At 33.1% G+C, this 243,793-nt stretch overlaps 2 protein-coding genes across 5 annotated transcripts; one reads left to right on the forward strand and one right to left on the reverse strand.

Annotated features, from left to right (window-relative positions):
• Positions 1–87,797: 87,797 nt before the first annotated feature.
• LOC118201714 (COMM domain-containing protein 4) lies at positions 87,798–155,381 on the reverse strand. Its single transcript, XM_085807793.1, has 8 exons — positions 155,229–155,381; positions 153,615–153,686; positions 150,204–150,269; positions 130,472–130,511; positions 126,596–126,715; positions 108,717–108,797; positions 102,333–102,509; positions 87,798–87,996 (listed from the first exon to the last, which is right to left on the reverse strand). The coding sequence occupies exons 1-8, from the start codon at positions 155,229–155,231 to the stop codon at positions 87,947–87,949; spliced, it is 609 nt and encodes a 202-aa protein (XP_085663919.1). The 5' UTR covers positions 155,232–155,381; the 3' UTR covers positions 87,798–87,946.
• A 111-nt stretch (positions 155,382–155,492) lies between these two features.
• Positions 155,493–242,755, forward strand: LOC118195126 (protein FAM98A-like). Of its 4 annotated transcripts, none has more exons than XM_085807792.1 (11): positions 155,493–155,872; positions 165,943–166,107; positions 177,957–178,111; positions 184,234–184,302; positions 184,667–184,744; positions 204,131–204,216; positions 218,252–218,362; positions 222,285–222,485; positions 227,265–227,364; positions 238,459–238,541; positions 241,963–242,755. In XM_085807792.1, exons 3-11 carry the CDS (start codon positions 178,018–178,020, stop codon positions 242,467–242,469), a joined length of 1,329 nt encoding a protein of 442 aa, XP_085663918.1. In that variant the 5' UTR covers positions 155,493–155,872; positions 165,943–166,107; positions 177,957–178,017; the 3' UTR covers positions 242,470–242,755. The 4 variants fall into 4 exon arrangements, with proteins under 4 accessions (XP_085663918.1, XP_085663917.1, XP_085663915.1 ...); XM_085807791.1 differs by lacking the exon at positions 165,943–166,107 and adding an exon at positions 174,061–174,104; XM_085807789.1 differs by lacking the exon at positions 165,943–166,107 and having other exon boundaries at positions 155,494–155,872.
• Positions 242,756–243,793: the final 1,038 nt, after the last annotated feature.

Below are 243,793 nucleotides of genomic sequence, written 5' to 3' on the forward strand. Positions count from 1 at the left end.
TAAAAACTCCAACTTTAAAAGGTAGCGTGCCGGAAAGGGTTAATAAGAATATATTAAGTTCAAAGTTCATCTTCAGTATGCGAAATATTTTCAGTCTATTTTAGAATAAAAAACTAAATAATTTATTTGATTATAATACAACGCTCTGCATCTGGCAGGACTGTCTGCTTGTTTTGAACATGGATGTATGTGCTATTTTGTGTATGTGGTGTATGTGTGGAGGGGGGGAGAAAGACGATCAACAACAATTTTCTAAGAAGTTCATCACCATATAAGGCCCTGAAATGTTAAAATCAGCAACTCAAGAAGTAAATTTCTTAACTTCACACCAGTTACAACATGAAGGCATGCATCAGTGAAGAAGGATGTGTTATTTGACTATGGCAAAGCACACGAGGATTATATGCCAAAGGTGGATGACTTCGTAGAGGACTTTATAAGGAAAACTAGCTCGTATTCACGTTACATATAAAGAAAAGCACGAAAAACAACCATCTGGTCAGGCCATTCCGCCTGGGCTTGAACCCAGATCGAATTACCAATATTGAGCAGTCTTAACCACTCGGCCACTGGTTTAGCGCGCAATGAGGAAATAAGAAATTCTTTATAACAGTTCTTTCATTAAGTAATTGACTTATCAGAGAATTTGAGTTTCAGTAAATACAAAATATTTAATTCTCAGAATATTAATTCTTTATCTCAACAACGTACACATGGGCATGCATTAATCTAAAAAATCATCGGTTTGCTTTTATTAATTTCTAATGCGATGAGTCGGTTTCGTTCCCTTTTTATTTTTTATTTAGTTAATCTCGAATAGTGTAGAATGAGATCCGATTTTATATCTTAATGCATAATTAACATTGCCAGAAAAATTCGCTGCAGCCGTGCAAAATAACTCTTAAATCTGAATAATCACCATTTCTATCATTAAAAGCATTTATACAGTATAAATACTACCTACGACTACAATGTCCAAGCCTAGGGCCCCCAGGTTTAAGAGATTCCTCACATTGTCCTATAACTCCTTCATAGCTTTGAAGATCCTGAAAGCACTGAAGATCCTGAAAGGGCGCTGATCCTACGGCTCCATATTATTTTAATCGGATCCTGACTATAGCTTGATATTTACTTATCAGTAATAACTGCTCATGGTCAGGTAACAAAAGGCCATAAATAAGTTGTAAGAAATTTCCTCTTTCTTTGCCACGTGCTTTCGTGGAAGCACGCCCGGCTGCCGCCCAACCGAAATAGTGGTTAGTGACCCTGAATGCCATACCGAAGGTTCCGGGTTCGAATCCTGGAGAAGGCATGAATGTTTGTAAATGCATAATATCTGTACGGCATGGGGGGCACTCTAAATATGCGGCGAGCGGAAAGTCCTCCCGAGAGGTTCATTGCAGGGGAAGAAGGGTGGGAGACTCGGTGGACGGTGCTTGGACACCAGGGTACCTAGGTTTAGTGCCTCTCCCCTACTAGAACCGGTTGAGAATTACGAAAAACGTTACTTCATTAACTAGCCAAACGGAATATAGCAGTAATTAAGTAAGGAATTTTTCGGTGAGAAAAAGCCGTTGAACTGGGGAAGTTGATAAACAAGTAAGTACAACCCACTTGGTATTGGTAGTAGAATATATTATATAATATACATACAAATCAAAAAAATGTATAGAGCAGATAACAGGTACAAAAACATAAAAATATACATAGCATACAAGCAGAGCATAACCTACATGCATATATAAAAATAGAATAATTCAATGAGAAATTGGAGATTCAAAATGGCCATAAGCCGTTTTTTCGCTGTTATTTTCACAATTTAAGAGGAACTAAAAATGTCTTCAAAAATTGAGAATTAAACGAACAATTTGCAAATAGAGTTTTCAACAGCCTGCAGTTCTGACAGATGTTCGGCTACTTTCTCGATTAAGGTGAATATAGAAAAGCCGTTACATAAGTTTTTTTTAATCTCATTAACAAATTTCATAATATCTTTAAAGGCATCGGACAACATACCAAATATAGGTTCAGCAGTTTGACTTTTGATACTAGCATTGTTGTTTACAAAAAAACTATTTAAAATTATTTAAGAGGAGTGAGAAACCCTCGGACCTGCCCCCCCCCGGGATGCTCTCCATCAAAATTGGGGGAAAGGACGAGAGCAAAGTTTTATTGTCACCTGCATGGTGCTTAACGACGGGCGCAATCTTGCATTCCTTGCCACGATGAATTTCATGAGCCTTTTTCTGATGTTACTGTCAGACAAGTGAGATACACAACAACAACACATCCGGCTAGTAATAAGGCTCAGAATTCAACTCCCGGTGAAGACATTGCTGATTTTCCGTGTTTCCCGCTTTGGTAAAAGTTAATGATTCTACAAAATAAACAATATATGCTTCAAAAAACCAACATTTACATTTATGCGTTACATGTATGCGAGAGCAAATATAGCTGCATTATTATTATATAGCTTGCATTAGCAAATTTATGGCTGCATATGGCTGAGCGGATGGCTGATCAACTGTTTCGGCGATTTCGACACAGGGTTTAAAATTGTCTCCCCGCAGTATTCTTAATTGAAAAGGGCGGAAGTCCAAAATATAGATAAATAGATCACTTTCGCATGTAACACCATTATCATTGCATGAGTGTAAAACTCCATGTCAGATTTTGGAAACATTGAAACGCCATTTTTTTTCATAGCCACTTAGCGGTAACCAAATCCTTGTTTTCATCTTCTTCTTCAACAACGTTTGCTAGCCCAGCATACCGAAAACAATTACAGATGGTTGATTCTTTCGCCAAGACTTCAAAGAATTAAAGCCAAGACTTCAAGGTGCTTTCTTAACGAATGGAATGTGGATCCAGACATCTTAAATATGTATGATATTAAGAGTTAGTGATTTTTGCATTAAAACTTTCAGAAATTCTGAATTCTGGAAAAATATGTATTTCAATCAAAGATATACATGCAGTTTGTCTTATCCGATTTTCATACCCCTGGAGGTTCGCTATATCAGTATAAAATAAGATTTTATATGAAAAGGAAACTCGACGGTCCAAAAGGTTCGTTTATTATGTCAAGGGTTCGCTTGACATAATAAACGAACCTTTAAGGTCTTAAATATGCAACAGGGTGCAGTTGCATATTTAAGACCTTAAACGTCTTTTTGATAAATACTTTGAACATGAAGCATACCATTTGACAAAATGCCGCATATAAAATCTGAAAGCAGCAGATCATTGCCCTCCCCAAGGGCCTAGAAAATATTGGATGAATATTGAGTCGGAAGAACATAAGGATGATTTCATTACTTATACCTTTATCAAATGTATACTACAGCTAATAATTAAATTCGTCATCTCTGCTAGTTGTTTTTTCCAGCAAGCAATAGAAATAATAATCATTATAATGTCTACTACAGAAGAATCTAAACTGCTCCAACTGTATCTAATACTCTTCAGCTCTTTAGAATTAATTTATTTAGCTTTTAACTTTAATTTAATTATACCGAACAAACCAAAGCGCGCAAGCAATAATTCAAAGAATAATTAATTAATTTGCTAGAAATAAATACAGCTGAGAGAAAAACATAAGGAGAGCATTTTTAAAAAATGCTTTTATTAAAATGCTAAAATGAAAAAGCATTTTTTTTAAAATGCTCTTTCATTCTTTCGTAAGGTAAACCGGGAAGAAATAGATCATAATTGTAGCGGTAATTTACACCAATCGGGGGAAAAAATTAGCTAAAAGCATACCCTGAACGTGATAGCGAACTGCTGAACCTAGAATAGCAAAAGCTAGCAAGGAGAAGATTTAGCAGTGACCCTTGCGGCGTTCTATCTCAAAAAGGTCGCGGTTTATCAAGTTACCTAACGAAGCTAAAGCGCTGGGAGATGTCATTTCAGATAAGCTAAAGTGAGAACACACTTCCCAAGAACTTCAGGAAGTTGTCTATTTGATGAGATAACAGTTCCTGGCGTCATGCTTCAGATCTCTGAACATAATTCTTATTTCTAGGCCTCCCTCCCCACACATTAATTTTCGTGCGCAACACTTCTCCGTGCGTAATCCTCGAAATCCTACTCAACCCTCTAAACAGTCCTTATTTGTGACCTTTAAAGGTTTGTATAATTAAATATTAAATAGATACTGATTATGTTCTGAGCAGGATTTTCGGAGTACCATTAAACACATAAATATTCAGTCTATTCTTAATTAATTATTTAAAGAGACTCAGTACTGTGAGAAGTCACTAAGCGTTTCCTTCAATTATAATGTAAAACCGCGAATAAGCGAAACTTAATGATGTATAACAATATAAAAAAACAATAAATATTTTTCTGTATTTTTAATTATTTAAGGAGACTTGACGTTTTCTGTTCTAAGAAAAATCACAAAGAATTTCCTTCAACCGTAATACAGAGGCTGTTCGCACATTTTTTAGACGATTTTGATAAGCGGTAATAAAAACTCGTTTGCTGCAAAAGAAGTAATTGCAATTGTACTATATTTTTAAAAGTCAAAATTATCGTCTGTGGCTTGAAAGTTTTGTTTTTATTCAAAATGACGAATTTAACAAAGCAGTGGTTCGAAGGCTACATTTACTCTCTTTCCGAAGAGAAATATGCATACTCCGTTATCCAAAAACGACGTGAGAGTCGTGGTTTTGTGATATCTAAAGCGTCGATGGGTAATATAATCAACAAGAAAGGAAAAAAAGTCAAATTGGAGCCTCAAGTGGGACAAAAATTCCAAACAAGTATTCCAAGGAAAAAAAGGACATCTTCGACTATTGCAAAGGTACGTTATTTAATGTTAAAAGAAAATCCCCCTATCCAAAGGACAGTTGCAAAATCATTAAAATGCTCGGTGTCCACTGTAAACAAAATGATAAACGTTGATTTAAATCTTAAGAAAGCGAAAAAACGCAATGTGCATCGTCTTCTTCCAAAGCATATAGCTCAACGCAGGACACGCTGCAGAATTCTATGAGAAACACTTATCCAAAGAAAAATGGAAAACAATAAATGAACAGTTGTCACAATAAATGAAGCATGGGTGTATTTAAATGACTGTAACAAAAAAAGAGCCATTTATTATCATAAAAGGGTAGGAAAAAATTTAAGTACATGGTTCAAAGAATCGAAAGAAAGCTTTTCTAAGGGATTCATGATTGTTGCTGGTTTTCTTATAATGGCAAGTTAAAAATTGAGAGAGTGCAAAAAAATGTCAAGGTTAACTCCAAATACTATCAGGAACATATTTTATCGCCAATTTTTCTGAATGAAATACTATCGCTTTACCCACCGTGCCATCAATCTATGAGACTCCATCAGGACAAAGCTAGCAGTCACACATCAGAATCCACTGTAAATTTCCTAAAAGAAATGGAACAAAATAACTGATATCAAGGCCATACCCTTCATTGATATCCCTACTAAATCTCCAGATGTGTCACCTATGGATTTTTGTGCTTTCGGACTTTTAAAAACTGCATTATTCAAACGTTGTTCCAAAACCCTAACAGGACTCTGGAAAGCTTTTCGGGAGGAATGGGATAGAATACCTCTTCTGCCACTTCAAAAGGCATTATTATCCTGGAAATTACGGTGTCGAAAGATAGTTCAGAATAAAGGATGTCAAATAGAACATTTAAAACACAAGAATGTTATGTAATTTAGTTTTGTGAATGCAATATACATCGTCTAAAAAATGTGTGAACCATGAATAAGAGAAACGTAACTGGGTATGTGAACCATGAATAAGAGATACGTAACTCTGTACTGAACCATGAATAAGAGAAACGTAACTGGGTATAAGGTACTTACTGCCGATTTTAAACATACCAGATTCGTCTTCCTATAAATTTATTATTAAGTTGGTCGAAATTTAATTATTTCTGTGAAGGTATGTGATTATTCCGGTATGTGATTGCTATAAAAACATATTCTTTTTAAAAACAAAATTTTTTACATATAAAAAGTAAGTTTAAGCTTAAACCGATTTCTTTGATTTCATTTTACTCTACCATTTCCATTCTAATTCTACCATTTTTCTAGAATTACCCCTCTCATAAGTAAGTAAATTAATTTACTCTATTAAAAGATAACGCAGAGAGATCAGAGCAGCTTCTGGTGATTATTTACATTGACATTTGTCACGTGATTACTCACTGCCATGTGACCAGCTAGTTCTTGAATTTTGCATCAGTGATCTTTCCTTTCGGTAAGAATTTGTTCGACTAGAATTTATCTTTCAGAATTTGAAATTTAGATGTATGCTTATCTGTACATAACAATTAGTGTTTCCTGAATTGCAAATAATGTTTAGCTGTTACTTTTTAACACTTGTTGCTTTTAGTTGTATTATCATTGCTAATAGTTAAAAATAAGCATTTTACATCAATATGTACGCATGGTAAAATTTAAGTTTCTTATATATGTATAAAAATATTGAACAGAAAATTGGTAATGTATATATAGAGGCCCAAATTTCATGCAACTGATAAAATAATGTGACGGAAGAACATAATTTTCTTTTAATGCAGTAAAAGAAATTTAAATTACCCGATCTAAATTCCCCCCCCCCCCACACACACTTCTGCAGATTAATGTAATTACAGAGTCCTACTTTCTTGGTCTATCTCCGCAGGAGGCGATAGGAGCAAATTGGAGAAATAGATATTTCACTGACCCGAAGCCTTGCCGATTTTAGCAGATTCCGGGAAGGCAAGCCTTCTCATCACATTAAGGGCAATGAAGGATTATTCAAACTTTTTAGTCGTCCTCTGCGCTGAACGTACCCGTAAGGTCTTGAGTAGGAACTCGATTCAAAATGTTACACTGCTAGAGCCGAGTCTACCTGAATACAGATCTTAATTAGCACAATAAACGGCCGCAGGAAGAAAAACAAATCGAAAAGATGAGAACTGAACAGAAAGGAAATTTTGGAAGTAATAGCGTCCATTAACTTTCTAAATCGTTTTTCTAATAAGAGCTAATAATAATTCTTTTAAAATAATAATAAAAAAACTTTTCTTTAAGAACCTCCATTAAGTAGTTCTCAAGTATCTTATTTTGCTAAGAATGGAACAATGCTTTTACCTAAGAAGGAATTTTTTTCGCATAGCAACATAAAAATAAATTTTTATATACAACTATTTTTAAATATGACAGTTTTGTTTTGATTATTAAAGTATAAGAGGAATCATTTTAAGTAGAAAAGCATTAAAATCAAATCAATTCAGTTCACAAACAAAAAAAAACAGAACTTTTGGCACTGTTGAGCACTCGGATTGTTAATTAGAATTTCGATTAAAGTTTCGTCTTTTTGTCGGCTTCCAGAAGTGATAAAAGTCCATTTTAAGAAAAAAATTCACACTGAGAACAATTTTGCATTTTCAAATATAAAAACTTCTTAAACGTTTTTTCGCATATTTTACTGTCTGATTAAAATAATTCAGATTTTAAAACTAACTTAATAATCTAGAAAGACAGCTGTTTCTATCGACAACATATTACATTTATAGTAAATTTAGCGTTTGAGAATATTCGATCTTGTTGTAGTGCTTATTATAGCTTAGTTTGTAAATATAAGAATCAGAAAGAATATATTGTCCAAAAAGAAATACTGTTTGTTCAAAAAACAGGTCTACAGGTAAGCAATCTGCAAAACAAGGTAATCAAATGGTGTCCCTAGATTAAAAATTTTGCATGAGCGTGAAACAGTTACTATTAATTAAGCTTTCACCTAAATTACATTAAATTGTACAGTGAGAAAGGAATGGAGTAATGCTCCTAAAGAAATTTTCATCATTGAATTCATGTTAAATTTTTTTACGTTCTAAGAAAGACCGCGAGGACTATATGCTTAAAAAGAGGAATGCCTTCGTGGAAGAATTTCTAAAGAAAACTTATTCATATCTATGCTACTAGGTGGAGAAAATTTAAAAAAAAAAAAAAAAAAATAACCCTCCCATGCAACCAGCCTTTTTTTGAGATTACAATCCAAGTCGAACTAACACAGTTTAGCTATTGTACTGTTCGGTTGCTGGTTGTGAGAGTAAATTTTTATTCCCTCCGATTTTAAAAAATATAACTTTACTTACAGAAGTAAAGTTTAAAAAAAAAGTCTGAAAGGTTTCGGATATTTAAATTACGTCTAAACGGACGTTTTGTTTAGCGTTTTGTGTGCTACCTTTATTTATTAAATATCATGTTCTTTGCACTTAAACCATAAAATTCAGTTCAACAGAACTGTAGCAAAATAATTGCAAAATGAGCATATCTTTAAAATTTCCGATACACAGTTCCGCGCGCTGGAGATAAAAAGGTCCCCGCCCCTCGTAGAGTGTTGTCATTGCTCGCTTTTAAATCGTTGAGTTTGTTTATCAAAAATTCGTTAAAGTTTTACAAAATATGAAATCGATAATAAAACAAATTCCAAAGTTCAAATTTGAGCTTTCAGATTCCTATACTCGCAGTAGGATTACATCATTCAAAATTGGATAGCTCTAGGTACCGTCGTTTTATCATAATGCGAGAAAAATATATAGATTTATGCAGATTCTTTATTATTTTCTTTAAATATAATACAGGGCGATAGTATTTGGTGGCAGCGATTTGAAAAGTGATACAGACGTTTAAAGTTTTCAACGCAAAATCGCAAAACGAAAACAATAGTCCTTCAATGACAAAGCCCCTTTGGACTAATAAAAATAATAAAGCAAAAATCTGAGAGCTTTTAGATTTTGCATAACGCCCAAAGGGGCATTTTTTTAACGTTTTCTGTGTTACCTTTATTTATCAAATATCATGTACTTCGCACTTAAACCACAAAATTCAATTCAACAGGAATATTCAAAATAATTTTAAAATGAGCATATCTTAAGATTTTCCGATACACAGTCTTGTGCCCTGGTGATAAAAATGTTTCTTTTTTTTCCCCCTCCTGTACAGTGCTTCCATTGCTCGCTTTGAAATGGTTGAGTTTCTTAATCAAAAATTCGTTAAAGTGCTACAAAATAAGAAATCGATAATAAAACAAATTCCAAATTGCAAACTTGGGCTTCCAGATGTCCGTATTCGGTGGAAGATTACATTATTCAAAATTTAATGGCACTAGGTACGTTGTTGTATCACAGTGCGAGAAATATTTTGCAGATTCTTCATTATTTAATTTCTTTAAATATAACACAGGGCGATAATATTTGGTGGCAGCAGTCTGAAAAGTAATACGGACGTTTACAGTGAATCGTTGCCAAAACTCTCAACCATTTGTTAATGGTCTGAGAAAAGGTAATTTAGAAATATTCCTACAAATGTTTTCAATTTATGCACTTGTACCTAACTGTAATCGTTCACCTGAGCAAAATTTAAAAATTTTACTTTGAATGTAAATAATAGTAAATGCTTTTATTTCAAAGACTGGTTGATTTATGAAACTGGAGAGAAATTCTTTGCAAATAAGTAATGCGTCTCGTAGATGAAGGGGGTGACTATTAAGAATTTAATTAAATGCTTATGTTCTTCTTAATGTAAATCACTGAAAAATTCTGCCACGTATTCTTGTCTCAAAGGAATAAAAAAATTGAAATTTTGAAATATCTCACTTCAGTGCACATAAAAACATGGTACATTACCCTTGTTTAGAAAACTCCTTCAATAAACCATTCTCAGGAACTTCTTTTTAATTTTATATCAGACGTGAATTCATTTAAATAATATTCAGAAGGCTAGTTCGATGTCATTTATCGAAAGTTTCTTAATCCCACATTGTCTTAGCTTGTCAAACTTGACGTAATTGCAATATGTTTTCTGTTTGTTATCAAGCAAAACTGTGAGGTGAGTGAATTGAAAATAAAAGATTTCAGACGCATAATGATGGTTTTGTCTGCGGATGGAAAGACACCGTGGTCTAAGGAAGTATCTTTAGGGCTAATGAATCCAGGAAGATTGTAGGAGGCGGCATGTCAGTCCAATTCGCTGCACATGTCACAGTGATGGATAGAACTAAAACACCCTTGCGAAAAAAGTCAACAGATAATTGAGGCTCAGGCACGAAGTTGCTGGAACCCTTGCTTGTGTTATCTATCTCTACATGAGATGACTAATAGGAAACAATTTCAAAGGTTGTTGGAAATCCACAGGCTGCCTTTGAAAACTTCGGGCACAAATTCTGAAAGGCTTAATCAGTCCATTTTTTACCAATAATCGATTCATTTGCATCTACCATTTCTATTAATCAGCAAATAATTATCAAGCTTAATATCGTTTTGAAATAAACGTATACACCCAAGTATGACGAGGATTTCGTTTAAAATGTAAAATTCCACTCGTAAAAATTTCGGAAATTATTATTTTAAGCATCTACTAATTTAAAGCTACGCTTTCTGATTATTCAGTCTGAATTAATAGAAGATTATATTTAATTGCACACATACCCCAAAATAAAGATGAGCTTAAAAGCGAGGTTCCGTTATGAGTTTTTTAATTACAAGAAACACTGACGAAATTTTATATAAAAACTGATAAATTTTGTGTAGTACTTTAAGATAAAGTTTAAAAGTACATTTTAAACGTATTTAAAAAAATAATATGTAAGTGAACATTTTAAGGAGGTTTCTAGAATTTCGAATCACAGCAAAGAGTCTCTCTCTCCCGCTAATAATAACATTAGAAACTTTATTAATATTTTCATAATGGTTTCACTCAAAAAGTGTAGATGAAAAGTGAATTATGAAAAACCTTTACAGATACAACAAAAAAATGCAAAGGTTAACTATTGTAACAAACATCCCAAATTAACAACATTATTATTTTTTTTAAACAGAGAACGAGGAAGTTTTGTTTTCTAAATATTCACATATAATGATTTCATTTTGCCGTCAGGTTTTTGCTATCATCAGCAGTTTTTGAGCGACGTCTATTTTGGTGGCATTTTATAACGTATAAACACTTCCTATAAATGTGTGAATATACTGAATTGCATGAGTTGAAATCTTTAAGTTTTGAATTACGATAGAGAATATATATATATATATATATATATGAGCTCATTTTATAAAGTAGTTAGAGTTTTCACACACCACTTCCAATTTTTAATTTTAAGTATAACCACAAAAAATATTAATCCTAAACGGAAGTAAATTCCCAACAATAATATTAGCTTCTGCTGTCAATGTGAAAGATTTTTTTTTTTTTAAAGAAAATTTTACTACAAGAATATAGTATTAAAAATGCCAATGGAATATTCGTTGCAATGTAAAAATGACAGTCTTTCTCCAAGAGCTCCCATTAGGTAGCAAAAATATTGTGAATGGAATAATGTAAGTAGGTAATTAGGTGTAAAATGACAGTTCTGCAGCAGCGGAGCTACGGAACTGATGGCATGGCTACTGACATTTGGGAGCAGCGTCTTCAATAGCATTACAACGGCGTCCGCCAATAACATCGCGACAAATACATCGCGGACGAAAACGTCGAGGAGAAAACAACGCAAGGCGAAAACGTCGTGCTATAAAACATCGTGGGAGAAAACATCGCAAAGAGAAAACATCGCAGCCCTAAAATATCGTGGTACAAAACATCGTCGTCGAAAATAAAGCGGTTCAAAAACTTCGCAGTTTAAAAACATCGTCGTCGAAAATATCGTGGTAAAAAATAAAGTATCTACAAATCATCGCATGACGATGACATCGCAAACATGCTTTTTTCAGGCTTTAATAACTGTAAATGGAAATATGGTTCTCATAAGGATTTGTGAGCGCAAGATGTAAAGAAGGATAATTTTTACTTTCACAGTTTTTTATTGACTAATAAATTTTTGCTGAAAAAGTTAAATTATTGCAATAATTAATTAAATGCAACTTATAGATTATACTTTTCATGAAAAATTACCAGTAAAAACTTTATAAAAATGATTTATTAATGGCCTTTGTTAGTGAACTATGTCGGTTTAAAATTCTATTGAGTGCTATAAGTTGCATTAATTTTCTATGCTTAAGGTTCCTTCTTATGTTCTCAGCAAAAATTTATTAGTGAATAAAAAATATGAAAGTAAAAATTATCCCTCTTTCCATCTTGAGCTCACAAATCATTATAGGAATATCCATTTACAGTTATTAAAGCCTGAAAAAAGCATGTCTGCGATGTTATCGTCATGCGATCATTTGTAGATACTTTATTTTTTACCACGATATTTTCGACGACGTTTTTAAACTGCGAAGTTTTTGAACCGCTTTATTTTCGACGACGATGTTTTGTACCACGATGTTTTAGGACTGCGATGTTTTGTAGCACGACGTTTTCGCCTTGCGTTGTTTTCTCCGCGACGTTTTCTTCCGCGATGTTTTCGGCTATAACCCATTACAACAGACAGCGCAGCCAGTAATGTCACGAGCAAAGATGAGCTGTTTTAAGCTCCTAGTTACGATGGCTCGTAGACTTCTTGCTGCTTTTAGTTTACGTTTCAAATTTGGATTTAGTTTTTAAAAATTGTCAATAGATATAAAGGATTTTTGCTGCTTGGGCGTTTTAGTTTGGAACTTTTAATTTTAACTTATTTCTTACATTTTCTATTCGTAATTAAATATTCATTTGCTGTAATTTTTAATATTTAACGTTTCTAATTTGTAAGAGTTTATTTAATTTCACACATATTTTTCTTTTTCATATCTTTCAGAATTTTCAACATACTCTGAATTTTAACTTACTTGTTATATTTTAAACGTAATTGTTCACATACACATTATTTATTTGTTATATTATTTATAATAAGCGGCAAGCCGAAAAATCCTGTCGAGAGGTTGTTGGTAGGAGAAGAGGATAGGAGACCCTCGGACCCCTCTCAGCGGGGTGTTTTCTCTCAAAATTGGGGTCGGAACATAGCTAAAGTCGGACTGCTACCTATATAGTGCTCAAGGCTCTTTCAAAACGACAGGCGCATTTGACTCCTTACCATGATGAAATGTCGTCGGCTTCTGCTGACTGTTATCAGACAAGTGAGATTGGTAACAACAAATTTTCTTACGTTAATAATGTTTTATCTTAGTTTGCATTTTATAGTTCAGTTTAACTTGCTTTTTGTACTGTTTTCAGTTGTCGTAATCCCAGCATTCGTAATTTTAGCATTTCATTCAATTTTAGACAATAATATATTTTTTAACATTTCGAATTATTAAAATTTCCTGTTATTCGGACATTTCGTTATAAATTTTAATATTACTTGTTGCATTCTTCAATTCTGATCATCTATTTGATTTGATTTAACTGAATTTTACTCATAAATTTCCTTTCACAACTTTAACTATACAGTTTAATTTCATTATATCTGAATATGAATATTTATTTCTCATGTATTTTAAGGTCTTTTGAGCTTTCTAGCATCAAGTTTAGTTATAAGTCCATGTTATCTTTAAGTATATTCATAATTTTCATTTCTAATTCTACAACTTTATTCACTGTTTCATCCTCTCATACCAAAATATTTCTCACAACTTCTGATATTTAATATACATCATATTTCAATATATCAGGTTTATGTACACCATTCGTACCATTATTTTTCATATTTTAGATTTTCTGATAATTCTAATTTTATTTTTTTTCCGCATTAATTACGTCTATGACTACTTTATGGAGAAAGAGTCTTAAGTTTAAGAGAAAATCACACTTATTTACATCACATGTACAAAGAAATACTTAAAAACCACAATTTTTTAGTACCGTACTAAATTACCATTTTTCAAAAGTGAACTGCCATGTTTAATGGATTTACTCAGTTGCATCTCTTGATACGTTATTTCAACACCTTACCTTTAAATCTAATATACCTTTTTTAAATTTCTTTTTCCTTTAATTCTAGCGTATAACTTTAATCTGTTTATTGGAGTTTAACACAGTACCAACTTAATTCATTATCTAACTGCACTGTCTTCCAATTACATTCTGTTTTATACAACTATAATTTTCATTAATTAAAATAACAGAATATTTAATTATTAGGCAGTTCAGAATGGAATTAGTATATTTTCACAAACATTACCTTCTTCTATTCAAAACACTCCTCAACACATAACTGATTTGTGATAAGAAATTAGCCGGTATTGTACGATGCCTTCTTTCGCAAGTATTTCAATCGCATAAAAAATGTACTTGACATTTTAACTCAATTTAAAGGCGGTGTACTCTTATAAGGATATATATATATAAACACTTAGATTTCGAAGATTTCTTTTTAATCGGATGTAAGATATGATTTTCATTCATGATATGGATTTCCTATTAATTTATTTTGTAGAAGCATTAGGTTATTTCGAAGCAGAAGAGATGAAAAATGAGCAATGGCCTCGCTGGGACCATGGACCTCTCGAATACGCGCCGAGCGTGCTGACTATTACACCACGAAGGCTGGAGAATACCATACACTATAGAAAATTTTTATTTTATAAATTCAGCTTTAAAGAAATAACGCAAATAAAAATCGCTACGCATTTGTTGTTTTTAAGAAAAGGAACTTTGATATACACCTGGAAAAGAAAATGCTATTATAACTCACTTCTAATAATTTTCTTTCCATAACGTCAGTTCTTTTTGGTAGCATACAGCGTGCACTCTACGTAAAAAACAAGGTAGCGAATAGTCGCTATGTGTTGAAGAATAAATACTGCAGAAAAAGGTTTTAAATAACATTTTATTTTAACTAAAATGAACAGATGCATGCACTTGGTGCTTACAATTCACCACCACTCGCGGCTACTTAAATTAACGAAAAATAAGAATGTAAATGCACACTAAATTAAAATAGCTAACGACTGGCTCTTTAGCTTAACTAGACGCTACATCGGCTGCAACAGCAAAACTGAGCCTAGAAATATCAGTATAAACTAAATGTGTCTAACACTGACTAGAGAGCTAAACTCAAACACGCAGCATAAACTCGAAACTAAGTAAGCTACTACCCTTTACGAATCTTTGAAACGCAGCTTAAATACTGCTTCTGAAACACGTTTAGATTAGCTTCTATGTCATTACAAATTTACATTCCGACAGGAAACTGAGATAAAGGAAAAGAAAAATTAAAAATAATTGATTAGAATAAAATAAAGTCCTTACAAGTTTTCATTAGTTTACTAATTTCAATAATTCTTTTATTAGCTAATGTATTTTTTATGAACGAAATATTATCAGATACGTGACACAGTATAACTATTACCAATATATGTATCTTCATCAGCATACACACATTACCTGTTGAACCGAAGAAAGACAGAGTAAGAGATATTTTACTTCAATTTACATTATACTCGTATTTTTAAAATAATTAAATTTCCGTGCATCCCGAATACAGACCAAAACCTGCGTAGATATTGTTATGTTTGTATACATATATATCAGATAAAATTAATTTAAAACTTTTCTGAATAACATTTGAAGTAATACTTAGAACTTCACAAAAGTTAGCCTTCACTATGTTAACACATGTATCTTCAGTCTATATTAATCAATGCAATATCATCATTCAATACATGCATATATATATGTGTAAAGTTTAATAGCCTTACTTTTATTATAGATGACTAATTAACGTTTGGGAGAAAGAGGTCCATATCTTGCGACACTTAATTTGCATTTAACAACTTTTTCCAAAACGCTCATTGAGCCACATTCATTTTTTTTTTTTTTTTTTTTTTTTTTTTTTTTTTTTGTTTGAATGCTTCGTCAATCTGTCTTTCTACATCATACTCTTTAGACAACTTAAAACAATTGCTACGAAAATGCAGATAAATGTATTTAGTTTCTCCGCCTTCACACTCATCATTCATTTTAACAGTAACTACTGAATACCATTTCAAACACTTATATGTATCTACATTATAACTCAGTTTTTCGGCTAATTGCAATTTTATATATTCAAGAAATACACCTAAATTTTGGACATTCTCTGCGTTAAAGAAAATCAAATCATTTGAAAACGTAGCTTTAAAACTTGTGATTTTAGTAGAGTTACATGCATTAACAGGATCAAAGTTTCTTCGTTTTTTCATGGATCGTGCCAGACCATGCTCCATTCGAATGCGATGTACTAGATCACTTTTTCTTTTAAACACTTGTGAACAATGTTTACAATTTCTAATATGAAAGATTTCATGAGAAGCATCATTATAATTAAATCTTTTTGCGCAACAACTACATTAAAAAAAATTTCCATAAAGTAGTCATAGACGTAATTAGCGCTGGGAAAAGGAGTTAGCATAGTCAGTGAATGTAAAATATATAAAATAACGGTATGAGTAGTGCACATGAATCTGAAATATTGAAATATGATGTATACTAAATATCAGAATGTGCAAGAAATATTTTGGCATAAGTGGATGAAACAGCGGATATGCCTTTAAAATTATAAATGAAAATTTTGTATAATTTGTATATTTGGTTACAGCCGAAAACATCGCGGCAAAAACAACGCGGACGAAAACGTCGCGGAGAAAACAACGCAAGGCGAAAACTCGTGCTACAAAACGTCGTGGGAGAAAACATCGCAAAGAGAAAACATCGTACTTCTAAAATATCGTGGTTCAAAATATCGCAAAGAGAAAACATCGTACTTCTAAAATATCGTGGTTCAAAACATCGCAAAGAGAAAACATCGTACTTCTAAAATATCGTGGTTCAAAATATCGTCGTCGAAAATAAAGCCATTCAAAAACTTCGCAGTTTAAAAACATCGTAGTCGAAAATATCGTGGTAAAAAATAAAGTATCTACAAATGATCGCATAACAATAACATCGCAGACACGCTTTTTTCAGGCTTTAATAAGTGTAAATGGATATACCCATAATGGTTTGTGAGCGCAAGATGGAAAGAAGAATAAATTTACTTTCATATTTTCATTAACTAATAAATTTTTGATGATAAAGTAAGAAGGAAACTTAAAAAAAAATAATGCAACTTATAGCACTTAATGGAATTTTAAACGACATAGTTAACTAACAAAGGCCAGTAATAAATCGTTTTTTATAAAGTTTTTACTGGTAATTTTTCATGAAAAGTACAATTTAAAAAGGATTATAAAAAGGAAGGCAAGTAACTACATGACCTTATCTATAAAAAAATGCTTCTGTAAAAAATAAAAAAACTTTATAAGCAGAAATTTATTAGTTAATAATAAATATGAAAGCAAAAATTATCCTTCTTTCCATCTTGCGCTCACAAATCATTATGGAAATATCCATTTACAATTATTAAAGCCTGAAAAAAAGCCACTTGTCTCCGACGTTATCGTCATGCGATGATTTGTAGATATTTTATTTTTTACCACGATATTTTCGACGAAGATGTTTTTAAACTGCGTAGTTTTTGAACCGCTTTGTTTTCGACGACGATATTTTGTACCACGATGTTTTAGAAGTGCGATATTTTCTCTTTGCGATGTTTTCTCCCATGTTTTGTAGCACGACGTTTTCGCTTTGCGTTGTTTCCGTCCGCGATGTTTTTGCAGCGATGTTATCGGCGGACACCGTATACTTGAGGTAATTGAGGTATAAAACTGGACATAATGTTAGAAAACTCAAAAGACGTTAATACAGTATATGAGAAATAAATACTCACATTCAGATATATATGATATTAAACTGTATATTTAAAGCTTTGGAAGGAAATTTTTGAGTAAAAATTCAGTTAAATCAAATCATGTAGATGATCGATTGTGATCGCAGACATTAAAAATTATAAAGAAATATCTAAATACGAAGGAAATCATAAGATTAAATGTGTGTGTGTGATTATGGCAAAGCCTCGAGGGCTATCTGCCTAAGAGGAGGGATGCCTTCGTGGAGGACTTTCTAAGGGAAACTGGCTCGTATACACGTTACACATGGGGAAAACCACGAAAACACCCATGCAGCCAGCCCGTTCGCGGGATTCGAACCTCGGACCGAACTACCAGTGTTCAGCGACTTTACCGCTCGGCCGCTGGTAGGCCCATAAAATTTAAAAAAAAAAAAAAAAAAAGGTAAAATAATTGTATTAGTGTCTAAGATGGGCTAAAGTATTAGAATTATGAGTGGTGGTATTATGACAAATGAAAACAGTACAATAAGTAAATTAAACCAGAACTATAACATACAAACTAAGAAAAAACAATGATTAACGTAAGAAAGTAATTTACAGTTATAGACTTAAACTGTTTAATTTAAAAAATATTGTATAGCTTAAGAAAGATATAGTTAAACAGTGAAAAGACTCAAAAATTCTGTATAAACTAAGCAAAATAACTAAGATTATGAAAACCAAACGTTTCTTTATTAACAGAATACATAACAAATAAGTTAAAATTAAAGAGTTTATTTCTATAACTAGAAAGGATAAAAAATATCTCAAAAGTTAAGAATTATGTTTAAAATTATATAATGTAATAAATAACTATTATATATGTAGGAAAAATGTAAGAAAAAGCTTCAAATTCAGAATATATTGAAAACGACAAAGTGTTAAAATAAAGTGCTAAAGAAATTAAAATGCGAATCTAAAATTAAATAAATAGTATGTATCTGAACAGTTACGTTTAAAGTATAAAAATAAGTAAACATTCAGAATATGTTAAAAATTATAATAGGTATGAAAAAATTACAGAAAATATTGAAAATTAGAAACGTTAAGTATTAAAAATTACAGCAAATAAAACTGCCAAATAAAACAGAAAAAATAAGAAATAAGTTAAAATTAAAAGTTCATGGGAAACTATAAAGGATAAAAATTTCAAAATAAAATAAAATAATAAACAGTTTTCCCCCTAGAAAGTTTAATTTTCATACACAACTGACGAGGGAAGTCTTTATTATTATTTTTTCTTTCTCGTAACATGTATTCTTTCTAGAAACGAGCATTGACCGATTTAAAAAACAGACTTAAAAAATTTCCGAAATATGTAATTTTCTTTTTCGTTAATAAAGGGCACCATGAGCATTCCCCCAAACTAAGACGCCCAAGCAGCAAAAACCCTTTAGATCCCTTGGGAATTTTTAAAAATTAAATTTAAATCTGAAATGGAAACTAAAAGCAGCAGGAAATTTACAAGTCATTTTAACCAGCAGCTTAAAACATCTCACCTCCGCTCGTGACAGCATTGGCTTCCCTCTCTGCTGTGACGTCATTGATGACGCTGTCCCTGTGACATCACTGACCATGCCTTCAGCTCTACAGCTCCGCTGCTGCAGGACAGTCATTTTACCACTACTCATTTACAGATACAGGTAGAAGTGGGTGGAATATCAGAAATTCATCTTTAGTCGTACAGGCTCCCGTCGCACTAACTGTGCAAGGCAGCAAAAATATCATTGCACCCGAAAACCAAAATCAAAACAAGAGTCTACTCCCAAAAGAAATGTTTAATTTTAACAATAAAGCTTCCCATTGTTTTTAAAATAGTATGCCTTTGTACTCGACATATGAAAGATGGAATTCTAATGAAATTTATTACGACAACGCATACAAATGGTTATGATTTACGAAGCTGAGAAATAAATTTTTTAAGTATAAATGATAGCGTAGTCAAAGTAGATATTTTTGGGGGATAACAAACATGGCTGCAAAAATTACCGAGGTAGAAGACTGCTAAAAATTAGATGATCTTTCGAAATCTCTCAATCTTCGATAGTGGGAAACATGCCTTTAAAACTTGATTTTCTGAAATCCCACTTGATATTTCTTCTCTTCCAATTTTAGAACATTGAATACAGTGAGAGTTTCGAATGGAAAACTTCCGGTATTGGGGAATATCAATTATCTCTAAAGCCTTTTTATTTTGGATGCAAATAACGGTCCCCACTTAAGTCAGAACATGTTTACTGAGTTCTTAAAAAGAGATATTCTTCATTCATGAAGTGCAGAAGAAAGTCTTATTCTCCCATTCTCAAATGAGTTCTTTTGTTAACGCGCAAATAAACTTTAACCAAATGTCACCAAAAAGTCCTTACACATTAGGGAAATTCCGATTACATAATTAGATTCAGCATCATAAATCTTTACAATTCATATATTTTGATTCATTTGAGAAATGAAAAGTCATTGTTTTCAACAGTATATTTAAAGTCCTCTGTAAACAGCAAGACAAGCTTGAAATACTTGAAAGCATTCGCGAATTTTATTCTGCTATCGCAATGCTTACGTTGAATGTGGTGGTTCTAAATTCGGACACACTATAAACACATTATAAAGCACAGTATAAAATATATATAAAGCACACTATTTTGTAACACATTAGAAAGCATAAAGATGTGCCTCCCATGTGATGCGAAGTTAGCTCATCGCTTTGACAACCAAAAATCTTGGCTAAATTCTGGGGAAAAGCTCAGTGTATTTCCAAGTATTTCTCATTTCTGAACTGCTCTTGGCCTTTGTAACAGTAAATATTAATTTAATCTTTGCTTGCTGGTTCGTTTTTGCAAGCTTAAATTTATGCTTTACGCTTTGCCGTTCCTTAGCATCCCAGACCTTACTTACTGGTGCAAGATTACATCAAAAAGTACGAATTCCTAATCGAAAACTGCTTTTTTTTTTTACGAATTCCCATTTCAAATTTCCCTGTATATTCACACAGAGTTTTATTTCACTAGGTAATGGGTAATAAATACAAATAAAACACTAATTAAAGCTTCTTTAAAAGTAAATGAGATTCATCTGTAACAATTAAGGAACCGACACTCACAGAAAGGAACACATATTTTAAAGCAAAAGAAGAAAAGGACCTTGCAGAGACATTAGGTTATTTCAAAGAGGGAGACGTGAACGTGAGCAATACCTTCGGCGGGACTCGAAACTTGAACCTCTCGAACACGCGCCGAGTGAGCTGATAATTACACCACGAAGGCATGCTACGAAGGCGGGAGAAATACCAAGGGGGACTGGGGTTAGTGGACCCAATCGCCAAATCCTGGTGATGGAGAATCACCATCCACCACCCTTTTAGTTCGGGCGCCATTGTGTAGATATTAGGTTATTTCGAAGCAGGAGACATGAAAAATGAAGAGTGCCCTCGCCGGGACTCGAACCTCAGACCTCACGAATACACTAAGAGTGGGCTGACCATTACACCATGAAGCATGCTAAGAAGCATGCAGAAATACCTTATATATTTCCCCGTTCAAAGGGCGACTGGAGATTATAGAACCCGGTCGCCAAATCCTGGCGGCGAAGAATCTTCATCCACCATCTTTTTACTTCGGGTGGCACATAGAACCATTAGGTTATTTTTGAAGCAGGAGACATGAAAAATGAGCAGTGACCTCGCCGGGTCTCGAACCCCGGACCTCTCGAATACGCGCCGAGTGTGCTGACCATTACACCAAGAAGGCATGCTAAGAAAGCGGGAGAACCTGTTAGAAGGTTCAAAAGTATTTTAACTTAACAATCATAAATAATCTTTTCTGAGATGCAAAATCCAGTCTCTTGTAAATATTGCTATAATAAATTCTGAAATTCCTTAGCCTCTTTTTCGAAATTTGATACCACTGTGAACCTTGATCTTATGTTTTTCCAACAAGCCCAATAACGGTTTTGCTATTTCAAAGCTAATTAATACAGTTATTACAACTTAAATCAACACCTAAAACTGAGGTATCCTCAATGAATGTAGTTTATCACGTTCTAACTCTCTAACAAGTTTAAAGAAAATTTACCCCAATAGAAGACTCAAGTGGTCTAGCTATTCCTGTATCAACAAAAATTCAAACAGCATAACAAAAAATAGCACAGTAGATGGTATCATTAGCGGTTTGCGGTCTTTATCATTTTTAGACAAACAGTACTTCAGATAATGTGTCGTAAATGTATTCATAAATGTGCAAAGTTTCAAATCCATTCAAGCATTTTTAGAAACGTCATTTATCGTATTTCTAAATATTATTATCCAAATGAAATCCACATTTCTGAATTTACAAAATATCAGCCAACAGAACCTATCAGATCATTCTTACGTGAATTTCAATCAGCTCTGACAGTAAAATCTGCACTACCAAAGAATTCAGCCAAATTAATAGCAACATTTCGTCTTTCTTTTTGTTTTTCCACGGCAGACTTCTTCAAAACGTGCTAGTTATAATTCGTGTGATCCATGAAAAGTATAGCTATTCGCTGGAAATGAAAAGTCTGGACAAATGCCTTTCTGCAAATTTCCACATAAGTATCGGAAATCGGTTTTTGGTGACTGCAAGCTTTTGCGGTTTCCTTAATGAAAAAAAAAAAAAAAAAAAAAGTAGAATGACTATGTCTGTTTCTCACTTATATTAAGGTAAATGTACAACCTCTATCATCATTCCTACTTCTCTTCATCTCATGAATATGGCAAAGCCATAAGGCAGTCAGCCTAAGAGGAGGGATGCTTCGTGGGGAACTTTCTGATGGAAACTGGCTCGTACGCACGTCACACATGGCGAAACCATGAAAACAATCACGCAGCAAGCCCATTTGCCTGGAATCGGACTACTAGTATTCAGCGGTCTTAACCATTCGGCCACTGGCGGAGGGAGTTCTTAATTTTAAAGGGTCATTCACATTGAGGATTATCTGAGCTAACGGAGTCAGTTTCATGTGACAACTAGCTCCGCTATACGTGAAATTCAGATTTTTCAACTCTCTCGCTATGAGGAAAACTGGTTTTGCTGAGTCGGTTATGCCACATGTCTCTGTTAGCTCAGATTAACCCCGGTGTGAACGGCCCTTAAAAGGCTCCGTTACCACGTCTTTATGTTGTCCGAATTTTAGAATGCAGATGCTTTAATTACACGGCAATAAAATGAAATTAGGCTCAAAAACAAATGCTAAAAGCTGTAATTCTCATTCATATTTAGCTTTTCTTCTGCAAATGGGACACCGGACACAATTCCCGCTTGCATAAAACTATCTTGCATTCTGCTGAAATGTTACACAAATAGCTGAGGAGAGATCGTCGTGGGATTCTGTCTTCAGATCCAATATCAATCTGCTCGAATCAACAAAGCTCTTACGCAAACATTTTTCAGATTTCTAGCATTAGTTCGTATTTCCAGAAGTATCTACACTGGTGTTCAGATTCGTTTCTACGTTATGTCACGTTGACTGAAGACTAATGAGCAGTGATAAGGACAACTAATGAGCAATGATGAAACCTAAACGTTTGAAAAGAAAAGGTGAGCAAAAAACCAGAGCGTAACAGCGTAACCCTTCTCAGAAAGTGTGCCAACTCTCAGAAAGTGGGTTTTTTTTTTTTTTTTTTTTTTTTTTTTTTTCCTTTCAAGTTTCGGAAGTCGAGCATGTCACAAGTAAGTGGCAACTGGAGACAGCTGAAATCATTCTTGTTTATTTATACTTATCCTAGGTAGCTTGCAGCTTTATGAAATGTTAATTAGACGAATAAAGCGAAAAACATTCGAGACATTATTTCTGATAAACACTACATCATGAAATAGAGAAACTTATAACAACAAATAACATAAATTGAAAAAAAAAAAAAAAGACTTTTTGAGGCATTTTGATCCACAAAGGTTATTTTTATAGCGTAATAAAGCACCAAAAAATACGAAGGTTCATAAAATTATTGGACAACAAGTGAATTCAAACAGAAATATGTTTATATTCGTTAAAATGGAAAATTAGGGATGTTTGCGAAATGTTATTGGCGTAATAAATGTAAATAAGAGCAGGTTTCCAAGATTTTCTTCGGTAGGTAACAAGCGCTTTGCCATCTTCTTAAACTCTTATCACATCTACGGATGCGAAACGCAATATCGAACTTTTCCGTAAAAGTGTTTCTCACAGAAATATAAAGGAAAGTCTTCAAGAAGTATACTATGCAGAAGCAGAACCTTCCTCTGATTAGTTGACCTACCAGAAACAGAGTACATTTTTTCCCCAGCATCGTAAAATATTGCTGATACATACGCGAAATATATCGCTGGACACAACACTTTCCTCAAAGATGCGAGTAGAAAATCTACTATTCAAAGTAGTTCTGGAAAGAATGTGTTTCTCAGGTTTCTTGCCGCGTTTCACTTTCGTAGGTCTGATAAAACCTTTATCGTTGCAACTACCATACCAGGGGTGACCAAACTTATAGTCAGTTAAGTGCAGAATGTTGGAATTTAGAAAAGTTCGAGAACTGCAACTAGATTTTCAAAAAGACACAAGTTCATACTTACATCATTTTAAAAGTAGTGAAACAGGTTTCAAATGAAAAGAAAGTCTAATTCTAGTTATTCACTGACAGTTTGCCATACATTCTTTTGGACACTGAGTAGTCTTAGTTTACCATATTTCATACATATATTTTATTTGCATATGAACCACACCGCAGTTGAGAGCCGCTTTATGGCCATCCCTGTATTATACTATATCTTCTTTCTTAATCACAACTTCTTTGGCTGCTAACAACTGTTAGCAGCTTGCAAGCATTGTACCTTTCTGTGAGTGTTACAAATGCCATGTTATTTACTTTTTCCATTAACGTCACTTTCATCACCGTCTGCTAACATTTATTGCAGTTGAAAAAGAAGGTACGATTAAAATCTGCAAAATGTCGTAGTATAATTTACATTCGTTACTCCAATGACTTGTTGCGAAAGGTATCTAATAGCTGCACGACTTTAAATTTAAAAATACCAATTTAACGAGATTAAAGAATAATACCGAATTTTCCAACTTTCCTGTTACTAGGTGGAGGTGAATCTGGAAAGAGGAGGATTCTTGAAAACCTACGAATTTTGTATTTTCCTTCTCCTGCACCAAATCGTAAAAAAGGACCACGATTTCTTAAGGACGAAAGAGGGGAATTCTAAACAGGATATTCAGTTGAGACTAGAAATCGTTCTTTTAGTTTTTCAGGTAATATAATATATGTGTATAAAAAGAGCATATTAAAGGGACATTTGGCATGCACAAAATTAAAAATGGATTCAATTCATATTATACATTTATTAAGTTTTTAATGTTGTGATTTACCTTAGTTATCTGTCAGAAAATCAGAACAAGTTCACGAATTTTTATCGCGTTGAGGAGCACAGGACTGCGTCTCTCTTTAGCATGGAGTCTCACCTTACAGGTAAGAGTCCTTACAGGTAAGACAGTTTGCTCAGCCCTATCCAAACTTAGAAGAAAATTTCTTCAAGATACGGATCAAAGGATCTCCTAACCCTCTTTACCTAATAACATCAAACCACTCGAAAGGACTTACGGCTTGCGTGCTCCCCACTGCTGTAAAGGCACTATAAAGTCACAAAAATCGCCACCAGCCCCGGGATTCGAGCCTGGAGCCAAAGATATGGCAATCAACAATACTAACCACTGCATCAATCAGATTGGCTTTATAGTGTTTAAGTCATGCGTGAAAACGCCGTTCTAATTTTATCCAGAATTCCCAAACCTACTACATTAACTTTTGCTCCGCTAAATTTCTGATAATTTTTTAAAAAATTTATCAGTCACTTGCACTTGAGTTATTTAAAGTAATTTGTATTACAGTTTTTATTATTTTTTCCCCTCTTAAAATGTTCTCGCGTATATTGCCGTAATCCAAACAATTTTTAATTCTCTTCTGGAGGAAATGTTTAGCTTCTTGTAGGACTATGGAAAAAGGAAATTATTTCTTGCAATGTTAGTTTTACAGGAAGATAACTTCATTCATAGTCTTTTTATTGTCGCACTGCTCGTAAATTTTTCAATAACCAAAAACGTATCAAAAAGCCAGGTATCAAGGTTGTAGAGTACCTCACTTTGGAATTCTAAGTTAATGTTGGAAGTGAGGAATCTAAGAACTGATAAACGAATAATCGCTTGCGTTCGGTGACAAGAAACAACAAGATAGAAGGGTAACTAATCCTTTATTATTCTAATAAGATTTAACAAACTCCGCCTGGGAGTGTACAAGCAAAGCCCGCACTTGGACTTGAACTAAAAAGACTAAGAATTAAACTAAAACTAAGATTAACTAAAAAGAAGTATAGCTGAAGCTATCAAGGTTCAATTTGAGTTGGCGCCTTAACTTATTTTACTACGAAGCTTAGCAAGGGCCTGAGTACGGCCGAGCGAAATACAGCTTTGAGAGAGAGAGAGTGGCCAAAAAGGCAGACGCGCGTAAATCAGAAACTCTGATTCTCTCTCACACAGTAAGTAACTTCGTGGTTTAAATACCGCTTCTCCTCATTAAATATTCAGCAAGATTCCAAAAGTACGTTCTGGCCGGAAGTAGTAAGTTGAAGTTAAGAATTTGACAGGAAAGGAACTTAAAATTTAACTGTTAATAAAATTAAAATAATCCTTACAAGGTATATAATTATGATGTAAACGACTCATCCTTCAGTAAACGGCCAATGGCCATTCTAGGCAACCTACCAGACTAATTTATGTAAAGTAACTCTGTTATGTATCTGTGCTTCTCAATTGTTTTTGTAAATAAGTGTATCTGTATTATATATTGTGTAATGTAGGTTACTGTAAATTACCACAGCGCACCTTTGGATTTGCAATTAGTTGTTTTCTATCTGTACATGTCTTTCTTAGCTTGACAGGTTACTAGCAGCTCGACAGCGCTTCTTAGCTATTCCAGATGGGATTTTCATGATTTTTTGAGATTTTTGCATGCTATAACTACTTACTTAGTTCCCTTAATTATTAAAAAAACACATATATATTATTTAACAGTTATATTATTTTAATATTTCCCTTCAGTTCTTTTACTTATACCATTCGAAAACTACTTGCTATTCGATAAAGAGTAGGGTCTTAAACCCAGACACCCTGGTGCTTCATCAAAATTTTCTCCCGTCCAAAAACTTCATTCATGCAGTTGATCGTTTTCTCTCTTTAAATGGATAATATCGATTGCAAACATTTTCCCCTTTCCCATTTATTTCATTTGGTATGTCTCTTGTCCCCACATTTGATACACATGTAAATGTAGCTGGTCAACTTTATCCATCATTTAACTAACACTTCAGAAACCAGCTTATTCCATTACAGCGAATGAAATCATATTTATTACAAATCTGGGGTTTTGATAAATATTATTTTTTTAATTCTAAGAATATCTTAGAATGCAACAAAATGTATAATGTTTTTAGTCCAAAAATTGGGAAAGAAATATAGAGCTGAAATGAAGTAATCGAGGAAATATGTGGAAAATCACAATTTCAATCGCCTTCTTCCCCTTTTCTTTAAAACGATAGGTTGCTTAGTATTTTCTTAACCTACAGTTAAGAACTCCCAAACATGTGTTTATTTCCCCATGGAGAAAAATTATTATAATGCATCAATCCACAAAGAATATGAAATTCTCTTCTTCAAAAAAGCAAACTGTTTTTTCCGTAGAGCCACCGGCAGACACCAAAGGAAAGGGAAATTTGAATCCCGGAATCCATTCATCACACAGAACAGAAACTCTGATAACAGGAAGTCTGAGTAAGTTGCTTCATTTCGCATTATGAAACTCGAAATATTTTTGTCTAAACCGTTCGCCATGTGTTTAGTAACGAGGGAAAATCGTAAGAACTAGAATTATTTTTATCACCTTTTGTTTAAAAAACAAAAATCTTTAAATCTTTAAAAAAGAATCTTTATAAGCATGAACCGCAAGGAGAATTATGTTGATAACTGATGCTGAAACTACTTTCGAAATATGTGTCTATCTCTGTGCATGCACACTTTTGTACTTACTGTTTCTACCAATAACATTACGCATATAAAATAAAACTAAAAATTGTATATCACATACCGTAACTTGATTTGATGGATAAAATCTGGATCTTTTCCGTTAGAGAATAATATACGCTTAGAAACGTTCTACAAAAAGATGTGTAAGCCATATTTTTATTTATTCATATTTATTTTAATTCTTGTGGAGAAACCGAAGAAAAGGCAAAAATCCTTCTGCTCATATCTTAGCCAACACTGTTGTCTATCGGCCATCTTTAAAATAACTGTGTTATAATTGCCTCGTGTAACATTATTTCTTATTTTCAAAGCATTCACATTATTTTCAAAGTATTATCAATAATTTTTTTAAGTGTCTTGTTTTGTTTTTAGTTCTTAAATAACTATCCTAAGAGACATATTTCTTGAATTTAGAAAGCATTTTATTCCCATGCGTTTCTGTAACGGAAACGATGACAAAGCGATTTAGGCATAGCTGATTTAACAGACTTAATAGTAACATGAGGTACCCCTTAATCTCAAACAGGTCACTGAATCGAGGCTTTGCCGCAAGTAGAATTTAACTTTTATGAGAACAGTTTTTTTAAATATTTATCCGTTAAATCGTGATAGTTTGCACATTTGGAACAATTATTTCTAACATTTCTAATCCAGAAGGAAAAGGAAAGACAATTAATTTAATTCCTCTTGCCCAACATCTATCTTTTGAATTGGACATGAATTAAGATGCAATCAGCACAAAACTAGTGAAAGGATAAAAACAACTAAATCACATTTCTGCTGGCAGTAATGGTATCATATGTATACGCCCCCTTTCTTCGAAAAGCTACTCAGAAACGTCGGTGTAAGCAAAAAGGGGAAGGCTTTTCCGTCGACTTAATAAGACGGCAACCGCAAAGACTGTATCGGACATTCCGGAACCAAGTCCTAATTTGAGTGTCGACTCATTTGAAGAATGGCGCCGGTCCGGTGTCAACTTTCACTGGTTCGTATCACTTGAGGGGTCCGCGCGCACATCCTTTTCCCTCTTCTTGAGCTGGAAGATCACTCACGTGGTCTTCTCCCGAATAAGGATGAGTTGTGTATGCTAATTGCCTGTGAAAATACCCAAATGTTTCTGTCTACTGCAAAATAGCATAGCATATAGCTGTCGTCGGTAGTGTGATATTCTGCTCTTTTAATCAAAAACAAATCATCACTACGTATTTCGTAACTCATAAAACAATCAAAGCTGTTTTACGGAGAGATTTTAAACGCTAGTCTATTTTGAAATGTTTTCACAAGATACAAATTAACTTTAGTTGACAGATTTCGTTTCATTTTATGTTTGATCTTAATAAACAAATAACATTGTTTTACATTTTCATTATACTCTAGCTATCAATTTTACAATACTATCATTTTTACAGCAAACTGAAAAAATTTTTCCCCATTTCGTGCGATACAGTTTTGTGCGTTGCTGTAATTTTGCGCAGCTCTAAACACTTAACTAGTTAGCTCCTTAACTATGTTACTAGCCTCCTTGCTTTAAAACCGTCAAAGACTGGTAATTCGATCTGCCTTCATATCCCGACGAACAGGCTGGATGCATGGGTATTTTCAAGTTTTCCCCATTTGTAACATGGATAAGAGGCAGTTTCCCGGATCATCTCTCTCTTTGACAGATACCATTGTGTGCGTCGCCGTAAGCGAATAATAAAAAAAAAAAATTCATGCACAGAAATTTATTTACGTCTTGATTTGTTGCTTCGCGGGACACGTGAATAAGGTACCAATATAATCGCTTATTCAATACAGTACGTTACTGATGAATAGCCTTTTGACACTAATGTGCATACTTATGAAATGGCTGAAGAAGAATATAAAAGACAAGAAAAATTAAGAGTTTAACTAGCTATTAAAACAAAATATAACACATTTTTACACAGTTTTATTTCTTCTCGTCTGCAAAAATTTCTCTCTACATGTTTAAACTTTTACAATTTCAGAAAATTTCAACCTTAATAAACTTGAGCCAGTTTTATAAAGTAGAACAACGCTGTGCTACATATATCTAACTGCAAAGCACAGCAAAAATGAACTAGTGTAAATCTGAATTCTGTTTTAATGAATACGCATTTAAAGTGAATAGAGTCTAGAAAAATTAAAATAAAGAAGGATAAATAAAACCATCTAGTGGAAAAGCTGAAAACAAGTAAAAAATTTAAAGAAATCTTTGAATTAGAACACAGTAAAAATGTTAAGAAATTAACAAGTGTACATAGTTTCTCTTGTTAAAACCTATCGATAAATACACACCACAGAAGGTGATTTAAAATAGGAAACGAAATTTATTTATGTTTATCTTCTAATACATATCATGTTTAAGATATCAGCATTTCAGTTGGCAGAGGAACAGAACTGCCACAGAATATAGTGACACTAGTCATATCAATAAGATAATCGGAAGAATACAAGTTCAGCTTGCAAAAATTGCATTCAATATGCATTTTTTAATGAGTTTCATCGATTTGAAAGAAAACGGCTTGTTACGATAATTTCATTTTGTGCTGAGAAAACGATTTTTGCGATTTCAAAGTGTGTGTGTGTATTTAATTATGGCAAAGCACACGAGGGCTATCTGCCTAAAGGGAGGGATGCCTTTCGTGGAGGACTTTCTAAGGGAAACTGGCTTGTATACACGTTACACATGGGGAAAACCACGAAAACGCCCATGCAGCCAGCCCGTTCGCGGGATTCGAACCTCAGACCGAACTACCAGTGCGATTTCAAAGAGAAGCATTCAAATTTGATAAGAGGCCTGTCTTTGTAAATGTGTAGGGTATTTCAACATAATAGAAAGAAATATACTTGGTAGCGTTTAAAAGATTTTACGAAGATTAAATATCACCAGATATTTTACTGATGTACGATATTTTACTAATGTAAGTACCAAAACGATCTAATTATTTCTTCTTCTCTGTTGTTTAAAAATTAGTTCTTTTCTCGATTATTATACTAGATGCATAAAAATGTGTTAATATTTTATTTGCGTAGTCACCTACACAGTGAATGAATTTGCTTTTAAAAATTACGATATGAAACATTGCTTTAGAATAACTCATCTGCATTTACCTTTTGCTCTTCAGTATTCGAAGTCTCAAAGAACATAATTTCATAATTTGCGCAACGTAAAGTTTTCAAATAATTTGGCATTTGTTAGAAAAAGTCCATGGGAAAAAAAATAAATAAATGCTTAAGCAGACATATGTTTTACGCTTAATACTACTGATATACTCATATAGTTTTCCCGTTACGTTGCTTTACATTTCTAAATAAGAACTCATTCTGATTTTGAAACAATAGCTTTTAGGTGTTTTTATAGTTGCTTGACAATCCTGTCAGCAAGTTCAGCTGCAAAGCATTCACCTAAGAAAAATGTTCATGCAGGTGCATTATACTGCTCTAATTAATTAGTTCGGCTTTTACTCTTTCAATTTTAAGATGGAGGTTATTTATGGTAAGCTGCCCCTTCAGTGACGTCAAAGAACGTAAAAGATTGCGTCAACGCATAAACACGAGAAGCAAATTTTCGTTGTCTGTGGAAGTTAAATAGATGATGCATTATTTCTGCGCTCCAGAATGTGGACAAGAGGCGAATCCGATAAGAGAATTCTCACAGGCGCAGGTAATATTTCCCGAAAGGAAAAGTAACCTTATTCTCTGCCTGCTGAAAGTCTAAAACCGTTATGATGTTTTAATACTTCGAATGCACCCTGTGAAAGCATTTTTGAAATCTGAGATGAACAAATGATGACAATCATAGATAGATTCTTTTATTAAACATTTACCCAATTTCAACCATTTGACGGTTATCTTTGGTTGTTCATAAACAATAAATTTGTTCGTACGTTGCTTATACGGCTTTGACACTTCCAGTGCAACTTTCTTGACTTCGTAAGCATTTTTGAAAACTAAAAGATAGATGTTTTTATTAAATATTTAGATAATTTCGGTCATTTGACGATTCGTTCCGGCTGCTGATAGTCGATAAATATGTTAAAATGAATTTCAAAAACAACTTATTCTTTTCCCCACAGGTAAAACTACGTTTTTTTAATAAAATAAGGTACCAAAAGCAGATGTGGGACAAGGGTGAAACAATTCAGGCACTTGCCTCGGATACATGGCTAGACGGGAAGCAAAATTAAGAAAGAAAAATTTTAAATACATTAAAAAACAAATTATTATTGCTAACTTTCAATTTTTAAAATGTATCAAGAAGTGCCGTTTTAAAATAGCCCATTTAAAACAATAAAAAGGGCTCTATATCGTTGAACACTTGAGTACTCGCGTGTTTTTCCTTAGTTAGTTAACCAAATAAAATAAAAAGCTATATTGTTAAAAAGCTAATAAATTGTTAACGTTTAAATATTTAAAGTGTGACCCCCCCAAAAAAACTTATCACGCCTTTTTTATAATTTTCAGCTCATTGTTATTAGTTTATATAACGTTCAAATTTATATAAAGTATCAAACAATGAACCATTTCAGTGGGTTGAAACTGTTAATTTCCTTAAGCAAATAAATTAAAAAATTTATATACATCTTCGTAGAGTTTAATATTGCAAAAAACGAAAAGGTGAATAAAGGCCGGCAATCAAAAATTTTAAAGATTCAAAAGCTGCACGCTTGACAAAAGGATTAACCTTATATAGAATTCTGGCGAATAGATTGGCTGCATATGTGCTGTTGCGGTTTTCACTCCACGTGTTATGTAAATATGAGCTATTTCCCTTAGAAAATCCTCCACGAAGACATATTCTTCTTAGACAAACAGCCTTTGTATCCTTTTCCATACTGAGTTTAACAATCTTAATAGAAAAAATAGCTATCTTTTTACGGGAAATGAGAGAAAATATTAGAAATGTGAAAATTTAGCTTTAAAGCTGAATATATCAACAGAATATAAAAAGAAATTAAAAAGGAAAGTTAATACATCAGATTGTCAAGAATCATTTGATAAAAGAATTTTGCCAGAAAATTTTTGTTCATGGCAGAAATTAAAAAAATAAGAGCTATTTCAATCTCAAAACTAAAGTGGCGATATCAAAAATTGAACAAGATAACTTATGGTTTCTAGTCTCTACCGAGTGAAAATTTACGACCATTGGATTGAAGTATTTTAAAAAGAAACAACTTAGCACTTCAATATCCAAATGATATAGACATTCCAGTTATTTCATCAACAATATTTAGTTTTATAAACTAAGCTCTTAATTAGAAAAGCCGAAGATAAAAGTGTGTGTGGCGTGGACTCACTTTAGCTGATCATACATACTCATCTCTCCTATCCTTCTACAACTTAAAAAGACAGTCAAATTTTTCTATCTTCATGCAGTGCGCTTACCGGATTAGATGGAAGAGCATTCTTTAGCATTAAATTTAGCGCAATTTATAATTACGTTTCAAGCATTATTACTAATGTTTAACAATGCTGTTTAGCCGAAACATTGTGTACAGTAAAGTTTTGGTTAATATCATGAGTCGATTTATTTGGTTAACTTTACTGCTCATTGTTGCGCAAAGTTTGAGTTATGCTGTAAAACAAAACAGTAAAATAATTTAGTCACCTTTATTTAATGTTATTTACTTACTATTTAATTTCGTTTAATCTTATACTTAATTCTCAAAATGTATATAAAACTTTAAAGTTGGATTTTTTTTCTACTTATTAGTTCTCCCATTTTCACTCATTGCAATTCATAGAGTAGCGAGTTTCACGCATTCGATTCATTAGAGTAGCCCACCAGCGGCTGAGCGACAAAATCGCTCAACACTGGTAGTTCCTACCTGGGTTCGATTCCAGGCGAAAGGGGTGGCTGCACGGGCACTTTCATGACTTTCCGCATGTGTAACGTGTATACCAGCTAGTCTCCCTCAGAAAGTCTTCCACAAAGGCATCCCTCATCTTAGGCAGGTAGCTCTAATATGCTTTGCCATAATTAACTAAACGGGATCGCTTCGTAAATGCATCTGGGGCTTACTAGCAATTCTTGTTGCTAAAGGAAAATTAGACTTTTTAAACATAATTCAGAAGTAAGGTTTAATTCAGTAACATCTGAAGTCAGAAAATGGCTTATGAATATTTTTAACGTTGCCAATAATTAAAATTCGAGTGAAAGAAGCCTGAGAAAACTTAAAATTAAAAATAAAGAAAAAACGCAAAATTTTCTCTTATCACTATTTCCTATGTAGAATATACACTTCTAAACAAGTAGTTTTTGTAAACATATTATATTGACGATTAATTATTTGTTATTATTAATTATTTATTAACGATTATTTAATTATTTATTGACGATTATTTAATTTGTTAAAAGCAGGAAAAAGCAGATTACAAGGGTGGTGGTGTGGTGTATTTAATTATGGCAAAGCACACTAGGGCTATCTGCCTAAGAGGAGGGATGCCTTTCGTGGAGGACTTTCTAAGGGAAACTGGCTCGTATACACGTTACACATGGGGAAAACCACGAAAACACCCATGCAGCCAGCCCGTTCGCGGGATTCGAACTTCGGACCGAACTACCAGTGTTCAGCGACTTTACCGCTCGGCCGCTGGTTGGCCTGCAGATTACAAGGGAAAAAAGAAGAGGCCTGACTATCAATGTAACACATTTTATATTATTTGTACCATTACTTGCATTATTTCAGCGCTATTTGCTATTTATAAAAAAGTTTCTTGTTAAAGTTTTCATTTAAAAATTATAAGTTATTAATAATTATATATACTAATTTTTAGAATACATAACGTTATGGTTAAAATATTATAGCAGTTATGGTATGATTTAAGATAGCTACCTTGGTTGAATATAAAAGTATACAGCTACAGTTAATTTGATTGTATATAAGGACGCTTTGCCTCAAGTGAAAAAATATACAGGTATTAAACTCTGATGAAAAGTAATGGCAATGATTTGAAATCGAACTTAATAACAGATGAAAAATAAGCACGTCTACTTAAAGTTAAGGGAAATACAAGCTTAGACTGGCATTTTAGAGAAAATTCTACCCATTTCAAGATTTCTCTCTTTACTGAGCATTCCTTGAAAGAAAAAAACTTTGTCGGAACTTCTGGAAATGCATTTTGAGGATATGAAAGGAAAGTCTCGATAAACTTATATTTAACTGTGTTTATCCCAATACCTACACTAAATTCAAGTTCCAAACCACATCCACCATTACAGGTATCCAGTCCTTCTTTACTTTGGTCTTCAACCTTAAAAATTTTTGAATGATTATCACCACCTAAAAAGAGTACGAATGTTTCACAGCATTTCAGAATTAAACAGAATTCTATTCAAGAATGAAAATGTTGCTATGGCAGTGCAGATTTGGTATGTGAAGATGCTCTGAGTAACAGTACAGATCCAAAGGTAAAACAGACACGACAGCTCATAAAAACTAAATAAATTCTGTTAAATAGTAAAATGACTCTCATACTTTTATGCCTTTACATTGAATTTAAAAGGTTAATGCTTTGAAAAACCACGTAATTGTCATGTTTCAAGGAATTATCGTATCCTCCCGTGCTTTCTCTTATGGCGTAAGTCCTTAATACGTCCAATTAAAAGTTAGAATATCCATAGTTCGAATTCCGACAAGAGAACAATATATTTTTCATGCTTCCTGGTGAGATATGTTTAGCTTCTATAATGGCTCTCAAATTAAAAATGTGCCCAATGGTAATTTGTCACTGCCTGGATTTGGGAGAATGGATTTTATGCCTCTCTTCCCAATTGTCCTTTCAAAGGGAAAAATAAAAGAAATTATCGCATTTTACCACGTGCCTGCTCTCACGGTAAGCGTTAAATCCTTTTAGTTTGCAAATGGACGATCAGTGGCTCGAATCTTTGGGAAGCGCAAAACTGACTATACACGTTTCCCACCCCCAAAAAGTCCATGACGATATCTTCAATCTTACACAGTTTTCCATGTAACTATCATGTTATGTAGAACCCTAGATGCTAAAAGAAATTTTATTCCTTTAAAGAACCAAAAATCTCCTTACTCGCCCTTTATGATTGCGTAACCATAAAGCCATAAATGTTGTAGTACCATCATACTGAAACCACACGGATAACAAATTTTACAGTGACACATTTTTTTCTAAAAAATCAGATAATAGTCCATTTAATATTTTAAACTTATATTATGTGTGCTTCTGGTCAGTTAAAGTGCTATACAAAATGAATGGCACAGTTAGCAGTTGTTCGCAAAACACACATCAAACAGTTATTAAAGTTATAAATGAAAGAATATTACATCACAAAAGGAGTATCACTGAATAACCATAAAATGGAAATAAAAACAGCTTCAATTTATACTAATTTATTTTTAGCAGACTCCTAAAAGAAGGCAATAAATTCGATTTTTTTGGCTATAAAATCCTTAAAAATGGCAAACTTTAAAATTAAATATCTCAGACAATTTTTGTAGTACGGAAATCAAACCTTTTTGTTTAATAACAAGTACAACATTTTCAGAAATCATTCCTTTAATTTTCCACTTAGAACTACATCGTGACTAATATGCAGAGATACACCTAACCCTAAATAATTTAATTAATTCATAACATGCAAAATCTCGGTTGCCAGACACACTTTGCTTCTCCCACTGCACAACCTACAATACATGCCCATGATGCCATTCAGTAAGATATATTGGTAGAGTGCATTTATTCTTCATGTATATGTCTTTTTATGCTGTCTCTATAGTCGATATCTATTCTAAAAGCAGTTTCTCCAAAACAGTAAGTCCAGGAGACGGAAATTTATCTTTCGTTTATTACTTCGACGATTTAACGCCCTTTGCACATTTTGAAATTATTATGTGCTTAATATTATTCAAGAAAGTTAAATTAGTGATTAATTTAAATAAAGGCGTAGCACGGAAATACTGTTTCCAAATTTTAGTTATGTTTCTAAAATAAAAATATTGCTAATTACGAAACGAGCCGCATTTAAGGAGACTAAGAGCCATTTGCAGCTCTTAAGTTTGCAGGAGAAAATTATTATCAAAACTTATTGGTGTCTTACATTTTCAGTTTGTTTGTTTAATAGCATAACGACTATCTGCCTAAAGGGAGAGATGTCGTAGTGGAAGACCTTTAAACAAAAACTGGACTTCATTCATTCAAGCTGGCAAATGAGGAAAAAGTAAAAAAACGGCCATGTAACCAGACAGTTCGGCAAGCGATTCTCTCTTCATAAAATGAAGAAAATTTTAATAAACTTGTAGAGTCACCAGGGTTTCTATGATACTCGGAAACGGAAAAAATCCGCAACTCCCTCATCGGGTATCAAACCTGGACCTTTCGAATACGCGCCGAGTGTGCTACTGTTACACTACAAAGGCATGCTGAAAGGAGGGAGGAAATAACCTCATTAACCGAAAAGCCAGTTCGGAAACCTTGCTCTTGCACAATAAAAATTTTTAAAAAAAAATTAAGTCAGACCTATCCTATAGAAACATATTTAAAATTAAGTCAGACCTATCCTATAGAAAAACATTTTTATTAATTTTACAACACAGTTTTTTTGAGAGGCTATCTTATTCTATTATAATGCTTTGCTTAATTAACTAAACAACTTTTATTGCACATATATCATTTCCTTTTCACGTGAAGAATGAGTTTGAATCAATCTCCCAGATTATCTTACATACTGTAGTTCAGTTTTAGAAATAAATTTTTTATTGTTTCCAGTATCAGTTAAAGCTTTAAAGACAATTTTTGTGTTTGGGTGGAAACATTAAATACTATAAAATTTAACTTAACTTAAAATTTAACTTAATTAAATACTATAATGATCAAAATGGAACCCTTTACTATATATGTTACGCTTGCTATTTATTTTCATTTTAAAATACTGGTTAGAAGTCATAATACACCTCAATGAAATAATTTTTATAATGCGAGCTTTGAAATTTAAGTGAATTAAATAACCGTAAATTTAAGTGAAATTTATGTCTTCTATGAATAAAATCTGAAGGCTTTGCCATTGTCTCACCATTTTTCTCAAATGTCACATCGAAGACAGAAATGTCAAGCAGCTGAATAAACCAATTATTATTTTTTTATGTTTATTTATAAAGGGCGTTATTTATGGAGCTTTGTATTTTAATTTTCCTTTAGTTAATTTGTTTTAATTTTTTTTAAACCCAAATTACAAAGAATAACAATTTTATCCTTCCATGTCAAGTTCACTCCAGACTATTTAGTTTTTAAACACGATCAAATCTATATAACTTGTATTGTACACAGAGTAATTTCGTTTAAAATGTGACGAAATGAAGAAAATACAAGTAGTCTACTTCACGAAAGTTAGTGCTCTTAATTAATATGCTACGTTTGGCAAACGGTCGCCAAATACAAAGAAATTGAAGAAATCGAACTTGAGAAAAGGTTAACGTACGAACTACTTTAAAAGTGGGGAAAGTTGTGAAGTCTTACAAGCGAGATTTTTTCCCATTCGGCTGACTTGACACCGTCTTAAATGGCATTTAATGGCACTAAGAAACAAGGAAAGGCGACTTATTTAATTTCGGGAAACGACTTCTTCCCGTATTCTAGATGTCCAGCAACTAGTCTAGATGCTCATAAAAATTATTTAATTTTAAAAATAATCTAACAGGTATATTAGAAATAAAAAAAAATAATATACAAAAATCCGAAATTCGTGAATTTATTTGACATTCCCAAAAAGAAACTGATAATCGCGAAATGAAATCCCATGAAATTCGAGCATATAACGCGGAAATTTATACCGTGATAACGTTATTGTTCTAGGCATAGTGTCTTCCATCCCTATAAGAATATGTTAGAACCATTTAAGTTGGAAAGCTGGAGATACGTATTATTTCCAGGAGAAGAGTTGTCATTTTCTTCATTGCGCAGAGGCTCATTAAAGTTAGAAAATAAGGAAAAGTGTAATTAATATGAAGGTTTAATGAATTGGATTATTTACTTAATTGCACTAAATTCGAATATCACATGACGGTATTCTTAAAACAGCTGGTGTCGAATATACTTATGAAGGATTTCTCACATCAGCATCTTATCACGTCTCCCTGACATTCTCACAGATGCTGTAGTCTAATGAATAAGTATATGCATGAATTATAAACTAAATTATGCAGTTCCCCTCTACAAATGGATTCGGAAAGCAAACTTAAAAGCAGGTAGATATAAAATATTTAATTAAATAGCATACTAAAGAATTAATGTTTAACATAAACAAAATAAAAATTTTCTAATAGAAGGAAAAGTTTTGAATCAAAATATATTATATGTAAATTTGAAAAAAAAAAAAAAAAAGTTAAATGTTACACATTAGAATAGTCACTGTTACACTACGCACTAAACCTTACTTTTTACACTGATATAGCGTGAATTTCATTCAGGTGAAGAGAGAAATAGCTGTCATTGACAAAGATAAATCTCCCTGGTAACGCATCTCAGGAAATGTTATCTTTAGAGCCCCAAAGAGAAATTCAATTGGGAAAAGAAAGCATTTGGCTGAAACAATGTTCTACTTGAAGTACAAGAGGCATTCTTAAAGAGCATTGTGTCGACCCACCTATTCATCGACAAAGAGATCATATTCCATCTACAAATCGCCAACTATTTTTTGAACCAGCGACTAAAGAAAGACGCTTCCTTCTCTCAAAACGGTCTGCAATATTTGGCCCGTTATCTCTAGCAATTGTCAATGCGTGAATTCCCTCAATATCGCTCAGACGCGAAGTCTGCATTATTCGTATTCATACTGGAAATTATTAACAAAAGTTGATCCAAACTTAATGAACGTCTTTGAAAATAATTTCCTGTGACACTGTTCATGTAATCCAATTGATTCTTCAGTTTTTTTTTTTTTTTTTTTTTTTTTTTTTTTTTTTTTTTAACTCTGGAGAAGCAGCGTCAAAATCTTTTATTTATGGGCGCTTGGATAAGATTTGTTTATAGTACTATTTTGGAGCTCAAAATTACTGCAAATTATCATTTACGTCATATACAGATGAATTCCTTACATGAAACCGATTTCTGAATCTTCTTGCCTTGTGGCAAGAGCTGTATACGCAACGAAAAGATAGATACTTATTATCAAATTATAATGAGATCTTGCGCTATATACATACACAACCAAGTAGAATATTCCATGACCACATTTCTTTCCTGAAATAAAACGTAAGGCCGCACTAGGCAGTTCTTCGAATATGTATAAGGTATTTATCCCGCCTTCTTAGCTTGCCTTCGTGGTTTAGTGGTGAGCACGCTCGACGCAAATTCGAGGGGTACCTGGTTCGAGTCCCGGCGAGGGCACTGCTCATTTTTCATGACTCCTGCTTCAGAAAAATCCTAATGACTCTACAGTGGCGCCCGAACTAAAAGGTGGTGGATGATGATTCTCCACCACCAGGATTTGGCGACTAGGTCCCCTAATCCCCAGTCGCCCTTTAAAAGGGGGAGTATATAAGTTATTTCTGCCACCTTCTTAGCATGTCTTCGTATTGTAGTGGTCAGCACGCTCGGCGTGTATTCGAGAGGTCCGTGGTTCAAGCCTCGGAGAGGGAATTCCTCAATTTTACATATCCTGCTTTCAAAAAATACCTAATGTCACTACAGTGGCGCTCAAACTAAAAGGTGATGAATGATGATTCTTCACCACCAAGATTTGGCGATTGGCTTCCCTAAAACCCCAGTCACCCTTTAAAAGGGGGGAGTATATAAGGTACTTCTCCTGCCTTCTTAGCATGCCTTCGTGATATGCTGGTCAACACGCTCGATGCGAATTCGAGAGGTCCATGGTTCGAGTCCCGGCGAGGGCATTGCTCCTCTTTTATCTCTCCTGCTTCGAAATAACCTAATGTCTCTACAGTCTTAGGTTAACTATTTTGAAGGAGCTACATGAGTCGCCTATATTAGACCATTTGGGCATTCGAAAAACTGTTCAACGCGTACACGAAGCAGTCTATTTTCCTAAACTTCAAAAGCCAATAAGGGCAAAAGTCCTGTCCTGCCCAACATGCCAATTAGTTAATTATGTTAATTTCCGCCCGGCCGGGTTCTTAAATAGCATTAAGTCACAATTCCCAAATGAAATAATAGGAGTCGATTTATTGGGTTCTTTTCCCAAAAGTCAGTTAAATAAAAGTCGGTATCTCCTCGTTATGGTCGACCATTTTAGTAAGTGGAAGGAAATTGTTCCGCTGAAACGAGCCTCCTCGAAAATAGTTGCTGATTCAATCTTAAATAAATATATTTTAAAGTATGGGGCGCCCCTAAAAGTTATATCGGATAATGGTCTTCAGTTTATTAGTAATATTTTCGAAGACATGTGTGAGAAACTGGGCAAGCGTCATTTAGAAAATGGTCCCATATCGACCGCAGTGAAATATAGCGTAACGGGTTAATAGGAACATAGTTAAATTTTTTCGTAGTGTGTAAGAACTTTCACAAAAGCTGGGATAACCATATCAATGAATTAACGTTCGCCCTTAGAACTGCTAATACGATATGACTGGCAAGACACCTGCTGAGTTTTTTTCAGGCAGGAAAATTATAACTCCGTTAGACAGGTGTTTTTTTTTTTTTTTTTTTTTTTTTTTTTTTTTAGAAGTTCAGAAAAGGGCTCCTGAATTTTTAAATGTCGGATATACAGAAATTAATTGACAAAGCAAAAGAAAACTCTGAAGTCTCAAAGAGAAAACAAAAGTTATATCATGGTAAAAATGACGGGAAGTAAGTTATAATGAGGGAGATGAAGTCCTAAAAGTCAAACATTCACTTTTCTCAGCACCAGAAGATAAAGTGGCTAAATTTTTTCTCCGTTTCGAAGGCCATTTTTCATTGAGAAAATAACCCAGGCCCCAGGCAGTGGTGGTTTTAAGAGCCTAGAATGGTAAAAAAATTATGGCAAATATCGATCAAATTAAACCTCATTACAACCGAAATAAAATGAAAATATTTGAAGATCTTTCGCAAGAACCGGCACGGCAAACACCCTCTCAAGAAACGCCACCGCAGCAAGCGCCAGAGCCATCGACAAGCACGAATAAAGGCCGAAAAAGAAAAGCCCGCCCCGTCGAAGAAGCGTAAGTAACAAAAAGGGTAGAGTAGCCGACAAACAAAAGAAAACATGATGAAACTACGAATACTAACAGTAGCAAGTGGGCAAAGGGAAGTGGCCGGAACCAAACCACCATATAGAAGAGGAAAGGTGAACCGTCTGAAAGGATTCTATGAAGCAAACATCCAAGACTTCACCAAAGAAATGCAGTTCCAGACTCAAGGCAGAACGGGAGTCTCGACCAGCGAGCGACCAGGAACCGGCAACAGTGGACCAAAGATGTACCGAGGAGTTTGGGAGTATCGCCCACCAAGCGACCTTCACAACAATCAGGGGAAAGGAAGAAAGTCTTCAAAGGTCAAGGGACAGGCCCCAAGAGAAACTAGCAAGATGAAGAGCGTGATATTCATCTCGATCCAGACGTCGATTGCACCAAACTGCAGTCTTCGCAACATTTCAAGAATGGGCGGCAAGACATATGGCTGAATATCAGAAAAGATAAGTAAAACTTCTCGTTACTTTACTGAGTTAGTTTTTCGTTCGTTACTGCAAGCTGCAGAAGTTAACGAGACGTTTTGCCTCAAGCGAGGTCAAGTTTTAGCCAAATGGGCGAGGAATGACTTTTACTTATTTTTACTATGTTTTCAATTACTCGCGAGTAATCTAAAAGTATTGTGTAAAAGTAATGTACAAGTACTCGAAGAATAGTATAAAGAATTGTAACAGTATGGTAAAAGTATTTCAGTCTGAAGGTGAAATGCAATAGTTAACTGTAAAAGAAAAGCACTTGCTATGAAGATAAGAAAATTAACTTCGTGTATTTTAATTACGGCAAAGCCCACTAGGGCTATCTGCCTAAAGGGAGGGATGCCTTCGTGGAGGACTTTCTAAGGGAAACTGGCTCGTATGCATAAGAAAATTAACAAAAGCATTTTTGTTGCTTCTATATGTTTTGTAAATGTTTAAAATTAATGGGATGTTAATGTATTGTTATGTGAAGTGTTCTGTTAAGATTTAGAAGTACGTTAATGTGTTAAAAGTAAAAGTATTATATAAATGCAAAAGTTTAAAACTTCAGAGTTAAAAGAATGTGAGAGCATGAATGCAACTATCGCTATGCATTATAAACTTGTGCTAAATATTGAATGAATGAAAGTAGGTCAGGCTCTCTGACGCTGCACTTGAGAGTTAGTTCACCTTTTAGAGTAGTACCTCAGGGCTTGGAGCTGATCGTAAGGCGTTGCTCTGAGGTCTGGATATGTAGAATTTTAGCAAGTTAGTGTCTCGAACGTAGGCGGTAGTGTTGAGCACTTGTACATATACAAGCCCGTGTTTGATTTTTCTCTTTGTACAACACATGTCAGAGAGCACGGGGGTAGAAATTAAATAATGGTATGAATAAAATAAATAAATGAGAATAGCGAACTTCTAAAGGAATATGTTCATTTTATTTGTCATCTACTATGTTTGTATAAACTACTAAATTAGTTTTCCTTCTAGATCTCTGGAAGGAGCCGGATAAATGAGAAGAAAAAGATTTTATTTTAGATTCAAGTACAGATGAAGAATCTTTGTCTCCAGAGGAAAACATCTGTAAAAAAACACAAATAATTTCTAAGTTAGAAATAATTGTAAGGATTGGCCTCGTTATAGAAGTTTTCAACAAGGTCATTTAGACATAGTTTTCGAACTATTAAATTTGGCGGAAATTATATATGAGGATTTTAAGTTTTAGTAACGTTTATTTTATTTTTAAACTTTGCTATCCTCTCTTTCCATTTCCGACCAGAATAAGTGTGAGTAGGATTTTTATGCTAATGAGTTTGCAAATTGTAAAAGGTATTTTACAATTGTAAATTGTAAAAGGTATTTTACAAGGTTTGCAAATTGTAAAAGTGGCTTCTAGCCAAGAGAGAGAGCCTTTCTGCTGCCGTGGTACGCGCGTGCTTTTCAGTCATTTCGTGTCTGCCTTTAGACCAGAACTTAGTTCCTGCTGATATAATAGGCGTATTGTAGAATTTGCATCTAGCTCACTAAATACGCACGTTCAAAAGGCCAATATTCGCGTTAATAGTCTCTGTAAAGCATTTAAGGTTAATTCTTATCTAGTTAAGCACGTTATTAAAGCACGTTGAATAGTTCTTATCTTTTACGTTTTAGACCAAAAATGTTGGTCTCTGTATCCCTAAGTGCGGGAGCGCCTGTACGCTGTGAGAAATAAAGGGTAAAGTTAACCCTTCTTAACTTGTTTGTCTGTTCCACGCACACACGAACATAGTTTGAGTAAGCTTCCTGTTCCCACTCAAGATTTCTGTGATATTTCCAAAGTCAATTAGAAGGAACAGTAGTCCCTACAAGATGAATCTCATTCATCACTGATGTTAGAAGTTAGGTCATGTCAGAATACGCCCTCTTCCAGGCAAAAAAGTTGCTTCCTTTGCACAACAGGTCATACACAGGCTGGTGGTGGCGGTATTATGCTTTGGGGGATGCTCTCATGGGTGGCTCTTGGACCCCTACCTGTAGTAGAACAAACCATGAAAGCTGTGGACAATCTGAACATAATTGTGGATCACTTGCACCTTTACATGGCGTCTGGCTTTCCAACTGGAAATGGAATCTTCCAGAAAGACGATGCTCCTTGTCACAAGGCTCAAACTGCGCTAGAGTGGTTCGAAGAGCATAAGGCTGAATTCCAGTTTATGTCCTAGCCCCCTAACTCGTCGGAACGTAACGCGATAGAGCACGTTTGGGATGTCGTGGAGCAGCAGTTCAGAGCTCAAACATTACCATGTCGGAGACTCTCTGACCCCTGCATAGATATTTGGTAAAACATGCCTCCAGCAATCTACCAAGAACTTATGGCATCCATGGCAAGGCCAATTGCAGCTGCTTTGCAAGCCAAAGGTAGCGCAACACGTTATTGAGTAAGTGGTCATAATGTTTTCGCTCCTCAGTGCATATTGTAACATGTTATACGTACGTACACTCGTGGGCAAAATTAAGAAAATTTGCACTTCCTTTCGAATTTCTGAAAAACTAAAGGACAGACTTTAATGAAATTTGGTATGAATATATGGCAGAGAAAGAAATGTGTCATTCAAAAGTTATTTGATATACGTATGATTATCAGTAAAGTTCATAATACAGGGATTCTCAAAATCCAGGTTGCGAATTCTAACTGAAAATGAACCTAATAAGCGGTATAATCCCCTCTCACAGCTAGACAGGCTACGCAGTCAGCTCTGAAGCAACTGAGAAATCCCTGATATATTTGATCTTACTCCTATAACAAGCCATTTTTTTAACTCTAAGATGGTTCTCGGATGGGGATGGTAAGATAAAATTGCCCTCCCAAGAACATCCCAAACATGCTCTAAACGGTTAAGGTTAGGAGATCTGACTTGCTAAAAGCCATGCTGCGAATATCCTCACTTTCCAAGTAATCGTCGACCAGCTAAGCCCTATACGGGCGAGCTTTGTCGTCTGTTAACAGGAAACCAGGAACGAATGCGGCTCTGAAACTTCGGGCTGTAAGATCTCTTCTTTATACTTCGTAGCAGTCACGCAGCCTTTGTCAAACACATGCAGGGCTGTGTGATCGTCAAACATAATGCCTACCCAAACTATTGCACGTCTACCACCGTAATGATCATTTTTCTTGATGGAGAAGGGACAGTATCCTGTTCCAGGCTTTCTCCGGGAGGGTCTTCTAGCACACAGGCGTACTTATAAAGCCTTCAGACAACTATAGAGCATGAAACTAGGGTTTCAATAGTAATACACAGTTCAAACGAGAACTGTAAAGTTGTAGTAGTTCTGTGTCGCTGCGCTAAAGTGCCAATTAACGATCCTCATTCGTCGTTGGGTATCTTGGTCTATCTTCTCCAGGTCTTCTCGATATAAAGCCAGTGTTATGATACTCTTTCTACGAACTGCAAACGACACTAACCGTTACACTGAGCTCTGTATCCCCTGAACTTGTGACTGACCTATCTTCAATCTACTAATAATTCTCCATCTCATTCCGTCATCTATACGTTCGCAGCTACTCATTTAACGTGATACCTCATAAAAATTACCCGCCTCTTGCGAGAAACACCGCATGAATCTCATGGAGGACTAGAGTTTCTTGCAATAACATTACATTTCAGAGGCTCATTTTAAATTCCAAAGACTAAATCCATTTATTTGTGTATACAAAGGTATATAAATCCATTCGTTTAAGTATGTAACTACTTATAAGAGTACTGTGCGAGTAAAATGTTTGCTTTGATTGGTAATAGTCTAATTTCTGAGTATATTTTTTTAGGAAACACTTGCATTTTCAACATATTTGGTTAATGCGCCCAGCAAGGAAAGGTTATCTAATTAAAGAATTGGGAATGTGCCAAGGACTTAATCACCAAAATAAAACCCCATATTTAATTTCTGACTGAATTTGATCCATAATCAAAGTAGTGTTATTCTCTTTCACGAAAACCTCCGTTTCTATGGCCCTCCTAAGTTTCAAGTTTGCTAATTTATTCCGCTTAGGGGAGTCGAATATGGTGCAGTTGTTGATTTGTGTGTCTTTGCTACATCGGTTCCATCGCTACAGAGTAAATCTTCCTTTGAAAATATAAAATTATTTGTAACATGGTACATATGTAGATAATTAAATATGGCAAAACTTGAGAGAGCTATTCATTTTGGGCTATTCATCCTCTTAAATTTTAAGAAACACGAAGTGAAATGTGTGTCCAACTCTTATTCTTTGATTTATATAATTTCTTTAACATCTCTTCGTTAGATATAAAAACTCGTTAATAGACCGTCAATCTTAAATCTGTTGATTTTTTCTTCTTTCTTCTTCCTTAATTTGTTTCTGTTCCTCAGTAAAACATCTGTCAGAATTCTTCGAGGAAGGTATTTTCAGTAGGAAATAAATTCAGTGCTCTAGCTTATCCCACATTATTGTTCCATCAAACTGAGGGATACGGAAGGAAATACTTTATTGCAGTGAATTTTCATATAAAAATTTGCAACGGGACATTTGTATGAAAACAGTACGTAATAATCAACGCAACGAAATAAAACCCTGTTCATCATTATTATAATTGAAACTAACATAAATTACAAAATGTAGTGTAGCTATTTTTTAAATCGAAGATTGCTTTCTTCTTTTATGGGCAGAGATGCAATTAAATGTGACCCAATGTGAACCTTAATGAGGCAGTCTTTACATGTTCTGAACAGTTAGCTATACAAGTTTCATAAGAAAAAAAAAAGGGGAAACAAAAAAAAAAAAAAAAAGAAAAGAAAAAAAAAAAAAAAAAAAGAAAAAAAAAAAAAGAAAAAAAAAAGTAAATACGAGTACAATTGTTAAATCTTAATTAACCTCAAAATAAATACTGTAAATAAAAAATTAAGACTTATTAGCATAAAATTACTAATCAAGCCACCAATAAAACTATTACTCTCAGTTCTTAAGAATAATTAAATATGTAGCAAAAATAGCACTGGAACATTATTCTAAATGAAAGAAATATATACATACAAATTTTAAATATTTAAAAAATTACTCCTCTTAAAAAAGTTAATGCGCTAAATTGCTATTTAAAAAAATTAGACTGTCTTCAGTGGATTTTGAGAATTATTTTTAAGTTTAATTAAACATAATAAATTTATTACTTCAACAGACATGGCTCACTATTAATTTTCGTCTAATGCGAAAACAAGCGAAATATGTCATAATGTAATACAAGTATGTTAATTCCATGTACGCTAATTGCTTTGGATTTATGTTAAAATTAATGGACCTAGTTGCATTAATCACAGCCAGCGAAAAATCATTTTCCACACATGAAATTAATTTTTTTTGTTCGGGAAAAAAAAAAATACAGCTCGCAGACTTATCAGGAAGAGCTGTTTTAGTCAATATTAATTAGCTAACATCTGCTTAAAATGGCTTCATTGACGATGATAAAATCTTAACTCGCAAAATATAACACTCCTGTTAAAAAAAAAAAAAAAAAAAAAAAAGCAAAGAGGAAAAATATCCTTTTTTTCTTTTTCTCGACTGTAGGCAATAAACGGCTTAGTTGATTAAGATGAGATTTTGGCCATAGTTAAGTGTGTCTCTATTGGTGATGAAAAGAAACTTGTGCCTTTTTATCAGTCTTGTTAAGATTTTTCTTTTGTTGGCGACTCGCTGAGTTCGCAAAGCTGAGGATCAGATTATCCACCGTAAGAAACAGAAAAACAATTCGGCCACTTTCGAAGCAATCAGCCACGTCATGTGTACCTGAAGAAGCTGATATCGGAGAAGACCTCAACTCATGCCAAGTATTCCTGGCGTCATCCAAGACAACGACTCCATACTCATTTCTCTGTCTGTCTTTAAATTCTTAGTCTTCTCTGTTTTTACTAGACCTTTTACCCGGTGAGTTCTTATTGCATCTTTGCCAAAGCTACTCTCAAATAACTTATTTTGAAGGTTCTGCCATATCTTTGAAGTGATAAATAATTGTGTTAAAATCACTCATTTTTTTCCCAAGAAAAACCATAAAAACAATAAAATTTCTCTTAGAACTCCTTTCTGTAACTTGTTTTACAGCCTCTGTAATCTTGATAATAGAGCGTAAATTGAGTTTCTGATTCAATTATCGCCAAAGTTAATTGTCAAGTTATCGCAAAGTTTAATGCAATAATCACTTTAACAAGCAAAGGGGGAAAGCATTTTTTTTTTTTTTTTTGTGGAGATTAAATATTAAAAGTTAAAGAAATGTATTTTTTTTAAATATAAATTAATATTAGTAAGGTAACTTCCCTGAGGTTTATGGATATTATTCGGTAGTTCGTTTAACGAAGGAAAGGTTTACTGATACTTACGTTCAAGAACTGGGCTCGGTAACTTACTTTGAGAACATTTTAATGTTCTCAAAGAATATAATAGCTTATGCAAGTAATCATTTGCATAAGCAAAAAATCTGCGGTAAAATATCTTTGATCCATAATGATGTCTGCATAAATAATGTAGACGTGATGAACATCAAATAGCTTATGCAAATTTGATGTCATTATCAGTATCAAATACATAAGAAACAGCTCTTATGGATATATATGTTCATGTGAAGCATGTGAGTTAAATTATTTGGTTGTATATATATACACACACACAAACATACCGATGACAGTTTTCTTCGGAGGTGAAGACCGGCTAATCCATCCTCTGGTATACACTGTAAGGGGAAATGCATAATATACACCATGCATAAAATTTTTTAAGCTAACATATTTTACATTAATTAGCTTACAACTTGTTTGTTAAAAGCTTAAAACTACAGATAGTTTCTATAAATGTGATAAATTAATATAAAAGTTTTCAAAAAATGAAAAATGTTTAAAATTGTACAAAAAACTAATATTTAAATACTTAAAAAGTTTGTGTTCTTGTAGGTATATTTCTTTTATTCTTTCTTTTTTTTAGCAAACACTATTTAAAAAATTTACTGCTTCCTTCTACTTGCTACAAGTTGCTAGTATGAGATTTTACCTTTTTTGTGAAAATGAGCACCGAAACAAATAAAACGTCATTTGATGTCAGAAATCACATAAAATTGTTCAAAATAAAAAAAATTTTATTTGACATAGCAAGAAGAGTTCATAAATTCCTATTGATAGTTACATATTAACGCAACCACCTTGGCAGAAGCTGCCAAATTTTCAAAATGTGCCAAACTTTGGCAACCATGCTCATCAAAATCCTTGAGTCAAGCAACGCCACCATTTTCGCATACGTTCTTTTTTGTTGTATTCCAAGGTCCAACAATTTTTATAAACAAATCGTAATATCTTTTGCCTTAAACTTAGTATTAACATATGAGTTTGTGGAATTTGCCAGCAATGGAAAAAGCTGCGGTAAAATGTCTTCAGGAATACACAAGTTTGTTAAAAATTTTCTAAACGGAACACCGAGAAAATGCATTTCATATATGGCCGTTATTGCCGAGGATTACATGAAGTCCAGTCTCCGCAGTTCTCTGTTTGTTAAGCGAAAACAGATCGCTGTGTACTTCGGGAGAAGAACAGCACAGAGAAATTACGGAAGGATTTGGAGAAGAGTGTAAGTGCTTTATTTTTACATGTACCACGTAATCCTAATTTAATAAATCAAATTTGTATTTTAAATTGCTAAAGTATGTTTCTTTTCATATGTCGATAATGTTTACCTATTTACGATAAATATTCTTAGTTGTTCTGGGAGATCATCGAAGCTAACGTATTATTACTACGGATTATTCATTTATGGCAAAGCACACGAGGGCTATCTGCCTAAAGGAAGGGATGTCTTCATGGAGGACTTTCTAAGGAAAACTGGCTCGTATACATGTTACACATAGGGAAAACCACGAAAACGCCCATGCAGCCAGCCCGTTCGTGGGATTCGAACTACCAGTGTTCAGCGTCTTTACCGCTCGGCCGTTGGTGGGCTCATCGAAGCTAACCGAGCGAAAGAATAATTCATTTTGAAAACAAATGTAAGCTTTTATAAGCTTTTCTTCGATTGCATCAGAGCTTCGGGTTTGTTTGTCTGTTTGGTTATGGCAAAATAAGATAAGGTTATCTGCCTAAGGAGAAGAATGCCTTCGTGAAGGATTTTCTTAGAGAAACTGGCTCGCATCCACATTACACTAGGGGAAAGCCACAAAAACCTCCTTGCAGCTACCCCGTTCCATCTAGAATCGAGCCACCAGAGTTTGGCGACTTCACCGTTCGGCCACTGGTGGGCTCAGAACTTTGTTCTTGTTTTGTTTGAAAAGTTCTTTCTAGATCAATTAAAAACTTTAAAGAAAACACAGATATCATATACGAGTTAGGAGAAAACCATACATAAGTAAAGTTAACAGAGAAAAGAGATTAGAATTTGCAAAATTATTCATTAGCAAGACTGAAGAATTTTGGCATCAAGGAATTTTTTGGATAAAAGTAAATTTAATGATCGGCGATCAGATGGACGCAAAGTAGTGTGAATGAAAGTTGGCGAAGATATCAAAAAGGAAAATATACAAGCAACGATAAAACACAATAGTGGAAATATAATTGACGGCATGCGGCTGCAAGAGGTGTAGAAAACTTCCTTATATTTGTTGGTGTTTTGAATACATATGATCATCTGAAATAACATTTTAAAAACCAATTTGAGAGAATTTGCACAAAAACTGGGTCTTTCTGAAAATTTTTACTTCAACAATATAATGATCCTTAACGCAAAACTCAAACTATAAAAGAGCGGTTACTATGCAACACATCACATATTCCGGAAACAGCATGGCACCAGATATTAAATCAGTCGAACATACATTTAGGAAGAATGGAAAAGAAAAGTTAAAAAATATTCAATATCAAATAGCATCATTTCGTATAAGAATGGGAAAAAAATTAACTAGAAAGCATGCTTGAATTTGGTAAATTCAATACCTAAACATCTTCAAGCCGTTACTAATGTAAAAAGATATTGCACAAAGCATAACATTATTTTCTGTTTTATTATATATCTGTTCGTTGTATTAAATACAAGCTGAAATATTGTTCGGTAATGATTTCAATCACTTAGATCTGAATCAGCTTATTTAAATTAACAGTTCCTCATAAAATTTAAAAATTTTTCGAATCATACATCATGAAAGATACATGTGTGAAAACCTTTTCTTACCCTTTCAGTATGTACATAAATTCATTCTATTCAGATTTAAAGAGCATCATATGGGAAACACAAAAATGCATGGCGAAAATTAGCATAATTTTAACGAGCAAACATTAGTATGCGTTTTTAGGGATTAGTATGCGTTTTTGCAAAATTAGGGAAGACGAAAGAAAAAAATCAATGAAAGTTATTGCGAAACAGTGTCTGAATATATAATATTTAAAATTTTATAATGCTAACATATGTTCACTTGAAAAATGTTGTAATACATATATAGATTAAGCGGAGATGTGTTATTACTTACATACACTCATACACTCTTAAACCCCCCCCCCGGGAAAAAAAAAAAAAAAAAAAAAAAAAAAAAAAAACGGAGCACCAAGAAGGAGTTATCCGAATGTGACGAAAATCGGTAGAAAAACAAATGATTACAGTTTGAGAAAAATTGGATGATTTATTGAAGTGATAGAGCTTCACAAAGAAAAAAGTCAGTAAAGCGTTTGTCTACCTCTGGCCCTTACGCAAGCAGTTATTCGGCTTGGCATCGATTGACAGAGGTTGCGGATGTCCTTCTGAGGCATATTGTGCCAAATTCTGTCTAACTGGCGCGTTAGATCGTCAACATCCCGAGCTGGTTGGAAGGCCCTGCCCACAATGCTTCAAACGTGCTTAATAGGAGAGAGATCCGAGGACCTTGCTGGTCAAGGTAATGTTCGGCAAGTACTAAGGCAAGCAGTATAAACATGTGCAGTGTGGGAGGCGAGCATTATCTTGGCTGAAATGTAAGCCTAGGGTGGCGTGATATGAAGGACAACACAACGGGCCTTAGAACTTCGTCGACGTACCGCTGTGCTGTAAGGTTGCGACGGATGAAAACCAAAGGAGTCCTACTATGAAATGAAATGGCACCCCAGACCATCACTCCTGGTTGTCAGCCTGTCTGCTGGAAGACAGTCAGGTTGGTATCACACCGCTGTCCGGGGCGTCTCCAGACTCGCTTTCGCTGGTCATCGGGGCTCATTTCAAAGCGGGGCTCATCACTGAAGACTATTCTACTTCAGTCAGTGACATTCCAGTGAATGAGCCCGACACCATTGCAAAGGGGCTTCATCTTGTACAGAAGTCAATGGTAGTCGGCGCAAGGGGTGCCGTGACCTCAGCCCCCATTTCTGTGAGCCGTCTATGAATGGTCCTTGCGGTCGCTGAAGAAATAGTTGCACGTACAATCGATGATAATGATGCATCTGCGGCTGTGAGGGCCACTCTGACGATTGCTCGGTGTTCACGTTCTGTCGTTTCTCTAGGCCTACACGACCTCTCTCAAATTCTGACATCTGCGCATATCGTTCGCGCACCTGTATGCGAGGCATAATTACTGTCTACCAGAGTACACGGAATGAAATTCGTGACGAATTTATGACCTGGAATCGTAATTTCTCCTCTTAAATATTCTACCAGTTGCGCAGATCAGATGCGCTGTAGCGGCAACCTTTCATTCATTGGCAGCCAAAATGTAAAATTTTGCATTTCCCGTCGAAACCTGTATGCATATCAATTTGTGTCCAATTTGCTGTATATCTTCTCGGTGTGTCGTGGTGCGTCTTTTTTTTTTTTTCCCTAAGAGTGTATATTAAAGATTCTTCTTTACCCGTAAAACATTATCCATATAACATTATTTACCCATAAACTTTTTTATTTAAAAGATTTTAATCATTTGAAATTTTATTTGTTAGTATATGACTAACTGAAGATAACAGCCGTTTATTATTTCGATTGTCATATTCTGTTTTCCATAAGGATCGGGAATCGCGGGATTTTAATTATACAGCCATAAAGATCGCGGGGTTTTAATTATACAGCTTAAATCAATAGTGATATGAGAGTGACACATTTTAATGGCAAAAGGCCCACCTTCATGGCTTACAGTGTATGGTGTTACTTAAAGGCAATTCCATGCATGGATTCAATGATATCACAACAGCCCAGCTATGAATTAATGAAGTGCTAGGGATAGGAATTTATTTCATTATTTCCTTCATACATTTTCGATCAGAAGACGGTTTTGCCGAATAAAAGGGTAACCAGCAGTCCTTGAACTCACGGCTGTGATCTTTAAGTTGCCCTTGTACACTTTGTAAGTATCAAATTTCAAGGGGGTATTCATACGAGTAACGAATGGTACGGAAGGAATGAACGACTAGAATGCCAGGAAGGATCCAGGAAACCCCGTGCTCGCACGTTCCTTTTATGGCTAAAAATTGAAAGTGCGATAGGATATATTCGACATTTAAAAGAAACCAAATTTCATTGTAAAATCATTTTAAATTGATATCCTATAAGGAATAATAATTGTTCTTCAGATTTTTTTGCCATGCAGTGAAAAATTGACTATACGACCTATTTCCCAATTTATTTAATATGTGTATACACGGTTTAAAAAATCTAGAATATTTGTTTTTAAACATTATATCAACCAGCTCACTTAAAAAACAGAAAGAGAATAAAAAGATACAAGAAAGTTTAAATAGCCGTTGAGAATCTCGCATCTTGTTCACGTCTACATTATTTATGCATATTCTTAGCAATCGTATTTACACATTTGAAAAAAGTACTACCTGATTATCTACGCTGCTAGTTTCAACATTTGAGAGAACTGCCGTATTTTTGACGGTGATGTCCACTTTCATTAGGTGGAAGTTTAGTGGAAAAGGAAAACAGTGGACTTTGAGCTGAAAATTCTTCCCCTAATTAAAAAACAGGTGTACATAAACGGACACCTAACAAGTTTGAGCAGTTTTCCTTTTCTCCAAGTTATCCATATACACAACTATCCCCGAATGTCAGATTTCCTTAGTTTGGATGCACATTTGGTGATAACTTGCTAAACTTGGCGTATTAATGGACAATTTATTTCTTCTAATGGACAATTTCTTTCTTCGATAAAACAGTAGCACAAATACAATTCATATGAATACCAAACACGCGGATTCATATGCTTTGTACTTAACCGCCATTTCATCGACTGTAAAAGTGTAAGTATCTGTCGCTCTCATAGATTTTTGTTTCTTTCTCACAAAAGTTATAGTTTCCTATAAATGCTTCTTTATTATTATTTATAAACAAAACTGTACCTATGAACCGTAAGATAGCCAAGAAATGTTTTTCGCCAATTCACAAAGTCACCAATGAATCGGCTATTTTCTGTGAGGGCGCGGATAATAGGAAAGTTAAATAAATTCACTGCATGCTTTAGCGAATGAAATACCAGTATACCGTAATGCATCTCACTGAAACAGCATGGCAATATTAAAACTGAATTTTCAGGAATTACTTCAATTAGTTTCTCTATTCTTCTCAGATGCCTTGTTAACAAAGTGTTTTATTCAATGGGCAATTTCCCTACAATTTCGTTTCATAAAATTGTCATTGAATTATATTAAAAATAAAAATATTATGATCTTCGGTTATTCAGTATTCACTGAATGATGGTGTTCGTAGTAGTAGTAGTAGAGAGAAACTCTCTTCGTCGTTATCAGCATCAGCATTCCTAGTAGCGTTTATCAATTAAGTTTGAAAAATTATTGATGCAAGCAACATGTTTGAAATTTAATTTTAAATGCTTTCTAGCATTTATATATCTTTCAGCGGCTGTTAGTGGCTTTTCTTAATTTACTACCCCATCTGGTTATCCTGAGTTTTTGGGCAGAACACTACATAAGTGGCTTTCAAACTACTATACACTTGCTTTTACAGGTGCGAGCGCAATTTTTATAGTTATATTAGCAGCTAGCAATAACATAAAACTTTTCAATGATCAAGAGGAGCAAGAAAAAGCCTTGGTAATCAAATGCAGTGGAAAATTTCTAGGTGTCTATGAGTGCTTTCGTACTGGTTACCTCACAATAGTGTTAATCGACAATGTGAAAGTATTACGCTTCTTTAGAGAATACTTATATATTTTTTATTAGGACTAGGTCTTTTATTGTTTATAAAGTATCGAATACATGTGTAATTATACACGTTTGGTCATAAAAAAAAGAGTTTTACATATAATTTATTATGAATTTCCGTTTTTCAACCCGCTGTCATACACTGACTACCAATAAGTATTTGGACACCTATGCAAATGACGATATCTGCGGTCCTAAGGTACTTCACGGACTCCGCCGGTATATATCGTGTGAGAAACAGCATCGGCTTTAGTCGCATTCAAGATGCCTCGCAGTTCGGAGCTCTCTGATTTCGATAAAGGTATAATTATCGGGTATCACAAATGTGGCCGATCCTTAAGGGACATATCTAGCGATCTGAAGTACCCAAAATCGACAGTGGCCTATGTGATTAAGAAGTGGAAGGTGAGCGGTGATTGTCGGAATGTGCCCCGAGTCGGCAGACCAACGAAACTGGGAGATAGAGACCGACGAGTGCTGTCCAGAGAAATTCGGAAGAACCGCACCCAACCGATGGCTCTCATCCACGAGGAGTTTCAACAGGCATTCGGGAGTATTGTTTCAATGAATACCATCCGCAAGGAAGCACATCTGCTTGGTTTTCATGGTCGTGCTGCTGCCCATAAGCCTTTGATCACAAAGTCCAACTGCGCTGCTCGGTTAATGTGGTGCAAAGCACATCGAAATTGGACCATAGATCAGTGGAAACAGGTTCTTTGGAGTGACGAATCAAGGTTCGCCCTTTACCGTTCGGATGGCAGGGTCTGGGTCTGGCGTCTACCTGGAGAACGTCTCCTGCCAGAATGCATTGTGCCAACAGTCAAGTTTGGCGGAGGTGTAATTATGGTCTGGGGGTGTTTCTCCTGGTATGGGCTAGAACCCTTGGTCCCCATTCATGATAAGCTCAACTCCGATGCCTACTGCACTATTCTAGATGACAATGTGCTTCCTACGTTGTGGCAGTTTTACGGGTTGGACGACTGTTACTTTCAGAACGACAATGCCAGTTGTCATGCTTCGACGTTAGCCAAGGCTTGGTATGGTGTCAATGGAGTTCATCAAATGGACTGGCCTGCCCAGAATCCAGACCTGAACCCTATCGAGAACCTTTGGGACGAGTTGCATCGCCAAATTCAGGGGTGCACTACCCGTGCAAAATCGGTGAAGGAACTTCTATGTCTTCTCCAAGCCGAGTGGAAGAAAATACCACTAGCTGTCATACAAAGACTTGTGGAAAGTATACCCCGGAGGGTCCACGCTGTAATTACTTCTCGTGGAGGCACTACGAACTATTGATTTTGAATAAAGTTAGTTTTTCTTTTCGATCACAGGTGTCCAAATACTTATTGGTAGTCAGTGTATTAACCAAGGAGGTAAGCGCGCAATTAAGCAAATCCTACCTGACAAAATGGACATATGTCTGAGTCGCTGAAAATCAAGTACTGCAGTACCGAATCTCTGTGTATGAAAGTTTAAGGGGAAAATTTGGGCTAAGGCTTATTATTTACGCATATCTAATTTTGATGATTGTTTCGATAATACTCGTAATAGTATGCTTCTATTTGGAATAAGGCAGTTGATAAAGTAGCATTTTGGAGATATATGGAAGATTTCACTTTTATAAAGGGGTGAAAATTTTGATTGCGTTATTGGACAATCAGATATCAGTTAGATGGCAAAGCCACGTAAAATAACTCACTGAAAATATCTGATGATTTATAGCCTCAAATACTTTCTGTGAGAGAGGCTCATTGCCTGTTAATTATAAAGTTAGCGTTAAAAATTTCGATTAGAAAAGCTTGTGCACCTTCTTCTCTCGTCCTCATAAATTCATGCAAGGAATTAAAAATAATTACTCAATCATTTTAGTAGAATTTTTACAGCCATCTACACTACTTAGTTGATCATAATAATTCCCAGCAACAAGTAATATATTAGATCAATAAAACAAGATCCCCCCCCCAATCAGCGTACTTCTATAATGTTTTTTTTTCTTTAGTCCGAGGGGCAATAATTAATTTCGTTTGGCATTTTGAGTCGAAAACTTTAAAAGGCTGTATCACTTTTCAAATCATTGCCACCATATATTTGGTTTGGTTTGGTTTACTTAATTATGGCAAAGCACACTAGGGCTATCTGCCTAAGGAAAGGGATGCCTTCGTGGAGGACTTTCTAAGGGAAACTGGCTCGTATACACGTTACACATGGGGAACACCACGAAAACGCCCATGCAGCCAGCCCGTTCGAGGGATTCGAACCTCGGACCGAACTACCAGTGTTCAGCGTCTTTAGCGCTCGGCCGCTGGTGGCCGCCATCATATATTATCGCCCTGTTTTATATTTGAAGAAATTAAATAGTGAAGAATCTGCATAAATGTATGTATGTTTCTCGCATTGTGATAAAACAAAGGTACCTAGAGCCATCAAAATTTGAATAACGTAATCTTCCATAGAATATGGGGATGTGGAAGCCCTAATTTGAATTTGAAATTTATTATCGAATTTTATTATCGATTTCAGATTTTGTAACGCTTCAACGAATTTTTTATTAAAAAGTCACACGATTTCAAAGCGAGCAATGGCAACACTGTACGGGAAAAAAAAAATATTTCCAGCGCGCGAGATTCTGTATCGGAAATTCTAAAGATATGCTCATTTTAAAATTAATTTGCGATATTGCTGTTGAACTGAATTTTATAGTTTGAGTACGTAGAATATGATATTTATTAAATACAGGTAACACAAAAAACGTTAAAAAAACGCCCTTTTGGGCGTAATTTAAAATCTAAAACCTTTATGTTTTTTTTTTTTTTTTTTTTTTTTTTTTTAAAAGGAAAGTTTTAAATATGATAAACGGAAACGACCCGCAAAAGGTTTGAGAACCAAGGTGGCATATTAAAATCCAATCACTTTAGCATATAGTAATACAACTCAGAATTAAACTATAAACTGCTTTGTTGTATACTAAGCGAAGCTCATGAGATCTATTCCTCTGAGCATGGGACACCTTTCATGAGAAGCAAAACTCTATAAATCCACTTTCTGTTTCATGTCGCGGAAAAATACTTTGCAACCAGTGTCATCTAGTGACCCAAGAACGAAATTATACGTTCAAAATTAACTACCACTTAACTACCTATAAGCTCGAACGCACTTAAAGAATAGGAATCACAAAACATTAGGAAAGTGTTCCTTTCTAAATTTCAATGATAAGCGCGAATTTACTTGCTTATGTGAATAAAACCGTAAACTAAGCTTTGAGTAAACAATTATTTCACTTCTTGATAAAAATGTATTCCTCCACATATCTTCAAAGTGCTATGTTATTAATTGCCTTTCTCTCAAAAGAATAATAAAAATTGCAACTAAAATTATTTGAAATAGAAGCACACTATTATGAGTATTATCGAAACAATCATTAAAGTTAGATATGGGTAAAGACTAAGCCTTTCCGCAAATTTTCCCCTTGAACTTCATTACGTAGATAGATCAGTATGGCACAAGATACTAATCATTGTTGTGCCATATTGTTCTGTCTGTCTTTATAGAACAACAACAAAACTTACATTGAAATAGCAATTGGGTATGATTTAAAAAAAAACTTAATTTTGATTCTTTTCTGAAATGTGCTTAATATTCATTCATTTGGCTAAAAATAACAAATAATCACATCTTAGTACTTTTATGACAGAATGATAAGAAGAATTTTAGAAATTAATAAAGTTTATGCATGCTTCTTACATATTATTCTAGTTGTACTATTTGCAATTAATCTACCCAAAAAGAGTTCACTGTAAATTTTGCGGCAGCAAATAGTCAAGAAGTTCTTAAGGGTAATAAGAATCACCATAAAATAGTGTATTTGCAAACATACGAAGAACTGAAAATTTCCTTTTAATTTTAGGCTTTAAATTAAGAAAAGCTCTACAATAATCCTGTAAACGGCCACACAAGACAAATATTTTCATCTTTGAAGGTCACTAGTAGCTAAATGGCTGAAGCCACGAATATTTCCTAGTTTGCCCTGGCTTCTGCTCACGACAGTAAGTAAATATTTACATTCCAGGATCTTTCTCATTATTTGTAATGTAAACATAAGCCAGTTTATTAGAAAACCTTTCACTAATATCTGCTAACTAGCGATCGAACAGCAAAATCGCTGACCATTGGTGGTTCGACTCTTAGAATCCCAGCAAACGAACCGGCTGCATGGCAGTTTTGAGGTTTTCCCAATGTGTAACGAAAATACGATCCAGTTGTCATAAAAAATTCACCATGAAGGCATCCTCCTTAGGCGATAGCTTTTGGTTGCTTAATTAATAAATCCAAGAAAAAACTTCAATCCACAAAATTCCATTCATTGCGTATGCTCTTTTAACATGAACAAGTATAATTCATAAGGCCCATCATGACAGGGTTTGGACAAAAATATGGAAACACCTTTAAAAAAACATGTTTCTTTGCTTAATATGGTGTAGGAAACCCGTTGGCATCCAAAACAGCTTGCAGTCTTCTCGGAATCCATAAATACAGTTCCTGTATGTTTGCCAAGGGAATATTATACCATTCTTCCTGCAAAACGGTGGCAAGTTCAGATAACGATGTTGGCGGTGGATAACGAGAACGCACTTTCCGTTCCAATGTAGACCACAAAGGTTCGATAATATTTAGGTCTGGTGACTGTGGTGGCCAGGGGAGATGGGACAACTCATCCTCGTGCTCAGAAAACCAGTCCTGGACAATGTGAGCTGTGTGAACAAGGGCTTTGTCGTCTTGGAAGACACCATCACCATCGGGGAACAAAGTTTGTACCATGGGATGAACTTGATCGGCCAAAATGTTCACATAAGTCTTGGCAGTCATGTGCCCTGACACAGTTATCATGGGGCTAGTAGAGAAGCACGATATGGCTGCCCAAACCGTAACAGAACCCCCGCCATGTTTCACTCTTGGCAACAAGCAGTCTGTATTATAGGTTTGAGATGACGTTCTCCAGACGTAAACTCGACCAGAAGTGGGAAACAATGTGAAAGAAGACTCGTCAGACCATATTACTCGCTTCCACTGCTCTATAGTCCAGGCTTTATGACTTAAACACGACCTTTTCCTGTTACGGGCATTAGCATCACTGATGAGTGGCTTCTCAATTGCAGCACGGCCAGCAATTCCCTATTTATGAAGCTCCCTTCTAATTGTTTTGGTACTCACAGGGTTCGGTAACACAACATTCCTTTCAGCAGTAACTTTTGCAGCTGTGGTCTTTTTATTTTTCGTCACAATTGCCCTTAATGATCGTCTGTCACGATCACTCAGGACACACTTTCGTCCGCGCTGTGATTTAGCAGATGTTGTTTTATCGCTTTTCAAATATGGGGAATAAATCTTCGATACAGTACCTCTTGAAACACTAAACACCTCGGCTACCTTGCTTACGGAAGCACCTACCATACGTGCTCCAACAATTTGCCCACGTTCGAAGTCTGTTAACTCTGACATAATGCAATGACAACCTCACATAACAGTACTCCGACAACAACTGAACTGTTTAGCACATTTACGAAGTTGTATAGGTGGCGTCAGTAGTCAAAAACGCCAGCGCCACCTACATATTTCATCAAAATCAATCTTTCTTTTCAAACATGCATTTCACAAGGTGTTTCCATATTTTTGTCTATCCACTGATATCCACGTGCATAAAGGATATGAGTACAAATGAAGATACAGAAGCCTTTCTATCGTACAGTTTATTATTCATAGATTATACAGCATTTATCTGATCGATCATTTCATGAAAATTTTGAATTGGATTTTTGATTATTTCGATTATTGGAAAGCACTCGATTGTTATTTGTCTAAGGGAAAATGCCTTCACGGAGAACATTTTAAAGGAAAGTGACATGCATTTACGTTTATACATGAAGATACGCGAAGAAAATTCCCACGCAGCCATCAGCTCATTCGCCGGAATTTGAAATCCTAACGAACCACCAAGATTTAATGGTCGCACCTCTCAGTCGCTGGTACACGGTAAGAAATTTTAATACAGCGATATGATAACGGTATTAAAATTTCCGCTTAATATGATAACGTCCGTTCCGACCTTATTTGATTTTATAAAGCGTTGAGTTTTATATGCGGTGCTGGACCGCACCCAGGATTTCTTTTCGGTTAGGGATACAAGGTCTGATATTTTCAAGAGGGAATATAAAAATAAAAATTTTTAAAACTGAATTTTATATATATAAGATTTCAATAAAATTTTATGAATGAAATGTGCACATCTTGAACCTCTCTCTCCTTGCATACAGCCTTGCTGTTGAGATTAACACTCTTTTTCGATATGCTGTTTAACATATGTAAGTTACCCTTAAAAAAAAAGACAAAAAAAAAAAAAAAAAAGACTAATTTTTTTCCCCTTAGGCGATAAAAATCGTCTTAATTCAGAAAAAATGCAATTATTTCAACATGTCAAACAGACCATTACAATACAAACATCATTTAATCATAATTTAGTATATCAAACATCATTTAAAAATGTATTACATTCGAGTTTGTTGCATATTTCTTGTTAGTAGCTTTACAACGGTGGTCTCCAGGACACAAAATTGCTTCTAAGTTTCTGTAGCTCCATCTTTAAGTTCAGACATTCTTCTCAAAATTTTAATGTTTGTCGAGACTCTGCTACTGTTGGTACAGGATCGAGATTTTTATTTTCGGACTCCCTTTCATTTTCACTAATTCTTTTGTTTTTTCTAATAACTTCGATGATCTCTGCATCACTCTTTTCATAGCAAGTCTGGATATTCTCACCGATTCTCAAACATTCGAAGAAGGTCTCATCATGCATGTCACCCGTGTCTCCTGGCACATCTTGAAAGTTTCCAGAAATTTGCTTTGGTTAGAAGCCTCCTTTTTCTTTCAAAACACTTTGAAACTGTTTGCGAAGTTACTTCATTTCACGCATTTAAAATAATGAGAGAGAATAGACTTAACAGTTTCCTTAGAAGAACCAACTGCATCAGCTGTATCAATTTCATTAATGACATTTTTAACCACTTCCTTCCTGTGATGACTCTTGAATGCTTTTATAACATCCTGAGCTAATGGCTGAAGAATGGAAGTTGTATTAGGAGGAAGAAAAACTAATTTTATGTTCTTCAACAAGAGATCAGTTAGATGGGCAACGCAGTTATCTAACAAGGGCGCCACTTTTTCTTGCTGAAGAAAGAGAAAGAAAACCACTTCGTAAGAAAAACATTAAAAATACTACTTGTTATTCAAACATTTTTATTGTTGTTACACAGGCAAATGCTTGATGTTCTTCAGACAACAAGGGGTTTTGCTTGTACCTATGACTAATGGAGTCTTTTTAACTGTTCCGTCCATTAATAACACAGTAACACGTCGCTTCACTTTCTTACAGCCAGCTGACGACTCACTTTTAAGCATCAGAGTGTACTAAGGTCGGGCTTGATAATAAAGACCAATCTTATCAGTGTTAAAAATTTTATGCGGTTTGTATTCTTGCAAACGTCGGGCTAAATTCTTTTCTATCCAGTTATCGGCTTCATTAGAGTCTTCATTTTGTTTCCTTCCATGTAATTTTCTGAAAACGATATTGTTTCTTTCTTTCCATCTCGTAAGCCATCCAGCAGTAGGGGCAAACTCCTCTCCCAGCACTCTGGCGAATTTTGTTGCCTTTTGATGCACGATTTCTCCTGACGTCGTAGCGTTCTTGTTCCTGACATTTTGAAACCACTCCAAGCAAGCAGATTCTACATCCATAGACTTATCACTTCGCCTCCGCTTACATGAGATATTTGCATTTGCCATTAGTTCATCCGAAATAGCATCCTTGCTTTTCAACAACGTACATACACTGGTGTGCAAAAATTAAGGACGAGACGGTTTTTTCAATATAACTTTGTACAAAAGCTTTCCAAATCAACACATTTAATACCGTAAGATCCCTAATACGTAAGGACATGAGTAATGTAACCAACACTTACTAAAAGAGAAATCAGAAGGATAAAAAGAAGCTTTATTGAAAAAGTAGCATGGAGCGCAATGCGACTGAAGGCCGAAACATCCCTGTGATGGGTGTCCAGCAAGAAACATACGGTCTTTAATAGGGGATATGATCTCCCCTGACTGCTAGGCAGGTTTCACAGCGTCTGCCCATGCTGAGAATGAGGTTGTCAATGAATTGTTGAGGCATTGCTGCCCATTCGTCTTGCAGCGCCAATCGAAGCTCCGGAATCGTTACTGGTGGTAAGGTACGAGCTGCCAAGCGTCTGCCTAGAAAATCCCATACATGCTCGATGGGATTGAGATCCGGAGATCGTGCCGGCCAATCCATACGTTCAATATCCTCCCTCTCTAAGAGCTGTTCGGCAGCTACTGTGCGATGACATGGTGCATTGTCGTGCATGAAAAGGAACTGCGGACCCATAGCGCCTCTAAAAAGACGCACATATGGAAGAAGAATCTCGTTACAATAACGGGTCCCGTTGACTGAACCTACGTCGAAGATGTGAAGGTCTGTACGACTACCAAGCACGATGCCTCCCCAAACGAGAACACCGCCACCTCCATACCTGTCCCTTTCAATGATGTTCGAGGGATGATTGCGGCTTCCCCGCTCTCTCCAGATGAGTATGCGATTAGAATCGCTACTCAGACTGAATCTGCTCTCATCTGTAAAGAGTACTCGTCCCCATTCATTGTCTCTCTAATTCCGGTGTTCCCGGCACCACAGAGAACGCCTTCTCCGATGGGCAGGCGTTAGAGGTACACACCGTACAGGGCGTCGTGCAAAGAGACCACCACCGTGCAGTGTTCTGGCCACGGTAAAACGCGATATCGGTCGTCCAGTCGCCTGTGTCGTGTGTCTTAAGGCAATATACCGGTCATCTGCGGGTGTGGTTCCTCGTGGACGACCACTACTAAACCCCCGGATAGCTGTTCCTGTAGTTTGAAATTGTCTCCAAAGTCGTGAAACGATGCTGTGAGCAATTCCGAACTCTGCAGCCACACTTGTCACATTGCGGCCTTCCTCCAACTTCCCAATGATTCGACCTCGGGTAAAAGCATCCAGATGTCTTCTAACAGATTGATTATTCGCCATTTCTCGCTGAGGCAGCAATTCTGTGTGATTTTAACTGCTATACGGCGTGCAATCTCTTTGCCAGAAATACTGATCTTACACCAACAACATGCTTTATACTACTCAGACACTCCCCCATTACGTCTACCTGCATATCTGCGCATGTGCTACCGTACATCACCTTACTTAATCTCCTGATTGGTCTTTCTGTCCGCTCTACCTCTTAGTTCAGCTGATATGCTAATTTTTCGACTTTGTCCTTAATTTTTGCACACCAGTGTAATGCACATTGTGAAATTCAGAGTTGTGCAGAAGCTTCACGTCGGCTGCAGTGATTTTATTAACACGTTGAGCCCGGCGCCGAATTTGCTGTCCTTTCCGTTCAGCCGGTAACCGGCTGGTTTTGGTTCAGCCTTTTTTGGTAACAAAATGTTACCAAAAAAGTTGTTACGTATTGTATGTGTAAAGCTAAGCCGTATTGTTGTTTAGAATGTTTCAATAAATTTCATTAAAACTACATTTGAAAACATTTCATTGAGACTAGATCACATTTCATTGAGACTATATTTATTTTTTAACTTTAATACTGTCGGTACCTCGGACCGACGCCAGCCAAACGAAAATTCCTGTGCCGGTCCCCAGAGACCGACGCCGGCCACACGGAAAGTTCACTGCCGGTTCCCAGCAACCGGCGCCGGGCTCAACGTGTTATACGATACCCACTGTATTCGCTCACTTCTTAAAACTGTTCCACATAAACAATTCATTTCATATTTTCAGCCAAAGCTTCTTTGGAAGGCAGGCACTAAAGAACTGGTTGGCCCATCGCCCTTCCTTAAACTGTATATGCTTAATAAAGGCTGGCTACCCCTCATTCCATAGATGGTTTATGAGTAGTGAAGCTGGTTGCCACCGTTAGGTTCAAAACGAGTCCCGGATAAGAAACGGAAACTTAAATTATCCGAATGTCTTTTCAAGAGGATGGTGATTGCAAAATGGGTATTAATGCTTCTTTGCAAGTCATTCACCATATTATTTTCGACATTCAGGTCATTATATATCGTATTTAAAAGTTCTTCATTAATACGTTTCAATGCTTTAAGTTTAATTACAACAGTTAACATGTGAAGTTTGCACTTGGCTGTGTTCATCCTTTCAAATTAACTTAAACTGGAAAATAACTAGCTTTAAAGAAAAAAGCATGTTCACGAAATGATTACGATTCAAAACGCACAGTTAAAAAGCACTAAGAGTTAGCATATTCAGTTTTTAACCCTACGATTACGATTGTTCACACACGGCAATTCAAAATTATAATGGCACAAAATAAACTCTATTCTTTTACAAAATAACAAATCGTAACCAGGTAAAAGTACAAGTAGAAGACGGCAGGACACTTGAAGTTCACCACTGATAGTACAGATATAATCCCGCCGCACTAAGTGTGCAATTTCAACTCAGTTTTTAGAGAGAACACCCCGGAAGGTGATCCGAAGGTTTCTCACACCTCTTTCCCTATCAACAACCCCTCAAGAAGACATTCAGCTCGCAGTGTATTTTGAGTGCTACCTTGTCGCAAACGCACATACAAACATCCATGCTTTTTTTGGGATTCGAACCTAGGGCCACCAGTACAGCAGTCAGCGACATGGGCGGCCACATCGCAACCCTATTAGCATGAAATGAAAAAAAAAAAAAAAAAATAGTTATGCTAGTTTCTTACCTCATCTTTACCAGTATTCGACGTAGGCACCATTGGTGACACGGCTGACATCTCTCACGAAATGAAGTCGATTTCAAAGGTATGCTGGAATGTATTTGCGTATAAATTGATGAATCTTGAGTTAACATCGAACACTTGCAATAATGAGAATAAGAAACTTTTTCTATTTCATCTCAATATGGTTATGATGTGTCATTTCATTTAGAAATAAATACGATTTTACTATGCATCATTAGTTTTGAATTACCCTGTATCTTAATCTTTATCGTCCAGAGGACGTATTTTTGTAGTTGGATAGCTTTTTCACAGAACTGGCGAAGGCAATCTTATTAGCCGAAAAGGAAAATAAGGGAAGGGGGAAGAAAATGTAAACTTAACGAAATTTTATCCGTCTAAAAATCAGATTAAAAATGATGGAGTCTACTGTAATAATTTATAACTCAGTGTTTCAAGAGACTGGCAAAATGATTTTTTTTTTAAACAACTGAAAATAAGCGTCACATTCAAAGTTAGTTCATTATATATTAGATTATTTTTGGGGAAAAGATAGGCACAGTGATTGCATAACGTGTAACTATATGACCAACTATATTTGTCAAAAATATCTTCTGAGTTTTGAAGTTAGTTCATTTGAAATATTATACTTAACAGTTGCCCAAAACAAATTAGAGAAATATGTTATTTTTCCTAATCTTAGGTTCGAAAAAATTAAGCATGTTTCATTGTTCGGAAAAGAGAAATAAATAAATCTTCCATAGTTAAGTTCTTTTGGTGCCTCAATAATTCTTTTACGCTTAAATATATGACAATTATTAAACAAAACGTCTCTTAAATTGAGAAATTATATTTCTATAAAGTCTTTTACATTCATCAAATTAAAATATCTACTTAAATTAGCGACTTTTAACTTCAGGCCTTCTTTTTATAAAGTATTTGAAAGTCTTAAATCATAGTTTTCATTTTTTGAATTCTCTTTTCTTCAATAGATGGCGCCATAACTTTGCTTTCATTTCCTTATTTATTTATTTCAATAGCTTAGAATACTTTTCTTCTTGAACAAAGAGGAACTTTGTCAGGTTTCTTTGAACTGCGCACAGCTTTTCTCTAAAACCAACGTAAATATAAGATTAAACTTTACCTAACTATAATGTCTTGACTGTCGAAAATCGACAATTCCTTCCCCCCTTCTTTTTCCAACTATAAAAGGTGATAGACTATATGACATTTAACTAACTTTTAGTAAACAGCAAATTCTGCATTTTTATACTGTCACACAAAACACGTAAAGAGACAATCTTCTTCATCCGAAATAGTAACATGGGCACATCAAGATTTAATTTATTATTAACAAAAAAGCTAAAAATGTGTACTTTAAAGCCTAATTTTTAATCAAATGTTCATAAGAGTAATTAAGAAAATAGAAAATTGCTTGACTATAATTATAGCTAATTATTAATAAAATATGTAAAAGAAAGAAAGACGATTCATGAAATACGTCCCAAATTTGGAAATCTCCTGCAACATTTGACGAGTGAGGAAAATATGAGCTTCCCCTAAAGTAAGAACGGAGCTCAGGAAGAGGGGGGAGAAGTATGTCACGGGGTTCGGTTTTAGTAATCGGATCATCCGACGGCAGGGGAACGGAGTGCAACTAAATTGTCCAAAGCTGTCATTGAGAGCTTACCTTTCCCAAGTAGCTTAGTGTTCAGTACTTATTTAAGTTAACAAACGACGTCTGTTTGTGCAATTGAGCTCTCAGCGCTGCTTTAGGTTTTTATTTAGAATATTTTTCGCCTTTTTCCCATTTTCAGAGGTAGGTTTTCTGGTTCATTAGGCTTACAAAAATAAGACTTGAGAACAAGAGTAATTTCATTTCTACATTGCTTTGCTTTTTTTTTTTTTTTTTTTCTTCCTTTGCAGAGAACGGTTTTCATTAGTAAACAAATAACACTGCGCAATTTTTTGTTTTGTGCTTATTTAAAAATTACATGCGCCTTTTAAAATACAAGCTAATCCATGCATGCTGAATGAATGACAGGCACATAAGGGAGTAAGTTTGTACGCTTTTTTAATATGTATGTATGTGCATATATATGTATTGCAATAAAAACAAGATTTTAAGAGCAGAAAATTGTTTATTTTAATATGTGAAAACGATTCATTCCCTTTTCGCAAATATTCCATTTTTATCGAATGATTTCGACGATTTTCCCAACAGTTTTGCTTTGAAATCATTAATATATATTTTTAATGCTTCCAATTTCATAAAAATATGCAGAAGATACTAAAGCACATGATCAAGTGCATTGCTCAAATCTTTTAGCATTTGTATGAACTCACAAATTAAGATAAAAGCTAAATTGCAAGATTAAAAATTTAAATTGATGCGAGATTAAAATGAAATGACTAAACTATTTCTCAAAAGGGTGATGAAAATCAAAATATGCAGCAAATAAATTCATTAGCAACAAAGTAATAATAATAAAAAGAAAATTTCCCTAGAAGTCATCAAACCAGAAAATTCATTGCATACTATTTTAAACTAAGGTAACCTGCTTGAAATATTCAGATAACAAACAAGTTTTACAAGTAGAGGAACATGAAAAAATATTTAATTCAATATATATATATATATATATATTGCAATAAATTTTTTCTTGTTTTCTATTTTGTTCTTTAAGTTCAATTTTAACTTACAGGCACGTCGGGAAAAGAGACGAAGCTATTGAGACATAGCTAGACTAAGATAATTTAAATTAATAGTTTTATTAATTAATTACCGCTTTCAGTCTCAACTGTTTCGTTTGACGAAGCGTGCCTATGGTATTAGCCAGATTGGAGATTTCTTACACTTTTCCCTTGATAAGTCTGTGTGAACTTCAGACTTGTGTGAACTGAATTGAGCTAATTACCATTTATTGCAATTATTTATATATAATTTCTTTGTCTTTAAAATGCTTTTGAATGTTTGCGAACAAAATTCGATATCGTTTTTTAGGTTTTTAAAAAATGTATTAGTCTTTTCAAATTTCCAATTTTGTTTTTGTAGTATGTATAATTTAGTAGTAATTACAGTAGGTTTCTTCCGCGTAAAATTTAATTGTTTTAGTATTGTATAACTGTTTATACTTGGTGTTACTTGTTTACTTTGGAATTGCAGTATCAAATAAACTTTAAAGCATTAGCGAATTTTTACTTTCATCTTCTTTGCAAAGATATATATATATATGATCATTATAAGGGCATAGCCCCAATCATCCTAAGATATATATAAATATATCTTCTTAAGTAAAAATGTAGTAAAGAATTTAAACATCGAATGACCAAAATAGTCAAAAAAAGTGGTTTTAGCTGCTGAATTTTAAAAATGAATTTAAAAAAGACATGAAGTTTGAAAGCTAGTAAAAGTCGTTAAAAACATTTGCAGTTTCCTATCAAAATTCCTGAAACACTATGTAATATGAGTGATAATATAAATTTAAAAATATTTTTAAAAAAAACCTACCCAAACTACAGAAAAATTGAAAACGTGCACAAAAAATTATTTTGTTAATCTTCTCTGTTCAAAGCTTCAAACAGAATTTGTCAAGGAAAATTTGTCAAGGGAATTTGTCAAGGGAAAAGTGCTTGAAGCCTCCAACCAAGTTGATTAACTAAAATCATGCAAACATGTTTCTCTTTACAAATCCATTGAGACTTAACCGAACTCAAATTTTCTTTCAAATTTAAACTAACAAAAGTCTCACTAGATCTGCCCATTTTCCCGACATGTTTGCGTGTCCTAAAGCATTAGATATCTTCTTATATATATATAAACGAATAATTTATAATAAGAAAATTTTCATACATTAAAATTCTGACTATAAAATTTTTTTATTTATTTTTCATGGTTTTAATTGAATTTCTCTTTCCTGGAGATGGTACATGAAAATTTTCTTATTTTAAATTATTCGTTTATTACTTTGCAGCTCTAGCGCAGGTCATAGGCTTTCTAACTTACTCACTGTTTCCTTAGTCAGCAACAGAAATCGGGCAAAATGGAATACACAACATAACACAAAAATTAAAATATTAAACAAATATAGGCATAGATGAATGTTCATTATTTTAAGTGCAAGAAAATGACAACTCCCAGTCACAGAGTTAAGTATGTCAATGCAAATGTCTCTCTGATAATAAAGTGTAAGTGATAGCTATGTTATAAAATAATGAATTACGGAGGAATATAATTCTGTTGTTACAACTATTAGACAAGAAAGTGTATATTTTGATCTTTCAAGTGTCAGAACTATGTTAAGATATTAAAAGCAACTAAATCGAGAAAAAAGAGCCAAATGGGGGGATAATTATCAAAAACAAGTACAGTCATCAAAATCGTAAATTACGCTAAATACAAGGTTGTTTCTACGATTTTGGTTGTCGCATTAGCGTGTTTCTCTTCTAGTCAAGTACAGTCATACCTCTCTTTACCAAACATACACATTTTGCATTATACATTCCTTTTTAAAAAAAAAAATAGTTAATTTTTTTATTTCAAAACTATTTATTTTTTTAACTCGGCTCGAAAATGATCGTCAGGCCGCAGGCAACACCATCTCAAAAGCAAAAACTCAACTCAATAGTTGCGCCTTACTATAGGAATTCACGCTTTACGAATCACTCTTAGGAACGTATTAGTTCGTAGATACGAGAATTTCTCGTAAAGTTGAGAGATTAAAGACGACATGAAAGTTTTCAAATTATATAAACTTTGAATTTCTATCCGTCTTTTTACTCAAATGTTTCAATCAACTATTGAAGCTGTTCTAGATTCGGTTTGTACATGGCAAAGAGCATTTGAAATCGACACTAAATTTGAGTTTTCATGAAAATGAAGCTTCTTGATAATTTCTTTAAAATTAATTTTAAGCTTTTTAACGAAGTTTCATGATAATTTTCTTCTTTTATTTACTTTTATATTTACATTACTTTAAAAAATATGTTTTCAGTTACAGTAAATCCTCTCACGGCAATCACCTCTGAAAGTATCCAGTACTTCTGATTATATAAACATTCATACTGAATATTAATTCTCTAAGGCGAACACCTTCCAAGGAAACCAAAAACTAATTGGAACCGTGGGAATTTAGGGAAAATTTATTATATTTTCAAATGATAAAAGATAAATATGTCCTTAAGGGGTATGTCTGATTAAAACATAATATCTGTCACACAGAAATAAATGCCGTTGAGGTTTGAACTAATGTGCGCATCTCCAGATGCTGTTTCGTTAATTTAAAATCGCTCAAATGTCCATATACACAACAATAGTAAGTCTCGGTGAAAGGAAACAGCCTTTTCCGTAGCTAACTGGTATTGTTCCTTTTAACTCTATTTTATTGTTGCTTTTAATTTCTTAAACCAAACTTTTAATCTAATAATTTCATTAATTATAGTAATTTCGCAACTTTTATCTGTTCAAACCAATTATTCCGATGGTTAGAAAACAATCGGTTTTTATTTTTTAGTTTCTCATTCTAAAATGTTTTGCCTTTTATTTTCGGATTTATGTGTAAAATCGATATTTTTAGCGGTTATCATTCACTAAATTTGCTGTACAAAAGAAGAAAAAAAAAAAAAAGAAAAAAAAAAAAAAAAAGACTTGACTTTTTCTTTTAGACTCGTTACTTTTTTTCTTTCTTCATAAATCATTTCCAAGGGCAGGTGGCCATCTTGAACCTTCCTCCCCAAGACAAAACTTTCAGTCGTAACAGATGTCTTGGAGGAAAATGTAGGAAGTGTTGGAGAAGCGGAAATAGTGTTACACATAATATTTGGAAATAAATGATGCATGTAAGCAGATAAATCGTAAAGCATATACGGAACTTAAGTATTTCAAAGCTTAATTCTAGCTCCGAGTAGACCAGTAATGGACAAAATTCTTTGGGAGCGGGACAAAAAACAAAAGAAAAAATTAGAGAGGCCAATATAATTTATTCTAAAACTTTACAAAGAGTATATAAATATGTTATGAATGAAACAGTTTTATTTTTATAAGTTCCTTAAATTCAGGTTCTAACTGAAAAGCACTAATTCTGTGAAGCGATGCTAAATGCTCACTCTCTCTTTCTTACAGAAATCTTCCTAAGGTTCATGGTAAGAAAACATTTACTCACATACTATATAAGATGAAGCAAACATACCACTAATTTTCTGGGCGTGAAATATAAATTTGGAAAATCGCTTTTGCAAAGCAAGCAAAGTTTAGGAAGCAAGCTTGCTTTTGAAAACTTGCTTTGTAAAACTTTAATTTTGGTTTGGTTTTGGTTTATTAGATTACGACAAAGCGGCTATCTGCCTTGAGGGAGGGATGCCTTCGTGGAGGACTTTTTAAGGGAAACTGGAAAATACACGTTACACATGGGGAAAGCCACGAAAACACCCATGCAGCCAGCCCGTTCGCGGGATTCGAACCTCGCACCGAACTACCAGTGTTCAGCGACGTTACCGCTCGGCCGCTGGTGCGCCTCTAATTTTGGAATATTCAGAAACAACTGCTTGAGATGATTCTTAGATTGTAACTCGCTTCATTAAAGTTTCAAATGTGGCCTCGATGCTTCACAATTATGAAGGCATGCTGAAAATACCCAATTCTGCTTGAATGACACTGAAATCTTGAAATTTGATTTCAAGACTCAAAATATAGTTCTCTCAGGCCCTCTTCATAACACTTAAGCTTGTGTTCATTTACTGAGGATATTGAGACCAGCAAACAGATTATGTTTTATTTTAAAACCTTTGAAACGGGCCTAGATATCGGCGATGGATTTTTTCCTTACATCTTGACATTTAAATAGTTCATATCGCAAAGAAGATCTGCGAATATTACGTTATATAAATATAACATATTTTTTAAATTTACGGCGAGCCTTCAGGAGGGACGGCACTGGCCGTAAATTGCCCATCCCTGTAAACAGTTTGTTGACTAATCAGGGATAAATAGAAAGGGCTAGGTCATTCCTTTGTTCGACTCCTCGCCAACTCGAGCCCATGGAGGTAGGAAGTAACCTTTCCTACCTCCATGCTCGAGCCTAATATGGGGACTTAACCGGCAGTAATCTGACGTCACTGTGATGCACCTGTTCTGATTTCCCGGGTTTAAAACTGTAGTTTCATTCAGCTGCGAGACGATTTTCTAGAGGTTACATATCTCAAATTAATCTGAATCGCATATATTTGTTTTCTAATAATGTAAATATTTAAAATCATTTATACATATAATTTTAATCAGTTTTTATTTTAAATTCTATATTGTATAGTTTATGTAATATGGCTTTTTGCGCTGTAGCAACGTGCCGTAGCACTTATAGAAGTACGAAAGGATGAGATATTTTATTTCATGGGACCAAAGGACCCAAATGAGAATTTGCTTTTGACGAAAGACTGGATACATAAATGTCAAAGACAATATTCTATTAATGTGAAGAGCGGAAAAATCTGCAGCGAACATTTTCTATGCAGTGTTTGTGAAGATGATATGAAAAATCGCTTGTTTGGATAGCCACAGAAAGAAACTGTCGAAATGGAATGCTGAGCCGAAAGTAAATTATGACGACAACAATAAGTCGGAATTAGTGATGACAATAATAAATCATATCTTAATGATTTTGAAATAAAACTCACAAATGAAAATGTAGATATTCCTGAATGCCCTAAGTTTAAGGATAAACAAGAATGCATTGAAAATTTAAAGAACAAAATAATATCCGTAGAAAATCGTATTAAAAAATAGAGAAAAGAAAAATTTTAGAATGTTTGTTCAGCGACAAAGAAGGTGGATGACATCTAGAAATAAATTGGTATCAGAAATTAAAATCTCAAATAGCGAAATTTCGAGGGGGGGGGAAGCACAAATCGGAGAATTTGGAAAAACGTCTAAAGGCTATTTTTATAAAGACGCAGATTAATGCATTTCTGAAAAAGAAGGAAAAAATCAGGTGGACTAGTGAAGATATTTTACGTTGCATTGTCATAAGAGCTCTGTCATCTTAAAGCTATGATTTTTAGATAGAAAAAAAAAAAAAAAAAAATGGAGTTTCTTTTGCCTAGTATTAGCAAATTAAAGAAATGGTGCGCTAAATTTTAGTATAGTCCAAGAATTCAAAGTGTTTTTACTCTAAAGAAGGAAAGAGGCGAATATTTGAATTCTGTAGAAAAAATATGCGTTCTCAGTCTCGACGAAATGCATATAGATTGAACACTCTGCTATGACTCTAAACTGGACTAAGTTCTCGGTTCTTTTCAAAATGTGCAGTTTGTTTTAATCAGAGGTCTCATTTCGCGCTCTGTCTCAAATTACTGAGAAACCACGTTTTAGATAAAGGATTTGTTTTAGAAGATGGAACTGTTTTAAATTTTGATATTATTAAAGACGTTTTAAATAGAGATTCAGAAGAAATCAAATTGCGTCACAAATTAAAACCGAATTATTTAACGGTCAAGGGAAACAAGAGACAAAAAGTCACTCCAGCGAAAACATTATTTTCAAGAACTACCGCAAAAGGTATACTCAACCTCACAGGAAATCAAAAAGCATCTGACTTCTATGAGTTAATCGGTAATATTTTCGGTATTATGAATAGTACCAAAATAGTACCAACAAGAATAACAAGTACTTAACAAACTAATTTTGGAAAGTACTTGTTAAAGTTATTCTTATTGTATTCTTTGTAACTAATTATTGACTCGATTTTGTGCTAGATTAGCATTCTAGCAGATAAAATATAATAGTATAAAATATCGAAGTAATCGGCATAAAAAGACCTGCCTCCTTTACTCACACTTTTGAAAAATTTAATAACTATTTTAGGTACTGTGAGTAAAGCTATTTTGTCAAAATTAAGGTAACAATCTTACATACATTTATTTAATTGTAATATAGATGTAAGTATAAATTACAAAATTATTTTTAAAATATATATTATTATATTGAATCGGAAGAGAAGTATGCTAATGTAAAATTTACAATTAGGCAAAAAATCACACGTAGATTAGCAGAAAATTTTGCCATATATGTCATATATGTTTAAAAGGCCCACCAGCGGCCGAGCGGTAAAGACGCTGAACACTGGTAGTTCGGTCCGAGGTTCGAATCCCGCGAACGGGCTGGCTGCATGGGCGTTTTCGTGGTTTTCCCCATGTGTAACGTGTATACGAGCCAGTTTCCCTTAGAGAGTCCTCCACGAAAGGCATCCCTCCCCTTAGGCAGATAGCCCTAGTGTGCTTTGCCATAATTAAATACACCACACCACACCAACACCATATATGTTTAAAACTATGCCAATGTAAAGTTGTTTTTTGTGTAAATTTAAATAGCTGCTATGATAGTTATCTTAGAAGCAGTATAAAAATTCTCTCAGTTAGCATGCAGATAAAGAAATGGTTATAAATAAACGTGCATTAAATAAAAAAATAATAATAATAATAAAAAAAACACGGAACTTTATGTTAAAAGAGTAGCGCATTTTATCTCTTATTTTAAAATTGAGTAAGTATTATTAAATTTTTTAATGGTTCAGTGTAAAATGCATACAGCAGTAACATTGTCTCATCCATATTATAGCTATCTTTCACACACAGCTCATTTTAAAAGCTGGTTCAAAAACGCTAATTTCTAAGCTGTGAATTGCATCTCCGCGTTCAGTGTCATCATGACTACGTCATCACTTCTCACTTTCTGCTTCAGGGGAAAAGCTCTATGAGCTAGCCCTACATTTAAATTGTTCATTTCGCAAAGAAGATCTGCGAATATTACGTTATATAAATATAACATTTTTTTTTTTTTTTTAATTTACGGCGAGCCTTCAGGAGGGACGGCACTGGCCGTAAATTGCCCATCCCCGTAGACAGTTTGTTGACTAACAGCCCTCCGTCTTAGACTTCTAATAAAAGTAACTCTGATCCCAGATGAAGGTTTAAACTAAACCTTCAAACTTAAAAAGTTACAAAGCTCGTTTATTACGGCATAAGTCCCCGCTGCTTGCGGGATTTAAGGTAACATAATACATTAACTCCTTCAAGCCAGGTAGCGAAAACGCGGGCTTATCGCGGAGGCCGGCAGTGTCTTCCGCGAGCGTCTCTCCAGGGCCGGGAGCTTTTTTGCTACTAAGCCTAAATCCATGAAATTTCCGAAGTATCAACGCATTGTTTAATAATGCTCTATAGAGTATTTAAACGGCTTATACTTTATAGATATGGTACTTTTCCGTTTCGCCGGCGCAAATCTCGCCAAGCAGACTTTATTGGCGACAACATACAGTACACATATAAAAAATATTAAAAAAATGTTAGTTCTAAGAATTCTTTTTTTGAAGGCGTAAACATTTTAATATCGCTTAAAATTTTATAAAAAGCCAATAAATAAAGACAATAAATTTGTAAAAAGACATTAATTTAAGAATTTACTACGCTTTCATGGTTCAACATCCTGATTCGCCGGTTTATATCACGTGACCCCAAGCGATCTCATCTCACGTAAACTACTCTACAAAAATCTAATGCTCTCAGTAATTATCTACATTAATTTCAAGTTAAATCTTAATTTAGAACATAAGTTTAAATGCAAGAAATATTTCAATTCGTACGAATAGCTTACTCAGAAATTATTTAAAACTGCAGTGCTTTACTTCGCTAATTCATTCTCGTTAGAATTGATGAATTTAAACCTTGACTTTACCTTTTCTATATTTTCAGCTTCGGGTAAGCGCTGTGATTGCATCCTAATTGACTTAATTACCGAAAATGGCCTTAGACATAAAACTGAACTATCTGATAAAAATTCTATGTAATGATATGCCAGTATTGAAAGAAACAATCAATCTGATAAGAAAAAGCTGCGACTTGTTTTGAAAATGAGGCTTAAAAGGTTACCAGCGAGAATATTCCGTTTGGCATCGGTTGTACCATTATTGGCGACTTTATCGCTTGCGCCGGCAAAACGGAAAAGTACCATAGATATTTTTATATATATACTTTAATTACCTTATTTCTTGTCTAAATGCATATTTTACACATTTTATTTTAATTACTCACCATTTTATGACTTTTAACATTATACATCTGAAAACTAAATATATTACTTAAAATTCTCTTTTCGTATGAAAAATTTTAAAACAGGGATCTACACACAGTCCTACGTTACATTCCTTGAACTCGTAATAACTCATTTGCCGTTTTGGAGGATTTTTCCGGGAATGTGAACAAACGAAGCATCGTCGTCTCATTTTCTTATCAGTCTCTTCTGAACAAAGTTTTGGAAAATGTCTTTCAGTTAATCTTTCAGAATCAATATCAGAATATCAGAATTTCAGAATCAATATCTGAAATATTTTGCATCATTTCTGCTATTTCATGCTCTGTTAAACATTTTCGACGCTTCGACATTGAAACGGTAAAAACAGACAGAATTCACGTCTAACGAGATCTAATTATTTTCTAAAAACTGAACTGTAAACCAAAATACTCAACGCTTTAGCGCATATAAAACTTCTACTTACAATAAACAACTACCACGTGCGAATAAAGTGCGATTTAAAGAGACGTCATAAATCACGCTATTCGGAAACATTTAGTTCCCCGTTTGTTTATATAATCAAAAACACGTGTATGTGAGTCATGCTTCTCTCATTTCGAGTAGAAGCTCTAATGTACATGTATCTGAAACCATATGGGCATACAGTGCCATCTTGTGGCAGAAATTATAGTTTGAAAAACGTTCCAAGGTACTGGCACGAATACGTGACATTCGGTAGAAAACGCAACATTGCTCTGGCACGCCTGCGTGTCGGCCGGTAGATAAGTGCGTTCGTTGCTGGCACGTATACGTGACAGTCGGCGCGAAGGGGTTAACCGTAATTGAAGAATAAAGATAGCAAAATCAGCTTGCCTTTTGTGCACTCAGTAGCAGCAGCTGAATCTCCGAAACTATTGATGATTATGAGAGGGATTTATCCATAAATAATACGATGCAGATTTAAATACTAATAATATATTTATTGAACTGCAACTAAAATAATATAAACGGTAAATACATTAATGTTAACACAAGCACATACAGAAGCTAAAGAAAATCTAAAGAACAACAGGATCATGGGATATATTAATATCACGTGATTAACATAGTTTACGTGTTTGACGCCCGTGTGTCTTGGCATTTTTAGGGTTGCCAGAAATGAGTTAGAAAAACATTTTATTTATTTATTCTCAAATGCTTGATTAATTTACAACAGTAATGCTAAAGTATGAAATTTACAAGGTATATTTGTAAACTCTGGAAGAGACAATTCTAGTCACACGAGCAAAATACGGCTAGCTAACGTTAAAGCCGATCAGGTAACACTAAGAGCTGGTAATACTAAAGTATGAAATTTACAAGGCATATTCTAACTATTATTAAATCTGGCAGAGACAATTTATTCATACGAGCAAAATACGGCTAGCTAACGTTAAAGCCGATGAGGTAACTCTAAGAGCTGAGCGAAAATAGTACGGAGGCCGTTGCCGAAAGTTCTGCCTTGATTTCAAGAACTCTGTTCTTATTCACCAGGTGTGGCCAAACTTCATGCCAGTAACAGCCGCATGTTGGAATTCAGGAAAATTCGAGAGCCGCAAAAGCCAATTTCTTAAAATCAGTAAGTCCATATAGACCTAATTTTAAAAGAAATGAAACAGGTTCAAATAGAGAGAAAACGTGTGATTCTAAACAATCATTCAAAGACAGTTTGCCTTCAGCGTGCGATGATGCGTCGAAGACAACGCGAAGTTTCGTGATGTCTTTGTTTTCTCTAATAACAGCTTGATGCGATAAAAAGTACTCTTTTTCAGTTTTTAAACACACCGATTCTTCCCCAATACCGTCTTGCAAATGTTGTTCTAGCGTGGCTTTGTAATGCTCATGCATCTTCGGATTCTTTAATCAGAGCCACAATGACTCGATTGTTTTCTCCTGTCTCAAAATTATCCCGTAATTTGCTTGCAAGATCGTTCCACGGCAGGCAAACTGCATACCTGTTGTCTTCAAATTTTACAGATTCTCGAAATTTTCTAAAGGCATCACCGTCTTCTAAGCTGTGACTGTCATCAGAGTTATTAGAAATTCCCAAAGCTTCAAATTGCTATAAATGTTTCGTCAATCTGGAAGTCGAATCAACTTCTAAATTAATTTTAATTGGTATCAAATTCTGTGTGAGATGTTTCTGATGCATTACATGCATTTTATGTTCCGTTCACAGACCGCCCCAATTTAATTTCTACCGTTACTAATGATTCAGAAATTCGGCAGACCTCTTTTGTGAAGCATTGACAAGCACGATCCATCCATCCATTCTAAAGCATCCATAAGCAAATCTAACTTTTACAGATTTCTTTACAAAAATTGTTCGATAGAATCAGTAATATATTTTTTATGTCTTTGAAATAACATTATTAAGTTTCTTAACTAACAAGAAATAAAATAATTACATTTGGACATTCATCAGTTTAAATTTATTAAAAAGAAATAAAATAAATTAGTTACTTTCTTTTGGACACAGGAGTTGTTTTAATTTACCATATTTCATACATATATTTTGTTTACATAAGAGCGGCACGTGTCTCGCACTACGGTTAACTAATTTGCATCCTGGTTGGAGTAGACGAAAGTGGGCAGTAAAGATAAAAATAATGAGATAATGAGTTAACAAAAATAAAACCTTACAAACAGATATATAAGACATGAATGAGGTTTTACACAGAAAACGCTGACGTTTTTAAGATTGGCTTGGTTTAGTTTATTGTGGCAAAGCACACCAGAGCTATCTGCCTAAGGGGAGGGATGGCTTCGCGGAAGACTTTCTCAGGGAAACTGGCTCGCATACACGTTACACATTAGTAAAATCCACGAAAACGCCCATACAGCCAGCCCGCTCACCTGGACTCGAACCCAGTTCGAAACTACTAGAGTTCAGCGATTTTACCTCTCCGTCGCTCGTGAACCGATAGGTAGGGGTTTTAGACACTGTAATGATAAACATTTCAGAAAACGCAAAAGAAAATTTTTTGATGATCGAAGATATTCACTAATTATTTAAACCTAGATACTTTTTGTTCTATCTGTCAGTAAGCTTGATTAAAAGGCCTTCATGGTCTGCATCGCAGGCGGGTGCCACCGAAAAAGGGAAGCAGATTGGCGATTTATAATCATATCAAGTTTTATTAATTTCCGTTAAGGTGTGGTGTATTTAATTATGGCGAAGCACACTAGGGCTATCTGCCTAAGGGGAGGGATGCCTTCGTGGAGGACTTTCTGAGGGAAACTGGCTCGTATACACGTTACACATGGGGAAAACCACGAAAACACCCATGCAGCCAGCCCGTTCGCGGAATTCGAACCTCGGACCGAACTACCAGTGTTCAGCGACTTTACCGCTCGGCCGCTGGTGGGCCCTAATTTCCGTTAATAATTATGAATATAAAATTATTCAAAAATATTAAAATAAAAAAAATGTAATCGTACAAAACATATATATAATATAAATATTTTCACTATGAAACTGGGCTTTACTTAGCATCAAGTGGAATAGTAATCGAAAATTATAAATTCATAGATTCTGTACCATTAGCAGAGAATTCAGACAATAGGAATCAGCAGAATTTTTTATAATTTCGCGATATTAGTTTCGAAGATTTGACTACAGAACTTTCTTCTTCAGCTGCAGGAGTGAAAATGAAAAAAGGAGCCTGTGCTCACGCGATACCAGCAAAAACAAAATTGAGCGTAAGCACATGTTTCTCTTTCGTCATTTTCACTCCTGCAGCTGAAGAAGGAGATTCTATAGTCAAATCTTCGAAACTATTATGGCAAATTTATAAAAATTACCGCCGATTCCTGTTACCCAGAACTCTCTAATAATTGTTATTCGGCGTGTAAATTTTACTTTAATTATGTAATATGCTACACTGTTCTGTATTGAAATGCACTGGCGACTATTCATTTGTTGATTTTGAAAAGCCATCATATGCCACATCGGCCAACCTTAAAATACAGTGACCTGAATATAAATGAAAAATTAACAATTAATGCATTAAACGTCGCTATAAGGTTCATCATTGATGTCATATATAGCATAGATTATTCTTTTTTAGAGTATAAAGGTGAAAATCTAGAAATATTCAATAATTTTTAAAGGTACAGTTTTATTTACATATTATACAGTAGGATGTCTATTACTTGAATGCAGTCTTCAAGTTGAGGAATTATACATCAGTCAAGATTGCCTACTATAGGTAATTAAGAAAAAGCGCTAAGTATGAAATTTTTGATTGTTAAAAGCAAGTTTGTTGACAAAAATTTGGCAGCATTCTGAAATATTGACAAGTGTCAAAAGAGTGCTACTTCGCCAGATAGCGTTGTTTTTATATAGTTTAACTATTTAATCTCAAACGCAAATTGCATGTAGGCCTAATGCACGTGCTAAAAGCATTTGACGGGCCAATTTTTGTATTTTTTCAAACAAAATGAAAATTTTTATTAACAAAAAAAAAAAAAAAAAAAAAAAAAAAAAAAGATATTTAAAAAAATAAATTTCACTTACTAAATTTTATCAAAATACGCATACACAATATTAGTCAAAATTAAAACAAACAAATGAATGGAATTATTAAACGAATGAAAAAAAATCAAATTTATACTTATTTTCTGTTTGAAATGGTTTTGTGCCTGCGAGATATTTTTGTTGGGTTTTAGACTGACAGTTATTTCAAATAATTCTAACATATTCAAATTCAATTAATCTATACGGTGTTTTCTCCCTCCCTTCCGCATGCTTTCTTGGCGCACCTAGAAGCACGCTCGACGCATATTCGGGAGGGCCGAAGTTCGAATACCGGTGATATCATTGCAGATTTCTTCAATTTCCTGGTACTTAAATTATTCTAAATGACTCTACAGTGGCGGCAGAGCTAAAAAGGTGGTGAATAATTTGTCACCACCACGATTTGGCGATTAGGTCCCCTCAAAGTCAGTCGCCCTTTAAAAGGAGAAGTATATAAGGTATTTTCTCCCTCCTTCCTGCATGCCTTCGTGATTAACTGAAAGCACACTTGACGCATATTCGGGAGGTTCGGAGTTCGAATCCCGGCAAGGGACTGCATATTTTTCACGTGTCCAGCATTAAAAAAACCTAATGATTTTACAAATCATTAAATAACTTACCCTTAATTTAAACTAAAAATAAATACATTATGAAAATGTTTTATGTTTTCAGAGAAAATTTTCTAATTGGGACAAACATTGAAAAACAGAAACCTAATCTCTCTTATTTATTACATTTTTTCCCGTTGCATAAATAAAAATACATGTTTGCATGTAAGACACTTGATGACGTCTCGATTCTGATGCTTGTAGACTTGAAAAGAAATGATTTTCAGCACGATTTTTAGATGCTCATCGGTTAATCGGGCTCTTTTCCTATTAATTTTGAATTGTGAGATAAAGCTATTCAATGTAAATGTATTCTCAAACAAAGCGAATATTCTGAGTACAAAAATTCGTTACTGAGCTTATTTTTATTTTTTGACATGCACGAATAAAATTAATAAAATCTATTATCTTCAAAATCTTCGAATAAGATTTACATCACAATATGAAATAATTAGCTCCTTTTACAGATTTCCTGATGCACTATTCGTGTCAAATTTTAATGATAATGAAAATACTACGAATAATTAAAAATCCTGAAACTTTTTGCAACACCGTATTTACAGCAATACATAACATGTATTCATCGGCCGTAAGACCATTTACTAATGTAAAACCCTTCAGCAAACAATTCTTTAAACTTATTTACTTTTGAATGAATAGAACGACTTTAAATATCGCTGCCATATTTAGCTCGTACTAGTATAAAGTATCTCCATGAACTGTTGAACATGTGACTGAAAACAAATATGTTAATATTGGTAACGGAAAATAAAAAAAATATGACGAGTGAGTGAAATTTAAAAATTTATAGATATTGCAAATTAAAATGACGTATGTATCTGTTTATTATTTTACATCCTCGCTCCAAGAATCGAGCATCTGCGAGCTTAAAAAGCAGTATTTTGAAATTTTTGCGAAATCGCAAAATAGCGTTATATTACACAATATCATTTTAAATACTTTTTAAACAGCTTATAGGCTGTTTGTATGTATGTTTACAGTGATTAAGAAGTTAATTTTTAATAATCATGCATTAAATCTCCGGATCTTTCAATGCTAGCTGGATCTTCCCAGTGGTGTTATTAAAAGATTTTCTGCATGACAGATCTGCAGTGCTTTTCGCGGCCAAGCTCCTATTTCCCTCACTATGGAAATAGATTGTCCTCAAGCCTGTATGTTTCCGAACCGTTACTGTAGAATTTAATTATAACTGATCTCACTAAACTATCAGATCGTCCGGGCTGTAAAACAATTAACTTTTGCTGATGATATTCTGATACGCTTTCAAGGAAAGTGTCCCAATACTCTTTATAACCTTGCTCAGAACACCCTCAATAAGGTTTCAGATTAGTCTAGGGAGAAATCTGAAAATTAATTTGGAGTTTAAACTTAATAAATCTATAATTAAGATAGTTGAAAGAAAGCATGCCAGCTGTGCAAGCTAATAACTGCATTTCAATATTTTACTATAAACAGTGAATGAAATTATTTAGGCACTATTCTTGATAATAAGTTTTGCTTTAAAAATAATAGATATTTAGCCAAAAAAATATGAAGATATTCTTATTGGAATTACTCGTGCTTTTTGCAATACTTTTGGATTAAAATCAAATGTTAGGTATAGCCCAACTGCGCGTATCAAAAGGAATGAACCATTCGCCCGGGGAATTTAAAGACCTCGTAATGCGAAAGAAATTTTCTTCTTCCCTCAGACACTACAGGGGGTCTTCACACTTCAAGAAAACATCCATTAAGACCTTTTCAAAAAGCTGAGGGTTACCACTAAGCTTTACTTTTCGAAGCCAAATATAGTTATCTAAACAGTAAATGCAAGAGTTAGCAACGAAAATAAAAGACATAAATATGGCATTAGGAATATCTTCTATTAATTAAACTACTAGAGCAAATAGTGTTATAATTTAGGTAATTATAAAGGCATATGAATTATATTTCTTATAAATTACATCTGTTAATGTTATGAATTTAATATATTTGTTTGATCCTAACAGTAAAGGAATTTGAACTAGGCTGGAAAATTATATATGGTTAAGCGGTGTGCACACGATTATACATCGCCAAAGTATGTTAAAAGTGTACTAGAAATTATTTCTTTTGCTAATTTAAGTAATCGTAAATATCTGTGAGTATAATTAAACAGCATAAAAGTAACTAAATGCTTAACATGAAATAGGTTACAACAATATTATTGTATGCTATAAATTACTTACGTATAATCATAAATTTAAAAGAAATTAAAATTGTTATGCTAAGATTTTTCTAAAGCTTATCTAGAATAGAAGGATAATACAAACTATGCTACAAATTAATATATCTCCTCTCAATAATCCATGTCCAATAATTACTATGTTATCTTATTCTTGGTGTACAACATTTTTTTACCACATAAAGAAAAATAAATAAAAAATAATGCAAAAATTTATTTATTTAGAATTTTTGGTTTCAAATGTTCCTTTACTTTTCTAAAAGAAAAAATCTTCCGAATAATGCATAAAGAAGCCCATAAAGTTAAATGCTTGAAATATGGAATTCACATCCTGGAATTAGCATATTAAGTAAATTAGACGTAATTAATCCATATTTTAACATTAACCCTTATGACTGAAAAAAACTTCTGGATAGATTCCGACGAGATCGAGTTAATTTCTATGCTTACTTTTCTATTCTTAAATGGATATGCAAAGAGATACGACATAAAAATTACCAATGTATAAAATTTTGTATTAGTATTTTTAAATGATAAATTTTAAAAAAATGCATTACCACACACGGAGAAGTTTTTTTATGCAGAAAATATGTATTACTCACATATTGAATATGTAACGAAAAAGGAAGAGTTCTTGATATGTTTTATTTATTTGAATTATGGTGAAATGAAGGAAGGCTCTTTGCCTATGGTAAGGGATGTCTTAGAGGAGGAAATTTTAAGGAAAACAGGCTCATATCCTCATTATACACAAAGGAAATCACAAAAACTTGCAACCAACCAGTACATCGAGATTTGGACATGTCAAAATAAGGACTTTATACTGCTTGATCGATAGTGGTATGAAGAGCTCTTGAAATTAGTCTAATGAGATGCTATGAATTGAACAATATATTAGAGAAAATAGAAATTATTGGCGTGATTTAGCGATCATCTTTGTTTAGAAATAATTTCACTGAAGCCTGAAACGAAATTGGAAAATAAACCGCATATTGAAGATTAATCTGTACCAAGGCGTTAAGTACATCTTCTGTTAACTAGAGTTACCATGCAAAAGTTTGCAGATGTTGTCATTTAAATATATATTGGCATGGATACAATAAGACAGTACACAAACTCTACATTCATGAAAACTTGAATACAAGAGAACAAAGAGTATATGAAAAAGATGTGGATGAGGAGGAAATTAAAAATCCCAACATATGAACATAAGTTTGAAATTTTTCAATTAAGTATGACAATGCTGCAGATGCTCATAATTATCAATCATTATTCATTGTGCATTATAAATTAAACACATGCTTAAGTTTATCAGTTAGTAAACAAAGAGTACTTAGTAAACAAAATAAATATTTAAAACATTTTTAATATTAAAATGCAGAATTTGTAAGAAAGTTAAATAACTTTAAAATATAATAATGATTAAAAACGTGAAGCTTAATAAGACATATATTACAATAGCATTGCCGTGAATTTTGGAATTGCTTGATAAACCAAATTGTTTAGATTTAAAAACAATTTTTAAAATTAAATTACAACTATTTACCTAAAATAGTAAATTTGAAAATTAAAAACATTCTACAATTCTAAGAAGATTTGTTAAAATAATCTGCTATATAAGAAAACTAATTTAAGTTGTGCTACAAGTTAGTACTAGTATTTTCTTTTAATTATGATATTTGATAAGTTGTTTAATTATATACATAAGTTTTATGTACATGAAAACTGATAATCAATAGCTAGAAAGTATACCTTCGAAATTTGTGAATTTCTGTGGAGTATAAACATGATCTGGGCCATTATTCTTTTAACATTTTAAAACTATAACATGAGTGTAAAAGAAATTCATTTTTACTTTAGCGCAGGGCTTCTTAAACTTTTTTCAGTCACAACCTCTTTTTATCGCAGAGATTTTTTCGCGATCCTTAAGACCCCATAATACGAAAATTTTGTGGGAGCCCATAAGCACTGTGCAAATCCAACACACGTGTGTGTGTGTGTGAAACTGTCAATTTTTTCACATGTACTGTAATATACTATTGCAGTTTTAGGGTCATTAACTTTAATTTCTAATTTTAAGACATAGAACAATGTGAAAATTTTAAATAAGTAACAGACAAAATGACGGCATCAAGTGCAAAGCAAGTAAAATAAATGTTTCTATTATTAAAAAAAAAAATTGTCTTATCTTTATCTATTTTCAGATATATTATGTAAAAATATTTGGCAATTGTAAAATTATTATAAGTTAAAGAAATATCAAAACTGCTAAATTTTTCGGTGACCCTTGCTGCAGGTCCTGCGACCACTTGCGGGTCGCGATCCACAGTTTAAGAAACGCTGCTTTAGCACATACTAGATTTTCTTTTAGTATTTGTTTTGTATGCACAGTTTTCACAATATCTGAAAAACGAAAATAGAGGCTTGTTGTCTTAATGAAATGCCCCATTTATAAGGATAAATGATTTTTTGTAGCAGCCATGATCTTCTTTGGAATCCAAGTTCTGAGGAAAAGGAGAAAGTCGAGCCAAAGAATTTGAATTGGAAGTCATCACAAATCCCCAGCGGTACGCATACCGCAGGTTGGCAGCCACTGTTATAGAGGAAAAAAACTTATGAAACTTATCAGTTTCTGTCACTCATATCATACAACATGCCAGAAATAAGGCAAAATTTGATATAAAAACACCATTTCTCAAGATTGTGGTATAATAAACTGTTGGCTGCAAGAATAGATTAAAAAATATATAGAATTCATTGACAATTAAAATTGCTTTGATTAATATATATAGAATTCATTGACCAATACTTACCAGAAACTGCTGATAACAGAAGACTGAAATGTTACCAGAAGCTGATGAATTTAACTCTTAATTTATATGCAAACATTGAAGGTCTTAAAACTGCAAAATCAGCTCAATATTTTCCTCATAAATTAAAACCCAAGTAAAAAATATACATTTATTATTAATTTTTTTTAAAGTGTCAACCGAGCATATAATCCTACTTTTTTCTATCTACAAGCAGGTCGTATAACATTTTTTTTTTTTTTTTTTTTGTTATTTCACAGTTATTCAAAACATAAGAAAGAACTTGCATTTAAAAACCACACATTAAAACAAAATTTATTAAATAACTGTACATCAAAATTTACAAAAAAGGACTGGAATATTACAGATGTTGCACAAGACAGGCAATAAACGACTTTAACAATTACTTTCAACAAGACACATACTGATGTCAGGCACTATGAAGATTGAGTCATTTCTTCCATAATAGTATAAGCTTGCTTGAGTTCTGTGAAACAGAAGATGAATTTCAAGAAAACAGTCAACAAAATACTGAAAAGTCATTCTTCATTTATACAAAATAATCATACAAACATTATCAAACAATCAAAGTATAACACAATCAAAGTATAAAAATATTAAATAAAAATAATTATTTTTATTATTATTTTAAAAAACTAATTACAGCAAGTTTGGTTACAACTCAAGATGGAAATAAATTTTGCAAAATATTGATAAAAGTGACTTAGAAATATCAATGCAGGAGAACAAAATGAGCTTAAATGATCACTGCTTTAATGCAAGTAAAATTGAAAAGCATCTAAAGGAACTTATTTTAAATAATAAGATTACAAAAAGGACTGATATAGAGAACATATCACAGTGGTTTATTGACACAGATGATCTTATAATTTTTTGAAAGAAAAATAAAACAGATGGAGAAAATTATAAAATCTTAAAAGATAAAAAGGCTTTATAACATAGATGAAACTACATATTCAAAACAGATCACATTTAATGAGAAAACAAAAATTTCCAGAAACTTACAGAGCTCTGAAAGCAAATTCACTAAAATATGCAATATAACTACAGGGTGTGGCAGAGCAGTTTGCTTATTTTGAAATTCAATAAAATAAAAGTAATGCATATATATATATATATACACTGGTGAAATAAATTAAGAGAATTTGCATATTTTATCGAATTACATGAAAAGAACTGAAGGAAAAACCACTGCTTCTAGATAAAATGCATATCTTGTATAGTAAATCTTGAATAGTAAGCATACACATGTGTGTAGGCAGAGACAGCAGAAAAACAGGCTTTATAAGCACGTGGAAGATAACATGAATTTCGTTCGCTAGCACACCTCGGCAAATTTCTTGGTGTCATCTTGCAGATATCAGTTGAATTCACATCGGAATAGTAAAAACGAGTAACCACCGACGTTTAGATGATGGAATGAGGTGGCGAATTGTGAGGAGGCTAAAGGCAGGCCAATCGCAAGTCCAGATATGCAGAGAGTTTAATTTAACGCCCAGCGTCCTGTGTAACCAATGGAAACAGTTCGAGGATACTGGATCTATCGAGAGAAAGCCTGGGCAAGGTCATCCAAGTGCCATGACGGCCAGAGAGGATAGCTATTTGTCCATTTTAGCGAAGCATAACAGAGAGGCTACAGCTTCTCAGGCCTCTCGGCACCCGTATACAGCGACAGGACCCCGTGTAACAAGGGTGACTGTTTCCAAAAGACTGAATGAGAGAAGGTTGTTTGCCAGAAGACTGGCTGTTTGCATCCCACTCATGTCTACGGACAGCAGAGTCCCATTAGCATGCTGCAGGCAGCATAGTGATTGGAGTACGGAGCAATGGGCAACTGCTCTGTTCACCGACGAGTCTCGTTTTAGCCTAAACACCGATTCTTCTTGCACTTTTATATGGAGAGAGCCAGAGACCCACTACTTATGCTCCAATATCCACAAAATCAACAATTATGACGGTGGCAGTGTAATGGTCTGAGCAGGATCATGTTGGATGACCGCAGACCTCTCCACGTCTTTGACAGAGGCTCTGTGACTGGTGTGAAGTATAGGGATGAGGTCTTGGTGTGCTGTTTGCCTTTTCCAGGCTGCAGTGGGCCCGAGTACATCTTACAGGACGATAATGCGAGGCCACATAGAACTCTTCTGGTCGACGAATTTCTAGAGAGTGAGGATATTTGCCGGATGGATTGGCCGCCAGGTCTCTAAAACTCAACTCTATACACCATGTCTGGGACGCTCTGGGAAAGGCAATTGCAACTCGCAGTACCCCTCGAAGAATCATCCAGGAACTGAAAACAGCAGTGCGGAATGAGTGGGACCAATTGCCACAGGCACTGATAAACTGCCTTATTTAAAGTATGGCATCACGCTGAGAGACTTGTATGCCTGTAAAAGGAGACCATACCTCCTATTTACCTATTTCTTTTGTGCCTTCTGCAGCCGCTGTTTGAGACCTTCAGACTCCCACGAGTATTACACACGAACATGTGTGTCTATTATAATTGTTGAATGTTTATCTTGTTTGTATTATATCAACCTATGTTCACACCAAATTTTATTAAAATCTGTCCAGTAGTTCTGGAGATTGTACATCAAATATGCAAATTTCCTTAATTTATTTCACCAGTGTATTTAATTCTTTGAACAGCATCAAGTACAACATGGAAAGGTTATGTTCATACTGTTTTAAAAATATTATCAAGCAGATAAAGTCCATTATTATCAACACACTGCGTTTATCGAATTCGGAAGTTTCGTTCAACTCTTTCCAGCACATCGACGGTATGTTGGCTATAGTTTGACGAATGTTGCATTTCAAGTGAGCCAGTGTGTAGGGATGATCGTTGTAAAAGTGATTTTAGATATCGGCAAAGAAAATTGGGCTAAATCAGGCGATTGTGCTAGCCAGTGCAAATGGTCTCTCAAAGAGATGAGACGTCCTGGTAAGTGTTGCTGCAAAACAGTCATTGACACAAGAGCTGTATGTGCTGTAGCACCGTCTTGCTGGAACCATACATCTCCCACGTTCATCTCGTTGAGTTTCGGTAAGAACTCCTCAATCATGTGTACATAATGACTAGAAATCACTGAAATGGCCCATTCGTTTTCTTCAAAAAACCATGGTCCAATTATTCCAACTCGTGATACTGCAAACAGTTACATATTCTGAATGTAGGGGATGCTGCTGAAGTACGGTATGAGGACTCCAATAGCGCATGTTCAGCTGATTTACCGATTCTGAAAGATGGAAGCGTGCCTCATCACTGAAGAAAACAAGCACGTCGTCAGGCATTGCAAGAAGTACTTTAATTTTCTGTAGCAATAAAATCATATGGATTAAATTTCTGTACTGTAGTCAATTTGTAGGGAAGAAATTTCAGTTCTTCATGAAGAATTCCCCTCACAGATCAAGCGGACCACCCAACAGCAGCAGCGCATTTCCAAACACAGCGCTTAGGGGATCGCAAAACAGAAAGCCTTACCATGTCTGTTTTGTGGCAACCCTTCTGTTCATGGAAGCCTAGGTTTCCTCTTCTTCACATCACCAGTTTCCCTGAAGTTGTTTACCCATGAAACAATTGATTGCCAACTAGGAACATGACCATGGTGTGCAACATTGAAATGGGCATGGAATGATTGTTGCGTGGCGATGACTGAGCGACCGTTACAAAAGTATGCCTTGATAGCAAACACCTGCTCCTACTTCAACTACTCCATGATGCTAAATGAACCAAATGAGCTAAAATTTCACTGCCCGGTTTCTTGACTCTGCCTACACTCCTTTTTTCAAAGCAATTGTCGCTCCAGAATGCCAAATTTAAATAAGAAAATGCAACATTTTCCAAAATACCTGCTGATGTGCTGGAAAGAGTTGAACGAAACTTCAGAATTCGTTAATGCAGTGTGTTGACTATATTGGATGCCATCTGCCTGATATTATCTTTAAAACAGTGTGAACATAAACTTTACATGTTGTACTTGATGCTGTTTAAAGAATTAAATATATATATATATATGCATTCCTTTTTCTTTTATTGAATTGTGTAAAATAAGCAAAACGTTCTGCCTCACCCTGTATTAATGCCTGGACACTTGCTGGAATGCAAGTAAAGTATGTTATCAAAACATATTACAATTCAATAAAAGGAACATAAGTTCACAGTATACATACACGCTGGAGCATACAGAAAGTTTCAGGGTTTCCCAAATGAAAGTGTTTTTTCTCTTGTTTACTGCTGATAAAAAATGACTTTGAAGCAGATGTGTAAAAATGGTCTTTTCTGCTCAAGTTGCATCATTCTAGTATGTGTTGCTGCATAATTTTTTTTCCAAGATAATGAAAAGAATGGAGAATCCAAAAGATCAGTTTCATCACACTATGCTCTTTTGTTTTAAAAAAAGAAAAAAAAAAAAAAATGCTAATCGGATGTCTCATATAATTTTTGCTGCACATGGACAAAGTGCTGTTTCTGATGATCCAGTTCAATGGTGGTTTGAGAACCTTAAATGTAGAATTTTAGCCTAAAAAAATGATGCCTGCTCTGGACAACCATATTCTGTAAACAAAAATGCACCAACACATTTGCTGCCAGTAATGTCATGTTCATAGTCATTGCTCTGGCATAGAAGTAGATTATACCCATATGCCAACTTACTTACTTATAAGAAATCTGATTTAAAAGAAGTAATAAAAGATGATTATGTATATCATGCTGATTGCTAAGCTTTTAACCATAGAATTTTATGGCTAAGCACCACAGCATGATTGGCACTGGAAGTCAAATACCCCAATGCCACAGTATGTGCTGGTGTGTGCCATTTAAAAATGAATCAAAATAAGAAACAATACACATTATTTTGGTATGAAACTGTATCACAAACAGATATATACATTACAAATGAATCTTAAAACTTAACTACAATGATATTATTACAAACTATATATCTCAGAATAATATTTATAAAATATCTTTGCTCAAAATCAAAGTTTGCTTTAATTCGAAACTAGATATACTGCTTTAATTCGAAACTAGATATACAACTAGTTTCTAACCTTCATTCCATGCCAATACCAGCATACATACTCAAAACATAATGTCGACTGAACTAGAGAATAAACAACGCGGCATTACTTTTCCTACACCAGCGTATGACTGGCTCTTCAGTGATAATGCCACAATATGATTCAGTGATAATGCCACAAATAACACAGCACATGATTGGCTCTTCAGTGATAATGTCTCAATACATGCCAGTGCATGGGCCCTTATATTGACCATAGTATTTCATTTGAAAACATAAGCATATCCATTTTAGTAGTCTTCTTTTTTCCCCATTTTTCGAGCTGAAAGGGTGGGGTGAATTGTAAAGTTTGGTGTCTCTGAAAGCTTAACCACTTACCTCTTTCAAAGGTCTTTGTACCAAGAATCCAGTTTTCTCTATTTTCCCCTTTTCATTTTTGCAACTTCAAAATTCAAGATGATCCCATTTGTAAATCAAACAACATTGTGTTGGAATATTCTGTACGTTTGCAAGATTTCTTGGAGTTATTTTCTTACATGTTATAACAATATACCAAATTGAAAAAGTGGTCTGACTTAAGAAGTAATATGAAAGTTTCATAAAGATTTTCTAAAATGCTAATTATGCAACACAAAGACACTACAAGGTATTGAATACAGCAAACATGTTGTATCTTCTTTCCTATTCTTTCAAAAAGTGTATGTACTGCACGATTTCCTTCTTCTGATTTGAAAGCTTTTTGTTATAAATATTTTTTGGCAATTTTAATAACAAAGTAAGACACATTCTCTTATAAGAACTGTGAATTTATTAAACAAAAGAGAAAAGGAATTCACAGTAAATATAGCACTAATATTATTAATTCACTCACTATTTTTCAACAAACAATGTAAAATTCTACTTCTTCAAACAATGCTCTGTTTTCTCAGTTTTAAAACTAAAATATATTATTCCAGAAATTAGTTTCATAGCTTGTGTTTTATAGCTTTATTCTGCTGATATTTTAAAACCAAGCTTAATATAAATTAGACGCTTTAGGTAACAGAACACTGCAGTACAAACACCACCATATAATAATACAATGAAGTCATTTTAGAATTAAAACATTGCATATTCTAATTTCTTGAGAGTTTTTCACTTTAGGCATTATGTTTTCAAGGAAATTTTTTAGACATTTTAAAATGAAACTTTTTTGCAAAGTTTTAATTCCAAATTTTCTATACAATTTAAATTTGTTATCATTCCTGTAGCATTAAACTTAAATTTTGAACCATTACTTCATGTAAAAATTGTTAATAGTTCGGATATTTTTGATAGCACACACAGCAAAATAAAATAAATATTAGAAGGAAACTTGATAATATGTAACACTTCTGTTTACTTCAACACTAGCACAGTGTTTTTTGGTTTAAAGAATGATGAATTTTTGTAAAATTAAGAAGATGAGTTCATAAAATATACAGGAAAAAAAAAAAAAATTCAGATTTATCATAGAACTGAGACGAGACCTGATGAATCTAAGAGGCTAAAAATATCTACAGAAAATAGTTTTATTACATAATTTTATAATAGAATATAACACAACTAATTCTTGTTAACACTTTATAAAGACAATTTTGTAAATTAAAATTGTTATTTAAAAATCCAAACATTCCTTTTTTTTTTAAAGACACCTATGCACTATAATATGATGAAAGAAGAATAACCTTTTTTGAAAATCATAATATACATTTCCTTCTGCCTACCCCAGTGAGTAGTAAGATTTGAAGGCAGTTGAACCTTTAAATTTTCTCTCGATAACAAGCAGTTTACTCAATAATTCCTGCATTTTCTATTCTTTTGTTGAGTAAATGCATCCCTCTATGCATGAATCAAACTACTAACAAGAACCACTGTTGCAAACATCAAGGGACTTTCTGAAAAGAGGGAAAGCATTAGGTCTGAGAAACACAGTCTTTTTAAGGATCTTTTGAGCCCTGAGCTCAAAATTTGAAAAGAAGCTATTTCTACAAATCCATGCTGTGCAGTTCAGGAACTATCAGACTGACTAAATCTTCCTAACAGTACAGTACATAGTCATTCGAAGAAGATTAGCATATTTTTTGCAATGATATATGGGTACCTTATACCGTAGCAAAGCAGAATATGCTCTGAATATAAGTTTCTGTGTGTAATTCTTCGCTGAAATGAAATAAAGAATTTCCTTTTTTATTAAATGGCTCAGTACTGGAGTGGATACCATAAAATAATGTTATAAATAAGGACCAGGTGTATGCCAAACAGACTTTCTTTATTAATATTGAGATGGGGCTGCATCCCCAAAAAGTGATGTTTTATGTATGATAGGACTGCAAAATAACTGAATGATATGAATTATTGCCAACAGATTAGACAAAAAATTTGGAAAAATATTCTTCCCAAATTGCAGTTTTTAAACTAGTAATTAACCATCTCAGCGGCATTTCAGGCTTTATCTTGTCATGAAATATTTGTCACTTGGTACATATTTGCTTATAATTTAAGATATTTAATTTAATTTTGTAAGTGTCATCTTAATGAATGTAAGTTTATGAAAATAGAGACTAAATTAAGCAATTTTATAATTTAAGCAGTAATAAAACTTACTGTTGTAATAAAAATGCTGTTAAATACAGGTCTTCATGAAAGATCCAAAATCAGATCGCTCAAAGAATACAGTAGAATCCCACAAACTCAACTTCCGATATCTCGACATTCCGTAAAACTCGACAACTTTCTAGGAACTTTTTAAAGTTATCTCTAGGCCAAACAGAGCAAATATTACATACAGTATATATAATTATTATTTACGCGTATGTCTCTCCTGTTCTGTTCAGAGATTTGAGTGTTCTGTTCTGTAATTTTTGATGTTTTTGCATTGTGCCATTAATTCTTGGAACTGACCAACAAATTTCAAGATATGTTGTAATACTTGGCAATGCTGCTTTCTTCTTTCAAAGATACAAAGAAAGTCAGGTAGCAGCTGGCCACTGGCTCACATTCCTTTCTGTTGTTGTGAAACATCAGGAGACCTTGTCTGAAGTTTTATGACTGCATCTTATTGCAAACTAAACTCACACCAGTTCATTGTGGTTATTGTTCCTCAATTCACATCCAGGCGTATAAACATTAACATATTCTTGGGAACTTTTGATGTTATATGAAGTGAAAATGTGGTTTGAAAAGAAAACAAAATAATGTGGCAATAGAAACAAAACTAGATGCCGTAAAGAGACTTGACAAAAGTGAAAGTGTAAACAAAATTACCATGGATTTAGGTGTTGGTTGGACTACTTTAATACAGTGGAAAAAGAAGAGGTCCGAAATCGAGTCTTGGTGTGAAAAGACGGATAGTTTAAAGGAAAGAAAAAGTATGAAAGGTGGTGAATTCGAAAAAGTGAGCTAGGTGCTTTATTTGTGGTTCAGGCAGCAAAAAGAATAGGGAACACCCATTTCGAGACGAATTTTACAAGAGAATGTCTCTAAAATTTCATGATGAATTTCAAGAAGGATAGCCTGGATTTACTGTTAGTGTTGGCTGGCTCGACATATGGAAAAAGTGGTATGTCATTAGGCAGTTAAATACTTGTGGGGAAAAGCTATCTGCTAACTTAGCAAATGCTGCAATATCCAAGGATAATTTCCACAACTGAAAAATAGGGTATATCTGGAAATCAAATTTATAAGTGTAATGAGACCAGTCTGAATTTTCTAATGCTACCTTAAAAAATGCTAGCATCCAGGGAAGAAAAATCGACACCTGGCTGCAAAAGAAGCAAGGAGAATGTCACAATCTTGACACGTAGCAATGCAACAGGCAGCCATAAGCTCAAACTAGCACTTATAGGCAAATCAAAAAATCTCCGGCTGATTAAAAACATAAAAAAGTACACTAATGAGACAGAAACCAAACATGATCTTCCTGTTTGGTACTCGAATCGGTCAAATGCATGGATGAATGGAGCAATATTTAATGAATGATTTCATCAGCAGTTTGTTCCATCAGTGGAAAAGTTTTTAAAATCAAAAAATCTACCAAGGAAGGTGATTCCCATGCTAGACAATGCCTCATCCCATTCTGATTCAGAACAGCTACAAAATGAAGATATAACAGCCATATTTCTCCCTCCTAACATCAATTCAGTGCGTCAGCCGATGGACCAGGACATTTTGGAGATATTGATGAAAAAATACAGACCTAAACTTCTTTCCTCTCTTGTCCTAGCCATAGAGGATGGGTATGATATGATCGAGAAACTGAAGAAAATAGCTATGTTAGATGCCAACATCTAACTCATTCTTGGAGTGAAATCGAACAGATAAGCCTCATTCATAATTGCTGGAACATTCAGGAATCACAAAAGCAGAAAAGAGACAAATTGTGAAATAGTTGATTTACTTAAGAAAATTCCAGGCTGTGAAGAAGTTACTGAAGGTGATGCTGAAGAATGGATAGGACAAGATAAAAATTGTGAAATTTTAGAACATGAAGAAATAATTGCACTGGTGAAAGGCAACATGGATAAAAATGAAGATGAATCAGAAAACAAAGATGCTGCAGACAATGGAAAAGCTAAAATGATGACCCATAGTGAAGGACTGAAGGCTGCTGAAGGAATGTTCCGTTACTTTGGAGAACCAAGGTACATCTGGTATGGACATTTTGTTCCTCCCTCACTTACAGGATGAAGCTGCACAATGACTGAATGAGTGCGAGAGACAATCTACCATCACACGTTATTTTTCTAAGAACTACTAATAATTCTTCATTTTTGTAAGTTTTTTTACTCAGTTACTTTAGGGTATTTGTTCTTTTTATTACTCCTATTGTGCTAGAACTCGACATAAAAAAATCAACATTAATTTAATTTTATGCCATACTTTTCCATGTTCAATATTGTGCTACAAAAGTCTAGAGTAATTTACAGTTAAATATTAAGAGAGTTCTGAAAAACTCGCCCCTTATTCTGTAAAACTCGACAGTCTCTTAGTCCACATTATGTCGAGTTTGTGGGACTGTACTGTACTGACATGTCATCAATATATTTAAAGCAAACTTAATTTGAAATTTATTTAAAATTTGTCTATAAGCTATTTGAAAAACAGCTGGGGAATTTTTTAACCACAAAGGGCAATCTGTAAAATTCATAAAGAATAAACAAAATTGATTGTAAAAGCTAATTTTTCAGTATCTTTTATATTTAAATTTATATGCTAATAACCAGATGCTAGATCTAATGTAGAAAACACTTTTGCATTTGTTGATTGGTCAAGTATGGCATCTATTATAGGTATGGGTTTCAAAACTGTTTCAGTAATTTGATCAAGTTTCCTTTAATCAATATAAATCTATTTTTAGCATTTTCATCTCTTTTACAGGCTTAAGTTAAAGGGGCAGCATAAGGGCTAAACAATGGTTTTATGACTACCTGCATGTAATAATTCTTGTACTTTTTTAAAATTTCATTCATTAATTCATTTCATCCTTAGGGGGATGCCCTATATGGTCTATAAGCTTCAAGAAAGTTCTGAAGTTAATATCACTTTTAGAGATTGAATACTAATACAACCCACATTATATTTACTTTCTGCAAATATATAGCTATATTCATTTAATAATTTTCTCAACTATTCATTTACACAAGATTTTTCTCACCCATTCTTTCTTTCAACATTATTAAAACAATCCTTTTTATTTTCAGTATTTTCTCTTAAATACAACAAATTACTCTTAAAAGGATTACTACTTAAATGCATACATTTACTTACAATTTTCTTAAATTGATATACCTCATAATTAGTAAAATTTAACTGCAATTTAAACATATGATGATTTAACATATGATGATTACAATAAATAATTCTAATGAGAATTTCCAACTAAAATGCCACATCTTCACTTCATCTGCCAATTCTGCATGAAAGTTTAATTAGTTACAGGAAGACCTTTAGAAACAGACAGTAATTTTCATGAAGTTTTATTTTTGAGAATTTTAAAATTATCAGTATCATTTTTAAAGTGAAGTTTGAATTTGATTGGCTGGAGGTGAATTAAAATTCAATGATGGAAATTACAAATTTGGATATTTCAATGTTCGAGGCTGGACATTTCTCCAGACCAGATTTTGAGGCAAATAAAATCTACGGCAGAATTTTGATACATTTGGAAATATAAAATGACAAGACCTTGCCTTCTAAAAAATCGGGGATTATACTTTAGTTAATCTTCTTCAGAAATGTTTTTTACAATATATTTTTTTCAAAAAAAATAAGTCATTTATAAACAACATATTTACACTCAGTACGATAAAATAAAGGTCAGAAATGTTTCTTTATGAAAGAGACATTTTTGAAGTTTTAGACTTTGCAAGCTTTTATAATTTAGATGAAGAATTAATAAATTTCTTACCCATGATTGCTAAAATAATTTAAATATATAGCATCAAATACAGGACACATAAACTTCCTTATCCAAGAAAACAATTTCAGACTTTTCTTCAGACATATTTGAAGGTTTGAACCTTGTAAGCGTTTATAATTTTGATAAAGAATTCCTAACTTTTTCTCATGATGCCAAAGACAATTTAAAGATACAAAAATATTAAAAATCATTAAGAATAAATTATGAAATAATATTAAAAACACAATTTTTTTAAAATTCAGAACCATTTAAAGGGATTATTATGCTATCATTTTTTTAAATATTTTTCCCTCTTTCAAAACAGCACAATCAGATTTTGGGAATGTTTCACTAAATTTGGATGTAAAATTTAAAATCCGTAGCAAAATTTTTATTCTTAAACCTCTAACAAAAGAACTTGAAGAAATAGCTATAGTATAATAGAGATTAACATGAAGAATGATGACCTGACCTTCTTTATACTGGAACCAGAAGTGAATGAAACATCTGCCTAAGGACTTTTAAGTATATTATGCTGAATGATTTTCATTTTACAACTTAACTGAAATTTCATTGTACGATTTAACATGTTTGTGAAGGCTGAACCCTTAACTGCCATGGAAATCATACAAGATTCATTTCCCAGTGCCATGGTTTTTCACACAGGCATGCGTACTTATGGGATGTATTAGGGGGAAAATAAGTGCAAGTTTTACTTTCTAAAAAGTGTTTACTTTCACAAAATAAAGAATAAAAGGAAAAATGAATCCACAAAATTTAATGTTTTGAGTAAAAGAATAATAAAAAGATGCAAGTATAATAAAAATGATGTTTTTATAATAAAAAGGATCCCTAAAATGGAGTTTTGATCAATTCATTTTTAGACCAGTAAAGTGTAATATCAGGTTTCAGCGTAATACCTTGTGAAATCAGTATGCCTGAAAAAACATATATTTCTTCCGAACTGGTTGAATGCCACAATTTTGTTCTTGATTTTTCATTTGCAAAATGTTGGTTTATATACTCGTCTACAAAATGGTTAGTTTCAGTAACAATACGAAGCACGAGCAGTTCATCAAAAAATAATTCAAAAAAGATAAATGGGTTAGAAACATCCATTATATCTTTCTTTATTCCTGGAACCTACTACAAAAAGTAAATGAAAACGGAGGACACAGAATAAAAAAAAAAAATGTCTTACTCAAACAACCCCAGCCGATACTGCGCAGTCATTACTTTCACCGCTTTAGACACACTCCTCTCTCTCCAATTTCTCCCCACATGTCTCTGAAATAGTATCCTCCTTTGCAAACTTTGTCAAGGTCATTGTGGCATTGCATTCCAAAGCTTTGTGAATAATTTTATGGGTAGCAGTGCAACGCAAAAGTTTGGAAGGGCGTACGTATATACGCCCGTTGCAGCTAACACGTTCCCTGCCGCGTGGGGTGTATGCGCCCCACGCTAAAGTTTCCGTTCAAGCCATTTGGTATTATCATTGTAAAATGAAGAATTTTTAAAAAATTCATTATGCAGTCAATTATGGGCATCTTAATACTACTGCTGATGATTTTAATACGCTCATTTAAAACTGATATACGTACGATAAAAAAAATTATATGTGAGGATGTAACTTGCTTGGCATAGTACTGTTCAGCTAGGTCTTTGTTAAACTAATTCTTAGAAAAATAAATTTATTGGTTTGTTGTGTTATGCATGTTAAACTATACAACCTTTCCTTGATAATTATGATTTTTGCGCTATTTTAATTATTGTAAGGCATACAAATTGTGCCCCATGCGGCCTGAACGGGAAGTCTTCAAAAAACGGTCTGGCAGGGAACGTGTTAATGCATTGGCTAAGCAAGGCATTTATATACGCCCACTGCAGTTAAGGGGTTAATACTAATTCTCTTTTGCAAACATTCATTTCTTTACCTTTACAAACCCATATTAAAATTTTATATTTATTATCACAGTTAAAACTACACCCAGTCATTTCACATAAACCACAAGATAAAATGATGTCATTTATCAATGGAAAACTGACTCGACCAATTAGAAAATGCTACAAAAATTTTGCATTTGGTTGAATATACATACAGATACTTTTTACATGCCAATAGATCCTCAATTTTTAGTTTCCCATAAAAAAACTAATTCAATGTCTTTTCTGTTTTTTTTTGGGGGGCGAGGCACTCACATTTGGTAAATGTCTTTTACTAGTTATCATCTTTTGAAAGAGTTTCAACAGAATTAGACAGAGAAAACAATAGTTCATTTTGCATAACCACTCTTGTGTGAATAATTCCTACTCACTGTAAATAAGTATCATTTTCAAAATAATTACGATCACTATGCAAGTTGAGTGAAGTACAACAAGGCATGGTCATTAGTGATTAAGAATTTGGTCATTTCATCTATGAGATTTCTGGATAGTTCCAGACACCATATGCAACAATGAGTAATGGAAGAGTGCTAAAATGGAAATCCAAGACAGTTGAAAATTCCACCTTTAATCAGAGAAGCCACAAATATTGAGATTGGAATTGTGATGCTTCTTATATATGGGAAGTTAAACCGGGAGGTGGCTCAGCTTAACTGCAATAGCAATTCTTCAAACATTTTTCAAAATATCTTCCTGCAGTAAAGCTGCATCATAAAAGCCAATGATCATTGAATGAAACACTGTAGACAACAGTTGTGTGAAGCATGTCACCATGAAAAACAAAATGAAAGAACATCCTGTAGACTGAGAAATCATGCTACATGTTGACTGATCTGATCAATATGTATGAACATGACCACTGCCCAGGGATTGCTATTTATCAGACTATGTCAACCTCACAGTGAAATGTAGTGGAGTAGAAATTCTTAAATGAGATTATTACAATGTCTTTAGCTGAGATTTTGAATTTTGAATTTTCTTTAAATTCTTCTTTAAATTTTGAAGGTATAATCTAAAATCTGGTTTATCTACATGACAACTAGAATAAACTATGACCACGTCTCCCAACAGAAGTATTTCCATCTTATCCATCTGGATATTTTACAAAACACTAAAGAGACTTTCTAAAAACCTAAAAAGAGGAAAAATAAATTTAAGGAATTTTAACAGCCACAGAAAACATTTTATGACTGATCACCCGCTGATAAAATTAAACTACAAATATGATGACATTTTTATGCTCTATTAACTATGAATTAGAAATTTTCAAACTTTGGTGTATGCTAATGTTTAATCAATATGCTGTCTCAACAATGCAGTGTTAAAAAAAAGTTCCATTACTCTCTTAAAAGCTCCCTTTATCTCTCTCTCACACACACACACACAAAAGTACGAGAGAAATATAAAATAACTTACCATGCAGCAATAGAAGAAACTTGCTCGATGACATATTAAACGAATGTAACTTGATTTCAGATGAATCAGAATCTTTAACTTCCAAGCACAGCTTGACTGATGGGTCATTCACTTCATTCAAAACACTTGACCAAAGTATATAATCTACTTGCCAGTTGATATTCTGGATTTCAGTCACTAAAATTAATAATAAACAGAGAGACTTGATTAAGAAGTATAAATAATGAAATCAATTTCCAGTACATTCAAATATGGAAAAAAAAAGGGGGGAGCTTAACATGAAAATGAAACAATAAAATGGGGCAAATGTATATCCCAAGTTCCAGCTGCCTGATGAATAAAACTTAAACTGTACATATGATATCTCAGCAATGCACTTGACACAGATACTGAATTTAACTATGGCAAAATACGGGAGAGCTATCTACCAAAGAGGGATTGATTTAGTGAAGAACTTTCATTTAATAAGTAACTTAGGATATGTTTGATATATGCATATGTTCAAAAACATTGCATTAAACTTAATTTCCTTAAATACAGGACACCTACTTCCACTTTCAAAGTTTCTTGAAATAAGGAAGTAAAAAAAAGGGGGGGAGGGGATTTTATGAAAGCAGTTTCAACACTGCAGATAAAAAGGTTGAAAAAATTTACCTTTTAACATGGGTTCACAGAGAGCAAAACTAGAGATATGTTTATTATGCTATCATAAATACAAAATAAAAATCACTTGGTGGTATATTGGGTAAAATAGTACAAGATATTAATTTTGTAGCTGGCTGCACCAACTAATTAAACTATGTCGTCGAATTTTGTATATAAATGTATGGAAATTTTATTCTTAACTCACAAAAGCATGATAAACATTTCACTATTTAGACTTATTGAGTTGAGGGGATTGTATAAAAAAGTTAACACAATCGTTGAAAACAGTTTTGCAAAATTCTCTATTTTATTTTGAATTTTGTAACTGGAAATACATGTCTAGGACCAATACTTAAAGAAATAAAACTGTAGCCACTTTTTTGAACAGTATTCTTTTAACATGTATTTTTTGCACTGAAATATGTTGACGTAGTTTACAGCTTAAATTATGACAAATTACCAGGGTTCGTACACATTTCCTTACATGAAAATTAAGGACTTTTAAGGACCATTAAAGAAAAAATTAAGGACCTGTCAGCAAACAAAAAAATTAATAGAATAAAGCAGTTATCCATACAACTGACTTCATGCATGTAATTTCACTTTAAGAAACTAACAGAAGTGTGTATCATGCACTATTATTAAATTCAATTTAATACTTACCATAAAACAATTTTGAAAATTAAACTAACTCCCTACAAGTTATGAAGTAGATAACATTAAATTAGGAACATAATTTCTTGAAAAACATGTATAAGTGTATTTTACACTAAAAACAGTCACTATTTTAGAGATTTACATGATTATTATTTAACTTATTTGATATTTATTTAAACACAGTCAACTACTATTATAATCACAATGTAAGAATATTTTGCAGATTAAAATAACTGATTTGTAAACATACAATTTATTTCCTTGGTTTTTTGAAAGATACTAGAATAATAAACTGTACAATAAAGGATACAAAACATTTGTGCTTTTTTTAAATCTGAAATCTTTTCAGCTATTTTAACATCTAATTTATTTATGTCTATTTCCTTTTCTTTAACTATTCTTCTAAGTTCATTTGTTTTAACAAACAAATCAATGTTCCTGCTGGTCTCAGCTTCATCTGCTAAAGCATATACTTCTTCATTAATATCTTTAATGTCCCTTTAAAGAAATTTTTTCTTCTGCTTTATATAATCAATTTCTTCCTCAATAATATTTCTTTTCCTCTTTGAATTTTCAGATTTAGTTAAAGATTTTTGTTCTTCTAAATACTGAACTTCTAAATAACGAACTCCACTTCTTGCAACATGTCGGAAATCCCGATTCTTAATCTCAGTTTAGCGCTAAATAAAATATCTCATTACTGAAGAAATAATTATTTTAGCATAAATTTGTGTGATTAGTAACTTGACTCCATAGCTGCATATCTGCTTGGCATAATCTCAAACCGAAACATTTGTTAATTTTACACCAACTAATATTTTATATCCTTGATGTCGAAATCGCGAATCATTATTTATTGTATTTTGCTTTCATCACCGCATGTTTATCAACGGATGACAACTTGAGTGATGAATCATGCAGCGACGCCAAATAGAGTATTATCCGATTACAGATTTAAGTTTAATGCGCTAAAATGTTGACAAGGGGAGATTTAGCAGAAATTTCTTTCCTTATGCTAAAAATAGATTTTGTTAATGCTACTCATAGGACAAACGATTATATTTAGTGCTATTTGAATTAAGAATAACTGATTTGTTATTCACATAAAGCCAGAACCAGCGCCAGAGCTCGCATGGCCGCACCAGGCGGCAGAATTTAGCGAAGTTAAACCCAATCATCAATCAATTAACGGAGGGCGATATCTGTAGTATGGTTCTAAATCCAGAAAATACAGCTACCGATAGTGAAGAAAGTAACAGAGAGGTTACTGAACAAGAAAAAATATTTGATTGACAAGTTATTCGGAATTCTCGACACAGCAATTACAGGACTTGAACAATGGAACTTAATAACTGAACAAGAAATTATATGTCTATAGTATTAGTCTAAAGTATTAGCAGAGGAAACAAATCAAACAACTCACATTGAAAAAAGTGTTTAATAAAGTAAACATATAAATATTAAGCTCTTTTCTTTTGTAAATTTTGATACCTTTAAATCATAAATGCTTCATTATTTCATAAATCACGATTTCATATTTTCAATTTTATAATTTCTACGTGCCATCTTAGTAGATTTAAAATGATCTAATATCCGGAAAAATCTCAAATCTGGGATCGCCGAAGTCCCGATGAGTCCAGACCTCGGACTTTGAACTGTATAAATATATATATATATAATACGGAATGTACATTTTCAGTTAAACTTCTACCCAATAACTTTAGTAATTCATGAAAGTTAATTTTGCGTCTAGTTAATTCAGGAAAATTAGTTTCAATTAGTTGTTTTCAGCTTTAAAAATATTAAAAAATTTTTAATTAGTTACTTTCAACTAATAATTGTATCGCCATTAGCAAAAATTATGCATTATATCAACAACATAGGTTTAAACCAAATACTTAATTGTCTATTGAAGCTTCAAAACATATTTCCGAACTTCACTTTTTCTCGGCTAGCGTTGCCGAATTTGCCCTTGATGACCTAAAATCGAAATGGAGCCAACAGATTTCTCGCGAAATCGATAACAGACCCTCTGCAGAAATAAACTCATAATCCCGATATCCCATACATATAGTATGTGCAAAAGAGAATAAACTCCGTAGAAGGTGATAAAAAATTAATTTATGGCTTAATTGAAACAAACATAGAAATTAAGCTAAGCAAAACCGTGTAAAAACAAATTGAATTGATAAAACGAAACTTAATTTTCATGTGAATTTTCAGCGCTGACTCTCCCATTCTAGAAATTTCAATTTGTTTCAGACAAAGACTATATTTAAGGATTGCCATCCATCAATATCCAGTCTTTGTAGTCAGCTTGATGAAGCCACAGTTTATTGAAAATGCACTTTCCAGGCATCTCATTCCTATTGGCGCTGGAAGGGTTGTGTCCTTCCAGGTTGGTATTGCTCTAATTTTGGCAAATATTTTCAGAATCCCCCCTCCCTTTTTTTTTTCTCGAGCACCTTCATCATCACTTTCGCCTCTTAAAGAACTTCTGGCTTCACGCTTTCGTCACAATCTGCCTAAATTTATGGATAACACCTGTTTCGGAAGATTGGGTGAATAGCCAATCAGACACCGATACTTTCGTTCGGGTAGCTAATTGTTTTTTTTTTTTTTATCGTTTGCAACGCAAATCCGCCAACAGATTGGTTAAGAGCCGTGTAATTTTAATTCCATATTCATGAGAAATCGTAATTCACACTTAGAATGGCAATCATTAGAAATGTCAAATGAGCAAAATTAAGGACCGTTTATTCATTTTGGCCAAAATTAAGGACTTTTAAGGATCAAAAATCATTTTTGAAAAAATTAAGGACTTTTAAGGACCGTACGAACCCTGATTACATAACTCTGCAAAAATTACACAAGCAGTTTTTGCAGTTATTTACATATAAAATCTGGTATTCATTTTCAACTCGGTGCCGAAGAAATATTTTCTTGCTGAACTTCTAATTTTTATGCCAATACTTTGACTATTATAATGAATAATTCATTACACTATTAATCTGCTTAATGATTTTACATTTTATTCATAATATTTTTTCTTATTTTGAGGAGAAGTTACTGATTTTCCTTAAATCTGTGCATTTTTATAGTAGTAAAAGAGAAGTGTTGAGGAAATATTTAATTTTTTAGAAGAGAAACTCATTTAAAATTTTAATCACTTGTGCATAAATTCTGGTATTAACAGTCATCTGTCACATGAAAGACTCGGAACTCAAATGTAAAGGGTAAATGCATGTCAACAAACACAGCTATTGAAAAATATTATTTTGAAGATAACTTTTAAATAAGCAAGAATTGCCATAGCAATTAACAGATTTTCTTCATTTTATGCTTCACATTTTGCTTTATTAATTACAATAGAAACAAAAGTTTTTGAAGGTATCATATGTTTGTCCTTAATGTCATTTTGCACACTATTTATTTTAAGTTACATTATTTTGAAAAATCTCTTCTCCTTAAGACCAATTCTGCATATTTTTACTCAGTTCCTCAGAACAATCTTCAGTATAGTTAAGGATTCTTTATAGAATGTTCCCATAAAAATTTTTAATTTCATAAAATTTCATTACAACATCTCGCATGAGCAGAAATATTATCAGAAAGTCTATTCCATTTAATTAATTTATTATTCTGGAAATACAGGTTTATAGCTAATTACTTGAAATGCTGCATATTTAGATCAAATTTCACATTTTCAATTTCCTGGCTAGTATCTTTAATTTTGTGCTACTTTTTAAAAAACTGAAATATTTATTAAATTTTCATTAATTTAAAGTTAATACATATTTCAATTAGTTATAAAGCTATCATTATAGTTTAGTGCAACATAAGCAACAAAGTAATAACATAAGCAATAAAGTAATAACATAAGCAATAAAATAACTGAAATATTTATTAAATTTTCCTTAATTTAAAGTTAATACATATTTTAATTAGTTATAAAGCTATAATTATAGTTTAGTGCAACATAAGCAACAAAGTAATAATTTCATTCTCTGTTCCAATTAGCAGAAGACAGTTCTCCTACTTTTAATTTTATTATTACTCCAAAAGCTGAGCAAAGCTGCCGAAGAAAGTTCTGGCCTTAATAAAGCATTTAATGGTTTATAGTGTTTTAAACAGTTTTAACAGTATTTAACGATTGATAGTGTATATTTTTCTTATCAGTGCTTACTTTACAGCTTAAATTAAGCACTGATAAGAAGAGAATTTAAAATACTATTGATAAGGCACTTTTTTATTACTTAAATCTGAAACTGTTGTACAGGATAATTTATGGCTTATATACACTAGCTGTTCATGTAGCTAAATGCAAATGGGTGTTTTACTGATATTCAATTAATATTTTTGATTGCAAACTCAAGTCAGTTCGGTTCATTATTCATTAATTCAACATGTTAATTTTATTTTCATCACGTAAAAAGGAATTACTCAAATGTTTAACCAAAATACTTCATGAAAACTGAAACTCAACCTAAGACACATCTATTAGCATTAAACAGTTTAGCTTATTAAGTTACCAATCAAATTGCAAGTTAAAAACAAATTTTAACTATTACAAGAAAAGAACATTTGAGTTTAAAATAAAGTACTACCATGACCAGAAAGCATTGGGAATAATTAATTTTTAATAAATATGAGCAAGAAACTCTTGCATACTTTTTCCAAAAGTTATAATCTTCATCAACATATAGAAACACTATGCATCTCATTTTCTTTTATTGCTTGTAAATAAATTCGTTTTTAACAAATAAGGAATTCTTGTTTTGGTAATTTATGAAAATGGTGAATAACTGAGCAAAGATCATTCACTAATTTTTTTAATGGAATTTTTGCTACAAAAATATTGTAAATGTTGCAAAAAGATTTTAAGGACAATATAAAAAACTAGAGATTTTGCTTAAAGAAGCCAAATAATTCTTTGATGATGAATTACATTCTGGCAGTCACTTTAGAAATAACTAGGTAATATTTTACATTTCAAACAGAACTACTATAATAATTTTCTTTAAGCGCATGTGATGCAGCTATAATTTATAAATACACTGCAACAATGAGATAAACACTTACATTTTAAGGAGCTTTTCTTCAGTTTTTCTTGCAGAAGTACAAATTTCTCAGAAAATATTTTACATAAGGCAGCAGTTGATTCTAAAAAGAATAAGAACAGATATTTCAAGAAAGACCCTGGATAAATAAGAGCACTTAATAATTTATCTCATTATCAACAGACATTTGTATCTTTACAGATAACCACGAGATAAAAACCTGGTAGCTAACAAAGACTACAATACCTCTTGATAACATGTATGGTTTATTATACGATCAAGACATAATAATTTAATCATAAAAGTGGTAGCTAACAAGCTGAAAGAAAGAATACAAAATCAAAACAAAAACAACTCAATAAAATAATATGATTTAAAATAAAAAATTCTTTGGTCTTCTTCGAGCAGCCACAAAAATTTCAACTGAGCCACATTTTTAATTATATCTGGATGATCATAAAAATCACTGCATGAACTAATTCAAAGTGGAAAAAATAAATAAATAAAAATTAATTGAATTTTTTAAATAATAATAATGAAAGTAATAAAGAAAGCATAATTTTTTAAATTTTTAATATACAATCAATATATTACTTGCTTTGACATGACTAAGTAAATAATACTACACGGAAATTAAACAGTATAAAAATTAGAACATTCCACATTAGAAACCAGAGAAACAACAGGCAAATTAAAGCAGTGTATACTTTGATGCTTTTGATATGACTGTTTCAGCAGGAATTATATCCTGCTATTACAGGCACCTCAAATAACCTTGGTTAGGGCAGACGTAACATATAGTGCATCACAGGAATACCTTGATAAGGAACTGCAGGAAGATTGTGTAGATGTGGCCCAGGGCAGTGTAAATGAAAATGCCATGAACGGGAAGGGAAATCATGCATGAGCAGTTAAAATGTGTTGTTCTACAGGGAGCCAATCAGTAGTTAAATGAGAGGAATGTAGGAAAATTTTAAAGTAAAAAATTACGGAAAGAGAATTAAATTATTTAAGAAGGCAGTTCACCTAAAAGAACCCCCCCCCCCCAAAAAAAAAAGAGAAAAAAATTAAGATAACTTTTGCATAAATAAGATTTCCTAATTCAAGAGATAAAGAATAAACTATGCATAGCCTAAATCTGTGAAATAATGCAAAAGGAAGTTTGCCCAAATTTTGAAAAAAAAAAAAAAAAAAAAAAAAAAAAAAAAAAAAAAAAAAAAGAATTAAATTAAAGAAATATGAAAAATAAAATCATATATCTACATGAAATACTTTTCTTAAAACCCTTGGAATGGTATACAAAAAGATCCAGTAAGCCAAGATGTGATGGAATGAAATAAACAGAATCAGTTAAAATGGAAATTAAAAATCTTAGAGGCGAGTTGAATAAATGTCTTGTAAAAATGAAATGGCTAAAGAATGTAAACACAGTAATTAATATTAAGCACAGAAATTAAACTGTTTTAAAAGAAAAAATAAATTATATTTAATAATTTTCATTTGGAAGTAATGGTATGTGGTGTGGTAAAAAAAAGGATTTTTTATGAAAACAGAAAAGGTAAGTAACAGTAAAAGTGGCTTATAATAGGGCTAAAATACATATGGCCATATTTTAGTAACACAGATAGAGGGTGATATTCACATATTTGTAATCCACATATATTATTACCTATGTAATACTTACATGAATAATTACAATTATTATGCATCTAGTCAATGACTTTAAATTTGGTTTAAGTATTGTTACGAAATGTACAGGCGTGGTAAGATGGCTTCCCCACAAAGAAGCTTTAGGGTTGCCATAAAATGGCAAGGGAAGGCAGGGTTACCACATTTGGTGAGAAACTGCCCATTTAGCGACATGCCATGGACAGATGGAGAACCTTCAAGAACGAATTCTTACGGGTTTAGCCCAGAATGTTCTCGAACAAAAGCCGAAAGCTATATAAACCCCGCTGGTCCGCAGTCAGTTAGTGTGTGCCTCGTCTAGCGAGTTGATAGTCAGTCATGGAGCGAGTGTCTTGAAGTCTAGTGCCGAGCTGGTCGTCGAGGGCATCGAGAGTCTTTTAGTGCATCGCGAATTAGTGCATCATTGAGTTTTGTCTTAGACGGTGCCGAGTCGAGAGCTATATTATTGTGTATCACGAGTTGTAGCGTAGAGAGTCTCGAGAGTACGTGGAGTTCCGAGAACGACCAAGCAGCTGTACTCTGGTGCTTTGCAGTGAATCTGTCTCCATCGTTATTGCCTGAGAGTGTGAAGGCTGTGTCGCTGAACGTGTAAGCGTGTTTATAACATTTTATATATTATTATAAGAAATATTTAAATTTGGATTTGTTTAATGGTATGAACATTAAAAAGTCTTTTTATTTAAGAAGTTTGGTCAAAATACTCATGCACTTGGGACAGATATTAGCAATTTCAATTAATCCTGAATTATTGAAAGCGATAATGTCATCTATGATTCTATATAAGATTAAATTTTTCATTTTGCTCATAATTTAGCATAAAATTGCACTCTTGTACAAAAAGAGGTAGATTTCAAATTGAAGTTGAATAGTTCATGCTCATTGGTATTCCATTAATCTGGTGGAAGATTTTAAATTTGACAGAAACACTGAAAATAGGTAACCTAGTTTTCAAGTTTAATGATATTACTGAGTTCTGGAAAACTTTTCCACCATAAATTTAAAATTAAAATTAGCATCCTTAAATTTGAAAAATGAACTACCTATCTTAAATGCTCACTCTTCTACAATTTTATGAAATTTAAAGATAAAATCTTAAAAAAATTAATAGAATATTTATGCACATGAATTATTCATTCAATTTATTTTTGTACAAGAGTTTAATTTCATGCTAAATTTTGAAAATGAAAAATTTAATCTTACTTTTAATTACCCATTTCAATAATTCTGGATAACTAGAAACTGCTGATACTTATCCTGCATATTTAAAACTTAAAACCAATACCAATAATCAATTGATTACCTTGACCTAAAAATTCTCAACTATAAAAGAATTAAACTAATTGATGAAAAATGACTTTTTAACTTTCACAGCATAATACTAATACATTGGAATTCAAATATTTTTAAAAACGTAATTGCTAATACCATTATGAACTGGATTCTGATAATTAAAAATGTCTGCACAGATGCTGAAGACCTTCAAAAAATGTAAATGCCTCTAAGTTACACTTATCAAATTTTTGTTAATTTTATTATCAAATACTTTTGGACTTTTGAATTATTTCATGAAGTGGTTTTTACAGAGTTGCCAATCAAACAGGAGAATGAAATTCCCTGACTTTTCCAGGTGTGTTTTAAGAAAATTCCAGTCTAACTGCATAATGCAAGTTGGCTGTGCTAAGAGGTAAATTAATTACAGTATTACACAAAAATTTGGCAATTACATATGACTTATATATATATATATAATCCTCAAAGCATTACTATTTTAACTATAATAGTAATTGTTTTCTCCTCTGAAGATTGAGATTAGAATCTGCCCAATCTGGATTAAAAAAATGTCTTTTTTTTTTTTTTTTTTTTTTTTTTTTGCAGACATTTTGCAGCTAAATGAAAGAAAGAAATATATTTAATGATATTTTAAATAAATTTAGGTATTTTATATTTATTCAGCAGCATACATAAGCAAAAAATTTGTGCATTAAATTTCGTGATGGCATGTCATCATACTGCTAGAATTAATTTCAGGATTTTGCCAGAGGAAATTTCATGAAACTTGAAAGTATTATTTACTAATAATAAATAAATTTAGAGGGAAGAAGTAGCATTGAATGATATGAATAACATAAAAATAAAGATAATTACTTAAAAATTGAATTAAAATAATCAACAATATTTTAGCAAATATAGTTATATTTAATGGTTAGCCTAGATGACTGATACTATTTTTTTATTTCACTGCAAAATGACATATAAGGCATTTATTAAAAAAGGAAAAAAAAAAGGTTTAAAAGATTTTGTGGTAAAATCCTAGTATACGGTAAGGTCTTGGCACGATTTTGAAAATTATCGCGAACAACAAAATGACCCGTTTACTGCTCATCACAATGTCGCCATATCTCGTGTGTACTGTACATGGAGGTTATTCTAACCAAAGAAAGTCTATGTAAAGAAGGAAAGGTTCCATAGACGTAATGCTATTATGCCGCTAGAAGCGGAAGGAAAATTCGCCTAAGGATTTTGTGACGGAACCTGGCGGCCAGAATTTCCCTCTCAGTGATATGTGCAGGAAATTTAGGAACACATGTTAAGAAGAAACATTCTTTGACAAAATGTTTCTTCCTTGATTTTTCGCAATAATTTAAACACGGATTTTTGTAGTTTATTTTTCTCAAAATAACTAATCCACTAATTAATTTCCTCGCATGAAAAAAAAAATATTTTCTTTTGCTTTAAAGTTTAAAGAAATTTTAAACGAAATTCATTTTATGAACTTTTGATAACATGACCTTCGAACTTCAACACTGGCTTCGAGCTTTGATGACAGATATTTCGCGCATGCGCAACTGTTTCCCCCTATGTTGGAACGGAGCCACTCTTGTTGCAGAGAAGTTTTCCTTCTTAACAATACATATTCTTTGATTCTAACTTTCATAGTACCATATACTACGATTAAACCGATTTTGTTTTATACGAGAATAAGTATTTTGTTTAGTTCAACATGAGCATGCGATTCTCTCGATTCTCGAGGTTACTGGAAACCAAAGTTGCTGGAAACTTGTTTTGCCTTTCTAAAAGACAATCTAATTGGCGTTTCAAAAATTGGCTCTATGCCAGCTGCCCGAACGACGCTCACCTGATACACAATTCGCCAAGAAAGTTATCGCTTTTTATGTCGGCACATGAAATTCCCCGACTTTTCCAGATTTTGACTAAAATATTTAAATTCCCTGACTTTTCCCTGAACTTTTTGGTGAATTTTTGAATTCCCTAACTTTTTCCGGTTTTCCAGGTAGCGTCGCAGCTCTGTTTTTATTATCATCCAGATATAATCAGAAACACTGTCCTGTTGAAAGTTTTTCCAGAGCTCCTTGAAAAAGACCAAAAAGTTTTCAATTATTTGTTAAATTATAATTTTTATATCATTTCATTGAGTTGGTTTTAGATTTTTATTTGTGTTCTTCCTGTTAGCTTGTTAGCCACTACCTTTTGATTTTATTACTATCTCTGGGTTATATCATTAATTTTGCAACACACTATGCAACTTTAATAATTAATAACCATAATTATGAAATTTCTTACTTTTGTTTATATGTTCGTGTGTGCATATATATATGTATAATTTTTACGAGAAGAATGAGATATTTGAATGCATGGCCAGTAGAATTCTTCGATTTTCTTGACAAAATGGCAATGCCATGAAGGCTATCTGCCTGACAAGAGGACTGCTTCTATGAAGGACTTTCTAAAGAAAACTGGCTTGTATTCATGTGACATAATGAAAATTAACCACACAGTCACCCTATTCACTTGGGATCGAACTCAACCCATTACTTTGATTTGAACATATAACTGGAATTATCATCGTCTGAAACTTTATGTCAGTGCCTGTGTCATCAGGTAATGTATTATGTTAAGAACAATAATATAGATGAATTTTGAAATGACACAGATGATTTATTATAAGCAGTTACTATATTTAATAAAGAAAAGGGAACCAAACCAAGATTAGATTTTTGATTTATATATTTTTTTATTTCGTATACGAGGGATCTTGTATAGTGGCAACACAGCTGAAAAAACGCTATGCAACAAAACCAAAGAATATTGCGTATACCACACGTAAACTACATACCTACCTTACCTCTCAGCAAAAAGACTTGTCCTGCCTACGTCACGCGCATGCGGAGTGACGCGAAGAACGGACCCTTGTATTAGCTCGCGGTCTAAAGTAAGTGTTGTCAGGATGTTTTCAAAACAAGAACAACGATGTTGGATAAAAATTGAATGTGCCAGAGGTCGTACAGCACGACAGTGTCATCAAGGACTTCAAGAGGCTTGCGGGGGGATCTGCATTGCCTTACAGAACCGTAGCAAGATGGGTTAAAGCATTCAATGAAGGACGCCAAAACGTGGCAGACATGCTGCGGCCAGGTCGTCCGAGTGTCAGCGATGCGGACGTGAAAGCTGTTGTCGCACTAATGGACAGTGATCACCACCAAATGATTCATCAGCTGGCTGGACAAACAGGATTAGCGCATACGACTGAGCTGCACAAGGAACGCCTGTCCATGAGAAAAATTGCTTCACAATGGGTTTCACATCAATCGATGGAAATGCAGAAATGGCTACGATACGATGCTGCCCGAACCCACCTGGAGCGCTATGAGCGCAAAGGAGATGCTTTTTTACGCCATATCATTACGCTGGATGAGACTTGGGCCCGATCATACCAGCCAGAACTGAAACGGCAATCAAACGAATGGCGTCATCACGGGTCACCACGACGTTTGAAATTTCGTCAGAACCCCAGCAATGTTAAAGTTATGGTGATTCTCGTGTACGACTGTGATGGTGTCACCCCAATGCATACCGTTCCCGCACAGCAGACCGTCACTGCTCAGTATTACTGCTCATTTTTGGAGCATAATCTCCGACCAGCTTTGAGAAAAAAAACGGCGACACTTTCTGCAGAACGCTCCTCTCATTTTGCATGACAATTCTCGGCCACATGCAGCGCAAGCTGTGACTGATTTGTTCAAGCGATGGGGCTGGGAAGTGCTTTACCATCCACCATACTCCCCAGATCTAAGCCCTTGTGACTATGACTAAATTCCTAAGATGAAGGAACCACTTCGTGGCACTCGCTTCCAAACTGCTCCTGAGATTCTTGCGGCAGTAGACCAGTCCATTCAAACTATCAACAAAACAGGCGCTGCTACAGGTATTCTGCGACTTCCACATCGTTGAAAATGGGTTGTACACAATGCTGGCAACTATACTGATGGACTGTAAAACATGGTGACATGAATCACTTTTGTATTCCATGTAAATAAATAGTTGCCACTATTAAAGTTCCAACCCTCGTATATAGATATACTTGCACAGAAGAGGAAAGTTCAAATTCGTTATTGCTAGTACATTTGATACAGCAGCTCCAGAGCAAAAATGTTACACCAAGTATAAACAATAATCCAATACTAAAGCAGTAAAGGTTAACACAAAGAAAAAAAAAAAAAAAAAAAACTTCTGTAATAACTACAAAACAATATAAACTTTAAAAACAAAAATGGAATTAGAAATATATATATATATATAAATATTGAAAAAAAAAGTAAATAAAAGTAAATGAAAAAGGCCTAAAACTTGCGATAAAGCTGCAAAGTAATAAACTAATAATTCATAATAATTTATAATAAGAAATCTTTCCATATACCATCTTCAAGGAACACAAATTGAATGAATTATATATATAACTATATAGATATACACATACAGTACAAAGTCCGTAATTCAGACTCATCGGGACTTCAGCGATTCCGGATTATATATCATCAATTTAAATCTGGTAAGATGTCACGCAGAAATTATACAATCAAAAACATGAAACCTTAATTTATGAAATAAAAAGCAATATGATCTAAAGTGTATCAAAATTTACAAAAAAAAAAAAAAAAAAAAAAAAAAAAGGCTTAATATTTATTTGTTTACTTTAATAAACATTTCTTTCAATGTAAGTTGTTTAAGTTGCTTTGTTTTTTCTCTTTAATTCTATAAACAGACATAATTTCTTGTTCAGTTACAAAGTTCCACAGTTCAAGTCCTGCAATTGCTGTGTCGAGAATACTGATTAACTTGTCAATCAAAATTTTTTCGTTTTCAATAACGTTCTCTATTACTTTCTTCACTATCGTTACGTACATGAGTAGTGGATGCGCGCATCAAACGCGCATGCGTATGTTTGTGGCTTTGAGGTCCGGATTATAGATCATTCCGGATAATCGATGTCCGGATTAAGGACTTTGTACTGTATATATATATATATATATATACACTGGTGTACAAAAATTAAGGACAAGACGGTTTTTTTCAATATAACTTTGTACAAAAGCTTTCCAAATCAACACATTTAATACCGTAAGATCCCCAATATGTAAGGACATGAGTAATGTAAGCAACACTTACTAAAAGAGAAATCAGAGGGATAAAAAGAAGCTTAATTGAAAAAGTAGCATGGAGCGCAATGCGACTGAAGGCCGAAACATCCCTGTGATGGGTTGCCCAGCAAGAAACACCCGGTCTTTAATAGGGGATATGATCTTCCCTGACAGCTAGGCAGGTTTCACAGCATCTGCCCATGCTGAGAATGAGGTTGTCAATGAGTTGTCGAGGCATTGCTGCCCATTCGTCTTGCAGCGCCAATCGAAGCTCCGGAATCGTTACTGGTGGTAAGGTACGAGCTGCCAAGCGTCTGCCTAGAAAATCCCATACATGCTCAATGGGATTGAGATCTGGAGATCGTGCCGGCCAATCCATACGTTCAATATCCTCACTCTCTAAGAGCTGTTCGGCAGCTACTGTGCGATGACATGGTGCATTGTCGTCCATGAAAAGAAACTGCGGACCCATAGCGCCTCTAAAAAGGCGCACATATGGAAGAAGAATCTCGTTACAATAATGGGTCCCGTTGACTGAACCTGCATCCAAGATGTGAAGATCTGTACGACTACCAACACTGATGCCTCCCCAAACGAGAACAGTGCCACCTCCATACCTGTCCCTTTCAATGATGTTCGAGGGATGATTGCGGCCTCCCCGCTCTCTCCAGATGAGTATGCGATGAGAATTGCTACTCAGATTGAATCTGCTCTCATCTGTAAAGAGTACTCGTCCCCATTCATTATCTCTCCAATTTCGGTGTTCCTGGCACCACAGAGAACGCCTTCTGCGATGGGCAGGTGTTAGAGGTACACACCGTACAGGGTGTTGTGCAAACAGACCACCACCGTGCAGTGTTCTGGCCACGGTAAAACGCGATATCGGTCGTCCAGTTGCCTGTGTCGTGTGTCTAGCGATTTCTCCCACTGTCTGCCGCCTGTTTCTTCTGGCCTGTAAGGCAATATACCGGTCATCTGTGGGTGTGGTTCTTCGTGGACGACCACTACTAAACCCCCGGATAGCTGTTCCTGTAGTTTGAAATTGTCTCCAAAGTTGTGAAACGATGCTGTGAGCAATTCCGAACTCTGCAGCCACACTTGTCACACTGCGGCCTTCCTCCAACTTCCCAATGATTCGACCTCGGGTAAAAGCATCCAGATGTCTTCTAAAAGATTGATTATTCGCCATTTCTCGCTGAGGCAGCAACTCGGTGTGATTTTAACTGCTATACGGCATGCAATCTCTTTGCCAGAAATACTGATCTTACACTGACAACATGCTTTATACTACTCAGACACTCCCCCATTACGTCTACCTGCATATCTGCGCATGTGCTACCGTACATCACCTTACTGATTGGTCTTTCTGTCCGCTCTGCTCTTCGTTCAGCTGATATGCTAATTTTTCGACTTTGCCCTTAACTTTTGCACACCAGTGTATGTGTGTGTCTATGTACATACATGAGAGAAGTAGAGAGACAGCAAAAGATTATATGAGGTGTGACATAAAAAAAATGACAAAGTATGTAGATTGAAAACAAAGTGGAGTTGGTAACAACTGTTTTGGTGATGTCATGCCACACACCTCCTCTACCCATGCAGCCAGTTTTGACTTAACCAACAGTGGGGAGTACTGCATCATTGAGTTATTACAAGCAACTGCATTCTGCCAGAAAAATGTTGAATGTAAAATCTCAACACCGAATAATCATCAAGTTGTAAGGATCTTAAGTTTTACTAACGTTTATTTTATTTTAAATCTTTACTATCACTTCTTATTTTCTACTTCCGGCCAGAATTATAAGCGTGAAGGTTTTTATGCAAAGTTTGTCTGGCTAACGCCAAGTATTTAAGTTGTGGCCTTTTGCCAAGCGAGAGAGAGGAAGCAGTGAGTCAACGCAGGCCGCTTACCTTAGAAGTTACGCAGTTGCTGTTTGCCTTCCAGGCCAGAGGTTTTAATCCTCTTGATAAATTAAAACGCATTGTAGTGTTCACAGCCTCTGTGCTACATACGCTTCCTGTTATTATAAGGCCAATCTTCCATGTGTATTATTCTAAAGTTAAATTAGAGTTTAGTTTTAGTTTTATACTTTTACGTTAGACCCCAAGTGGCGGGTCAGTGTATTCCGAAGTACGGAAGTTATTGTATATAGAGAAAAATAAAGGGTTTTGTATACCCTTCGTCTGTATCCTGTCTACTTCCCACAATTAGTGAACATAGCTTTAGTAAGCTCTCTGTTCCGAGTCAGGCCCTTGTATGTTCCCGAAGAAGGTTAGAAGGAACACTGACCCTGATAGTGGCGCCCAACGAAGAAGAATAACCATGGCCGAGTTTCAAGAAGAACCTGTGCTGCCTGCAGAAATGGCTAAGAATCCAGAAATGCCAGCTGCCGCCCTGGAAGGATTCGGTTACATCGTCCAGACCATGCGCGCTTCGATGAAACCAGAAGCAACGTTTAATGGAAACTCACCGGTAACCAGTTTTTTGGAAAAATTGGATGACCACTTCATGCTCTACCCCGTGCACGAGTTTCAAAAAGTTACCTTAGCTACCAGCGCTTTGAGGGGCCAAGCGCTTAACTGGTTCAAATGTATAGGCAGAAGTCTCTTGGGTCAAGCAGGAAGTCCCACCTGTACTTACGAAAATTTCAAGACTGCCCTATTAAAAGCCTTCCCTGTTGTAAGGGATCGTGCGAAATTAGAAACGGAACTTTTCAGTATATATCAACAAAGAATCGAAAACCTCTCGAGCTTTATTTTAAGAAAAATTCACGTTTTCAAGCTCTTGTATGGAAACCGTCCGGATCCTGAAATAATTAAAGTGATTTTGCTGAGGTTACTGCCCCAAGTGCAAGACTTTATTGAATTAAGAAATCCGACTACACTGGAAAAGTTATTTGAGCTAGCAATCCAGTTTGAAAGTAGAAGAACGGCGGATGTCGAAAGAAGACGCCAATATCAACAGCGAAACCAATTTGGTACGCCAAGACTACAGCAAACTCAAACACACGGCTACGGAGGCAAAGCGAATCAGTGGGCAAGGAAACCCGAGCATTCAGAAACAGCCGGCGAACGTCGACAGTTCAATAGCAACCCAGGAAAAAAGTCTCAAGGCCAGTGGAAAAAGAAGGAAAGCACGGAAAGGAAAAATAATTTAAACTAAAACGGATTTCTGCTGACGAGAGGGTGCAGAAATCCGAAGGCCACGAAAACCCCTCTTCCTACAAGTTAAATACAGTAATGGTGAAAAATTTGACTCTTCCGAAGATTGAAGTCTTGGTGAATAATATCCCAGCCACCGCACTCCTGGATACTGGCGCGCAGTGTTCCTGTGTGGCAGAAGAGTTTTTTAGAAAGTATTTTCGCAAATACCGCATATATAATGCGGATAATACAACAGTGTTAGCGGCGCAAGGAGAAAAATGTAAGTGCGTAGGTAAAGTACCTTAGTATATCCGTATCAAGGACGAACAAATAAAGGTGATGTTTTTTATAGTAAAGAATCTGCAAGCACATTTAATTTTAGGAATAGATTTTCTTTCAGAAGCCCAAGCTACGCTGGATTTTAATGAAGCGTCCCTTAAGCTGATAATGAAACCAGTTCGTACTGAAAACGCTGAACCGCCGATGTTAAAACTTGACCACCTGCCTAATGACGAGCAAGATAGAATCCGACAAGTGGTAAGTGAATTTGCTTCATTATTTAGTGATATTCCAGGATTTACTCAGGTTACTAACCATAGTATTGACACCGGAGATGCAATGCCAGTTTGCCAAAAACCATACCGGTATGATAAGAATAAGGAAAAAATTATAGAATGGCATATTACCGATATGCTACGTAAAAAGATCATAACGCCCATCTCAAGTAGTTATGCTAGCCCGGTGGTTTTATGTAAGAAAAATAATGACTATCCTTTGGAGCATCCAAAAAGGTGGAGATTCGCTATTGATTACCGTAAATTAAATTCCATAACGAAATATCCGGTATATCCGTTACCGATCATAGAAGAAATTTTAAGGAACATAAAATCAACCAAATTTATGACGACTTTAGACTTAACGACTGGTTATTTTCAAATAGGGGTGAGGCCTGAGGAGGTGCCTAAGACTGCTTTTATAACCAAGTCTGGCACTTTTGCATTTTTGCGTATGCCGTTTGGTCTTTCAGGGGCCCCGGCAACATTTCAGCGATGCATGGACATTGTGTTAAGACCTGTTCTTGGAAAGTCCACATTTATCTATTTAGACGATATCATTATTACTAGTGATAATCTCGACCAACATGTACAGGATTTAAGACAGGTGTTTTCTTTATTAAATGAGGCCGGTCTAAAAGTTAATGTCGAAAAGTGCAAATTTGCAGCCCCTGAATTAAAATATTTAGGTTACAAAATATCTCAAAAAGGGATCGAGACAGATGAATCAAAAATAATCGCTGTACAAAAGTATCCGACTCCAAACACGGCAAAGAAGCTCTCTTCTTTTCTAGGACTTTGTTCATATTATAGGTCCTTTATAAAAGATTTTGCGGCTATCGCTGAGCCATTGTTAAAATTAAAAAGGAAAAAGGCAAGATTCTCGTGGACGGCCGAAGCCAATAGTGCTTTCGAAAAATTAAAACAAGCATTAACGCAAGCCCCTGTGTTGAAATTTCCTGAAATGTATATAGAGAAAAATAAAGGGTTTTGTATACCCTTCGTCTGTATCCTGTCTACTTACCACAGTTAGTGAACATAGCTTTAGTAAGCTCTCTGTTCCGAGTCAGGTCCTTGTATGTTCCCCAAGAAGGTTAGAAGGAACATTGAACCTGATAAGCTTCTCTGAAAGTAATCTCTATTCCTCGTTTAGAACTCTGCTCTGCAGTTCTATTAGTGCATTTGGTTCAAGCCATTGTTAAAATTAAAAAGGAAAATGGCAAGATTCTCGTGGACGGCCGAAGCCAATAGTGCTTTCGAAAAATTAAAACAAGCATTAACACAAGCCCCTGTGTTGAAATTTCCTGAAAAGGATGAGAATTTAGAAATGTCAGCGGATGCTTCGGATTATGCGGTAGGAGCGGTACTTTCGCAAAATCAGTAGCCCGTGGCATTTTTTAGCCGAACTTTAAATCAAACACAAAGAAACAATTCCGCGACCGAGAGAGAGGCACTTGCAGTTCTGTTAGCAGTGCAAAAGTTCCGAGTCTATTTTGGAAAGGCGCCGATAACAGTATACTCTGATCATGTGGCGGTAACTAGATTGTACTCAGGGAAAAATTTATCCCCAAGGTTAATAAGACGGGCACTCAAGCTGCAAGAATATAATCTGGTAATCAAGCATACCCCTGGAAAGGAAAATATCGTAGCAGATGCCCTATCAAGGATTAAAATAGACGTACAAAACAATACCGTAAAGATGGCAATGCTTACAGCATGTACAATAAATTCCCAAGAAACTGTAATAACCGAACTGGGTAAGGATCCTGAGTTTGGAAGCATTTATGAGTATTTGAAGGATCCTGAAAATTTTAGCCACCAAGATATTGTGGCGATAAGAAATAGGGCGGCCCATTACGAACTAATAGATGGTCTATTATTTTATACAAAAACTACGAATTCCAACAACGAATTTCGACCTGTTATCCCAGCTAGTCTTAGATTAAATATCCTGCAGGAGCTCCATGACAGCCCTTTAGCTTCTCATGCTGGTATTCGAAAAACTATCCAACGCGTACGCGAGGCAGTCTACTTTCCTGAACTGCAAAAGTTAACAAGGGCGTATGTCCAGTCCTGCCCAACATGTCAAGCCGTTAATTATATTAATTTCCGCCCGGCCGGGTTTCTAAATAGTATTAAATCCGAATTTCCAAATGAAATAATTGGCATCGATTTATTGGGCCCTTTCCCAAAAAGTCAGTTAAATAAAAGTCGCTATCTCCTTGTTATGGTTGATCATTTTAGTAAATGGACCGAAATTGTTCCCTTAAAACGAGCCTCCGCGAAATTGGTTACCGATTCTATTTTAAATAAATATATTTTAAAATAGGGGGCGCCCCTAAAAGTTATATCGGATAATGGTCCTCAATTTGTAAGTAATATATTTGAAGACATGTGCCAAAAACTGGGCATACGTCATTTAAAAATGGTCCCGTATCGGCCGCAATCAAATATAGCGGAACAGGTCAATAGAAATATAGTGAAAATTATCCGTAGTTATGTTAAAAATTTTCATAAAAGCTGGGATAACTATGTCAATGAATTTGCTTTCGCCCTTAGGACCGCAAAACATGATACAACGGGCAAAACTCCTGCTGAGTTATTTCTAGGCAGAAAGATTATAACACCGTTAGATAAATTATTTTATGTGCAACAAAGAGCCCCAGATTTTAAAATGGGTGATATAGAAAAACTAATAAAAGAAGCAAAAAAGAATACGGAAGTAGCACAAAGAAAACAGAAGCTATATTATTATTTGAAACGACGGGGAGTAACTTATAAAGTAGGGGATGAAGTTTTAAAAATAAAGCATTCACTTTCTTCAGCACCAGAAGATAAAACTGCCAAATTTTTTCCACGATTTGAAGGACCATATGTTATAGAAAAAATAACTCACGCTGTTGTAGTGTTAAAAGCCAGAAATGGTGAAACCTGTTCCGCAAACATTGATCAAATCAAGCCCTACTTCGATCGTAATAAAATGCAAATCTTTTCAGATCTTTTGCAGGATCCGGCACAGCAGACACCGCAGGTACAAGCTCCAGAGGTGGAAAAACGACAAGTACAAGGGCAAGCCAATGGGAGACAGAAGCAAGTGAAAAGAAAATTGCCCCGCGGAAAAATTGAAGGTAACAAGAAAAAGAAGCCGTTCCACCGTCCAGAAAAGAGAGTTCACGAACACCCCCAGAATGAAGAAGGGAGAAGGACGACGTATGTGAAGAGAACCAGGAGAAATGACGGCAACTATAACCCGGCTTTAAAACGGAAGATCTACTCATCCGACAGAACTCTCCGCAGCAAAAGTCGCCGAACGGCGGAAGGGCTATCAGCGGCGGAGGAAAAGTTACAAGGAAAATTTGAACGGCCAACAACGAGGTCCAAGCAGGAACACGACAGAAGTTTCCCGGTTCCGCCAAGACCAGCTGCCATCAAACGGCCAAGACCACAAGCAGAGGAGAAAAAGAAGGTATTCAAGGGTGGCCGAACTGGGGAAAAAAGGAAGCTTCCAGAGGAAAGCACAGAAGGGCGAGCCCGTACAAGAAGGAGGATAAATCAAACTACTATCTGCAGTACCTTTAAAGACTGGGCCCAGAAAAGGATGTCCGAATATTACAAAGATAAGTAAAATTTTATGTTACTTTGCAAACTTAAGTTAATCTTTCATTCTTACTGCAAGTGGCAGATTTCAAGAAGTTTTACCTCATGCGAGGTCTACCTTTATCGCCAAAAGGGTGAGAAATGAGTTGTGACCAATTTTCTTATTATGTTTTTCAATTACTCGCGCGTAAAACTAAAGTTGATGTATAATAGCGTTGTGTAAAAACTTAAATATTGTAAAAAGTTATTGTATAAATTTTATTTAAAACATTCTAGCAAGAGAGAAGTTTTAGTCTGAAAGACTTTTTGAAATGTATTATTTCAATGTAGAAAGAATTGGCACTTGCTTTGAAAAGAATAGAAGTTAACAAGGTACTACTAATGTATGTTTTCAAATGTGTAAAATTAACAGCATGTTGATATGTTCTTATATACAATGTGAACTGTTATTTTAAATGTTAAGAAATACCGCGATATGGTAAAAGTGAAAGTAATGTTAAAAATTTGTTATTCATGTGACTGTAAAGACTAAATCATGGCGAATATGTGTTAAAGGTTGAATGATGTAGTTAGGCTCTCTGACGCTACACTTTAGAGTTAGCCACTTTTAGAATAGTACCTCAGGGTTTAGAGTTGAAATTAGGGTGTGTTAAGAGGTCTCGTTATGTTGAATTTTAACACGTTAGTGTTTTGATTGTAGGAGGAAGTGTGGCACACGTAGACAGAAACACATTCGTGTTTGGTGTTCTTTTACAACACATGTCAGAGAGCACGGGGAGAGATAATTAAAATAGTCATGAATGAAATAAGAATGTTAAGAGAAGTATAATTGTATATGTTACTTGCCATTTCATTGTGTAACATTTCATTAAACTAGTTTTCCTTCCAGATCTCTGGAAGAAACCAGAATTGAATAAAAGCTCCTGTTTAGATGCAGTACAGATGAAAAAAAATTTTTGTATCCTGGGAGCTGCTATTGTAACAAATTTCTTTCTTTTAAATTTCTAGTTTCTAGCGAAGTTATGTTTGTAAAAGATTGGCCTCGCGTTAGATTCTAGAGCTAAAAGTTTTCAACAAGGTCGTTTTAGACCTCAGTTTCAAACTAATTAACTCTGGCGGGAAGTATGTAAGGATCTTAAGTTTTACTAACGTTTATTTTATTTTAAATCTTTACTATCACTTCTTATTTTCTACTTCCGGCCAGAATTATAAGCGTGAAGGTTTTTATGCAAAGTTTGTCTGGCTAACGCCAAGTATTTAAGTTGTGGCCTTTTGCCAAGCGAGAGAGAGGAAGCAGTGAGTCAACGCAGGCCGCTTACCTTAGAAGTTACGCAGTTGCTGTTTGCCTTCCAGGCCAGAGGTTTTAATCCTCTTGATAAATTAAAACGCATTGTAGTGTTCACAGTCTCTGTGCTACATACGCTTCCTGTTATTATAAGGCCATTCTTCCATGTGTATTATTCTAAAGTTAAATTAGAGTTTAGTTTTATTTTTATACTTTTACGTTAGACCCCAAGTGGCGGGTCAGTGTATTCCGAAGTACGGAAGTTATTGTATATAGAGAAAAATAAAGGGTTTTGTATACCCTTCGTCTGTATCCTGTCTACTTACCACAATTAGTGAACATAGCTTTAGTAAGCTCTCTGTTCCGAGTCAGGCCCTTGTATGTTCCCGAAGAAGGTTAGAAGGAACATTGACCCTGATAAAGTTTCTTGTGAAACTTAAGAAATCAGCCAGAGGAAACATTTCAAATGTTAACCAAGGCTTACAGAAATGAAACTTTGTCTCATGCACGTGTGTTTGAATGGCATATGTGGTTTTCATGAGGAAGGGACAGTGTGGTAGATGATGAACATGCTGAGCGTCCCCTTGGGCGTCCAGTACATTCATCGTGCTTGAACAGGTTCCCAGTGGTCAGAATGTTAATCAACACTACTATATTGAAGTATTACAAAGACTTTGTGAAAAAATTAGGAAAGAAAAAGGCCACATTCGTGGAGTGATGGATGGCTGTTGTACCAGAACAATGCACCCGCTCACACGGCCCTATCTGTCAAACAGTTTCTGGTCAGCAAAAACATTACTGTGATGGTCTTCCTCCTTATTCACCTGATTTGGCTCCATACGACTTTTTTTTCTATTTCCTAAAGTTAAATGTTACTTAAAGGGAACCCCTTTAATCTCAGCTGAACAGTTTCAGGCAAAAACGGAAAATCTCCTGAGAGCCCTTCCAAAAAGCTCGTTCCAGAACTGTTACCAGCAATGGCAGCACTGAATGCAGAAGTGTGCGAATGTTGAAGGTGATAATGTCACAGAGAACTGATTCTGCAAGTACAATGATTTATTGGACCAGTCTCCCTCTTTTTTTTTTTTTTTTTTGTGTGTGTGTGTGTGTGTGTGTCACACCTTGTATATTATCTGTTGAAAACTTAATAGAAAGTTAAATTTCATGCTTAAAACAGAAGTTCTTACAAATTTACCTTTTGGCAACCCAAGTTGTTGAAGTTCATTTAAAAGGGAATCCTCATCAATTGCATGCTTAGATGAACTGGTAAATATAAAAGTCAGAGCAGCAATTGTTGCTTTCACATCACCTTTCTCTAAACAACAATGAAAAATTTTAAATATGTGGCAAGTATAAATCCATAATTACTTTTGAACATTTTCTAGCGAAACACAATAAATAAATATAGTAGTATACTGAACTAGGTCACATTAAAACACAGTCAATTTCAGATATTATCTCTGGATAAAAATATTTCTAAAATAATATTTTGTAAATGAAATTTCAAAATGTAATTTATGAATTTATCATGAAAAATTAAAGAAATTTTCTTTGGAAAAAAAAAGTGGTGGTAAGTGAGTAATATTGCATAAGGTTATGATATACTTTACCTTACAGATGAACTGACAAATGAAAAAATATTGGTTTACAACCATAAAATTAAGTCAGGATGTTGACTGAAACACCCTTCAATAATTAGAACATAATCTTTATTCTAAAAATAAAATATATTCGGTAATATTTGCCTGATTGGAAAAAAAAAAAAAAAAAGAGAGAAGAGGGACCAAAAGAAAAATACATTTTACAAAAGTTTTTACAAATCAAATTTAATTTCAGACATAAATTATTTCTCTCATTCATAAGTACTGGTTAACAGAGGAAGATACATCACATTCATTTCAATATTTTTGTGATATATAATGCAGTAACACTCATTTTCTCTTAAATAAGTATTTACTAAATTTGTTCAACTAGACGGCCATGCAATATATCATAAAACAGGAACAAAGAAAAAATATCTATTAGTGAAAGGATTTCCAAGAATTTCAGCATCAAATGTCCCCATTTTGGGCATAATCATGTGCTTTCCCGATGGAATTTGTAAATTTCAAAACTTTCACGTCATTTTTCAGCTGCATTGTTGGTTTAGTACAGTGTACATCATTGAGAGCTTTGGCATATTTATGCCAGTCAGTAACACAGGCTTTACTGTCTGATGTGGTATAATTACTAATATCCAAAATTATTAGAATTATTCTGTGTGGTGTATGGTCCGAAGAAAGTTTATCCAATACAAAAATATCCACTCGATCAACTGCTCTTTCTGAAAAGGAAGAAGTCATTTCTTGAGAAATCAGTAACATCATATTGGTATTTTTGGAACTACTATGCATAATACTGCCAAGTTAAATATTATGAATCCAGTGGTTTTAGAATTGTAACAGTTTCATGTGTAGTGTCATGCATTTAAATTTCCACTAACAACATGGTTTCCAAACAAGTAAAATGTCCAAGTCAGCAGTGACAGATGAGATGTCCTGACATGGGATGACATAAGTGGAGACAAAAGTGCATACCACAGAAGTGTTTGTAATAAGATAGCTGAGGGCTCAATGTCCAAAAGCTCTGGTATTGTAACAGGGTAATGGGGGATGCAGTATTTGCCAAGAAGTACTGTACCACCAATGATGCAGTTCTGAGCCTTCTTGCATTTAGAGGTATGTTTGAACGCTAAATACAATAGTTTGACACATAAATATGGGTATCAGGACCAAGCCTGTGTTCTTGAAGGAACATAAGATCAGGGACATATGCATTTTTAAAAGCCCAGAAATCTTGTGTTTTATGATATAAACCATTTGCAATCCATGTAATTACACTGATAAAATTATACATATTACTATGCATTATTCCCATTATTATTGAAATTGAAAATTTCTTCAAACGCTGCAAATAATGTAAATATTTTGTCTATGAATTAACCATAGCCTGGAGTTCAGGCAATTTTATAGATATTTTCTTAAATATATTACTGAATAAGTAACCACTGAACATGTTATTTATTTCCTTTAAAAATTTTATGATAATTATTGACTTTAATATCTACGAGTCTTCACTTCATTCAATAATTTATAAAATTAAAATTTTAATGAGATTATTGAAGTTTTACTTTTTAGATCATTTTCAATTTCAGTTACATACAGAAAGTGATACATATACAGACAAAAAGAAAAATGCTGATATATAATACCACAGAACAATAATAGATTAATATCCACATCTTTTAATTACACGTGCAAAAGTAACAATTTAAATTCTTAATGCAAAAAGCATCCTAATTACTCATTATAAATCAAGATAAAATATTCTTTCAGCAGTAATTGAATCTTCATTTGACATGAACTTTTACATACCTACATACAGGTTGATCAGGGCATAAGCCCTGATTTCAAAATTAAATATCTCTACAACAAAGATCAGTAGAGTTATGTGATAAACTGTACCCATTGTTTATTAGCAAAACTGTAAATATGGTGTACAAAAGTTTAGAAAATTTAGTTACGAAAATCGTTAACAGATGGCACTCTAATTGCAATGACCTATCAATAGCCTTTAAAATGTGCTTCGAAGTCGAAAGTGATCAGTACGACTGTTGGCTAGTGAAAAGAGGCTAGCGTAGAAAGTGAAATAATGTATTCCATTGAACGTGCTTTTTTGGTTCTGGAATTTCACCAATTAGGACACAGTCCTATAGCAACACGTTGCAGTTTTCAAAACCGATTCAATGTTCCAGTTGGACCCGATGTGAAAACTCTTCGCGAAACTCGAATGGACTGGCAAGCGTGGCTGATGATCGAAAGGGAAATGTTGGGCCTAGGCAAAACTGTAGTCACTCCTGAAAATGTAGCCAAAGTTTCTGGAATTGTTCAGCAAAATCCTAGGAAAAGCATCCAATGGATTGCATCAGAGACAGGTTTGAAGTACACGAACACGCAAAAAATATTAAAAAATAGCCTACGGCTGTTTCCATACAAAATCCAAAGTCATCAGGCCATACCCATGAAAGCTGTGTGACAAAAGGTTGATTTTGCGAATCAGATTCTAAAAATGATCGACAATGACATATTTGATGTGAGCTGCATCTGGCTCACAGATGAGGCACATTTTCATTTGAATGGAATTGTTAATAAACAAAACTGGAGATTTTGGGGTTCCGAAAATCCTTATTTGTGTGAAGAGAAAGAAAGCCCTGCATTCGCCTAAAGTTACCGCATGGGCTGCGGTATGCACCAGAGGTATTATCGGACCCTTTTCCGTATGAGAAACAATAACTACTGAACGTTACGTTACAATTTTGGAACAATTTGTTATCACTCAACTAGCGTTGGAGGATCGACCAGGTATCGACTGGTTCATGCAAGATGGGGCTCGACCACATCGAACAGATAAAGTTTTTCACTTTCTTCACGAATACTTTAGGAATAGAGCAATTGCATTAGATTATCTGCAATTTACTGACACAAGAATAGCTTAGCTTCCATATTCCCCCCCCCCCGATCTGAGTCCTTGTGACTTTTTTCTGTGGGGCACAATGAAAGACACTGTCTATCAAAACAATCCCGCTATTCTAGATGAGCTTGAATCATTGATTGGCGTTGCATGTGATTCCATTTCCGTTGAGACATTGCAAGACGTGATGTCAAATTTCATTGTTCGTATACGCCACCTCATTGTTTTGAATGGTGAACATTTTGAAAAAATTGTATTTTGATTGCAAAGGCTGCTTCATTTTATTTATTTATTTTTTTAATAGACTCCTTTCAGAGAAAGAGTTTTCAGCACACAGCACCATCTGTTAACGATTTTCATAATTAAATTCTCTAAACTTTTGTACACCATTTTTACAGTTTTGCTAATAAACATACAGTTCACTGCATAATTCTATAGATCTTTGTTGTAGAGATATTTAATTTTGAAATCAGGGCTTATTCGCTGATCACCCTGTACTTACCTAATGAAATCACTCGTATGAAAAATGACATTCACTTTACATTAATATGCCTTTTCTTACCGTATTTAGCATCAGCAGTGAGCTTGTTAACTTTATCAAACTGAAAAGAAATTAGATTGAAAGAAATGATTAGAATTGTCTGAAACAGACATTTATTCATTGCTATAATAAAAACCAAGATTTATAAATTCTAAAATAATGCAGAAAAAAAAAAAATTAGGCCAATAAAATTCTGTTGAAAGCTACTTCGCAGCAAAATTCAAATATATACCAAAAAAGTCAGCAAATTTTAGCCAACTAGTTCTTACTTTTGTTGTATGTACTTGGCCAGCTACCCAAAAACATCAGGTTACTGTTTTAACACTATGCAAAACAAATTCAGCTTGGAAAACACAAAATATACCATGGGGACCAGCAATTTCATTGTCTTAAATCTGTCACTTGTTTTTGACTAACCCTTGGTTTCTAAATCCAAAAATAACCTCAGTTTTTATCTATTGCAACAACTTTTTAAGTTACAAGACACCCTCTCTGTCTCAAAAGTCATACAAAATCAGCATATAAAGCAAAAAAAAGGGAAAACTTATCAAATGTACTATTCATAATGAATAGTTTTATTCATAAAAAGGCTATATATAGTTGTTGCAAGTTAAATTCACACAAACAGTAAAGTTTTTTTTTAAAAAAACAATAAAAATACACATTAGACTTTTTCTATAGTGTTTAATCAGTGGACATCTTTGTTTGATGCTCCAAAAATAGTCAGCTGTTGTATCTACATTACATCAACTTTGGTATAATGCCACCAAGACTTTTAGATACGATTTGCAAATCCTACTCATCACTGACTACATCAAGATTTTTGGCAGTATAAAAAATGTAAAAAATGCAATTTGATGCTCATGTTGTAACCAAACAGCCTGAAGCTTTCCAAAAGTTGCTGGACAATTTTGCTGTAATTATGTGCTCATGTACTTCTAAGAAAGTCTTTTACAATGTTTCTAAATGCCAAAGAAGCATTCATTTGAAGTTATGTCAATGTTCCGGTAAAATGTTCATCTTTTCAAATGACAGGCTTGGAAATGCCAAAATGAGATATTTGAAACAGTCTCATTTAGCTGGCAAAGCTTTAACAAATTGCTTCCTCAGACCCCGTTTGACATGCAGAGAAGGAAATATAATGTTCTTTTTGCTGACAAGTGACTGTAGAATATTTGGATCATTAGATTTCAGGTCATATCTCATCAGCCTATTTGACTGCACCCAATGCTACTTACAAGCTCTGCTGTCCCCTATACACAAGATACAGTGACATGTAGTGTATCCACATCACTGGCTTAGGAGGAAAGAGACCATTTTAACATCAACACAGATGATTCATTAACGCATGTGATATTGCAACTAATCAATAACTCTCTTTAAGTCTTCATATTCTTCAGACAAACTGAATGCCTATTGGAACTGCACCAAATAAATTTCCATCATGGAGGAGGACACACTTCAAGATCTGCTTTGAGCTATCGATGAATAATCACCATTGAGTTGCATTATAGGCTGGAATTCCCAACTTTTCCATTAAGCCATGTACGTTATGGCAACACACAAGACCCATCATCACTTCGAAAGTATTGCGGAAATGCACTTTCTCTTGATCAAAAATAAGATACCTTAGCTCCTTTTTCGAGCAAGTTTTTCTTGTGCAGTTTTGATGCTAATAGCTCAGAAACTTTTTGGATAGTCCTAAATCTTGTGCCAAATCATTTAACTCATGCTGGTCACAACAATTATGAATGGAATCGTCTTCAACTTCAAAATCTTTATCATTTGGGTCAATTCAATATTCACCAGAATCGTATTCCTATATTTCCAAAGAGGGTAAATCTTTGAAAACTAGCATTGGGAGTTCAGTTGAGTAAGGCACTGAGCATGTAGCTGATGGTAAACTGGATACTCTATTCTACATTTATTTTTCTTGGTATATCTTGACGTTTTCACTATACAAAAGTAACAATCACTTGAGTGATCTCTGGGCTCTTGCCAAATCATATGTATACCAAACAGAAATTTAGAATATGTTTCCTTCATCCACATCCGTAAACTCTTAACTCAGTGCCAGCACACTTTGTGAGGGGCACGATTTACCTTGATTACCAATGATGCTCATCCTTTGGCTGGGAATAGTAAAACTGCCACATATATAACAAAACGAATTGGGGCTGTTTAAGCACTTACAAAATTGAAAAATGTTAATAAAAGATGATATGAAGTTTTCAAAACAATATGCAATGAAACTTTGATTATCTATCAATGTTGGGATTGTCAGCATGATGCATAATAGAACAGTTGGATAACAGAAGCACCTTCTCATACCATATCATATGTGCAGTTGATAATGAAAATCCAAAAAAGATTAGAGTTGAAATTGGTCTCATTATAGATTCATAACTTGCTTACAGTTATATACAATGAAAACATCAAATAAATGCAAAATAATTTCTATCCAATTTACCATGTTGTAGTTCCCCAGCATGGCAAGTATCAAAAGCCTTTAACCGCTTGCCTGATTATCCTGAGTTATCTCGGGTTCGTATATATTGCAGTTAATTATTATCCCGAGAAAACTCGGGCGAAGCAGAATTTGTTAGTACGATTTCTTTTATCACGGCTTTACTTGGTCTGGAGGAAATGAAAGGAAATATTCAGCTTCGATTGGCAGTTTGCCAAATTTTGTTGGTTGTGCAGTTCTTTTGGAGGGACTGGTCGCATGTTTCGCTATTGTATAGTATACGTTGGCTTGTGGATTAGTAATGTATAAAGATGGATGCATGCGTTGGGGAAAAAAATAAAATAATGTCGATGATGTAAGATAGCGAAAGCGATGATTTTTCAAATAGTGACTATGAAGAGGTGGGGAAGTAAAAAAAAAAAAAAAAATCAAATCCAACGAGACAGTATACTCTGTGCTCCCGTGAAAGAGATTCCAGTGGTAAGCCAGTAAGAAAAAGAGACCAGATACCAGTGTAGAACGTCAGATATCACTCTTTGTCCCTTGTTTCAAAAACAATCATACAAAGATTAATATTTAACTATTTTCGTTTGCCCAAGATAACTCGGGATAGTAAACCAATATTAAAAATAAATGCTTTTACACCTTCAAAAAATTAAAAATTCAACTTAAAACCTATATATTTTGATTTGTTTCGTTTTGTTGTATTTAATAATAAAATAAAAAAATGTGACGATTTTTTGCAATTTTTTCCAAAAAAATTTGTAAGGGAAGCGGTTAACAAAATCTCATCTGCATCGCTTTAAAACTTTTTTCACATTGTCAGTATACACAGAGAATTTTCTGTTAATGTTTCATGTACTGGTACGTGAAGTTTAACAAATTTTCCAGTAAATTATACATAAACAACATGACATTCGGCAATTAAATTTGCAATGCAACTTTTAATGGTGGGCCTTTTTTTTAAAGTTTTATTTTACAGTGCAATACTGTATTTTTTAAACAATACTTTAGCTTTTTATTTTAAGTATAGTGACAAAGAAATCACAGTTTACTCCATAATATAGCATATTTTTAATTATCATTTCTCTTACTAGCATTTATCCTTCTTTGATGAGTTTTTTTCTGTCTATTGAAGACCTCAGTAGCTTATGAATTGAGATTAACACAAGAAAAGAAAGTATGTGCATATATAACCATATACAGACAAATCGACGAGCAGAAATGCAAAATTTTTTCTAAAATACATTCATATAACATAAAGTACATGATTATATTTTTACTTTCATGGATTTTGCAAGTCATGTGAAACTTAGAATTATAAAGTATTTTCCTCCTCCCTTCTGCATGCCTTCATGGTGTTAACAGTAGCATACTCAGTGTGTATTTGAGAGGTCCAGGTTCGAAATGCGGCAAGGGCATTGCTCATTTTTCATGTCCCCTGCTTCTAAATAACCTAATGCCTCTACAGGACAATCATTATTTTACTGACTGAAACAACTTTGTTTTATGAAAGCATAAACTTAACGTTGATACATTGCTAGAGAAAATTAGGCAATAGCTAATAAGATACATAAAATACAATTTTAATGGTTATTATTTATTAAGCCTCACTTCATCAGTGTAGTCAAAGAATTTTTAAATGAATTACTTCTGAATTAATATTATTCTCTTGATGAAAATGACATGTGCTTCATTCAGCTGTCTAAATTCATTACAAAATTTCTTCAAATTTAAAAAATATTTCAGTTCTGTCATTCCCAAATATTTGAAATTTTAATTGAAAAATTTATATATGCTCACATGAAACTTCCAACACATCTTCAAGATCAAATCTTTCAAAAAAAAAAAAAAAAAAAGAACTGAAATACAGTACTTTAATACATTAAGTACAAGGTGTCACAAAAGCCTGCCTGCACAAGAAAATTACTTCAGCATTTTTTATTAGAATATGAAAATTTCTGGTAACTGATGGTCAAAAGTAATTAACAGAGCTGTTCCACACACTTTTTAATATGGAAATACTTGTTTCTATGGCTTGAATTATATTGTTATGATACCTTTCAGCACCTACACAGTTCTGTGTTAACGCAAGCGCCTGATTTATCCAGCATTCATAAAAGTAGTATAAATGTTTCAGACTGCTACTTTTAACAGAGGCAAATCTCCCAAGTTAATCCGTATAAAACAAGTTTTCATTTGATACTCTGTAAAACATTTAAGGGCTTATATAGTTTTACCAAAAAATTCTACTTTTATCCATAAACTATCTTTTCTAGCACACCAACATAAGAAGTAAATAACTTAACAGATGGGTGGCCAAAATTACGGGATTTCAATTTCCAATTTATTTATATTTTGTTACTACAAAACAAAAGAAAAAAAAATACAAACCTACAAACAACACTTCAATAAGCCACAATAGTAAGCACTTGAAGATAACCAATTAATGTTATTTATTGTCTTTTAAATTTGAAATAACAAAAGTTAGATCCATCTTTAATTATCAGAACACATTCTTTTTAGTTTATTTTTTTAAACAACTTGATTTCATGAACTTAAAAGGAATTGCTCTGACAGATAATTCCTCACAGTTTTTAATTCTTCACAAACATCAGTTTGGCAGTGTGATTGATGCCTATGTCTTTCAAAAATATCCTTAAATCACATTTGATTAAATTGAGTCTTTACTCCTTTTTCTAAATATATTTTTGCTTTTTTTTTTTTTAATTTGTATGTGTATCCAATGTTTTATAATTATAGTCTTTGTTAATTGCACATTTTTATTATTCTTTGATGCATACATCAACAGTAGTCTCTCTTTTTTAAAATATGGCCAATAAGGATGCAAGATAATTTTGGAAATTTTATAACAATTCAATTTAAACATTTTTCTTTAAAATATGACTGATTATTCAAGTGGCTTGATTTCCTATTTTCTTGGTGTAATCAATTTAACATTCTCCTTAGACACATTAATCCTTTCTTAAAAATATTTATTTACATTCTTTCTACATTAATTAAAAAAAACTACGAGTGCTGAAATGATAAGTGCATTTTACAATAATGCAGTTTTAACATAATAAGAACCAATCAAAACTATTTTTGCAAAACCTATGTCAAAAAAAAAAATCTTCAATTTTTAAAAATATTTTATGTTGTTAGTTGAAATTTACACTTAATATCCTTATTTCTATTCCTGCAATTATCTCTCTTCATTTCTGCTGAAAACAGCATATTATACTATCAATTCTTGACTTCATATAATTTTATTATTTTACAATATTCTAATCACAATAATGATATTTTAGGTATGGAAATTAAATTAGATTTGATAAATATAAGAAGTAGTTGGAAAGAGTAGTGAACTAGGAAACAACACTGCAAAAGAACATAAAAATCTACTAGAGTTTGCATGTCACAAACACAGCTTTACTCAGTAATGTCACAGATGCAAAGGCCAAGCATTATGAAATTCTGCAATATTCCACACAGCTCCAAGTGTAGCTAAAACTCATACTTTCAGAATTTGATTTCATTTTATGTTAAGTAAACTTTATACAGTTTTTTCACACTGCTGAATAAAAGAACTGAACATAGTAGGATTTAAATTTTTCCACCAACAGATAGACATCAAATTAATCTTCCAAATCAAGTATGTTCTGAATCTCTAAAGTGATTTACCAATTTTCAGTGATATTTTAAAAATATATTACACATTTCAGTCCTAATGCATGTAATATAAATTTGGACATCAAAAGGGCTATGGCTAATGAGATCTTGAAATTTTCAGAGATTATAAAAAGGGCTGCTTATACTCTTTTAAAAGAATGATAAAAAATTTTAAAATCACACGATTAGCTACAATTTTTTTTTTTTAAAGCATATACAGTCAAAAGTCGTTAATCCGGAATCGTCGGGACTTCGGCGATTCCGGATTATAGATCATCAGTTTAAATCTGGTAAGATGGCATGCAGAAATTATAAAATTAAAAATATGAAATCGTAATTTATGAAATAAAGAACAATTATGATCTAAAGGGTATCAAATCAAGTCCTATAATTGCTGTGTCGAGAATACCGACTAATTTGTGAATCGAAATTTTTTCGTTTTCAATAACCTCTGTGTCACTTTCTTCACTATCGGAAGCGAATAATAATGACAAGGAATTTGATTTAAATCATATCAAAGACAGAGTACATCGAGATGAAATACTACATTTAGTAAGGAATTATAAGCCAAATAAAATAAAAACATCTGCCCTGAAGATAAGGATAGTGCTGACAGATCAACTTCAAATTCATTGCGCGCCGCGGCGTTCCCCCTCGCCGCAGAGCAGCGTAAAATTGATAAACAGATTTCGGAGTGGTTAGAGAAATGAAGATTATGCCTGTTTTGGCCTCCTCGGTGATTGCGGTGATTTGTGCCCAGAGGGAGCACCGCACAAAAAGTTAGTTGCGTTACAGAACGTAAGGGAAGCGGACATACCAAAATGTCGGGCGTATTACCGCTAATTGAGGTAATTGCATCGTATCTGTCACGTGGCAGAAAACTAGTATGATGTATCAATTCACATGCCAGGCGGCAGAATATGTCTATCATGTACATGCCAGGAGGCATAACGCTTCTAAATATGCCAGATGGCATACGACTTGTAAATAAATTGTAAACAAATGTACAGTAAAATATCTTGGTGCAATAGATCAAGGAACAAGCATCAACAACCTTCTGATCATTTGGATACGTACATTTTTTCTGGTGACACCGGACTTGATTTGTGGAAATGAAGAAGGGTCAAATCTCGATCACAGTAATTCCAACTTACAAGTTCTTCAACACAATCGAGTTCCTTTCGGGGTCAAGTGCTCACCTTATTTATTAACAGCTACAGTAGGACTGCATTTAAAAAAGTATGAAGATGCCTACGAAGAGGCATGCAGTATGTTAAAAGAGCTTTACGTAGATGATTTAATTTCTGGGACAGTTAATTTAGCAAAGGCCTTACATTTAAGCAAGGACATGATTTTCATTCTTAGCGAGGCCAGTATGAATTTACATAGATGGGTTTCAAACTCACCTGAGCTGAATGAACTATGGAAACTTAATGGAATTGACTCTCGTGAAACATCTGAAGACTCTTTGGTACCGTTGAAAGTTTTAGGTCTTATCTGGGACAATGTCAATGATAATTTGAAAATAGATGTATCTCAGTTTGAGAAGTTACAAAATCTCAAAGTAACTAAACGCATCATTTTAGCAGCATGTGGTATGCTCTTTGATCCCTTAGGAATTATGAATCCATTTACTGTTCGAATTAAACTCTTAATGCAAACTTTGTAGGAAAAGGGTATTCAATGGGACGAAAGTGTTCCCCTTGATACAGAATTCATATTTCAGGAATGGTTAAAAGAAGTTGAAAAAATAAAGTTTTTCGAAATTCCCAGACAGTACTTCAGTGATATGTGTTGGAAGTTAATAGAAGTTCACATATTTTCTGATGCCAGTCCCAAGTGTTATGGTGCCGTAGCATATTTTAGATTTAAGAAGAAAAATAAATGTAAAACAAGTTTCATAATGTCGAAATCCCGTTTGGCTCCATTAAAAAGGGTAACACTCCCTAGGCTTGAACTTTTGGGAACATTAATTTCTGCAAGATTAGGTTCGTATTTGCAATCGATATTTCCGCAGTTGGATAAGGGAAATATATTTTACTGGACTGATTCCCAAATTTGCATTCACTGGATCAAGGGATCTGCCAATGAGTGGAAACAATTTGTTAGAAATTGTATGGTAGAAATCAAGGAGAAAACAATGTTAAACAACTGGTACTTTTGCAGTGGGAAGACAAACCCTGCTGATAAACTTACTAGGGGGATGGATGCTGAAGCTCTAATTAATGATAGTGATTGGTTTTCTGGGCCACCCTGGCTTTCAGAAGTAGATATTCGACATCACATAAACGAAATGAATACCGAAGCTGACTTGCGAAATGTTAGTGAAGAACGAAAATGTGTTACTTTGAAAACACTTGTGGAATCTACAGAACCGTTACTAAATCTTGAACTGTATGGAAATTTAAACAAAGTACTGGGAATAATGGCTTATGTTCTGCGCTTCGTGAACAACTGTAAATCCGCTCGTGAAAAGAAATCTGGTGTGCTTACCGCCTATGAGTTACGGAAGGCTTCAGAATTTATTATAAGAAATGTTCAACTTAATGAATTTTCAGAAATTAAGGCTTTAAAGACAGAACAACCGATTAAAACTAAAAGCAAAATCATTTCACTTAATCCATTTCTAGATGAAAACGAAATTTTAAGAGTAGGAGGTAGATTAAGAAACGCAGAAATTACCAGAGAAAGTAAACATCCCATTATATTGCCAAATAATAATCACTTCACAAAATTAATGATACAACATTATCACGAAAAACATTTACACGGAGGGTTGCATTTAATGTTATCCGCAATAAGACAGAAATACTGGATAATAAGTGCAAAGAATGAAATTAAAAAATGCATTTGGAAATGCATAAAATGTTGCAGAGTACGAGCAGTAACATCTATTCAATTAATGGGAGAACTACCTGCAAGTAGAGTGATTCCAAGTAGAACCTTTTCAAAGGTTGGCGTTGATTATGCCGGCCCATTTTCTGTGAAAATGAAAAGGGGAAGAGGTATAAGACCAATTAAATGTTATATCTGTATTTTCGTTTGTTTAGTTACAAAGGCTATCCATTTAGAGATTGCTAGCGACTTATCAAGTGAAGCATTCCTAGCTGCTCTAAAACGATTTGCTTCGAGGAGAGGAAAACCTCAAGAAATAAGAAGTGATTGTGGAACTAATTTTATAGGTTCAAATAAAATCCTCAAGGAAGCAGTTTCATCTGTCCAGTCAACCTCAGAATTTCAAAGATGGTTAGCAAATGAAAACATAAGGTGGATATTCAACCCGCCAGCTGCTCCACATCATGGTGGTATATGGGAGGCAGCTGTTAGATCTATGAAGCTGCATCTAAAGAAATGTGTTGGAACTCAATTTTTCACTTATGAAGAGTTTCTAACTCTAATTGCACAAATTGAAGCATGCTTAAATTCGAGGCCAATAACACCGGTCTCCAGTGATCCCAATGATTTGACAGCTTTGACTCCTGGACACTTTATTATAGGGACTTCTTTAACAGCTGTTCCGGAACAAGATTTAAAAGAAGTACGAGTGTCTCCATTGCAAAGATGGCAACTAACACAGCAGATGTTCCAAGGGTTTTGGAAGCGGTGGTCTAAAGAGTACCTGTGCCAACTACAGCAGCGTAGCAAATGGAGACAGCCTAGCAGAAATATTCGTCTAAATGACTTGGTTCTCATTGAAGAAGATAATATGCCTTCATTACGTTGGAAACTCGGGCGAGTAATAGAAGTGTTTCCTGGAAGAGACAATAATGTCCGAGTGGTTAGACTAAAAACTGTGCACGGGGACATTAAACGTCCTTTACCAAACTGTGTCTTTTACCAGTTGAAGAACATTAACTTAAGTGTTTGTTTCATATTGAATATGTTTTATTATTATTTTCATTTCTTATTGTACTAATAATTTTATTTGTTTGTTCTAGTTTAACCCTCATAGTTAACGTTTCAATATAGTAAGATATAAGATGTTTTGCTAGAAGATTGGTAAGTGTAACATGTAATTTTATACTTTTTGAAGGTTTTTGTATGTTTTCAGTTTCTATATTTTTCATTTACTTGTTTGCATATATTGAAGATTGTATTAAGATGAATGTAATTCATCGGGGGGGGGATGTTTTGGCCTCCTTGGTGATTGTGGTGATTTGTGCCCAGAGGGCGCACCGCACAAAAAGTTAGTTGCGTTACAGAACGTAAGGGAAGCGGACACGCCAAAATGTCGGGCGTATTACCGCTAATTGAGGTAATTGCATCGTATCTGTCAGGTGGCAGAATATGTCTATCATGTACATGCCAGGAGGCATAACGCTTCTAAATATGCCAGATGGCATACGACTTGTAAATAAATTGTAAATAAATGTACAGTAAAATATCTTGGTGCAATAGATCAAGGAACAAGCATCAACAACCTTCTGATCATTTGGATACGTACAATGCCTTTATCCATTTTTTGCAGCAATTCCACTTTTTGTTTAATGGACTTTGAAACATACTTTCGCTTTGTAGATCCTTTACATATTAGTAAATATGTATCGGAAATTCTGACATGATCGAAAGTTCAAGCTTACTTTTATAAAATTGCTCTAACTGTCTGCAAAAAATAATAAGCCCGATCCAATTTGAAGATTAAGGAACAATGCAATCTGCAACATTAACTGAATTAGATAATTTTAGCTTAGCTTATACCATCTGTTATACATTAAACGTGCATGCGTAAACGTATTATGCGCATGCGCACATGCATATTCGCAGCCGTAAAGGTCTTACGCGCATGGACGCATGCGCAGAAAGTTTATAGCTGGATTATGGGTGTCCGAATTAACGACTTTTGACTGTATTACAATTTTACAGTATTATGGAAAAAAATTTCATTCTTTCACTGGGCCCAATAACTTTGCTTGGAAATGGTACGATGCTTCGTACTCTATTCCTCTGTTGCAGAGGAAATAATTTTCTTTGATTCAAATGAAATGCCTTTTGATAATTTTTTCTTTTGGTGGACTTTCCCACCTCTATATCACATATCTAGTACTTTCCCATTAGAAAAACATACGTTACTAATAATACTGGATCAACTGGAAATGTCTGCAATTTTTCAAATTGAAGCTCATTTCTTCTTTTGTTACTGCTGATATGGAATGATTTGATCAAAGCAGATGTTGCATAATTCCAGTATGTGTTAAGAGTATAATTTTTGGTTCACTGCAGTGCCAAGAATAGGGAGACCGAATTTTATTTTTATTATATTAAGCTTTTATTTCAGAAATGGAAAAATGCTAGTCAGACTGCTTATAAAATCTGAGCTGCACGAATATGTATGAAATGTTGTTTCTGATGGCAAACTCCAAAGGTGGCTTGGGAAGTTTGCTCTGGACAACCATCCTCTGTAAACAAGTAAGCATTAACAGAAGCTACCACTAAAAATTCATGCAGAAAATTCAGAAAATAACAACTAGAACATATTCACAAAATACAGTACACGATCATTTCAAGACGCTAGGTATGTAAGCAACTACTACGAACGAGTTCCCAACACTTTTAGCAGAGCAGAATAACCTTGAATTTCGGCATGTGATTTTTTGCTGAAAAGAAGTACAGAAATTTCTTTTTTTAAACGGCTCATAACTGAAGATGAGAAGTGGATACTATGCAATAATGTTACAAGAAAACGATTATGGAGTAAAACAAAAACTCCTTTAACAACATCAGAAGGGTAGGGCTGCATCTCAATTAATGCTTCCTGTACAGTGAGGACTACAAAGGAACTGTATACTATGAACTGGCTCGGCCCTACATTTTGATGATTGTCGGGCAAAGACTTACTGAGCATAGCTTGGAAGTTCTGTGTTACTTCCCATATTCACCCAACCTTATGCCTCAAATTATCATCTTTTCAGGTCACTTCAAAATGCTCTGAAAGGTCTGGAGTTCACTTCTTTGGAGACTATCAAACAGCAGCTCAATAGTTCCTTTAAAAATAAGCCTCAGTTTTTCCTTAAAAAAAAAAAAAAAAAAAAAAAAAAAAATCACAGTATCGTACAAACTCGGCTCCATACAATCTTTTCATTGCAGAGCAATGAAAACAGACATGTAGTACATGCATACCCGAATCACCACGTAACTATTTTGGTGATGTACTACTTTGCCTCATAAGCACTTTTTTGTGACTGGGGGGTGTCAGAATCTTGCATATTGACAAAAAATATTCATTTAATTAAATAATTAAAGGAGATGTAAGCATAATTAGTGTATTTCTGTTAAAAATGTTACATTTAATGGTACTTACGTATTAACGCCATCGCAGCAGAAGTTGAGTTGATGTGCCAATAAAGAGCAATTCTGTTGTTTGCAGGCAGTTATCTTTCGGATTCCTTTTTGCCTTGTTGTTTGCCGATTTTTGACGCCATTTTTTAGTGCTACGAAAATACGTCTTTGGAATTCGCCAAACACAGAAGAAGATGCAATTTTATTTTCTCAGGAGCGAAATATTTTACCAAAAAAAAAAAAAAAATTTACCAATTCACATGATATGAAACTTTATTTTGGTAAACATATGTTTTGGAAATGTAATTTAAGACAGCGTGATCAGCAAGTGGGACTTAGAAAAGACAACTAGTTTGAGGAAAGCAGAATTCCATTTTGTTTAGCTTTGAGATTCATATACTGCTGGTGCGAGGAGTTGACGTTGATTAAATTTGGTGACAAGCAACTTGATTTATCAGATGAAACTGTTATAGATTGGAACAATTACATGCGTGAATTATGTGTCTTGGATATGGAGAATAAAGCAAACAAGAAGGTAGGTTGACCAGGTTGCATTGTGGAAATTGATGAAAGTTTGTTTACTAAGCGTAAAAATAATTGTGGTTGAGTATTACCCGAACAATGGGTGTTTGGTAGTATATGTAGAGAAACAAAAGATTCATTTGCTGTCACTGTTCCTAATAGAACTGGCTCTACCCTTCTTAATAAAATTATTGAAAACATTGCAGATGGTAGCACAATTTATTCTGACAGTTGGAAAGGTTACCAAACAAATAGAATAGAAAAAGAAGGATTCCTACATGCTAAAGTTAATCCTAAATGCAATTTTATTGATCCTGATACAGGAGTTCATACACAAAGAGTTGAGAGAATGTGGGGCTGTGCCAAATGGAGGAACAAGAGACATAGGGGAACAGTGAGACATAATTTAGAATCTTATTTGGAAGAGTTCATATGGCGACAGCATCAGGTTAAAGAAAACACAGACTGTTTTGAATCTATGTTAAACTCTATATCATCCCATTTTCCACCAAAATCCGATTGACTACTTTGATTTTAAATAAAGTGTTTTGATTTTTGATAGTGTTTTGATCTTAAATGAAGTGTTTTAATTTATTTGTTGCAAACATTTTAGGTGTAGATTGGCGGCACTTAAAAATCGCGAAATCTGCAGCTGCCGTGGCGTTAATACGCAAGTACCCAATTACTGTACTTTTTCTTAAAATATTTCATCCTTCTTTTCATGGTATTAAAAAAAAAATGGTCACCTTAATAAACCTGATTTTTCATTTGATACGCAGGCTTTAAAACACATACAGTAAGATTCTAATAATTTTTAACCACTTAAATCATGAATGATACTTTGGCAAAGGTATTCCAAAATGCTGTAATCTGCATTCAGTTTTGAATGTCAACACACAAAACTTCAATTTTCAGATAATTCAGCATGATAAATTTAATGAAAATTTTTCTTATAAGAAAATAAACTTAAAAAGATAAGTCCTATTTACAACATATATATATATATTAAAAAAGCAACTTTATTTTATCACTGAATTTATTTAGCATTTTTTTTGCACCCTAATTCAGCACTTAAAAAAAAAAAAATTTGCAAACTGTAAATAGCAATTTTTTAATTAAGACACAATAACACGCTGAACAAATACTAATTTAGAAGTCAAACAACAAAAATTAGCATTATATTTTCAAAGTTTCACAGGACTAGTTTCGATGGCTTTACTGAACCACCATCGTCAGCTGCAAAAGCACAAATGAACGAGATAGGATATAATAATCAGATAAGATAAGAAAGCCTGGACAGAAAATAAGCTAGTGGAGCCATTTGTTGATGAAACCAGAACTAACACATAATTTCTTTAAAGGCCGAAGGGAAAGATGAATTGGAATTAGGATCGTTAACTAGAACAGAAAGATTTTTTTTGAATGTGAAATGCCTCTAGAAAATCTAGTTCACCAATGAAAAATGTTTTTTGAATAATTTTGGCAGCAGAAAAATTGAAAGTGCGATTTTCGGACCAACAATGTTGGGCAACAGAAGACTTCTGTGTTTTCTTTTTTCTAACATATGCCTCATGTTCCTTAACATGAAATTTTAAGGCTCTCTTAGTTTGTCCAATGTAAATTAAGCCACACTAGCAAGGAGTCCTGTAAATACCCTAGGAATTCATATCCGGAATAGGGTCCTTGAGTATGGAACTCGGAATTTTATTGATAAGAGTAAAAATCAATCATCAATAAAATTTCGATAAAATCCAAAAAAATTATTTGTTCATAACTTTGTAGACATTGAATTCAAAATTAAAGTTTTTGTATCTAATTTGCTTATACAGTACAAAGTCCGTAATTCGGAATGATCTATAATCCAGACCTCAAAGCCCCAAACTTTACGCATGCGCGCGTTGAAAGAAATGTTTTAATGAAGTAAACAAATAAATATTAAGATTTTTTTTTGTAAAATTTGATACCCTTTAGACAATAATTGCTTTTTATTTCATAAATTTCGGTTTCATATTTTTAATAGTATAATTTCTGCATGCCATCTTACCAGATTTAAATTGATGATCTATAATCTGGAAAAAACCCTAATCCGGAAACGCCGAAGTCCCGACGAGTCCAGATTACAGACTTTGTACTGTATTCCATATAAATAATGATGCAAAACATGGAGAGATCTTTAACAATAGCATTTAAACAATTTTCTCTCACATTAAAATATAAAGACAAATAGAAGGCTAAAGAACAGACAAATTTTCTTTTAATAAATCCAAAATGTCAATTTCAGTACTTTTTGTAGCATTATTAATCCAACTGTAAGTAATGGCAGAATTCCCCTAGGAATCAAATTTAGGAAAATCTTGGCTTTTGGAGATTTTGTAAATAGTGTATTTATCATTTCATTAGGGAGTGTAAAATTTACTTTGAATGATATTTTGTGGAAGGTATACAATATTTTTGCATAAAATTCTTGGATGAATTTTTACTTCTTGAAAGGGTTCCTTTTTCTTCCATTATGTTATTGACATCTTCTTTGTATATAGTTATATTCAAAAAGTGTAATAGCTTCATACTGAATATATCTTGATTAAATAACTTGATAACAATTAATAATAATAACTAATATACAAATGTATTTTGGTTAGTTATGAGTAACTATTTCATATTTAATATAAAAATTAGGGGAAAATATAAACAAGTTTGAAGAGACTTGCAATCTGGAAAATTCACTTATTTTCACAACCCTTGGTCCTAATATGTTATCTGCTATATTTCAAACTTAAACAGTTGAAATCCTAAGTACAGAATTAATATCCTGAAATACACGATGTGAAACAAATTTTTAAGTTTTGCAACTCATAAATATAACTAAGTGAACAACATATTGCTAGAGAGTTAAAACAAACTAAGTTAATAATTTATTAAGATAATTAACTATGTAAGAACCAAAATGCTTTAACATTTTGATGGTCGTCAACAAACTCAGTTTAATTTATGTTAAACAATAAAAATCAGGGCTAATCTTTAGAATATGGTAACAGGTAGTTTGGTGACATTTTGGTAAGGCAATAAAGGTTAATAGCTAGGACTTTAGCAATAATCTGAGAAGTACACAGTTTGAATCACAGATTATTTTGTCTCTTTTTAAGTGAAAATAGGTCGATGTGTACAAATATAAAGTCAAGAGTGTGCGCAATGCCATTTTTGTGCAATTCTGGGATTGTGAAAATAGGTTGAAGTGTACATGGATACATACCGTGTATGTGCGATTCTTAAAAACATGGCAAGCAGTTTGCGATTCTGCACTTTCTCCCAATTTCGCACCTAATCTTCATCATGATTAAGCATTTTTGTTCCATAAAAGTTCTAGTATAAGTGTAATTCTGCTAGCAGATTGTTGGAAAAAATGTTGAGTAAAAAAAAAAAACTTGCCTTTACTTCGTGAAAACAAAATGGCATCCAAAACAAAACTAGCAGGTTGCTGTAGCAGTGTTGGTCGTCAAATTTTCGCCAAAAAATCACCAAGTTACCATAATGTAAAGATTCACCAAAATTAGTGTTATTTGCAAATTTTTCAAGACTAGTTTCATGACTAGCTAGATGGTTTTATTGAACCATCATTCTCAGCTGCCAAAACACAAATGGCAAAGTCCATTTCTAAATTAATCTTTGTTGAGCATGTTATTTTAACCTAAACTCAGCTTGTTGACGGTCAGTTATGCATTGCAGTGGATGAAAACTAACACACCTTTCACTACAAATTTACGACTGAAAGATATTGCACGCATTAGGGAAGAAAGAATTACTTATTCTTGTAATCAGCAAAGGGTTAAATATTAAATGCAATACATGAAGACAATCAGATGATCTATTGCCCCATCTTACCCTCTGAGCAAAGTAACTCCAAATATAAAAAGGTTTATTTTAAACCTTTTACTTAACAGTTACACAATTTGTGTAATAACGGAAACAGTCTTTACCTTTTATAGGAATAAAAGAAACAAAGTTAAAATAAATTTAAAGTTGAAAAGATTCTAGCTAAGTTAATATTACTTTGCTAGATACATCTTTAATTGAAATGTGAAGTGACTATTTCACTAAGTTCAAGCTGTATCAATGACAAGACATCGTAAGGGTGAAAAGAATCTTTTATTCAACCCAAGAAGGAATTTACAGACAGCACTCCTGGTGCTTACAAACTAAGCCAATACTTTTAGCTGCAAATTATAATAGAAATATAAAATTAAAACTAAATTAATTAATCAGTTGAAGCTTCAGAAAAATAATTAATGTGAATTGCCTCTTACCACTACCACCAATGTACACAAACCAGCAATTAATATGCACATCGATAAAATAGCAAGCTCAATTTAGCAAAACAACATGGTCGACCAGCATAACATGTTCTGTCTGAAGTAACTCAGACACTAGCTTAAATAATATCTTTCTACTCTACTTTGCATATCACGTGAAAATGAAACATCACTCTGGCAGGAAATGGAAATGAGGGAAGATAGAAAAGCTGAGTAACTGAACAAAACTGATTACTGGTTGATTTAAAAGTCAAACAAAAAATCAGCTGGTTAATGGTTCTTTAAAAAAAGTATTAAAATGTGAGAATTAAGGACAAAGCATGCTTACTAGTTTTAGCTCAGGCCCTCAATATAGACAAGAAATTATAAGCTAGCAAGGCTAAAGCCAATTCAAGTAACTCAGATACTAGAACAAAATAGTAGCTAGATGGTCAGCCAAAGCTAGCCACACTCTTGAACTAAAAGTCTCTGCTTAAGTACATTAACTAATTTGCATATTGGTGGAAGTAAAAGTGACAGTAAAGACCAAATAGCAAACCTATAAGATAATGCTTAATAAACATAAAACCTTGCACCTGAACACAGGGTTGCCACTCAAACAGGAGAATGAAATTCCCTGACTTTTTCAGGTGTGTTTTAAGAAAATTCCAGTCTACCCACATAATGCACGTTGGCTGTGCTAAGAGGTAAATTAATTATGGTACCACTTGAAAACAAAAAAATTTAGCAATTACATATGATACATATATATATATAATCCCCAAAGCATTACTATTATAACTATAATAGGAGCTGTTTTCTACACTGAAGACAGATTAGAATTTGCCCAATCTGGATTAAAAAATGTCTTTTTTTGCAGACATTTTGCAGCTAAACAAAAGAAAGAAATCTTTTTAATGATATTTTAAATAAATTCAGGTATTTTATATTTATTTCACAGCATATATGAGCAAAAAATATGTGTATTAAATTTCATGGTGGTATGTCATCATACTGCTAGAATTAGTTTCAGGATTATGGCAGAGAAAATTTCCTGAAATTTGAAAGAAATATTTACCAATAATAAATAAATTTAGAGGGAAGAAGCAACATTAAAATAAAGATAATTAATTAAAAATTGAATTAGAATAATCAATGATATTTTGGCTAATATAGTTATATTAAATGGTTAGCCTAGATGACTGACTACTATTTTTTTTTTTTTTATTTTACTGCAAAATGACAAATAAGGCATTTATAAAAAATAAAAAGGTTTAAATCATTTTGCCGTAAAATCCTAGTATATGCTACGGCCTTGGCACGATTTTAAAAATTGTCACCAACACCAAAATTACGCATTTACTGCTCATCATAATGTTGCCAAATCCAGTGTGTACAGTACATGGAGGTTAGAACAGAATGCATGGAGGCTATTCTAACTTCCATGGTACTGTATATTAGGATTAAACTGATTTTGGCAGCCCAATCGGTGTAGTGATTAGCTTTGCTGACTGCCGTGCCGAAGGGCTCAGGTTCAAATCCCGGAGAAGGCTTAAATGTTTGTAAATCTAAAGTGTCAGTGCAGCATGGCAGCACTCTAAATATGCAGCAAGCCGAAAGTCCTCTTGTGTGGTTTGGTGGAGGGGGAAAGGGGTGGGAGACCCTCGGACCCATCCCCTGAGGTGCCCTTCAAAATTAGGAAGGGACGAAACTGAACCAAATTGCACTGTCACCTGTTAGGTGCTCAAGGCCGGGGGTCTTCCATTCATCTCCAACCAAGAACAGCCATAATCTTCTGCTCCTTGCCATGGGGAATTTCGTGGGCTTGCTCTGACTATGTCAGACAAGTCAGCATAAGCAACAACAACAAACCGATTTTGTTTTATACAAGAATATGTATTTTCTTTAGTTCAGCACGCAACTCTTGATAACGTGATCTTCGAGCTTTGACAACAGATATTTCGCGTATGCGCAGCTGTTTCCCTCTACGTTGGAACGGAGCCACTCTTGTTGCACAGAAGTTTTCCTTTCTAACAATACATATTCTTTGATTCTAACTTTCATAGTACCCTATACTAAGATTAAACCGATTTTGTTTTATATGAGAATAAGTATTTTGTTTAGTTCAACATGCGCTGCACATGGGCATGCGAGTCTCTCGATTCTCGAGGTTACGGGAAACCAAAGTTGCTGGAAACTTCTTTTGCCTTTCTAAAAGATAATCTAATGCAGCTGCCCGAATGAAGCTCACACGATACATAATTCGCCAAGAAAGTGATAGCTTTCAACGTCAGAGCAAAACTCACTTTTTTTTGGTGGGGGGGTCGCCATATGAAATTCCCCATTTTTTCCAGATTTTGACTGTATTTAAATTCCCTAACTTTTCCCTGAATTTTTTATCAATTTTTGAATTCAATGACTTTTTTCAGTTTTCCCAGTAGCATGGCAACCCTCTGAACAGCAATATTCATTTTACAAAAAGAGGCACTATTGAATTTATACTGTTTAAAAGAAAACAGAGAACACTTACATCAATAGGCGTTCCTAAAATACCATTGACGACTTGAGTACACAGCAATTTCATCTTTATAGATGACTAAAAAATCAAAATAACTATTACATATGGATGGAAAATATGAATTTTACATGATAAAATACACTCCAAGATGAAAAAAAAAAAAAAAAAAGATTCACCTAGAAAGAGTTATCCAAATAAGATGAAAATTGGTAAATGTAATGTACATGTACAGGAAAACAAATTTTTACAATTTCAGAAAAACTGAATGATTTATTCAAGAGAAAGAGCTTTACAAAGTGAGCAAGTCAATATCATGTTGGTCTACCTTTGGCCTTTACGTAAGCAGTTATTTGGCTCATAATTGATTGATGGAGTTGGTAGATGTCCACCTGTGGAATATCACAGTAAATTCTGTAAAATTGGTGCCTTACATCGCTCAAATCCTGAGCTGGTTGGAGGACCCCACCCAGAATGCTCCAAACATTCTCAATGAGAGAGAGGTCTGGTAACGTTGCTGGCCAAGGTAGTGTTACACAAGCATGAAGACAAGCAGAAAAAACCATTGCCGTGTGTAGGCGGGCATTATCTTGCTAAAATGTAAGCCCCGAATGGTGTGATACAAAGGGCATTACCACTGTTCTGTAAGGGTACCGCGAGTGGCAAACAAAGGGGTCTTGCTATTAAATGAAATGATACTCAAGACCATCACTCTTGGTTGTTGGGCCGCAAGGTGGGCAAAAGTAAGGTTGGTGTCCCACTGCTGTCCGGAAGTCTCCAGACAAATCTTTGCTGGTCATCGACAGTTCATCATTGAAGACAACTCTACCCCAGTTAGTGACATTTCAGGTCAAATGCACACCACTGTAAATGGGATTTTCGGTATACAAAGGACAATAGTAGTCGGCACAAGAGGGACTGTGAACTCAGCTTCCTTTCTCTAAACCACCTATTCATAGTCCTTTCAGTCACTAAAGCACCAATTGCACATTGAATAGATGACAATAATGAATCTGGGGGTCTGAATGCTGCCCCGATGATTGATGGGTCTTCATGTTGTCTCTCTAGCTCAAATGTTTCCTTCTTGACAATATGTTTGGTCATGGTTTACCCATTCCTGCCAACATTGTCTAATAGTGGCATTACTCAAATCCAAAGATCAAGTGACTTGCCAATTAAAACAACTTGCTTCTTTGAGCCCAACTACACGTCCGTTTTCGAATGCTGACATCTGCACATATTGTTTATGCACGGCATTGCTACTGTCTATCCGAGTACACAGAATGAAATTCGCAAAGAATTTATGACCTAGAATCGAGATTTCTCCTCTTTAATGCCCTGCCAATTGCACAGTTAAAATACACTGCAGCATCACATATTCATTTACTGGCCGCAAACTTTAAAATTTTGCTTTCTCCATTCGAAACCTGTATGCATATCAATTTGCATCTGATTGAAATTTTCAGGGAAAAATGGAACTCCAATTGTTTAAGTCACAAAATTGATCTAAATGGCAAAGCTCAAAGAACAATATAAATGATGGAGACATGGCCTTAGTTGAGGATAATTTGTCTTCTTGTAACTGGTCAACTGATCGAAAGTATTTTATGTTCAAGATGGAAAACTTCTTGTGAGTGTACTGTAAAAACTCAGATGGGTATAGGCAAACAACCAATTATAAAACTTTGTCTTACCACTACAAAAATGAGTATTGCTTTATTGTATTTTAGTACAGAATATGCTCAACATTAAGTACTGTTGTGTAATTGAATTTCATGTTGTACCATTATTGGCTTTATGTTAAATGTTTGAATATGATTTTGACGACTTTATGCTAACTTGTTCGTATACAGTCAAAAGTCGTTAATCCGGACTCGTCGGGACTTCGGCGATTCCGGATTATCGATTTTTCCGGATTATAGATCATCAGTTTAAATCTCGTAAGATGGCATGCAGAAATTCTAAAATTAAAAATATGAAACCGTAATTTATGAAATAAAGAACAATTATGATCTAAAGGGTATCAAAATTTGCAAAAAGAAAAAGCTTAATATTTATTTGTTTACTTTATTAAACATTTCTTTCAATGTAAGTTGTTTAAGTTTTGCTTCGTTTCATGTGATAATACTTTCTCTTTAATTCTATTAAACAGACATAATTTCTTGTTCAGTTACAAAGTTCCGCTGTTCAAGTCCTATAATTGCTGTGTTAAGAACACCGACTAATTTGTCAATCGAAATTTTTTCGTTTTCAACAACCTCTGTTACTTTTCTTCGCTATCGGAAGCGAATTTTAATGACGAGGAACTTGTTTTAAATCATATCAAAGACGGAGCATATCGAGATGAAATACTACATTTGGTAAGGAATTATAATCCAAATAAAAACATCTGCGCAAGATAAGGATAGTGCTGACAAATCAACTTCCAATTCATTACGCGCGGCGTTCCCCCCGCCGAGCAGCGTGAAATTGATAAACAGATTTCGGATTTCAAAACATACTTTCGCTTTAGATCCTTTACACGTTAACAAATATATATCGGAAATTCTATTTGATATAATCGAAAGTTTAAGCTTACTTTTATAAAATTGCTCTTACAGTCTGCAAAAAATAATAAGCCGGATCCAATTCGAAAATTAAGGAACAATGCAATCATCAACATTAACTGAAATAGATAATTAGATAATTTTAGCTTATACGTCCATTATACATAAAACGCGCACGCGAAAACGTATTCTGCACTTGCGCACACTCATATGCGCAGTCGTAAAAGGTCTTACGCGCACACGTAAACTCCTATGCGCATGTGTCAACGCGGCGCATGCGCAGAAAGTTTTTAGTTTTGAGGTCCGGATTATAGATCATTCCGAATTATGGGTGTCCGAATTAACGACTTTTGACTGTATATCTTAATTACGATTGTTGGAATACTAACACATTGTAATGCTGGGTGGTATGTTTTCACCTGCACCTCTGCAATAAAGCCACATGATTTGTGACATGAGTGAGAGTCACTGATGGTGGCGAATAAGAAAGTCTGTTAATCAGCTCATTGAAAGCCACGAGTTATTAATTTTATAATTGTGACTGAGATTTTGTGTCATTTAATATAAGACAATTACAGCCCACTTAGGTGTTATTATTTCTGAAATGAAACAAATATAGCAATAATTATTGTTTATTTGAATCAGAAATATGACTGGTTATCTTCAATTAATATGTGTGAAAAATTACTGAAAATTACTTTTAGGAATTTATATGTAATTTAGCCAATTAAATTTTATAGCTACTGATATTTTTTCATGTTTAATCCTAAGAACATTAAAATATACCCTTTTAATAACAGCCTGAACATATGAGAGTAGTGACGCTAAACACTCAATGTTCACAAATTATTTTAATACTATATAAAAAAACCTTGCTTACAATTCTAGATAAAGTAGCTATTTCTGCAAGTACCCAGTCAGGACAGTCCAATTCTCCACAAAATCGAAATTTCTGAAAAAAGTACGTAAAATTTATCATTACAAACATAATTCAGTCATATTAACCACAGGCTTAAATTTCAATAACTGAGGCTGCTTTCAAATTTTCTACAAAACTTAAATTTTAAATACAGTTAAAATTCAAATGTTAGCAAATCCACCTATCTGAGCCACATGCAAATCAACAAACCTTAATAACTGATGCAATATAATATGAAATAAATTACAATAAAAATCAGAATATAACACATACTTTTCTTAAAAAAAGGTCAACCATGAATTTTCTTTATTTACAAATTCATTTTTTAAATAAACTAGCAATTAAATTTTTAAGCACACAAATTTCTAATTAATCTCAAATTAGCTAACATTGTAATTAGCTGAATAGATATCTTTTTCCAAATTTTATACTAGCAATAAATTAAATAAAGATTAACTATTTTAAGAAAAAAAAGTTTGTTGCACATCTAGTATTTTACAAATACTTTAAAAAGACGCACAGATAAAAAAAAATCTGATATAATATTTCATTACATGCACTATAATAATGATAAGAAAATTTGTTAAAAAGGGATGTTCCATGGACATCAAATGAAAAGCTGAAACTAAAAACACAAATACAATTTTCATGCTTGTAGTTACACATATTTTTGATATAAGTGAATCAATAATACATGGTCATCTTTTTTTAAAACTGCATAAAATATTACTTTAGAATGACACCGATCTTGTAAAAATCCATTATGCCATTTTAAGACACACTAGTATATCTTCTTCAAAAAGTTGATGCACTATTCTACTGCCTATATTATTAATCAATAAAATTCTGACTAAACTGAACTACTTTCTAAGAAATTGAGCTCTCAGATTTGACAAAAAGCACTGTGTGATACTTTACAAGAAAGGTATCAAATAAAGTTAATATAGCACACTCATGAAATTTATTCAAGTAAATTGATATGAGGTGTAATATGAACTTCTTTAACTTCTTATTTCTCTTCATGTTAAATTACTAAATTTTAACTCAGCAGAATAATATGGCCTTTTTTAAAAATGTCATTTCTGCAGCACACCATTCAGTAAAAATCATCCATTTACTATTATTCGAAATCCCCGCCCCCCTGAATCAGAAATATTCAGTTTCTAGGAAATGGGTGAAAATTCATTTTACAATTAATGCAAATGTCTGCTTTTCATCAAACGTATCCTGATAAAATGCGTCTGATAAAATTACAATGAATTATTTTGTGGTTTTTAAAAGCTGCATCAAATTCTATATATTTATACTTATGCCCTTCTTTTCATTATTTTATCAACCCCTCCAAAAAATGGAGATATCGTACATTTTATAGAGGCTGGATTTGAAAAAACATACCTCGACAGTGAATTATATCCCTAAATAATAAACTACATTATTTATTAACAGTAGATACGGACGTGATAATGCTAAACAACATTTCTGTACTGTTTAAACAAATTTTCAACACACATGATTAACTGCTCTCGAGAACACACATTATACTTATCAAGATAATAATTAGAGAGATAACTTTACCATTATTTAGCTTGAATAATAAGCGTTCACCAATTTCCTTACAACGATAAACACTACTTTTCGTTTCAACCAAAGCTGTATATATCAACAAACCTAACCCTTCCCTATAACCACGTTATATTTTCCCTAAGTCGTCTAATTTCCTGAAAATATTCCTACTCAGCAAAAAACATCTAAACTCGAAACTAAAAAAAATTCACATTGCAAAGCAAAATTAGGGAAACAATTTGCTTTTGCTTCATTTTACACTGCACTTGAATTTAAATAGATTTTATATAAATCTCAATCGTTTCTAAGGTCATTTAGCATGCGTTTCTCTACTTCAGCTTCAAAATGAAATTTTAACGAAGCTAATACGATTTTTGTTTGACTGATTTTATGGATTTATTTCTTTTCATTATGAATAAGTGAAACAATTGTACAATAAGCGTTCATTCCTCTTACGAAGCTTAAATATTTTTCCCCTTTGAATTTTTTCACAGGCATTGGCAATTGCGAGGATAGATGGCATGCTTCGTGTTGTTTCGCCGGAGTGTGGAGTCGGCTGAGATTCAGCTGTGTTTACGCAGTTGGTTCAGTTCAAAATTACTCTGAAAAGTGCGGTTTGGAATGGACCAAATAATCAGTTATCTATCAAATTTAGGGTAAGCATATTGTGTGTATTTTGCAACATGCACCTGAGATTCACCATGTCAAATTTTATTTGGCTAAACGAATGACAGACTCTTTAAATAATTTTTGCTTTGTACCGCATATTGTATTTTGTTACTTTTTTCTCCGTCCCTTCAACAACTTGATTCCTACTCCTTGAAATTCGTTGATTTCATACATTTCTGTCATTACAAACTTTTGAACACTTGGAAAAAGCTTAGAAAAATATAATCACTTGTGCAGTAACGGGGGATTATTGGCCTTTCTTGTGAAATTTTATTTTTCTTCGAGACAATTTGCTGAGGAAATAGGAATTTATTATCATTTGATTGTTAGAAACGTCTGTTATTGCATACCGGATTTCGGGATTAGCGTAATTCAGTTTGTGAAAAATGAGAATTATCTCAACTGAAAAATCTCTCATTTGGAGAAGTGTTAAATATCCTATTTATATTGTGTTATGTACGTGTGCAGTTCGATTTTCGATGCATATCTTTGTATTTTAGTGATATATCTATTGATGTTAATAATGCGTGATATATTTTATATAAGCTATCCCATGCTGTATTTAATATTGTATTTTTGAATTTGGGAAATATAAATACTTTACTAATAGAAGCTTATACAAATGAAATTTCTTTATTTCTAAATTATATATTCCTTTTAAAAATAATTTTCGTATGTGTGTGGTAGGAAAACTGTCTAAATTAATTATTTTTTAGCCATTTGTGCATGTTTAAAGCTTGAAATAATAACATTAAAATAATTGTCAGGTTTTTCAAGTTTAAAAATAAAAATAATTTGTCAAGTTATTTTTAAAGAACCATTTTATTAGTTTTCAAATTTTATTGTTTGCTTACAAGTTTAAATGGCACAGCTTTAGTATTAGTCCTTTTTGGCGAGAAATTTTTTGGCACGATAAATGAAAAATTATGATAGCCCTGTTACCCGTGAATACTTAGCTGAAACACATGCCGCCATTTCTGTCCATGTAACTTTAACGACTTTGGTAGGTGTCTGAGCTTTGATGGCGGGAGGGATAAATTGCAAGTTTTTCTTAAAAACAAGCGCATAGGCAGGGGGTGCACGGGCACCCTCCCGCTTCATCACAACCTATACTTAAAGTTCTAATTAATTTTCAAAAGCTAAGATTTAAACTTTAAAAATATTGCTTTCCAGCCTTCCAAAAACATTCATGTGATTAACAAAGAATGAACGGAAAATCTCCGATTTTCCATAAGAATAAGATCTGGAAAAGTCATCCTTCCTCACCAAACAAGCGGTAGAAAATACTTCGAAGGTTAGGTGACACTTTCAAGTCATAAAGCTTTTGTCCTTTTACAGTTTTGAATAGCCTCGGTATCCGGTTCTACTTTCCCTCTGGCTATCAAGCTTGATGTCACTAAAGAAGGAAAAGCCCTTTCGTTTCAAACCAACTAAGCATCTAAAAGCATAATGTTTGAAAGAAAATAAGTATTTAAAAAAAAGAAAAAAAATAAGATGAGGTATTTAATTTTGAGATTTGATACTTATTACCTAATTATAATATAATAATATCTAAAGATAGCACAAACGAGGGAAGGAAACACAGTAAAATAATTTTGAGTGATTGTTTTTACATTAATTTCAAAATTCACGTATGTCAATAAGTATAGCTAAAATATTAAACTTTTTTGTGGAATAATGTAGAGAGCATGTTTATTATTAGCCCAAAGGGGCAAATTGCACAGAAGAGCTATTAATTTCGTTTTGGCGTTTTGCGTTGGTTCTGTATAAATGGAGTTTCACTTTTCAAATTGTTGCCACTAAACGTTAGAGCCCTGCATTATATTTAAAGAAATTAAGCAATGAAGAATCTGAATGTATGTATGCATATTTGTCACATTGTGAGAAAACAACGGCACCTAGAGGCATTAAATTTTGAATAACATAGTCCACTCGAATATGGCCATCTGGAAGCCCAAATTCAGAGTTTAGAATTTGTTTTAGTATCTATTTCATATTTTGTAAAACTTTAACGAATTTTCGATTAACAAACTCATCCAGTTCAAGGCGAGCAATGGGAACATTGCACGAAAAATAACATTTATCTCCAGCGCGGGAGACTGTGTATCAGAAATTCGAAAGATATGCTGTTTTTAATTTATTTTGTGATATTGCTGTTGAATTGAATTTTATGGTTTAAGTGCAAAGAACATGATATTTAATAAATAAAGGTAACGCAAAAAACGTTAAAAAAACACCCCTTTCAGCATAGTATAAAATCTGAAAGCTTTCAGATTTATTTATTTATTTTATGTGCATCTGTGTTTGGGACAGATAATCAGATAATTTTCGATTAAAAGGAAGTATAAAACAAGAGAATTTAAATAGAATAAAAAAAAAGGAAACATAGCCCATTAGTGGGCAAAATGTATAAGATTGCTGAACAGTGCTAGTTCGACATAGGTTAGAAAATCAGGGAACGAGCTGTACGAGCTTTTATGGTTTTTCTTGTGTATGAGGTAAATACAGTCCAATTTCCCTTAGAAAGACCTCTACAAATGGGGCGGCATCCCTTCCCATAGACAGATAACCTTTGAATGCTTTTCAGTGCTGATTTAAACAAACAGTAGCATCATATATGAAATACTAATTATAATGATAAAAAAATTTGATGTAATTGTAAGATCATATACATCGTCGACATCAATCTGAAACCATGAATCAACAACATTCCTTTCCGAGAGAAGTAGTTTTATTTGCAAAAATATTATTTATACAAATTTATTTGCAAATTTTTTCAAAAATCGATGTTCTACACTAGGGTTAAACCTTTTCAGTGAAACTGTCAGTTTTTTCACTTGTACTATACTATTGCAGTTTTAGGTCATTAACTTTAATTTTAAGACATAGAACAATGTGAAAATTTTAAATAACAGACGAAATGACATCACGTGCAAAGCAAGGAAAATGAACATTAATATTAAAAAAAGAATGCATCGAAACATTTTCATTTTTTTCTTGTCTTATCTTTATCTATTTTCAGATACATTGTGTAAAAATATTTGGTAATTGTAAAATTATTATAATAAGTTAAAGAAATATCAAAACTGCTCAAATTTTTTATGAATCCCTGCTGCAGGTCGCGACCCAAAGTTTAAGAAACCCTGTTCTACACTATAGTTCTAACATGTTTATCAAAAACAAATGCATTTTACTTTTTGATCATAATACAAAACAGAAAAATAACATAAAAAAAAATTCATTGTTAATACTAAAGGGTATCACCGTTGTCCTCGGAAGGGAATGCGAAAATATCGTTCACTTTTTTCTGGTTAATTTACATCATATAATTAGATTCATGGCCTAAAATTTTAAAATAATAGTTATTAATTTTAAAATTCTGTAGTGTAGAACATCTATTTTTGCAAAATTCTTAAAACTGCTTTTTTTTTTTTTTTTTTTTTTTTTTTTGCAGTTCCTTTTTGCAGCTTCTGTTCCTTTTTAAGCAAAAATGTAAACATCTATAAATAACACAAAATGTAGGCACATATTCTTTGCTCTCTTTGTTTAAGAATAAAGGCGTGTCAACAAATAGAACCGAGGAATTTTACTACCGTATTACGCACTTTTTTTCCTAAATTTGGTCTCAAAAAGGTTACTTGCGTCTTATACGTGAAGGACACAGGTTAACTTTCAATACTGAATGCTATTTTTAGCCCGGATAAAGGTCTAGACATACATAACTTTTTCTACGTCTGCCATAATTATTTTGCGCATGCGTGAAATATCTGTCGCCAAAAAGGCGCCAAAGCTCGAAGCTGATGTCGAAGTTCGAACAGTTTCGACGGTCACATTTATGTCTATGGAGCCTTTCCTTCTTTATTTAGACTTTTCCTTGAATCTGTGTTTTTTGTTGTTTCTGCTTTATTTTGTATTATGTTTGATTGCTTGCCGTTCATTCATTTATTCATTATCGAAATTTACATATAATGTTCAAAATAGCTTGCCGTTTGTTAATTTTCCTTAATAAAAATATGTTTGGTAATTGCATTCAATGATTGTTTATTTGGCTTTTACGAAACGTGAAAACTAAAAGAAACCACATTTTAAGTTATTGTGGTACTGCGCTCCCGCGTGTACTATTAAAACTTTTTTTTCTTGTGTGTGGCCTTCTAAATAAGGGTGCGTCTTATATGCCGTCAAATACGGTAAATTGCAGGAATCGCTATAGGAGGTCCAATCAGCCCTTTGGAAAAAATTATGAGGGATCTGACCAATTTGTTCATGAGAAAGTGAAAAGTAACGGATCAGATCTAAACTACATATGTTTTTCCTAAAAATTTTGCTGTGTGTTTGTTGTATTACCAGAAATAATGCTTTAACTTGTATTGCGTTAATACAAATAATTTAATATTAGATGCTGTAGAAAAAAGTGTAAAAAAATTAAGTTTCTTTTCTCCAAACACGTACATTTTCTAATGAAGTGAACTCTATCGGAAGCGTTTCTGTTGTGGAAAAAATTAAGAAATCTTTTCCCCTCATTTGAAAATTCTGACTAATATAATAACGGATATAATTATAACAAATAAAATAAATTTTTAATGCAGTATGTGTTATTGTGTATTTAAATGTATTTATCTAAACTGAAAATTTTGGCAAGTGGTAAAATTTTTCAATTTTTAATTACTTGCGGTTAGGAATTGTACTCGAAACGTTAGTTTCATTTGAAATAATTTTAATTTTATTTAACTACACCATTCAGAAATATCATACAAATAGTTAATGCTTCCAAATTTAGCAGTTAGAAGAAATAATTTTTCATAACAAAATTATTATTCTTTAATGTATGATGTTGAAGAGGGAAAGTGATTTTAATTATTATTTCAAGTTTTTCTTTGAAGAGCAACACTAATTACAAAGGAGTGAAAAGATTAAAACTTGCTAATAATGTCTCAACTTCACCAATTTTTATAGACCTCTAAAAGGAAAATGTCTTATACTTATCCGTATGTTGGGACAGAATCCTTGCTCCTATATCCAAGAATTGAATTGTTGAATCTCTTATGCTCTATTAAAAATTATAATACATTGAAGAATCAACTTTAAATAAGTTAGCCTGTTCTGCTTCTCAGTGCCAGATTTAGCATTTTTTCTAGGCGGGGCAAAAACTTATAATTGCCGCCCTTACCCATCTTCCTTTAAGTTTCTGTAACAAATTTTAGTTTTTTAAATAAACATAGAAATAGGTAGTTTTCAAGATAAAATATAAAATCCATTTTATAGTAAGAAATTCTTTATGTGCCATTTTTGTTCTAAAAGAAATATACATAACAAATGGTTTAGTTTCTTTACTTATGGCAAAGCATAAGAGAGCTACCTGCCTAAGAGGGGAGATGTCTTCGCTGAGGTCTTTCTAAGAGTAACTGACTCATATGCAAGTTACGCATAAGCAAAATTGCGGAAACACTCATGCAGCCAGCTAATTCGCTTGATTCTAACCCCCGACCAAACTACCAGTGTTCAGACTTTACATCCGAGCCACTGATGGCCAAACATACATACCAAAAATTACATGATTAAAAACCTGCGAGAACCCTCTTATTGCAGTTACTTCTCCGGTGCACTGAAATAATCAAATTTACATTTTCCCTGAAATGGGGATTTTTTTTCCAATATTTCCAAGAATACCTACTCATACTAATAAATGCTAATAGAAAATGATTCAGAACTAAATATTAAAATAGTTAAGCACAACACAAATATGGGAATCAGACATTACTATATAATAAAAAATTTCATTTAAACAAATATAAGCAAATTACAAATCACTAATACAATGGATTGAATAATTTTGTACCAATTTCTTGATACTAATAGTAACTTTAACCTAGCATGTTAAATATTCATTTCACAATAACGTCTTCATGTAGCCTACTCAAGTACACTGCTATCGTCCTCACAAAGCCCGATAACGTAATAAATATTTACATATTCACGCAAAAGACTATTCTCGTACTGGAATAATCAAAATTACATTTTTCTGTGAAATACGCAATTTTGCAATATTTGCAACAATATCTAGCCAGACCATGGAGGTAAGAAAGGAGGGGCCAACCACGCACTGCGAGTGAAGCTCTGCTCCGAGGGCTTTGGTCTCCAAATGGTGTGTTTTTTGTTTACATTTAGAACCTCCCTTGACAGCGCATTGATAGTATTTCAACACACGACACTTCCGTATAAATAAAAAAAAAAACAAGACACTTCTGCGTAAAAGAAACATTCATAGTTATGCTTGTGCAAAATGTTATGTTTAAAGAAGATTTTAGCAAAAATGTTACGCTTAAAGAATGAAAAATACCTTATGATATCTTTAAAATTATATACGTATTTCGATATCCTTGATTATGCACCCATAATAAAAATAATCTTTAGTTACAAACAATAGATTATATAAGTTGGGACAATAGATGAGCTGATTAATTACGTTACTTTCATTAGCTATACATAACAACAATACGGGCTACTGCTAAAAGGAAAAGGTTAGTATTTGTACTTCTTTTCATAATTCTTATTTCAATAATGATTTTAAGTTCTTACCTAATGCTCTTAAAATATTATAGGATTAAAATTTTACTCTGTGAGCCTTTTGTTTTGCAAATAAATCTATGGCATCATCATAATTAACTTGATGTGCTGTTTGATTTTCGATTGCCAGAATTGCAAGTCTTTATAAACGCTCTTGGCTCGTCGATGATCTCAGATAGCTTTTAATAAGTTTTAATTTGCTAAAACTTTGTGCACAGTTTGCAGATGTAGTTGGAAGTATAGAGTAAATCCGCAGGGCAATACAAAGGCATCCTGAAAATCATAGGTGTAGCTCTGTTGCAAGAGATAAAAAGGCTCTAGCCTTTTTTATGTCGACAAATAACACTGGGGCTTGTTCTTTAACCCTTTGCAGCACAGTGTGTCCGGTCTAGACACACCTAAAAATTGCCTTCTGTATGCACAGAAAAATTGAATGAAAAAGGATGTATAGGTTACTCTGAACCTTCTTTATTTATAGTAGATGGAAGCTCAACACAAACCAGTCCATATATTTTAGCCATGTTTAGTTTTTTTCTATGTTACTTTTTTTTGGCTGTATGCTAATCTCTTTATTCTATATTAGTATTAAATTTTTACCTTGAAATCTTGCCTAAAATCAAACGGCAAACCCTAGGTGTGCCCAGACCAAGCTCACTGATAATCTAGGACAACTGAGAGTCTGTATTCTTTGTTTCTTCACATCTCATCGGTCAGTTCATTGACAACAATGCTCATTTCAGCACTCTTTTTGAAGCTCTATTCAATCAGTGTGCCACTTTAGGCACACCCACAAAATTAAAACGATAAGTGGTATCTTCACAAAATTTTGCTTGTGTACTCCTCTAGGCCTAATTAGGATGCCCACCTTGTTTTTTAATCAAAACTCCGACTTTAAAAGGTAGCATGCCAGAAAGGGTTAAAAACGGCAAGTTTCTGACAGAACTCAAATGCGTTTAGAGATCTCGCTCATATTTTCGTGCAAGATCTGCTCGATTCTTTTGCAGTTCTTCAGTTGACATATTCAGTATTTCACGGCCATTGAGAAATGGAAATTTGAATTTAGTATAATAGCCCAGTTTACCCTCATTTTAATTTCTGATAAAATTTGATCAAACACAATTTTCATTGCATTAGAAAGTAGCTGAACACGATAAAATGTTCATGATTTGTCCTCGGACAACTCATCAAATTCCTTTCTGTGTTTTAGAATTCATTTATTTGTCAGGAAAGCTTCAACCTTAAGTTTTTTCGGCTGCTGCTTTAAATTCTTCTATCCAATATTCCATAGGAATTTCTCTAATTTTTTGCAAAGTTTTGGTCAGACCTTCCATTAATGCGACGGAACGTGCAAGAATATCTTCCATTTGAATTTCAGCATTTATTTGATTGATTTCTCAAATAATATTAGCCCAAATTGTCAGGCTGATAATAAATTCAAAATTTTTTACAACATGTAGCAGATGTCCTGCTTCATACTTTTATAGATAATTAATTTTGAAATAGTAATATAGTACTTTGAAAGATAATTTCTTTCAAGGATTTTACCATTTGTGGTAAATTCTAAATTCGTTAGAAGGGCTTTCACAGCCACATATTTTGCCGACTATCTCGTCTGGCTGCTTCCTTTTGAGTTGGTTTTTGTACATCTTTTCGTAATATCCCATTGAATAGTGAATCCGACAATAAAGCTAAATATCTTCTGGATAATTCCAAAGAAGTTAACTGCTTCGGGGCAATACAAGGCAGAATACACACAGACAAGATTCAAAGAGTGAGCCAAACATCGCACATATTCGACCAGCTTATTCATTTCTGTAATCCTGACTTGTACTCCACTATTAATACAGGATCTAATATGGCTGGTAAGTACCGGCCATATCAGATCCATTATCCTCTGATTGACCACGACATTGTCAATATCCAAACCATCAAGTGTCAGTTTTTCCACAATCCATTGAGAAATACATTCTACTGTCTTTCCACCAATTTCTATGAAATCAATAAAGCTCTCCTTTATTTCACACACATCACCCCATATTTTTTACGTATTGAATCACCTGGCTCGTTTTTTCTGTATGCGACACATCTGGAATATAATCGAACATTATTGTATAATGTTTGGCTTCTTATTTATATATCTTCTTTATAGAAATATAGGGATCTGTATTTATGAATAGAAAGAAACTAAATATATATGCAGGCTAGCAGAGAAAGGATGCCTTCATAAAGGACTTTTTAAGAGAAACTGGCTCAGATTCATGTTACATGCAAGGAAAATCACAAAAAAAAAAAAAAAAAAAAAAACATGGCTGGCCTGAACTACCAGTGTTCAGTGGCTTATCACTCCATTCCAATGACTTTTTGAATCTTTCACAGAAATCATCAGTAATGACAATTGTTGTGTATTATTACTATTGGTACAAAGTTGTTGTGTAGTATTACTATTGGTACAAAATTGTTGTGTACTACTACTATTGGTACAAAATTTCCTCATTATGATAATTTAATTTTAGCTTTTAAATTATAATCAGAATTTACTTGTAATAAATTGAGTGATTAAAAAATACAAACTTCTTAAGATTATTACCATTTGCATATTATTCATAGAAAGTATTTCTAACACTGGTACAAAATTTACTCTTTCTGATAATTTAATTCGATTTCCTTCAGTTTGAAACATTTTTTATTTACTTTTAAGAATAGAAACTAAACATATACTAGCTTTAAATGCATCTATTAACCATATGTAAATTTCATTACTCATAACATAAAAATTAACCTTTTGTAAATTTAAAATATTAACTAAATACTAATATAATATAAATACTAGCTACTTAAAATATTAACCCTTTGTAAATTTCATTACTCGTAACATAAACACTGCCGTAAATTCATTTATGGCAGTGTTTCCAGAATTTATCATAGCAGTGCTAAGTGTTGAAAATTAGAGAAAGATTTTTCTTTTTTTTTTTTTTTTTTTTCAGTATTCTGATTAAGAGCTTATTTTTCAGGATTGTTATTTAGTCTAGAAGTTTGTCGCCAAATCAAAAATCAGCAAAAGGACTAATACTAAAGCTGTTCCATTTAAATTACAATATTGGAAGACTCTTGTTAACATAGAATGTATATCATGTGTACTCACATATTTTCTCCTCTTTTCCTACTAATTTGACTACTTGAAAACCAGGAGGGGGGAAATACACAGTGTATGCTATTTCTGAAGAGATGGCATAAATGAATTAAGATCCATTAATATTATTATTGCCCACCAGCAGTCAAGCAGTAAAGTCCCTGAACGCTGGTAGTTTCCGAGGTTCGAATCCCGTGGATGGACTGGCTGCATGGGCATTTTCATGATTTTCTCTATGTGTAACGCGTTAATACGAGCCAGTTTTCCTTAAAAAGTCCTCCATGAAGGCATCCCTCCCTTCCGTATAGTGCCTTAGGATGAAACATGTAAATAATAATATTATATTTTTATGTATTTCAAAAGACTTTTCTACCACGGCTAATGGACGTAGAACTAACATCTTAGCAAGCTCTCGAGTGATTGCATGCTGATCTTCCACAAGTTCTCTCAGGCAGGCCTCATCAACACCAGCAAGCCAGCAGAGCGCTCTGCTTCTAGAATGTCATAGTCCTTGTTTTTGAACTTTTGGTACCAAACCTTCACAGTGTAATTTTTAGTAAATTTAAATACTTTGTATAACTTTCAGAAGTTACTTTGCCTTTTTAGAGATTTTGTGAGTGTAGTTTTTAATTTTTTAAATATATTTTCATTAGTTATTGTAATATATATATATACACATTAAACTAAAATGTGAAGGATAGTTTTTTTGGACAAAAAGAATTTTATTATATTCTAAGGTTAGATAGAGAATTGTATAAGTCCTCCCCCCTCTTTTTTGTTGTTGTTTCCTTAATGAAGTTGCTTAATATGAAATTCTTTTAGAAGCTAAACGTTTAAGTAGATTTCTGAATTATATTAGATTCTAGAACGAATCTGATTTGAACAAAAGAATTTTCCTTTCACTCACAGTGTAATAAAATTTTATAGCTCAATAAGAATATTGGAATGATTGAAACTGAACACCTATGTATTCGTAAAGTTATGAAAGTATATACCTGTTGTATGATGTTATGGTAAAAATTATGACATTTGGATAGTATTTAAAAGTAGGGTAAAAATATGTTTAAGGGTGCCCCTTAGCGAAAATTGGCAATTGGCGAGCAGTATACAATTTCATGATGGCCGCTATACCAAACCAAAATAACAAGTCAAAGAATTGCACAAACTCAGTGTCCATGTACACATCAATCTATTTTCACTTAAAAAAAAAAAATCAGAGAATTGCACAATCTTGGCATTGCACACTCCATTCACTTTGTCCATGTATACATAGATCTATTTTCACTTAAAAAATTAGGAGAATGATAACGACATATAATAATAAAACAAAGTTACTCATCACCAAAATTGAAGAAAAATTTTTAGCCAAACGAAGCTCAATAAACTGCATTTTAAATCGCACAGGAAATAACATAAAAAAGGAAATGCACTCTATTGCATGTAAGCACTACAGAAAGGAAATATCGATTTACCGTATTTAGACATTTCTGTGTCTTTAATCTGTGGCACACAAAATTCTTTAACAGTATCCAAAAATGTTCTAAAATTATTTCAACTAGAATACGCATACTGCTATTACCACATAAATTCATAAAAATAAGAGTAAAAAATACCCTCTGTCGTGCCGGAGGGAGTCGCCAAAAATTTTAGCAGTTTTGATATTTCTTTAACTTATTATAATAATTTTACAATTACCAAATATTTTTACACAATGTATTTGAAAATAGATAGATAAGACAGTACTGATAAGGAAAAAAACGAAAACATTTCTCACATTCTTTTCGTAATATAAACGTTCATTTTCCTTGCTTTGCACGTGACGCTGTCATTTCGTCTATTACTTATTTAAAATTTTCACATTGTTCTATGTCTTAAAATTCAAAATTAAAATGACGTTAAACTGCAATAGTGTATTTACATTACAAGTGAAAATATTGACAGTTTCACTCACACGTGTGTCGGATTTGCACAATACTTATGGGGTCGCACAAAATTTTTGTAAATTAATATGTACAAAATATTAATATTACTGGGGTCCTGGGGGTCGCGAAAAATCTTAGTGATAAAAAGGGGTCGCGATTGAAAAAAAGTTTGAGAAACCCTGCCGTAAATGAAGCAATAATAAATGAAACAACTTCACAATAATCCAAAGGGTATCCTAAAATATAAACTAACCAAAAACTAAAATTCACGAAGAATTGACTGCAAATGAAATTAAAATGTTTGTATTTTAAAATTTTCGTTTTAAATATTTTAATACTTTCTTTTACTTTTCTCAAACATATACCAAGGTCACAAAATAGTTTTCTTTGGCCTGCTTTAAATTATTCATTTATATATATTATATACACACACAGAGTGTTTCTGAATTCGACAGACAGATTTAGAGGAATGATAGTAGTCATGAAAAGGAGGATAAATTGCCTTAGAACATGGGATCGCGAACCACATTCAGTGGATAAAAATTCCAAGAATAGATGTTGAAAGGACAGTAAGCCTGACAAAAGACTAGCCAAATAAATGTGAGGAGAGAACTGCGGTCTATAAGAAACCATTTCGAATGACTATCTGCAAATTCTGCAGTTTTCACTAATACTTGCTAACTGCTTTTATTGTCTTTATACCCATAGGAAATTTACAATGCATAAGGGGAAAATAAAAGCATTGTTCGAGAAGAGGAAACCTTCTCATATGCAAATTTACTATGGGGGAAATAAAAGCAGCAAGTAATATTCAAGGAGGCAATTGTCCACATCATACTGCCTTCACGAACATCAATCGCCAGCTACGGGAGATGGGATTCTTCCAGATAATGAGGTGTAATATGCGCATACCTGAAAAAGAAAAACAAGTACTGCAATGGTTTGTCGTTTGTTTTGTTCATTTTGACTGTTCTTCTTTCTTGTTTAATAGAAGGCTAACATGGTTTGGTGTAGCAGCTATGCCACTTGCATAGGTTTTCTTTTTATTTTCATGCCATGTGTTATTTCACACCTGGTTGGACTGGAAGTGAGGTGCTCCCCTCCCAAAATTACGATGTTCTAAATTGGTTCCATGTTTCTTGTTTGTCTGAATGTTTAGTAATTTCTTTACTTTTTTGTGTGTCACACAGAACTGTTTATTTTGTTTGTAGTTGTTCAAGTCTTCTGATGACTTTTTCTAATCTGCAAATTTTTCTCTATTAATCATGTTGCTTAAAATGATAGAAAAAATATACATCAGAATAAAAATTGGTACATGTTTTATAAGAATTATCTGATTATGATAACATTTCTGTTTCAGAAATTTATTCACATGAAAAATCTAATATAGAAATTTATTTCATTTGATGAAAATTTGGTTATTCCAACTAAAACAAATCATTCCTTCAAAAAAAAAAAAAAATGCCATAACACTTTATGAACAGCTTGCATATGGAATCCCATTGGCAATTTTTTTGCTAGGCGACCAAAAAATGTCACCAAGCCATGGAAGAGCAATTAAAATTGAAAATACAAGTTAGAATGCACGTTTTAAGCAGAGAGATTTTAAATACGAATTTAGAATATATGTTTAAAAGAGTAAAACTGAAAATAAATATTTTATGTGCATATTTTAAGCAGTGATATTGAGAAAATACGAGTTTAAAATACATGTTTTAACCTGAAAAATAGAAATTCAGAATACATGTTTAAATTAAATATAAAGAAAAGAAATGCTGGAAATTAAGAAATGGTTAAAATTTGGTAACTTTTCAAAGAAATTTTAAACTCTGCTCTTTTTACATCCCTTATAATGTCTAGAAACTTGTTGAATCTATCAGTATTTGCTGCTTGCACGATTTGGTGAAAATATAAAAAGCCAAATTAAATTCAAGATCTGTTTGCTGCTTGTTGGGAAGGAGCTTTTTCATGCCTTTACATGCTTTCTGTTGTGTTTGTATGGCATCCCATTTCTGAATCAACAAAATTCAAACTATGATTTACCTTTAAGTGCTCAAAACCCTCCCTACTTAAACAGTCATAGCTTTTCCAACTATCAGAATAAATTGTGGTTCCCGACTGAATCCACACCCAATAATGTGCTCTGACTTCTATCGTCAACAGCTACCAAAAACAGTTTGCCAGATTTCCTCTTAACCTCTCCAAAAACCCTTTATCCTTTAACTGCATGTCCCTTATTATATTTCTGCTTTCCAAATTTAGTGTGATCTGTTTCCATTATCTTCCCAGTACCATCTATTTTTTCCGATGACCTCTCTGTGTAATCTAAAATAGTTTTGTTTATAAACTACCTCCTGTTCGCTAATAAATTCAAAGCCAAATACTACTCCTCTTAAATAGTTCCAGTTTTAATCTGTCTGAGCATTTCATACATTAAGAAAAAAATTTCATCCATCCTCAATTTACTGTTAGAAAGGCATGACCTATACCGAACTGACTTTTGAGTTCCACATTACAACCCTGCCATAATTTTCCTACACACCCATATAAGCCACTTGACTTTGACTTTCTAACCTTAAATTTCATTTCAATATTACATTTCACACATACAAATTCCCCCTTTATTAACCCTGCTTCCTTTAAAAAAATCTAAGAACAACTGTTGATCTTGACATAAACAAAAAATGAACAGCCTAATCACCAGGTTTTCCTGAAGTCATCCTTTCATTTGAAAATTGAAATTTAAAATTTCCCGTCAACACTCTCTGAAACTTCTCAACAGACGGCATTGTAAGTAGAAAATATAAGAAAATCAAAATGAATAAAAGAAATCAATACAACCAGTTCATGGAGAAGAAACTTCTTGTGCTGCTGCAACGAAAAGAAGGGCATCTTAAAGTTTAAAACACATGGGAATGCGACAGGATTGCCAAGACGAAGTATTCTAGAATTTGTTAGGTTACCAGAAACACAACCATCTGAAAAGTGTGCCAAGCCAAAAAATGGGCAATAGGGTCTTATATTCAAGCAGTACCAAACTTCATCATCTGGCTTTGAGAAAAAACAGGGCAATCCTTCATCATTTCCATGTTATGTAAATTTCAAAAATAAACTTATAGCAAAAGGCAGTTGTGAAGATCAGGATTTAGCCTTGAGCAATAATTTAGTTGAGGACGAGCAAGTAGTCGAGCTCCTAAAAGATGAAAAAGCATGAAAAACTGTAGTCCACTAAGAAAATGAAGACAAATTAGATGTTTTGAAAATGAAGAAAATCAGTCAAAAGAAGAAGAAATGGCAGATGTTGGTACAATGTGCAAAAAAGAAATTATTTTGGCAAATTTCACTTGGGAGGACTTTCCCTTCAAAATATTATGAAAAAAGTGGGAATTGGGGGCAACTACATATACTAAAAGAAAAGTAACTGATGGGAACACAAATTGCACGTTGCGATTTTTATCAGTGAAAAAATGTACCTCCTACAGCGATACACAGAAATCAAGGAACAGTTGATTTCTGTGTATCGCTGTACACAGAAATCAACTGTTCATTATTGGGTGTGGATTCAGTCGGGAACCACAATTTATTCTGATAGTTGGAAAAGCTATGACTGTTTAAGTAGGGAGGGTTTTGAGCACTTAAAGGTAAATCATAGTTTGAATTTTGTTGATTCAGAAATGGGATGCCATACAAGTTGAGAAATCTAAATTGAAGCTTGTCACTTGATGATAAAATGAAGCTTGTGACTTACTGTTTTGAGTTAATGATACAGTTTTTGGGGAGCAAAATTCTTCAGTGTAGCACTGCCTCGAAACAGATTCTTGGAAATAATGAAATCTTTGCACTTTGACTTGAAATTACCGAGATTGTAAAGATTGCAAATAACCAATTGCTCTTGCTTCAAAGGTATGGAATGCCTTGTTTAAGAGTTGTTTATTATACAGGTGAAAATATTACAATTGATAAATGGTTGCTCCCTTCAAAGGCAACATGTCTTATTCAATATATCCTGCAGAAATCAAAAAATTTTGCATGAAGTTGTAGCTTTTAACCGTCTGAGCGGCCCGGGTTTTTGGATCTGTCATGAAGACCTGTATTTAAAGAGCCTTTATTAGCTCAATATGTATATACAGTCAAAAGTCCTTAATCCGGACGTCCATAAACCCGAATGATCTATAATCCGGACCTCAAAGCTACAAACTTTCTGCGCATGCATAAAAGCATAATGCATTTACGCTTGCACATAATGCCTTAAGCATCCGCATATGCATTTATGCATGCGCATAATACGTTTTCCGCATGAGCGTTTAATGTATAACGGACGTATTAAGCTAAGCTAAAATTATCTAATTATCTATTTCAGTTAATGTTGCAGATTGCATTGTTCCTTAATCTTCTAATTGGATCCGGCTTATTATTTTTTGCAGACTGTTAGAGCAATTTTATAAAAGTAAGCTTGAACTTTGGATTATGTCAAAAAAAATTTCCGATTCTGGAGCTGCCAAAGGATCTACAAAGTTAAAGCATGTTTCGATGTCCATCAAACAAAAAGTGGGATTCCTGCAAGAAATGGATAAAGGCATATCCTTTGTTTCTCTAACCATTCCGAAATCTGTTTGTCAATTTCACGCTGCTCTGTGGGGGGAGGGACATCATGGAACGCAGTGAACTGGAAGTAAATCTCTCAGCACTATCCTTTTCTTCAGAGCAGATGTTTTTATTTTATTTGGCTTATAATTCCTTACTAAATGTAGTGTTTCATATCAATGTACTCCATCTTTGATGTGATTTAAATCAAATTCCTCATCATTATAAATATCACGAATACATATCAAATAGTTTTCTGGTTGCAATTTTCTAATTTCGACTATGCGTAATGTATGCTTTACGCATGCGCGCATTGAAAGAAATGTTTAATAAAGTAAACAAATAAATATTAAGCTTTTTTTGTGAATTTTGATACCCTTTAGATCATAATTGCTCTTTATTTCATAAATTACAGTTTCATATTTTTAATTTTATAATTTACGCATGCCATCTTACCAGTTTTAAACTGATGATCTATAATCTCGAAAAACTGATAATCCGGAATCGCCGAAGTTCCAACGAGTCCGGATTAAAGACTTTTGACTGTATACCTATTTTAGTGTCTCATTTTATAAACACACATTCATCAAGGTGTCATTTATATTATTAATGAAAATAAGAAACATTTGAAATTGTAAGCTAATATACAGGGTTATTCAAAAAGAAAGAGCAGATTTCAAACATTTATTTCTTCCAAACTACAAAAGATAGAAACATGATTCTAACGTTAATGGATAGAGAAAAGTTTACGATTATGGTATGCATTCAATAACTGCAGTTTGGCTTCATGTGCAGACGATGTTTTAGAACTCGCCATACCATTGGTTGAGGAATTTTAAGTTCGTTGCTTGCTCGCGATGTGGATTTCTTTGGGCTCCTTTCGTAAAGTGTGCGAATACGCTCGACATTCTCGTTCGATGTCTGTGTACATCCCATGCTTTTCCTTTTGCAGATGCAACCATCTTCTACGAATTTTCGATGCCACTCGTAAATTTGCTTATGACGTGGTGGTTGTTTATTAAATTGATGGTGAAATGCTCGCTGAACTGCAACAATGGACTCTAGTTTTGCCAGTTGTAGAACACAAAAAGACTTCTGCTGTGGTGTCGCCACCATTTCACTACAGACTACCAACCGACAAATAATACCAGAACAAACAACAGTGCCAATGCAGCCATGATTGGAACTTTTACCCGTACTAAATAGTACACTTTTCTCTATCCATTAATGTTAGAATCACGTTTCTATCTTTTGTAGTTTGGAAGAAATACATGTTTGCAATCTGCTGTTTCTTTTTGAATAACCCTGTATAACAAGTGACAACAAATCTCATGACCGGATAAAGCCGGTCATGGCGCACAGAGGGTTAAAAACAAAGTACTTACTGAATGGATATCCTTTTTCAGAAAAGGTGAAAACCAGACTAATTGAAGAATTTTTTGGGCACCCACTTTTTGGTTGACCCACATTTTGTAACTCTGGAAGAAGTGTTACAATGGACTATTTCTTTACTTCTTTGAATTAAAAGAAAAAAGGCTAGTAAAAGAATTAGCTGTGTTTCAGAAGAGACTCTTCTTTTATCAAACTATCTCAAATTAAAATAAATTGCAATAAGAACTTGAAAATAAGAAAGCTATGAGGAAGACCTTAAATGCATATGACATGTTTATTCCATATCGGTACTCTCTGCTTAACTGTTCAATCTGAGAAGAATCACCAGACAGTGTGCTATGTCACCAAATTAGGCAACCCAGGAATTTACATAAATGGATCATTGCATGCACATTAACCAGTGACAAATTCGGCTGTGGCTGTTGAAATTCAAAGGCCATCTTTGTGGCTACTGCTTATTAGCTAATCTTAGGTGATTGTTACAATAGCTTTTTCCAAATTTTCTGCAGTGCTCTGTTGTGTTTTTTAAGTGGTAATTGCTTTTTCTGAATTCGTACAACACTCTGATCTTTTTTTTTTTAAGTTAAAGCAAGTCAATGTGTACAGGGAAAAAGAAGAGAGGGGGGAGTAAGTATTTTATTATGGATGCTTCTTTCATTTTTAATATAATTAATTTTTTGCTGTTTTATGATATTCTCATTGTTTCATTATAGATGCTTCTTGTATTTTTAATTTAATTGATTTGTTGCAGTTTTATGTAATTTTCAGCCTTTTTAAAAAATGTGTAATGTTTTTGACATCTAAAGTTGGGGTAAATTTAGTCGCCTACAACTGACAACTTCCCAGAAGGGTTGGATGGTTAATCAGAGAGTACTTCTGTATCTTTTGCATTTTATAACAACCAGAAGCTCTCACGAGATTACATAGCTGTTGCCACCAAAAATATTTTAACATGAAAAATAATTATTGCATTAATGTTTATTTATCGAGTTATGCTGCCAAAGTCATTCATGCATTTCTCATGCATGCAAGAATATGAAAGCTGAATTATATTCTAGTTTGTTGTTTGACTTCTGAATTAGTATATTCTAGTTGTTTCTAAAGTTGTCAAGCATGATATTATATTTCTTACATCAAAGCAGATTTTTTTTTTTTTTTTTTTCAAAGAATCAAAAGATCTTTTGAAAAAAGAAGAAACTGTCCTTCTCCTGAGTTGCATCAAATAAGAAGAAAAGTCTTGAGATTTTGAGTTTTTAATATTGCAATGAAATATGAAATAGATGTTTTGGAACAAATGGCCCCAAAATAATTCCATTTAGTTATGAAACTGACATTGGCTAGTTCACGTGTTATTTAATATCTTGATTTGTCTACGATAAATACATGTAACATACGTAAAGAAACTACTGGCAATGCAAACATTAGTTTTCATGATTATTTTGATGTGACTGAAAATTGCATTTCCTTAAAGAAGAACCTGTTTGCTCCTATAAGAAACCTTAAAGATATTCCTCCAGAAAATAAGTGTCAACAATGTCAGATTAACCTAGGTAAAAAAATAAAGTTGTAAAGTTTTTGCAAGGTGCAATAAATATGGCCTTGCATAGGGAGAATTGCTGAATTAATCATTTGTGTAAATTGCAGACAAATAATGTAAGTAGTTAATTTCAGTGCTTTATATACTTGTATTATATAAAAATAATGAAAAAAAAATTTGGTAGATTTTCAGGTGATTTTGTGTTTTTTTTTTTTTTTTTTTTTTCAAAAGTTTGGCTACCACTCTATTTTAATCTACTAATATCTGGATTGAAAAAGTTTTGTGTAATATGTAAAATTATCTGTGTAATATGTCTGATATTCTAAAAGATAAATTTTGCTAAGTAATTCTGTAAATAAAATTTTTTTCGCAGATTTTTTAACCCTGTAATATTATCAACTAAATTATAGTATATTTTATTTTAAAAAATTAAAAAATGCTAGATTTTTTCCTATTAAGTAAGTTGTAGTCAAAAATGGTCATGTGTAATACTTGGAGGTAAACCAAAATTGTCATAACAGTGCTGTTAAAAAAGTATCAATTAGGCATGATTGATATGCATTTTAAAGTTTTCCTGAGATAATTTAATTTTAAAGGATTTAATATTAATTATGGAAATTTTTAGTTATAAAAATTAATTGCATAATTTTTTAAATAACGTACTTGCATTTATATTAATTAATAAAGACTTTCAAAATCTTGTAAGTTTTAAATTCCAAAATTTGTTGTAATAAAATAGAAAAAATTTAAAATATGTTTTCTTATTTTTATATCATCATATCAAAAATTTGATTTGGAAAAGTTGTAGTGAAGATGTTTGCAGTGAAGGTATTTTATTGTTGAAATATTATTGTGAACGCTATGTAGAAAAAAGTTTTGTTATTAATGAAAGCATATGGTATTAGTATGTCAGTGTAAATTAATATTTTTTCAGTATATTTGTTTTTAAGGTTTGATAAGAGACTAAATATGTTGCTGTGTTGTAGTTTCTGAAAGGCTAATTGTAACCAAATTTTGGTTGTCATCATGAAGGTAGTATGTGATGTCTTTTTTTGAAATCATCATATAAACTAGGTTTCCGTGCTTCACGTGTTTTAATTAAAGTAATTGAAGAAGTTGGTTGTGTTCCAACTTTTATTTAAACTTGCCAGAGGTCCAGCTTTCAAAACTAGTAAAAATAATCTTGCTGGAATTGATTTTCATTTAATTAATCAGGATATTAAAATAAGTCATCTGTTAAAAATATTGAATTTTAACTTTTATTTTTTTTTAATTCTGAGCCTTTAGTTTTGTTTAAAATTTATCTTATTGCAGTTACTGCTTTTTGACCCAAATAACTTTTTAACTGCATATGGTCTTTTATTATTACGATACAAAGTCCGTAACTCGGACGTCCATTATCCGGAATGATTGCACGTTGGGAGGATGTGTATCTAGATACATTAAAAAATGCATGGCATAATTTATGGCCAGCTACCTTATTTCATGGTGAGAGCGATGAAGATGATAGCCACGAATTTGAAGGTTTTCGGACGTCGCAAACTAAAGGTGAAATTTTCCAGTTATTGGATTTTGTAAAGAAATGTGGAGAAGTGGTAATAAAGGAAGATGATATAACAGAAGTTTTTCATTGCAACAACAATGCCCCAATTGTCAATCAATTAATGGACGGCGAAATCTGTAATATGGTTCTAGATCCAGAAAATACTGCTTCCGATAGTGAAGAAAGTAACGGAGAGGTTATTGAAAATGAAAAAATTTCGATTGACAAGGTAGTCGGTATTCTCGACACAGCAATTACAGAACTTGAACAGTGGAACTTTGTAACTGAACAAGAAATTGTCTTTTTATAGAATTAAAGAGAAAGTATTAGCACAAAAAACAAAGCAACTTAAACAACTTGCATTGAAAGAAATGTTTAATAAAGTAAACAAATAAATATTAAGCTTTGTTTTTGTAAATTTTGATACCCTTTAGATCATAACTGCTATTTATTTCATAAATTACGGTTTCATATTTTTAATTGTATAATTTCTGCATGCCATCTTACCAGATTTAAATTGATGATCTATAGTCCGGAAAAACCCTAATCCGGAATCGCCGAAGTCCCAACGAGTCCAGATTACGGACTTTGTACTGTATACGTATTTGTACTGTATACGTATTTATAAAAATTTATGGTTTTAGCATTTTGAATACAGCAACGATGTATGAAGGTGTAAACAGTGGTGGGTTTTAAATAAATTAAGACATGGTTTGCTGTCTTCATAAAGATAAATTAATTCTACTGACTATATAATAATACTGCCTAAATAGCATTTTAATTTTATTGACTAGTATGTCAAATTACAGATATTTTAAAAACGTTGGTTGAACTTGTCAGAAATTGGCTATATTATATAAGTACTGCAACTTTTAAGTTTTGGTAATTTATGAGGTACTTTCTGTTTATCCACACCCTTAATTTACACATACAGTAGCACTGTGGTGTTTTTTGGCAATGCTTGCAATAATAACCAATCTTTGCCTGTGCTTGCCACGTTATGTGTTTGAGTGTACATGTACTCAAATGTGTGTGGTAACACATGGGGATTCACATGCTTTATATTTAGCCCCCACGTCACCAAATGGTATCCATCATTTGTGAAAATGTAAACATCATGTAGATTTTTATTTTTTCTCATAAATTTTTTGTTTCTTATAAATTGCCCTCTTTTATTGTTATTTATGAATAGGATAGTAGCTATGAGTTGTAAAGATAGCCAAGCAAAAGTTCTCTAATAGTTCAAAAAGTTGCCAATAAGTCATTGACTTTTTGTTGGGGTGCAGATAATCAGAAGGTACTATCTACAAGATGAAAAATAACTAAAAATTTCTAAGTAAAGCTATCAAAATTTTGATTTTTACTGTTGCCTTTAAATAATTAATTCTTTTATTTTAAGGTATCATGGCAAAACTGAAAAAATTGTACTTGAGCGAGCCTTCAGTGAAGGGCCTCCTAATATGGCTTTCATGGACATAGTTATCTGGTTAAGTTCTGAACTTGCATCTCTTTGTGAATTAGAAAGTCATGTCAGTCCAGTTAGTGGTAATTCAGGTTTTGGAATTAATTTCTATATAATTTCTTTTCCTCTTTCTAGTTATAAAGTTATAATGTTAGTTTATTATTAATAATCATAAAACATGTTAACATGTTGTTTTTTGTGTGGTAATTAATTATATTAGGTAATTGAGTCTTATGCCTGAATTTGACATTTTTATGTGTATGTTTAGTTTTAATTTTTTATTGCCAAACCTTAAAATGCTGTTTTCAATACAGAAATACCTTGATTATTATGACATTTTGTGATTTATAATTTGATACCAAAATTCTAGTTCTCGAGTTGCAAATTTGAATTATCACAACCATAAGATGAAGCTCATTTATGATGATTTTAAAAGATTTCAGAATGAAGTAACCCATGTTATCAATGACATAACTACACTTGGCTTCAATCTAAGACTAAAATTTATTGAAAAAGCTGATGCACTGGACCTGTTTCAGTCGTGCGATAAGATGCAGGATGATGAACCCAAAGACGCATGTTCGCAGTATTCAGAGCTCTGATAATGATGAATCAGTTAACATGACACTAAAGGAATTTACCTTCAAAAGAATAGACAAAATGTTTAGAATAGCTGAAATTTTTTAGGAACAAATCTTAATCAATTATCTTTTCTTGAGTGTTTGGTGAAGGTTCATCAGGAAATTGAAAATTCCATACACTCTTGTAGAATTTTATGTGAAGAGAAAAGAAAAATTCCACCTGACTACTTTAATTTTTATTTCTAAGAATGAATAATGGTCTTTATATACTCCTTCTTTCATTTTTACCTTGTATCTAAAATTTAACTAATTGATTTTGAAAATCCCTGGCTGTAATCATGCATTTTATATGCATTAATTATCCCAATTATTGCAGTAATTTTCATGACAACAATAACTGGGATAATCATGGTATTCCTGCATACAAAATCCTGCCTGTCTGAAACATTTATCTTACTTTCTAGATCTCAGCTTGCTTTTAATTTAATTTTTTTTTGTTTTGTTTTTTTGTTTATTATGATAGCATCCAAAAAATTGTGGTAGGGTTTACAGTATATTTTTGAGAAGCTAATAAATTTAAATGTAGAGGAGTGTATATAACATATAGCAACACATATAATAGCTCATAATCATTAATTAAATACTAATTGCATACTATATGTAGTGCTACTTTTTAAAAAAATTCTAAGGGATACAATATCTTTCTAATAACATAATTTATGAATACGTCATGATTTTTTTTTCTTGAAGATAAAAATTCTCCCTTTTTTTAGTGTGAAACTTAGTTTTTTTTATGTTAGTAGACATATTTATAAAACTTAAGTATGGCTGTATTAGCAAACTAAACTGTATAAATATATACTTACATTTACAAAATATGTAATTTAAAATTTTCCATTAAAATAATTTGCATATAATATGCATTAATTTGTATTCATGCTTACATATTAGCACGACTGCCTTGGCACCGTTTGCGACTTTTTACAGAAGGAAAGGAATGAATTAAAATTGAAAAAAAAAAAAAAAAAGCTAACTTCTGATTATCTACACCCTCACCAAGAAGTCATAAACTCATTGCTAACTGTGGAGGGAAATGATTTTCTGCATATCATTACTTCTATTTCAACAATAGTTACAATGCAGCATTCCTCCCCATAGAAGGCATACATTTCTAAGAGGTTGTTATACAAATCAATAAATGTGTTTGGGTCCCCAAGTACTCTTTACAAATTTTCACTGATATATATTCCCTTGTTTAACAAAAAATAAAACAAAAAGCTATTGTAAACAAAATATGACTGTCTTCAAACAAGTTTTCAATTTGCAGTCCAACACTTTGCTTGTAATTTTTCACATTGTATATCTAAAAAACTCAGTTGTTTAAGAAGTAGAGCTTCATGGAATGCAACTGGGTGATAGAATTGCTGATCACTGGTAGTTCCAACCCCGGGTTCGATTCCAGGCAAATGGGCTGGCTGCTTGGGCATTTTCATGGTTTTTTTCTTGTGTAATGTGTATATGAGCCAATTTCCCTTAGAAGTCCTCCCATCACTTAAACAGATAGCCCTAGCATACTTTCCCATAATAAAGTAAACCAAAATCATAGAACGCGATTTTTTTATATTCTCTGTTATTAGACAAAATACCATGTTTCTGAAGAAAAGCTCTTTCTTAAACCAGCAAACTCCACAGTCCCATTTTCATTTGTTACAACAAAAACAAATGTGCTCAATATAAAAAGAAGTACTGATCATAAAAATCGCCATTCAGTTTAAAAAATGCAAATCCACATGTAGCTAGCTGGGTTGCCACACAGATAATGTTTGCTAACTTAGTACATTGCTTCATCAGTACTTTTCTCAACTTTTTGGTTGGCATGGAAATAATCAGAAGGTATAAAAAATTATTGCGTATAATGTTATTACTCATATATTTTCCATCAGATGTTTATCTCACTATCATTCACTAAACCTGTTTGCAAGGTAGTATCTGTTTCTTTTGTAGTAGTGAAAATTTCATAGCACTAGCTTTTAAGAATGGATTCAAAGCATTTCTTCTCTTTAGGGATTCCGGGGCAAAATACTGTAATTCTGCAGAAGTTTTGCAACACTTTCTTCCATTGCAAGCAAATCCCAAAAGTGCATATTTTAAAATTCATTTAAATGGAAGAATGTGTATGGTAAATGCCTGAGTATATGGCATTCAGTTAGCCAGAAAAAAAAAAAAAAAAAAAAAAAAAAAAGCTCAGATAAATAGACTTTTAAAATTTTAACCCCCTTCTGAAAAATTAAGCAGATGGTTGTCTTGTAAGGCCTTTATAAAGCTAGTATGGGTACGACTCAGAACAAACAAAAATTGTCACCTAATGGTGTGATTTAGCATCACATAATAGATAAGCACGATATCATAATACTGGCATGAGATCTTTGCCTTGGTTTTATGGAAACTTGATTAAGTGTCGATAAGCCAGTTTAGTCTTTTTAAAGAAGGATTTATGTTCACTGCTATTTACCATATTTGACGGCATATAAGACGCACTTTTTTTCCTAAATTTGGTCTCAAAAAAGTTACCTGTGTCTTATACGTGAAGGACACAGGTTAACTTTCAATACTGAATGCTATTTTTAGCCCGGATAAAGGTCTAGACACACATAAATTTTTTCTACATCTGCCATAATTATTTTGCGCATGCGTAAAATATCCGTCGCCAAAAAGCGGCAAAGCTCGAAGCTGATGTCGAAGTTCGATCAGGTTCGACGGTCACATTACGTCTATGGAGCCTTTCCTTTTTTACATAGACTTTCTTTGACTCAGCCGACACATGTGTTGGTATCGGTGCTACACTGTATAAACGTGTCGGTATCGGTGCTTAAAACCATTTATTTTAAAGAAATACCAGAATATGACTACAGGAAAAAAGAGATTAAGCTCTACAATTCAGTATAAACTAGGAGTGTTAAACTGCGCCAAAGTGCATGGAAACAGAGCAGCAGCAAGGCACTTCGGTCCACCACTTACCGAAAAAATTAGATGTACTTGGCGACTGCAGGAAGATCAACTGAAAACTGTTAAAAAACAAAAACATAACCGATGCACAGCTCCATCTAGGCCTGAACTTGAAAATGCCGTTAAAACTTGAAAGTGATTAAAGTCTAATTTCATGATAGGCAACGTTTCCCTTGAATCTGTGTTTTTCGTTTTTTCTGCTTTATTTCGTATTATGTTTGATTGCTTGTCGTTCATTCATTTATTCATTATTGAAATTTACATATCATGTTCAAAATAGCTTGCCGTTTGTTAATTTTCCTTAATAAAAATATGCTTGGTAATTGCATTCAATGATAATTTATTTGGCTTTTACGAAACGTGAGAACTAAAGGAAATCACATTTTAAGTTATTGTGGTACCGCGCTGTCACGCGGACTATTGAAACTTTTTTCCCGTGTGTGTGGCCTTCTAAATAAAGGTGTGTCTTATATGCTGTCAAATACGGTATCTATTTTTCCCTTACATTAAAAAAAATTATTAACATTTAACACCTGCCATAAATGAAACAGCATGCAGGGGGAGTATTTTCAAAATTATGGTAGCCTGGTATCAAGAAAAGTGTGCATTAATGGACTCAGTATGCTACTTTATATGAAAAATGAAAGACAGTAATGATGTAACATGAAAAATTATGACAATTTAAATTTTTCATATGCTATATCTGTAGCTTGTATATCTTGATTATTTAATTCAATAAAGAGTACTAATTTAGCTTCTGACGAAATGATTGTTACGAGTTTGGCAGGATCTCTGCCATCTGTCTGGGTTAACATGATTTTGTAAACTGGATAACATTCATATGTTAAAACTTTAACTTGCATATGTTAAAAGCCTACAAAAATACATTGACATTGGCGTAGTTTAACACCCTAGTTTCCAAATTTATTACATATTTAGAGAGAAATGTGTGAAATGCATTTTTTCCTGACATCTCTTCTATGATGTTAAATGTAGGCATTGGATATTACAACTGATATCAAATAAGGTGACTGCTTTCATAATTTTAAACTAGAAATTTCTTCCATTCATTTGCATTTTTTATATGCACATCTCGTTAAAATTTGCACATATTTGGTATTTCCCAGGGTTTCGAGATAGTCAATATTACTTTTTATATATATAAATTTACTTTGTGGTGTTCCACCCTTTTATCTAACAACTAAATGTAGCGGAACCTAGTGAACAGATAAGTAAATAATCGCTGAAGTTCAGTAACATGAACATAAGGCTCGAGAAGGGTTAATTACCCTTTATTGCTCAAAATAAGAATGAACTGTTGGCCCCTTTCTCAGGACGTACAGCAAAGCCTCCACTTGGGCTTGAACTCAAAATAATAAGAACTCAACTAATGTTTAACTAAAGAGATATGGCCGAAGCTATCACACTTCTAAGTAGTTGGCTCCAGAATATCGAATTATCTAGCGAAGCTATCAATTGCCTGTAATACGGTCAAGCGTAGTCTTTTTCAGCTTAGAGAGATGTGGCCAAAAGGCAAGCACGCACTAGCCAAGAACTCTGATGCTTTCTCTCAAAGTCAGTGGAACTTCGACTTAAATACTACTGTTACTCATTTGCATTAAACATGATTCTGAAAACACATTCTGATAGGAAATTGTAACCTGAAATTAGGAGAGGTAGGAAAGGAGCTTTAAATTAAAATAACTGTTGATAGCTTAGGATAAACCTTACAACTTTGTTATGCATTTGTTTTGAAAAATATTTTTATCTGGATAATTTTTATTTAACAAAAGCAGTAAATAAGAAAGTAAAATTGCAGTCTTGCATTGCAGTAAATACTTATTTAAATCTACAGGAAAGAAATAATCCTGTTACCTGTATTATGCAAATGGGCTGGATATCCAATGGCTACATACCGATTAGTCTGGGTATGTGGAATTCAGCTGTACTTTCTTTAAAGCATTTGTATACTCTGTTTGCCTGGCCTTAAAAGGATTAAAGTCTCTAATGTGTCTATAGAAATTATTAGCGAATTGCAAAATTCAAGGTAATCGAGATCAAATTTTAGACAGTTTAGTAGTTTTACATACAGAACTACATTAAGCTTGTAAAGTGGCAAAATGTTTCTGCATTAATGCTGCACATTAATAAGAGGTCCAGCACTTTTCCCCCATGTGGGTTTGTTAAATTTAGAGAGAAATATGTCAGCTATACCAGTTACAAAACTGTAGATTTTGACTTTTGAGAGAAGTTGGATACTAAATTTACATTCATCAGAGATTAAAATTTTATATCTTTTGATTACCATACATTTATATGGTATTTTACCTAAAGCCAAATTGCTGAACAGTGTTAGTTGTACCTGGGTTCAGATCCTGGTGAAGTGGCCAACTAAATGAGCTTTTGCTTGATTTTCCCATGCGTAGCATAATTATAAACCAGTTTACCATAGAAAGTCTTTCATGATAGCATCCCTTCCTCAGACAGATGTGATGTGCTTTGGCATAATTGATTAAACAATATGTGTTGAAAATGTTGTATTCCAAATTTATTACATTTTTTTTAAAATGTAAATTAAAAACCTTAACTTTTTACAGCTATTTTCTATTAAATCTTCATAATTTTAGATGAAGAAGAGGTGGAGACAAGAGCTATTGGATTTCTTGTTGAAGTTAGCTCTTTGCTGAAAGAACTATGTAAGTTAATTTTTTAACTGTCTTATAAAACCTGTCCTTAAAAGCCTATGTAATGAACCTACTTAAATTTTAGAACTGAAGTTTTTCAATGTATCACAATTTGTTTTTCTAAAATATAGTTTCTTGCAGGAAAAAAATTCTGTTTCCTTCTTTGTTTTTGTTTTGTGTGTTTGTTTCATTTTTCAGATAAGCAGTTGCGAACATAGAGCTTCTACCTTATTATGAAAATCAAAATTTTGAATAACATAGCAATGAAAATTTAAAAAAAATGTGGATTGTAAATTTAACATATGTAATTCATTCTTTATACTATTTAAATTAATGTTATTTTTTCTAGATAAATTTATTATTTCTTTTATTATAGGTTGCCCTATAAAGCGATTAACTCGTGGATCTATAGAATCTCGACTGATTGAATCAGATGACAAAATGCTTGTTATTCGTATGTGTTCATTTCTTCATTAAAATATAATTTAATGTTTTTCACACTTGTATGCTTGAAAAATGCTTATTTATGTATTATCCCATAGTATGGAATTTTTTTAACTTGCATTGTACTGACAGCAACCCAATAAAACCAGTAGGTGTCATTAACCCCTTGAGGACCAGCATGTGGAGAACAAAGTGCAGTGATGGGACTAAACCCCTCAAAATGGAATGTTGCCACCGGCCCATGCATTTTCAGCAGTTAAGCCTAGTTTCACCCAAAAAATTCATATAAAATCAGCATTTTAATATGATGACCTCAGTTTTTGAAGTTACATGCTTTATATCATATTTACATCTATATCACATTAACAGAAATAAATGAAACATAAAATACTGAAAGTATAACTATACACATGAAAACAAAATTTAGAGGGAAATTAAGGAATGATTATTTGTAGGTAATTAAATTTGAATTTAAAAATTGTGCTGTGTGTGGAATAGTTCAAAATGAGGATCAACATGCATGACAAAAGCTTTTTTCTGAGAAATGCTGAATGAGCAAGATGCATCACACATCAAGGAAGCTGATATCTTTCCCCTTCTGTAGTAATACTACTTTTTAATTATCCTAAAAAGCCTATGTTAATTTTTAAAATAAATATCAAAAAGGGCAACTGGTTTGAGTTTTGTCATCACAGAATTTTGGTGATGTAACACTTACTATAGTTAGCTAAATGTGTTTTCCCACATTCTCCTAATAAAAAAAAGAAAAGAAAATGGCATAAATGATGAAAACATTAAGCTGGATGCACTTCCCCACATACTAATAATGAAAAAAAGCAAAGAACAAAAATGAAAAAGAAAAAAAAAAAAAAATCCCAATGCAATAAAAAAGATGCTAGTGTCCCTTTAACTTAAAAAGCTGTGATTTCTATTTTGTTTATACCAATAAATCTGTCAAAACCAGATGCACAGAACTGAAACTAATGCCCATAAATGAAGGTCAAAAGCCGAATGAATCAACCGATGTGAATCCCGTTACCATTTAGCGCCATCTACTGGCATTTAAAAATTCAAATAAATCGTTCCATTTATTAAATTACGCATACCTGTCACTGGGCTGAAGAGACTGATTGAAGCTCTGCGCTTAGAAGCAACGCTAGGCTGGAAAGAGTGGAACTGTTGTGTCATTCCTACGAGATATTGGTTATGAACGGGTTAAAATCAAATTAGTTTTAAAGGTGGTCTCTAGTCATATGAAACAGGCCATATAATGGGTATATTGGTGAATTTGCCATCCTTATACAATGTAGTTATTTTTGCAAATAGTCATGAGAGATTTTGAGGCAAAAATTTACTATTCCCATAACTCTGGGTATTTAAAAGGGAACCGGGGCTCTCAGTAAGGAACCCACGACTTCTTCCTAGCCCTTCAGAGGTTTCAATGATAAAAGCTGATGCTGGATTTAATATGCCTATTGTCAGCAGAAAAATCAACCGAGAATGGGGTTGAGGCAAGTAATAATCAGCTTTTGCCAAGCCATCTACGAGGACATTTCCGATAATGCCACAATGGCTGGAAAACCATTATAAAATAATATGCCATTCGCTTTAAGTGACATAATATTAGTTGGGCAGTCATAAAGCAAATTTTTACTGCAGTCAAAAGTCTTTAATCTGGACTCATCAGGACTTAATCAACCATTAGTTCCAGACGAGTGTATAGTTGTCCATGCCTTCAACTGGGGTGCTGTGCATACCGCTTGTGATTATTCTAACAGCATTGTTTAGAACGATTTCTAACTTTCGTAGGTACTTCAACTCTACATTCAGTAGCAGGTCTGATGGAAATCCTGAAGGTGGTGCAAAGCAAGTCCTTAGAAGTATCCCATTTCACCCCTTCTAATCACTTTAGGAATTTATTTTTGGAGGTAAAAATCTTCTCAGTCATATGAGAATATCGACTTCAGCTCAATATGAAATAAACAGAGCTTCTCAACGACCTAGCATTTGCAGTTTTATTTACAGGGTTTGTATGGTCCTTAAGAGTTCTTAAAAATCCTTAGGCTCTTTGGAATCGGTTTTTGGTCCTTAAAAGTCCTTAATTTCGGCCAAAATCGGCAGAAGGTTTTTAATTTTAATCATCTGAAATTTCTGTTTTCAAGACTGACATTTTGAGTGTGAACTAGAGCATTGATTCACTGACATATATGGTTATCTTTTCAATGAATGAATGGGTTCATGGGTTCAGTGGAGGAATGGGCTCGTTTGTTCCTAATTCTAATATAAATGGTGGGCTACTCGAGTTTCTAAGCAAGAAGTGGAACATAGGCATTTTGAAATTATTTCATTTTTCTAATGAAGAGCTCTTAAAAAACATTTCGCTTTTGGGGATGTCAATTCTTTTATTAAACGGTTCTAAATTTGGTGACTTATGAACATTTTGACAATTTTAAGATCTGTTTTTATAGAACATTTTTTATTCCGAGATCTGGGAATTTTTTGACAATTTTTTCATAAAACATTGTAACATTGATAAATTTCATTAAAATAATTGTACTATATTGGAATTATATTTGAAAAATAACAAAATAAAACACTTTTAATTTTTGCTGTCATATTATAAAGTTCCTTTTTGGCAACTTATTGTACAATAATTTGAATCTGAAAAATAAACAAGGTATAATGCTATAAAGCACAATTTATGAAACAGTTCTTAGCAAAAGCAGAATCAGCTATGTAATTAATTAAATATGTCTTCTTTTTAATTTTTTCATGGTAAGAGTTTTTCCCATGTAATTTTACATCTAAAGAATTGTCGGATATGATTTCTTTGAAGGAAAGTGCTAGAGGTGTAGACAAAGCCTTTAAAAACTTGCTCGATGATTTGAAAGTACCACTTTTTAAATTAGTCTCAATAACAACGAATGGCACAGCTGCAGTCATAGGTAGCATAAATGGATTTATAACCCTAAATGTCAAAAGCAAGATGAATTCCCTGCCTTTTTAAGCTATCACTGCAAAATTCATCAGCAAGTGTTAGCTAGCAAGAGAGTAAACACGAAAGAGGTAATGGAAATAGCATTTAAAATTGTTAATTCAATTCGAGAAAGTTCCCTCAAGCGGTGTCCCTGCCAACTGCAGCTGGATGAAAGCCAACCTTAATTATTACTACATAACCAATGTCAGATGGCTAAGCAGAGGTAAATTTTTGCAGCAATTTCGTGATTTATTGCTTGAAATTGTAGATTTTCTTCATGAACAAGATGGAAACTGTGAACATTTAAATGATGAAACTTGGCTTAATGACTTAGCATTTCTTACTGACTTTACTTCTATATTAAATCATTTAAATTTAGAATTACAAGGTAAAAATAAAATGGTAATTGATATGATCAGCTGCATAGATGCATATAAAACAAAATTTATTTTGCTAATAGAAGATATGTAACAAAATAGTCTGAATCATTTTCCAACTATGGGAGATAACCTACAAAAACATGAAAATATTAATTATAAGATCGACAAACATGTCGCACAAATCCAAAAAAGTAATTCAAAGTTTGGAGATAAGATTCCAGGATTTTAAAAAATTAAAGAAAGTGGGGAATTCATATCTTTTTTCTTTTAAAAAAGATTTAAATGTGAAACGCATTAGCCAAAAGATTTCAGGCATATTTCATATGGATCAAAAATCATTAGAAAATTAGTAATTCTACAAACTGATTTAATCTGACAAGCCCGATTATTTGAAGAAAATTTTTTGAAAGATGTCAACCGAGAAAAATATTCCAGTATCACCAAATGTAGCGAATATATCTATTCTTGTTTCGGATATATATCTATTCTTGTTTCGGATCTAGCAACTATATCTATTCTTGTTTCGGATCTTCTATGCGAATCGGCATTTTCATACTTGAAACTAACCAAGACTAAACAACGTTCTGTCCTGACTGATTCCCATACTGAAGACTCATTATTATTATCTTTGTCAGGATATACACCTAATTATGGTTACTTGGTTAGAGACATGCAAACTCAGTCTCTCCATTGATATTAAGGCAAGAAATTAAATTCTAAATCTGTCTTTATCTATACCTACTTTGAATTAATAAATATTGTCAGTAATTATTCACGTTATTTTTTTTCCCTTTGACATGAGTTTTTGGGATCTTTAAATAATTATTATTGTTGTTGTTTTAAGTAGGTAGATAAACCTTATATCTATATTTCAGCATGAGGTATGCTCAGCGAGCTATTGATAAACTAGCAAAAAGTAAGCCATGTTATTCTTTCATGATAAATTCTCCTGGCCCCAAAAAATGCAAAAAGTGAAATATTGAAATCAAATTATCAACCATACTGTGCATTTTTATAACAACGTTTTCATATTATGAACAAATAGTACAACAACTTATACATGGCAGTAGATAAAAAAAAATAGTGTTTTAAGTAGTAAAAATTTATCTTGAAAAACTGCAGGAAAATCGAATTTTTTAGGTACCGCATGTACGGAATGCTACTATTAAAAGTTGGGTGTGGAAATTTATTTTCTTCGTGAACCTGTATCTCGAAAACTTAATAAGTGATTTAAAAAATAAGAAGTAGTTTTGAACATATATTTTTATATATCTACCCATACCTCGCTGGAATAGACCTTATACTAAAACACAGTGTATAAACATTGTATATAGTTAACATCCCTCTCGCCCTTAGACTACACTTATGATAACAAGTCAATCACATCACACTTTTAAGATAAAATGTATCTCTTATGTACAAAAAAGTTGGCCACCCCTGACCTAGACTATCGTATAAACAAAGAAACATATGATAAGAGATTACACTCTTTACGGAAACGAAATGTACGTGTCGAAAGTGTGCAGTTAAATTCTAGATATGTTGTTTAATTATATATTTATATGTAAATGTAGTATGTAGATTGTGCAATGCATTTATTTGCTAACAATTTTTATTTTTAGTGCATTTTTCTAAAGAATTTAAATACTTGTTACATAATAACAGGACTCAGCTAGGGTAAATAATATCTTGGAAGGAAATTTAACGGGAAAAAAATAACATGAAAGACAATGTTACTTAAACCTGAATGAATTAATATGTGTTATTTTCTGCCTTGATAAATAGTTTATGTGGGTTTTGCAGTAATTAAGTCTTTTAATTAAGTTTTGTTTAATTAGGTTTTCGTTACATTGTATGGAATGCGACCATTTAATGTAACAGGAAGTGCAGATAAGTGAGCAACTGTAATTATTTCATAAAAAAATTATCATTATGCGAATTTATTGCACACGGTATTGTTATTATGCAGTGTTATTATGCATGGTGTTCAAAAAAAAAAAAAAAAAAAGTCCCTGAAAAAATTATCTTGGAAAAAATGTTCCAGTAAACATGTTTCCAGAAAAATTAAATGTTTCTAGAAAATGTATAACTATTTTCTTATTTTCTCAAAACTTATAGCAAATTATTTAGTATCATATCATAAATATCACTGCAAGTTTATATAACTTTTAAAATTAATTAACATTATTTAGCTTTCACATAAGAAAGTTGCCGTACATTTAATGTAAACTTTTAAAATTAATTAACATTATTTAGCCTTCACATAAGAAAGTTGCCGTACATTTAACGAAATCTGTTATACAGATGTACTAAATATGAAATAATCTACAAAAGAGATTTAAATTTAATAGAATTAATCATGCGATTGTGTTATGTGGATAATCAGATATAAATTTAAACTAGCTTTTTGAAACATTGTGCAAGATGTATATCAATGTAAAGTTTACGTCGATTATTTTTTTAACCATTCATAGTAAAGGCCAGTTGGTAACGCCGTGCATGCAGTTTCAAGGCCGTAGATACTAGTTATATCATCATTTATTCTTTAAGGTGCTATATACAATTCTAAATTTTAATTTAGAATTATGCGGTCCTGTTATTATGTAGATTTAATCGTACAGGAACAGACATTGTGAACACAAGAGACATAAAGAAAGACAGTCATGTGGGCATTTGTTGAGCAATCAGGAAGCAAAGGGGAATTGATGAAAAATTTTGGAAAGCGGAACTGGAAGAAAAAACCACAGTACTTTTAAAGCATTATACCAACTTCATTTATTTGTAAAGCATTTATATTTTTTTCACTTTGTATTTATATTATTCCCATTATTTACATAAACTAAAGTTTTATTCCTTAAATACATTAAATCGTAAAACCAAATTTTATAATTTTTGTGTTTAACGATCAGACGCCATATTATTAAAGTTATTTTGACAGATTAAAACATGTTTTGGGAAAATCTCTATATTTCTCTTATTACTCTGAATAAGTATTTAATAATAAAAAAATAAAAAAGGAAAAAAAAATGCGTATTTCACAGCTCTGAAAATACACTGCTTAAAATTTATATAATTTAAAAAATTATTTAATTTTGGAAAATCCTGTTCCACAGACTCTAACTGTTTTCCATCCTCAACGACGTTTTTATCATATGTATAATCAGGAAGTTTTGCCTCCTTTAATCAAACTACAAGGATATGTAATTTTATTGGAAAAAGATTAAAATGTTGTATTATTCATTATTCGTAATGTTGAAGTTTAGCTAAAAAAGAAAGAAAAAGAAAAATATCAATTCAATCTATATTTTTAATATAATTCATTGATGAAATTATATATTAATTAAATAAAACCATATGTATGAGTACATATATGCAAAAGAGGCAAAGAGCCTCTTTAATCTGGCCTTCCTTGTCACAAAAACAAACAAGGAAGGGTGATCTAAACACTTCTGGTAAACTCTAAACTAAAATTTACTAGATTCTCTTTTTAAAATGCATGGTAGCTATAAAACATACAAATACTACTAAGTTAAGAAATTCTATTTCTGTCTGTACATGAAGCATCATCAGTAATGATCGAAATTTTCAGCTGTCTTTATTTAACCAAATAGCCTTCGGCGTCCAGAGGGGACAGACCCATTCTCACGGTTGCCGACTAACGGGACTAACTATTGCGATTCTCCCCAATAGTATAATTAGCTATAATTCATCCCTCAACCCTGAGTCCAGTCGCTTAGCTTGTTTTTCAACTCAATACTCAGAACTAAGAGCTTCAAGCGCTAGTTTCATGAAAAGTTCCTAATTTCTTTCGTCTTGCATACAGATTGCTACAGTTTCCAGCCAAACCCTGATTCTCACTTCTCTTTTGAAACAAATATATACTACTGTTAATGAAGGAAAAAATTTCATTTTATGAATAAAATAACTGAATATAAAATGTAAAACTAAATCATTTATTAAAAAATGACCTTTTGTAAAAAAACTCATAAATCGATATTCTGAAAATTATAAGTGTGGTGAAATACAGCATTTAATTCTCTCCCTTAACCCTTTCAGTCCCAATGAGTTATATAAGAAAAACCTGAAAACTATATAAAGGAAATTTGATTATTATATATAAAGATTTTATTTCGTTAAATTTTATCTTTAATTAAAAATTTATGAAAAAAATTAGTTGCTTCAAAGTTGCTAGGCAAAGAATTCCGAGGACAAAGAATCGCCACAAAATATAATCTCACTCAGGAATACTAATTTTAATTCGCTACAGATTTCTGGTGCGCATAAATTAAGATATTCTGAAAATTAAAAAACACCAAAGAAAAACATTAAAAATTGTCTTAGGTTGTGTTGGTCACTGTAAGTTCAATAAGTAACTACAAAATTTTCGAATAAAATGTATATGAAAAATTAAAGGATATTTTTAAAGTGTGAATAAGAAATGTCTAAATCTAAAAGTAAATGTAAGCAATCCAATTTAAAGCGACTTCTCAAAATTCCGTATCTTTTTATTCTTGTGTGGATGTGGTAACTTGCGTAATGATTAAAACCTATGTTTGTTGTTCTCAAAAACACTGTCCGTCTTAGAGAGATAGTCACCAAGAAGGCTCACTGCAAAAGTATACATTATTTCTAAAAAAAAACTCCCCCCCCCCCCGTCAAAAAAATAAAGCTGCAGGAAGATTTTCCTAAAGCATAATGTGCATATGAAAAAGTTCTTGAGAATGTACTCCACAAACTCATTCCGCCCCTTAAGCGATAGCCGTACTGTGCTTTGGCATAATCTAATAAATCCAAATCCTACTGAAATATTATATAGCTGACTTCCGTTATAACTAACAAATCAACATGCAAGTAACTGACTGCACGCTGTGCATGAAAATTTTAATCCCACTTTAAGAATAAACTGAAACAAAACAAGAAATAATTTTCACTATATGAGTATTAGATTAAACAAAAGTGAAAAAAATAATTTAATAATTAACTTAGTAATTTTTTTATAGATAAGGTCATGCTCTGACCTTCCTTTTTCTAATTTTTTTTTAGATTATATTTTTCATGAAAAATTACCAGTAAAAACTTTATAAAAAGTGATTTATTAATGACCTTTGTTAGTCAACTATGTCGGTTTAAAATTGTATTAAGTGTGCTATAAGTTGCATTAATATTCTATGCTCAAGTTTCCTTCTTACTTTTTCCGCAAACATTTATTAGTTAATTAAAAATATGAAAGTAAAAATTATCCTTTTTTCCATCTTGCACTCACAAATCATTATGGAAATATCCATTTACAGTTATTAAAGCCTGAGAAAATCATTTCTGTGATGATTTGTAGATACTTTACTTTTAACCACGATATTTTAGACGATGATGTTTTTAAACTGCGAAGTTTTTTAATCGCTGAATTTTCGACGACGATGTTTTTTACCATGATGTTTTAGAACTGAGATGTTTTCTACCACGATGTTTTGTATGTAGCACGACGTTTTCGCCTTGCGTTGTTTTCTCCGTGACGTTTTTCATCCACGATGTTATTGGCGGACACCTCTGAATGGATTGCACAAGTAAATAGTAAAAGTTAATGTTAATTGTTGCTCTCTTTGGAGAAAAATGGTCCAGCATAGTCCAATCCAGTTACAGCGAATGGTAGTGACTGAAGAATTCGATCTGGAGGAAGTGGAGCGACATCTTGAACTCCAGGTTGAACACTATATCTTTTGTAAATCACGCATATGCTTAACAAGGATTTAAGCTGTTGTTTGCCTTTGAAAACCCAAAATTTTTCACACAGGTGTGTCAGAGTGGTGTCTATTCCGGAATGAAATACCTCTTCATGTGCGTTGAAAATTAACAGATTGACGTATCGACACTGACAGCAGTATCCATGGATGCTTGGCAGATTCCAGGCAGTCTGCAAATTGTATTCTGCCTTTTAACTGTAAATGTCTATATTTGTCAAGCTCAAGGTTTAGCAATTAAATGTTGGATCCTTTGTCAATTGACTTTCCTAGAGATAAATTGAGGATTTTCTTTTTGAATTATTGAAATTAAGTGCTTCCAGTGAAAGTTGTTCTGCATTCGTTATTTCAAAAACGGTTAGTGGTTCACAAAGTTTTCTGGACCTGTTGTTAGAATTGTTGATAAACCTATATATCCACGTTATTATTTGGTATACCTTACTTAATTTGCTAAACTGATTTAAATCGAGCAATGAATTAGAACTTTGCTTAGTGTTCATGTTGTTGCTTGCAGGACATTAAGAGCATTTCTCTTTTCTACAGATATCTCTTCCTCATTTACCTCCATGTTTGGTCTGTTAGGCCAAAAATTTTCAGGCTGGACAAGCCAACTCGATCCATTTTGCCATAACGGACTGGAGATGATGATCTCAGCTAGTTCCCCTCGAGATAGTAGTTCTGCTGGGTTATCCTTTTCACTTCAGTGGTTCCACTGGGTTAGCATTGCAAATTGCCTGGATTTCTGCTATGCAGTTGCCAACAAATGGCTTCTAGACACTTGGTGATTTCCTTATCCAATGCAGCATTATTTGGGAGTCACTCCAAAAGATAATATTGTTGCATAATATAGGCAAGATATGTTTTAAATATTTAGCTAAGCGAGCAGCTTTAACAGCTCCCATTAGCTTACATCTAGGGAGGGTTAAAGATTTGAGGGGAGGTATTCTGCTTTTTGCCATTATGAAACTGGTTTTAATTTCCTTATTTTCATCAGCGTATCTAAAATATGTCACTGCTCCAAAAGCTCTGGGTGTCGCATCACAAAAAACATGAACATTCAGCTGCGTGTAATTAATGTTGTGAAAGAATTTTCTAGGGAAATCGGGTTTTTAAACATTTCATTTCCGCATACTAGTTCATCCACCATTTTTTTAATATCAGTGGGAAGTTCAGCATCCCACTCTAAACCCAGTTCAGGTTAAGATCATGTCTTGTAACATGATCTTAACCTGAACTCTAAATGGTTGCAAATATTCGGTACAGTCTTTTTGTGTCATCTTCACCAGTTCCAATTGACTCCTGTACTGGTTTCATGTTTAGCTTTATTATATCATTGCTAGGATCCTAAGTCATACCCCAAAACTTTGTTTCTTTATTGAAATTATCTTCCCTTTTAATATTTGACCTCATCCGTAATGCATCCATCTATGAAGTTCATTTCATTTTTCTCAAATTCATACCAGCATCTTGAAAATATTTACGGGATCTACAGGCAATCGGTATGCATCTTCTACAGCTTTACCTCCATAAGTTAAGTCAACAATGTAAATAGACCAATTAAGCATTTTAAAACTCTTGGGATGGTCCCCTCTATACCCTTTAATGTGATATTTTATTGTAACAGCCAACAGAAGAGGACTAACTGCTGCCCTGAACAGGACCCGGCACATGTGCATAATATTATATACTTGGTCATCATTCCCAAATTAAAGAAATCTTAAGTAATCCCCATTGTCTTCTGCAATGCCAATCATTAAAAATGCCTTTTCTATATCCCCACAAAATGCTATTTCAGGTTCATGAAACCTCTGGATCATGTCAAGGACTTTCGGATTCATATTTGAGCTGGTTTCTAGACATTCATTTAAGGATTCGAATTTTCTGTCCTTTGAAGAAGCATAAAAAATTACATGGACACTAATAGTCTCAGAATCGCATATTACAGTACAGTGTGGGATATAATACTGTGGAAGTTTGATTTCATTATTATATTGCATTCTTCGACTATTTTTTCCCTTAACTGCTCTTCAATAATTTTCTTATATTCTTGCAATATTTTTGGAGTTTTCTGTAATTTTTGTTTTAAAAATTTAAACCCCCTTTTTGTGATATCAAAATCATTAACTAGTTCTTCCATAGTAGATTTCTACATAAGTTTACATTCGTATCGTCTGTTTTTAAACCGTCTGTCTCTTTCAAAATGGCTGATTAGGTCATTATCAGTTTGATTAAATTCATTTTGGCCTTCATTTATTTCCATTGAATCAAGCTGAAAAAACACACTTAAATCATGGCACTAAGGCATTCCCTACCTTACTGCTAAGTGCTTCAAATCGTTACCTTCCTTTCATTTTTTTTTTTTTTTTTTTTTTTTTTTTTTTTTTTTTTTTTTCCCATTTATCACTAACCGCCATCCAAAAATGGAATTTACAGCTTGGAGATGTTTATTTCTGCATTTTTGACTTGTAAGCACTATATCCCAGAATCGGCTGGTGCCAATTAATATTCCCACATGTTGGAAATCTCCATTGTTGTTTACACTTAGATCCGGTGAATGTAAACCTAAGCGCATGATTTTTTTTTTAGTATGGTATGTCTGGGAGTCTTTATGGGAGAAGCTGATTATCATGTTAGTTACTATGCTTTTAATTTATTCTTTAGATTTCTATCTCTTAATTCAATTATGACCACAGTATAATTCTCAATTATTGGTTTTTTACTTCCAAACGAAAAAACCAACAACTTTTCATTTCAGATGGGTTCTAATTTTGAAGATCTTTCTAAGCTATCTTTGATAAGCGATCTTTTGCTACCTTGATCAAGAAGAATATGAACAACTTTAGTTTCGTTGCAAGCCAAGTCAGTACATGTTTGTCATAAAGTATTTTTCGAAACAGAAATATTACAGTGAGAAACAAAAGTGTTAGTATTAACATTTCAAACTATAAGTTCCTTTTTCAAACTTATGGTAATTGATTCATTAGCTGGGTTGTTAATTTTTGAACTGTTGTTCATTTACCTTTTGCAAGTTCCAATGCTACCATTTTTTTTAATGCCATACAACAGAAATACATCCAAGGATCAAAAATAAATACGAAATGCGAGCCTACCTTTTATTTCCTTGCAGCATGGTTTAATAATCCAAATGTTATGGTCTAATATTCCCGGATGTTCCATCAGCCATGCACCATTATGAAATACTAATCCATACTTTTAACTATCATTGTCAATTTAATTATTTTTGATTTTATGTAATAGGTAATAAAAGGCTTTGTCTAAAACACAACAACAACAAATTTATTTACAAGTTGCTGATATAGAGTATAATCTTCTTTTGCCGCTAATTGTTGATAGCAGGGACTCCGTTACAAAACATGCTAACTTATAGTTAAATGCTTCTCATTACAGTTCAAATTCTAATCCTACCTTGAAGAAACAGTCAAGGTACAGCACCCTCTATAGGTGTTTTGCAACACCATGAGTAGGTTACTGACATCACCTATCTGGAAACGTTTGTGGTATTGATTGGCAGTTTTGTTCCAGCGATAACATACTTGTGTTGTTCAGAGGATTTTCATACAGATGTAATCAGATTATAAAATGAGTTTTTTTTTTTTTTTTTTTTTTTTTTTTTTTTTTTTTTTTTTTTTCCATGTGGTCTACGGAGAGCATGCCATATATTATTTTTAAATATGATGTCACTGGAAAGTAGTGAGAAAAAGACCACAGCATTGCATGTGTGAAATAAGAGTAAAAAAGGACTTGCATAATTTTATTAAACTGAAGAGGGGGAAATGATTGCCTACCTTTTCATATTTTTTCTAGAGCAGATTCTGCTTTTCTAGAAATCAAATATATTCATTATCCTAGCCACTATTAAGCACTTTTAATTGAAAAATCTGTGAAGTTAATAAAAATGAGTAGTTTGAATTTTTCTGTCATATATAAACATTTGATTGAGTCTTCCTAGGGGGGGATGGCTAATTGAAAGCATTAAGTTCAAGATTTGATACTAGTTAAGAGAAGGTGAGCAAGAATATTTTTCTTTGTTTTTTAATCCCTCATTATTTCACATATTGATTCTTGTTTTTGTTGAATGCTACAAAAACGAGAATTTCAGTCATAATCCAGCATACTGTTTAACAAATCATACTAATAAAATTGCACATTCTTAAAATTGTCTCTTCAGAACGAGCACTGTTGTAGTATGTTGATTACATGTCACAAATTTTCTGCCTGAAGTTTTTTTTACAATGCAATAGCCATCATTCTGTGACTGTTTTGACAATATTTCCAGATTTAAAACAAATATATCAATACAGATTAGCATCTAACGAATTTCGCTGAATTATATTAACTGACTATTCACTTGCATAAGATTTGAAATAGTATGATTTCATTACTGCTTTGTTGCACTGGCAGTTGGTCACATGTATCAAATTCAAGTGCGATTTTTCTGTATAAATCTTTTTATTCCAATTGTTTAATTTCATCTATTTCAAGCAAAACTCATCTTTTCTCGCACAATATGATGGGTACTTTTTCTGATGGATGTTGTGTTATTCACTGATTTGTTTTAAGTCTTTAACTTTCTTCTGAGTCCCCCCCCTTTGTTTGGCACTGTTTGTGTAAATGTTAAAAGACAAATCTTTGAAGTTTCTGTCCTGGCTCTTTTATCCATGCTAGTACAAATGTTTTCCACTTATTTACTAGGGCAAAGTTATCATAATAGTTATAAGTAATATTTTTCTAAAATAATAAATCTGATATTTATGTCATTGACATATGTGCTAAGTAATGTGAGCATTTAGCGTATGGGAAACTCATCCTTTAGATAGCATAAAATTATTATGAATAAAAAACTTGATTAAAATGTATTCAAATTTTTCAACAAACTTGCAAATATTGCCATTAACCCTTTGATGTGCATGATATTATTTTTATAATGTTTTATCTAAAAAACTCTATAAATCGAATATTATGATCCTAGAAACAAATTGTACATGAATTGATGAAAAATCTGCTCTTGCCCATAAATCTGTGGATGGTGGTTGCATTGTCAAACCAGGACACATCTAGGACTTTGAAACTTGTAAAAGTTGCAAGGGAAAAAACTTACCTTTTTCCTTGCACGTTTCCAATGAATGGCGGAATTTGCAAATTTAAAAAATTTTATTTAAGAATTGCAGTATATGTAAATTTTTTACATTATTTTACAAAGTAAATCTTCAGGGAAAAAAAATAACATTTATGTAATTTTTCTATAGCAGTGAAACATGAGAACGTACGTAATAAGGACATTTGGATTAATGGATTAAAAAAACTCAATAAAGTAAGGTTAAAAAACTCAATGTTTTTCTTTAATGTCAAAGAACGAAGTTTTTTTGTAAAAACTGTTCAAAGTATGTCTTCTTATTTTGGTACATGCATAGACCAAAATTGCACATTTTGTACATTTATCTTGTTCTATAAGGTTTCTCCCTTGTGCTACAAAATGCACGTTACCGGGATGTGCATTTTAATAGCATATATCCGGTGTTTAGTGTCTTCTTGTCTGGCAGATGAAGTTTGTGGGTTTTTTTTTTTTTTTTTATATTAATAACAGGGGTGTTGGTCTTTTTGGCTTTGGTATGGATCCTTCATGTCCCATTCGTATTTATGTTATATTTAAACCACACAAAATAATTAATAAAATCACAATACTAGCATAGAAAACAAGCATGTTGAGCTTAAAGAAAACTCTCTGGAAATTAAAAACATTTACAGTGGACAGATGCATGTATTGTGTAGTAATAAAATAAGTCTGTGGTTTCAGGGTGCGACTACTGAGCCTCTAGAGCACTGTTACACAGTGCCTTAGTGGCTCAATGGTTACCCTGAAACCACAAAGCAAATGCCATAAAATGTACACAGGTTGGTTCTATATGGAGTTTAATTATTACTATATTTTTATTGTTTATGATAGAAATGATCATGTGCTTTTCTGTTATTTAGAGGTAAAAGTCAAGTAATCAATCAGCTTTCACTAAAAAAATTTCAGAAAGAATGGGAGAATTTTAATATTAGTGGTTTCAGGGCAGGACCATCGTGCATCAAGAGGGTTAACTCCTGTAAGAATTGTTAGTGCGGAGAGTATTTTTCAAAACTAAAATCAAGTTATTTAAGCGCAACAATGAATCAAAATAGATGGAATACCTATCTATTACTTAGCCTCACTTCTAACTGAAAATGGTAATGCTTGCTAAGAAGTTGGAATGCAGGACAACTTTTTCTGAATATATCATGTAGACATACAACTTCCTGTTTTTTAATACATGTAATTTGTATCCAGATGCTAATATTTTTTTTTTTATTTATTTGCTTTTCAGTATAAGCAGTATTTGTTTATTTTGAATCTTCAAAATCCTGTGTATCCTCATTTCTAGTGTTGAGCTTTGTTCTTCATGTTCTTTGAATTACAATATTTGTTTCAAGTCTTATGGTATTTATCTAATTCCAAAACATTATGCAGTACAAAGACTGGTGATTTTTGAAATTCCCATGTTTAAGATCATGAGTCTAAATCATGTTAAGATGACATGTCAACATTGGGTCTTATTGTTTAGGTCAGCTAGAAACATGCTAGCCTGCCTCCCCACAGGGCTAGAGCAAGTGCAATTGGTGTGGCTGTAAAAAGTTTTGACTTTTGAGGAGAACCAGGCAGCAGAAACTATGAATGGCTAAATTTTTGGAATTTAGAAGAGATATTGGGTGGTAGAATTAAGGGGTGGAGACATTTTTGGTACTTAGAGAAGAACTGGGGAGCAGAATTTGGGACCCACATAGATTTTGTCACGCAAGAAAATGTTTAGAACTGACTTTCCCCTACCCCACAACTGCTCAAAGCTAAGGGTGTAATCCTGACCAGTATTAGTGCATTGTTATTGGCCACAGTACCACTTCCCTTGCCAGCAAGTATTTAAAAATGACATGCATAAATCTCAGTCTGGAGAAAAATTGTATTTATAGCACACTTGTCTCTTTTTATTATATTCGTAAATTATATTCTTCATTCCTAGATTTTGTAAAGTTTTTTTTTTATTATTATTATTTTATCTATGTGTTGATTTATTTAGCTGGTGGTCCCAAGTTCCGAATATTAGATCATTCTGGATTTTGAACTTTCTACTGTATAACTTTGATTGGGATGGTGACAAAGTAGCATTTCCCTAAAGACAGTATCTTTCCGTACATAAAAAATAATTAGCTCCTATATTTCGTTTATATTTCTGTAATGCAAAACTTTTTTCTTTAGTTTAAAAATTCAGAACTGGAAAGTTGAGATCATGTATACCAGGGATGTCAAACTCATAGGTACACTTGGGCCAAACAAACAAGGTTTAACTTTAGGCGGGCCGCAAAAAAAAAAAAAAAAAAAAAAAAATCAATATTCATAGAAACATAGATTTATTTCGAATAATACAATAATAAACATATATATATATTTATATAGAAAAGAACAAGGAAAATTTAATGTTTACGTCCTGATATTTGACATCTCTTCTCTGCTATTCGGGAGAAATTTTGTTTGCAGTGATAACTTTCAACGCTGACCCAAGGTGAGCATCATTATTACGGTTTCTAATAGCAGACTTATTACCTTTCATAACTGAAAATAACTGCTTGCACCGATAAGTGCTACCAAACATGGAAATAATTTCATATGCGAATTTTCGAGTATTTTTAAACCTGGCTGGTAAATATTTGTAAAATTCAGGCATGCCCACTTCAATGAATTTTACTTTCAAATTTGAGTTGCATTGAATCTCGATCACTTCCATTTGCATATGGCTGGGTACTGAGTCAATACTTATTGAGAAAGTCGAAGAAAACAAAAAAAAAAAAAAAAATTGTCTTCGAGGGAACTAAACTCATTAAACCTCTTTTCAAATTCAGTTGTTAAATTTGCAATTTTTTCTGCATATTTTTGATACGAACAAGTATCATCTAAACTTGATTTGTTCATGCTGCACGTAGGGAAGTGCGTCAAATCTTCATTTTTAAGTTGTTTTTCCCAAAGAACTAGTTGACATTTGAATGCTTTAATTATGTCAAACATGTTCGTAATGATATGATCTTTTCCTTGTAACGATAAATTTAAATCGGTTAAGTGTTTGGTTATATCAACCAAGAAAGATAAATCTTGTATCCATATTGGATCGTAAAACAAACTTACGTCTTGATTTTTCGTTTTTAAAAACTGACATATTTCTTCTTTCAAATCCCATAATTGTTTGAGAATCTTGGAGCAAGATAACCAACGTACCTCAGTATAGTAGGACAAACCCGAATATTCACCATCTAACTCACGTAAGAAAGCAGTGAATTGACGCTGATTTAAACCTCGAGATCTTATAAAATTTATAACTTTTTTTATATATAACAAAACATTCTCCATATTTATTACTTTCATGCATAGTTCTTGATGTATAATACAATGCATATGATGAGTGTTTGAACCGTGAATTTCACTAAGTTTTTTTCTTAGTAATGCTACAAAGCCCTTGTTTTTCCCGGTCATTGATGGAGCGCCATCTGTAGCTACAGAATTTAATTTTGGCAAAGGTAGATTGTATTTCTGCAGAAGTCCAAAAACACAAGTAAATATATCTTCTCCTGTGGTAGTACCAGGCATCGGTATTAGCTCCAGTAATTCCTCAAAAATGTTAAAATTCTTCTCACAAGAACGAAGAAACACTGCTAATTGAGCTTTGCCACTAATGTCCGTGTTCTCGTCACAGGCAGTGGAGAAACTTTCGAAACTAGATGATTTTGCTTTGATCTGATCACTTAAATTCGCGGCTAAATCAGTAACTCTTTCTGCAACTGTATTTCGAAACAATGAAATTGATTGAAAAGCCTTCACATTTCCAGGACAAACAATTTCTCCAGCTTTCATTAGGCATTCCTTGATGAAATCACCGTCCGTAAAAGACTTCGAATGTTTAGCTATCAACTCGGACAAGACGTAGATTGCATGTACCCCCGCTTCACTTTCTTGCAATACTTTACTAAACATGGACTGTTGCTTTTTCACTCCTAACTTGAGCTCTTTCAACTTTTCTTCTCTCATTAATCCTTCGTAATTGTTATATTTCGATTTGTGTTGTTCGTGATGACGTTTAATATTATATAACTTTGGTACATTAATAGTATTAATGCATATCAAGCAGATTATTTTATCTTTTATTTCACAGCAAAAATATTCTAATTCCCATTTTACTTGGAATGTTCTATGTTCGTCAGCGATTTTTCGTTTAATTTTACTATCACTTGGTTTTGATATAGACATACAAAATACAAAGGGATGGAATAAACATGGTTAACGTTAAAAAGTTAACAAAAATTTATTCCTTCCACAAGAGATAAATCAAAATGCTGAAATATTTCTTCAAAAATATTCTAACAATATCACAAAATTCAAACGTTTAGCAAAAATCAATTCAAAACAGAGAAACTAATTCTATCTCACAGCGAAATCGCTACAAATCAATCACAGCATTAAGTAAACAAACAGTTCGCTAGAACTACAGCTACTACTGAGATGAGTTGTTTGTTCTCGGCTTTTATAAGCTTTATAATTAATTTCTCGAATATACTGGAAACATCTATAAATATCTGGATTTTTGTGGATGGCAACAGCAATTACAAGATATTTATTTATTAGGTATTAAATGCACGCGCTGTTCTATTTTTAACCTTCCAACGCAGCTGTCTTTTCAAAAATCGTCTGCGTTGCTAAGGCAACATGAAGCAAATCTAATTACAATTCTAAATTAAAAAAACTTAACTACATAAATAACTATGAAATCTGTAACAATATGAATTAAGTAATAATTAATAATAAAGCAAAGTGCATGCACATGCATGCACCAATATATCGTACAAAACTATGATTGGAAAACTGAGACCATGAGTTCGGCCACATTCGGCTATCCGGGGATGCATACAAGTTCTGAGTGCACGTGTCCCCTAAAAGCCGAAGGTAGCTGAACGCAAGCTACTCACATGCATTTGTAATTTAAGTAGTGTGTGTGTCAGCTCGCTGTGAGTAATCTAACAACACTGAATAAATTATCGTTAATTACTTAGCAGTAAACATTTCATTTTTTTCTTTGTCGATATGTTATTTTATCATTATATATTATTATTTGCCTATATATTGGCCGGGCCGCAAAAATATTTCTTGTGGGCCGCGAGTTTGACATCCTTGATGTATACAATAAAAAAAAATAGTGTATGAATGTTGTGTTTTTAATTTCAAGTGTACCTCTGCACGGAACTTCAAGCTGCAAAGATATTAGCCCAGAAGAAACCAAAGAAAAAGGACCCAACTATGCAAATTGAGCTGGTAATTATATTTTTAATCATTTTTGAAGACTTGTTTATTTACATAATTTTTAGCTGTAACAAAACTATTTAATGGGAGTATAAATTTAAAAGGTTTGTTGCATTATTAAATATTCTAAATGGATAATTTAGAGAAAAAAATAATTGCAACAAAAATGCTTTTAATGTATGTTTGCGTGAACACTGGTGTTAAAAAAGTACTAAATTGCTAATAAAAACTTTTGGAAACTGAAGCTGGAAATCATTTGTAATGAAGATTTTAAATCCTGAAATCTAGTGCATTTTGAAACAAGCTGCTTATGTCATGATTAATGCAAAGAAAGTATCTTTTGTTGAAAAAGTATAGTATCAAAGAAAGTGTAGTTGATGCTTTTCATTTGTTATCTGTGCTAAGAATTTTGGATTTAAGTCAGTATTGTTTTCCACTTTTAATTTTAGGTATGCTGTTACTTTCATCCTGTGATAACTAATTCTACAGTCATAAAGTTATGCTGTTTGACATTTGAAAAACAACAATTATTTGAACTAATCAAAAATGAAACTTATCAGTCAATGCAGTAGTGAAATTCAGTGCAACAACTGTGCTCCCGGATGTGATGTAGCTCAGTAGTGTTCACTTCCTTTTGTAGTTAAATTAATCACTCGTAAAATGGTTATAAAAGACAAACATTTATTTAAAGATAAATCTTAATAACCTACACGTAACGTATTCGTAAACTTACATAACATAACAAACGTACTTACTGCATCGTACCATTAAACATTTCAAGCGTCCATCATCTCAATGTATATCTTTTTTTTTTTTTTAAATAGAATGTCATCCAGAAATTAGCTGTTGCCATTTTCTCAATAGATAGTTTATCTAATAACAATTAAATAATTTACAATCGTGCTTACATTCGACCATCCTGACTTTTCAATTGTCCTCAATTGAACCAAACTTGTCATACATTAAAAAGACAAATAAACAACAATAAAAATATAATAATAGGTAGGAAAAAAGGAAAAATAATTTTTAAATTCTATAAGTCCTATACAAAGTCTCTATAATGCAATGGTTTGCGCACTGTTCGCTTGGGCCTTTTAAGTTCATCATCGTCTTCATCATTATCGTCATTGTCATCATCATCATTTGCTTATGCATTTTTCCAAGATTTTAATTGACTTACATGAGCAGTTGATGCATAAAAGCAACCATCACAGGCTTCTTCTAGTTGTGATATTCTATAAGTGTCGCCCAGAAGTACTTCTGTCGCAACCATTGGACCACGATACTTAGGTTGAGTTTTGGTTGGTTCTCCTGGTGTAGATTTTGAATTTCTTTTAACTACTACTATTTCTCCTTGCTCAAATGATAGAGATCCCGATTTCTTCTTGTCATAATAAGTTTTCATTTTTCCTTGTTCTCTAACAATCTTTTCTCTAGCTTCTTTTTGTAGTTTTTCCGGTTCCTTCCAAACTTCTGCTTCTTCATCAGCAAGTAATCTCAAAACTCCATCTTGAAATCGTGGTACATATCCATGAAGTATTTCAAATGGTGTTTTCCCAATAATTTTATTGATTGTGTTATTCAAGTTTCTCTCATCTTCTTTAATTCTTTTGCCCCAATCCTTTTGATCTTTACTTTTCATTGATGTTACTATCATTGATAAAATTGTTCTGTTCGATCTCTTGACCATACCATTCCTTTGTGGGTGGGAGGTTGAATTTAATGTATGAAGAATTCCCTTTTCCTTGAAAAAATTTTGAAATTCCTTTGAAGTAAAACAAGAACCTCGATCTGATATTATACAATCTGGTAATCCAAATTCTTGTATGAAACTCATCAATGATTTCAGTACGTTCTTCGAAGATGTGTTTTTCACAGCATACAATCGAACGAATCTCATCATATTATCAATGACGACTAACAATTCCTTGTTTTCCTTGTTTCTTTTAGAACTTGTGATGAAAGGTCCAAGATGATCAATGTGTATTGTTGCAAAAGGTCTGTGGCCTGGGGGTATAGGATGCATAAGACCCTGTCTTTTTCCACCGGGAACTTTGTTGATGAGGCATTCGAAACACATTGATATATGTCGACGAACATATCTCTTCATAGCAAAAAACCAATACAGTTCTTTGATTTTTGAGACAGTCCTATCAACAGCAAAATGTCCCATAAGGTCATGAAACTTCACAGCTATGCTTTTTCTCATGCTTTTAGGTACGATGTATAATAACTTCTTCTTTTCTCCATCCTCCACAATACGGAACAGTCTATTCCTTTTCAAAATATAATTCTCCACATTTTGATTTTCTTCTTTGGTTCTCTCAGTTGAGTCTTTCTTCAAAATTGTTATTAATTCTCTTAACTTTTCATCTGCATGCTGTATCATAAGAATTTGTTTGTCTAAATTTAAGGTCAGACAAACTTCTAAATTATCTTCTATCAAAGAATGCATGGTGTCTGATGAATTAATAACAGGAGCTCTACTGATTGCATCACCATGAGACATTTTAATTCCTGGTTTGTGACGTATTTCAAAATTATATTCTTGAATAAGGATACTCCAACGAGCAATTTGGGGATTGCTAGATTTCTTTGCATTCATGTAAACTAATGCTTGACGGTCGGTAACTACCGTAAATTCAATTCCGAGTAAGAATTGTCGAAGTCTATCTAGAGTCCAGACAATTGCCATTAGCTCAAGTTTACTCGAGTGATAATTCTTTTCAGCTTCCGTTGTCTTTTCGCTCACGCAGTAGACAAGATACTATTTGCCGTCACTTCCGAGTTGAAGTAACATGCCAGCAATACCCTCTGAGCATGCATCAGTATGGACTTCCGTTTGAACTTTAGGGTTGTACAAAGCTAAAATTGGTTGATTCGTCAGTTCATTTTTCAGCATTGTAAAAGAATTCCGCTGACTTTCTTCCCATCTGAATGTTTGATTTTTCTTAGTTAGTTGAGTCAATGATCCAGCTTTAATGGCATAATTTGGAATAAACCTTCTAAAAAAACTTGTTAAACCAAGAAATCGTCGAACTTCATGAAAGTTTTTAGGTTCTGGGAATTTTGATATTACTTCAACTTTTCTTGATCCCGGCTTTATTCCATTTTTATTGATTATAAAGCCCAAATATTCTATTTCTTGTTTGGCAAATTCACATTTTGGTAACTTCAGGGTTTGTTTAGCTGTACATAGTGCTTCGAATACTTTAATTAATTTCTGAATCATTTCTTCCCAAGTCCTTGCTGGAACAAGTATATCATCAAGGTAGCACAACACTTCTTTATTACATAATGAGGATAATGCATGATACATCAATCGTTGAAATTCCGCAGGAGCATTAGTCAAGCCAAAAATCATTTTTTCAAATTGTCCACTTTCATCCGGTGTTACGAAAGCAGTTTTCAATTTTGCACTTTCAGTTAATGGAATCTGTAAATATCCGTGTGCTAAATCTAGCATTGTAAACAGACTACACTCATGCAATTGTTCTAATAAATCATCTGTTTTAGGCAGGGGAAATTTATCCTTTATAGTTTGACGTCTTTATAGTTTGAGACGTCTGTAATCAACAACTAATCTGTATTCACCGGTCTTTTTCTTTACCAGTATAACAGGACTAGCATACGGGGATCGCGTTTCTGTTACAATTCCATTTTCTTTCCATTCTTGAACTATTTCTTTGATCGCAGCTCTTTCAGAGGCATTTGTTCTATAGGGCTTCATACAAACTGGCTTTGAACCTTCGATTTCTTTAATGTCCATTTTTAGCAGATCTGTGCACCCTAGTTTTGAAATATTTAGTGCAAAGCAATCTCTGTATTCATTCAGAAGACACAATAACTCTTGTTGGTGATCAACGTCGAGATCCGAGCCAATTTTAACTTGGCTTAAACTTATAGGAACTTTTATGTTGTTAATATTTTCCATTTTTGCTAAGTTCTAGCTCAATTCAGAAATTTCAGTATTTAAACATAGTTCAACTTCTTCTGCTCTCCCAATGCATTGATCTTTTTGGAGCCTAACACTTCTATCGCCAACGTTAATCACTGGTATACAAGTTTCGCCATTTTTAATTTCTAATAAACAGCTTGTACCTTCGGAAGGATTTTCTATCATAATTAATCCATTATCTACAGAATCTGTTTGAGAACTGACAAGACTGTTCGTATTTTTCTCTAATTCATTTTCCTCAAGATCTTTAAGGCAGACTCGATTTATTTTTTCATCAATTTAGAGGTTACTAAATAGTTCATCTTCCCTATACCCGAAGTGAAATCTTTTTCCTATTCTGACATGAGCGATGTGAGGTAGATCAAGCCATGTCCGTCCGATGATTAGATGAACTGGCTGTGCATTATCAGGTACAAGGTATATATTTATGCCTTGGCCTTTTACATTATCGGCTTTAATCATTCCTATAGAGGTCACTGCAGGCACCCTTTGATTTCCAAAACCATACAATTCATTCATAGCAGGTGCTGGTTTCACTTTAAGTTTCTGAGCAACTGAAGTCCTTAAGAGACAACAAGAACTCCCCGTATCAATTAGAGCCTGTACTACTTCAGAATTATTCAGTTTTGCTTTCTTCAAATATGAATTGCTCTTTTCTAAATTTTCATCAACTTGCTCAACAGAATAATTTTTTTTCATTTGAATGATTATTTTCAGCTTTAGTAACACAGTTTTTAGCTTTATGACCTGTTTTATTACATTTTTGGCATGTTACTACTGGTTTGGGCAGCGGACAGTCCCTTGAGATATGTCCAAAATTATTACAGCTGAAGCATTTTGGTTCACCTTTTTCATTATGTGTGATACCGTAGAGTTTTTTCTTTTCGTTGATTGCAGCAACTGGGCCATCTTTAAAGTAGTTTCGTTTGTCATAAGACCCATCTTTATGCGGTTGTTTATTGTTGAAAGTTGACTTCAAGGTATCATAATCATCTAGTTTTTCAACTAAATCAATTGGTGAAATCATTTTATTGACATATGGTCAGAGTTGACCATATGTCAATAAAATGATCTTTTACTTCTGAAGACACTTTACGTTTTATCTGATCCGCTACAATAAGGTCGCTAATTTTCTCAAAAGTATCTACTTTTAATTCCGCTTATCCATTCATTAAAAAAATTTCTTATCTCATACGCAAAATTCTTCCATGTGTTTCCTACACTCTTATTGTGCGTAAAAAATTTTTGGCGAAATTTTTCAGGTGTCATCTTGTACCGTTTTAATAAGATCCTTTTATCTTCTTTATAATCATTTGCAATCTCATCGGTTTCTCTGGCGATAAACTGAGCAATATCATACGGCAATAAGCCAAACAAATGAGTAACCCATGTATTTTCTGGTATTTCAACTTGTTTAGCCAAACGTTCAAACATGATTAAATATAAACTGATGTCATTCTCGTCAGGTTTAAATTTTTGCATCAAACGATGAAGCTCTAACTTTAGATTCATGTGCGTACCACTAGCATTTTCATTGGGGCCAGAATTTGTAGATCTACTTTCTGCTTCAATACGTAGTTTTTGCAGTTCAAATTCCATTTCATACTTTCATTTTCGTTCCTCATATTCTTCTTTTTGCCTACATTCTTTATCTTGACGTTTTCGTTCTTCAATTTTTTCTTTTCACGTACGTTCTCCAATTTCTTCTTTTTGCCTACGTTCTTCATCTTGACGTTTTCGTTCTTCAATTTCTTCTTTTTCTTTTCTTTCATTTATTATAATGTTTAACCATTCTTTGGCGCATTCTTCATCGTACTCTTTGCTAGCCAAAATTATCTTTTTCAAATTGCTCATTTTATGACTCTCATTTACCGTACAATTCATTCATAGCAATTCTTCAGCTAATATTCTTAAATCGCATTTCTTTGCCTTACTGAAAATAGACATTTTCGTACTCAATAAAATGCAAATTGTATATATATATGCTATTATTATTAACTGCCAATTAGATAACTAAGTAGAACACAGTTATTGGTATTTTATAAGTTTGACATTCTAAATGTATTTCAAAATTTAAAGAAATGGAAAAAAAAAAAATAAACTCTCTTTACAAAATGATAAAAAAATAACAAAATTAAATTCTATAATAAATATGTTACATCAATTAATGCACATACCTTGAAATTCAAATTCTTTTCAATTTATTTATGTATAGCAAATTCTTGTAGCTTTAGGCTTAGGTTTCAGAATAATCCCACTTCTGATTTATGTTAACTTCCTCTTGTAGTTAAATTAATCACTCGTAAAATGGTTGTAAAAGACAAACATTTATTTAAAGATAAATCTTAATAACCTACACGTAACGTATTCGTAAACGTACATAACATAACAAACGTACTTACTGCATCGTACCATTAAACATTTCAAGCGTACATCATCTCAATGTATATCTTTTTTTTTTTTTTTTTTTTATATATAAATAGAACGACATCCAGAAATTAGCTGTTGCCATTTTCTCTAATAACAATTAAATAATTTACAATTGTGCTTACAGTAGAAATATCCAATATATTTATGATGAAAACTTATATGTGTGTGTAATGTGTGGAAAAACATTGCAATAGGGAAAAAACTGCATGAAAAGCAAAATGTAACGAAAAAAGATCTTATTATCATCATCATTGTAAAGAGCAGGCATTGTGTAAAAGGAATTTGCTGTTTGAATTCATATTGTACATTAAATTACTAAATTTTAATTTAGTTAGCAAACAGTGACTTTTGGTAAACTGAATCCATTTAGCTGTGGGTTATTATTATTGCTTCTTAAATAAATTCTAAAATGAAGTGTTAAAATTAAATGTGGCCGACTGAAAATTAAGCAAACAAACCTACTGTAATTTAGCATAAATTTAGAATAAGATTTGATGAATTTCAAGACACATATCCAATCCTCCTTTTTCAGGGGACAAAAAAAGTTGTGCCCAAAATAGCAAGGCGTGTGTCTGAATAATGTATTTCAGATGGATTTAGATGTGGCTCATCTTTGCATTGCTTAGAACTCATTTAGTGACATAAGTTGATTGCAGTGATCCTTGACATATAAAAAGAGAAATTAAGCTTACAATAAAGTTTTGAAGATTTATTTTGTTAAAAATTAAATTATTTGAAACTAAAAGTAAAAATTGTTAATGCTTGTGATAATATATACATGAAATGGCTAACTTGCAATAATATATACATTATGAAAAGTAATTTATTAAGATCTCATGACAGAAGTTTGGAAATGACTTGTATTTATTTAAAAATATAGAAGAGTCATGAGTAAATGTTTCTCCATGTGATGATGCATATTAAAAAATCATTTTAATGTTATAATATTGTGAAATGACATCCTACAAAATCTGCATATTGGATGTAGTTTACTTTTGTGTAACACTTTTTTTGTTAAACTTAGTAAGATTTTTTAGTTTTTATTAACATCTGAAATCTGCAGTATGTTTTCAAAATTCTCCCCTTTGGTCCTAAATGATTCTCTTCATTCCCAAATGATTCAAGTTAAATCATCCCTGCTCAAGATAAATCGTTGCCAGTAATGCAGCATAAAACTTTGTTTTATCTCCAGTTATAGCTCAGTACTGCTGATCAGTGTGTGAGTCGAACATTTTACACAAATATTAAGCACTTTGTGATAAAATTTGTATACTTTTCAATGCTAGTGAGTTTTATTTGAATTGATAACTGTAGTGTCTTTATTAAAGTGGCCCTAATGCTATATAACCCTTTGCTGTAAATTTTTTTTTTGACTTGTATGTCCATCCATGTTCCATCAAAAATAAAATCCTGCAGATGATAAGATTCTTTAACAGTGTACAAATTGCAAAATTGCAGTCAAATGGATGTGTTTTTGATTCCTTCTCCCCCCCACCTTATTTGTTTAAACAATAATGACTTGGTTTGCTTACATGAGTGAAATTTTTTTTTAGTGTTATTTAAAAAGAAACAATAAAACTTCTGAAATATTCAGTCAATAGAATTTAAAATGACTCTTATTCCTCTTAATTTACATGTCAAGTATATGAATGTGTGCAGAATATTCCCTATTACATAAAAAAATAGTCAATGTCTCATATGTGTATGCTCAATAGAAATAACTTTTGATTGGATTTCATAATGACCTGGTTTTCATCTGCAAGGGAATCAGTTATAAAACCTTCTTGTTGTTCATTTATCATTGGTCAAGTGGATTCACTGAACTAGTACTGAGCACTAATATTTCATTTTTGCTTTTGTTCTCAGTGCACTGTCTGCCTGCATTTGATTTTCATGATTTTTTAAAAGTGCACTGTGTCTACAGGCTTATTTCTCATGGTTATTATTCTTTGAAGGCATCATTATATTGGCAAAATACATGAGGGCAATCAAGATCACAGTCCTCTATAGAAAATTTGGATATGCAATTCCGTTTAGTTTCATTCCCTTAAAAAACGAGATGTGGATTACATAATGCATAGTTAAAAATTGAGTTTTTCCAAGCAGATTTTTCTTTTTTTAGTAGGAATTAATAGAATACTAAATGCATTTCAACAGTTTCAATGCATTTTATATACTTATAATCCAGAATTTTTTTTTTTTTTCCCTGTATGTCCAAGTTATGAATGGTTGAGCTAAGTTTGCAATGGAATGTGATCTTTGCTGCTGTACATCATTTGTCTTGATTTAAGTTGTTAATTTTATTAAATGGTTTTTTAGTATTTTCAATAAAAATAGTACAAAATTTTCACAATGTTTACACTCTTGTATGTTACTCAATGTGTTCTGTTTTCTTTCTTCATTTCTGATCCTCACTAGTATATCATCACATTCCAGCACAAAGTATGACTCATCCATGAATAGTACATGTAATTGTTTAGCTGTTCGCCTATGCACACATTGATATTTCTACTTTAACTTAGAAATTCATGGTACAGTACAAACACCAAAATCCGGACTCATTGCAACTCTGGATTTGGGATTTTTCCAGATAAATCTAGTAAGATGGCATGTAGAAGTTATGAAATTAAAAATATGAAATAATGATGAAGTATTCATGATCTAAAGGTTATCAAAATTTACAAAAAAAAAAAAAAACTTAGTATTTATTTGTTTACCTTATTAAACAGTTCTTTCAATGTAAGTTGTTCGTTTTTTGTGCTAATACTTTCTCTTTAATTCTGTAGACAGACGTAATCTTGAAGTCCTGTAACTGCTGCTTCACGAATTCCGACTAGCTTGTCAATCGAAATTTTCTCGTTTTCAGTAATTTCTCTGTCACTTTCTTCACTATCGGTAGTGGTATTTTCTGGATCTAGAACCATACTACAGGTTTTGCCATTCATTAATTGATTGATGATTGAAAAGCATTGTCATCACAATGAAAAACTTCTTTTATATCATCATAATTTATTACCACATTTCTTTACACAATCCGTTGATTGGAAAATTTCACCTTTGTTTTGCGATATCCGAAAACCTTTAAAATTAGTGGCTGTAATCATCAAATTTGGCTATGCATCTTGAGCTTGGCAACTAATGACAAGTTGTTCCGTTAAATTTTATCTTGCTTCTATTGTGCACTGAGACAATTAAGCCTGGAGGTGTATTTAATTATGGCAAAGCACACTAGGGCTATCTGCCTAAGGGGAGGGATGCCTTCGTGGAGGACTTTTTAAGGGAAACTGGCTCGTATACACGTTACACATGGGGAAAACCATGAAAACACCCATGCAGCCAACCCGTTCGCGGGATTCGAACCTCGGAGCGAACTACCAGTGTTCAGTGACTTTACCGCTCGGCCGCTGGTGGGTCCAATTAAGCCTGAATTGTATTAGTTTAATTATTTATTATACTTATGTCTATTTCTTGCACATGCTTAAGGCTTATCAGAGTTCTGAATAAATAAATTCCCACATATACTTTTATTGAGAGCTGGCACTAGATATCTTACTGCGTGATGCAGTCTGTATGGGTCCTAAATTCTGCGACTATATGAGCCCTGGCACTAGTTCTGGGTTTATGTGAATAACAAATCAGTTATTCTTAATTCAAATAGCCTAAATGTAATCTTTAGGTCTATGAGTATCATCAACAAAATCTATTTTTAGCATATGGAAAGAAATTTTTAGTAAATTTTACCTCATCAACATTTTTTAGTGCATTTAACTTAAATCTGTAATCATCGCCAAGCGCAATGCCAACATGAAAGGTTACCACACTCCATTATTGTTCAATTACTAGCATAAAAAAATTGTTTAGGCATCGCTACATGAGTCATTACTCAAGTTGATAAACATGCAATGATGAAAGGAAAGTATAATAAATAATGATTCGCCAGGTTGGCGTCAGGTCAACGATGTATCTATCTATGTGGAATGTTTCAGTTTGAGATGTGTGCCAAGCAGATACATAACAATGGAGCCAAATTACAGATCATACAAATTTATGTTAAAATGGTTGTTTCTTCAATAACAAGGTATTTTATTTAGTGTTGAAGTGAAATTAAGAATCGGGACTCTCCAGACGTTTTATTATGCGCTGAGGGGGAATCAAATGCACATGCATAAAGCCTACGAGAAAAACATTGTTGGTAGTTTTGAAGTCTGGATTTTAGATTATTCCGGATAATGGACGTCCCGATTTTGGACTTTGTACTGTACTCAACCATAAGTTATTTCAAGGTGTAGTCCTTTACAGTCATACGGAATGTCTTCCAAACCTCTCAATTTTTTTGTGTTAAAAATATGACTGAATCTACTCAACAGAAATGCCTAAGAATAAAAAAGTATGTTCTATAGATAGTTAAAAAATAACAAGATTTGGCAATGCAGTACTATTTGGCAAGCTAAAATTTTCAAAATGCAGATTTAAAAACTCAGCAGTCACTAAGCTGATTGATTCACATAACAGAAGTATAAAATAATGAATTAAGTGCTGAAAAGTAAGCAAACATATTTTGGCAGTCAGTGCATATGGGTTTATATGTTAAATAGAAATGATGGAAACTTAATTTTGGAAAACTAGGCTAGCGTACAAAATATTTTTGAAATCTTTTTATCATGGAAAGATGTCATGTTTTAGCATGATACAAATGCTGCTACTATATGCAATAATATATACACTGATTACAGATCGAATGTAGTTAAAAAGATTAAAGTGTTAACATATTTTACACAATTAAAATTAGTGAACTGAATTGTATTATAAATGTTTTAAAATGAAAAGGCTACCAGTCGTTTAGCAGTAAAACTACTGAGCACAGCTCATTCAACTTGTGTTCAAATCATGAACAGAGTAGCTGTATGGAAATTTTTGTTTCCTTCCATGTGTAACGTGAATATGAGCCATTTCCCGTTTTAAAATGAAAATTCAGTGGCTGAATTTTACTTTGAGCTTATTCCAAGCTACATATTGATTTTGTATGAATCATTTCTTATACTTCGCAGAATTTCACTGCCCTTTTTTTTCTTTAATATTGTAATACATGATTGAGGCTTCAGGTGGTAGTCTTTTTTTTCTTTTCCCAAATTCATTATTTGACATAAAGATATTTAATTCATTTTCAGAGCCAGTTTCTTCAACTGATGTAGGGAAGCAATTTCTCTTGGAACTCTTGTGCATGTAAAAATTAACTGGCAGACATAGTAAAAATGAGATAAAATACTGTAGGTTGATATGCTTTAGTTATGTTCGAACATAAACCACCCATTCCAACTCTAGCCATCGAAGCAGATTGGTCATCTTCAAACGCTCAATCATTTATTTTAAATCTCAGAAATTGAATTTTTCAGTTTAATAACCTTTTGGGTAAAATCTTTTAAATGTCTGCTCTAGAATCTTTCAAAAGACATTGTGTAGAACTAAAAGTCCAAACCAGTAACTCCTTAATGTTTAGACTTTGGCAATAACGTCAAAACAAGTATTTGGCCCACCCCTCAAGTCCAGATAAGATTTTAAGTAAATGCAAATTGCAGTTCTATTGGGGGGGGAGGAAAAAAAAAAAAAAAAACTTTTTAAGCATTCATAACAAAACATGGAAATTGCTGGAAAGCAACAATACACTGCTTTTGCTCATTTAGAAGTACATAATATTATAAAGAAAATCTAAATAATTGTGAATAAGAACTAAAAAATATATAGATCTACTTTATTTGTCAATGCAAGTGCTATTTTGCAGAATTAATGAAATTCTAAAATTTTGTTGCAAGTTTTGCCATTGCCAATTAAAAACTGCATATTTACACTTTTTTTATTAGCTATAGAATATTAACAGTTAATTTTTATACAGATATGGTCTAGATTAAATGTATATTTATTTTTTGAGGAAATTTGACAGTTCAAGTTTAGAAGACTTCCTCGTCAGTAGAGATAGATATGGCCTTCCAGTTGTAGTAACCATTGCTCTTATTATTTTCCATAGAAATTCATTGGTTGTGCTTAGCCATATTTTTATCATTGGAATGTGCATTAAGTCTTGGATCACTGATCTCTGGGCAACTGATGCACTTGTTTGAGATTGTTCTCAAATACAAGGAATTATAAAGAGGTCAACACCAAAGGAATACAGTACAAATTCCGTAATCTGGACGTCCATTATCTGGAATGGTCTATAATATGGACCTCAAAGCCACAAACTTATGCATGCACGTTTGATGCGCGCATCCGCTACGCATGCGCGTAAAGCCAGTAAAGTGTTTACACATGCGCGCTTCCAATAGTGAAGAAAGTGACAGAGAAAAAACGTTTTCGTAGATAGAAACGAAAACAAAATGTTATTGTTATTGAAAACGAAAGAATTTCGATTGACAAGTTTAGTCGGTTTTTCAACATAGTAATTACGGGATTTGAACAGTGGAACTTTGTAACTGAACAAGAAATTATGTCTGTTCATAGAAGAGAGAATTAAAGAGAAAGTATTAGCACAAAAAGTGAAGCAACTTGAACAACTTGCATTGAAAGAAATGTTTAATAAAATAAACAAATATTAAGCTTTTTTTTTGTAAATTTTGATACCCTTTAGATCATAATTGCTCTTTATTTCATAAATTATGGTTTCGTATTTTTAATTGTATAATTTCTGCATGCCATCTTACCAGATTTAAATTGATGATCAATAATCCAGAAAAACCCCTTATCCGGAATCACCAAAGTCCCGACGAGTCCGAATTACGGACTTTGTACTGTGATAGCTTTAATAGATTCTTCTGCTTCAAGCAAACAGCACTGTCCTCCATTTATCTTATTTTAGCCTTAATTAATCTTTTATTGTATAAAAAAATCGGAATCACATTTCAGAAATTTTTATATTGCCATTTAAACTCATGTACTCAAACGCTTCTATAGACTGTCACAACCGCGTTGAAATTGAAGCACTTGTTTGAAAGCAGAGAATTTGCATCAATAGAAAGCATCAATCAATAAAAATCACTATTTTCATTTTGATATGTTTAAAAATAATAGGATTTTAGGAAACACAGTGTACTGAGAAGGAAAGAATGAAATTAAAGTGAAAAGAAAAGCTAATGTGGTCGTAATGTTACTTGCCTGACATCAAAGTAAATTTGGACCATTTTCAGTGCAAAAATTATATCTTCTCATGTAACACTAGAAAATGAAGAACCAGTATGATTAATCTGAAAGCATTACGTACTTAATTCAAACAAAGACTTGTTTAAACAAAATTGGTGTGACCTAGGCACCATAAATGTAAGTAAATTAAAAGAATTTTTTTCAGATACTTTTAAGAAATTTCAGATGCTTTTAGAAACAACTAAAAAATTTTTTTTTTTTTTTTTTTTTTTTTTTTTTTTTTTTTTTTTGAGGAGGGAGGTAATTTTGACTTTCATTTCTCTGGGCAGTTGATGCAAGTTAAAGTTTTTGTAGTATGTATTGCCTAAATCAACAAAATGTAGTTAATTTCATGTTATAAAATATATTTTTGTATTTAAATAACAGGCTAGTGTAATTTTATCACCTGTGTATCAATTTATTATGTAAAACATGTATATTCATTAAATATGGTGTAAATGATTATGAGATCCACTTGCTTTTAAACAGATTGAATCAAATACAGCTAAAGAATTGAAAGATATGCTGATTTCTCTGCGTTTTGGTAAACCTCCTGACACTATCACACCTCAACAACTTTTTACTGAAGTTGAGAAGAAGGTAAATTTCATTGTAATGGTAATAAATAATTTATACAGCAAAACAAGCTTTTAAATGTATGATAAATATTTTTATATTTTATTAAAAATTTTAGTTTTTATATATGAGTATATCAGTTTTCCAAACATGCTGATATGATATTCTGCATTTTTTCCCGTTCTTTTTAAAATTTAATTAAACCTCATTGCATAAGAATTTTCAAAATGTGTCATTTTTTGTGCTGAACATTTTCAAAACAAAATTTTAAAAAAATCTAAGGTTTGTAAGAAATTTACTCAATTAAAATTCAATTTTAATAGCATAAGTTCTAGCAGGAATAAAAAAGTAATTAATTTTAATTAGCATGCAAAGCTGCACCATGAAAGCAAATCAAAACAGTAGAACCAAATGTGTGATGCAAACAGATAATAAAATAAGCCTGAGAAAACTATTTGGCATGTTAAACCATTTACAAAATATAATAAGACATGAAATCCTATTTTAACAGTTTCAGTAAATTGCAAAAACAGTATATACAAGCGATTCTCAACTGATGGTACATCTACCACTGGTTGTGTGCAAAGAAACAAAGTATTTTTAACTATTAATTCAAAAATTAAATACTCCAACATCCTGTTTATCTAATACTCATAAATTTGTGCCGTCTGACCTTTGTTCAAGGTACATAGCCACTTAAAGCCTAGCAAAATAATCCATTTTTATATTCACAAATATTCTTTTAGTCCATAGACATAACAGAATTTGTTGTAAATGATGTTTTTAAAAGGAGTAAAGGCCCGTCCACACGTGTACGCTTGCGACGTAGTTGACTCAGGTGTAAATTCGCGTGACGCAGAAGACGTAAAACTGAGTTCGCTCACGACGCGCGCGTATAGTCAATAGCTGACCGAGTTTTTGTCACATTTCATAATCAGAAAACCTTGCTTACCCATTTCAATATGGCGTCAGAACCACACAGAGATGAGTTTTTGCTTGGAAATATCATAACTGTATACAGCAATAAAATAATCAGCATTGTTCACGCCATCTTCAGATTTCTCAAACCATATGTATTTGTATATAAATTTAAAATTATCATTAAAGGGGAAAACTGTATATTTATAAAGCAATGTTCTGACCAGTATATCCATATGCTTCACCTGTTTATAACACCGTAAGTAATAGGAACCTAAATAAATTGCAGTTTCTACGAAATCAATGTTTCTGCCTTACAAAATTCTCCTTAATTATCATAAATATTGGCTATATCATGTGTAATAAAAAGCTCTATAAATATCCCAATATTAAATACACCAAATCTAACTTCAGCAATATAACAACTTCTAAAATAAAGCAGTTGACTGTGAAAGAGTATTCGATAAAATACAATTACGAAATTTTGGAAGAAAGTTACAACTTGTGTCATACAGCAATCATGTATTGAAGTTTAATTAAATTACCTTTGCAGTCACTTCTACTTTTTACATTATTTTTCGCATACACTGCTATCACAGATAGCTGAGTGGTCAGCGCGCTGCTTTGCAAATGGAAAGGTGGCAAGTTCGAACCTCACCCGTAGAAATTATATAATTCAGTTAGCTTTTCTCATTTGAAACATTTTTCTTATATTTAATCATGAATCATTATTTTCTTATTTTACCTATTATTATTATTGTTTTCATTTCTTATTTTATTCATTATTATTATTGTTTTTAATTTAGTTTAAAAATATGCATTGCAAATAGAAACCCTTATGTAATAATATATCTGCATCTCTTTATCATATATCATCTATAAATTCTCTGTTTTTACTTTATTGCATATTTTATCATGCACATAATTTCTCATAAACTGTCCAAAGTTTGAACCTCATTCTAAATTCAAAAGTAAATAAAAAGAAAAACAAAAGACCAAGGGAGGGGGAGTTAAAAAAATAGGAAGTTAGTTTTATTATATGGTGGATGGTGTATATAAAGAGAATTAAGTAATTTAATTCTCTTTATATACTGTATTCCAAACCAATTTTATAAATCCTAATTTTCATACAATATAGAATCTGCAAGTCTGTCAAACTGGTCGATACTCACCCTGAAGTAATTAAAAAGCAAGTAATATAAAAAAAAAAAAAAAAAATAAGTTAATTCCTACTTAGGTCCGCCAAGAAAATAAAAAAAGACATAAATAAAAATACAAACAGAATTTTTAATTAAAAATTTTAAAAAATTTAATATGTCCAAAAGCTGTATTAACATCAAGTGTCATCCACTACAAGTTTGAAAAATTGTATTTGAACTTGAGTGAATGAAAAAAAAGTATTTTATTAATGACTGAAAATTTGAACAAGATATATGGAGAGTGTGAGCTAATAGTAGGAATTAAATAATTCCGGATATTCATTTCACAAACAAGGCAGTAAAGAAAAAAAAAAAATCTCTTTGAACAGGTCGCTCTAAATAAATCTTTGGAAACCATTCTCGTCATTTTTTTGCGGTTTTGCCTCTGCTTAATGAAGTAAAGTTTCAGCTATCAAAAAATCACCTGATTCGGGCAACTTGCCGCAAACATATAGAAGCACAGCGAAGTAACAAAATGCAGCTCCATTGATGCTATATTAAAGCACCACGTGATTTTTGTGCAAAATAATTCTATTGGTTAAACGCACTCTTTGCAAGAGTACTCGTTTGGAAGCTTTTTCGCTGGTAACGTAAAAGCGCGTTCGTCAGCTACGTTTCGAGCGTAGTCGTGTGGATGGGCCTTAATAGAAAGGGATGTTGTACTTAATAGGAAATAAAAAGTTTCTATAAAAAGATAATATCTAATTAATTCTTTAAGAGTTAATCGATTTATTAGCATGCCACCATTTCCAGGTTCATATTGCTCTATTTTCAATTAGAATAATTTTTTACAATGATTTGTTGTCTCCAACAGCAGGTATTTTTATCTTCCTGTTTTTTGTACTCTTTACTTTTCTATGCAATTTAAGAACATTATAGTTTGGTTTTGAAGAGTTCATAATATTGAGCATTTAATACCATGTCAGAAATATCATTGGTTTCCAAGGATTTCATTTTTTGTAATAGGTGACTTGGTTTCATGTTGCCAGTTTCGATTTCGGTGAAAAGGTTTGATTAGCTTGCTTTCACTTTCTTTGAATACATTTAATAAATGTTCTTTTGTCAACAAATATTTATTTTCATCCTTATCAGTTAAGTTCCAAATAATATCTATATATTTAGGTTCCATTTGTGAGACAATGTAGTTAAATTTGGCATCTTCATTAGATATAACCATTAATTTTAAATTGTGCTTCTGTCTGATAAAACCAAATTTCTGGCTTAGCTATTCAAAAAAGAGGAATTTTTACACTTACCTTCATAGTTTTGAAAGAATTGGCACCATTTGACTGGTTTCCTATCTTCTCACTATTTCCCATAATATTTACCATTACTAACTCAGGTCGCCAATGAATGTAGCAGTTGCTACATCACAAAAACGTTATTTTTTTGTATAAGAACGTTTCCACTACTATGTTTTAAAGAAAATTATTACTTTTTAAGACATCAATCTTTTTAACATAATTTCTAATAATTTTTTTCCTCTCTTTTTTTAATACATTTGCCATTCACAGTCTACATAAAATTGTAATAATAAAGATTGTATATTGTGTGTGTAGGGATTATATGTTCATTCCTAAAAATAATAGCCTTCAATATTTTTGTGACAGTAAAAGGAACAGTTATTCAGTGGTAAAAAATATTCCTATGATACCAAACCTTTACTGTCCCTGCATCATACTCTATGTTCTGTTATTCATTATATACAATTGTTACATTCATTCACCACCATATGTAGTTTCTATGTTAGATCTTTAAAATGTAATATAGACAGTTTCATTGTGAAAATTTTCTCATGCTTTAGCATAACATTTCTTCCTCTTCTGCAGCTTAAGTCACTGAGCCACCCTTTTTCTCCCAAGGAAGTAGTGGGAGAGTTATTGTTTTCTGGATACTTAACAGAGAAACAATGGTTTCAACTTGAACGTCTCTATCAAGAAATATATCTAGAATATAAGGCTAGGAGAAATTTGCTTCTGACACGTTTAGATGTAACAGTAAAATCTTTCTGTTGGTCAGAGAGGTTAAAAGTAAGTACTATTGCTAACTTATCTCTCAAAAAAGCAGTAATGCATACATATTCTCGCATGCCAGTATTCATGTACAATAGTGCCTCCATATCTACTGTTTTCAAGACTTAATCTCAAATAACATGTTTATTACATTGCTAAGTATTGCTTTGTACATTGCTAAGTATTGCAGTATTACTTTTATATAGAGCCAATATTCATGTGAAATTCATAATAGGTGTTAAATTTCACATAAGACTTTGCCAGCATAAAACTTATTAACATGATTGTTTGGTAATCAGTTTCAAGCCCTTTGCAGTGTTAGCCTATTTGGTCTTGCCTTTATTTTTCATAATCATAGGTACCATCATTCTCAGCGTATGGTATGCAGTTGTCAAGTCCTGGATACCCATCTTCATGGGTTTTTTTTTTTTTTTCGACACTTTTTTTTTCACCTCCATGGTGATGTGATCATAACCATTTTCTTTGCTGCTTGACTCTTCACTTTAACTTTCTTAAAACTCATTGTTAACAATGCTAGAAAACAAAAAGTCATGTGGAAATTCAGAATAGCAACAGACATACTGATGCTTATGGTCGTTCAGAGCAGTGTCTTGAAAGAGGTAAAAAAAAGCAGTGTGCATAGTTAGAACTTATGAAAATTGAGTCATAATCCAAATATATTAAACATCTTTGCATCCAAACAGCACATATACCCAGTTGTATGTATTTCAAAGCAGATGTACACATAGGTGTCACAATATACTGAATTTTTCAACAAAATGTTTAATGTGTTTGGTATTTTCAAAGATGTTTTTAAGTTCCAACTTCTTTGTGACATTTTTGCATCCAAACAGTACGTATTTTAAAGCAGATATATACCAAGGTACCACAGTATATTTAATTTTTGAATAAGATGTTTAATGTGTTTGATATTTTCAAAGATGTTTTAAGTTCTGCTTCTTCATTATACCTGTCACTGTGTAGCTTAATTTTATACGGAATCTCGAAATTACTGTGTTAGTGTATTAACTGTTGTGTAGGCACATAGAGTCAGAATAGGCTTTTATATCAGGGAAAAAAAAATGAAGGCATTTTCTTTAGGGCAGTTGTCTTCCAATAACATCCAATCTACAGTAATCATTTTGAATTTTCTACTTATCAAGTTTTTAGTATTAACACATTAAAGGCAGGGGGATCTTGACGAAAGTATGCTAGGTAATGCGGTGACCGCTTCACCTCGTTTTTTGTCCTAGAGTGGGCGATTATTTTGTGTAATCATAAAAAATTTAGACTTAAAAAAGTTTATTTAAACTCTTAAAACTACAAGAAATATTAATAAAGACTAAACACTAATTACAAAAAATGTTTTAAAGTACATATTTATGAGAAGAATCTAGTATTTTTTCTGAGTGTGATAATGTTGATAACACTCGCCACGATGAAGAGGTGCATTGCAAAACTCGCATTTGAAGCAAGTAAACTTTCTTTTTTTATGTGCCGCACAAACTGCGCAGTTTCATTGGGCATATAGCTTTTTGCCTTTATTTTCTATCTGAATTAATTTGTGCTTTTTGATGTCTAGTGAAAGACGTCCAGGCGGATCAATTTTATATCATGGAGTCCGTGGTGCAGAGTTCGATGTACCAGGTTGTGGCTCTTCAATGTCCATCAAATCATCTGCATATATATCCTTATTTTGACGTGAAATCATATTGAAGGATTTCAAAATTTACTGTAAGTAGAATTTGATCTACCGAACAGCTTCAAATTACAAAACATACTAAATACAAATGTAAAGTGGTTGTGTAATGTGGTTGTGTAAAATGTAATGTGGTTAACCACATTGCGCAATCAATAGTATTACAACGACTCCCTCCTTTAAGCTACAGTCGAGCTAAATAGTAGTAGTACGACTAAACTACAGTCAAGATAAAGTGTAGTACTATGACTCCCACCTTTTTAAGCTACAGTCGAGATAAATCATAGTACTACGACTCCCGCCTTTAATGTGTTAAGACTCATGATGTGCTTCAAATTTCAGTAAATAAGGTGAAATCACGGCCCCTCATCCATGAATTTGAATAATTTTGCCAGTACAACAAATTAGGGTCTACTGCTGTGTTTTAAGTTTAGTCTTTCTTATGAAGGTTTTGCAGTGCTCCTCATCCACCCCTTTCCCCATTTACTGCAATCTTCCTGGAAGTATCTTACAGTCTAGTGAATAATTTGCAAAAAGGTACAAAAATTATTCCTTTCTTTTTTAATACATTTTTTTTAGTCGGGAAAGGGGTTATTGTGACTAAATTTCGAACAGCTTTACAAATTTCAACTACTATTCCATAATTTAAAAAAAAAAAAAAAAAAAAAAACACTTCTGTTTATACTGTTAACATTTTTAGGAATTTAATTATTATTACACATGGTAAAATTAGGTAACTGGAACTAGGAATTCACTTAAGAAAAGGTAAGATATATTTTTGCTTCAATCCTGAATGTCCATTATAAGGCAAGCTCATAATGGACATTCAGGGCTGAAGCACTTGTCTTTTGTTATTTTACTTATATTGTTTAAACTAGTATTGATTATGGATTCCTGAAACATATGTCTTCTAAATTATGTTTTATTCATTTTACATATCTGTAGCTCAGGTAATGTTGTGTAATGTAAAGTATGTGGAAGTTAAGAATTTTTTAAGTCCCTCATAATCCTTGAGAAATCATTAATACTAAGGTTGAAGTCTTTAAATAAATTTTGTAGTTGTGTTTTATCTGCAAAATTTGCACAAATAACTTTAACTTTCTGCTGTATCTTGTAAACTTCAATACTTTTGGGGGGGATAATGAGTTAGAATTTTCAAATATGATATAATGAGCATACATGGATTGAAAGAAAAATATTCAGAAAACATATGTGCTGAACTGAAAATAAAACATTGTACTCACATCTGCTTGTTACTATAAGTAGCAAATGTAATTTTTTAATGTATGCTTTTGTTTGAGTTATTTCATTTATTAGACTTCAGGAATTTAATTATTACATGTATTATGCTTTACTAATTTTTCATGTACACCATACTCATTCATATATTTTCACTCTACCCTTTTTTAGCATGTGATTTAAAAACTTTTGATTTACTTTTATAATTTCTCTCCCTCAAGAATAATCAATTTCTGAAAATTCTCATTGGTATTTGTACATGCATATCTCCTCCAGTTAAAACAAGAGAACCAGAGCTTCAGTCAACAGTATATAGTAAAAAAAAACTATTCTGTAGAATTAAAAGAACAGTAAACTGTTCCATGAATGTTAATAAAGAACGTAGATACAAAATATATAAAAGCATCATCGGTCACTCACAGAGACGTTTTTGGTAGATCACATTTAATGCTCCAGTTGGCTAAACTTGATTCCTCCACTGAGCTTACGGTGACGACAATAACTGCTTTTATAGACAATAAGCAAATGTGAGATTTTTTTTTTTTTAAATGTTGATAGTCCTTTTGTTTGATAATTCACTATAGGTTTGGCGACCACTGATCTAGGGTTTCAGTCTTCAAGTTGCATTCATAAAGGCAGAAGTCTGTTTCTCCCTGTATGCTCTGTCAGGGTATTGTTACTACAAATGCCATTCTATTTGTGCTTTATTTGTTCTCCTCATTCTGAAAGTGCAAAGCAGTGAGGTATAAAATATTGCTCTCTCTCTTTCTCCCCTAAAGGTTTATTTAGCAGTCATTAGTTAAAATAATCTTTACAACTGAAGATAAAATATGCAGTTATTTTGGTATCTTTATCTCATGTTTACAGTTGAAAACTTAAGATAGTTCTGAAATGAGGGGTTTAAATTAATCTGTGAATTTTTACAAGGATGTTACTATCAGTTTGATTCAGTGTAATTTCTTTCAATGTCTTATAAAAGGAATCGGTTTAATTTGTCAGAGAGCTTGAGAATTTTCCTTCTCCCAATTCCGTGCTGAACTGTCTTTGTGGTGCATTGTAAATGGAATCATTTTAAGAAATGGAAGTGCATGGTTCCCTTATTTTGAAATTCCAGAAATTCTTAAACCATCTGTTTGTGGAGAATGTCAGATAAAGTGGTGTGTTAATAAAGATTTGGCTATATTTTAATGTAATAATCTTTTCTGCCATCTGTGATAATTATCTATGGAATCTTATAGGATGACTTACAACTAGCTTCTCTTATTCAGTGCTGTTCATACTAAATGGCTTCTTTGGATTTCTGGATCATTTTCGTTTCCAATTGTTCCAAAATTTATGAATGAAAACCTTAGTTTTTTATGCCATTTGATAAATTGTTTCTTCAGTAGAAAAACTACAACTGACACAGTGGGTATCTCTTGCAAAGAAGACACTTATAAGCAGTTAATAAAAGATGGCCGCATTATCTTAATGTCACAATCTTTATGCTAATCCTCTTTTGCAGTTAAAACCTTATCTTGTGTAACTAAGTATTTGGCGAATGAATGTAAAGCACTATCACTTTCATAAATTTAAAGGAGGATTATACAACTAAAAAACCTAATTTTTTTCTTTCCTGAGTATTTACCATAATATCTTTTAATCTTTAAGGTGGTGTAATAGTAAATGTATCTCCGCCGTACAACTGCTGGTGATTAGAGCCACATGTCGATCTATCTAAAAATGATTAATGCCTTTTTTTTAAATTAGCATAAACCATTTTTAAAAATTTGTATAGTTGTAAACTTGTACAAATTGGTCTCATACTGTTTCATTTAAACAGAATTTTTTAATGGATTGTATGTTTCTATTTAAAATAGAGTAAATCAGATCAGGTAATGAATATATATAAGAAGAAAAAAAGTGGATTAACTGTTGACCCTGCAGTAAAGATTTCTCATATACTTGCTGCTAAAGCAGGTAAGCATTTTTTAAAGTTTCCATTGGTTTTACATCCTTTTTATTAATTTATTGCTAGGTAAAGGATTTTATGGTACAAAAGCGTTGTCACAAAAGAGAAGAAATGTGTACAAGAAAGTGCAGATGAGATACCTTCAATTCTAAATTATACTGACATTCTTTATACATTCCTGAATAATTAATGACTACCTATTGTAATAAGTAACCATCTTTAGAAAGCACTTATGACATATAATAAAACTGTTATTATGGATTATACCCAATAATACTATATTTTATGTGTAAGTCATAATATTGTACCGCTGTTCAGCAGGAAAAGAAACCAATGAAGTATACTTTGGAAGTGTATGGTTTGGTTTAGTTGATTATGTTAAAGCACACTTAAGACTCTCTGTGTAAGGGAAGAAATGTCTTCATGGAGGACTTTCTAAGGGAAACTGGCTTGTATGCACGTTACACAAGGAGAAAGCCATGAAGACCAGCTATGCAGCCAGCCCTTTTGCTTGAAATTGAACCCATGTCGAAACTACCAGTGTTCATCAATTTTGCCGCTTGTGGGCTGGAAGTGTATGGAAGGGGATCGAAGTTGTCATTGAGCATTTATTATGCAAGCCTAATGGTTGCTGCTTCCATTAAATAGGGCAGATATGAAGCATTTGGTTTTATTACATTTTTCACATGAAAAATTGCACACGTGATCCAAATTATTCACTTGGTTATAATGAGAAATTTTAATGAGTGTAGTGATTTTTCAATGCAAACCTTGACTATAGAAGAGTTGAGCTTTAAAGAATCTTCTTTGTGGATGCAATGAATTCATATTCTCTACTATGTTTATCCTTCCTTGTTAAGCTTTCATAAACCCCATATAGCCCATTTAAAATACATGTCACATACATGAGACTGAAGATTTGACCATTTGTTCTTTGAAAGCCACATCATGTAGTATGCAGGAGTTCACCAAAACCGTGATTTTTTTATCATATACCCACAGCTATAGCTTCATGTAGCAATCATTAAATGACTACATTACCATGCAGCAAGTAGTATGTCAGGTTGATACATCTTAAAAAGAGTCTCGATTTCACCCCAAAAATGAAAGCACCATAATATTTCAAAGTGTACCTTTGTAGTGCATGCTAACATTCATTTGATATGAATCCCTTTGTGCTTGCAAACCACTTATTTTCTCAGACTTTGTCATAATATGCAATACTTTCTCAAAGTGTCAATCATCTGGTACTTACCTTTCAGTGTATTTCTCAAGGAATGACTTGGATGCTGGATGGTTTTCCTTATGGGTAAGATTGAACTGTAGTCACAGCAAGATATGCATTCAACTTATTAGCTTATTGCTGCTCTTTAGCTCTGTAATGACATCTCCCATGATAGTTTCCTTGCATTGTGACTTTTCAGTAGGGATTGCAATTTCGGACCAAAAGTTCAATACCAGTATTCGCTATTTTTATATCTTAATACCAGAATACCAGTTTTAATACCAGTAGTAGGGATATTAGATAAAGAAAACATTTTTTTTTTTTTTTTTTTTTTTTTTTTTTTTTGTCTAATTGGCCAGTTTTATTAGAGAGTAAGAATCACAAAATAGTAAAGAAACATCTTATGTATTTAAATTGCAAAAAAAATGTGTAAGTATCACTATTCTGTTACAAATTTTTTAAATGTGATCTTTAAAAGCATAATGTGTCAATTGTACTGTCAGAAAGCCTGAAACGTAATTTTGTGCAAAAATTACCAGCTGTCAAAAATGCTCTTTCAGCATCTACGCTAGTTGGTGACTTACCTTTCAGTGTATTTCTCAAGGAATGACTTGGATGCTGGATGGTTTTCCTTATGGGTAAGATTGAACTGTAGTCACAGCAAGATATGTATTCAACTTATTAGCTTATTGCTGCTCTTTAGCTCTGTAATGACATCTCCCATGATAGTTTCCTTGCATTGTGACTTTTCAGTAGGGATTGCAATTTCGGACCAAAAGTTCAATACCAGTATTCGCTATTTTTATATCTTAATACCAGAATACCAGTTTTAATACCAGTAGTAGGGATATTAGATAAAGAAAACATTTTTTTTTTTTTTTTTTTTTTTTTTTTTTTTTTGTCTAATTGGCCAGTTTTATTAGAGAGTAAGAATCACAAAATAGTAAAGAAACATCTTATGTATTTAAATTGCAAAAAAAATGTGTAAGTATCACTATTCTGTTACAAATTTTTTAAATGTGATCTTTAAAAGCATAATGTGTCAATTGTACTGTCAGAAAGCCTGAAACGTAATTTTGTGCAAAAATTACCAGCTGTCAAAAATGCTCTTTCAGCATCTACGCTAGTTGGTGACTTACCTTTCAGTGTATTTCTCAAGGAATGACTTGGATGCTGGATGGTTTTCCTTATGGGTAAGATTGAACTGTAGTCACAGCAAGATATGTATTCAACTTATTAGCTTATTGCTGCTCTTTAGCTCTGTAATGACATCTCCCATGATAGTTTCCTTGCATTGTGACTTTTCAGTAGGGATTGCAATTTCGGACCAAAAGTTCAATACCAGTATTCGCTATTTTTATATCTTAATACCAGAATACCAGTTTTAATACCAGTAGTAGGGATATTAGATAAAGAAAACATTTTTTTTTTTTTTTTTTTTTTTTTTTTTTTTTTTTTTTTTTTTGTCTAATTGGCCAGTTTTATTAGAGAGTAAGAATCACAAAATAGTAAAGAAACATCTTATGTATTTAAATTGCAAAAAAAAAATGTGTAAGTATCACTATTCTGTTACAAATTTTTTAAATGTGATCTTTAAAAGCATAATGTGTCAATTGTACTGTCAGAAAGCCTGAAACGTAATTTTGTGCAAAAATTACCAGCTGTCAAAAATGCTCTTTCAGCATCTACGCTAGTTGGTGGTACTGTTAGCAATGCGTGATTAGCTTTTTCCATGTGTTTACCTCTAAATCCCTGATCTTCAAATAAATCAATTTGAGTAGGATGGTTTTGGAAATAACTGATTTCTGTATTGCATCTTGGTTTGTTGAAATTTTTTAAGTTATCGTTAATTATGATTTTTGTTCAAGAGACAATTCATTTTCACCATAGATATCGGCATTAGTGTCATCGTCATCTTCGATAAATGTACCAAATTCTTCTGAATGTGGATATCGTTGTGGGTAAAAGACTAAGAAAATTTACTATAAATTTGATCAGATTTGATTTGGTTAGTCTCCTTTTTCATATTCATTTTTAAAATCGTTATAATTATGTAAATACCGTAAGACATTTTCTGTTTTGGTATGCCTTTCTTCTGTGCAGTTTTTCAATGTTATATATAATTCTTCAGATAGTGATGTGGGCTGTTTGTTCAGTAACTGAAACATGAATTTTATTGTTGCATTAGCTGTTAGTTAATTATAATCTCTCTGACATAATGCCTCCTCAGCCAATTTTATTAGAAGTAGAGCTGATATAGTTCTCTCTATTAACTTGAATTCACTATCGGAAAAATTAATTTGCAGATTTAAGTCGATTATTGCATTATGGATTGGATTTTTCAGTTTCAAAAATCGTTCCATCATTAGGAGTAAACTCTTCCAACATGTTTTAGAATCTGATTTTCTGTTTTATTTTTAGTTAGTATATATTTTTGTAATAAGGCATTTTTTGTAGGGGAACGTTTAAATATCTTAATAATTTTTTTAACTTTATTTATTATAGGAAGCAATTCTTAATGAGTTAATATTTCATTCGCGCTAGCAATATCTTCTTCAACAATTTCATTATCTTCATTGTCAGTATCACTCTCACTCTCTTCAAAGTCGGAATCAGAAGTTTCTATATTTACAATATTTAGGTTCTTCTGGTCTTTATTTTTGTGGCATAATACATCTGTTACTTCTAATTGAATTTCATGAGCATAGCATAATTTCTCATTTGCAACTTTTTTCATAACCATTGCTCCCTCAGTCGTTTGGATACAATATCTTCTTTTAGCGATAATCCATGTTTCCCTAATTAAAATTTAAGCACTCCACACATTTTTCAGCTGGCATACTTCCCAAGACATGTTTAAGTCCTATATTCCAATTTTTTTTTTTTTTTTTTTTTTGAATTAATGAATATTTGTATTTAAATAGCATCTGTTTCTTACACTTGTCCATTCATCAAATGTAAGACTAAATTTTTCACCATTTACTTTTTGTTGTATTAACTCATGTTTCAAAGAATTGCAAACACTGTTACTGTAGTTTAAAACACTTCTTCTATAGTGTTAATCGATGTTGGTAGATTTTTAAAACCTCTGCCAGATATTGACTTTTCTTAATTCAGTAAATGTGCAAAACACTCAAAATGGCAAACCATCTAATGCTGTCATTGTACTTGTAATTTCATCCAAATTATCTTTTTTTTTCCCCAAAATAATCTAAAATCCTTGATGGCTTAGGCTTAGAAACTGTGCTTAAATTTTTATCTTCGTCGCAATTAGATTCTTTCCTCTTTAACAAATTTGTATCATGTTTTTTTTTTTAATGTTTATGGAATCTGCTTGTACTTCCTCCATTCACTTGGTTCATTCATAACTCTTGAACATTTTTTACATTGTGCCACCTTATTCTTTTCATATAAATAATGAAACTGAACCGAAGTATTATCAACAGATTTTTTTATATTCTTTAAAGTTATTCTTATTCATTATTATGGGTTTATTAATTATGAGTATATAATAAATCCGAAAAATACTTTGAACCCTAAAGTATGATATGCAAATATAATGTGAATAACAAACTCACCAATTTAAAAAATATCAAAATTTTTCGAAATATTACGCACTTTCTTTTAGACCTTGTTTTCACAGATATGAATATCAGACTAAGAATTCTGCAAGTGTGCAGTATCTCTCTGAGCTGTAATAGGACAGGATAGTTTTGGCCCACCTCCTTGGATGATTTGCATATTGTATCACTTCTCTAGACTGTACGATGCAACTTTATATTCACAGTCTAATTAATTTTGCCCATAAGGGAGACATAAAAACAAAAACGTATATTGTTCTGCTATGTTGGTGACCCCTGAACACATAGTGGAGACAATTTGAAAATTTTCTAGTAAATACCAAAAAAATGGTATTTAAATTTGTGAATATCAGTACAGTCAAATACCGAAAATCTGCCGACCTGAAATCTGCGTTGTCTCTCAAAATATAAACTTCAGTTTATAGGTTCCGGAAGCCGCAACATTGAGTACGAAATATTGAAGAAAAAATATTTACTGAATAATAATGAGTCATAACGGAAATATCAAATTATTGACATCACGGTAAGTTTTTTTCTCCCTCTAATCTGCATCGAGGTAAAAAAGCAGATGATTCACTCAACTCTTCTTTCAAGTTCACGTTTCACATTGTTGTATTTTCTGAACTTTGTTATTTCACGAGATTGTTTGGTGCTGCCTTCTTTTTTTAATCCGGATATTTTGTGGGTAAATTAAGAATATTTTAAATTTCAGCACTTTTTAATACGATTACAGATAAGAAACACACTCATGACTTGCTGCTTGCAACATTGAAAAACGTAAACACATTGACTCTGCAAAAGATGGAAGCATGTGCTATTCCTTGGTTTATAGCAGAGTTAAAAATAGTATGCAATTTTTAAACTGCAAAATCAGGTTATAAACAAATGCGTAGAATCCTCCACTATGCCAGTCTGAATTAAAAAATAAATAATGCACTTAAAAATGTGAAGTATAAGTAAACCCCCCAAAGATGCAAAATTGAATAAACATATATATTTGTAAATCAAATATGTTAAAATATGTAAAATCATTTGGAAATTAAACTCCGCTGTGCAGTGGCTGTAGTAATAATGAGCAGAGTACAACCATTGTTACATCAAGCAATTTGTGATTTAGCAAGCTTTCTTCTGTCCTAATGAGAGTGTCATACTGCCACGTATGTACTGGTTATAATGTCACAAAATGCATGCTACTATAGAAACTGGCCAAATGCGAGGTAAGAGGAGTGATGAGATTTCTTTGGGCAAAAAAGCTGTCAGTGGCAGACATTCATTGTGAATTGTGTGTTGTACAGTGCTCAAGCATTATGAGTGAGGTGTAGTGCATCAGTTGGTGAGATTTATTCAAAAAAAGAACAAACGTTAATGATGAATTAAGGAATGGGAGGCTGTTTGTAGTGAGTGATGATCTCATCAAACGAATTGACGACAAAATCTGTCAGTTCACAAGCTCGGAACGTTCACAGCAATTTCCAAACATTTCACGCACTGTTTTGTATGAGGCAATCACTGGAAAATTAGGCTACATGAATTTCTGTGTTTGATAGGTACCGAAAGCTCTTGCGGTGATCCATAAAACCACTTGAATGGACACTGGCTTACTCTTTCCCAGTACCACATGTAAAGGGAAGAGTTTATGAACAGAATAGTGACTGATGACGAGATTGAGTAGCGCATATGAATGCTGCGACAAAATAACAGTAAATTGCATGGGGCCATACCGATTCTCCAACATGGGTAAGGAAAGCCTGGCAAACTTTGTGACCAAGGAAGGTTATGGTCATCGTGTTTTGGGATGCTAATAGAATATTGCTTGTCGAATTCATGGAGAATGTGGTACGAAAATCAATTCTGAAGTGTGCTGTAGTACTTTGAGAAAATGGGAAAGAGTGATCCAAAACAAGCCTTGAGGCCCTGCTGGCATCTGGGGTTATGTTTGCACAATAACACTCACCCTCAGCTCAGCAAACACAGGATCTTTCCTGTCGACATCCCCTCCCTACAGCCTGGACTTGGCTTCTTCTGATTACCACCTGTTCCCTGCGAAGGAATGGCTTGGGGCTCGGCACTTTGCTGATGATGAGGAACTTCAAACTGATAAGGTAGTTGAAGTTGCGGGTGGCTGAGTTTTATGCAAAAGAGATTGGTAAAATACAATGACAAGTGCTTGAATGTACATTACCATAATGAAAAATAGAGGATGACGGTACCTTTCAGGTGTAAATAAGAAATTTAGTTAGAAGTTATTTGTGCTAAAATTCTTATAAGCAGAGCAACTGGAAATTTTTGAATTTAGGATTTCATAGCTGACCAGATAAACTAGATGCTTAAAAGTGTGATTTCTTCTTTTAGCTTGTGCCATTCAGTTTTCTGTAAGAAGTTATCTGACCTCCATATTTTCTTGCAAGCTGGACCATAATTGTTTACCTGTTTGCCCATATTTTCTTAAAAATGGCGTATAACAAATGTTAAAAAGAAAGTAAATTTTGAGATTTTACTTATCACTAAAATTTCAATAATTGTATTTTTTCTTAATGTTTTTATCCCCTGTGTTATATTTGTAGTTTTCCGAAAATATGATGCTATTGTGGCGCCATTTTAAAAAAGTTATTATGAAGTGATAAAAAATCATCAAATCCAACACCTGATACCTTTTCATATAATAACTTCTGCTATTTAAAAAACGTTTAATTCAGTAATCATGAAATTGTGTAATTTTTAATTGTATGTTGTATTTTCTTTACGATAGTATTTTTATCTAAATTTTATTTCGTCATTATACCTCAATGGGAAGAACAAAAGTAAAAGGGATAGGCTTTTTTCACCCCTATCAAATTTAGTAGTACTAATTGTGCCCCCCACCCAAAAAAGGAAAATTAGCAGAGCAACTGCAAATTTTTGAATAAGTGTCAAATTGTTCCAAAACTAGCTATGTAGTTTTGTTTCAAGCAAACAGGAGGGTGTATCAAAAGTTCCCAGTTTAGCTTTGTTGAGAAAAAAATTATATTACTTAACTAAGTTTAAACATCATCTCTTTGTCACTTTGTGCAGCTATGTGCCAACTCCTAGCATTCTGCCACTGTTTGAATTTAAACTTTAAGTCATTTTGAATAAGCAAGTCCTTCATCTTTTGTGCTGGATTTTGTCATGAGTAATGATCATGGATGAATTATATAACACAGTGCTCACAGATTTTGGCACATTTCAGTGCAGTATTCCTTTTACTTAGAGGGTCAGCTAATATTGGAGGGAAACCTTTCAGGAATATGCTGCATGCTCAGTTCCGACATTAGGATTATCTGCATGAACGTGTTTGAACTCTACTGATACCTGTAGTGTCATTCATCATCTACCAACAGTCTGCATAGAAAAGTTCCTAAATTCCTTCACATTTTCAGGGAGGGCTTTTGGAGGGTATTCGAGATGTCTCATCCTCAGGGTTCATGCCCTCACTTTTGAAGCACTTGTGCACTCACATTGCATATGACTCATTGCTTTCCCATAAGCTTTCCAAAACATAGTCCTTATCTTTGTGGCCCATTTATAAGTTTTAATGATAAATTTCACATTGGCTTATTGTTTTACCTTTCTGTTCGGAATGTATCATAGATTGCTACACACAAAACAAACAAAAAGTCACTATAGTTGCAAAGCAAACCTGCAATTCCATTTGTTAAGAGTGCCACAGAGTTAATCCAGGATTCTTTTTTACAGCTGTATGTATATATGATAATCATTGGCAGTCTGATTGAGCATTGTCTTCCATTAAATGTTATAAGGAAACTAGATCTATTCTAGTGTAAAAAGAACCTCAAAAATTACTTCAAGTTGTGTTTATTTTATTTCATTTGTTGAAGGAGTATTTGGCAACTGGGCCTGTCTCTATGGAAGATGGACACCATGGGACTGAGAAAAATGGAATGATTATTTTAAAAAATTTTGCTCATGTAGAGCATGTTGATTTAGTTAGGATGTGCTTTGGAGCACTGGTTATGTGATGAAATATTTGAACAGATAACAGCCTTCAGGCATGCGAGTTAGATCGAGTATGGAAGTTCATAGTTCACCCTTTCAGACAGAAATATTTGGGTTTCATAGTACCCACTATGTGCCCAGCCCTCATATGCGAGTTTACTATATCTAGTAGTGATATGAGAGAGTACTAACAGCCGAGTGATATGTGCAGCACATCCTGCAGGTACTGCCCATCATGACAAGACTTCCAACAGGCATGTTTCTGGAGCCTAGTGATTACCCACATAGAACAAGTATCTTCTGTGAATGATAAGTTAGCAGGCATTTTTGGATACGTAGCTGCTAAATTTATTTCTGATAATCTGTTTATAGGATCAGCTGCAATACCAGATTTTCTAGCCTATAAATTTGTCGGTTATAGAAACCCATTTAACATTGTGGACAAATGTGTTGCACAATAGCATAGGGAACATGTATGCCTCCATCCTTGATCATATTTCATAGTGTATTTCAAAGAACTGCCAAATGAGGCACTTAAGCCTCTTTGAATTGTAAAATTTTCTCTTAAGCTTATTCTTCGCTTTAATATTGTAACTAGTTAGCTATCAACATTGCCTTCATATGTATAGTTTCATTCGCTTCTGGCATTTCCTTTTTGATGTTATCTAGAGCTTGAAATTTAATACAGTACAAAGTCCGTAATCTGGACATCCATTATCGAGAATGATCTATAATCCGGACCTCAAAGCCACAAACTTTTTTTTTTTTTTGTATGCTTTACACATGTGCTCCAGATACGATAAAAAATGCTTGGCATAATTTATGGCCAGATACCATATTTTGTGGTGAAGATGATGAAGATGATAGCCGCGAATTTGAAGGTTTTCGGACATCGCAAACTAAAGGTAAAATTTTCTAGTTATTGGATTTTGGAAAGAAATGTGAAGAAGTGGTAATAAATGAAGATGATTTAACAGAAGTTTTTCATTGCAACAACAATGCCCCAATCATCAATCAATTAATGGACGGCGAAATCTGTAGTATGGTTCTAGATCGAGAAAATACCGCTTCCGATAGTGAAGAAAGTGACAGGTTATTGAAAACGAAAAAATTTCGATTCACGAGTTAGTCGGTATCCGCGACACAGCAATTGCAGGCCTTGAACAGTGGAACTTTGTAAATGAACGAGAAATTATGTCTGTTTTATAGAATTAAAGAGAAAGTATTAGCAGAAAGAATGAAGCAACTTAAACAACTTACATTGAAAGAAATGTTTACTAAAGTAAACAAATAAATATTAAGCCTTTTTTTTTTTTGTAAATTTTGATACCCTTTAGATCATAATTGCTTTTTATTTCATAAATTATGGTTTCATGTTTTTCATTGTATAATTTCTGCATGCCATCTTACCACATTTAAATTGATCTATAATCCAGAATTGCTGAAGTCGCGACGAGTCCGGATTATGGATTTTGTACTGTATCTTTAACTCACTCCCCATGGCCATCCTTAAACTACTGTATTCCCTTCGCTTCTACTTGTTATAAAGCCTGCCATGAATTTTCTGCAGTGAAAATTTCCATCTGGTAATGGTCAAAAGAATGGAAGATTTCCATCATTGCAGAAAAGGGACCTATCTGTAGTAATCAGTGATAGGTTTAAAAACTAGTAGAAATTTTTGGACTTTGGCAGTTTGACAACAATGAAAAATAGCAGCTGGAAGACATGAAAATCACTTTAGACTTTATTCAAGGATAGTCACTTTAATTTTCTAATTAAAATTTCCTTCATCTAAGACATTCAAAGTCTGAAAAATTTGCCTACTGATTTGTATAGTAATTAAGTGACCCATTCTGCAATATGAAATCCTACCAGAAGTGCAAGTTTTTTTCTTTTACATTTTTTTGAAGAAAAGTGTAACCGAAAACTGTATTAAAGTATCAAAAATTTGCAGTTGCCCTTTAAAGTGTTGTTGTTTTTTAAGGATATGTACAGTAGTGAGAATGGAATAGCAAATCAACAAAATGTATACATTCTTTCCTTCCTTCAGTCATGGTATTTTTAAAGTTAGTTTCACAAGGATATGAAATGAAGCAGAAAATGAAAGTTAAGTCACAAAGTAAAATTGAACAAATCTTTGTAATCTAAATTTCATGAATAATTAATGTAATGTTTGTAATCTAAATTTCATGAATAATACTTATGGTGGTTTTTATGTATTAACATAATGTAATTTTGGCATGAAAAACTTGTCATTTGTTTCACATCTGATTCTTCAAGCTTAATTTCTTCATTATTTACAAAATGCATTTTATTGTTAGATTTGGCCATAATTGAGAAAACAAGTAGTGCTTCTGTAAGGAAAAATACTACATCAGAAGTGAATAAAGTCATCATAGGTTCTGTAAGTAAGATATTTAATGCTTGTAGAAATTTTATTATGAGGGGTATTTAGATGAAAGGTATGAAATGACACTGTGAGTATAACTGAAGTCTTTATTCACAACTAATACCTAGAGACCCAAGCACAGCTATCTCACTGTTTCATGAGTTGAAGCATTCCATGTTCCTAGAATTCTTGTGGCTGTGGCAGAAGCCAGTCCTCCATTATGTCCTTCCATTCTTCATCTAAGTTGAAGTGCTTTCTTTTGAATTTTTTTAACAGACTAAAACACATGGAAGTCACAGGGCGACATGCCCGGGCTGTAGGGCAGATGCTCAAGCTGCTCCCACTTGAACTTTACCTTTGCACTTTGTGTGACCTTGAAGACGTGGATGCTCATTATTGTGGAGTAGAGTCACTCCCTCGATTAGCAGCCAAGGCTATTTGCTCTTGATAGACTTGCATAGGCTATGGAGTGTCTCAGTACATGTCATTGTTAATGGTTTTTCTGTGCTAGAGGAATTCAATGAGTATTGGACCTCAGGCATCAAGAAAGATGATGAGCATCACCTTGCCTGCTGAGTGCACAGCTTTGAATTTTTTAAGGGGAGGTGACGAGGCATTCTTCCATTGCTTGCTGTCCCACTTTGGCTCGAAATGATGGTACCAGCTTTCATATCATTGATGATCTACTCCAGGAAAGCGGAGTCTTCATAATACTGGACCATACACAGTTCCTTTTGCATTTCACTGAGCTTCTTTGGAATGCACTGTGCACACCTTTCAGTAACCCAGCTTGTCGTGCACAATTATCCCCACTGTTCCAATACTGGCCCCCACCATCACTACTAACATTCACACTGTGACTTATCGATCACTTCTGACCAGTTCGTTCACCTTGTTGATGAGTTCAGCCTTGATTACTGTGTATGCCTGGCCTGGTCTCCGGTCATCATTCAAGCACTCCATGCCTTCACAAAAACAGAAACATGCCTTCACAAAACTCCATTTTTTCACTGACTTGTCGGACACACAATTTCCCCTGTATACAGCCACCATGTGGTGATGAATATCATCCATTTTAACCCAGTCCACAGTCAGAAATCTGATAATCCCTCTCTGCTCCTCATTTGTTGAATTTTGCAATGTGAAAGCCATGATATCCTCATATGCACTGTGGCATCAATTGAACAGAACGCATAACTGCCTACTCTCCTGCGTCATGTGCAGGTGCCCTTGTATGTGCATAACCACACCAGACACCACATTCGCATTCGTAGATGTCCTACTACATTATCTCAAAGCAGCATATTCAAATTTTAACCAACTTGGTAGTTACAACATTTCATACCTTCTCATTTGAACACCTCTCATATTATTAATTTTTTGTGTGGATTCCTTCCCTAGTAACTATGAACCTTTGCAGAAAAGATATATGTTAAAGTAGCATTTCAAATCTTGTTTTCAAAGTAGCATTTGAAATTTGGTTTTCAGTTGATGGATGATTATTATCAGAATATATTAGAATTTCTGAAAAATTTTGTCATCAGAAATAACCACCTTTATTGTTTTTTATTCTTTTGTAATAACAAACCTGGATGGCATCTTTGCCTTAAAGATTATGATGCAAAGTTCAACGGAAAACTTAAGAACAATTCAGACAATACTAACTAGTGTTTCTAATGAATGAAATGGAAAAAAAACTAGCAAAAATATTTTATTTGTTAAAATCACTACTAAGGCATATTAATGCACTAGATATGTGATTGTGAAACAAATGAGGATTATGATTAAATATTATAGTTTCGAAGGTTTACTGTCTTCTTTTCAAACCAATAAATAAAAATTAGTGTGTGTTAGTGTATCATGTTCCGATGCAATTTTAATGAAAGTATTGTTATTGTCATGGTTATTAAATTTTTATTTCAACATGTCACACAACTGCAGAAAATTTTCTCATTGCTTTTATTTTCATAATTACATTGTGTAATTATGCATATTATGCTGTTTCACAAATATAACTAATTCATATTTAAATGTAATATTTTACATTTTTACATACTTATGGTTAAAAAAATCTGTTTGCAATTGAATGCTTTGAACAGCCTTCTGGCTGTATTAGAACTTGTGCAGGTGTCATTTTCACGGCAGAAGTGAAATGAAAATGTATATTGTGTTCTCCAAGATAATTATTTTTTATTTTAAGTTATGCTTATTCTGTGTTATATTTAGATAAATTGTTATTTTGCTTTAAGTATGTACTTTAAACCATTAACTTGTAGAAGAGAAATTGATGATTGAAATGTCATGTAAAAAATTTTCTACCCATTCTTGCAATATAATATTCAAAAAAATATTAATACTATTATAACAAACATGAAGTAAAATAAAATATCATATTTGCAATCTAGAAATTTATAATTTTGTGTTCATTTCCTACACACAATCATTTGTTTACATGAAAATCTCTCTGTTCCTTGCACCCTTTAATTTTTATATCTTTTGCATGTTAGAGAATTTCCATGGACTAATTAAATGTAATATTTTTATGTTGATCTCATTTTATTATTTAAAATATTTACATAATTTAAATAAAGACCTCCAATAAATTGCAGTATGTAAGTTTTCCTTTGAAATACTTATGCCTAATGCTGATTCGTAAATGAACAAATGTCTATAGCTTCAGAATCCTTTGTACTTTAATTTATTTATCACCATAAATTAAATACCATAAAATTTAAATCCATGCTGTGACCATCCCTTAATGTGGCGTTCAGGAAATACTACTTCCGAGTCATTTCATGACCATGTTTGTACAGTATTTCATTCTAGGTTTGAAATGTAAATAATTTGAAATTTGATTATGAGCAATGTTTACTATAAAGGAATTGCTTCTTACTAGATATTCTTTTGAGTGTGGTGCTTATACTTTTATACTTTTACACATTTGTAAAATAAAAAAATATCCTTTCAATTTTTGAAACTTAGATTTTACATTTCCTGCAGGAAAATTATTTATTTTTACCAATTCTTTTGCTGAAATGGATGCAACAGAATTATCAATTCTTGTTCTAAATTTTTAAAGGATTCCATTAAGTCAGCTTTACGTGGTTTGTCAGTCTTCACCTTTAATTTTTTTTTTTTTTTTAATGTAAACAGAAGCAATGAAAAAAATGAAAGTATGAATATAATAAATAAATTGTAGGTAAAACTTTTAGAATTACTTCAAATTGTGTAGAGGGCAAACTGCTCATGTAAACTAATTAAACGTTTTATTGTAATCCAAAGAGAGCTGTAAACTATGTAATGTGATAGATGGATTTCAATGTCAAAATGATATAAGCAAATATTCTAAAGTTAATTTCTGTACTTCAGTGTTAAGTATTTATTTTTCAAATTTTTGATACCATCGTGTGAACTGATTCAGAATAATTTATTTAAGGTCCCAGATCGAGGTGGACGACCAGAAGAACAGCAGCCTCCTCCTCCAGAAGTTCCCAGCTGGCAAAAGAGTGATTCAGGGTCTGCAAGAGGTGGGGGACGACCTCCAGCTCAGCACCAAAAAACACATGATTCAAATCCACCAAAGAACACAGGATTTTCCCGAAATTATAATGACGAAAATTCTAAAGTCCGTTCCTATAATGAAACGCATTACAAAAATGAAAGCTTTAATACTGGGCAGACATACACTGGTGGAAGAAATACTGATTATAATGTTCCAGCTTATCAACCTGTTCAATACTGTGGGCAGTTAGGAACTCCTCAGTTTGGATTTGGTGGTTATTTACCAGCTGGGGATAATTTTCAACAATATGGTTTACAAGATGGATTGAATCAATTCGTGCCAAGAGCTAACAGAGGGGGGTATAGATTACCAATGACAAGAGGTGGCTATGTAGATAGAGGTCAATCTCGAGGGCGCACGCGTCGTCGTGGTAGAAATTAATACTTCAGAATAGTATGGAACTGACTTCAGAAAAAAGGCAAAGAAGGTTCCCCCTCCCCCACTTTGCTGTTCCGAATTTTAAACTTCTGTACATTAAACCTTGGTATTTGTGACATACTTATCTAAATACTAAAATTATATATTTAAATAAATTTTCACGCATAATTTGAATATAAAAAAGCCTTATTACTTCTGCACTTTATTACAGAAGTTTGTTCTAAATATGGAACACAAAATTATAGTATTGTTATTATTGATGTCAATAAATTATTGGATTTCTGTTGCAGTTTTGTCAGTTTATGTCAATGTCTTGGAGGGGGAGAACTTACGTTATTTTTGTTGATCTTGGCAAATACAGTTCGAGTATTTGTATGTTAAATATTTGAATGTATGTTTTATTAAATAATTTGAATTGAATTATGCCTTTTGTATGTTGGCTTTCTAAATTACTGAATTTGATAGTTAAAATTTACTCTGCACATGGGAAGCTGGTAATTCTCTATATTAAATATTTAATTAAATTAGATATTAAATATTCTTTAAAGAGCAAATAAGGAGCAACGTTAGATGCAGATGTTGATAAAACATTTACCACATTGTAGTTTGAATGCCAATGTAGAGACTAATCATGCTTTTCAAAGCCAAGGAATGTGAAAATTTAACTATTTTCACATTCCTTGGCTGTTTCTGGTATTCAAATAACAGGTTTTATACAAAAATCTCCCAAGTTACATAAATAATGCATTTTGGATAGCCACCAACTCTTCCAGTTTTTCATATCTCCTGGTCTCCCAGCATATTACCAAATCAGCAGAATTTTAATTTTTAGCCTTTATTTTTTAGGAAAGTTTTTCTTAACAATAAATAAGATTTATAAAATTAATTTCTCAAAATATGCAAATCCCACTCCCCCACTTAAAAAGTTCTGTGCAAAGGAATCATTCCTTATAGGTTAGAAGCCCACATGTATTTTGCTTGTTAAGTAAACAAACCATTACTACAGGCTGCAGAACATAAACAGAAAGATTATTGAAGAAGTTATGACTAGTTTTGATAGTTTAAATACAGCCCTTGCTTGCTTTGCCATAATTAAATAATCGAAAACAAACCAAACCTATTTTCTCTTGACACTGCAGAGCAAATCGGCAGTTTCTTTCTTGTTTTCAGTCATTAATCCTGCAACTTCGTTTTGATTTTACTATGAAATTAATTTATTTTACTTAAACAAAAAGAACAAGGACTCTCAAATTAGAGACAAATTTAACTAAAGACTCCCGCAGACCTATTTAACTCACCATTGGGTATATGTCGAGAGTTTTAAGAA

This window comes from Stegodyphus dumicola, chromosome X1 (genome assembly GCF_044657685.1).
Source record: "Stegodyphus dumicola isolate Sdum_Otavi_A_Nest chromosome X1, ASM4465768v1".
NCBI lineage: Eukaryota > Metazoa > Arthropoda > Arachnida > Araneae > Eresidae > Stegodyphus > Stegodyphus dumicola.

Excerpts from the sequence above, each read along its gene's own strand:
- LOC118195126 (XM_085807789.1), top strand. The coding sequence starts at position 155,838 with ATGGACCAAATAATCAGTTATCTATCAAATTTAGG. Across the intron at positions 155,873-177,956 it reads AGTTATCTATCAAATTTAGG|GTATCATGGCAAAACTGAAA; the intron begins GTAAGCATATTG and ends TTTTATTTTAAG. Across the intron at positions 238,542-241,962 it reads ATAAAGTCATCATAGGTTCT|GTCCCAGATCGAGGTGGACG; the intron begins GTAAGTAAGATA and ends AATTTATTTAAG.
- LOC118201714 (XM_085807793.1), bottom strand. Across the intron at positions 126,716-130,471 it reads CACTGCTGATGCTAAATACG|AGAAAGGTGATGTGAAAGCA; the intron begins GTAAGAAAAGGC and ends ATTGTTGTTTAG. Across the intron at positions 102,510-108,716 it reads GAAGAAAAGCTCCTTAAAAT|TGACTGAAATCCAGAATATC; the intron begins GTAAGTGTTTAT and ends TATTAATTTTAG.